Source organism: Schistocerca piceifrons, chromosome 3 (genome assembly GCF_021461385.2).
Source record: "Schistocerca piceifrons isolate TAMUIC-IGC-003096 chromosome 3, iqSchPice1.1, whole genome shotgun sequence".
NCBI classification, from domain to species: domain Eukaryota; kingdom Metazoa; phylum Arthropoda; class Insecta; order Orthoptera; family Acrididae; genus Schistocerca; species Schistocerca piceifrons.
Genome location: NC_060140.1, coordinates 120,843,378 through 121,131,735, shown reverse-complemented (window position 1 = coordinate 121,131,735; position 288,358 = coordinate 120,843,378). Strand labels below are relative to the sequence as shown.

Below are 288,358 nucleotides of genomic sequence, written 5' to 3'. Positions count from 1 at the left end.
GATTGCTGTAATGTAAAAGTTATTAGTATTGAGGAATGTGGATTCACTTCTTTCATTTATTCTCTGATTCATCCGGCATTCATACATGCACATATATGGAAATGGATTTTCAAACAAAATTCCAAAGTGAACAAGACCCATTAAATAACTACTAATTCTATGAATATTACTTTCTTTTGACATTCAACAATAAATCAAGAACTCTTAACGTCTAATTATAACACTTTTTTGAAGTTCAACATCAATCAGTTTCCCCTCGCGTTTGATGCGAGTCTCTTACAAAGCATATCTGTGTCGTCTATATCGATTCTAACTCTCGCGCCGACGTCAATTGTTTTGCGCGGGAAATTATCTTTGCGGCGTTAACCGTCACTCATGATTCACTGCCTAAACGCATCACTTCACACGTTTACACATCTAAGCGTGCACTTGAAATTATATTTGAACATTCACTGGGAACCTCTTTTGATTATGCAGCGTCATTTTCGGGAAATATTTCTTTCTTCTTGAAAGTTATTCAAATCCTTTATAATTCTTGATGACATTAGCAATGCTAAAGTTCCATGTTTACCCAAACACAGGTGAAGCCTATCTCCACTATCTTCTTTGCAGCACTCGATAGTAATAGTTAGTCACTATTTCTACAATCTGTGTCACTGATTAATTATTTCAGTTTAAAGTTTCCCAACACTAAACACACACAGTTTATTGTTATGTTTTTACGAGCGTTCATCTCTGTCACTCGCAACACCATTCCTCCCTATCTTCTAATCTTCATTAAATTTTTTCAAGTCGCTATGGGAAAATAACCCTTTAATTTTGTTAGATCCTGGGTATGCTAACAGATAAGCCCCAGGGTTCGGAATTTGTAGAATGATGTATGGGCCAGTATATAATAACTCCCATTTCTTTATTAAGGATGATTTGGTATGTCTTTTGACTAGTACCTTCTCTCCGACGTGTTACGCCTGTACCCTTCAAATGGTTCAAATGGCTCTGAGCACTATGGGACTTAACTTCTAACGTCATCAGTCCCCTAGAACTTAGAACTACTTAAACCTAACTAACCTAAGGACATCACACACATCCATGCCCGAGGCAGGATTCGAACCTGCGACCGTAGCGGTCGCGCGCCTGTACCCTCTTGATTAATTTGTCATATTGTTGTTTTCTCTGATCAGCCTTTTTTCTTCCCAAGCATCTCAGTTTCCTGAGTTTTGGGCATATGTTCAGTCCAGAAGTTTTCTTCTTCTGCCTCGAACATCAATTCATGAGGTGTATATCCAGTGGAGGAGTGGAGCATGTTGTTGTATATCTGCTCAAATTCTTCCACATAATTTGCCCACGCAGTCTGCTTATTATGGCAATAGGTCCTCATAAATCGATTGAACTCTCTAAAAATTTTCTCAACCAAATTACCTTGTGGGTGGTAAAATGATGTTAGTATGTATTTCACACCGACTTGAGACAAAGCCTGTTTCCATCGGAGTCCCGTGAATATCTTAGCTTTGTCTGTTATGATCACCTTAGGTATACCAACATGTGGAAGAAAATCGCTTGTCAATCTTAATACAATTACTTTGGCTGTAGCCGCCTTTATCGGGTATAGCTTTACGTATTTCGTACACACATCGAGAAATGCCAACACATATCTAACACCACCTCTAGAAGTAGGTAACGGTCCACACAGATCGCACGAATTTAATTCTTTTGGTTCTTGGACTAATATAGAGCATAATGGGTGCTTACTCCATTTTGAATCCGGCTTTGTTTTTTGACAGATTATGCATTTCTTCAAGACCTCATGCACTCTGCGCTTTATGTTGCGAAAATAACGGTACACACTTATCTTGTCTGCACATTTTGTCGCACCGAAGGTTAAATGGGTGAACCATAAGAGTTTCTCTATTTGCGCCTCAGGTATACAAACACACCAACGGACTTTGTTTGGCCTTCCACAGCGAAAAAATAATACGCCATTTACCAGCTTGTAATAATTTGCCATCTGATCCGAAAATTGCAGGCTCGAGTCCTGTCACGGTCGCCATTTTAACATTTTTTAAATGTTAAGGATAATAAGTTGCCGTCTCTTCATCTAAGAATAGATGATGAATGCAGCTAGCCGCTAACTTTGTGTAATGTCTTGTCTGTATAGACGTGTATCTGTTGCCTTTAAGATCGCTTCACCTTCACACAAATCTATACAGTAAAATAAGGGCCTCCCATTTCTTGGCTGATCCGTGATAAGACAGGCGAAAAGTTAGACTAATGGAGGATTATTAGTATTATCTCTATTTTCATTCACTCTCTCTGTTTCTCTCCTTTATCTATGTACAGTTTTTAATATAATATTTCATTACGTGAAATCAGCCAAATAGGATCTTTGGTGGAGTCCTTCGTCTTGGTAATCAGCGGCTGGCTCGCTGTAAGAGATCTTTACATTTATTATTACTGTTAAACACTGCATTCAGTCGGGAGAATCAATCGTGTGGACAATTTGTTCCTTTTACGAAAGATTGCGAATTCCAGATGTGTACGAAGCCTTTTTGGACGATTTAACACAGACTCAGTGATTGCAGGCTCTCTTCGACACAGCTGAAACTTCCCCACTAATTACAGGGCCAACGTGATCATCAAATGATTCAGAAAAAACTCATTCGTTCATTCATTCCCGAACAAAAAAGTCACAAACCTTATTTATGAAGGAAATTGTGTATTAAAACCATCTCCATTACATATCCAGATCTCCGGTGATTCCTTGCCTTAATTATTTTCCTTTTACAGTCTCTTTCTCTTCAAACAAATCGCTAGCGGCACAAATGTTAATTGGCTCGCTTTAGCAAGAAGAAAAGCAGAATATGTATCTCTCAGAAACACGTCAATCCCTCAACAGATACTCCAGAAGCTGTTCTAGATACCACTCTAACAACCATGGAGAATGCATGTCTGCATCTCTGTTATTTCAAAGAATAAACGCACTAGAAAATACTTTGGCGTCGTCGAGCTGTCGCCGCATATATTACGAGAAAATAAGATCAGATACTTTTCCAAAGTGAATGAATGTGGATGGTTTGATTGACAATGATTAATTGGTGCGTGGTAGAAGGTATTTTCTGTGGGGACATTACACGTTGAAAAGTGAACATATTTGGGTATTTGGCGGCACTGAAAGAGAATCCCACAAGAGCGTTATAGTTCAAGTACATTCAAGAGGAAAGATAACTTTAGCCTGTCTGACAAAGCAATTTATATTGTCAGGCACGGAAGTGATAACAGGCGTCTTTAAGTCATAGAACGTCATAGAGAAAGAAGGATTTCAGTGTGAATTTGTGAATCATTCTGCTGAATTTGGGTAATTTATAAGAATGATTGCCTAACGAAGTCGCGGGTTCCAAACAATATACACTCCTGGAAATTGAAATAAGAACACCGTGAATTCATTGTCCCAGGAAAGGGAAACATTATTGACACATTCCTGGGGTCAGATACATCACATGATCACACTGACAGAACCACAGGCACATAGACACAGGCAACAGAGCATGCACAATGTCGGCACTAGTACAGTGTATATCCACCTTTCGCAGCAATGCAGGCTGCTATTCTCCCATGGAGACGATCGTAGAGATGCTGGATGTAGTCCTGTGGAACGGCTTGCCATGCCATTTCCACCTGGCGCCTCTGTTGGACCAGCGTTCGTGCTGGACGTGCAGACCTCGTGAGACGATGCTTCATCCAGTCCCAAACATGCTCAATGGGGGACAGATCCGGAGATCTTGCTGGCCAGGGTAGTTGACTCACACCTTCTAGAGCACGTTGGGTGGCACGGGATACATGCGGACGTGCATTGTCCTGTTGGAACAGCAAGTTCCCTTGCCGGTCTAGGAATGGTAGAACGATGGGTTCGATGACGGTTTGGATGTACCGTGCACTATTCAGTGTCCCCTCGACGATCACCAGTGGTGTACGGCCAGTGTAGGAGATCGCTCCCCACACCATGATGCCGGGTGTTGGCCCTGTCTGCCTCGGTCGTATGCAGTCCTGATTGTGGCGCTCACCTGCACGGCGCCAAACACGCATACGACCATCATTGGCACCAAGGCAGAAGCGACTCTCATCGCTGAAGACGACACGTCTCCATTCGTCCCTCCATTCACGCCTGTCGCGACACCACTGGAGGCGGGCTGCACGATGTTGGGGCGTGAGCGGAAGACGGCCTAACGGTGTGCGGGACCGTAGCCCAGCTTCATGGAGACGGTTGCGGATGGTCCTCGCCGATACCCCAGGAGCAACAGTGTCCCTAATTTGCTGGGAAGTGGCGGTGCGGTCCCCTACGGCACTGCGTAGGATCCTACGGTCTTGGCGTGCATCCGTGCGTCGCTGCGGTCCGGTCCCAGGTCGACGGGCACGTGCACCTTCCGCCGACCACTGGCGACAACATCGATGTACTGTGGAGACCTCACGCCCCACGTGTTGAGCAATTCGGCGGTACGTCCACCCGGCCTCCCGCATGCCCACTATACGCCCTCGCTCAAAGTCCGTCAACTGCACATACGGTTCACGTCCACGCTGTCGCGGCATGCTACCAGTGTTAAAGACTGCGATGGAGCTCCGTATGCCACGGCAAACTGGCTGACACTGACGGCGGCGGTGCACAAATGCTGCGCAGCTAGCGCCATTCGACGGCCAACACCGCGGTTCCTGGTGTGTCCGCTGTGCCGTGCGTGTGATCATTGCTTGTACAACCCTCTCGCAGTGTCCGGAGCAAGTATGGTGGGTCTGACACACCGGTGTCAATGTGTTCTTTTTTCCATTTCCAGGAGTGTATATCGAACGTGCGTTCGTTAATCGATCATGCGGCTCCGGTAGCGGGTGTTGTATGTTTACAGTGGTCATTGCAGCAACGAGAAAAGAAGAGCGTTACAAAAATACCTGTAATTGCAAAGGAGTCAATTTACCTCACTCGTCCTCAGTGTTGTCGTCATGTGAAAGCCTAATACGGTGGTCTGGATGGATAATTTGGAAGTGTCAAACCATGTACTCTTCCTGATACTCGTTCGTTTTCCGCACTGTCCGCAATGAAATTGTAACGGTATTTCAACATCGAAACTGTTCGTACGAAGTTTTACACATTTCGCACCAGCACAGTCTACACATTCCCTTCTTTCCTCGTCCAGTAGTACTCCATATTTGCGACAAAAAGTCGAACAATTTTCTACGCTGGATGAAAATGGAATTACATTTTTACATGTGAGAGAATTTGCCGAAGAAACGTCAAGAACACATACATCCCAGTCACTAACGACATAAATCGTCTGGGTTTCCCTAGCAACTCACAAACAATTTGCGGAGGTATGTAATTGAGAGCAATTAAGGGAACGACGGAAAACAAATAAAAATGATGATAACAAATAATTGATCACAACACCTTCCTCCGGAGTCGCATGATCGATTTACGATCGCCCATTCGATATGTTTTATTTGAACCCCGTGACTTCGATAGGCAATCATTCTTGGAAATTACCTGAATTTGTGTCTTCTGACGATTTATCAGTCTACACACAGAACAATGAATGCTTGTGGAAATCTGTGAAATTGTCGAGAAAAAGAGAGGGCTGTCCAGGAGACAGACACGAACTCTGTGTCTTCCAATACATATATTTCCTCAGTTTAGTATTATGTGGAAAAACTGACTCTCCAGATATTTCTGACTGACACAGAAATAGTGTAGCCATGTTGTGAGGAGAAAGGAGTGCTGCCGGTGGCTTATACAACACGAGGAATAGTTCATCAAACAGACGTGGCTGATGACCAACGTTAGCAAAGTTGTTATTTTCATGTGTAATTAACTGCAACTTAGCAAACGTTCGTCTTTTGTCGTTGATCTAGTTCCCGCTGCAAACAGTATCCATAACTCACGTCACCGTGGTCGTATGATCGATATCGTGTTACACGTTGGATATATATCGTTAGGTACCCGCACGTTCGATAGGCAGTCATACTTGGGAAGTAAGAAAAATAAAAAGATCAGTAAACTATCACTTGATTCTTTTCCCAGAAACCCTCTGATTCCAAAAACCTAATGCTAATAAGAAACTGTGGAGGAACATTTGCAATAGAAACCAACACTCACCACACAATCACAACAAAAATACATTTACCACAGCTGTATGAATCCACAGAAAAAGTGTCTCTGGTAATTATCTGAACAACGCGTCGAAAGTGCTCCGTAATGGCTGACACGCCAGTTGCAGGCACGCTCCATCCAGTCCCATTTTTCGGTAGAAATTATTCAGTCGATTAGACCCACTGGCAGAGGACTTTGACGCGACTCCCGGGTCCTCAGCGATCCCCCGATCGCAGGCTGTGTTGCGCGACGTGCGGCAGCTACTCCCTAACTCCTCACTGATTCTCTGCCATGCTGCACGAACGACAGCATCCGTCGGCGGGACTTCTCTTCTTTGTTCACAGACGGCGCGACCGAAAAGAAATCCACAGTGCGAGGTTTTCCTCCATAGGAAGGGGCGTTCCAGTATGAAGCAGACACGAGGACACTAAAGCGCAATCAGTTGTCAATTCTTATGATGCGATAGGATTAATTGCAGGAGACGCATTCCGTTGACTGATACTCAGTATCAGAAACATCAGCTTCGCTTTGAGAACCTCCATTTTATTGCAGCTTCTCTCCGTGCGACTTATACTGTCCTGTTGCTGCGATACGGACCAGTCAGTGTTGAGCGCTGTTCGTTTGTTCCTTCGTCTGCGCAGTAGCAGCCTTGTCCGCACAGTATCAAGGGTACAGACAGTTTACGACTTACCTCTCGGGGAAAAAAACCACACTACTTTCAGCTGATCTAGTCCTATTGAAATCTTCAGGCCAGGTTTCACCGAGTAATACAGGCCAGAGATATTTTTCGGTGAATGCTGATCGGCTGTGAGACTTCGACGCGAAATTCGAAACAGCCGATTTAGGTGAGCCGTAAGAAAATGGAGGTCAGATGTTTGGTTACTGTTTTATATACGCCCGTAGGCACTCGGTATTCGTATGGCATCAGACAGTCGTGATTTCACGTTGTTTTCATCCTAACTAGGTAATACGTTTTATCTGCTGTACCCACTAACGAGACTAACCTGTAATGAAATGTGCTGCTATTTTCCGAGTCTCTCTCCTTTTTTTTTTTTTTTGTCAATGCTGTCTGACACAGGTCCCAGACTGACGAGCAATATTGAAATATTGGTCGACCAAGTGTTTTCATAAACTACTTCCTCTGTGGATGGACTACACTTCCTTACGATTCACCCCACATAATAACAATAATTTCGTATTGTTCAACGAGCTGGTCCAAGCCTTTCGGTATTTTGTCCCTAAACTACCCCAGTTATCGATCCGGGGAAGGGGGATCTACAGTGTAACGCTGTTCACTTAAGGAGGGAGAAATGTCGCAGAAGAAGCTGTGTTGCACCGTGGTGTAGTGGTTATGATACTAAACTGTTATATGGAGGGCCATTAATTCGACACTCATCTGGATTGTACAATTTTAATTTCTATATACAGCTCGAGTATATTCTAGAAGTATCCACAAATGTTAAGAATCATTGTACTGAAATGTTCTGTAGCTGAATATATACTGTATGTGTTCTGGCCGGAGGCAGTTCGCTCCGCACTCTTGTATGTGCAAGTGCTGAATAAACCTTCGTTAAGTGAAGTTAGTGTTCGTCAGTCATCTAATTACACCTTATTCTACGTGACAATATAAACACATAGGAAATCAATGAATAAATGAGATAGAACTGAGTGGCCTTCAGGGATGATAGCTACAGTGCATTGCTATCATGTGAACTGTCATTTGTTGAAATCACGTTAGGCATTGATTCGAAGGTTCATTGTGAAAATATTCAGTCACACTGAAATACCAGTTTTCATAATTTTCATAAGATATTGACAATCTTATTGTTTTGTTGGAGGTGCCTCATTTCTTGGGATCGCAGATGCGCTCAGATTTGCTTTATTATGTGACTGTGATTTCTTACAGGATTTCTAAGAGTTGTAAGAAGCCATATTTCAGGCTATCTTAAAGTCTGCCATTTCTGGTACATCTCCTGACCCTACCACGTGAGCGACCATCCTTCAGTTCCTCCTGCTTTGGGATTTACCCACAGCCGGCCATTCTGACTACTTTGGTACCTGAGCTCACCTGGAGTGGCCTAGCAGTCCCCCCAAGGCCCACCTAGTAAGCCAGCAGATTTATCTCTCCTTAGTACCAGCCCTATACGGCCGAATTTCTCGTTCAAAAACGTGTAACGTTACTTCAAGCATTTTTGAAAGTAGTCTGACCTCATAAAAATTGTAGAATACAATAATGATATAATCAATATAGTCGCTGAGGCGGATGTGGCAGAAGCAGCAGGAGTTTCTATTTACGCATTGAATATAATTTAGTTGTCTTTGTCACGTGATTTTATGAAGAAATGAATATTATATGTGCATTTAGATGCGTTGACCAGTGTGTACTAACTTATTCTAAGTTTCTGAGTAAATTTTAGAGCAATTGCATTGTGTGAGCTGACTTTGGAGTGCAGTAAAAAGCAGAAGTAGCGTACTTGCAGTAAGTAAATTGCATCCAGTGACTGTACAGCACAACCTGTTACTACCAAATCAGCAACACACCAATTATGTCACTCATCTGAAACGATTTTTATTTGACCGTGATCGTGCGTATACTTGTTAAAGTATTTTTGTTTCTCTAAAGACTGCTATTGAAATGAAGCAATAGCAGAACAAACGGGAATCGAACCAAGAGTTTATTAATGGTCAAGTAAACTGTAATTACGTAGAAGGAAACGGTCGCTAGCCCAATTAGACAAAGGTGTACCAGGCCCTAGCACGGTTCATAAAGAAAATTAACTACTGGAATTGGCTTTACTTGATATCGAAATTTTGTTTTGCTGGCAAGATACAAGGCAGTAGAGCAGTTTTGCAAGTAGAATACGAGTGGTGTGACATGAACTACACAGGAGGCGTATTACACAACACCTGGCTCTCAATGAAGCTTACCTGCTCTGCATTGGAATAGGGAGCTAATGATCATTATAGGTAAATGATTACTAATGGTGGAGCATTAACAACTTGGAGACTGGGTTCTATTGTCAGTTTAGTTACTGGAAATTACTCTGAAATAGTTTTAGAGTAATTGTATCATTTCTACTGATTTTTATTTTTATTCTCAAGGAGCATTCACTTCCTTATATTATTTAATACAGATGGGACATGTGATACTTGAATCTACTATAGTTTGAATAGTTGTAGCTATTTGCTTACTGTAATAAACACAAGTTACAAGAATGAAAGCTGTACTTCTTGAGTACTGTTGCTGTAATATTAAATTTAGATATGGCTAAACTTGCAGCATGGGGACCCAAAAACTAGTCTACCTCGGATCTAAGCTGAACATTTTAGTCACAACACAATACAGAAAACACTGTTAACTACATAACACACGGAATTGTAAACGCTGTTATTTCACTAAGAAGAATCTTTAAACTGAATGTCAGTAATTGATCTTTGACGAAAGTTTCAACTATCCTTATACGAAAAATACTTGGCATACTTCAGATGTTTTGCTCACTGAATAATTATGAAATTTACTACTCCACAAAGTTTATTAACTGTAGTGAAAGTTTACTGCCTTGTCTTTACAGTTCAATAAAATGGGATACACGTAAATATCGTAGCACTTCGTATGGGATCCTGTCTAGGTAAACGACTAAGCATAAAATGCGGGTGCTCAACATGAAGTTTACACAACACAAACTTATTACTGAAAACGAATTCGCGTAACTGATCCACGCAGTTATACAATAAACAAGTGGTAATTTGAGATGAAGGTTGTGGCGATGTCGGTCACCTTTGCTATTAAAAAAAGCGGCATAAGTATCCATAGTTCTCGCCGTGCTCCTAGCTATGAAAATTCTATTTTTAGCGGTGGATTTTTGTAGTATAGAGCCAGCGAAAGTATGGTTCAAATGGCTCTGAGCACTGTGGGACTTAACTTCAGAGGACATCAGTCTCCTAGATATTAGAACTACTTAAACCTAACTAACCTATGAACATCACACACATCCATGCCCGAGGCAGCATTCGAATCTGCGACCGTAACGGTCGCGCGGTTCCAGGCTGTAGCGCGTAGAACCGCTCGGTCACTCCGGCCGGCGTGAAAGTATGATACCAAATTCAGTCCACATCCGGGGCTATATGGGATAATATTGCAGTTCTTCCCACCTCGTTCAGTACACAAAATGGGCTCACTTGTTCTGAAAGCCACCGACTGACTCATACCACACAGGAGCCTTTGAGTTCGACCGCCAGTTCCACATTTTCTATCTCCGCCAAGCCAGTTTCATTGTAGTGGGGCTTCCCTCCAGGTTTCATATGATTACAAACCTACAGGCCATTTGCATGAACCAGTATTACAAGCAAAGTTTTATCTCTTCCATTCTCTTACGGCACATTACCTACTAAATTACATACACAGATTAATTACTATTGCATAAATGGTCGAAAATAATGAATAAAATGATTTACATAAATGTCTCATCGAAGAACATGGTTATATACACACACCAAAAAAAGTTTTGCCTCACCTCGGTTCCGAGAGTTCCGAAACATGTACAGAAAATTGGAATGCAGATCAATGTAAACATCATTTCCTCCCTTTTTATTGCTCAAGAGAACCACACATTGCATACTGTACCACCATACAGCGAGACCTCCAGAAGTGGTGGTCCAGATGGCTGTACACACCGGTACTTCTGTCTGTGGCCTTTCTCACCTGAACTTACCTCTCCATCATAAGCGTTTAGTTTGTACCCTAGGCCATATACACGGCCCAGTCGCATAAATGAGGCCACTGCCTATGAGTGACGTCATCGTGTAATAACCACTCACAGACGGCAGGTGGCAGCACTAGAAGGGATGGTATATAAAGCGTATCAGAGGGGAGCCGATAACAGTGCAGTCACTGTCGTAATGCGGAAACGGAGCGGGTTATCTGATGTGTAAAACAGCATAACAATAAGTTATCGGCCCAAGGGAGGAAGCATTTCCGAAATGGTCAACTTTGCAAACTGTTCGCGTGCCGCCGTGGTTAAAGAACACCGTGCATGGCAAAATGGCGCTATATGAAACTGTCACCAAGGCTACTGTGGTGCACCATAGGCCATAGATGGCAGGGGTGAACGACGGACGGCTACGAGGCTCTGTACGAGCAAATAAACGTGCAACTGTTGAGCAGCTGCCCGCCCAGATGAACTAAGGGGATATGAACAGTGTTTTCTCAGCTACGTTCAGCTGTTGCTCTGGCGTATGGGCACCCGCAGTAGGCACTTGCTTCATGCACCCACGCTGTCTGCTGTTTATTGGCGACGAAGGCTGCAATTTGAACGCCAGTACAGCAACTGGACGCTCAAATGGCTCAAAGGACTATGGGACTTAACATCTGATGTCATCAGTCCCCTAGGTTTAGAGCTGCATAAACCTAACTAAGCTAAGGGCATCACACATTTCCATGCCCGAGGCAGGATTCGAACCTGAGACCGTAGCAGCAGCGCGGTTCCGGACTGAAGCGCCTAGAACCGCTCGACTACAGCGGCCGGCCAACTGGATGTCCACAGACTGGCGGCTGGTGGCTGCCTCAGATGAATCACGTTTTATGCTCCATTGGAAAGATGACCGTTGGCGTGTAAGGCGAAAAACGTCTTTTGCAAACACACTGCAACCAGTATGAAATGTTTTCGTGGCATTCCCTGAGCGATATCGTCATTCTGGAAGATACAAAGTATCAACACAAGTATGTGATTATCCTTGGCGATCATGCCCCCCCCCCCCTCCCCTCTACATGCAGTTCGTTTTTCCTTGGCACAATGGCATTTGCCGGCAGGACAGTGCAAAGCAGCACGTCCTGCTGGAATCATGCATGCCTGTATTCGTCTTGGCATACTATGCACAAGTTCATCTAAGCACTGCTGTTCCAGATTGTCCCACTCCTCAACGGCGATTCGGCGTAGAACCCTCAGAGTGGTTGGTGGGTCACGTCGTCTATAAACAGCCCTTTTTAATCCATCCGAGGCATGTTCGATAGGGCTCATATCTGAATAACATGCTTTCCACTCTAGTCGAGCGATGTTGTTGTCCCAAGGAAGTCATTCACAAGATGTGCACGACTGGGACGCGAATTGTCGCCCATGAAGACGAATGCCTCGCCAATATGCTGCCCATGCGGTTGCACGGAGGATGGCATTCACGTATCGTACAGCCGTTACGGCGCCTTCCATGACCACCAGCGGCTTACGTCGGCCCCATATAATGCCACCCCAATACAGCAGGGAACCTCAATCTTGCTGCACTAGCTGCAAAGTGTGTCTAAGGCGTTCAGCCTGACCGCGTTGCCTCCAAACACGTCTCGGATGATTGTCTGGTTCAAGACATATTCGACACTGATCGGTGAAGAGAACGTGATTCCAGTCCTGAGCGGTCCATTCGACCTGTTGTTGGGCCCATCTGTGAGGTGCTCCATGGTCTCGTGGTTGCAAAGATGGACTTCGCCATGGACGTAGGGAGCGAAGTTGGGCATCATGCAACATATTGCGCACAGTTTGAGTCGTAACACGACGTCCTGTGGCTATACGACAAGCTTTATTCAACATGGTGGCGTTGCTGTCACGGTTCCTCCTAGCCACAATCCGTAGATAGCGGTCATCCACTGCAGTAATAGCCCTTGGGCGGGCTGAGCGAGGCATGTCATCGATAGTTCCTCTCTCTCTGCATCTCCTCCATGTGCGAACAACATCGCTTTGGTTCACTCCGACACACCTGGACACACACCTTCTTGAGAGCCGTTCCTGGCACAAAGTAACAATGCGGACGCGATCGAACCGCGGTATTGACCGTCTAGGCATGGTTGAACTACAGACAACACGAGCCGTGTACCTCCTTCCTGGTGGAATGACTGGAACTGATCGACTGTCGGACCGCCTCCGTCTAATAGGTGCTGCTCATGCATGGTTGTTTACATCTTCGGGCTGGTTTAGTGACATCTCTGAACAGTCAAAGGTACTATGTCTGTGATTTCACAGTCAACGTCTATCTTCAAGAGTTCTGGGAACTGGGGTGATGGAAAACTTTTTTTCGTGTGTGTAAAAGTCACATTAGGTAATAACAAACAAAGAACCTAGATGAGACAAATATAGGTATTATCGATATGGTGATACAGCTGTTTGGGTTAGCGCTACATTTTTTGTTCTGTAAGCGTACGTTGATTAAAGATGCCTAGGGATTGTGCATGTAGGATGAAATTGCCATTGTCCGTAAACAGCTGAAACTGCCTTGGCGAATACTTTAGCACCTCCGGAGCCTGTGGCGTTGCCTGGGATCCCCGATCGCTGGGCCTATTGGCATTTACTTGGCGGTGATTGGCGAACCGTGGAGGGTCGCGAATTTGTAAGTGGAAGTTGAAAGTGTGTACTTTCCAAACGGCTGCCTCTTTACACCTCAATGGTAATAAGCTTTTCTTCATTTTTTGTCACCATTAAGGGGTCGACACGGTTGACGTTCGATTTTGTGAACCTGTATTCATTACTTTTTTAATAACATAACAAAAAAGTAGGTGGCAGAGGTAAAATACAGGGAGCGAAAGGCTATTTACAATTTGTACTGAAACCAGATGGCAGTTGTAAGAGTCAAGGGAAGCAGTGGTTGGGAAGGGAGTGAGACAGGGTTGTAGCCTCTCCCCGACGTTATTCAATCTGTATATTGAGCGAGCAGTAAAGGAAACAAAAGAAAAATTCAGAGTAGAAATTAAAATCCATGGAAAAGAAATAAAAACTTTGAGGTTCGCCGACGACATTGTAATTCTATCAGAGACTACAAAGGACCCGGAAGAGCAGCTGAACGGAATGGACAGTGTCTTGAAAGGAGGATATAAGATGAACATCAACAAAAGCAAAACGAGGACAATGGAAGGTAGTCGAATTAAATCGGGTGATGCTGCGGGAATTAGATTAGGAAATGAGACGCTTAAAGTAGTAAATGAGTTTGCTATTTGGGGAGCAAAATAACTGATGATGGTCGAAGTAGAGAGGATATAAAATGTGGACTGGCAATGGCAAGGAAAGGGTTTCTGAAGAAGAGAAGCTTTCGAAATGTGATGCTACAGAGGAATGCTGAAGATTAGATGGGTGGATCACATAACTAATGAGGAGGTATTGAATAAAATTGGAGAGAAGAGAAATTTGTGTCACAACTTGACTAGAAGAAAGGATAGGTTTGGAGGGCATATTCTGAGGCATCAAGGGGTCACTAATTTACTATAGGATGGCAGCGTGCAGGGTAAAAATCGTAGGGGGAGACCAAGAGATGAATACACTAAACAGGTTCAGAAGGATGTAGGTTGTAGTAGGTATTGGGAGATGAAAAAGCTTGCACAGGATAAAGTAGTATGGAGAGCTGCATCATTCCAGTCTCTGGACTGAAGACCACAACAACAACAACAACAAAAAATTACGAAATAGTCCTTAGATCCTTGTTATAAGTCATTAACATCGTATTATCTTTTGTGTTTCAGTAAAATACCAGCATCCAGTGCTTCGGTGAATGTCACGCTGTTTGTTGGGACCTCTGAACGTCACAACTGTTGTAGTGATCCATGCCACTCATGGAAGGGCATGTTCCACGTACGTCAAATATACAGTTCCGACTAAAGATGTGTATGATCTCAATTAATTTGTACACATCAGGCCACACGGTGTGGGAAAGTATTACTCAACACGTGCGGAGTCTACCAGCTGGAGAGCGTTTGTAATCTCCATGGAGCAAGGAGGAATGAAGGAGGCCTGGTACCATGGGAGATATCCGGCACCAAGAAAGACGAATATGGTGTATGTAAGCGATTGGTAATATGTACTATTTACAGAATGTTAACGAGCCGTCTTTGACACAGCAATATTAGTTGGTTCCCATGTAATCTTTTGCGAAAGGCCGGGCGCTGTGGCCGAGCGGTTCTAGGCGCTATAGTGTGGAACCGCGGGACCGCTACGGTCGCTGGTTCGAATCCTGCCCCGGGCATGGATGTGTGTGATGTCTTTAGGTTAGTTACGTTTAAGTAATTCTAAGTTCTAGGGGACTGATGACCTCAGAAGTTATGTCCCATAGTGCTCAGAGCCATTTTTTGTGTGTAACATGATTCACTTACGGTAAACACATATCACAGGCCTGCTCGACCTGCGACCTGCGAAGTAAGAGCATATGGACTATCAGACCAATTCCGTCATTGGATTGAAGAGTGCCTAGATAACAGAACGCAGCATCTCATTCTCAATGGAGAGAAGTTTTCCGAAGTAAGAGTGATTTCAGGTGTGCCGCAGGGGAGTGTCGTAGGACCGTTGCTATTCACAATATACATAAATGATCTTGTAGATAACGTAGGAAGTTCTCGGAAGCTATTTGCGGATGATGCTGTAGTATATCGAGAGGTTTTAACAATGGAAAATTGTACAGAAATGCAGGGGGATCTGCAACGAATTGATGCATGGTGCAGGGAATGGCAATTTAGTCTCAATATAGACAAATGTAATGTGCTGCAATACATAGAAAGAAAGATTCTTTATCATTTAGCTACAATATAGCAGGTCAGCAACTGGAAGCGGTTAATTCCATAAATTATCTGGGAGTAAGCATTAGGAGTGATTTAAAATGGAATGACCATATAAAATTAATCGTAGGTAAAGCAGATGCCAGACTGAGATTCATTGGAAGAATCCTAAGGAAATGCAGTCCGAAAACAAATGAAGTAGGTTACAGTACACTTGTTCGGCCACTGCTTGAATACTGTTCACCGGTGTGGTATATTGCTCCCTCCTACGTATATCTCGCGAAGAGACCATGAGGATAAAATCAGAGAGATTAGAGCCCACACAGAGGCATACCGACAATCCTTCTTTCTACGAACAATACGAGACTGGAATAGAAGGGAGAACCGATGCAGGTACTCAAGGAACTCTCCGCCACACACCGTCAGGTGGCTTCCGGAGTATGGATGTAGATGTAGATGTAGATGTAGACCTTCTTGCGATGATGACGGACCCCTCGCCCAACGACTCACAGTGCTTTTGTTCGCTGCCAGGTCTCCGTAGACATTCTGCAAGAGCCTACGAATGCCTGTGATGCTCTAGTTATCTAACAAAAGAAATTCAATGAAAACTCTTTGCTTAGAACGCCCCACCACTACAGAGAACCTTTTGTAGGCTACGTATGGCGACGCCACTTAGCGGAACTTCGTGAAATTACCGGGCTGAAGCCGGAATATTACAAGTTGTTTCACAATTCTAAATTTTTTTAACCTAAATTGGCGGAAAAAAGTCTTGCATTCCTTACTGAACGTCCCTCGCATTGTATTGATCACAGTGTTACAGATACTGTAATTATTAATTCTCGGCTAGTTTAGTCCAGCTCCCGCTATATGGCACGTACCACCATTCCACGCTCATGAAAGGCTTTCACCTCTGTCTACAGGAGGAATGGCTCCTTTTTCAAGTGACTTCTAAAACGAAGAAAATTTTCATCTGCTAAAGATCACATATATTAGAACACTACTAATGTCACTTGATAGCAGTAGACGGCCAAGCGCCAGTGTGGAAGAACACGCTATTTCGACAACTGATCTGACAGCTTTTGCGAAAATTGAACACTTGAATGAAGTACTTGACGTATTTATGACTTTGCGTAAGCTGATAACTGAAGGTGAATTGTACAGGTAAGTAGTTTTCAATCCTTAGTACTCTGTCGAGGTGTATCTCAGTGGGTGATGTGTTCAGTGTGAACCTGGAAGTCCTTACGTCTAAGGTCTGATCCCAGATTACTGCTTGGATTTTTATCTGTAACTTACTACTCTTTTCTGCTCTAGCAGTGTTCATTAATGAGAGAAATGTCGAGTTCTCAGACAACGTTGAACCGTAGACCTGCCTATAGTTTGCTGGATAAGTCAGTTCTAACAGTCGGATAGAGACAAGGCCGTACCACCTCCAATGGCACTATTCCCAGCACAACATGTTTAAGGGAAGTGCTTGATCTCGAAAGCTGACACTCATCCGAAAATCTGCTTAGAATATAAACCGCTCGTCCCAGAAACAGTGTCATGACCATTTCAAATGCAAAATAGTCCGTCTTACGACGAAAGACGTTTGAATGACCGTGTATTGAAGGTCTAAGAGAGGAACTTTGCCAACGCAAAGAAACAAAATAACGATACAACAGGACAAAAAATTGCCGGAGGCTACCAAGTATGAACACCCTCTTGATGTGTACTTCTTCAGGCAACATAAGTTCTACATGAGAAGAAGGATCGCTGATTTTGTAAGACAACAAATGTGAAAAACAGCAAGTAAATTTATACGATAGTGATTTTATCATCAGACTTCATTCAATGGAATAGATCTATACCTACATCTCCATATATGTCCCGCAATCCATCGCATGGTGCGTGTCGGAGGCTACCTTATACCTGTACTAGACGTTTCCTTTGTTGTTTTGCCGGCCGGGGTGGCTGAGCGGTTCTAGGCGCTACAGTCTAGAACCGCGCGACCGATACGGTCGCAGGTTCGAATCCTGCCTCGGGCATGGACGTGTGTGATGTCCTTACGTTAGTTAGGTTTAAGTAGTTCTAAGTTCAAGGGGACTGATGACTACAGAAGTTAAGTCCCATAGTGCTCAGAGCCATTTGAACCATTTTTGAACCTTTCTTGTTTACTCGCAAAAAGAACGATCAAAAACGACTGTTCTACAAGCTTCAGCCTGCGTGCTGTTTTCTCGTATCTTATCTTCGTGGTATTTACGCTTAATGTACGTCAGCAGCAGTAGAACAGTTCCGCAGTCTACGCCAAATGCTGGTCTCTTAATCTTCCTCAGGGGAAAAGAACGTCACTTTTATTCCAGGTTTTTCCATTTGAGTACACGAAACATCTCCATAATATCGCATCTAACACATCCAGCAGCTTGCCTCTGGGTTGTTTCTATGTCTTCCTTTCTGATAATTCCTGGTGGGGATCCCAAACACTCAAACAGTACTCAAGAATAGGTGTCACCAGTGTTTTATAAGCGATTCTCTTTGTAGATGTGCTACATTTCTCTCATATTCTCCCTGTAAACCGAAGTCGACCATTCGCTTTCCCTACTGCCATCCTTAAATGGTCATTCCATTTCATATCACTTTGCAATGTTACTCCTAGATACTCAGTCAACGTAACTGCGTCACGAAGCGCACTAGTAATACTGTATTAGAACTTCACAGGATTGTTTTTCCTACTCGTCCGCATTTTCTTACATTTCTTTGTATTTACGGCAAGCTGCCTTTCATCATACCAACTTGAAACTCTGTGTAAGTTATCTTTTAGTCTCGTGGAGTAATCTTCCCATACATCGCATATTACTGTCCACACTCTCTGTCAGATGCTTTATGTACATAGAGAATAAATATACGATCAAGTTTCTCCGCCGAAGCACAAGCGTCCGTCGCTATATGCTTGGTCAATGGCAGGTCTCGACACAGACACATCAATATCGTCGCTTCATAATGTAATTAGTGTGGAATTTGTATTGAACTGCTTAAATTCTGAAGCGTTGAATGTGAAAAAGTGGCTTTGGTTTGACGTGCATATTGTTCGGTTCTATTTTGCTTTGACCAATTCACTGAAATCTCTCACTTGTATTTTTAAGACTGAATGCCTGTGCAACTCAATAAGGTCAACAGAAAAAGTTTTTTCGTCAGATAGCATAATTATTTTAAGCAGAGAGAGTATTGCGTTTTCTTCCTACTATATCGTTATCCGATTTTATCGCGATACCACAGTTACTGTATTAGAACGTGAGTAGGTGTTCATTCGAATGTCCCTGAAAGTGAGTGGCAACTGTTTGTGCAGATGCAAATTACAAAATGTATCAAGCAAATGTTCTCTAGCTGTCAGGGGGACATCAATCAGCATGATTGCCTTCGTTGTAGCTTTGTTTCTTACGAAGATGTGAACAGCGGTATGACTTTTTGAAATGCCAACCCGTATTTTTTAAGAAGGATGTCAAGCACATAATTCCTTCCGTGCACGTCGTGTTCTGAACCGAAGGTATCCTGCCCGATGCATTGGTCGAGGAGCAACGGTTACTTGGCCTGCTAGGTCTCAGGATTTAAATCTTCTGGACGATTTTCTTTGGGCATACATTAAAGACGTGGTCTCTCGCGATATTCCAACAACTCCAGAGTACATGCAGGAACGTATCGTGCTTGCTTATAATTCTCTTCAACAGGCAACAATCGAAGCAGTAAATACGCTACTGGCCATTAAAATTGCTACACCACGAAGATGACGTGCTACAGACGCGAAATTTATCCGACAGGAAGAAGATGCTGTGATATGCAAATGGTTAGCTTTTCAGAGCATTCACACAAGGTTGGCGCCGGTGGCGACACCTACAACGTGCTGACATGAGGAAAGTTTCCAACCGATATCTCATACACAAACAGCAGTTGACCGCCGTTGCCTGGTGAAACGTTGTTATGATGCCTCGTGTGAGGAGGAGAAATGCGTACCATCACGTTTCCGACTTTGATAAACGTAGGATTGTAGCCTATCGCGATTGCGGTTTATCGTATCGCGACATTGCTGCTCGCGTTGGTCGAGATCCAATGACTGTTAGCAGAATATGGAATTGGTGGGTTCAGGAGGGTAATATGGAACGCCGTGCTGGATCCAAACAGCCTCGTATCACTATCAGTCGAGATGACAGGCATCTTATCCGCATGACTGTAACGGACTGTGCAGCCACGTCTCGATCCCTGAGTCAACAGAAGGGGACGTTTGTGAGACAGCAACCATCTGCACGAACAGTTCGACGACGTTTGCAGCAGCATGGACTATCAGCTCGGGGACCATGGCTGCGGTTACCCTTGACGTTGCATCAAAGACAGGAGCGCTTGCGATGGTGTACTCAACGACGAATCTGGGTGCACGAATGGCAAAACGTCATTTTTTTGGATGAATCCAGGTTCTGTTTACAGCATCATGATGGTCGCATCCGTGTTTGGCAACATCGCGGTGAACGCACATTGGAAGCGTGTATTCGTCATCGCCATACTGGTGTATCACCCGGCGTGATGGATGGGGTGTCATGGGTTACAGGTCTCGGTCACTTCTTGTTCGCATTGAAGGCACTTTGAACAGTGGACGTTACATTTCAGATGTGTTACGACCCGTGGCTCTACCCTTGATTCGATCCCTGCGAAACCCTACATTTCAGCAGGATAATGCACGACCGCATGTTTCAGGTCCTGTACAGGCCTTTCTGGATGCAGAAAATGTTCGACTGCTGCTCTGACCAGCACATTCTCCAGATCTCTCACGAATTAAAAACGTCTGCTCGGTGGTGGCCGAGCAACTGGCTCATCACAATACACCAGTCACTACTCTTGATGAACTGTGGTATCGTGTTGAAGCTGCATGGGCAGCTGTACCTGTACACGCCATCCAAGCTCTGACTCAATGCCCAAGCGTATCAAGGCCGTTATTACGGCCAGAGGTGGTTGTTCTGGGTACTGATTTCTCAGGATCTATGCACCCAAATTGAGTGAAAATGTAATCACATGTCAGTTCTACTTGTCCAATGAATACCCGTTTATCATCTGCATTTCTTCTTGGTGTAGCAATTTTAATCGCGAGTAGTGTATTTCTTACATTCAACGAGTGCACCAGTGTACTGGTGTCCAGAGCCACCACTTTGAGCACCTTTGAATGTTCTACTCCCGGGCTATGGTATAGGAGAGTCAAAGTCAATTTTGTGTTATGTTTTTACTTGGTTTTCATTTGTTTTCTGACAACTCCAGCAAGTGGACCGGTTTGTGATCCGGGACTCAAAGTCAATGTTGTGTTACGTAATTAATAACGTTGTGTTTTAGTGAATGATACACTGTGAACATTTTGGGATATGTCTTTAGGAGAGGCAATGAATTACCGAATAAAACATACAGGGTGACATTTAAAAAAGTCATACTGCTGTTCATATCTTTGTAAGAAACGAATGTACAACGAAGGCAATCATGCTGAGTGATGTCCCCCTGGCAGCTAAAGAACATATACTTGAAACATTTTGTAATTTGCATCTGGACAAACAGTTATTCAGGGTGGCCAAGATAAATGGGACATCCTGTATATTTATTTATAAATATTTACATTATTTATTATATATATTGTTTATTATATATTTATATCATATTATTCTACATATTTATGTTATGTTCATATTATACTTCTTTATTTATTTACATTATGGGGGATTTATATTCTAACCTCATTTTCGTATGGTTCTGAGCGTTTGAGGTCACACGTTTTCCTTGTGAGATGTTACACCCAATCTTCTGGTTGATAACTCCTTTACCTTTTACAATTATGAACAAAAAGAGAATTAAAAATCCTACGAGGTATGATTAGAAGCACGTTCGATACGTCCCACACTTTTCTAATTCCCACAAAAATAAAAGTGTCACTGTATTCCTGCCACAAAACGGCCATTTCGTAACGCCAATCCGGCTGCAATGAAATGGGTCACTGGAACACTTTCTGTGTTTAAAAGGTGTCTCCTGCCAAGCCCTTCCATTTCCAGTTCACAAGAGCGCTAGAACGGACTTCTGGACGACAGCAATAGATCGTCTTATGTAAATTGAAGGTATAAGGGGGACAAAGGAAGGAAGGTGTAGGAAGTAATGGTATCAAGCATCGGGACTTTACGCAGAATCAGCGGCGACGAGTGAAAATGTGTGCCAGACAGGGACTCGAACATAGGACCTCCTGCTTACGAGGCAAATGCGTTAATCAGTGCGCCACCCGGGCACTGTGCTTATCGCGCATACATGGACTGTCTCGCCACGCTGCCCGGTCGACTCACATTTCCACCGGGCGCCACCTGCCCACAGTCTCCGTCCATGTCCTCCATTCGCGGTAATTTTAGATTCACGCCGGATGTCGAACGTAAATGTGTGGATTCACTGCCCATCGAGACAAATCGGTTAGATGAATGTGTGGTGTCTGTTCTCTCTGACATGTCCGAAAGAACAGACACCAAGTTAAACCCGCAGCTGTGGTGCATATTATGTAAATTGAAGATGGAGGGGGATGGAGAAAGGAAAGGAACGGGAAGGAACCAAAATATCAGCTGCACTAGGACTTTATGCGGAATCATAGGTTACAAGTTGACATCTGAGCCAGAAAAGGACTCGAACCTGGGATCTCCGGCTTACTAAGCAGCTGAGTTAACCAGTGCGCCACCCCGACACACTATTTAACGCAAATGTGCAGGATATGTCGGCACATTCTCTTTCCGACTCTACGTCCCATCTAGTGCTACCTACCTGCAGTCTCTGTGCATGTCCTCTATGTTCGCTAATTTTAGATCCCCACTGGAGGTCGGACGTGTATGTGCATCTTCGCTAAAGTTTGTGGATTCATTGCCGATTGAGGCGATTCGATTATATGAATGCATGGCATCTGTCCTTCCGGATGTGTCCTAAGGAACAGACACCATAGAGAAAGATCGGAAATCAGCTACACTTTGAAACTTCCTGGCAGATTAAAACTGTGTGCTGGACCAAACTCGAACTCCGGACCTTTTCCTTTCGCGGGCAAGTGCTCTACCATCTGACCTAACCAAGCATGACTCACGCCCTGTCCTCACAGCATCACTTCCGCCAGTACCTGAGTAGTGTTTGGATAGCTCAGACGGTAGATCACTTGCCCGAGAAAGACAGAGGTCCCCAGTTCGAGTCTCGGTCCAACACACAGTTTTAATCTACGAGGAAGTTTCATATCAGAGCACACTCCGCTGCAGAGTGAAAATCTCATTCTGGAAACATTCCCCAGGCTGTGGCTAAGCCATGTCTACGTAATATCCTTTCTTTCAGAAGTGCTAGTTCTGCAAGGTTTGCAGGAGAGTTTCTGTAAACTTTCTAAGGTAGGAGACGATGTAATGGCGGAAGTGAAGCTGTGAGGACGGGGCGTGAGTCGTGCTTGGGTATCTCAGATGGTACAGGACTTACCCACTAAAAGCAAAGGTCCCGAGTTCGAGTCACGGTCCACCATACAGTTTTAATGTGCCCGGAAGTTTTATATCAGCGCACACTCCGCTGAAGAGTGAAAATCTCATTCAGCAATCATCAACACTTTCTTTCTAATGAACAAAGGAAATATCTGTCGTTCAACCAGTCTTAATATGACTCTGGTGATTTACATACTCGCTAGAGGTATCTTTCCCTCGCTATTGCGTTTTATGAGCGCTGGTTGACCTCGGAGCAGGTGTTGCTTCCGTTGGTGGAAACACAGAGCAGCAGAATGTTCCTGGATTACCGCTGTCGTCACGAGGGAATCCCTCCTGCAGGTGTCACCTCATGCACTTGCTCTGGCCTTGGCCACTAGTGGCTGGGTATTCCCCACTGGGCGGTGGCGTATTAACGCACAAATACTGCCATTATATTGTCATCCTTTTACTCATCATGCAGCCACTGCCTCCAGGGACAAAGGTTGCAAGTTAGGACAACGGTGATGCAAAAAAGTAATCAGCACTCCGAATTTAAGTTACACTTCTTTTTTATTACTTTTGTTGCAACATCAATTCACAATATAAAACATACTTGAAAATATCTTCCTCACTGTTAAAGTTCACATTTCATAAACTGACTACAATTTGTGTCTTTTCAACATGACGATCAGGACTTGACTCTATAATAATCGCTTACGCGCCCAAAAATCAGAGTTACAGGTACGTCAAAGATCACAGTGACAAAAGCAAGAATACACATAAGAATAATATCATAGCAATATAAGCATTTCGATGTATCAAAGTACCTCTACATTAATGAAATCAAATCTGAATGTTGTCACAGAAATATGTTAATTATTTTACAGAAACACAGTAGAATATTGCTGGTGTCGAGAGGTTGAGGTGAGGTGCCGTAATGGTTACGTAATTCAAGTACCATTACAACCTGTGCAGCTTGGTTTAGGTGAGCGTCCTGCATGTCTCTCGTCGAACTTCTTTGGCTTCCCTTGAAGGTACTATGAGAGCCACTTCCATAATCACACTGATGAAGGGCGTGCTAGGGACATTTTTGGGGATCATCGTAAAGCTCAAAGCCTTGCTAAGTATCTACTCCTTTGTTACTTTATTATTGCACATAATTTTCAGTATTCTTATGTGGCACAAGAAGTCTCAAAAGCTTCGATTTTGCTAGTCCCCGATTTTCTCACAGATCTCGACTCACAAACATACTATCATGCTCAAAAGTATCCGAACGATCTGAATTGCACTCCGTCTGATTTGCATGCAGCCAGCATTTGCTAACTATCTTGCAAATCCTCTAATCACATTTTGGTACAGTTATTTAACTCTACAAAACTGCTACCACAACAACCACAAGAGATCAATACTCTACATGGCAATAACGTTTGATGTAAACAAGTATCTCTATAGTACAATTACGGTAGCTGAAAGTATTAACGACATGCAAGTTTTAACGCCATGTGCACTTTAATGGCTTATTTGGAAATACTCCGATGGTGGCAGCATCATGTAAGTAACTAATAACAGAGGTGGTAGCTTCCAGTGCATGCTTCTAGCGTCCTTTCAGCAACAACCAACTCAGTGTGACTTGGACAGCCGTTACATTGAGGTCGCGCGCTGAAAGTTTGACTCTTAATGTTTTCCCTGAGTTAAAGGAGAAACCTACAAATTTCTGACATCATTCTCATTTAATGTTTCGAATACTATGTGAATAAGCGCCAGATTAGCCGAGAGCGCCAATGCTCTGCTTCCTGGACTCGGGGTCGGCACGACGGTGGATTACTGACGGGGGTCTGTGTGCCGGCTAGCCTGGATGTGATTTTTACGCGGTTTTCCTCATCCCCCTAGGTGAAAACCGGCCTGGTCCTCACGTCCCACTTCAGTTACACGACTCGCAGACATTTGTAACACGTTCGCACTCATTGATGATTTACACTAGACGCAGCTGGGGTGCACTCATTCTGTCCTGGGGGGAGGGGGGGGGAAGGTGTAGGTTGGCGGCAGCAAGGGCATCCGGCCACCCCTTTAAATTAACCATGCCAAATCCGATTGTAGCCACGACGATCCTGTGAAAACTGCGGGAGAACGGCGCAAGCGAAAGAAGAATTACTACGTGAATTAAATACATTTTTTCGTGTATTAAAGCATGTAAATAGATTTTCAAAGTGTTTAAACATTTTTCAGTACGTTTGATAAGAACTTTAACAAAACACATGCATGTAATAACGCCATTTCTGTATTTTTCTCATCTCGGTGACCATATGTGTAAGCCCTGACAAAATCTTCGTGGAACGTGGACCATTGAGGATTAGCGGAAGGCCACTGAAGCAGTTAGATGTGGAATTCCTGTTGTGGAGGCTTCAAGGACATTTAACGTCCCTTGGAGAACTCACCGAGACTGGCTGAACAAGACGCCAACTAGGAAACTTGGCCGTAATCCAAACAACAGTTCTCAATAGAGTGTCGTCCAATACCGATTCATCAGCATAAACATCAGGTCTTGTAAATTATCGCAAGGAAACTTCCATCAAAGCACATTCCAAGTCCTGAAATAAGGATCTGGCTGTGGTGGCTCCTTCTACAACAAAAGGAGCAAGAAGGATTTGATGTAGTGCACACAATGTAAATCATGGTGTTATGAAACATGTGATAATGGATGTGAAAAAAAGTCGGGGCTGTGTACATTGAGTGAAGATGGCTGTGCTGAACATGAAAGTGACTGAATTATAAGTTCATTGTACGCTCAATTTTTGCATTTCTTCAGTAATTGTTGAATTTATGACTTCCATTACTGGTTACAATTATACCTCTTTTCATTTCTGACTAGCAAATGCTACATTGGGTATCATAAAGGTGAGAGGATTTCAGGATGGCGTTGTGACCTCCACTATTCCTTAACAGCACGTGTTCCCATTCCTACATAAAAAGTTATATTTAAAAAATACTAAATGTAAACCAATTATTTTTGAAGGAAACCATAAGGGAAGTATTAGGGCACAACTACTTAAAAAATTAGACATTTTGCGTACCTCCACACAACGTTACAGACAATTAACTGAAAGCATGGTGTTATTACTTTCACATATCCCATAAGGAAACATCTTATTAGAGATGAGACAGTCCTTAAGGCTTGTAAACTCAAGTTGTGATGCTTCTATACAGTTACAACGCTCACTACTATCTGATACAACGAATGTCTGTAACTCTGTCATGTAAATCATTCCGTAATCCTAACTCAAAACTAAATTCTGATACAAATACGTGATTTTTCAAGAATGTTTGAATAAGAAGTCTATGATATTCAAAGTATTATTGCTGTCTGAAAGGTTTTCCAAACATCTTCAGCCGTTATTAACTAGTCGAGGGGTTTTTTATAAGGTGGTTAATGAACTATCCAGTTATAAAAACCGTGATCAACAGTGTCAAGCGGATTATCATCACCATAAATAACATGTCACTAGTAGTTTCACTGGACTTACGTGCAGCATGAATGTCTCCAATCACCCTTGTTATCTAACACAATATGACATTAAAAATTTAAGTTAGTCATGGGCATCTAGTTATGCATGTGAACTTTAAAGATCAGGACAGACTGTTTTGTTCTGGATTTAGATTCAAACTTAGCACCAATAGACAATACAACTAAACAAAGCTACTGTGTCCGACCGAGACGCGAACACGGGACTGATTTTCATTGCTGACTGAACATAAAGAGACGTGATATACCTCATTTTATACGGTGTAGGAAAGGTAACCACTGACAGACTTTGTACATGCCGCCACTTCCGCCTCTGTCGTGGTCCAACGTAAACTGTGGTCCATAGCTAAGATACATCACTTTTAATGTGAATTTGAAACCATGGTCCAATCGTATGTTCTTCACTTGGTGCCACCACAGGTGAATATGATTTGTTTATGCACCCTAGACACGACTGTATGAAGTGGGATTCCAACCAGACCTTAAGTATACCAGCAACCCAGCGTCAGTCTACCAGACGACCGAACACCGCATGTGACCGGGCCGGGGTCTGGTACTAACGCAGGTGTACCTCACTTGGTGAGAATTCTCACACCCTGACTGCATGGAGTCGATTAATTACTTTCCATTTCCTTGATCTATTCAATCACCGCTAACAAGCTGCCTGCGCTACCCAATGAGCACACTGGACTTGATTTCGCAATCACTGATATAGAATCACATGACTGGCATCTACAGGAACTGCGAACACTATAGAACGCAGAAGTTTCCGCAGGAGGTGTTGTCTTTCGTTAAGCATTCATGCTGCACAACATGCTCGCGGTAAACTCCCTCAACGCAAAAGAAAAGCTGCGTTACTGAACTCGATTTTTCCATAATTTAGTAAACCACACCTAGTCTGCCCAGGAACAGTATCAGTCTTCTGGTAGCTCAGAGATAATTCACTTCATTTTCTGATCCGCCAGCAACTGTAAAACCTTGGAGAAATATATCCGTGACAGAGCTCCTGGCTGCCTGTCCTGATCAGAACAATCTCTGCTCCACAGGCCTACAGCCGCCTGACGCTCTCCAGCGTCAGCCAAAGTGATCGCGCATTTAGCTCATGATCTACAACAGATGCTTTTGCACTCACATTGGCAAGCCTAAGATTATTCAGTATTGTAGTTTGGTCATCAGCATAAAATACTATGCGAACAAAGTACACCTGTAAAAAGGAGGTAGATGCATAAATACGTGGTGATTTTGAAACTTCCTGGCAGATTAAAATCGACCAGGAAGTTTCAATTCCCACACTCTGCAGCGGACTGAAAATTTCATACGCTGGTGATTTTGTTAGGCGCGTTGGTGCTCATACTGCTCTAATGTATTTACCAATTGCAATTCTTTTATTTGAGGTGAAACGTCCCCTTTGGAAAATTATAAATTACTATGCTGGTAAACCTCTTACGTTATCTGATTTTCAAGCAGCTGAGCAAAACTGAACGTGCTCAGATATTTCTCTCTTTACTTATTCTGATCATCACTAAACTGACACACAATAATTTTAGCGCAACGCAATCAGACTTTCAATAATCCCTACAAAAGAATGGCCCTGACTAACAATAACCTATACCTTTCATGACTCACTTACCTCACAAAAATCTTCGTTACTCGAACTACTGCAATACAGCCAGCGCCAATATTGCCAGCTAAATAAAAGATTCTAACAACGGAAGGCACTAACTACTGATCCAACTGCCCAACGCTACGCGCAGTTCACATCCAACTGCCCAACACTACAATAGCGAATATTCCAACAATGCCAACCAGCCACATATTGCACACAGCACAGCCAGTGATTTTCATACAGAGCGCTACGTGGCGTTACCAACATAAAAACCTAAACAACCTACTTACAGAGATTCCAGTATTTTCTCTTGAGATGACATCTTGAACTTTGGATATTTGAACGTATTGAGTAGCTTTGTTATGGGTTAGAAAACGGAGTTTTAATCGGAAAAAAATTAAGTATTTGTGACATTTTGCTCTCTTTAGATATAACACACGAGTGAAAGAAGTGGAGGTAGCTCTGTATGGGGTCAGTGCTATCCAATAAATTACGTTAGAAAATAATTTTCCCGGTGTAGGATCGTTGTGGCACGAAGTATTTGCCATATCCAAGAAGCCCAACATCAATAGCTCTGTCACGTACGAGATTAAACGCTTGTTTCTCTTGAGGCTGCAACTTACAACCAAAGCATTCTTGGCATCAATTACGATGATGTTTCCATGGACCTAGCGAACAGCTACGGCATTCACAGCTCCTTAGTTGTCCCAGTAATGGTTAAGACAATAGTTTGCAATGAAACGACAGAATTACGAGGGTAATCCCAGAAGTAAGGTCTCCTAATTTTTGTAAGTAGATAGACCTGTTTATTTCTACAATGGTTTACATCAGTTTACAGCTTGAACATTTAGCTATTTTTCGATATAATTACCATTTCTGTCGATGCATTTTTGTAGACGCTGTGGTCGTCGGAGCTAAATCGCTTTCCGGCCAAATGTTCTTTTAAGCTAGGGAACAGGCTATAGTCACTGGGCGCCAAGTCAGGACTATAGAGTGGGTGGGTGATAATATTCCACTGAAACTGTTGCAAGAGAGCAACGGTTTGCCGAGCAATGTGTGGGCGAGCGTTGTCATGGATAATGTGTACGCCCTTGCTCAACATTCCTCTTCTTAGGTTCTGAATTGCCCATTTGAGTTTTTCAGGCTGTCACAGTACCTGTCAGCGTTAATTGTGGTCCCAGCGATTCAGCTCCGACGACGAGGTGAAAGAAGAGATTCATAACTTTCTCAACAGCATGGCGGCGAGCTGGTATAACATGGGCATACAAAAACTGCCACAGCATCTACAAAAATGCAGCGACAGAAATGGTGATTATGTCGAAAAATAGCTAAATGTTCAAGCTGTAAACTGATGTAAACCACTGTAGAAATAAACATGTCTATGTACTTATAAAAAAATAGGAGACCTTAGTTTTGGGATTACCCTCGTAGTGGCAGTCTCTGGTTTCCAGGGAACTTACTTATTGTTTTCAGTGTCATATGTCAAACGATCTAATTACCCGGGGATTATGACTCAAAAACAAGAAGCATGGTACTTATTATTTCAACTTGGTCGTACTTTGTTGCAAATTCGTCATTACCCTACTGCCACGAAATATTTTCTGCCATTTTCTGCTGATGCAGCGGAGTCAACTGGTGAAACAACAGAAAGCCACTGTAGAGTAATCAGGACAACACATTAGTGGCTTTCTGGTGGTTGTGTAAGCAGTCATTTCAGTTTTCATTTTTGTGTGTAATGGATGTGCACATCAGAGAGAGAGAGAGAGAGAGCAAGTTACGTTACTGTTAAACAGTCTTTCGTCTTTTCGTGCACAGTTTTCGCCTCTATCTCTATGCAGTGTGATACATTCTTAGTTGAAGTGAGGTAGCCAGAGCGAGAGCACCAGCAGCAGCGAGTACTGTTTGTATAAAGCGTTTATTTTGCATTTTGTTTACGACCTTCCACTAAGGAAGGGATTCTATTTGTGTTTATCTGCTCTGCATAGTAACTAACAGTTCTTGATAAAACTTTACGTAGTTTTCGTGTTAGATTTCTTAGTGTTTTCTTGATCGTTTAGAACAGAAAGCGCCCTAAAACCGTCTTTTGTTTGTTTCGCGGCCGTTAGCCACTAGTCACTTGAATCAGCAGTTGTCTTGTGACAGCCAGAGCGAGAGCACCAGCAGCAGCGAGTACTGTTTGTATAAAGCGTTTTTGTACTTATTTGCTGCGCTTAGCTTTTAAATAGTTTTTCTGGGAAAACCTAGCGTAGTTTTCGCGTCTCGTATTTCAGTGAGTGTTTCTTGATTATCAGAGTAGCTCATCAGAAGATTATCTTGGGAATTTGTCACCGTATAGTGTACGGTAAACATAGTCATGTGTAGGGACTGTGGTTGTTGTGAGCGGACGCAAGGAGAATTCGCCACTCTTCGGGGGCAGGTGGAGGCTTTGTCTGTTAGGCTCATCGAGCTCGAGGCGCAGGCGTCTGCTCGTAGTGGCGTTGGGGCAACTGTGGTGAGACCTATGCCTACTTCGGTGGCCTTGGAATCACATGGAACCCCTGATGTCGCTGCGTCTTCCGGCAGTGAGCATCTTACCGGTCAGCCATCACTCCAGGGTGAATGGCGGACAGTGGTGGGCTCGCGCGTGCCTGGCCGAAAGGCGAAGGTGGGATCTGGCCGCGTGGCAGCTGCCTTACCCCTTTCCAACAGGTACGGGGTGCTTCCTAGTGGTGATGACATCGTTTCCGAGCCACCACAGGATGCCTCGCCTGTTGGGCCAATGGCCGATTCTCCGGCAAGGTCCCGACAGTCACAGAGGGCGGGCCTATTAGTTATAGGGAGCTCCAACGTTAGGCGGGTTATGGAGCCCCTCAGGAAAATAGCGGGTAGGTCGGGGAAGAATGCCAGTGTGCACTCGGTGTGCTTGCCGGGGGGTCTCGTCCGTAATGTGGAGGAGGCCCTTCCGGCAGCTATTGAACGCACTGGGTGTGACCGGCTGCAGATAGTAGCACATGTCGGAACGAATGACGCCTGCCGCTTGGGTTCTGAGGCCATCCTTGGTTCCTTCCGGCGGCTGGCTGATTTGGTGAAGACAACCAGCATCGCACGCGGAGTGCAAGCTGAGCTTAATATCTGCAGCATAGTGCCCAGAGTCGATCGCGGTCCTCTGGTTTGGAGCCGTGTGGAGGGTCTAAACCAGAGGCTCAGACGACTCTGCGACTATAATGGTTGCAAATTCATCGACCTCCGTTATTGGGTGGAGAACTGTAGGGCCCCCCTAGACAGGTCAGGCGTGCACTACACACCGGAAGCAGCTACTAGGGTAGCAGAGTACGTGTGGCGTGCACACGGGGGTTTTTTAGGTTAGAGGGACCCCCCCTTGGGCGAAACGATAAAATACCTGACGGCTTACCAGAGAGGACATTATCATCGTTGATAAAGAACGTCCGTCCTCAGAGACCAAAAACAGGAAAAGTTAACGTAATATTGGTAAACTGCAGGAGTATCCAGGGCAAGGTTCCTGAATTAGTATCTCTTATTGAAGGAAATAGTGCGCATATAGTATTAGGAACGGAAAGTTGGTTAAAACCGGAAGTGAACAGTAACGAAATCCTAGACACAGAATGGAATATATACCGCAAGGATAGGATAAACGCCAATGGTGGAGGAGTATTTATAGCAGTAAAGAATTCAATAATATCCAGTGAAGTTATTAGCGAATGCGAATGTGAAATAATCTGGGTTAAGTTAAGTATCAAAGGTGGGTCAGATATGATAGTCGGATGCTTCTATAGACCACCTGCATCAGCAACCGTAGTAGTTGAGCGCCTCAAAGAGAACCTGCAGAACGTCGTGAAGAAGTTTCGTGATCATACTATTGTAATAGGGGGAGACTTCAATCTACCAGGTATAGAATGGGATAGTCACACAATCAGAACTGGAGCCAGGGACAGAGACTCTTGTGACATTATCCTGACTGCCTTGTCCGAGAATTACTTCGAGCAGATAGTTAGAGAACCAACTCGTGAAGCTAACGTTTTAGACCTCATAGCAACAAATAGACCGGAACTTTTCGACTCCGTGAATGTAGAAGAGGGTATCAGTGATCATAAGTCAGTGGTTGCATCAATGACTACAAGTGTAATAAGAAATGCCAAGAAAGGAAGGAAAATATATTTGCTTAACAAGAGTGATAGGGCACAAATCGCAGAATATCTGAGTGACCACCATCAAACGTTCATTTCTGAGGAAGAGGATGTGGAACAAAAATGGAAAAAATTCAGGAACATCGTCCAGTACGCCTTAGATAAGTTCGTACCGACTAAGGTCCAAAGCGAGGGGAAAGATCCACCGTGGTATAACAATCATGTACGAAAGGTACTACGGAAACAAAGAAAGCTTCGTCATAGGTTTAAGAGTAGTCGAATCATAGCTGATAAGGAAAAGCTGAACGAAGCGAAAAAGAGCGTAAAGAGAGCAATGAGAGAAGCGTTCAACGAATTCGAACATAAAACATTGGCAAACAATCTAAACAAGAACCCTAAAAAGTTTTGGTCATATGTAAAATCGGTAAGCGGATCTAAATCCCCTATTCAGTCACTCGTTGACCATGATGGCACCGAAACAGAGGACGACCGAAGAAAGGCAGAAATACTGAATTCAGTGTTCCGAAACTGTTTCACTGCGGAAAATCGTAACACGGTCCCTGACTTCAGCCGTCGCACGGACGCTAAAATGGAAAATATTGAAATAAACGATATCGGAATTGAAAAACAACTGCTATCACTTAGTAGCGGAAAAGCATCCGGACCAGACGAGATACCCTTAAGATTCTACAGTGATTATGCTAAAGAACTTGCCCCCTTTCTATCAGCAATTTATCGTAGATCACTGGAAGAACGTAAAGTACCTAGCGACTGGAAGAAAGCGCAGGTCGTTCCCATTTTCAAGAAGGGTCATAAATCAGATGCGAATAATTCTATTTCGCTTACGTCAATCTGTTGTAGAATAATGGAACATGTTTTGTGTTCTCGTATTATGACGTTCTTAGATAATACAAATCTCCTTCATCATAACCAACATGGATTCCGCAAACAGAGATCATGTGAAACTCAGCTCGCCCTATTTGCCCAAGAAATTCACAGTGCCGTAGACACTGGCGAGCAGATTGATGCCGTATTCCTGGACTTCAGGAAGGCATTTGATACGGTTCCGCACTTACGTTTAGTGAAAAAAATACGAACTTACGGAATATCGGACCAGGTTTGTGATTGGATTCAGGATTTCCTAGAAGAAAGAACACAACATGTCATTCTTAACGGTTCAAAATCTGCAGATGTAGAGGTAATTTCGGGAGTACCGCAGGGAAGCGTGATAGGACCTTTATTGTTTACAATATACATAAATGACTTAGTTGACAACATCGGTAGCTCCGTGAGGCTATTTGCAGATGACACGGTTGTCTACAAGAAAGTAGCAACATCAGAAGACTCGTACGTACTCCAGGAGGACCTGCAGAGGATTAATGCATGGTGCGACAGCTGGCAGCTTTCCCTAAACGTAGATAAATGTAATATAATGCGCATACATAGGGGCAGAAATCCATTCCAGTACGATTATGCCATAGGTGGTAAATCATTGGAAGCGGTAACGACCGTAAAATACTTAGGAGTTACTATCCGGAGCGATCTGAAGTGGAACGATCACATAAAACAAATAGTGGGAAAAGCAGGCGCCAGGTTGAGATTCATAGGAAGAATTCTAAGAAAATGTGACTCATCGACGAAAGAAGTAGCTTACAAAACGCTTGTTCGTCCGATTCTTGAGTATTGCTCATCAGTATGGGACCCTTACCAGGTTGGATTAATAGAAGAGATAGACATGATCCAGCGAAAAGCAGCGCGATTCGTCATGGGGACATTTAGTCAGCGCGAGAGCGTTACGGAGATGCTGAACAAGCTCCAGTGGCGGACACTTCAAGAAAGGCGTTACGCAATACGGAGAGGTTTATTATCGAAATTACGAGAGAGCACATTCCGGGAAGAGATGGGCAACATATTACTACCGCCCACATATATCTCGCGTAATGATCACAACGAAAAGATCCGAGAAATTAGAGCAAATACGGAGACTTACAAGCAGTCGTTCTTCCCACGCACAATTCGTGAATGGAACAGGGAAGGGGGGATCAGATAGTGGTACAATAAGTACCCTCCGCCACACACCGTAAGGTGGCTCGCGGAGTATAGATGTAGATGTAGATGTAGGTGGTGGACGTATTCAGTGGTGCTGTGTTAATTTGTAATGGTATCTGTTAGATGAAGAAATATTTATTGTAAAGGATGAATATGATGCTTATACTGGAAGGCGAAAAGGGTATAAATTTTGAATAATGTTATTATTTTTGAAGAGAAGAAGTTTGAGGTAAGGCTGCAGCACTGTGCAGCTAGGACGATTATTGTCAGCTAGTTAGCTTGTTCAGAACTGAGAGAAAGACCGCCCTACCTCCCCAAGTCGTGCATTAACATGTTAACTTTCCAAACTGTTTAGTTTTTATATACAGGGTGCGTCAAAAAATGTATACACACTTTGAAGTGTCATAGAAAATTTATTTCCCGTTCTACAATGTTAAATTTCTGGAAATGGAAAGCTTAAAGTCCAATTGGAAAAAGAAATGTACTTTGCAAATGCGATTAATGTTCAAACTAGTGGCCTTCAGCATCAATAAATTTCTCAGTACGAGTCACCACTGATTCCGTACATCGTACGAAAGTGACCAATGAGATTTCTGCGCACACCGCCTGAATCTCATTCCAAAGTGCGTCCAGGTTGCGTGGTTTACGTTAGTACACCTCATATTTTACTGTTCCCCATAAGTAAATTGGAGAAAGACGAAGGTAATGAGAAGTAGTAGAAATGAGAACAGCGAGAAACTTAACATCAGGATTGATGGTCACGAAGTCAATGAAGTTAAGGAATTCTGCTACCTGGGCAGTAAAATAACCAATGACGGACGGAGAAAGGAGGACATCAAAAGCAGACTCGCTATGGCAAAAAAGGCATTTCTGGCCAAGAGAAGTCTATTAATATCAAATACCGGCCTTAATTTGAGGAAGAAGTTTCTGAGGATGTACGTCTGGAGTACAGCATTGTATGGTAGTGAAACATGGACTGTGGGAAAACCGGAACAAAAGAGAATCGAAGCATTTGAGATGTGGTGCTATAGACGAATGTTAAAAATTCGGTGGACTGATAAGGTAAGGAATGAGGAGGTTCTACGCAGAATCGGAGAGGAAAGGAATATGTGGAAAACACTGATAAGGAGAAGGGACAGGATGATAGGACATCTGCTAAGACATGAGGGAATGACTTCCATGATACTAGAGGGAGCTGTAGAGGGCAAAAACTGTAGAGGAAGACAGAGATTGGAATACGTCAAGCAAATAATTGAGGACGTAGGTTGCAAGTGCTACTCTGAGATGAAGAGGTTAGCACAGGAAAGGAATTCGTGGCGGGCCGCGTCAAACCAGTCAATAGACTGATGACAAAAAAAAAAAAAAAAAAAAAAAAAAAAAAAAAAAAAAAAAAAAAAAAAAAAAAAAAAATCCAGCGGCGTGAGGTCTGGAGAGCGTGCAGGAAACTAGATTGGTCCCCTGCGTCCTATCCACTGGCCTGACACATTGTGATCCAGGTATGCTCGTACGTCCCTGTGATAGTGCTGCGGGACGCCATCTTGTTGGAAATAAAACTCATCATTACTGTATAATGCACAAATGGCAGGGAGTATGGAGTCACCAAGCATTGTTAGGTACGTTTCTCCAAAAACAGCACCTTCAAAGCGGAAAGGCCCAATGAGTCTCCTTGCAGACAAACCACACCACACATTTACACCCGGCAAATTCACAGCCTTTTCAACTGTAATGTGAGGATTATCTTCAGACCAGTACACACAATTGTGCCTATTGATAGTTCCATTGAGTTTGAATTGGGCTTCATCCGACCAAATTATGCTACCTATAAATCCCGGTTCACGTCTCACCATCTCCTGAACCCATTCATAAAATTATAACCTTCTGTCTGGATCGTCGTCACTTAGCTGTTGCACCAGCCTTGGAATGTACACACGAAACTTGCCTTTCCTCAGAATGAGTAGCACACTACTAGCACTTACATTACTCTCACGTGCCGCTTGCCTTGAAGATTTTTGAGGCGAACGCTGAAACAGTTCCAAGACCGCAGTTGTGGAATCATCACTTGTAGCTGTACAAGGTCGCCCAGATCGACCTTTATGCACATCACACACTGTTCCATGAATTTCGAATTTGTCTCGTAGATGTGTAATTGTTAACCTTGAAGGTGGTTCTGTACCATACTCACTTCTCCACTATCTTCGAACCGCAGCTACATTCTCAAACTTCCAGTACCACTTAATTATCTGCTTCCGCGCTTCAAAGCTCAAATGCACGTCCGCCATATTGCAGTTACTTCCTTGCCACAGCTCCCACCTGTTGAAGAAACACAACATTACTTTCTCACAGATATTTAACCTTGTAGAAAGGGAAATAAATTGTCTACGACAATTCAAAGTGTGTATACATTTTTTGACGCACCCTGTATATTCGCTGTTAACATTGTGCTCTTTTTAAATAATTGTTCACTTTATGAACCCTTTGGCTGCTGCAGCTGCGCTTCCGGCTGGCCGTGTCGGACGCGCCCTTGAGGTCGCCTAATCTTTTACCTGTGCTAGTAGCCATCTCCGCGGACTGCTGTCTGTGCCCGAGGGCTTCGCTCGGTCGACATCGCCCTGCGCTGACAAGAGAACCTCCCCTCTGATTTAGTTATAATTTGGCACAGTGGATAGACCTTGAAAAACTGAACACAGATCAATCGAGAAAACATGAAGAAGTTGTGAGGCAACATAGGCAACATCAAGGATGATGTGAGCACAAGAGCGCCGTGGTCCCGTGGTTAGCGTGAGCAGCTGAGGAGCGAAAGGTCCTTGGATCAAGTCTTCCCTCGAGCGAAAAGTTCGTTCATTGACGTCTCTGTTCACTGTAATAAGTTTAGTGCCTGTGTTTTGCGACCGCACCTAAAACCGTGCGATTAGTAGACGAAAGGACGTGCCTCTCCAATGGGAACTGAAAACATTTGATCCAGGAAAACTTGTCTGATATATTCTATACCACACTGGTGACGGCGTGTGCGTCACATGACAGGAATATGTTGTCGACCCACCTAACTTGCACACTTGGCGAATGGGTAAAAAGATTCTTCTACCTTGCCCGATTTAGGTTTTCCTGTGGATGTGATAATCACTCCCAAAAAAGTGATGAAAACATAAGAGTGTGTCACATAATCTGCAACAAATGAATGCAACAGTTTCACAGCCGCACAGTTTTCTCTGTGCTCTGTCAAAACATATGTTTTTAACGTTTTTAAATTTTTTCGTGTGTGGACCGTCAAATCCTGCATATGTCCAAGCAAATCTGAACATATCCTGGAATTTTGGAGAGCGAAGTTGATTATGTGTGAGTGCGTGAACTCTGATAATTGTCTGAAAATAAAAATTTAAACTTTTCACTCGAGGGAATACTTGAACCAAGGACCTCGCGTTCCTCAGCTGCTCACGCTAACCACGGGACCACGGCGCTCTTCAGCTCAGATCATCCTTGTTGTGGCCTATATTCCCCGTGGACTACTCAGTTTGTATATTTTGCTTGTTTTTTCATAGTTCCACACAACTTCTTCCTGTTTTCTAGATTGATCTGTGTTCAGTTTTTCAAGGCCTATCCACTGCGCCAACTTATAACTAAATCTGAGGGGGTGCGATGGGGAGGTTTCCTTGTGAGTATTTCTGGAGCCAGGGCGGTCGCGACTGTCTGGCAGTCTGAGTGTTATCACTAGGGCCCGGATTTTAATTACCTAAAAAACAGTGAAATATGCAAGCATTTATGACCTAAAACTTACATAAATATGACCTTAAAAATAAAATATGACTTGATAGAAGTTTATTTAAAGCGTTCTTGTTTGTTTATTTAATTTTTATTCACCATAAAGTAATACAAAGTTCACTTCTCAAAATATTGTAAGTATAGTTCCTTCTTTCTGTGGGGTTTGTTGCTAATTTGCACCAATTTTTTGAATGTCTGAATGTTTTATTTTCTAAACACAAAGTACAGTGAAAAGATCATCTATCGTAAGAGTAAAACAATGATTTTACTTCTACATAGTATTTAAAGCGTTTCACATTATTTAATATCGTATGTCAATCTTCAGTATCTGCAAAGTTGCACTGGATCACAAGGTGCATTTTCAGGTTTTCCATTGTCAAAGATCTACGATTGTCACTGAGGATAGTTTTGTACCTGGAAAAGTTCCTCTCCACTTCACAAGATGTCACTGGAGCGTATTTGAAGGCAGCCAGGTCACTGGAGTTAAGCTTTGTTTCAGTATCTTCAGATGTTGCGGCATTCCCTGAAAGACTGTCACTAATTTTGCACAGTGTAGAATATCCAGGATTCCGTTGGAGAACACTTTGCAATTTGGTTTCCACTTTGTCAGCCACATGACCACGAGCTCGATCCAACTCACTCTGCACATGTTGCACAATACTCAGGGCCTCATATAGCTGAGTGCCAACAGCTTCCAGTCGTTTAATGGCTTTTGATATCACTGAAAAATTGGCGTTGATGTATGCCAAGTTTCGAGACACTGTATCTGTAAAAACTTCTTTCACAATTTTGATAGCACTTGATTCATCGCTATCAGGCTCACAGAAGATTGTCTTTATTTGGGTATAGTTGGTGCAGTAATACTTAGCAGCGTTAAGCCAAGAACCCCATCGTGTGAGAACAGGTTTAGGTGGGAGAGGCGTTGCAGGTGCTTGTTCCTTGAATTTCTGCACCGGTAGCGGAGCCATCACATGGATTTTCTTGCCACAGGATATTAATTTGTCCACGTCTGGGTAATTTGATCGTACCTCTTCGACAACTCTGTGCAACGCATGTGCAAGGCAAGTGGCGTACATCATACTGGGGTAGAGAATCTGAAGCCCTTTGGCTGATTTAGCCCTATATGAAGCACCATCTGTTAAAAGCAGCAAAACGTTGTCTCTTTTCACAACATCCGGCCACAGTAGCTTCAGAGAGTTGTCAAACAAAATAGCAATCGTCGAATTGTTTACTCTATCGAGAGCTTCACACGTTAGTAGGAACACATCTCCAGGGCCATCAACTTTTAGAACACCAACAACAACACTTTCAATATATCGCCCACTAATATCCGTAGTTTCATCTATCGACAGCCAGATCTTTTGCTCAGCCATAGTGATTCGTATTTTGTTGAGCACATCATTGTAGCATACGGATAAATAGTTCTTCCTCAGTGTAGAGTCATCTGGAACTGGATGTGTTGTGTACTTCTCCAAGTACCATCTGAAGCGTGGAATCTTCAGTTTTTCCAATGGGATGTTGCAGGACACCATCATCTCACACAAATCCTTGCAGAATGATTGCACGGTTGACGATTGACCTGTCTGTTCAAATAAGAGCGTTTGCGTGCTGTTATTTTCAGCACTTCGTTTCACGCAGCTGCTGTGTTTAGCGGTATTACAGTGTTGTTGAACATTAAAGCGCTTTTCTGCATTAACTTTAACTTCACACAGATTACAAAAGAATATTTTCCCATCACTATTAAAGAACTTCTCTCCAAATTCTCGTCCGCAGCTCGTGGTCGTGCGGTAGCGTTCTCGCTTTCCGCGCCCGGGTTCCCGGGTTAGATTCCCGGCGGGATCAGGAATTTTCTCTGCCTCGTGATGACTGGGTGTTGTGTGATGTCCTTACGTTAGTTAGGTTTAATTAGTTCTAAGTTCTAGGTGCGTGATGACCATAGCTGTTAAGTCCCATAGTGCTCGGAGCCATTTGAACCATTTGAACCAAATTCTCGAACATGTCCTCGCAACTTCACGCTGTCGGAGCACTTTGCTTTAGGCATGTTGAACAAGGCAAAGGCTGTATTCAAACTGGTCACTGGGAACACCTGTGCGACTTCGATGACGAACAACTTAAATTGGAAAGAACACATAGAAAATGTTGTGGGGAAGGCTAACCAAAGTCTGCGTTTTATCGGGAGGACACTTAGAAAATGTACCAGACCTATTAAGGAGACTGCCTGCACTACGCTTGTCCGTCCTCTTTTAGAATACTGCTGCGCGGTGTAGGATCCTTACCAAGTAGGACTGACGGAGTACATCGAAAAAATTCAAAGAAAGGCAGCACGTTTTGTGTTATCGCCAAATATGGGAGAGAGGGTTACAGAAATGAGACAGGATTTGGACTGGAAATCATTGAAAGAAAGGCGTTTTTCGTTGCGACGGAATCTTCTCACGAAAATCCTATCACCAACTTTCTCCTCCGAATGCGAAAATATTTTGTTGACACCGACCTACATAGGGCGGATCGATCACCACGATAATATAAGGGAAATCAGAGCTCGTACGGAAAGATATAGGTGTTCATTCTTTCCGCGCGCTATACGAGATTTGAATAATAGAGAATTGTGAAGATGGTTCGATGAACCCTCTGCCAGGCACTTAAATGTGATTTGCAGAGTATCCATGTAGATGTAGATGTAGATTACAGCAGAAGCCGCCATTGTTGGCTCTGAGAGCGTATTGTCGACTCTGCACAACAACGTTTTATGTTCGTGGAACTACTGTTGTGGTACACCGATTTTCTGCTACAGTCCTTAGAAATAAAGCTGTGTACTAATTTATCTGTTTATCTTTCATAATAGCACCTTAAAAATTGTCTCGTGAGCAACATATTCATTTTCTTATTCGTGTGTCCCGTAAGATTCGAGAAAAACGGTATATGCATTTTTGGGAAAAGTTGACGGAAATATGGCGTATTATATTAAAAGTTAGCCGCAATGTGACCTATTACTAAAATTTGTTGAAATATGACTTTATGTGCACAATCAAAATACATTTTTCGACACTCAAATGCCTAGATTTGTGTATAATTTGTTCTGAAATTCACCCTATAGTTCAGAAAAAATATGACTTGTCATTAAAATCTGGACCGTAGTGGTCACCGACGTTACAAATAAACACTGTATCTGCATACTCGTTCCATAGCTTTGAATCTGGAGATGGATTGCTTGACAGGCATAATGTGCACTGAAACTGCTTAGCTGCTAATATAACTCCGCATCAAAGGGTTTCTTTCATTTGCAGTTAGTTCTTGCGAATCGTCTTAAGGTCTCTGTATACATCTGAGTTTTATTTCACATATTGATACGTAATTATCACCTTTTTGTACATAACTTACGATGTAAACTCCGGAGAATCCGCAATGATCGAACTTTCACGTTCGTCTGTACTGGCTCAGTAATCCGCCTGCAACCAACTTTCGAGGAAAGCGTCTGGATGCCGAGACACACTTTCGAAGCTAATCACAATATTTTGAGCTCATTAACCCAATAAATTATCCGCAAGGAAACTTCAAAACCATAAAATCAACTTACCTGAATTTTTTTCCTACAGGTCGTAGTTGTTATGCGCTAGAAATAAACGACGAGGTATAACTTTTATTTGAAAAATTCGATAAGAAAATGCTAAAATTTTTTACGCTACCTAATTTATGACCTTATGTGCCGAATGTATATATACACTCCTGGAAATTGAAATAAGAACACCGTGAATTCATTGTCCCAGGAAGGGGAAACTTTATTGACACATTCCTGGGGTCAGATACATCACATGATCACACTGACAGAACCACAGGCACATAGACACAGGCAACAGAGCATGCACAATGTCGGCACTAGTACAGTGTATATCCACCTTTCGCAGCAATGCAGGCTGCTATTCTCCCATGAAGACGATCGTAGAGATGCTGGATGTAGTCCTGTGGAACGGCTTGCCATGCCATTTCCACCTGGCGCCTCAGTTGGACCAGCGTTCGTGCTGGACGTGCAGACCGCGTGAGACGACGCTTCATCCAGTCCCAAACATGCTCAATGGGGGACAGATCCGGAGATCTTGCTGGCCAGGGTAGTTGACTTACACCTTCTAGAGCACGTTGGGTGGCACGGGATACATGCGGACGTGCATTGTCCTGTTGGAACAGCAAGTTCCCTTGCCGGTCTAGGAATGGTAGAACGATGGGTTCGATGACGGTTTGGATGTACCGTGCACTATTCAGTGTCCCCTCGACGATCACCAGTGGTGTACGGCCAGTGTAGGAGATCGCTCCCCACACCATGATGCCGGGTGTTGGCCCTGTGTGCCTCGGTCGTATGCAGTCCTGATTGTGGCGCTCACCTGCACGGCGCCAAACACGCATACGACCATCATTGGCACCAATGGAGAAGCGACTCTCATCGCTGAAGACGACACGTCTCCATTCGTCCCTCCATTCACGCCTGTCGCGACACCACTGGAGGCGGGCTGCACGATGTTGGGGCGTGAGCGGAAGACGGCCTAACGGTGTGCGGGACCGTAGCCCAGCTTCATGGAGACGGTTGCGAATGGTCCTCGCCGATACCCCAGGAGCAACAGTGTCCCTAATTTGCTGGGAAGTGGCGGTGCGGTCCCCTACGGCACTGCGTAGGATCCTACGGTCTTGGCGTGCATCCGTGCGTCGCTGCGGTCCGGTCCCAGGTCGACGGGCACGTGCACCTTCCGCCGACCACTGGCGACAACATCGATGTACTGTGGAGACCTCACGCCCCACGTGTTGAGCAATTCGGCGGTACGTCCACCCGGCCTCCCACATGCCCACTATACGCCCTCGCTCAAAGTCCGTCAACTGCACATACGGTTCACGTCCACGCTGTCGCGGCATGCTACCAGTGTTAAAGACTGCGATGGAGCTCCGTATGCCACGGCGAACTGGCTGACACTGACGGCGGCGGTGCACAAATGCTGCGCAGCTAGCGCCATTCGACGGCCAACACCGCGGTTCCTGGTGTGTCCGCTGTGCCGTGCGTGTGATCATTGCTTGTACAGCCCTCTCGCAGTGTCCGGAGCAAGTATGGTGGGTCTGACAAACCGTGTCAATGTGTGCTTTTTTCCATTTCCAGGAGTGTATATTCGTAAGAAAAATTTGGAAATGTTGCCTAGAAAATTGGAAAATTCTGGAAATACTTAAAGAGTTTTTCTCTATGAGATTTTCACGATTTTGGTTCTTCACGATTGAAACGATCGATATGAATAATTCTTTTTTTGTTTTGTTCATTACGGTCTTGGACCTGAAACATCCAGTCTGTGTTTGGCAGCACAGATTGTATGTTCCACATGTTCGTGCACAAGGTGTTTGTCAGCACAGTTATTCATCTGGAGATGCTCTTCAAGCGCAGATAATTCTGGGATTTTATTTCTTTATTTTTATTTTTATTTATTTTGCACTGTTATATTTCTGGTCCTTCTGTCTCTTCTGGGTTTTAGGCTGCCAAGGGCGACGTTATAAATATATTTTTTATTTTTGTACTCTTTATCATCTTTCTGTTTTATTGTTTTTTGTTTTTCTTTTTTTTTCATTTTTAAATGATTTTTCAGAAGTAATGGCTTAGTTTCATCTTCCAGATGTAGCAACTTGGCTAAAAGTTCTTCTTTCTGTGGTATGTTTCAAAACGTGCTACAACACACAAGCTTACAATAGAAGTTTTGCATTCATATTTCGTTTCTCAGCGCAAATTTTATTTCGAGCAGATTGCACATCTATGCCATAGTCACCATTGTATTGATTCCAAATCTATTTCGTTTCTAAGGAATGAATTCTTTAAAACATAAGAGACCTTTGAACAATAATAGGGTCTCACCGACACAGAGCTTGACTGGATTATAAGAACTGTGGAACGCCTTACAAACTACATCATTTTTCGAATTTTAAACAAACTGTTATCTCCACGATTGACAGAATTGTCACCAAAATTCACCATTCTCAAAAGTGACTTAAAGCGGTCACGGGACATAACTTCGTCGAAAATTGGAGTGCTCAGATGCACTGGGTGTCTCACTCAAACCTCCCTGATTTCAAGGATCCAGGAGAGAAAAACCACAGTAGATACGACAGTGAAAAAATGCACCACATTGTAGTGTATCTCAAAGAAATTATATTCCCGCGCTAGAAGTGCGAAGTATTGTCGCCAGAGTGCATCATGGTCACATAAAGTGAAAAGTGGCGACTCCACAGCAGCACACGCAAGCATTACTGTGGTTTGCAGAAACAAAATCACCGATTACTGTGCAAATAAATTATCTTCGTGTGTATAAATGTGATCCACGTGATGTGAAAACACTTAAGAAATGCTATAGGAAGTTTCTGGCAACAGAAAGTGTTCTGAAACATTCTGGCAGTGCACATCAGTGTTTCAGAAGAGACAGTGGAGGACATCAGACAAACGTTTCTCAGAAGCCCACGTAAGTCAGTTGATCAAACATCTAGGCAACTTGATGTACCTCGATCAACATTGCTTACAAAGTGCAAATTATGCAACATCTGACGCCGAACGACAAACCACGCCGACAACAATTTGCTGCGGATATGCTGCAGCATAATGATATGGATGCCAGCTTCCTGGAAAGATGTTTATTCCCAGATTGAGCAACCTTTCATATATCAGGAAGGGTTAATAGGCATAACGTTCGAATTTGGGGTTCGCAAAATCCTCACGTTGTCATTCAACATGTTCGTCATAGCTCTAAACTAAACGTCTGGTGCGGGCTAGTGCACGACAGGATTGTTGGACCGCTCTTCTTTGCGGAACAAACAGTGAATGGGTCAGTATATCTGGACATGTTGGAGCACTTTGTGTACCCTCAGATACAAGACTTGCAACCCAACATCATTTTTCAGCAAGATGACGCTCCGCCGCATTGGTCAACAGCTGTTCGCAAGTTCCTGGATAGGAAATTTCCCAATCGTTGGATCGGACGCGGAGAACTCATTGCCTGGCCACCACGTTCACCCAACAGTACGCCGCTTGATTTCTTCCTGTGGGGATTCGTGAAGGACCGCGTGTATGCGACCAAAGTGGACAATATTCCTACGTTGCGACGTCGTATCACTAATTAGATTGCACCAATAACAGAGGAAATGTTACAAAGCGCTTGGCAAGAAATTGAATATAGATTCGATATTCTTCGTGCTACAAATGTTTCACATGTACAGGTGTAATGATGATAAATAAATGAATTCTTTGAGATGCTCTACAATTTGGTGCATTTTTCATTGTCATATCTGCTGTGGTTTTTTTATCCTAGGCCTTTGAAATCAGGGAGGTTTGAGTTGGATATCCTGTACGTCTCTGAACTAATATTCTCTTATTCCCAACTGTTTCACACGGGCCGTAAGAAGCCGAACACCAATGGAGCAATACAGTTCCTCAAAACCAGTATCTTTCTAGGTGCACAGTGTAGAATGAACTGATTTCGACGTTTTTGCCATTGTGAAAGTGTAAAATCGTTTCAAGTACTATAAATTTAATCAGATTTTCTGACTGAAATAGCATGGAAAAGCATATAACGCATGAATCAGTCGCTAGTTGGCAATTACGTCCTGAAGATGAGTCATTAAATGCATGTAGTGTTGAACTGAAATCACGCTTTTGCAGTCGAATTTGTCACTATGGTGTGGTATTTTACTGATCGATTCGCTTGGTGTGGGTTCCTGTAGTCATGTCCTAGTTCATGAACCACGGGCAATGTATGAGTGGCCAAGTAAGTGGTCCCGACAGTCGGGATACCAGTTACTTTGGATTAAGGCTGGGCATCTCGCACATATTCTGAGTCGTGGTCACCTTTGTGCTCATATGGCAAAGACTACCAAATCCACCGGTTAGTCCCTCAACCGTTAGGGGTAAAACCCAATGGGACTCGGGGCAAGTAAGGCTAGCAACCTGCTTCCCTGGTACTTTAAATATGATGCTGGCAACAATCAGAGCAGAATGCCTCAGGCCTTTGGAGGTGACGGAGTCCCACCTCTAACTGACAAACCAGGGACTGCTAAGATACGACTTGGCAAACAAATGGTAATGGGATGGGGAGTTATTAATATCAATGGGGGCTACTCTGGGAAGAAGGTAGAGCTGGCAGAGGCTGCAAGTAAGATGGGGCTGGACGTTTTAGCTGTTAGTGACATTCGGGTAAGGGGTGAGAAAGAAGAGGAAGTGGGAGAATACAAGGTCTATCTGTCAGGAGTCAAAGCAGGAATAGCACAATGGGGTGTAGGGCTTTACATCAGGAAAGAAATGGAACACAGCGTAGTTGCAATAAGATATGTAAACAAAAGACTGATGTCGTTAGATTTGACATTGTATAGCAAGAAAATTAGGATTGTGTCAGTATATTCGCATTGTGAAGGGGCAGATCAAGATAAGATGGATAGTTTTTATGAGGCAATCAGTGATGTAGTTGTTAGAGTAAAGGACAAGGACAGTGTTCTGCTCGTGGGTGATTTTAACGCCAGGATTGGGAATCGAACAGAAGGGTATGAAAAGGTTATGGGTAAATTTGGAGAGGATATGGAGGCCAACAGGAACGGGAAACAACTCTTGGATTTCTGTGCCAGTATGGGCTTAGTAATCACAAACTCAATTTTTAAACATAAGAACATTCATCGGTATACTTGGGAAGGCAGGGGAACCAGATCTGTCATTGACTATATAATAACAGATCAGGAATTCAGGAAGGCTATGAGGGACACACGTGTATTCAGGGGATTCTTTGACGACACTGATCATTATTTAATCTGCAGTGAAATTGGGATTGTGAGGCCGAAAGTGCAGGAGGTCAGGTCCATATGTAGGAGGATAAGAGTGGAGAAACTTCAGGATAAGGAAATCAGACACAAGTACATAACAGCGATCTCAGAAAGGTACCAGTTAGTTGAATGTAGTCAATTAAAGTCATTGGAAAAGGAATGGACAAGGTACAGGGACACAGTGCTAGAGGTGGCTAAAGAATGTCTTGGAACAGTAGTGTGTAAAAGTAGGATGAAGCAGACAGCTTGGTGGAATGACACAGTCAAGGCAGCCTGTAAAAGGAAAAAGAAGGCGTATCAAAAATGGCTACATACTAGAACTCAGGTATACAGAGAAAGTTATGTTGAGCAAAGAAACAAAGCCAAACAGATGATTGCAGCATCCAAGAAGAAATCTTGGAAAGACTTTGGAAACAGGTTGGAGACTATGGGTCAAGCTGCTGGAAAACCATTCTGGAGTGTAATTAGCAATCTTCGAAAGGGAGGTAAGAAGGAAATGACAAGTATTTTGGACAGGTCAGGAAAACTGCTGGTGAATACTGTGGATGCCTTGGGCAGATGGAGGGAATATTTTGAAGAGTTGCTCAATGTGGGTGAAAATAAGATCAGTAATGTTTCAGATTTCGAGGTAGAATGGGATAGGAATGATGATGAAAAAGGATCACATTTGAGGAAGCGGAGAAAATGGTCAATAGATTGCAGTGCAATAAAGCAGCTGGGGCGGATGAAATTAAGTCGGTACTCCTCAAATACAGTGGAATGTCAGGCCTTAAATGGCTACACAGGATAATTGAAATGGCCTGGGAGTCGGGATAGGTTCCATCAGACTGGACAAAAGCAATAATCACACCAATCTTTAAACATGGAAACAGAAAAGATTGTAACAACTACAGAGGTATCTCTTTAATCAGCGTTGTGGGTCTTCTCATGTATTGTTGAAAGGAAAGTGCAAGTATTAGTTGAGGACCAATTGGATAAAAATCAGTGTGGGTTTAGGCCTCTTAGAGGTTGTCAGGACCAGATCTTTAGCTTGCGGCAAATAATGGAGAAGTGTTATGAGTGGAACAGGGAATTGTATCTATGCTTTATAGATATAGAAAAGGCATATGACCGGGTTCCTAGGACGAAGTTATTGTCTGTTCTACGAGATTATGGAATAGGAGGCAAACTTTTGCAAGCAATTAAAGGTCTTTACATGGATAGTCAGGCAGCAGTTAGAGTTGACGGTGAATTGAGTTCATGGTTCAGAGTAGTTTCAGGGGTAAGACAAGGCTGCAACCTGTCTCCACTGTTGTTCATGTTATTTATGGATCATATGTTGAAAACAGTAGACTGGCTGGGTGAGATTAAAATATGTGAACACAAAATAAGCAGTCTTGCATATGCGGATGACTTAGTTGTGATGGCAGATTCGATTGAAAGTTTGCAAAGTAATATTTCAGAGCTAGATCAGAAACGTAAGGACTATGGTATGAAGATTAGCATCTCCAAAACGAAAGTAATGTCAGTGAGAAAGAAATATAAACTGATTGAGTGCCAAATAGGAGGAACAAAGTTAGAACAGGTGGGCGGTTTCAAGTACTTAGGATGCATAGTCTCACAGGATGGCAGCATAGTGAAAGAACTGGAAGCGAGGTGTAGCAAAGCTAATGCAGGGAGCGCTCAGCTACGATCTACTCTCTTCTGCAAGAAGGAAGTCAGTACCAAGACTAAGTTATCTGTGCACCGCTCAATCTTCCGACCATCTTTGTTGTATGGGGGCGAAAGCTGGGTGGATTCAGGTTACCTTATCAACAAGGTTGAGGTTACGGATATGAAAGTAGCTAGGATGATTGCAGGTACTAGTAGATGGGAACAATGGCAGGAGGGTGTCCACAATGAGGAAATCAAAGAAAAAGTGGGAATGAACTCTGTAGATGTAGCAGTCAGGGCGAACAGGCTTAGATGGTGGGGTCATGTTACACGCATGGGAGAAGCAAGGTTACCCAAGAGACTCATGGGTTCAGCAGTAGAGGGTAGGAGGAGTCGGGACAGACCAAGGAGAAGGTACCTGGATTCGGTTAAGAATGATTTTGAAGTAATAGGTTTAACTTCAGAAGAGGCACCAATGTTAGCGCTGAATAGGGGATCATGGAGGAATTTTATAAGGGGGCTATGGTCCAGACTGAACGCTGAAAGGCATAATCAGTCTTAAACGATGATGATGATGATGATGATGATGATGATTCGCATTCACTTTCAGAATTCGAAGAGGAACAATACTGATGAGCTCTACTAGGTGAAGTACGTGGACGCGTATCACTAAGAGATTCTTCAGAAGAATCGTCATCATCACTACAGTCATTGAAGATGCCACAGTCATTGTCACTGCCACTCCTTGTGCGTGCCTGCGGTATCTCTTAGTTCGTGCAGGCACGCCGGCGTACCATTTGTTTGTGGACCTCAAAAGCGAGAGCGCTCTAAAAATCGTGATAAATAGGCAGGAACCTAAACAACACCACAGAAGCAGAATACAGACGATCACACCAACCAGCTGACATGAATGTCAAACAGCAACTGTGAATGTTTCCAGAATGAGATTTTCACTCTGCAGCGGAGTGTGCGCTGATATGAAACTTCCTGGCAGATTAAAACTGTGTGCCCGACCGAGACTCGAACTCGGGACCCTCGCCTTTCGCGGGCAAGTGCTCTACCATCTGAGATACCGAAGCACGACTCACGCCCGGTCCTCACAGCTTTACTTCTGGCAGTATCTGCCAGTAACTGTGAAATCCGACGGAAATAGCGCCGAGCGGCTACAGACGTCCTCAGGACCACAGGTAGCGGAAGCAGCTGAACGGTAAATGCCGCCATTAGGGCTCAGGGTAACGGCCCAGGCCGCGGCGGTGAATGCCGTCTGCAGAGCCTACGGGAATTCCCTTTGCAGTGGAAAGGTGGTGCGTGGTGGGATTTCGCGTCAGGTCTTGGAACATCATTTAGTAGAAATAGTTACTTTCCCCTGAATATGTATTTAGAAACAGATATTTAGCTTAGCCGATGCCTGCTTGTTGTTTGCTGTTGTGTTTGCGAGAAATTTTGCAACAATGTTGTCAAGACGCGAGCTAAGTGAAAACTTTGATTTGTTTTACTTGAGTTCGTATTTAATATAAAGGCAAGTTGCATTCAGATCAGTTACAGTTCAGTTCAAATTAGGTTCTGTTTAGCCAAAGGCTAGCGTACTAGTTTAGGTTGCATAACAGTTTGTGGTTACATACGCTACGTGATCAAAAGTATCCGGACACCCCCCAAAACATACGTTTTTCAGCTTAGGTGTATTGTGCTGCCACCTACTGCCAGGTACTTCATATCAGCGACCTCATTAGTCATTAGACATCGTGAGAGAGCAGAATGGGGCGCTCCATGGAACTCGCGGACCTCGAACGTGGCCAGGTGATTGGGTGTCACTTGTGTTACACGGCTGTACGCGAGATTTTCATACTCCTAAACATACCTAGGTCCACTGTTTCCGATGTGATAGTGAAGTGGAAACGTGGAGGGACACATACAGCACGAAATCGTACCGGCCGACCACATCTGTTGACTGACAGAGGCCGCCAACAGTTGAAGAGGGTCGTAATGTGTAATAGGCAGACATCTATCCAGACCATCACATAGGAATTCCAAACAGCATCAGGATCCACTGCACGTACTATGACAGTTAAGCGGGAGGTGAGAAAACTTGGATTTCATGGTTGAGCGGCTGCTCATAAGCGACACATAAGGCCGGTAAATGACAAACGACGCCTCGCTTGGTGTAAGCAGCGTAAACAGTGGATGATTGAACAGTGAAAAAACGTTGTGTGGAATGACGAATTACGGTACACAATGTGGCGTTCCGATGTCAGGGTGTGGGTATGGCGAATGCCCGGTGAACGTCATCTGCCAGCGTGTGTAGTGCCAACTGTAAATTTCGGAGGCTGTGGTGTTATGGTGTGGTCGTGTTTATCATGGAGGGGCTTGCACTCCTTTTTGTTTTGCGTGGAACTGTCATAGTACAGTCCTACGTCGATGTTCTAAGCAACTTCTTGCTTCCCACTGTTGACGAGCGATTCGGGAATGGCCATTGCATCTTTCAACACAATCGAGCACCTGTTCATAATGCACGGCCTGTGGCGGAGTGGTTACACGACAATAACATTCCTGTAACAGACTGGCCTGCACAGAGTCCTGACCTGAATCCTATGGAACACCTTTGGGATGTTCTGGAACGCCGACTCCGTACCAGGCCTCACCGACCGACATCGATATCTCTCCTCAGTACAGCACTCCGTGAAGATTGGTCTGCTATTCCCCAAGAAACCTCCCGTCACCTGATTCAACGTATTCCTGCGAAAGTGGAAACGGTCTTCAAGGCAAAGGGTCAGCTAACACAATATTGAATACCAGCATTACCGATGGAGGGCGCCTCGAACTTGTAAGTCATTTTCAACCAGGTGTCCGGACACTTTTGATTACATAGTGTGGTTTTGGTAATACATACACTTTTATAGAGGGAGAAGTAAATTTCGGCTAAATTTCAGACAGGTACAAATATAGTAGGGAGGTTACAATTGTAGTTCGTTTACCCATTCTATAGTTAGGTAATATGCTCCGACGTGTGTTCCTTTGAGTCGCAGTGACAAAGCACCAGAACTGGTTTTAGGTTTATACCTACAGTCATCATTTCTGACTGTGTTTTCTCTTTTACTCTGGAAATTAAGCGAACAGCAAAGCTAAATGGGAATATTGTGTGTTTCTGTAATGTTAGTACCAACATTAGACTGTTGTTTATTTACAGTGTTTCACTTACACAATCATGATTTCGGCTTTAAAGTGCCATTATCAATGAATCTTAGACAATGTGTCTAATAGTGTATTTTAATACGACACTATGCCACCCAAGGCAATTTATAACACTTAAAACACTTGATAATAGCACTTTCAAGCCGAACTCGTGATTGTGTAAGTGTAAATGTAACACTGTAAATAAACAACAGTCTAAAGGCGGTACTGACTTTAAAGAAATATATTATGACTGTAGCACCGCACTATGAAAAAAAAAATTATTAAATATTGTGAGTGGCGAACATCCATTGCTTTCACCTTTTCAACTCACCATTTAAAAAATAGTGAAAATGAGCGAAATAAAAGTTTCTAAATAACAATAGCTTCTTATTTTTAACACCTGCCCATTCATCGACAACTATCGTGATATTTGACGATTTAGCTTCGCAGTGTGACCCAAAACTTCTCGACATGTCATTTCAAGTTCAAACATGTTGTGGTGTAACCGCCAGACACCACACTTGCTAGGTGGTAGCCTTTAAATCGGCCGCGGTCCGTTAGTATACGTCGGACCCGCGTGTCGCCACTGTTAGTGATTGCAGACCAGGCGCCGCCACACGGTAGGTCTAGTCTAGAGAGACTCCCTAGCACTCGCCCAGTTGTACAGCCGACTTTGCTAGCAATGGTTCACTGTCTACATATGCTCTCATTTGCCGAGACGACAGTTTAGCATAGCCTTCAGCTACGTCATTTGCTACGACCTAGCAAGGCGCCATATTCAGTTACTGCAAGTCATATCTTCTGAACAGATAATATTGTGACTCATGTACCGTAAAGAACGACGTTCATCATTAATGGATTAAAGTTAAGTATCAAACTAATTCCGTCCACTTTCTGAATTCTAATTCCTTGTCATGTTCCAGACCTCAAGTCAGTACAGTCCTTCCCTCCTCACGCCAGCCTGCGTGAGCTAAAACGCGTGCATTTCGGCCTCCTCTAGTAACACGATGTTGGCTCTTCTGCCAACACAACACATGTCACACCTAACTGCTGGTGTGTAACAACTGGACAATTAACGTCTCTTCGTGTTTAGACAACGATGATCTGTGGAGGACTCGATTTCCAATTGACACTTAACTCTTCGTCACGTTATTTGTAGTTCAAACATACACGTATCTCGCTACTGACGAAAGAAACGGATGTTTAAGGTCCATTCGTGGCTACAAAACAACGACGGTTGATGCTGGGATCGAATACCGGGAAGACAGAAATTCCATTTGTCTCGTCATTCCAGTTTCAGAACCCTAGATACTTCTGAGAAAATTCTACATCTGACATCTGACTGTGCTTATGCGATTAGGCGGTGGTTCACACAAAACTTAAAGCTAATTTCAAGTTGTTACTTGCGAATGAAACCACATTCAACATTCTTTGTTGTTAGTTAACAGGGAATAAAGTTGCTGGATACTAATCCTAGTCCATACAAATATTTTCAGCATATAATTTCAAACTCATATTTACTAACTAATACTAATTAACAATGAGGTGTACACGGTTTCTTTGTCCGAAACAGCAATGAAAATTATTCCGATGTACCAGTCTCGGTCACGTAAAACAGCTTCTCGTAGTTGCACTGCCTATTAGGGCTGTGTTTGAATCCAGAACCAGAACAAAACACTTAACGTGCTTTAAAGTTCACATGCACAACCCGCTACTCATGAATAACTTCGGCTTTCAGTGTCAGATTGTGGCAGATAATAAGAGCTCTTGATGACTTTCCACGTACCGTCATGAGTACAGTGAAATTACTAGTGATACGTTGTTGGTGGTAATGATAGACCGCTTGACGCTGTTAATTGTGGTTTTATAACTAATTAACTCATTAACAAGCTTGCACAAAAGCACTCAACAGGTGAATGGCGGTTAATAGGTGTTTTTAAATAAACTTTTAGAGAGCAAGAATACTTGTATTACCATGCAATTTTCATTCACATAGTATAGAAAAATCCTTTATTCGCAAATGAATTTAGTTTCGAGCAAGCATTATGGAATAATTTTTCATCACATGGCAGGGATGGTACAGCAGCAAGTAATACACGATGAAGATACAAACAGCCAGTCTTGGTTGCAGGGATGTATTTATTATTTATATATCTGTGACGCGTATCACCTGATTCAGGCATCTTGAGGTGAACCTACACAAAATATTATACGTTTCGTTAGAAGCGGTATGACCGTATTTGCCAAAACTGGAGTTACCAGCAAGTAACTGTGATACGACTTACTGAATACTGGATGGTGTTAAGTACGCTGGATACTGAACGTACAGAGTTAACCTTGTCAAAAATGGCTCTGAGCACTATGGGACTTAACATCTATGGTCATCAGTCCCCTAGAACTTGGAACTACTTAAACCTAACTAACCTAAGGACATCACACAACACCCAGTCATCACGAGGCAATTAACCTTATCAGGTATTTGGAAACATTGCGAGGCGGTGAACAAGTAACAAGAACGGAATGTAGACAAAAAGACGCACCTGCTGACCTGCTTTGTCATAAATGGAGACCTGAATGGAGAAACATCCCAAGTCGCACTTTGGTCAGTTTTCACTTTTAATATGAAATTGAATGCACATGCCTAGAGCCACGTCCCTTCAGAGAAGAACTTTCCAAGTCCAGCTCTTTCTCCTTAAAATGGCACAATACATTTTCAAATGAATGAAATAACATCCCAAGTCCATGGACTTGGGCAGATTTTCTACTCAGTAATACCTTGTAAGTCACATTCAGTTTTCAGTACCTCATAGCTGCTCCAACAATAAATAGAAAAATATTGTTTTTCAACAATGGGCCGGCTTACTATACACTGCATTGTAAACATTTTATATGTTTTACTATCCTCTCACTTTCCATGAAGCCTGTGTAGTGAATGCATCATTTGAGAAAGTCAGTATACTTTCCATTTTAATATGGAGGTTGTTTCAAGAGGTGGCGATTGAAGCTTGTGGTAAAAAAACGTAAAATTCGTGATAAGTGGAAAAAAATGTGGAGAAATAAAAGCGCGATGCAGGAGAAGAATATACCACACATACAGGAGAAATACGTCTGGGTCGAAAAACAGGCCCTAACTGCAAGTACAGAAGAAAATGTTGCGATTTGTTCACTGAGGGAGAAAAATCAGCTATTGTACGTATTTTTAATTGTTTTGCTGTGGAAAACAATCAAGATGTCCAATTATGTGGGTTGATATATCCTACTGCTGTTTCCTGTCGAAACCCCCCTGCAGACGAACGTTCCCATAAAACCTTTACAATGAAATATAAGGTACGTAAAATGTTAGTGATTTTTTTTATATTTACGTCCACGATCAAACACAGTTCTCTGTTTATGAATTTATGAACTCTTATATAAAATACCATGAATTCCATGGTCAGCAGTCGTTATTCGATTGCTCTCGTTCAAACAATTGTCATCTCGTAGCTCTTTACACTTTCTGCACTAAAACGAGTTTCATACCAGTTGTCGGGAATTACCATCAGGTAGCTTTATGTATTACGAGTGTTACTAATTGTTGTGTGATTTTAAAAGTCTTTCTACTTTTTTTGTGATAGCCTACAAGCATAGAGTGGAGAAGGAGCTGCATTAAATATGTGATTTAGTGTTCAATTTTCGTAGTATATATTTACATTCGGTGAAGAAGCCTTTTTTTTTCTTGTGTAGTACACGATCCACAGTCTCGAGGAGATTGGTAGCCTAGTCGAGAGGTACCACAACGAACAGTCTCCTTCGCAGCCATCATCTAAGTACATGAAAAATCAGATTTTGTAGTATATTTAGAGACAAACCTTCCAGTTATTATTTTTTCTGTTGTTCACACTGCAGCACCTGTGGCTCAACAGAATCATAATGGGATGCTGTAGGAGGACCAGCTTCCAGAACCCGAGTCCGCCGTGTCGAACTGAGTGCACAAAATGGCGCTTGAGATAGGCTACTGCGAACCCAATGCCTGACTGGGTGTTGTATGTCACATATGATACAGACATCTGGAATGAGATATCGTCTTGGAGAGATTGGTAATTTGGTAATTATTATTACACAGGATGGTTAATTGATAGTGACTGTTCCAAATGTCTCAGGAAATAAGCATGAAACGGAAATCAGATGGCGCTATGGTTGGCCTGCTAGATGGCGCTGCCATAGGTCAAACGGATATCAACTACATTTTTTTAAATAGGAACCAAAATGGTTCAAATGGCTCTGAGCACTATGGGACTTAACAGCTGAGGTCATCAGTCCCCTAGAACTTAGAACTCCTTAAACCTAACTAACCTAAGGACATCACACACATCCATGCCCGAGGCAGGATTCGAACCAGCGACCGTAGCGGTCGCGCGGTTCCAGACTGAAGCGCCTAGAACCGCTCGGCCACACCGGCCAGCAAATAGGAACCCCCATTTTTTATTACATACTCATGTTGTAACACCCCACCCGTCACTTAGCTGGTTTTGGCGTGTGTTCACCCCAACTAATTGACTAACAGATCAACAAAGAGTGCAAAACTGCTGCAATATCGGATAACGCAAAAAAGTAATATGGCCCTGTGACTCCTGATTGAACTGCAGTGGCAGTGTTGACATTAATTGGTTCAGAATTGATCCCTTTTTAATTAAAAAGGGGTGCACATTGATGTTATATTCAGCTATTGAACGCCAGATGCAAATGTGAACATTAAATTAATTAAGAAATCGACTTGGGATTTCAATTACTTGATTGAAAACAGATGTAGTCGATTAGCACAAATTTATTTTAACTCACGACCTTCAATCATCACATTACATGACTCTCCTATGAGGCAGTGGTAATAAATTGCGTTTGCGTGGAGTAAAGCGCGATAAATCAAAAGTAATTCCTATCAACTGACCCAGGCGTAATGCAAAGTGCGAGAAGAATTCTACAATACACGGCCCATGAAACCCTTGTGGAAACTTTGCCAACTTCATCCAACAAATTAATCAGTGGCCGGAGCGGGCGCAGTATCACCGAATATGAGCGTGGCGAAGCGGCGTTGTTGTGTGGACGTCGGGCGACCTCATGGTGCTGCAAGGCTGCGCTCGTCTATTCACTCCTAGCTATCTTGCTCAGTACATACCTGAACCAAAACTTTCTATCGCCAAGCTCAATCGTTCCATTTGCTAAGTCCTAAACTGCAGAGATGCTCACTCTTTCTCAGGCAAGCTGAGTAAAGAATGCCACGTCTGCACTCTAGGCAAGCTGGGAATGGAAGACCTCTACCAAGACTTCTGCCAGTCTGCTCTTCGCCTCGGTTTCCCCTCCAGCAAAATCACTTATACCAATTGTAGTGCAAGTCGCATTAATTATGCGTCGCTTTCCAGTGCTGACCAATGCATGCTCTGGGAAGTGAACAAATTCCCACAAAATTTCCCTTCCTCTCAACTTCTTCTATTCAGCTCCCCCCAGGCCACCCATCAAGGTTAGCATCTGCACAAACACCAAGTTTTCCGGAATTCTGACTCCCAGGAGAGTACCTCAAATTCCTTGGTCCTATGTTCCCATCAGAGGCTGGCGTATTTCATTCTGTCGCTCTTCACCTGATTTACTTCAGACTCTGCAGATCGTGAATTCAGTGTGAAGTTGCTATAGTCACGAACACGCATATTTTGACCTCTGTTGACTGCTCCACCGTAGCTTTGCGCGGCTTTGTCGCATGTTTCACACGAAATGGGCCGCCGGACATTTATCAACAGGCGTACAAGTTCTCTGTCTGTTTCCCGGCACACCAGCATGGAGTTGGGGTCAACCATCCCCTCACTGTCACTCATCTTAAGGCGGCTGCAGGCCATGCACCGTTACCGCTTTCTCAAGAGTTTGAGCCGCCCTAAACTGCCTATTGTCGCTTCCCTTCGCCGCTCCCCCGCCGGCCACGGTGGTCAACTCGAATACTTCCCTGGGGTAAACTAGCCTCCAGTAAATCGACGCTTTTCCACAAAGTTTTCATGTTGTGTGAATTACTTTAAAACCATCACCCGCCATTAATTATTCCGTCCATACTATACCCTCTACAAGAAACATTGTGCCTTGACAGTCATTTTTGTTCAGCCCTACTGTTCGCTCAAAGTGAGTTAGGTGATCTTTAATGACTTCATGTAAGGAACATAGTTCTTGCCCTCTTACAATGTAGTACGTAAAGAAATATGAATGTTTAAGTTGAACCACTTTTTTCGATTTGTGATAGATGGCGCTGTAATAGTCACAAGTACGGGGTATCACGTAACATTGCACCAGTGCGGACAGTATTTGCTTCATGATACATTACCTGTGTTGAAATGCACCGTTTACCAATTGCGGAAAAGGTCGATATCGTGTTGATGTATGGCTACTGTGATCAAAATGTCCAACACCTCGGTACCCTGGACGACACCATCCAAGTGCCCGAACCGTTCGCCACATAATTAAGTTATTGAATGAAACAGGAAGTGTTCAACCACATGTGAAACCCCAACCACGACCTGCAACAAATGATGATGCCCAAGTAGGTGCTTTAGCTGCTGTTGCGGCTAATCCACAAATCAGTAGCAGACAAATTGCACAAGAATGGGGAATCTCAACGACGTCGGTGTTGATAATGCTACATCAACATCGATTGCACCTGTACCATATTTCTATGCACCAGGAATTGCATGGCGACGACTTTGAACTTCGTGTAAAGTTTGCACCGGGCACAAGAGAAATTACAGGACGATGACAGATTTTTTGCACGCATTCTATAGAGTGACGAAGTGTCATTCACCAACAGCGGTAACGTAAACTGGCATAATATGCACTATTGGGCAACGGAAAATCCACGATGGCTGCGACAAGTGGAACATCAGCGACCTTGGCGGGTTAATGTATGGTGCGGCATTATGGGAGGAAGGATAATTGGCACCCATTTTATCGAAGTCAGTCTAAATGGTGCAATGTATGCTGATTTCCTACGTAATGTTCTACTGATGTTACTACAAGATGTTTCACTGCCTGACAGAATGGCGATGTACTTCCAACATGATGGATGTAGGGCACATAGCTGCCGTGCGTTTGAAGCAGTATCGAATAGCATATTTCATGACAGGTTGACTGGTCGTCGAAGCACCATACCATGGCCCGCACGTTCGCCGGAAAGTCGAAGTATATTTGCTATCGTGATCCACTAACAATGCCTGACAGCATGCGTCAGCGCATTGTCAATGCATCTGCGAACATTACAGAAGGCGAACTCCTCGCTGTTGAGAGGAATGTCGTTACACATAAGCCAAATGCATTGAGGTTGACAAATATCATTTTGAGCATTTATTGCATTAATGTGGTATTTACAGGTAATCACGCTGTAATAGCATGCGTTGTCAGAAATGATAAGTTCACAAAGGTACATGCATCACATTGGAACAACCGAAATAAAATGTTCAAACATACCTACGTTCTGTATTTTAATGTAAAATACCTATCTGTCACCAAGTGTTTGTCTAAAGTTGTGAGCCATATGTTTGTGTCTATTACAGCGCCGTCCATCACAAAGCGAAGAAAGTGGTCCAACTAAAAGATTCATATTTCTTTACGTACTACACGAATATGTAATAAAAATGGGGGTTCCTATTTTATAAATACGCAGTTGATATCCGTTTGACCTATGGCAGCGCCATCTAGCGGGCCAACCATGGCGCCATCTGGTTTCCCCCTTCAAGGTAGACAAGTTTCGTTCTTTGTAGTTTTTTCGTTTGGCGCTTATTTCGTGAGATATTTGGCTCAGTCACGATCAGTTGACCACCCTGTATATAATCAGTGTTCTGTCTTTCTTTCTTTGCAGTAACATCAGCAGTAGTAGTTGGCCTGCGAGTATACTTATTCTCTTTCCGTCTCTCTTCACAGCTACACCATCACTGTATGCTTTGATACGGGTGCAAATGCAGGCGTTAACACCATTGCAGTATCATCCCGTCCAGCTTGCCTCACTCTGCAGGAGGAGGCTTTCAGCTTCATGACTAAATGCCTGCATAGCTGCTATATCCCCCGCCGTCCACACAGGTGCTGGAGCCCTCACAACCTCCACCATCCCCGCTGCCTCCGTTGCCGCCACCCCACTCTGGGGTCCACTGCCGCAACATCGATCTTGAGCAAGGGTTGCCGCTGACGGTACATCCCGCCGACCTGCATCCCCTCAGCTCGGCTGCTCTCGTTGGAGTGACAACACGTCACCAGCTGCAGCAGGGGCTGCTGGTGCAACTCGCCATCCTGCTTCGACTCAATCCGTGTGCTCGTCTCGGGGCCATGAAGACCGGCAGCAGCCAACAACTAGTCGTAGTCTTTCTGTCGTTGGAAACATTAGTCTCCCCGTCTAATAGCGATCAGTACCAGTTTAGTAACGCCACACAAGAATTGAACTACGCAGTGAGTGAGGATGATTTTGATGAGTGAATCTCATTTTCGCGAACTGAGAACTCGGCAGAGGGTACAATGACCCTGTAGGGTTTCTAAGAGCATGCCTCCCCCGTAGGAGAGAGAGCTCATTCGCCTTATTAATCATCTGCCGTAAGCCTCCATTCTTGTGCTGCGAGCTCACGCATCCCAACCAACGAGGTGGTGCTGCAAAGGCGACCAGCATCACCACCATCTGCGGGAGAATTGGGGTGGTATTGTGGAGCACCTCTGTGGTTTGAAGAAAAATTGATCAAATGGCTCTGAGCACTATGGGACTTAATTTCTGATGTCATCAATCCCCTAGAACTTAGAACTACTTAAACCTAACCAACCTAAGGACATCACACACATCGATGCCCGCGATGGGATTCGAACCTGCGACCGCAGTGGTCGCGCGGTTCCTGACTGTAGCGCCTAGAACCGCTCAGCCACTCCGACCGGTGGGCATGGATGTGTGTGATGTGTTTAGGTTAGTTAGGTTTAAGTAGTTCTAAGTTCTAGGGGACTGATAACCTCAGCAGCTAAGTCCCACAGTGATCAGAGCCATTTGAACCAGAGAGTGAAAGACAGGAGGGAATCAAAACGGAGACAGTTTTCCTTGGTACGAAAAGGCATTCTGTTCCTTCGAAGTGAGGGAGAAGGAGCGCCCTGGTGCGTTTGCATTCCAGATGAACTGGTGAACAAAATCATCTGGCACACGCACCTGAGTACGCACATTTTGGACTGGGGAAGTGCTACTCAAAATTACGCACAAGGTGCTACTTCAAGAATATGGGCAGAAGAATCAGGAGGGTTTTGGCTGTCTGCAAAGCGTGTCAGAGGTCAAAGCACGTCACTGTAGCAACGCATGCTCCTCTATATCCCATCATCCAATCAAAGTTGAAGCATCTTGCAGCAACAGATTTAATGCACCCACTCGTGCGAACATATAGAGGATACTTCTTGTAGTCACTTTATCGCCGCTCAAGAAAGTAACTGCGCAGTCAGTATGTAGAGCATTCTGCAAGGATTTCCTCACACATGTCGGCCATGTCGACAGGATCATCTCCGACAAAGGATCTCAGTTCCGGTAAGGGAAGTGGAAATAGATGTTCCGGAAACACAGAATCAACTCCATATTCGTTTCCATACGACATCCACAATCGTCGCCAACCGAGAGAGTGATGATAAGTCTGGGAAAACGCAGCCGTATCTATCTACTTCCAGGACGTGATGAACGAGTTACCACTTGGTGTCACCAAAATAGCGCAAATAAAAGTTCTCAAGAACAGGCAACCCAAAGATCTCACCCGTGAAGTTGTAAATTTCCTCCGCGAACTCGAGAACAACACCAAAGAGTTGTTGACCTTGCGCTCAGGAGATTGCGTGAGGCAGGAGACAAACGGAAAGAGAGTTGGGACAGAAAAGCAGGCTACAGAGAATACCAAATTGGCGAAAAAGTGCTCGTTAGAAGTTTCCGTCTATCTAACAAACAGAAACAGCTGTGCCAAAAGTACCATCCCATCTATTATGGACCTTTCCATGTCCAGATAATCGCTCACTTGAACTCTCTGGAGCTAGAGACCTTGAAATCAAGGAAATCTCTTGGCATCCAACATGTTTGTCATGTCAAACCATTCGCAGAATAAGTGTACATAGCAGAGTTATAGATCAGAGAAGGTGCAGTATGTAAATAGTCTCCATCGATGAACTGTTTAACGTAATTATTGTTGATATTGTGTTGCTTAGCGTAATTTTCCATTTGTGGTATTTCAGTGTTGTTTTGTTTGTTTGTCATGTCCATCAGTTTTCAGCATGAGTCCTTGCTGACCGTGGTCAAATGAGATACGTATTTGTGACATCTTCAAGGCCAACATTCACTGGCAGATGGCAGATTGAATTCAAATTCCGTTGCAAGTTATATGTCATCATCAATTTGCACTTTTTGTGGCATACCAAACTAGGCACACTGCAGTACTGAGTACTCCAAACAAGTGAGTACTGCTATTATTTATTTGGACCTCACAATAGTTGTTCGATTTCCGTAACTGAGCATCGTACTCTGTCATAGCATTCTCATAGAAGAACCTTCATTATTATCAGTTTACTTTCCGATGATTCTTGTACGCCACTCATTTATTAATGCTCTGATTATGTGCCTGTATTTGTTTTTAAGTCACAGAATATAATACGCAAATTTACACAACTTATGTAATAAGGCAAACAGATTACACATGTGATTTCCTTGTTCACCGAGAATTTGAGAATGTATGTGTTTGATAATGAGATCAAATATGTGATAGAGCAGGGGTAAATCAATGAGCAGAGAACATACTCCAGGACATTGTAAATGATTTGGGACATTACATATATCTCACCTCAGGATATGGTGTGAATGAGTATATTTCTCTGCTGCAAGGCCTTTTAACAGCCTATCAAATGTTTATTGAAAGTATCGATGTAGCAATGACCCTTGGGTCTAACATAATTCATACTACTCATGGAAATGTTAGTATGTACTCTTCCTGGCTTGCAGCTTCATGTGAGTGAATGACCCCTGGAATGAATGAGATCAAGATAGGATGTGTTTTAGCCATGGGCAATCCTGATTGGCAAGGTTACCTGTTTTCATATATATATCAGTTATCAAGATGCGATTCTCCTACTATTTCCAATGATTTCCTCTTTGTGTCACACTAAACAATACTGAAGTGAGACACTGCCCTCGCAGAAATCAACGGCAGGCAGGGGGCAGTGAGAGAGGACAAGTTAATCTCTCACCTATTTTTCGTATACAGAAAATTATTAAACATTTTGTTACAACCTGACACACCTTGAGCGAGACTCTAGAAAGTTAACGGCCTGAGCAGATGTTGATGGAGCCTGGTAGGACACAAAAAGCATGAGGTATTTTTATGGTTCATAGCTCATAAAGATGGCATGTTGAGAGTTGAAAGCAACTGGCAGTGAGCCCATCCCTCAGTAAATCTTGCCAGGCAGGTGAACGGCAGTACAGGGCAGAGAGAGCTGCCCCTCATCGAGACAGGTCTCCAGCAGAACAATGCCGCAATACCTGCATTGGCGCCAGCTGATGCCTGGGCTGGGGGCGATGGACTGAATGAACGTGTCTGCACAGTGGAGTCATAAACTGGGCATTGTGTGCAGAGCCACACATAATAAAAATTCACAAGTTTTCGCATTCACCAGTACTGCAAATGGGCATGTGACCCACTTCCATTGGTCACCTGAGTTGTATAAAAACCTCTGACATCTGAGAAAAGTTTAGAGATAGAATCTTTATTACACCTCATAGCTTGGACTAACAAGTGCCAAGGCATAGGCGATTTAGACAAATATCTTTAAGATTGCATCTGTCAGCTTGTTGCCATGGGAAGTGACTCTACTTTGGAGAAAATCATCTTTCCCCCTCCATGAAAACTTAAAAAAAAACAGTAATTGGCGGTTTCTTTTTTTCCCAGAGATGCAGGTTTGTTAACTACTGCCCTTGTTCGACATGAGTTTGTGCTGTGTTGTTGGAAGGGGAGAGTTACAAGCTCTAGAGCTCTGTGATTGGCTCAAGACAGCGTGAAGGTGGTGTCGTTCATGCACTTTGCGGTAAAACAGATTTTTTTCTAGTGAGTTCCGAAGCACTCGGGGGCTGGACATTGGCCTGGTAAGGAGTCTTCTGGTCGATCCTCTGGCATGTGTGGTTGGTGCTTGGGACCTGTCCTGAGACTGACTTCACTTGCATGTAGCTTAGACTGGGGAGCCTGTGGTGAAGTTCTTACTGTACCGACAGTGTGACTTCAAGACACCTCGTACTGCTCATTTGCCGAGGGCACACTTATTCGTTTTGGTATCAGTCTTGATATTTGGTATCCTTGTGTGCTCAGTCGTATGGTATGACCAGCAAAATGGTGTGTCACACACTGAAATCTACCGTGAATTCAGCGTTCTGGTAGAGAGTAAATTGCGATCCGTCTGCCTGATTGCTAGAGCGTGAAATTTTTGCACTTCTTTCGTGGCTGCGATGGATTCACAGGTGCTGCCTCACGTCTCGACTCCGATACGCACATCTCGCCAGCTGCAAGTAACATCGCTGCACGAAGTAAACAGGGTAACATACTGCCACTCCAGCCTTGTCAGGGCGTAAAGATCTCAATCACCCTTGCTCTGAGATGCACCTATATAGAAAAACTTCTGTAGATTTTAACAATCAAAGTCTGCTCATCGCCATATCAATTTAGATTGCGTTATCCACATTTTTAGGGCCCGAGTAATTGACTCGCTTCTGCCAACCGCGATCTTTATCCATTGTGGTCTTAAACCACCTGTTAGTTGTTTGCAGTATTCAATCAATAACTTGTTTAGCATAATTTCTGTTTCTTTTTTCCTTTGAAAAATAAATGTTGTTAGAATTCTAGTACATTTTGCTTCATTCTCAATCATTTATATAGTCCCCATAGGGTTAAATTTCAACTAACACAAAAATAAAACCATGAGACAGGGAGGGTCATCCAGTACATGTCTGTTCCTCTTAATTCATAGTGTTTCGGTTGGCTTGTGCGCACTAGCTTACAACTGCTGTATTTCAGGTACTGGACAATTTGTCGGTTGTTTCCGCTGCGTCTTTGAAATGCAAGATTTCTTTTGAATTACCGGCCAGTTCAAGACTCGGATCTGCCTCCTAGAATGACGTGCAAGTATTTTGCTAATTCATTTTATATTATCTCGGTATTCCAATTAAGTATCCTAACGATTTGCGACTATGTGTGTCATATAACTATCAAATCAAAGTTTTTATTTCAGGAAGTTCATTCCACGCACAAACTACGACTTTTTCCGTCTTTTGATTGCAAACTAACCATTACTAGGACAGTGAGGGAGCTCTGGATGCCGCAGTTGGTCGCTGCGTCTGTGGAAACATCACGGCGCCGTAAGGCCTGCGTTGGTTCTAGATTCCAATATCACCGGAAACCAGCATGTTGCCTCTTATGTAACAGCTACAGCCCTTGGTTTTCTGAATGTCATGAATAATTCTTCTCAGAACGATCCTGCAAGAAGCGAGAAACCCTTTTTCTGACGTGATTTCTTCGACAGCACGTACCCGATATACGGGACAAATGTTCTGACTTCTTGCACTTCCATCACCCTTCCGTTAACTCCAAAGAGAAGAAATGTCACAAGTTTTAAACATTTTGTATTTAACACCCTCGTTTTCTCACCCATAAACAGTGCTAGTCATTACTTTGATGTACGCAACGTTGAAGTGTTATGCAAGGACAGTGCCAGAACCTCAAATGAAAAATGACCTTAATAAGTACACTTACAGCTACGTACGTACCACCACACCAGAGAAAACCGTCGCGAATGTAACCACCAACCTCCTATATCCAGGTAAAGTTTTCTCGTAAAAATATTTTACCCTTAAAACCATGCTACAATATCAAAGCACGTCATTATTGGCTATGTGAGTGCAGAAACGTTCCCTGTAGATCATAGGCTCAAGGCGCAATACGTTGCTATCACCTTCGATGACGCTGGTTAGTGTCAGGCCGTTGAGGCAGAAATTGTACTGACCAGGACATGCAGCCACGAGCTCTTTCACAGAAATGTTTCTCTAATGTTTGGCTATTATTGGCGGGTAATAAAGTGAAGTAAATTACTTCTGAGCTTCCTATACATTGACACCGTTAGCAGGCAGAGGAGGTGTGGTTTATTAAATTACAGAAAAATAGAGTGCATTAACTCAGCTTGGCGTTTGCAGTGGAGTTCAACGGAAAGCAACACTCCCTGCGGAAACTTCACGTTGTACAGTGTTCACAGTTTGTGTAGATGGCAGATACATGATTTTATTTCAGTGATTACGAAAACAAGTCCAATCTACGCACCGGGTAGCCAAGGCAGCTGTTTAATGGCGAATTAATCGAACAAGAAAAAGAATGAATCTATTGAACAGGCTGCGATACACTCCAGAGATATGACGTGTCAGAATTTTTATCAGATGTGGCACACCTGCGCTGATAAGAAATTACAGTCGCGCCACATACGGAGCTGGGTTCGATTTAAATTTCTTGCATTGATTTTTAATAGGCACACGTTTAATTTTTCAATAACTGTGAAGATAAGTGAATATTGCAGAGTAAAAATGTTGTGTTGCTGCTATATGTTACTTGCTCTACTAGTCTAGGTTAACACTGTGGAACAGCTTTCATGTGTTATTCACATCTCTTGAGTAGCCCAGTTCATAAATTCACTACTAGCCATTAAAATTGCTACACCAAGAAGAAATGCTGAGTGGCGCCAGTAGTCATACAATTGTTTCCTCCTGATTCGGGGGGGAAAGTAAACGAAAAGGTAACATAATTTGTTGATATCTTACAGAATTGTGCCCGAAATTACACGCTTATCCACCGACTCTGCCTCCCTACCAACCCCCCCCTCTTCCCCCGCCCCTTTCTCCGTCCCAAATATCGGTGCTCTGTGCAGCAGGTTATTTCTCCTATATGGAAGAGACCTCTCTGTTTAACATCGTTGATCTGGTGGACCAACGAGTCAGAGCATGATTTCTGATCCTAGAAGTGTATACCAGAGTCACTCTGACGGATCTTTTTCTTCTTTCTTCTCGTTCCTGCGCATACGCCGCTGCACATACACAGCTCGCTGACACCAACGCAAATTCAGCAATGAGTGAGACATAGTAGACGACGGACGCTCACAATTGTGAGGCACAGTTGTCTAATTAATTTGACAGAAATATCTTTTAAGGGTTACTGTGATCCTAGATTACAGATTGTGTAACCATTTAGTCTCTGAATGTGAAGTTCGCCGCACGGGATTAGCCTAGCGGTCTTATGCGCTGCAGTCATGGACTGTGCGGCTGGTCCCGGCGGAGGTTCGAGTCCTCCCTACGGCATGGGTGTGTGTGTTTGTCCTTAGGATAATTTAGGTTAAGTAGTGTGTAATCTTAGAGACTGATGACCTTAGCAGTTAAGTCCCATAAGATTTCACACACATTTGAACATTTGTGAAGTTCATTTATGAGAAAATGGCACGTAAAAAAGAGATATTTTACTAACAGAAGATCCTATACAGGAAGCACTGTCAGAACGACCCAATTGTGGAAGTGATGGAAGTCACTCTCGTGATGGAAGTGATTCTGAAGCTGATGATACTGCAGCGTTTATGAACAATGGCGAAGTGCATCAGACTGCCGACTGACGAAGAAAATCCACTCGTCACAGTGAGAGTGGCTATTGCTGGAACACAGTTGTCCCTAATAGTTCAGGCCTCCCATTTGCCGATATCATTGTAGTCCATATTCCAAAAATGTGGAAATAATGAATTAACGCATTAATGAATAACTGAGAATACCTCAACGTTTCGTGTAATATGTGCAGTTCATTAAATGAATATCGTCAACATCTAACTGAACTGCAAATAAAGTCTTTAGATCGGGATCAGTTTCAGGTTTCTTCCCTGAAAAGTTTCTATGACTGTTTTTACTTAGTCTCGAATTTCAGATTTGTTAATAATAATACCGACTGAAAAAGTACATGAGAGAGGTAAAATAAAATGAGTTTAGTAAGTCAGAGCCAAATTTCATTACAAAATATTATATTTTCAAGCATTTCACCTGCAAATCATTAAGGGTTACTGCGACCTTGGTGCGTACTTCGTGCGACAATTTACAATATGTACAATACTAGAGTTAAAGCTTTTTTCCCACTTCAGTAGACAAGTTGTTCTTCAGTTTGAAGTATGTAAGACAAAATGGGAGACTGGACCGTAACTGAGGGCGCCTATTGTCCCTGAACGTATGACGGCGGGGCGATGAGTCTCCAGCTCCAGTAGGGACGCCCTCTGCCAAACTCGGCGGCGTCTTGCAGAGACTCCGGCAGCCTCTGCAGCGCAGTTTCCGGCAGGAACGACACCGACAGCGCTCCCAGCAGGTGCATCGCTGACAAGATGGCGAACGGCAGCCTACGGTCCACCGAGCCTCCCTGTAACAGATGGTACACGACATGAGACATAGGACGGTGGAGCATGGAAAATACAGAAATAAATAACGAAGAACAACATTTGGAGATGAAAATGAGATTATACGACACGTGATGTGGTAGGACAAAAATTATCGTTTAGGTTGCTATTCACACCTGGCATTTTGAAACCACTTCACTGTACCATGTATCTGTCAACGCTACTGACACACCCAGAAAGAAATTTTCACCCTGCAGCGGTATGGGAGCTGTTGTAGAACTTCATGGCTGACTGGAACTCTGTGCCTGACCAAGACTCGAATCTGGCAGCCTCGTGTTTAGCGAGCGAGTGCTCTAACAACTGAGCCACCCGAGACGAGGTACTGGCGGAAGCTAACCTGAGAGTACGGACCGTGAGGCGTGTTCTGATAGCTGAGTTGGTAGAGCACTTGCTTTCAAAATACAGAGGTCCCACACTGGAGTCCCAACAAGGCACAACCTGTTAATCTACCAGGAAGTTTCTATATTGACACACATAAGTTACTGATTAAAGTCTTCTTACTGGCTATTTCTACGTAGTTCGAGCTAGTTTCAGCACAGTCATAACCGGATGGATATCAATGTTCACGTGATTGAAAGAAGGTAAAGGTATTAGAAAGTGACAAGTGTGAGAAACACTAACGATTTCCAGTTTCACAGTAGACTAGCACCACCAAATTTCTCTGCACTCTCCACATAACAAACCAGCTTGTTACAATACGGTATTTCAATCCTGCGGAAGTAGCATTATCTGCATTTCCGCCAGATACATCAGTTATGAACAATGAAAGCTTGTGTGCACGTGTAAGCTTAACATACAAAAATAGAGATGAGACAGTAGACGGAGATATTATTTTCGTGATTCAGACCAGACACCATACGATATATCCTTGATTGAGAGAGACAAGTTCCAGTGAAAAACGGATCAAAAAATTGATAACACTGATGATTCCCCTCCCTTAGATAAGTGTACCTACCACCTGTTCGAGGAAGGTAGCTACATTCTCTTCTCAGTGATAGCAGTAAAATTCGAACTCCGTTTTTTTGTATGAAGGGAAAAAACTTCTACAAGTCCTGTGCTGTACGATGATATTCAGCCTTGGAAATGATTACATCAGAAAGGCGATCAAAGCGCTCTGTTCAGTCACTGAAAAGCAAAGACAAGTATTAGAAAGCTTTAAACAGAAAAATACTTTTTCGTTAAGTATTTTTAAGGAGCATTCTAAAATACACTGCTATTCAGTAAGACTGCAACACCTTGGAGGATCCTTGCAACAAACATCAATCGGTCAAGAAGTGTGCTACATTCTTGGATGTGCAAATGATTAGCATTTCAGTGCAAAACAGTGTATATGAGTAGCGCTATCTATATTCTGTATATAGAGAAAGATTACCCAACGGATTTCTTATTAAGACACAGCATGTGAATGGTTATTGTTTTCTAAGAAGATCGTTTTTTGTGTTCGTGTAAAGAGGTTGTCCATCTGCACCTGTCTATGTGTGACATCAGCGGAACAACAATGTTTCTGCTCGCATTGGTCGGGGTCTTACAATTGTCACGCGAATATCTCATTTATGTGTTCAGCAGGACCATGCACAACGCTGTGCAGGATCTCAATAGCCCACGCGACTAGCGCCTGAGAGGACAGAAGTATTGTTCACTCAGAGGTGCAGCATCGTACAGCCACATAATATATCTTAAGTCAGGAACTTTGTTTGGAACTAGTCAGGTATCCACATGGACAGTGCAGTGACATCTGAAGTGACACATATTCTCAGCACTGCGACCATTGTAGCAGCTTCCCTTGAAGCATCAGCACAGACGTGCCAGCAGAGATGCACTCAGTGATGACATTGGACGCAGAAGCGGTTTAATGTCGTTTTCTCAGACAAGTCCCAGTTCTGTGAATAGCTTGATGGACACATCCATGTGTTGAGGTTCCAAGGAAAATGAACATTGCTAGACTGATTTCACCAATGTCGTGAGAGGTGTTATTTTCTGGACTGTCATGGGGTGCACAACTTGATTACCCCTGGTTAACTTAGCGGGTACTACGGACAGCAGGGGCATAATTAGGTCGTATGTTAGGTTGGTGGGAGTGCCCTGTCATAGAGGTCTCCGTGGAATTATCTGTCAACAAGGTAACACAAGATAGCTTACTGACTGTCCTGTCCTGTCCTGCACTAGCCTCAAACGGGAGGTGGTCGACAGCAACCCTGTCCAGCACATTCTCCAGAATGAACTGGAAATTATCTGGTGGTGGGTTGGCGAGAGCCTGGCATGCCACGACACCCAAAGCGCTACCTCTTGTTTCAGTTCATTATTTTCTGGGGCTTGTGAGCGATTACAAGTTTCCAGTAGCTTTGGAAATATGTGTAAACTAGGCTGGAAGTGCCTAGGTGCCCTGATTCTCATATACTGGATGGATATAACCTAGATAATTTGCACGCCATGTGTTACGCTACCTCAGGTACACAGCTTCTAACAGTAATACTCCTCTTACTGCGTCGAACTTCAACATAATGCTATGGCGTAAAGCCAAGCGCTGGCACGCCATTTGGAAACGAGAGAGCAGAGAGGGTTGTGAAGAAGACGTCAGCCAACTGCACGCTGACCGAACCCTCTCCAGGACGACAACGCTACAGCAGTGGCCTCTATGCAAAGAGAACATAAGCGCCACGCTGACAAGCCGTGGTCCACTTCTACAGCAGCATCAAGATTAGGCACTTCAACACCAGCGACTTAGGAATTGTACGGGGTGTTCAAAATGTCTCTCTGTCGTACCGTATGATTGTTAGCCGCGCGTACCGTATGATTGTTCGCCTGCCTGAGTTACTTCCCTTCTAATGAACTCTCCCAACATTCCACTGTTTCGCTTATCTCAGCCAGCGTCAGCAGTATCGTTGGTGTGTGTCGTTACGTGTTGACGTGAACATTTATGTTTAGCTCGCGTTTCAGTGTCACTGCTTGCTGACGTTTTTGGTGATAGCATAATTTCACAGGGACTTTGGCCTCCACGATCGCCTGACCTAACACGATCTGACTTTTTCTTCTGGGGTGCAGCGAAAGCAACTCTCTCTAAAAACCGTCCGAAATCCATCGATGAACTGAAAACTGCAATATCCACTTTCTTTGCTTCTGTTACAGAAGAAATGTTACAGCTTGTGTTTGGAAACATCATTAGATGCATTGAATTGTGTGTTCAGCGACAGGGGGGGGGGGGCACTTTCAACATTTAATGTGAAAATTTCTAAGTAAAAATGAATATTTAATAAATTAGTAACTTGTATTTAACTGAGTTTCATTTCGGTATATTCACTGCGGCATACGTCACGCGCGGCTAACAATCATACGGCACTGCGGAGAGACTTTTTGAGCACCCCGTATATACTGAACGACATCGTTTATTTTGTCTGTCGCCCTTTTTTTGCGACACATCTGGTCAACACTAAGAGAAGTATTGTAATCATTTGGTTTTGTAATGTTATTAATTAATGCGATTTGCTTGAATTGTTGTCCAGTTTTTGACGAGTAAGCAGGATTTAACACATAATATTGTACCCCATAACTAGCAGATTATGACAGCATTTTCTTTTAAATTCGGTCAGTAACTATATGAAACATCTCAACTGGAGTAACAGAGCCCGTTACGTTAGTATTAAGTGCATCTGGCACCTTAACATGTGGACAGCGTCTAGTCTTTCTGCGCCGGCCGGTGTGGCCGAGCGGTTCTAGGCGCTTCAGTCTGGAACCGCGCGACCGCTATGGTCGCAAGTTCGAATCCTGCCTCGGGCATGGATGTGTGTGATGTCCTTAGGCTAGTTAGGTTTAAGTAGTTCTAAGTTCTAGGGGACTGATGACCTTAGATGTTAAGTCCCATAGTGCTCAGAGCCAATAGTCTTTCTGCTGTTTCACGCTGCCACAGGAACACTCAGAGCAGAAAATACCTTCTGCTTTTATTTATTTTCCCTTGCACAGTCCGTTTAGTTTCTCACTTTACCAGTTGAGTGATTAAATTCGACTGTTGTGAATTTGTCCCCCCTATTGCCAGAACTCTTACAGAGTGTTGAAATGGTAGTCCCAACTTAACTTGTAGATGGGCAGTGCTGAAACAAGAGAGGAAGATCAGTCACCTGGGGTGAACGTCTATTTTTACGTGGCTCAGATGAATGGTCTGAGGGGCCAACTCTCTCCGCCGCACGCAGACTGGATGCTCTCAGGCAGAGGACCTGCAAGTTACTGCTGCACAGGGCTTCGTTAGGTAAGGACGCTTTCGATTAAGCTTTCCTCTGGTACCATGAACAAAGATATTTTGTTGTTTTAATTTAAGTTGACGTTTCAGATAGATTATTCACTTATATGCATATTTGTTTATCTTGAGGATGTTAGGGAAATGTTTAAAGATCCTTTATTATTCCTAACTTTCTTGCGTAAAATCACGTGTTGATTGTAGCTTTGAGTTGTCTGCTTTATGGTTCAAATGGCTCTGAGCACTATGAGACTTAACATCTGAGGTCATCAGTCCCCTAGACTTAGAACTACTTAAACCTAACTAACCTAAGGACATCCTTACACCCATGCCCGAGGCAGGATTCGATCTGCGACCGTAGCAGCAGCACGGTTACGGACTAAAGCGCCTAGAACCGCTCGGCCAGAACGGCCTGCTCAGCTTCATGTTATTAAGGAATCCATTAAACTTGTGCTCTCAGGAGTATAATGTTAAAGTATCATTGCAAGACCTCTCTTTTCTTCCCTTTTCTATCTTTTCTCTGCCTCTTGCATAAACTGAAAGATCGATTCTAATTGTGCACTTCCAGTAACGCCCCAGAACTAGACGCCTGTGACTCGACTGCCTGCGAAATCGGACTGTTACTTTCCCTGACTTTTCGGTTAACTTCATTTTTCCGTTAAGGCCAAGCCATGGCCGGCAGTGTTAGCTGCCTGTAAATTCTTTCGTCCCACAGTCTAGCAACAGAAAGTCAGCACTGAGGAAGGGCACCATGATCACGCGCCTCCCTCGTGTGCTTGCGAGGTAACGCCGCCCCAGGCGTCGCTTAGCAGGTAGCACTCTGGAAAGTTCCATTGCCGCCCCCGCGGGTTTCTCAGTCTCTACCAGTCAGGGCGGAGGAAGCCGCGTGGTGCGTCGCCGGGCCTGCGCTCACTTGTCTTCTCCCTCTCTTGGACGCACACCCTGTGGCAGGGAACATCTCCCGCTTCTCCCGGTGCTGCGACGCCGGGGACCTAGTTTCTCGCAGACAGCATGCCGGTCGGACTGGACCGATTGGCAGACGCCAACTTTGGTTAGCTTCGCGAACTATGTGTAGCTAAACTATACGCTCTGGCTCACCCTCACCTCCCTAGGCACATGTGATCCCTTTTTGACATGCTTTCGCCAATAAATGGCCTTTGTCTAAATTTTGCCCTATTCATTTCATACTGCCCACCGCCCACCCATACGCCCACCCTGCACAGACAGGTTGCTGGACATTCATGCTCCAAAATCAATCTTTCTCCCTGTTCTCCATCGTCTCAACTATGACCTCTGTGGTACAAGTCTCTACAGGCTACACATGCAGTTATAAGAACATTCTGCTCAAAATCTCCCCATGTAAACAGTTCATAAGCCACACGTACCAAATGTAGTATTGGGAAACATAGAGATGATATGACTGTTAATCTCACTGACAGTGTTGTTTAAGTGAGAGAGTGGCTTGCCACGTCTCGTGTGTATTTGTAATGTGTTGCTGTCTACTGTTATTCATGAGTAGTGTCCTAACTAATGTGGTTTTACAGAGTTTGATGCAGTTGTCTTTGTGACAGCGTGATTAAAGACTGGTCTTCAGTGGATCATGTGGCCACGATTTAACGGTTATTGATCTGTGACCCAGCTTAAATTACAGAACTTGAGATCCCGAGTATAATGAATACTAGCATGATTGTGGAATGTTTATTTGTTTCATGCATTTTGAATCAACTGGACTTAGCGTAAATTGTTGCGTCCAGCCAGTCATGTGCTCTTTACTTAAACATTCTTGATCAATGTGATAGCTCAAATGACAGAACTGAAACTTCTAATTATAATGAAAGCTCACATGTATGTGAAGTTTCTGTTGGTTTCAGAGATTCTGAATTCAGCAGACTTTGCGTAATATCTGGCATTCAGCGAATCACGTGGCCTTTGCCTGAAGATTGTTTATCTGTGGCATAGCTCAATTCATAGAACTAAAATCCGCGAATTTAAAGAATAATTCCGTGCAGTTAGAATTTCTGTTTATTTCAGGGACCTTAATTTATTGGAGGTAGCACGAATTTCGGCCCAAAACTGGCTTATGTTGGTTGAACCTGCTCACTGCTCCATTCTAACACAAATAATGTCTGACAATGATTATTGCGAATACAACAGCTATATATATATTTGGGAAATTTCTTTTAAATACCGTCTTCTACATATTTCTAAACGGTCGCAGAGATGCTTCATCTCACCAGAAACATCCTCCCCTCCCCTAACTCTTCCACTCACGTCCGCTGCTCGTGGTCTAGCGGTCGCGTTCTCGCTTCCCGAGCATGGGGTCCCGGTTTCGATTCCCGGCGGGGTCAAGGATTTTCACCTGCCTCGAGATGACTGGATGTTTGTGTTGTCCTCATCATTTCGTCATCATTCATTCAAGCGGCAAGACAGGACTGAGAAAAGGTTGGGAATTTGTACGGGCGCTGATAACCGCGCAGTTGAGTGGCCCTCAATCCAAATATCATCATCAACATCTTCCACTCACACTCCGAGTCCCAGTAAGCTAGTGTGTGGCAGAAGTGATGTTGTTGGCATCACGCAAGTTTCAGTACATGAGTAAGCGACGATTCTCCATTCCCTTTTCCTTTATGCCTTTGGTAGCACAACAGGACGAATCACCAGACTGACGTAAAGATTTGCAGTGAGGGTGCATGGGGCAAACACGAGAGCTCTTCTGCATAACTCGAGGTGTAGATCCAGTCTGTCTAGACCGCAGACTCACTGTGTGCAGGTTCTCAACTGGCCTCCTGTTCACAGCCATAACTATCAGCGAGGCAGAACCATCATTCATCAGAAAACATAACAAAACTCCACCCTGCCCTTGAACGGGCTCTCGCTTGACACCACACGGTGGTTTGGGGTCAGTGAAATGCGCGCTACAGGGCATCCGTCACGGAACTGCCATTGAAGTAAGCGATTTGTAAGAGTTTGTTGTGTCATTGAGGTGCCAACTGCTACTCAAAATGCTGATCTAGATGCAGTTACGATGCACCCGAGCAATACGATGGTCTTCCCTCTCGGTAGTGCCAAGTGTCCGTTTGCACTCTGGTGGTATTAAAATCATGTCTGTGGCTGCATTCCTGTCAGGTCTTTCTGCGTATCCTTAAAGGAATATACAGTTTCTCGTAGCCCTGTTATGTCACCTAATTGAAACTCAGTGAGGTGCTGAAAATGGCGTCTTTGTCGCTTTAAAGGCAGTCTGGACTAATACACTACTGGCCATTAAAATTGCTACACCAAGAAGAAATGCAGATGATAAACTTCATTCGACAGATATACTATACTAGAACGGATATATGATTACGTTTTCACGCAATTTGGGTGCATAGATCCTGAGAAATCAGTACCCAGAACAACCACCTCTGGTCGTAATAACGGCCATCATACGCCTGGGCATTGAGTCAAACAGAGCTAGGATGGCGTGTACAGGTACAACTGCCCATGCAGCTTCAGCATGATATCACAGTTCATCAAGATTAGTGACTGGCGTATTGTGACGAGCCAGTTTCTCGGCCACCATTGACCAGGCGATTTCAATTGGTGAGTGATCTGGAGAATGTGCTGGGCAGGGCAGCAGTCGAACATTTTCAGTATCCATAAAAGCCCGTACAGGACCTGCAACATGCGGTCATGCATTATCCTGCTGAAATGTACGGTTTCACAGGGATCGAATGAAGGGTAGAGCCACGGGTCGTAACACATCTGTAATCTAACGTCCACTGTTCAAAGTGCCGTTCATTGCGAACAGGAGGTGACCGAGACGTGTAACCAATGGCACCCCATTCCATCACGCCGGGTGATACGCCATTATATCGATGACCAATACACACTTCCAATGTGCGTTCACCGCGATGTCGCCAAACACGGATGCGACCATTATGATGCTGTAAACAGAACCTGGATTCATCCGAAAAAATGACGTTTTGCCATTCTTGCACCCAGGTTCGTCGTTGAGTACACCATCGCAGGCGCTCCTGTCTGTGATGCAGCGTCAAGGGTAACCGCACCCATGGTCTCCGAGCTGATAGCCTATGATGCTGCAAACGTCGTCGAACTGTTCGTGCAGATGGTTGTTGTCTTGGAAACGTCCCCATCTGTTGACTCAGGGATCGAGACGTGGCTGCACCATCCGTTACAGCCATGCGGATAAGATGCCTGTCTTCTGGAGTGCTAGTGATACGAGGCCGTTGGGATCCAGCACGGCGTTCCGTATTACCCTCCTGAACCCACCGATTCCATATTCTGCTAACAGTCATTGGATCTCGACGAACGCGAGCAGCATTGTCGCGATACGATAAACCGCAATCGGGATAGGCTACAATCCGACCTTTATCAAAGTCGGCAACTTGATGGTACGCATTTCTCCTCCTTGCACGAGGCATCACAACAACGTTTCACCAGGCAACGCCGTCAACTGCTGTTTGTGTATGAGAAATCGGTTGGAAACTTTCCTCATGTCAGCACGTTGTAAGTGTCGCCACCGGCGCCAATCTTGTGTGAATGCTTTGAAAAGCTAATCATTTGCATATCACAGCATCTTCCTCCTGTGGGTTAAATTTCGCATCTGTAGCACGTCATCTTCGTGGTGTAGCAATTTTAATGGCCAGTACTGTATTTGAGACATAAAGTAAAATTATAAAACTGAAATTTAGATATATCCTGGGTTAATGAAAGGGTGGTTTTGTAAAGATAAATTTGAGAAACGAATATTGTATTGCATCGATCATGAGGTCAGCTTGTCTACTCCGACATACCTAACACACATACAGAACTCATTAATGCTAGTTATCCGAAGCATATAAAACGCAAAAAATATCTTTTTACTTGTTGGACCAATCCTTCCGTTTGAAGGTAGCTTACTCGATGAGCAATCAATGCTGGGAATAGTATGTGCACGAATGAAATTCGATAGACCCCATGTGCTGCTAACCCACGACATAAGACAACGACAAGTTTTCACTCAATCAACTTCCATGTGGTGACGGCGCCTGGCTAGTCCTTACTTTGAAAGCTTCCAGTTAACAGTTGAGTGGTAGGATTTGTAGCAACCATTTACCCTTCAGTTTCAGAAATCGTACATTACCGTTTGTTCGGTGTAGCCTAACAGATTTACTTCGATGTCTGAGAAATGTATTGGTAGATGTTGTTTTCGTCCTTTTAGGGTTTTTGTTTGCTTTGGCTTCAGTGCCCAGAGCGTACACATATAATATGTAGTGGAAATGGAAATGGGCGTTTGGCGTCATTGGCTAGGAGGCTCCTTACGGGGCACGTCCGGCCGCCTTGGTGCAGGTCTTATTGCTTTCGACGCCACATTGGGCGACCTACGCTCCGGATGGGGATGAAATGATGAAGACAACACCACAACCAGTGCCTGAGCGGAGAAAATCCCCGACCCAGGCGGGAATCGAATACGCGCCCGTCAGGACGGCAATCCGTCACGCTGACCACTCAGCTATCGGGGCGGGCATAATATGTGATAATGAACGTGCGTGTGAAATAAGTAGAAGGCTTTTGCATTTTCTGAATGTAGTAAAAACGAGAAGTGTTGTCTCGTGCAGTGAGATCTGTGCAGTTAATCGCGCAGTACAGCGTTCGCCAAGATGGTAGGAACGACTGTGACGTCTTGTGATGACTCACGAATAACTGTCTCTGTGTACCGGTAGTGACTCAGACCATAGACAGTCCTTCGCTGCAAGTGACGGCTAGTAAGTGCAGTCACTCCTGAGGTTAAAAAAAAAAAAAAAAAAGTACAAATATATCTGCGCAGCCGTGAGGCTTTGCTGCACCTGCAGTGAACGAGTGATGGCGAAGGGGAACAGAGACGTAGTGAAACAGATTCACGCACCTCCCCGATCCGGGATCACGATGACTGCTGTAACAAAAGACGGAAGACGAAAGGTGAAGAGTTGCGAAAACTTGAGGATACTTCAGGAAACACTGCGTACTATAGGGGGTGCCTCTCCACACATGGCATCTGACGTTAGGAAAAACAAAGACGAAGTGACCTATGACAAGGGAAGCCATAACTTTTCTCTGTACAACAGTATATAATGTACCCAGGTTCCACAAATGAACAGCAACCATGGGCGTGTATTGAAAAGTTCGGGTTGAAACTATCGCTTTTGTGGGGATGCGACTAAAGATGCAGTTTGTTTGTAGGCATTTACATGCTGAGGTTGCTGCGTAAATCAGTTAATAACGCACGATTGTGCTTCCTGTGAAAAGTTCAGCAGTATATTTTTAGCCAAGTTTTGGCCCTGAAGTACCCAAGACCAGGTCAAACGCAGCAGATTAATGATGCCAAATTATTGTTAGTCTGACTGCCTTGTTCCCATCTTATTTTTTAAATATGTGATCAAGAGGAACTAGTACTTAACAGTCCATATGATCCGACAGCGTTAAGCCACATTTTTCCAATAAAATTGCTGAGTAAGTTGTGCCCGGCGATTATTATTCCAAATCGACATATGCGAGACATCAAGTCAACCCAGCCCTCCTCCAGGACTTTGACTATGTCAGAAATATGGTGGATCACACCTCTGGGGCGGGGGGTCGGGGGAGGAGGCGAGGATGACAGTGGTGAGAGCGGACACTCCACAACACAGATATAAAGATGAAAGGCATAATAGGTGAGAGTTTCTAATTATGAAAGAAATTATCGGCAGAGTATTCTCCTTGCAACAAGAACAACCGCAGGTGTGTCCTGATGAATGGTATCTGTGTCAGAATGACAATGAATGTCGTCGGTTTCAAGACAACTAGCGAACTTTAAATGATGGTGTACCTCATGTTTCGTGGAAACTTGTGACCAGACCCACATAGTAACGTACGCAATTCAGGGGACGCGAAAGTTATAGGCAATACTGGCCATCGAGGGGGCTGATGGGCTGTATGAGAGAGAAGTGATGACACTGTAAACGAATTTTGTTGTGTGAGGAGGACTAAGAACTATAAACTCTTAAGCACCCTAAAATATTCCAGATGTCATGGTCCAGTGTATTTTGGACGTGGAGCGTCAAGCCTCTGTGATAAGACACAGGCCTGGGCCAGTTTTCTCGTTACAGAAGACTAAGGTAACTGGTGTAATTCCAGGAAAGAGTGTAGACATGAAGAGTCAGATGTGGATTGAGCTTTCATGTCAGTTTCATTCTAAGTGCAAACTTTTCCATGGTGCTAGTCGTGTAGACGGAAACACTTCTAGGTCGGGATTGCCTGGGCCAGTACAGGAATGTCATTTGTCTATAAGAAAAATCAGTCGTGTTGTGTCTGGGTGGCCTCCCAATTATGCTTGTTTTTGATGGCTACCTAAATTGGGGATAGTCAAGAGAGTGAATATCTAGGACTGGTGATGCACTCCAGGGAACTATTTCTGAGGCGTCTGGGTAAATTTCAGTATGGTTTGATCAATTTCCCCGTCAAGGGTAACAGATGAGAAAGACATGTGTGACGTATAATCCATGGAAAGATGTGCCACATATTGACAATAATGAGAGAACAGCACTAGAATCGATTTTGGAATCGTACAAGAATGTCTGCTGTGGGGGGCCGGGCACGATTAGGGATTTTGCGTACTAGTTCTGAGCTACAGAACTCAATGAATTTTTTGTAAGACGTTACTTGATCAATGGATCTGTCAAGGGAAGATGGGGACGGAGATTAGTAATTTGTTAGACCAAGTTGCTATCAAAGCAGAAGTCAGCTCATACAACAATCTCTCCTTAGTGTTATGAAGAGGGATGGGTCAATCAGACCGATCAACGCCACAACTCAAGCAGAAACTGACTGTCCTGACCCGTTAGACTAATTATTACATAAATTTCATGGGGTCGCGATGTTAAAATCAGTCGGTCACACTTGCTGAAAGGCCGAACGACACCCCTTCCTCTATTTAGGCAGATGCTACCAATTCCACCAGCTTACAATCAGATGGAATTTGTCTTCTATGACATTCAGAACGGAATGAGAAAGATTTGTTGATCGCTGAATAATAATGCACGAAATATTGTGAGATGCCGGATACATTATTGGATGCTTTTCAGTGCTAGAGCATAAATATAAATCTTGCCAGGTTAAAATTCACTAAAATGAACTGAACTTTGTGGGATATTTGTTGTCTGCGGAAGTAATACAGCCTGGCCAAGAAGAACAGCGAGTGATTTGAGTTTTTCCTGTACCATTTAATGAATGGCAATTGCATGGATTTTGAGTTTAATAAATTTCTAGAAAAGGTTTATTTACATGTAAAGCATACCCACAACCAGTTTTCTGCAGCTCAAATGGTAAACAGGCAGCCTGGGATTGGGACAAGTGAGTGCAGAACGAGTTTGATGAAATGAAAGAAGAGTTGTTTGTGCCCCCATACTGGTACATCTGGGGTTGTCATTGTAATTCTATTTATTGTTAGACAGTTCATGGAATGGGCTTGGTGTTACCTCGTTCCAAGAGTACACCAAAGAGGAAGTAATGGTTCTGGGGGTTGCAATGTTCATGTGTCATGTACTGAGTAAATCCGAAAAGAACTATTCAGTAACACAGCTAGAGGTGCTTGCCATGACACGGGGTTTCTTCAACTTCAGGTATTCTCTGTTTGGACAAGAGACAAAAGTTTATTACAGTCATAAAGCACTTCAGTCCTTTATGACGCTTAAATTAACCTGTGGTTGTTTAGCCTGATGGGTCCTCTACCATCAAGAATGTACATGTCAAATCGTCTTTGCACGAGGTTTGCAGAATATCACGGAGAATATGCTGTCTTGAGCACCCACTGCTTTAATCTGACGTACTGAAATAGATCAGGGAATAAATAACTTCAGTTTCATATACCTATAACAAACCCGTTTGGAAAAATACATGGCACTTCTTGTGATCCTAGACCAGGAACAAGATAAGAACACAATTTTTAAAACTATGAAGACAAAGAGGAGAGATCATGAGGTAATCGTGATATGCTAGTTTTAATTAGTCAAAAATAATGCGCTGTTCAATAAAAGGGGGATTTGTGACACACACTGGGTTCTCTGCGTTCCAGAGGAACTCATAGACAAAACTCATGCATCATAGTAATGCAAATTATGGCGTCAGGAAACTTTTGTCCAAATTTAGGGAATCATTGTATTTCAGTAGCGTGAAGAGACATATAAAGAGAGCCGTGGCAACTAGCATGGTACGCAAAAAGTAAAAACTGTCCACTAATAGTAATTTAGCTCTTTTTGTGTCCTATAATTTCTATACGAATTAGACCACCACCAAGGATCTGTAAGAGCCCCTCCAACGAATAATAGCCACTGAGTTGACTCTGAAATTTGATACACCCACACCCATTGTCGAGCACAACCACAAACACAGTAGTAAACACCTTTCACACTGACTTCCTGTTTGATGTAGGATGAGTAGTAAAAATTATCTAAGACAGTGGTCGGCAATTTTGTTCCAGATAATGGCAAGTGGAATTCGCATGGAGAAGAATCAAGCTGGTTACACCTCACGTTACCACCTTGCTTGTAACCCTTCAGTAAGATCATGAAGGAATTAAGGACTTAGGTACGTTATGCCAGGTTTATCGTTCGTAACATCATAGCCCTCGGATGTCTACTTCAAGGCTTCTAAAATATCATAAATGAGCTACATCACAGATCCATAGGATAAGCTACCCTATTAGTTTTGAAAAATAAGTAATATCCAAACAGAACTTGGGAATTGGTCAGTTTTCTACCTGGTAAAGGGAGACTGCGAAAGGTCGTTGTTCAACTTGCGACTGAAACTGTTCTCAAAGAATCAGAAAAGGGAAGATGAAGAAATAAGGCTTCGGTTTCGAAAGAGGAACTAAGAGTCAGACAAGAGGTTTCATTGACTGTCATACACACAGAAGGTTGTGTACGTGGAAGAGGCCTGGATACACTGGAACGTTTCAGATAGATTACGTACTTGTAAGACAGAGTTTTAGGAACCAGGTTTTAAATTGTAAGACATTTCCAGGGACAGATGTGGACTCTGACCACAATTTATTGGTTATGAACTGTAGATTAAAACTGAAGAACCTGCAAAAAGGTGGGAATTTAAGGAGATGGGACCTGGATAAACTGAAAGAACCAGTAGAGGGTGTGAGAGAGACCATTAGGGAACGATTGACAAGAATGGGACAAAGAAATGGGCACCTCTGAGACATGAAATAGTGAAGGCATTACAGAATCAAATAAATAAAAGGACGAGAGCTAGAAGAAAATCTTGTGTAACAGAAGAGATAATGAATTTAATTGATGAAAGAAGAAAATATAAAAATGCGGTAATGAAGCAGGAAAAAAGGAATACAAACGTTTCAAAAGTGAGATCGACAGGATCTGTAAAGTGGCTAAGCATGGATCGGTAGAGGACAAATGTAAGGATTTACAGGCATATATCACTAGGGGTAAGATAGGTACTCCCCACAGGATAATTAAAGAGATCTTTGGAGAAAAGAGAACCGCATGTGTGAATTTCAAGACCTCAAATGGCAAACCAGTCTTAAGCAAAGTAGAGAAAGCAGAAAGATGGAAGGAGTATACAGAGGGTCTATACAAGGCCGATGTACTTGAGGGCAATATTATGGAAATGGAAAAGGAAGTAAACGAAGATGAAATGGGAGATATGATACTGTGAGAAGAATTTGACAGGCTTCTGAAAGACCTAAGTCGAAACAAGGTCCTGGGTGTAGACAACATTCCATTAGAACCACTGATAGCCTTGGGAGAGACAGTCATGACGAAACTCTTCCTTGTGGTAAGCAATATGTATGAAAGAGGAAAAATGCCCCCAGAATTCAAGCAGAATATAATTATTCCAATCCCGACGAAAGCAAGTGTCAACAGGTGTGAAAATTGCCGAACTATCACTTTAATAAGTCTTGGTTGCAAAATACTAACACGAATTCTTTACAAATGAACGGAAAAACTAGTAGAAGCCGACCTCGGGGAAGATCAGTTTGGATTCCGCAGAAATGTTGAAACACGCGCGGCAATATTGTCCCTACGGTTTAGACAGGCAAACCTACGTTTCTGGCATTTGTAGACTTTGAAAAAGCTTTTTACGATGTTGAATGGAATATTCTCTTTCAAATTCTGAAAGTGACTGGGGTAAAATACAGGGAGCGAAAGCCTATTTACAATTTGTACAGAAACCAGATGACAGTTGAGGGGCATGAAAGGGAAGAAGTGATTGAGAAGGAAGTGAGACACGGTTGTAGCCTACCCCCAATGTTATTCAATCTGTATATTAAGCAATCAGTAACGGAAGTAAAAGAAACATTTAGAGAATTAAAATCCATGGAGAAGAAATGAAAACTTTGAGGTTTGCCGACGTCATTGTGGTTCTTTCAGAGAATGCAAGGGCGTGGAAGAGCAGCTGAATAGAGTGGACATTGTCTTGAAAGGAGGATATAAGATGAACATCAACAAAAGCGAAACGACGATAATGAAATGTAGTTGAATTAAATCAGAGATTGCTGAGAGAATTAGATTATTAAAAGAAACTCTTAAAGTAGTAAATGAGATTTGCTATTTGGGGAGAAAAATAACTGATGATGGTCGAAGTACAGAGGATATAATATGTATACTGGCAATAACAAGGAAAGCGTTTCTGAAGAAGAGAAATTTGTTAACATGGAGTATAAATTTAAGTGACAGGAAGTCTTTTGTGGAAGTATTTGTATGAAGCGTAGCCCTGTATGGAAGTGAAACATGGACGATAAACGGTGGGGACAAGAAGAGAATAGAATCTTTCGAATTGTGGTGCTACAGAAGAATGCTGAAGATTAGATGGGTAGACCACGTAGCTAATGAGGAGGCATTGAATAGAATTGGGGAGGAAATCGTGGCACAACTTAACTAAAAGAAGGGATCGGCTGGTAGGACACGTTCTGAGTCATCAAGGGATCACCAGTTTAGAACTGAAGTTCAGCGTGGAGGATAAAAACTGCAGAGGGTGACTAAGAAATGAATACACTAAGCAGATTCAGAAAGATGCAGGTTGTAGTAGTTATTCGGAGATGAAGAGGCTTGCACAGTATAAAGTAGCATGGAGAGCTGCATCAAACTAGTCTTCGGACTGAAGTAAACAGCAGAAGTTTTTCAGAATCTATACGCAGGATAGTGTATCAGACTGCTGTGTAGTTAGAAACTCTACAGGTCAAATGTTGCAAGGGGTTGGACCATGTGTCAAATGTTAAAGTTTCCATGGAATAAACAGAAGATGATCATAGGATATAAAGTTTCTTCATCAAAAATCTATATCGTGTGAGTGTTCGCTTGTGTACTTAACTATCCTTGTGTCAAGAGAATAGTCTATTAGGTTCTCCGTGGCATAATGCCTGTATTTGTGTCATCACTGGCTAAATATTTCCTGGTTAAATTGTAAGTGGGCCTGGTTCTCACGATTTTAAAATAATATGGAGTACAATCTTGAAGTAATCTGTTACAAAGACAACAAGTATGGTCGAATTTAAGTATTGTGCTTTGGAAGACTGCTAGATGATATGAACGCCTTTTTATGCAGCATTGTGTCTTTCAGAAAATCTCAGATTTCTTAGTCACTCAAGCTTTTAACATCAATGAATCAGAGGAAATAAGAAATATTATATGTCAACTTATAGAAATACGTGGCTGTTATGAGAAGAATGTTGGCTGGAAGGAAGTGCCTTGCTCATGTTAATGTAGGAAGCGAGACTTTATGGAAGTTTTATTCGCCAGCCAGTGAGGAAAGCATCATTCTTTTACGCTATACACACTGAGAGAGGCGCAACCTGAAAGAAGAATTGTAGTGCAACTAATTTGTTCACAGTAAATTTCCAAATTAGATTTCGTTGTTGCTGCATATTAATAGTGTACTGTTATTTTTTACGCTTTTCTGTCATGGAACGCTCAATCCGCGATGACAACCGAGATATATTATTGAGGAGTGTAATGTGAATAATGATGGCAATTCTGACTGGGAGAAAGAATTTTCGTAAAAATGGCGTCTAAATGAGAATAACACTCGTATTGATGAGAGACGCACTAAATAATAAGTTCATGATATAGATCGACTATAGCCCTCGTGTGAGGTAATCAGTGTCATCTGTAGGCAGGGATGACTGTTACAAGTGGATTAAATAGTATGTATATGAGAGTTTTGCCATGTCATTGTGTGGTTGTGCTGTGCCTGTATGTTACTATATAGGTGTTTTTCCAGCTATAGCTTTATTGTGACGAAAAGTGGGATACTTGCTACTTGGCCATTGAAGATTGAATAAATGTGTTGAAGAAGTGTGGACAGTCACTAGTCCCTACGAAGCAGCAATAGTAACTGAGAAGTGGAAATCTGAATATAGCAGATGGTCCACAACAGCCGGTGTATGTGATGAAGTAGACTGAGGTAGACTAACCAGCTTCAAGTTGTTCTGACACAGTACCTTTTATGTGGATATGTGGTCTGTGTAAATCTTGACAGTAGTGAGAAGGGGGATACTCATATCTCTAGTAGTGATGTAGTTTGAAGAAAATATACTTGGAGTAGTTATGTAGTTTGAAGGAAATGGTAGTAGCAGGAACTACTCCCTTCTCCTTCACCTCATGCCTCATCCCAGTTACTTATAGATAAGTAGATAGGACTTTTTATTGTGTTGTGTAATATACCTTCTTGTCGATAGTGCCAGGAGTACCTTATTGTAATAAACATCATATTTTTCTTATAATGAATTTTAAAGTGAAGATCATGCATTTAAAGCTTTGTAACTGTTTGTCAATGATTATATTTTGGTCCCAGAGGGGATGAATCTATGCAATCCTGTCTACATTTTGAATTTCTGTTATTAAAGCTAGTTTTCTGACAGCTTCTTGTGTCCGTCCACTATGACTTCTTTTCATGTTTACTAGGAGAAATGGCTGGGTATTATGATGTACTTATATATGTTGTTATTAATCTTTATCGATTTTTTTTGTAAAAAGAATGATAGTGCTGAAGAAGCAAAAGACTGTCCACAGTCGATCCGAGCAGCGTCGGTGAGACAACATATCGTCCCCTCCTCTTCCGGGCAGGTAAAATAACACACCCAGCGGCTTCTGTGGCTGGAATTGGACAGGTTCCGCTGCCAAAGGTGAGCGCCCACTGCAGGTGGAGAACGGACCACCTCACACCTACAGGAGGTTTGCTCACGTCACGCCAGCGTGAGTCAGTGGCTGGTCTCAGCAGCCGCAATAGATGGGGAGCCGTCACAACGGTGGTGACGTCATGGGGCAAGTTGTCGTTGGGTGAGTGGCGGCACCCGTGGTGAAGCCATGCCACTTCTAGCTTTGGAGCATATGAGGTGTGCACGTCACAGTCTGTGCCAACCAAGTTTTGAGACGGCAGACGCAGATTAGATTAGATGTACTTTTCGTTCGAATTGACCGATAGTGAGGAGAAATTTGGAAATTTGTGGTGAGGTCTTATGGGACCAAACTGCTGAGGTCATCGCTCTCTAAGCGCTACACACTACTTAATCTAACTTACAATAAGGACAACCCACACACCCATGCCCGAGGGAGGACTTGAACCTCCGACGGGGGAAGCCACACGGACGTGACAAGACGCCCTAGAGCATGCGGCTACCCCGCGCGCCGTAGTGAGGACATCCTCTAGGACGTCGACCATCACAGAAAGTAAGCATACACAGTAAATATTTACAAAATACGACCAGATATGCTAATGTACCTTCCACATATTCGAAATGAAATTACCTTGTGGATTGGAGTCGATTAGAAAACAAATCTTAAGCCTATTTACATTTAAAATGATATAAAACTCGTCACCAAATGTTAAATGTGAAACACTCTTAGGTGCATATGATAATTCTTGAGCAATTGTAACCACACATCATCAAATAAGGAAAAAAAATTACAGCACTTACTTACAATGATTGCGTCACAGCACAAAATTGGTACCGATGTCGGATTGTAAGCAATATTCACATTATGTGGTAATATTAATAACATACATGCTCAATATGTTCTGCTAGGAAATTCATCAGTGGAGAAGAAGGAGTTGGCCACCATTAAATCCTTTACACTCTTCTCAAAATGAACTTTTTTATTAGTGATGCATGGCTGCTGGCATGTTATTGAAAATGTATACTGCGGAATGGTGGACAGCTTTCCGAACCAAGTAGGTGACTTTAAATCATTGTGAAAGTTATTCTTATTTCTAGAGCTGATTCCATGAACAGAGCTGCTGATTTGGAAAAAAATATACAGGGTGGTCCATTGATCATGACCGGGCAAAAATGCCTCACAATTTTAGACGAATACTTGGTAACAGGTAGGTTTTTTAAATTAAAATACAGAACGTAGGTACGTTAGAACATTTTATTTCCGTTGTTCCATTGTGATACATGTACCATTGTGAACTGATATTTTCTGAGATTCCATGCTGTTACAGCCTGATTACCTGTAAATACCACATTAATGCAATAAATGCTCAAAATGATGTGCGTCAACCTCAATGCATTTGGCAATACGTGTAACGACATTCCTACCAACAGCGAGTAGTTCGCCTTCTGTAATGTTCGAACATGCATGGAAAAAGCGCTGAGCATGTTGTCAGACGATGTCGATGGATCACGATGGCAAATATCCTTCAACTTTCCCCACAGAAAGAAATCCGGGTAAGTAAGATCCGGTGAACGTGCGGGTCATGGTATGGTGCTTCGACGACCAATCCAACTGTCATGAAAAATGCTATTCAGTACCGCTTCAACCGCACGCAAGCTATGTGCCAGACATCCATCATGTTGGAAGTACATCGCCATACTGTCACGCAGTGAAACATCTTGTAGTAATATCGGTAGAACATTACGTAGGAAATCAGCATACATTGCGCCATTTAGATTGCCATCGACAAAATGGGGGCCAATTATCCTTCCTTCCATAATGATTCACCATACATTAACCCGCCAAGGTCGTTGATGTTCCACTTGTAGCAGCCATCGTGGATTTTCCGTTGCCCAATAGTGCATATTACGCCGGTTTACGTTACCGCTGTTGGTGAATGACACTTCGTCACTCAATAGAACGCGTGCAAAAAATCTGTCATCGTCCCGTGATTTCTCTTGTGCCCAGTGGCAGAATTGTACACGACGTTCAAAGTCGTCGCCATGCAATTCCTGATGTATAGAAATATGGTACGGGTGCAATCGATGTTGATGTAGCATTCTCAACACCGACGTTTTTGAGATTCCCGATTCTCGCGCAATTTGTCTGCTACTGACGTGCGGATTAGCCGCGACAGCAGCTAAAACACCTACTTAGGCATCATCATTTGTTGCAGGTCGTGCTTGACGTTTCACATGTGGCTGAACACTTCCTGTTTCCTTAAATCACGTATCTATCCGGCGAACGTTCCGGACACTTGGATGATGTCGTCCAGGATACCGAGCAGCATACATAGCACACGCCCGTTGGGCATTTGGATCATAATAGCCATACGTCAACACGATGTCGACCTTTTCCGCAGTTGGTTAACGGTCCATTTTAACACGGGTAATGTATCTCGAAGCAAATACCGTCCGCACTGATACCACGTACTTATACGTTTGTGACTATTACAGCGCCATTTATCACAAAGCGAAAAAAGTGGTCCAACTAAAACATTCATATTTCTTTACGTACTACACGAATATGTAATAAAAATGGGGGTTCCTATTTTAAAAAACGCAGTTGATATCCGTTTGACCTATGGCAGCGCCATCTAGCGCGCCAACCATAACGCCATCTGGTTTCGCCCTTCAAGCTAGACGAGTTTCGTTCTTTGTTGTTTTGTTTGATGCTTATTTCATGAGATATTTGGCCTCGTCACTATCAATGGACCACCCTGTATATCTTTTTTATGACGAATTTCGTTAAGGTATAAATATATTGGGAAGCTTTAAGTAGCCCTCTGCAGGACATTCTTGAGTTCACATCACAAATAATTCATATTCCACGTTTTTGGGCTCGGAAATCTTTAGCTTGGCTTCATGAGTTACTCCAGAAAATAGTTCCGTATGACATTATGGAATGAAAGTACGCATTACACTAGCTTGTTTTTTAATTTTTGTAACATCTGTGTCTGACAACATTCACACAGCACATAGAGATTTGTTTAGGCGCTTCAGCAGTTCTGTCGTATGCTCCTCCCAGTTAAATCTGTTATTAAGTTGTAATGCTAAGAATTTGACACACAATCCTTGTAGGCCCTACGCCATATGGCAGGTGACAGTATTTCAGATAACGTTAAGCTCGGCAGTCTGAGAGGTGCCATTAGACAGGGTTACACCATGTGCCGGCTCTGGTATTCACGCTGCCCTTGCTCTCATTTAGATCATCAGTACAAATGGCGCAGCCTACACATTCTCTTCATAGTAAACTACACTAAACAGCGACACTTAAAACTTGGACGACATTCTTTTGACAAGGGATGACATCAATGGTCGCTCAACTTGTTCCGAAGGTTCGCCAAGGTGACATAATCTCCTCTCTTCATCAGCCCAGGTAAAAATAGTTTTTGCATGATCTGCAGGATAAGCAAAGACCATTGCAAAGAATTATTCTGGGAAAGGGTGCCGGAGATTTTCTACTCTGTAATTAACATGGAGTGATTCTACTAACATTCTTCGCCACAGTTATTGGTCATGGTTGTAATTTTGATTTAATATACATTTTTACTGATTTTTCTTAGACAAATCATAACGTAAAATATAACTTAAATTTAAATATATAATCGTATCTGCAAGCATGTGCTTTGGTGTTGCACCTTTACATAAAGTCAACGTAAATTTTGCGGTTATTTTAAACTAAGTATTATGCCAACTGGGAAACAACTGTGTATCTAAAAGTGAAGCTATGGTGTACGTCACGGAAATACGTTAATGGAGGATCGTTATACGGATTGTGGGAAGTAGAAGTTTTGTGAGTCAAATTCCTGAATGTGATGCTTTGAGCTGAAGGAGAGAGACATACAATCATGTGAAGAAGTTACATTGTTACAGTTTAACAGGATTATCAGACACAGCGAAGATGTTTTGGAAGAGACTGAGCTATTGCGTCTTGGAGAAATGTAGTGACAAAATCTGTGTTGAACATCAAGTATACAAAATATCCGGAAGCAGTGAAAACGGCTCAAGAAGAGAAGATGTTATATTGAGGGAAGAAGAAGCGAAACTAATTTTCTGAGGAAGATTTAAAGAAAAAGGAGAGAAGCAAGAGGAACCAACAATCGTGTATGGTGAAAATCAGATGCGATGTAGTTTTGTAGAACCCAGTAAGAAACTGGACTTCGATTTGAATCTGCCAGCAGAAGATGAGCGGGCTGTATTGTCGTTAGAGTAAGTGAAGTGGACTTTATTCGTTCAGTGAGATAAAATTCTTGTATAAATGTGTTGTCTTTATCTGAATCAGCGAATATTATACGGATTTTGTTAACAAACAATTTTTATCAGTTTGTAGTGTAGAGGCATAGTACGTTTGAGTGAAAGTTTAAATATAAAGCACACATTGCTCGATGATATAAATCTGTTGTGCCAGCGCGTTCCTCTTGTACATCTACATCTACAAGAATACTCTGCAATTCGCAATTAAATGCCTGACGGAGGATTTATCGAACCACCTTCAAGCTGCTTGTCTACCGTTCCACTCTCGAAGAGAATGCAGGAAAAACGAACACTTAAATCTTTCTTTGCGGACTGTGACATCACTTATGTATTTACGATTTTAGTTTTGCTCATAGATCACATTTAAATCGCAGCTGCAATTTTGTATACAATGTTTGTGGTATTTCATGTAAGCAAATCGATTTTTAGAGCAGTTGGTTGCAGAAAAATATTTTTTACGTAATTCATAACGGCTGAATCGAGGACTGGCACCGTATTGTCAGCAGCCTGGTTCTGCGACACCTTGACAGTCGAAAATCACAGTAACCATCTTCCATTGTCGGCAGTTACGACTATCTCTGATAGAAAAAGCGCCGAATCACATCTTTGACTCCACGCTCAAAACATCTACAGCAAGCTGTGTGTACGAGAATGTAATAATACGCATCATTTAGTATTTGGGTGCAGTTTATGATTTAGAACGTATTAGAAGAGTAATGAACATTCAGAAATTACGTATTAAATCTAAACTCTTTTGTATTTCAAAAACTATAGGAATATGTTCACGCTGTCAGTGCTCAGCACATTTGTTATCGAGTACACAGCAATAGTGACTTTTCTTGTAGTTATTTTCCATACAGTTTTAGTGCGAATACAATTGTTTACCCGCAAGTTGTTTTGTAAAGTTTTAGCAGGGTCATTACAGATGGAGCTCTTGTAACGTCACGTTAGGGAATTCATAGTTCTACTTGAATTTAAGCAGAGTGTGTGTGTGGTTTGAGGTTTTCGGGCGCTAAACAGCGTGGTCATCAGCGCCTAAACAGAGACATTGTCCAGTATTCAATACTATTTTCTCAGGAAATTAGTATTATTGTACTTCACTACGCTGTATTTGTGCGCCTCTGTGTAGTATGATTGTGTGAGTGTTTGAGTACAAATACTAGATGCGTTAGTATGTAAAGAAGTGAGAGAGTGCTCTGACAGTAAAGTTGTCTATCAGAGTAGATATTTGTCAGTTCAATAACGTAAAGAGAATTTATCGCAGTATTTAGTGTATGTGCGTGTGTTTATGCTTGTGTGTGTGTGTGTGTGTGTGTGTGTGTGTGTGTGTGTGTGTGTGTGTGTGTGTGAGAGAGAGAGAGAGAGAGAGAGAGAGAGAGAGAGATAGAGAGAGATAGAGAGAGAGTCAAATTAAGAATAAAGCACATTTGTCATCGAGCCAGTGAGACATTGCAACAAGTTACTGCAGAGCACACAGTTCTTTAATTTCTTGTTTATTTTGATAAAATGGAATCAAGTATAAAAACAGTCGTTTGAGTCACTGAAGATCAAGTTGTGCTAAAGTTGAAAGAAGCACAATTAGGAGGTATTACACACGTGATTAGAATTGTTTTAAAATCACGAGATTCACTGTAATGAAGCAAACACTCAAAATAACGCCATCAGTGACTGGATGGTTCAGCACGTACTCGAAATTGGGGCATGTAAGTAAATAACGGGTCATGCGCCAAAAAATGAAAATTTGAGTTGTAGGTGAAATTCCGCTGTGCTTGCGAAGGCCAATGACACACATTCTGACACAAGCACCAGAGCAGCGGGAAACAGTGTTTACAGCTGTCACAAAACGGCATTCGTGTCTAACAACAGAAATAGCACAGAATATTACAAAATGTAAAGGAAAATTCCACTAAAATGGAGAAAGAGAAATGAAGGTGGAGCTCAAAGCGAAAGATAGAAACTACGCAGCGAAGGGAAGGAGATACTCTTCCTTCATTCAGGCACAGTGAAATGTACTACTTATTGGAGCTGTCAAATTACAACTTTTGCATTCGTTTTGGTGATAATCAAACCGGTCACATGTATCCCTTCCATGTGGCCGTACGTGGAATGCAACTGCTTCCTGTGTGCATCAAGCCTTTACATCGAAACTTATTTCTAAAAAGAAACTAATAACATGAACTGACTGCTGCTGTGGGCAGAACAAAAATCAGACGGTGTTTCTGTGGCTTTACCTAATAGCAAAGGGTTACCTTACGGAAATAATACACAAAATTTTGGCAAGACGACACACTTCTACGTTCTGCGATCGTGATTTTGAGAAATGCAAGAGGCTAACGCTGCGTGTAGCTGCGAAAGATTTAGTTCCCCTCTCACTGAAACGAAGCACACGATACCAGAAACAGATGTTTACGACTTTAAGTCAGCTGCCGAAAAATATAAAAGTTTACCAGTGTGAATATTTCAAAAGCACAGTGGATCAGACTGACTGCTGAACGCCTAGGGACTCTGTATTGATCAAACCTGAATGCAACTGAAGAGTTCAAGGAAAATTACACCTTGAAGACATCTTCAACTTTTGTGATCCTGTCTTCCTCAGTTGCGCGTAATACTACGGTATATTGATAATTTTCACTTATGGACCGTCTGACAGCAACTGAATAAAACACAATTTTAGTGCCATTTTTTGACAGTCAGCAACAGAAACCAAAACATTGCATTAAAACAAGCGTTCAGTGCATAGTGCTGTGGAATGCCGAAAAAACAGCAAATTGGCGCTCATAGGAAGAAGAACAACACCAAAAATGCAACAGGAGCGTAATATGTAAGAAACTGTCTACGCAACCTGCCACTGATGATGCCTTGCAGAAAATAAAGGCGAAACGCGTATGGCACTAAAATTGTGTTTTATTCAGTTGCTGGCCGACGGTCCATAAGTGAAAATTATCAATATACCGTAGTACACCTTGAAGAGTAACGTGAAGCCTTCCGATCTTCAGCAACTGCAGCTACACTACGCTGTGAACCTAGGTTTTCTGAAGGAAAGAGAAGGGATTTAGCTAAAATGATTGCATTTGTAAAAGAGGAGAATAAGTGGTTTCACAATAACATTCTGAAATGAGTGAAAACTGCTGTGATGGCACTTGTATTCTTATTTAAGTTAGAGCCGTTGCATAAAGAATATTTTATTATCTTCAAATTTTAAATAATTTTGTTCTTACCGTAGAATAACAACACGTATATGAAAAGAAACCTGTACTGCTTTTATGTTGTACCGTGATTCCCAGCTTTTATACTGCTTTTGTACAGTTGTTATACACAACCACAACAATATGATAATGGTGGGTCCGCCTTCCAAAACGACAAACGTTTCCATCATCAGTGGGTTCTTTAATTCTAAAACGTGGGGAAATAGCATATATAAAAGAATTTATAGAAAACAATATTTAAAAAACAATCAGCGCACATGTAGTAATCCTGTACAACGTTTTATAACTGTGCTATTTCTGCATATTTCAGAATTAAGAAACTCAATTTAGATGGCAATATTTGTTACCGAAACTAGTTTGGGAATAAATAAATAAATAATAAAAGTGTTTTGCATCAGGGTGGACCCAAATTTCCCATATTGTTGTTTTTCTATGGAAAGATGGACCGACGGAAGAGCTCCAAGATTAAATTGTTGCGCTTGAACCAGCATTTATTTACAGGCCACAGTTGCTTTACTGGTTTCAATATAATTTTCAGTAGACCCAAGCAGTAAACCTTAGTATTTACTTTAGAAGCTTTGCACATTGGTAGGACGTACCTGAAAGACGATGTACGGAACAAGAGACATGCAAACACCAGCAACTGCGTACTCTACGCTCGCGGTAATCTGGCGCAGACACGTGGGGTGCACCTCGATGCTCTGAAGGTTGATGACAGCTGAACCAGCCGACGACCAGAACTGCATGGCCATCACTACCACCGCTATGGCGACACTCGGAACACCAACTGCAAAGTCAAAACACATGGGTTGCATGGCTGAAACAGATTTGTTAGAAACATATGTGTAACCACTTAAAAATAAAGAAAATCGAAATGTTGTTTTTACAGTGCCTTCTAATCAATTTTCCTGTTAATTTACAACTGATAAGTCTTTTGGATTTCAACTGTCAAGAACAAAGCATTATCACAATCATTAGCCTGGTACCATGGCATACCCCCTGGTGCTACTATGAATAAGCTTGATGAATGCTGGAAGCAACGGAATCGGTGGAAGTTCCAGAATTATGTTTTCCGCATATTCTGAAGCCCGCCTACGAAATTGAATGATTAATGTGGCTGCCTTCAATGCAGCGTCTAGAGTCTGGTAATTACGCTATGAAGACGTTTCCGAGGCGTCTCCGGTGTCCTCAAATGAAAGACTCCTCCAGTCCCTTGACTTATCGTGGAACATCTCGAAATTCATTTTCTGTGCCCGTATAAAAATTTTAGGTCCCGTTCCACTCTTCTTGCAGAACCAGTCCTTTTCTTCACGTCATGATTGGGTCATTTCATGATTTCTGCGTACCACTCCCTGCCAGTCTGCCAAGAGCATCTGTCCTTTTCTTTTCTCGCCTTCTTTCCCAATCTTCCTCTTCGCTTTCGCCTCCAACGTGCTGTTGGAGAGTCTCACATTCCGTCTACTAGAAGACTAGCATTCCTTATCAGGGTATCCGGTAGACGGCGGAAGCATTTTGTAGAAGCCATTTCGATACTCTCTGCATGTCAAATTACGCAGTTTACCTGTAAGTGCACGCAAACAGGTTTATGCATGACTGAGGGGAACTCAGTGTCCTCCCGAAAATATGTCACACTTTGTTACTAGCTGGCATACCGAACTAGATCCGGAGACCTTCCTGTGATTCCATTTTGGCCAGTAGGGCAATGCTAATGCTAATGTAAGCTAGCCTTCCGCAGGACGTCGGATTCTTGCCAATGCATTACAATCCAAACAATTGCGTTATCTCTTGCATTGAAATAAAAAAAATTGTTATGTTTTTTTTTGCTTCGGTTGGTTGTCAATCAATGTAGCACTCATCATTCACTAGAAACTATTAATTTGGCACGTGGCCTGAAAAACTTGCCAACAAACAGGGTAACAGTGGCTAAAGAAATCTTTGTGAGCTGACAATATGTGTGTCAGTGACAGTTGCTCTTTTATGTATCGCAATAAAATGCCAGTACAAAAGGTGTGCAGAAGTGGCCGAAACGCCATGGTCATAACGAAACAAACGATTTTACCCTGGATCAAGAATTTTTATGACGGTTACTTACTTTCAAAATACACTGCCAGACAAAAAATGAAGCACCAAGAAGACGTGGTTAGATGTGAATGAAAGTTAGTACACATGCTCACCATTTGCCTGTATGCGGTTGCAATTTTCTGTGACTGGTAGAATGCTGATTGTTCTGCATTAGTGTTGTTCATGTTTAGTGTTGTTACCAGGTCTTCTGTGGTATATTGAGGGGGCTCAACTGCCTCAGATGTTGAGTGATCACTGTGAAGAACACCGAGAGGTACTACACTACCTTAAACCGTTATCACCAGAGAGTTCTCACCGTGTGTCTCCATTTGACCAGCTTGTCGATTTGCTCAGTATCCAGATTTGTGGGACAGCCGATTGTCAAGTTCCAGCCGACCAAACCTGACCTCTCAAAAGGAGGCTGGCCATATTGTGCACCAAGAACATCGTAACCCCTTCATATCTGCGATTACCGTCCAAGAACAAGTGATGGACTTCGTGCAACATTCTTCGTCATCCTACGCCATTGGACAGAGACTAGCAGCATACGGAGTAGGGAGTTACGATCCTGTCATAAGCTGCTGTTAACAGCACAGCACAGCCAGCTGCATTTGTAATGGTGCTATGATTGGGCAACATGGATTGCTTATGAATGTTGTCATATATATATATATATATATATATATATATATATATATATATATATATATATATATGTATGTATTTTCAGGAGTGGATCGCGGTACTGCACTGCCTTTCGTAATCATCGTCGATGAATTTGGAGCGACCTGACCTGGGAGGAGGTTCCATTCTTGCAATGGTTTGGGGAAGCACAGCTTTGTTGCTCCTGGCGTCATAGTCTGGGGAACCATCGGGTATATCCTCAGGTCACGATTGGTAGAGATTAAGGGAACTCTGACAAACATCCTGTAAACCCAAATGTTACCTTCAGTGTGATAGTAAAATGGTGCTATTTTCCTACAGGACAATGCTCGGTCATGCATGGCACATATTTATACGAACTCTCTGAATAATGTTGAGATGCTCCTGTGATCAACAAAATCACAATATCCGTCCCAGATAGAACGTATGTGGTACCAGCTCAGCCATAAACTCCATTTTGGTGCCAATATCCGGGATATGAAGGACCAGTTACAACACTTGTGGGCCAGCTAGCCTCAGAAAAGGATACAGCCGGTTTGTAAGACCATTACCAAACAAATTAGACCATGCATTCAGGCCAGAAGGGGTACAACCTTAAACCAGTAAGCGAGCTCCTACTGCCACGTTGTTTCTAAATTTGACTTGGTTTTATAATCACTGAAGTAACATCACATACCCTCTCAACCCGTGAAGTTTGATTGTGTTTCCTCCGCCTGAGTGCTTCACTTTTATTTGGCGGGCAGTGGAGATCGCTGGTTGCCAAATGGTATAACTGGATTGACGAAGTACTTTTGTATACACTAATATGGTATCTGTTCTTTCGGACGTGTTTCACCTATGGCAGCGCCATCTAGCGGGCCAACCATAGCGCCATCTTGTTTCCCTCTTCAAGCTAGACAAGTTTCGTTCTTTGTAGTTTTTTCGTTTAACGCTTATTTCGTAAGATATTTGGCCCGGTCACGATCAATGGACCACCCTGTATATATAGTTAATGCTCACCGGCCACTTGACCATCTTCTTCTTCCGTGCGGATGCAGAAACAGTGCCTGAACTCTTACGGGAATCGGCAACGCGAGTAATGAGTATAATGGGCGGGGGCACTACAAACGCTGCCAAAGGTGCTTGCGATATAATGCGCACCCAACATTTGAGTGCCGCGAGGCCCCCACCTGCCCGCACTGTAGGCAAGCCCACTTTTTACGGCAGTGCCCCAATCTCCAGTCCGCCCCCCCCTCCTGTAATACCTGTAACCTCCCTCATCCCACCTACTCCCAGAAGTGTAAGGCCCGACCCCCTCCTACCACTCCTGAACTCACCGTTCCTGTCCGCCCTCTGGACGCCCCCACCCCTCCCGGCAACTCCCTTCGCCCACCCCCTACCACTGAGGACATCATCCGATTCCTCACCATTGTCCTGCAGAATGTTCATCCTTTTCAGCGCCCACACACCCTCCAACAGATCTCCCTCGCCGCCCGATCCGTTTTCCACCTCAAAATGTACGCCACCTACTCCAACAACCAGGCCCATTTCACCTTCTCCTGTCTTGACACCCTCGTTTAAATCCCTGTCATGGCGCGACAGCAACGTATCCTTTTCAACAACATCCGCTCCCTTCCCGCCAACAAGAACCTCTTCCTCCATACCCTTGCCACCCACCGCGTGGACGCCTTCCTCCTTAATGAAACCTTCCTCCAACCCCACCACACCGTCCACACTTCGCCCTACCTCCTCCACCGCTCCGATAATCCCCTCCCAATTGCGCGTGGCGGAGTTGCCATTGGGCACCATCGCCAGATCCCCGTTCGGCTCCAACCTCTCCTTCCCGACCCCACCGAACACCTGATCCTTAGTCTCTTCTTCCCTGGCCTTACCGTTACCTGTGCCACCATCTATGTCTGCCCCAACGCCCCTATTCCCTTCGACTTCCTCTCCCACGTCGACCATACCTTCTCCTCCTACGTGATCGCTGCCGACCTCAACATCCATAGTCGTTCCGCTGCCCAGTTACGGCGGTGGCATCGGTTCCTCTCCTCCCTTCAAGGCGACCTCATTCCCATCCCCCAGCACACCCGTCCCGAATCCGACTCCACTCCCGATGTTATCCTCTCCTCCCCCAACCTCCTTGGCCGCATAACGGTGGATGTCCTGGAGCCTATTGGTAGCGACCATCTCCCTGTCCTCCTCACCCTTTCAGACGGTCGTCGCCCCCTCCCCGACCCCCGTCATGACCCCCCCCAAGTACGTCCATGATTATTCCCGTGCCAACTGGAATGGCTACCGGGATACCCTCTCCGCCCAGGTCGATAGCCACCCTCTCACCTACCGCCATCCCGATGATGTCACCCATGCCGCCTCCTTTCTCCAGCAGACCTTATCTGAGGCCGTGGAGGCCCACGTCCCTACTGTTGCCATCCACCCCCACCGTCCTACCTTACCCCCACAGGCCATTCTCCTCCTCTGTGAATCCCGTCATCTCTACCATGCCTTCCTCCGCACGCGTGACCCGGACACACTACGACGCCACCGGCAACTCCAGCGACACATTCGTAATATGCTCGCGGCTAAGAACCGCCGGGACTGGCGACAGACATGCACCCATTTAAATGCTACCCTACCAATCAACTCGTCCAAGTTCTGGTCGGCCTTCCATCGCCTTACCGGAACTAAACCCTCCCTCTATTATCCTCTTCTGCATGATGGTCACCCTTTCCCTGACACCCTTAGTAAGGCCAATCACTTTGCCTCCTACCTCTCCGATGTAGTTTCCATCCCCGATGATCCCCAGTTCGATTACTCCCTCTTCCCAGATGTCCGTGATTGAACTGACACCTCCGTCCCTCCCCTCGCTCCTGGTTTCCAGTACTTGGACAACATTGCACCCACGGAACTCAATGCCTCTATCACTACACAGGATCTCATTCCTACACTCCGCACAAAACACAACACCGCTCCTGGTCACGATCGTGTCACCTACCGTCACCTTCGTGAAGCTCCTGTCTCTTTCCTCTCCACCCTGGCCAGGCTCTACAATGTAGTCCTGTCCACCGGTTACTACCCCGACCTGTGGAAAACCTCCCGTATCCTCATGTTCCTTAAACCTGGCAAACCGCCGTCCGCCGTCTCCTCCTACCGTACCATCAGCCTTACCTCGGTCTTCAGCAAGGTCCTGGAATCTATCCTCACCCGACGCATCCACCAGCATCTCCGCCAGCACCGCCTCCTTCCCGTTACCCAGTGTGGCTTTCGGCCGTCCTTCTCTTCCGACGACCTTCTCCTTCACCTCACTCATCTCCTTTCCGAACAGCTTAATTCCCGTCGCTCTGCAATCTTCCTCTCCCTGGACCTCGAACGTGCATATGACCGCGTATGGCATTCCGGTCTCCTCTTCAAGCTCCAAACCTTCGCCCTTCCCATTAACTACGTCCGTCTGATCGGCTCCTTTCTCTCCCGCCGTCCTTCCTATGTCACCATCCATAACACAGATTCTTACACCTTTTTCCCCTCTGCCGGTGTGCCCCAAGGCTCCGTCCTCTTCCCCCTTCTGTACCTTTTGTACACGGCGGACATGCCGCCGCCGTCAGCCCCCATCCACCTTCTCCAGTTTACCGATGACACCGCCTTCCTTGCCCTTGCCCCCACCCTACAGCGCTCCCAACACCTTCTCCAATCCCATCTTGACCGGTTCACCGCTTGGTGCAACCAGTGGTTGCTCAAGGTCAATCCCTCCAAAACCCAGGCGATCATTGTAGGCAAAACCACCCTTTCCTTCCGCCTCCTTGATTTCTATCTCACCATCTATGGCCGTCCTATCGCCCTCACTCCCACCCTTAAGTACCTTGGCGTCACCCTCGACCGTCGCCTCTCCTGGACTCCCCACCTCCGGACAATCCAAGCCAAGGCACGCTCCCGACTCTGTCTCCTCAAGCTCCTCTCTGGCCGTACGTGGGGTCTGGACCCCTCCACCATCCTCCACACCTATAAATCCCTCATCTGCCCTATCCTTTGTGATGCCCATCCGGCTTGGATCTCCGCCCCCCCCTACCTTTTATAAATCCCTCCAAATCCTTGAACGTCATGCTCTCCGCCTCGCCTATCGCATCCGTCTCCCCTCCCCCACGTGGATCCTGTACAATCTCATCCCCTTCCCCCACCTCCTTCTTTTCCTTGAAAGGATACGGATCCTGTACACCTCCCGCAAACTCGATCCTCCTCACCCGCTCATCTCCCCGATCCTCTCCCATCCCCGCCCGCTGCCGCACCTGTATTCGCACGTCCCACCCGGTCTCCATCTCTCCACCCTCCTTACCCTCTCCCAAGGTGGCTTCCGCCAGCTCCCTCTCCCTGATGATGTCCTCCTCCCCTCCATCTACCCCTCCATCAGCTTTGACCCTGCCCCACCCCCCACTTCCGGTGTCCTTTTCTTTAGGCACCCTCCCTCCCTTCTCTTCCCATCCCTTCTCTTTCCTTTTCCCCCGTCCCCTCCCTCCACCCCTCTTCCCCCGGGCTTCCCCTCCCCCTTCCTCCCTCCCCCCTATCTCCCCTACCCATGGCATCTTTGCTCTCCCCTCTCGCTCTCCCACTCCCCTTCCTCCTCCTCCACCTCCTCTCTTGACAGGTCCCCGGACTCGTACACGCTCAGTGAACATTCGCGCGCCGGAGATCATCGCCATCTGTGTGTCGTGTGTGTGCCTCGATTTGTGTTTAGTGTTCTGTGACCGTCACGCATCAACTGTTCACGTGTGCCGTCGCCGTCATCCGTGTTCTGTGCGCCATGTCACCAAGTGTTTCCTGTTTTTTCGAGTCCAGCGTGAACGGCTTCATGTTTATTGTTTTTTAAATCTCCTTTTTTGCCCGCCGTTTTTACTGTAGTGTCTGTATCACCCATATGTCTTGCTATTGTTCCGCTTAAGGCTGAAGAGCAGTGTACTATGCTGCTGACAGCCCGCCTGTATCAGGTGATGAAAATTACAATAAAGGAAAAAAAAGCACTACAAATGTGGTGCGGGACAATACATTGAGAATGTGGGTTTCGCGGGACGCGTGCCAGAGATAAATCCCTGCGGTCGCACTGTCCTCTGTGTCCTGGGTGGGTCAGATGGATAGAGCGTCTATCATGTAAGCAGGAGATCCCGGGTTCGAGTCCCGCTTGGGGCACACATTTTCATCTGTTCCCGTTGACGTATGTCAACGCCTGTAAGCAGCTAAGGGTTTTCATTTCATTGTAAAGTATTTTTGGTCTCAATACAGATATATGTGTGTTAGTGAAATCCGCGTGATATCTCCAGTCCTTGGCAGGTGAAGAGGGCGCAAGCAGGCAAGTGTGAGAGGTGTGTGAGCGCTCTGACGGGCTGTGTTGTTTACCTGTGAGCAGTACGACACAGAGTGCACCCAGGAGGCCGACCAGCGCCAGACACGCGACGCTGGACCACCGGCGCCCGAAGTGGGTCCCACAGTAGTGCTGCAGCAGCACAGACGCCGCCTGTGCCACAGCCTGAGCAGACACCGCCACCAGCGGGTTCACGCTGATGATGCCCACGCTCAGCACCAGCGCTAAGATCGTCAGCCAGCACAGGAACCTGTCAACACAGTTTTGTATTCTCTCAGAGAGGACGTACTTCGGAACAGACACAAACGCAGCCACTGCAGCAAAGTCAGCAATTAGCAGCAGCAGTAGCAGCATTTAAACCATGCTGGATCAAACCGTCATGTCAGAACATCTCTGAAAGTACACTACTGGCCATTAAAATTGCTACACCAAGAAGAAATGCAGATGATAAACGGGTATTCATTGGACAAATATATCATACTACATCTGACATGTGATTACATTTTCACGCAGTTTGGGTGCATAGATCCTGAGAAATCAGTACCCAGAACAATCACCTCTGGCCGTAATAACGGTCTTGGTACGCCTGAGCATTGAGTCAAACAGAGCTTGGATGGCGTGTGCAGGTACAGCTGCACATGCAGCTTCAACACGAGACCACATTTCAAGAAGAGTAGTGACTGTCGTATTGTGACGAGCCAGTTGCTCGGCCACCATTCACCAGACGTTTCCAATTGGGGAGAGATCTGGAGAGTGTGCTGGCCAGGGCAGCACTCGAACATTTTCTGTATCCAGAAAGGCGCGTACAGGACCGGCAACATGCGGTCGTGCATTATCCTGCTGAAATGTAGGGTTTCGCAGGGTTCGAATTAAGGGTAGAGGCAGGCGTCGTAACACATCTGATATTTAACGTCCACTATCCAAAGTGCCGTCAATGCGAACAAGAGGTGACCGAGACGTGTAACCAATGGCACCCCATACCATTACGCCGGGTGATACGCCTGTATGGCGATGACGAACACACGCTTCCAATGTGCGCTCACCGTAATGTCGCCAAACACGGATGCGACCATCATGGTGCTGCAAACAGAACCTGGATTCATCCGAAAAAATGACATTTTGCCATTCGAGCATCCAGGTTCGTCGTTGAGTACACCATCGCAGGCGCTCCTCTCTGCGATGCAGCATCAAGGGTAACCGCAGCCACGTTCTCCGAGCTGATAGTCCATGCTGCTGCAAACATCGTCAAACTGTTCGTGCAGATGGTTGTTGTCTTACAAACGTCCCCATCTGTTGACTCAGGGATCGAGACGTGGCTGCACGATCCGTTTCAGCCATGCGGATGAGATGCCTGTCACCTCGACTGCTAGTGATACGACGCCGCTGGGATCCAGCACGGCGTTCCGTATTACCATCCTGAACGCACCGATTCCATATTCTGCTAACAGTCATTGGATCTCGACCAACGCGAGCAGCAATGTCGCGATACGATAAACCGCAATCGCGATCGGCTACAATCCGACCTTTATCAAAGTCGGAAACATGATGGTACGCATTTCTCCTCCTTACTCGAGGCATCGCGACAACGTTTCACTAGGCAACGCCGGTCGACTGCTGTTTGTTTATGAGAAATCTGTTGGAAACTTTCCTCATGTCAGCACGTTGTAGGTGTCACCACCGGCGCCAACCTTGTATGAATGCTCTGAGAAGCTAATCATTTGCATATCATAGCATCTTCTTCCTGTCAGTTAAATTTCGCATCTGTAGCACGTCAGTCTGCAGCCCGTGGTCGTGCGGTAGCGTTCTCGCTTCCCACGCCCGGGTTCCCGGGTTCGATTCCCGGCGGGGTCAGGGATTTTCTCTGCCTCGTGATGACTGGGTGTTGTGTGATGTCCTTAGGTTAGTTAGGTTTAAGTAGTTCTAAGTTCTACGGGACTGATGACCATGGATGTTAAGTCCCATAGTGCTCAGAGCCATTTGTAGCACGTCATCTTCGTGGTGTAGCAATTGTAATGGCCATTAGTGTAACTGTCATGCTAATGACGCAGCCGCATATACTGCTGCTGGCCCAGGAGTCTCTGCCCGTGGCCTGTGCACCTGGATGCTTGGGCCACTCCACACTTTTTCACCACCTTGGGAGGACGACACAATTTACCAGCCATCCCTCTCCCTCCAATCCTGCTGAGGTGTCAATGGAGGAATTCTTCAGTCTGGGTCACTGAAACACAATGCAATCCTATGTACAACAATGTACCGTCTCCAGGCCACCCATACTTCAGTCAAGGAGTATGAGCCTTCTCTCAATGCAGCAGTAGCGACAGCGGGATGCATGATCAGCAGCCAGAGGCTGACGAAACGGGGCACACCGTGATGAGGTAATCACGTCGCCTGCCTTCGTCACTCGCAGTTTCCAAGACCCCTGACTGTAGACGAACAGCAATAAAGAAGTTGTAACCCCAGCTAGACCTTCTTCTACTGTACACTGCAGCAGAGAGCCCCTGTCCACAACCAGCCATGATGGTTGACTGTAACTTTAAGACGATTGGTGTCAGAAGCACTCCTGAAGATGAAGAAGGGCGTCAACAGGAAGACAGCAGTTGGATCTAGGTTGAGTAAGTTCCCAATTTAAAGTTGTTTTGGGCCTGTATGGTCGTTTCCCTATCGTTTCTTTTCCCTTTTTTATTTCATTTTTATTTATATGTTATAACACTTGCATTCGTTGCTAAGCAGTCAATACAACTCATGACGTTCCAGCTGAGTTGCACATGGAATTAGGACAATTAAAGGAGGAAAGCAGAAAATGATCATATCTGAGTGCACCTAGCCTTGACGCTGATAGCGCTTCACTGGTCATCCCAGATTCTGGGAAATTAGAAGACGATGTCTTATGTTCTGTCGAAATTTGCGTCGCAGTATTGGAGTGAGGAGCAGTTATTGAGAGTGGGCAAGTTAAAACTAAAGTGGCTAAGCTAAACTATGGACTGTGTAATGTATCACGAGGGATTATGGGAAGCACTGTGCTTTTATGAATTACAATTCGGATTGGTAGTGAGATATAGGAGAAAATAACTTGGAGATGCTACTGAGAGCAACATAACGAGATATTTCATAAACATGGGGAATCAATGGAGAGTTTTGTGGACTGTATTCACAAAATTAATGTCACTACAAATGACCTTACTCGGGATGATAATGCTAATAATGTCATTTTATTGGAATGCAAGAAGAAAACCACTGATATGCCTATATGAGGATTATCTCAGACATGACACACAACGTTGTCATGGAATTCCTGAAGATGCTGGTTGAGGCAATAGAAGCTGCAGTAGCACTGGCGAAGATACAGTACATATTATCACCAAACTATGGGAGAAAAAGGTGGTGTTAAATATGGATACTAAACGTTTCAGATGTGGTCACACCGGATATAAAAAGAAATTTCGGAGAACAGGAGTGTATGTGGCATGTAACTATATTCTGGGTAAAGTAGAATTAAATGTGCCATGCTTGGCTTAATGTAGCAGTGGTAGATGTGGTTGCACATTACACCAACAGTTGACTTGTAATGGCGTACAGTTGAACTGGATGGAGCATCGTTTCATCTTGGTTCTATGGCCAGAAGACCATTACTGCTCGAGAGGACACCCAAGATGCTGAGTCCACTGCCTAAACTGGTACAATGTCCCCTAAAGTGGTCTCTCAGGTTATCACAGCGAAATATACTGAAAAGTTAATCTGGATTGACATAGTAACTGATCTGCTGGTGATTTCTTTACGTGTTTTTGAGCCTTTCTTTGAGGAACATGAGCTATGTGAAGTACAATATTTTGCACAGCGCAGTTTATCCTATGCATGGGAAATTGATGGGAACGAAGTTGAGTCTGTCAGTATTGAGAGTGTTAGCCCCAAAGAGCTGCAGCTATCATGTGTTACCATGACAGCTAATATAGAAGTGCTAGGTGAGGACGAGTTGGTCAGGGATTTCACGTAAGATTACGCAAGGCTGGTGCAGTGTGTCAGTTTGACACACGGAAGAAGAAAGTAGTACATCTAGGGGGATGGGGCAAGGAGAATGAGGAGTGACTGTTAGAAGAACATGTTGGGTTACATGATTCTAGTTGACCACTGCCTGCCATGCCACTAAGTATACATCACATTCCCACTGTGAATGAAGCACCTATCTTTAAAAAAATGTACAGACTCCCATAGTATTCACAGCTTCTCGTAGAATTAATTTATAAACCAACAATTTCAAGATGCGATCATAGAAATAAGTAAAAGTCTTTTGTTTGCCCTAGTTCTCATCATCTCAAAGAAGTCACCAGATGACAGCATGGCACAGAGGTTTTTTGCACCTACTATTACTTAAAACAGAAGATAATTTCAGATGTTTATCTACCCTATGCCAAATACAACAGAATCCCTAGATAATCGGGACTAGTGTCGTTAATTAACAACTATGGACCTACAAAGTGGGTACCCGAGGGGCGTTTGAAAAGTCCGTGCAAAGTCCGAGAGATGATTCGTATCGATGTCATGTTTAGTCACTAACATCTTTGTAAAGAACGCACACCAAGTTTCAGCCATATTGGTCTATTTCTTTGTGTTTGGCATTCGTGTGGCTCAAAGAAGTAGGGTGATTGTCCAAAAATGGACGAAGAAGAATTTCTTGTGGTGATTAAACATTACTTTATGAAAGGAAAAACGCGTCAGGAGACTAAAGAGAAACTTGATAAACATTACGGTGACTCTGCACCTTCGATTAGAACAGTTTATAAGTGGTTTCAAAATTTTCGGAGTGGTCATAAGGGGCAAAAGTGATGCTGGACTTTCTGGACCCCCTGTGGAGGTTACGACTCCAGAAATCATTGATAAAATCCATGATATGGTGATGGATGACAGAAGAGTTAAGGTGTGTGAGATTGCTAGTGCTTTGGGCATCTCAAATGAACAGGTACATAATATTTTGCATAAACATTTGGGGTTGAGAAAGCCATCCGCAAGATGGGTCCCGCCATAGCTCACGCTTGGTCATAAACGGAATCGTGTGAAGTGTTGCAAGGATGGTTTGCAGCTCTTCAGGAAGAATCCGCAGGACTTTAAGCGTCGTTTCGTCACTGTGGATGAAATATGGATACATCACTTTACTCCTGAGTCCAAACAACAATCTAAACAATGGGTTACAAGGAGAATCTGCATCAAAAAGGCGAAGCCCAGTCCTTCGGCCGGAAGGTTCAAATGGTTCAAATGGCTCTGAGCACTATGGGACCCTACAGCTGTGGTCATCAGTCCCCTAGAACTTAGAACTACTTAAACCTAACTAACCTAAGGACATCACACACATCCATGCCCGAGGCAGGATTCGAACCTGCGACCGTAGTAGTCGCGCGGTTCCGGACTGCGCGCCTAGAACCGCGAGACCACCGCGGCCTGCCGGCCGGAAGGGTTATGGCGACTGTCTTTTGGGATAATCCTCATCGACTATCTGCATAAGGGTAAAATTATTACAGGTGCATGTTATTCATCATTATTGGACCGTTTGAAAACCGAGCTGCAAGAAAAACGCCGGTAATTGGACCGCAAAAAAGTCCTTTTCCATCACGGCAATGCACCAGCACACACCTCAGCAGTTGTGGTCGCAAAATTAATGGAAATAGGATTCCAGCTCGTTTCACATACACCCTATTCTCCATACTTGGTTCCCTCGGACTACTATTTGTTCCCAAATTTGAAGAAATGGCTGGTGAGACAAAGATTTTAATCAAACGGGGAGGTGATTACAGCAACTAATAGCTATTTTGTAGATTTGGACAGTTCCTATTATTCGGAAGGAATCAACAAATTATAACAGCGTTGGATGAAGTGTATAAGTCTAAAAGGAGACTATGCCGAAAAATAAAAAATGTTTACGCCAAACACGTAAGTAGTTTTTATTGTTGCACGAACTTTTCAAACGCCCCTACTGGAGGCAGTGTTTTGTGATCATCGAAAAACAATGTTCTCAACCCCCCTCTTTCCATTACCAGTACTGACATAGGCGGTTTTCACTGGAAAATACGCCACCTACTTTCAGTCACTATTAGTTGATGTATTGTGATGTCCCATGATATCGATGTGTACTTAAAGGCATCATCATGTCTCCATGTAAAAAAGAAAAACTTACTTGTGCTGTACTGTGAAACCGGAAGTAACTCTTGTGTTTATTCAGTTGGATTTGACATTTTCGTTCTTCTGTTGTTTAAAAAATGCAAAATCTTACACAACTCGCTCTTATCTTTCCTGTTCGAGATTCCTGATGCTAATTTCGATACTGATTATTGTTATTATGATAACTAGTGAAATGATGAGTAAATATTCAAGTAAACATCATATTTCATTAAAAATAGTGTAATCATTACTACATTTCACTGAACCAGAAAGATTTTATAAATTTTGTAACCTCATAATTAGGTGGAAGTGACTGGTTTGGTGACACAAATATCGTGCACCATCGGTTTGCGATCGTTTATGAATTTTCATTTCTGCAAGTCGAGCCTGCAATCAAATGTCCCTTATGAAATCTGATTATCACCGTTATTATCATGCAAATCTTCCCAGTGCACTGAAACTAAACATTAATCTGTATCATCAACTTTGCCACGTTCCAGAAACAGTTTCTACGTGTGATGCTTCTGTTACAAAAAGATAGCAGTATCATAGTGAATTCCGTTTCAGACTAAACAGGAGAACTTTTCTTCCACACATTTATGGCAAAGGCTCTATTCCTTTCATGATTTTATTATATACTATATTCAATTTGTAATAAACCCAACATTACACAGTGACACAGTGACTAGAACAACATTTAATTATGTGTCATAAAAGTGATGAGCAGCAGAAGAACAAGCCATATATAAAAAGGAAATTAAAGTCAACGACAGTGATTTCAAAAAGCATTCACCAGCAAAGACCAATTTAAAAAATGATGCACAGCAATCTAATTTATAATACAATATGCGTAGAGTAGAGTAGTTAGACAATTGTTATCATTCAACGGTTAATTTTATTATATATTCAAATATTTTAGAATTTTCTTGGGAATTAGGTTCAGTATTAGTGTATTTAACTTGTGTAAGGGTGTAGATTGGCGCAGCTCTTATTTATTGCTATAACCAATTAATGTCATCTTTCTAGAATTTTCATGTTCAGCAAGATTGTTATTTGTGTGCTGGGATGAAATTGAAATACCTATTGAATTTTATCACTTTTTATCTCATGATAAAAACAGAGAAATCCATAAGAATGAAAATTGAAATATGAGACAAGATAGAATCAAATACTGCCGCTAGTGGATAACATTTGCTTGCAGTGAGTCGGATAGAAGGCGGAGTCTTCTGCGGCGTTCATGGCGCCATCCATTGGAAGATGACAAGCTCTGTGGAGAGTGAAGGTCACGGTGGCACACTGATGGGTAGTGTAAAAGACTCGTGTTTGGTGCGCGGTCCGTCATGTGAGACGTGGACATCATCAATACCAGAAAAATCTCTCTGTGCAGCCAAGTGCTTTTGGGCCGGAAACGAAATGTAAACAGTGGAAAGGACCATGCGTCACTGCAAGTGATGTTAATAATACAAAGTGTAAAGACTTCTAAATAAATTGGTGCCTTAAGTACATTAGTACCTATGTTACAGCAAAGTTTTCAGTTGAAATTTGAGGGCTGATTTCTTTTTCTAGACGGGGAAATTATAAGAGAATAAAACTGTAGTAGAACTTAGAGCAGAAGACGGAGCCCACAATAGTAACCAGGCCACAGATACAGCCAGCCACCACTGTTCAATGAACCGTGTGATCAGTAGAAGCAATCATCTGTGTAATCAGACAGACGTCTGCGTGCCTACGTTTGGACCAGTCTCCCGGAAGTTCCTGCAGACCAACCCAACGCCGATTACAACGGCTGCCGGTCACCGCCTCGGTTTCAGATCGTTCGGCGTCACCCGCAAGCACAGCTGCTAATGCAAAGTCACCAAGCAGCAGCAGTAGCATTCTAACTCGACATAACCAGCTCGTCATCATCGAACAGCTGGGGCAGTTGCGTGATGGCCACTCTGTGAAGATAGCTACTATCTCGACAATGCAGTTGTGTTTACCACCAATGGGCTGCAAATCCCTGCCAATTCCCTGATCTCGTGGATGCTCCCGTGACTCAACACTTTGCTGCTGTGAGGATTCAGCCATCACCATCAGTGAGGTGTCAACAGAGGACTTCTTCCCTCTGAACGCTGGATCGTGACACCACTAGAAGTACACATAGGTACCACTATCAGACCACCCAAGCTTCGGTTGGTGAATACGAGCAGTAATGTCAGTGGGGTGCATGGTCAGTAACCAGAGCCTGACTAAACAGGGTATGCCGCTTTGCCCATCATCAATCACGCACGACTGCAAACAAACAGCAATAAAACACGTATATTTGCAGACTGAAGTGAGGAATGAAAATCAGAACCAAGGCCCAGATTCGAACCCAGTTCTCTCGCTCACTAAGAATATGCGCTAACCGCTATGTCACCGTGGCACAATGGCTTTGCACAACTGCTCGTGCTACTCTAGTACGCCTCCCTCCTCAGTTCAAATTCCCACTAATGCCACAGGCCACTTGGTATTCCTTCTACACTTAAACAGCATTACAGAGGCTCTGCAACTGTATTGAGGTAGTACCTCAACATTGGACTACCTTGCTGGCCAAGCTGTGTGGCAAGCACGGAAATGATCAGCAGAAATTTTCGCCGTGTAGAGGGGGCATTACCTTGCTACAATCTAAGACCAAATGGGATTGCTCTCAAGGGCTACAAAACAGGGAGTAGACTGTCCATTATAATTATTCGGGCTGTTATGCCGTGGTCAGTTGATGAACGTTGTCTCAATTCCCAAACGTTTCGACTGCGGGAGACATCTTCAAGGTGTTCCGTAGGTCGATGGAAGGTCCAACACACCCACTGGCTCGCTACTGATTGCCGCTAAATTCCGTGTCCGCGCGCTCCCGCGCCGCGGTGTGACGTCACGTGTTTTGAAAACGTCAGTGCAATTGGCCACTGTCCGTCGCCGTCGATCTCCGTTGCCATCACCCAGTAGTGGACGGGTGGTACACATCTTCTTTAACACCGGCATCCATATACCGTTTAATTTCACACCCTCCTCCTTTCGGTTGAAATTATTTGGGTGTTTAGCGATTTCGATTGCCTCCCTGTAGAGCCTTTCGTAGTATCCGCTTGTGGCCGCTAGTACTTGCGTCTCCTCGAAACGAATATTGTCGTTCCCTGGCTGGAACGCATGCTCCGCAACAGCTGATCGTTCCGTTTCCCCTCTTCTACAATTTCCCCTGTACTCTTCCAAACGTTTAGAAAGAGTTCTTTTAGCGGTACCCACATAAACATCACCACAGCTGCATGGGATCCTATACACTCCAACTTTTCCCAAAGGTTTGCGAGCGTCCTTGGCAGGCTTAAGGTATTCTTGTATCTTCCTGGTGGGCTTGTAGATTACGGTAATATTCCGCTTCGTCAAGATCCTCGTTATTCTTTCCGTTACATTTTTAACAAACGGCAGGAAAACCTTAGATTTTGCAGTAGCCTGTACGTCAGTATGATTTCTGCGTGGTTGCCTCAACGCACGTTTTATTTCGGCGGATGAATATCCGTTCTTCATTAGTGCATTGTGGAGATGTTCCATCTCAGCGTCGAGCAACTCAGGTTCACAAATATTTATAGCTCTGTCCGCTAACGTCTTGATAACACCCCGCTTCTGTTGTGGGTGGTGGTTCGAATCCCGGTGCAAATAACGGCCCGTGTGCGTGGGTTTGCGGTATACTGAGAGGCCCAAACTACCATTTTCGTTTCTAAAAACAAGCACATCGAGGAAATGTAATTTGCCGTCTACCTCCTCCTCCATTGTAAACTGAATTCTCCAGTTTATACTGTTCAGATGTTCGTGGAACCGGCTTAGTTCCTCCCTGCCATGTCTCCACAGCACAAACGTGTCATCCACGTATCGGAACCGTACATCTGGTTTTTTGCTGGCAGTACCTAAGGTCTGTTCTTCAAATTTCTCCATAAAGAAGTTTGCAATTACGGGACTTGGGGGGCTCCCCATAGCCACGCCACCCGTTTGCTCATAAAACTCTTCATTCCACTTAGAGTATGTGGTCGTCAAACAACACTTAAACAGTTCTGAAATATCGGCAGGAAAAATTCGATCCAGCTGTTCCAATACATCATTAAGTGGAACCAGGGTAAACAGCGATACCACATCGAAGCTGACCAATATGTCCTTCGGCTGGACCACTATGCCATTCAATCTGCTGATGAAATGTGTCGAATTCTTTATATAAGAGTCCGAACGGCCCACATGTGGTTTCAACAGCGTAGTCAAAAACTTGGCTAACGAGTAGGTGGGCGAACCAATGGCACTTAGTATCGGTCTTAACGGAACATTTTCTTTATGAATTTTGGGCAATCCATAAAGCCTCGGTGGTAGCCAACCGAATTGCAGAGACCTTTCTGTACACTTTCTTCAATGGAGGCCTTTTTTATTAACCGTGACACAGTTCTGAGAACGTTGTTAGTGGGGTCCTTATTCAGCTTCCTATATGCTTGCGGATCCAGTCGATCAGTAATTTTACTCTGATAGTCGGCCACATCCATAACCACCGTTGCGCTTCCTTTGTCAGCTGGGAGAACCAAAATACTATCGTCGTAGTTCAGGAGTTTTAAAGCTCTTCTCTCACCCACAGTTATATTACTTTTCGGCGGTTTTGCATTGGCTAATATTCTCACTGTTTCTATACGTCTTTCTTCAGCTGTTACAGAATCCACCCTGCGAATTCCTGCTTCTACACTGGCTATAATTTCTTCCCTGGGCACAAAACGCGGACTAACAGCAAAATTTCCTCCCTTGGAAGCACAGATGTCTCATCGTCAGATAACGAACGTTTGGACAAATTGATAACGGTCCGGGAAACGTCTAAATGCCGAACAGTCTGATTAGGTAGCAAATTATCAAACTTCTTCTTCTGTCTACTAGACGTTGTCAACTTACGCTTCCCCATGGTATCGTGCAGTAGTCTATCAATTTTATCCCAGTCACTTCTGCACAGTTTATTACTGATCGTAATACGGAGAGACAGTAACTTACAGTTTGTGCTTGCCAAGTCCCGTCGGGTCTGCTGAATGCGCTCTCGTTGTAAGGCCTCGTCAGTCCATTTGAAAATGCGTTGTGCCTTTCCCGAATAGAACAGTCGCTTTATCTTCAGAAACTGCGGTATAACGCCGACAGATCTGCAACGAGACAGGAATGTGAGGGAACGCAAAAGCTGCACTCTCTTCCTCTAGAGTCCTTCCAGGCGTCGCACTTCTCTTGACATCTCCTCCCCGTGGAGGCGTCTGATACTAAAATGTAGACTTTCACGGCCGGAAATATCATGTCCATTATAATTATCCGGGCTGTTATGCCGTGGTCGGTTGATGAATTTTGTCTCAATTCCCAACGTTTCGTCTTCGACTGCGGGAGACATCTTCAAGGGGGTCCGTAGGTCGATGGAAGGTCCAACACACCCACTGGTGTGGAGACGCAAGTACTAGCGCATACTACGAAAGGCTCTACAGGGAGGCAATCGAAATCGCTAAACACCCAAATAATTTCAACCGAAAGGAGGAGGGTGTGAAATTAAACGGTATATGGATGCCGGTATTAAAGAAGATGTGTACCACCCGTCCACTACTGGGTGATGGCAACGGCGATCGACGGCGACGGACAGCGGCCAATTGCACTGACGTTTTCAAAACACGTGACGTCACACCGCGGCGCGGGAGCGCGCGGACACGGAATTTAGCGGCAGTCAGCAGCAAGCCAGTGGGCGTGTTGGACCTTCCATCGACCTACGGCCCCCTTGAAGGTGTCTCCCGCAGTCGGAGACAAAACGTTGGGACTTGAAACAAAATTCATCAACTGACCACGGCATAACAGCCAGGATAATTATAATGGACATGATACTTCCGGCCGTGAAAGTCTCCATTTTAGGGAGTAGACTTCCGTCAAAGTTCCACTGTGCTGTAACGGTGCCGTGGTTGAAAGAAAAGGGGTCCTGTTACGAAATCAAATGGCACCCCAGACCATCACTCCTGGATGTCGGACTGTATGGGGTGACAATCAGGTTGGCATCCCAGCAGTGTCCAAGATGTCTTCAGTCACGGCTTCGGCCTAGAATCTCATTGACTGTACTAGAACTGTCTTCAGTGATCACCCTCACTTCGATCTGAGCCAGATGACCAGCGAAGATGAGTATGGAGGTACCCCAGAGAGCAGAGGGATACCACCAACCTGTTTGTCGCCTGTCATATGGCCCGAGAACAGGAGTGATGGTCTGGACTGCCATTTCTTTTCATAGGAGGAGCCCTTTGTTTGTCGTCCATGGCACCCTTATAGCACAGCGTTACGTCGACTCGACGATATTGTACCGCCCATTTTGTTGTCCTTCATGGCAAGCCATCCTGAGCTTCCACTTCAGCCAGACAATGCTCACCCACACAAGGCGAGAGTTTTTATTGCTTCTCTTCGTGTTTGACAAGTGCCAGCAAGGTCACCTGATCTCCCCCACAGTTGAGAACGTTTCGAGCATTTTGGGCATGGCCGTCTAACCAGTTCGGGATTTTGACAATCTAATGCACCAGCTGAACAGAATTTGGCACAGTAACCTCAGGAGACTACGGCCGCAGGTTCGAATCCTGCCTCGGGCATGGATGTGTGTGCTGTCCTTAGGTTAATTAGGTTTAAGTAGTTCTAAGTTCTAGGGGCCTGATGACCACAGATGTTAAGTCCCATAGTGCTCAGAGCCACCTCAGGAGGACATCCAGCTCTCTATCAATGCCAAACCAGTTCACGAAAGACTGCACAACAGGTCGAATCACCAGACTAACGTACAAAATCTTCAGTTTGGGTGTGTGGGGCAACCTCGGTACTGTTCCTGCAGTCATACGAAATCGCACCCAGGTCATATATTCAGGTGTAGGTCCAGTGTGTCTAGCACGCAGACAGGTTGGCTGCAGTTCCTGAACTGGCCTGCTTCTGACCAACACATGGCCATCACTGTTACCGAGGCAGAACCAGCTTTCATCAGAAAACATAACAGACCTTCACCCTGTCCCGCAAGGATCTCTCGCTTGATACCACTGTAGTAGCAAATAGCACTCCGTCTTCAGGCCACAAGTAGCCCATCGGGACCATCCGACCGCCGTGTCATACTTAGTTGAGGATGCGGATAGGAGGGGCATGTGGTCAGCACACCGCTCTCCCAGTCGTTATGATGCCTTTCTTTGATCGGAGCCGCTACTATTCGGTCGAGTAGCTCCTCAATTGGCATCACGAGGCTGAGTGCACCCCGAAAAACGGCAACAGCGCGTGGCGGCTGGATGGTCACCCATCCAAGTGCCGGCCACGCCCGACAGCGCTTAACTTCGGTGATCTCACGGGAACCGGTGTATCTACTGCGGCAAGGCCGTTGCCGAAGTAGCAAATGGCGGTGGTTTAGGGCCAGTGGAATGCACGGTACAGGGCATCTGGCACGGAACTGTCCTTGAAGTAACCGATTTGTAAGGTTCGTTGTGTCACTGTGGTGCCAACTACTGCTCATACTACTGCTGCAGATGCAGTACAATTCGCCAGCGCCATACGCTGAACGTGATGGTTTCTCTCTCGGTAGTGTTAAGTGGCCTTCCGGAAACAGATCATCGTGTGACCGTACAATCGCGTGATCACCACTGCCAGCAATAATGTACAGCGGCTGAATTCCTACCACGTTCCTCTGCAATACTGCAGAAGGAACATCCAGCTTCTCGTAGCCATATTACACGGCTTGCTTCAAATTCAGTGAGGTGCTGACAATGCGGTCGTTCTCGTCTTAAAGGCACTGTTGACTGACAACAACTCAATATGTCCAATCTCAAAGATAACTAGCGCTCACGACCGTACATCGTGTAATTAAAATAAACCTGATTTGCATCCTCACAGTTGGCACTACTAGCGCCACTCTTAAGCTACTTGCGCGAAATTTGAACGACATCATCTTTCAGATGTATAAATACGCCTGCTGGCTTTCGTTTATGCCGCACAACTCTTTCTTGGTGTTGCGATACTTTTTTCCGTCAGAGTATATTTGACATTGCGTTAGATGTTTGTGTAGTGTTTATCACATTTCATTGTGATTTGGTTTTCTCTTTACTTGCAACGAATGCGATGACGCAATCGATATATCGCACTCGACAAAGCCCAAGAATTATGTTCACTCGTTCACCTCTTTAGTGGAGCGGCCTTATCTGTACAGTCTAGTGCACACAGAATGACGTGTTGCATAGTCATACAGCTCGCTTTACTTCCGCCAAGCGGTAGGCCGAACGTTTATATGACTGTCACTTCCAGATTTTGCCTCTGCGTTGGGTAAGGCAACTTGATCTCTTGAATCACGGTATGGACACAACTAGGTAACGATTCATTATGAGGCTGTTGGAAGTGTGAGCTGATTAACTTTTTCGTTAAGATCCTACAGCTTTTAGCCTAACTTATTGCCTAACTGCAGGCGACCTCATGATATTGTAACGCACGAAAGAGGTCGTGACAGAAGTAATGTGTTTCAGTACATTTGTGGAAGTTTTCATTAATCGTTAATATTACGATACGTTGCGGTATCAGAATGTATTACATCTTTTATTCTAACATTGACAGCTCAAAGAAGTAATTCACATTTGTGGCAAAGAACACAGCTAATGTGGCTTTATGAAAGTAACGATAACATTACGAAGAACTATATGTTAAACACTCACGCTTCACATGATCTAAAGAAAAAGACTGGATGAGAGATACACGCGAACGACTCGTGGCAATGATGTTCAATCGCTGTCACATTCAACACTGGGAAATAATACGGAGTGACCAGTAAAGCAATCGAACTGCGCAAGTACGCTTGTCGAGAGTTACAATTTTACCTCGGCAAGTGCTGCGGTCTTATGACTATAGCTGTGACTGACCTCGTATAGGGATTATGGATTTGTAAGTTAACTGCTGTAGAAGAGTTCACAATTTGGTACCGCTGTGTCGACCGGACAAGACACAGCCAGGGCAAAAGCACCACAGGCGCAAAGAGCGAGCAGATGCCAGCGCCGTAGAGATTCGCCACTTGCACAAATTCCACCAGCGCCACGGGCGGCGCTGAGGATGAAGACATCGACTTCGCCTCGGCCAATTGTCGGCCGAGTACAATCCGCCAATGACCAGACGACAACGGACAGAAGCCTACCCGGAAGACAGAGAGCAACTGTTGCCCACTTGGTTATAGATCATCGTCCAGTGCTGACTTAAGATACGTCGTTTAGTGAACTCTTCGACGTGAACAGGCAGTTGTAAAAACTGCTTTTACTATGTACTGTGGAAATGACCTACGATTATTTGCACTTAGCCATTGAGGGTCTTTTTTGTGTTATATTACAAGTGGTGTCCCAGACTTTTTATTCTATAAGACACAAATATAAGTAAACGTTTAACTCATTTGTGTGACTTTGTTACTAATTTGTTGGAGTGTTGTAGAACCTTCGTTTTCCTACCCTGTTACGTGATCCTGAGGCATAGCTGTATTACAGTGGCAGGGAGAAATTGTCTTAGCAGTGTACTGCGCCCCAAGCCGTTTCACGAACCCACAAACTCATCCCCACAGCAGTAGCGACGAGGCTTTACAAAACTCGCGAGGAGGATTTACAAAAGTACCTCCAATCGCACCCAACGGCTTATTTGCATCATGAGAAACGAAACAGTGTTGAAGAATCTCTGGCTTCAGCCACGTAAGTTAACTGTGTCTGAGTGGAGAACCAAAATGTCTAAACTGGTGTCCTACACTGACATACCAAACAACTGTGCCCAACAACACAAGCGCTTAGAACACATCAGAATTCCTCTATTTTAATTAAACACCTGTCTAGAATAACTGATGACCGTCAAGGATAAGCCAGATATTAATGTCGTTGCTCTTGTGCTCGAACTTAATCAAGAAGACGTACTTACTTACATTAACTGAAATTCATAATCTTGTAGGTTTTAAATGTAAAATGTTTCTGTACGTCAGCCAGGGCTGTGCTGATACAAAATGGCGCACGATAGTTAGGGCAGACGTATGGGAAACAATCGGCAACTAAACTGAAAAGTTCATAAAAAGGTAAACTGTTTGGAAAACAGAAACTGAGCTTAAAAAAGTGGCCACTACCATGTATGTGACTGCTGAACTTTATTTTCTCGAGAGCACAGAGTCAATGAAAACAGTAGAAATAAATCTGCAAACATAAAACGTTCACGGTAGAGCTGGTAATCTTCGCCAAACTTCTAGCAATGCAATTAAGCCGAAAGACGGAATGTTAAACACGAATAATGTATAACTTTTACAAGAGCTTGCCGATGCGAATTCACGACTAAAATTGAGACAACACGCGTCAATGATACCTTCATCGTTGCTAGGTAACAAACATTACTCAGGCTTTTATACTCTGCCTGTTGGTTCTTTTTCTTCCAACCGCTCTAAACATAGAAAGTCATTCACTGGGTCAATGATTTTATTGCTGCTTTTACTGTTTTCTTCTTCGTATTTACTTCAGAATTATTTTAGTTTGATTATGGTTTCAAACCTACTTTCAAATTCAATTTCCTTCATTCTTTGTTACCCCTACAGATGCCCCCTTCAGATGTCGTTTCATACAACTCGAAGTTCTACATTTTCTTTCAGAAACCATGTGCTAGATTTTCCTGTTCTCTCGCTCGCTACGTGCAGCCTGTGAGGCCTACAGAAAGATTTGAACAAGTCCTATTTGTAGGAACTTTAATGTAGATATATTTTGTCCTAGGATACGTTTTCGTTAGAGGCTGTAGGTTTCGAGTTGTTCAAGAGAAACGTATGGAAGAGACCTTGAAATCCACCTCCATTCCCACATTCCGTCCCCACCGTTCAGGATTCCTTGTATGTTGTGCATGGCACTCCCTCTATCTACTGTACAAAAATATGCGACTGCACGAATTGTTTCCCAAATTTTACTTTCTTTGGTCTTCATTGATTCGCCTTATGAAGCCACTGTCTTAGTCGAGCACATTGTAAAACTGGCGTTTGTGTAAATTTTACCTAACACTTTTGTGAATTTTTACTGCATAAATTAAGCAATTACATCGTTGTCAGGGTTAAGTTTACGTCTGCTCTCCCGCCCTCAAGGGTTTCATTCCCTATACAGGTCCTCTTGAAGCAATATTTCCACGTCTAATGCCACAATTTTACTTGTTGTGATAGATTCGCAGGTGGTGGTACTCTGCTTGGTTCCAACGTTGTTGGTAACTGTCTGGAAATGGTTACAGTTATCTCCATCATAAGTGAATACCACGTGTCACAGGAAGATGTGATGTAGCTTCGGACTCTGGAGACGTAATCCACCACTGTGTGTAGGAGAGGAAGTTGCAATGAATTTGTTCATGAGACCCACAAAATATTAGATACAGGCTCCCAGGTAGACGCCATTTTCCTTGACTTTCGCAAGGCGTTCGATACAGTTCCGCACTGTCGCCTGATAAACAACGTAAGAACCTACGGAATATCAGACCAGCTGCGTGGCTGGATTGAAGAGTTTTTAGCAAACAGAACACAGCATGTTGTTCTCAATGGAGAGACGTCTACAGACGTTAAAGTAACCTCTGGTGTGCCACAGGGTAGTGTTATGGGACCATTGCTTTTCACAATATATATAAATGACCTAGTTGATAGTGTCGGAAGTTCCATGCGGCTTTTCGCGGATGATGTTGTAGTATACAGAGAAGCTGCAGCATTAGAAATTTGCAGCGAAATGCAGGAAGATCTGCAGCGGATAGGCACTTGGTGCAGGGAGTGGCAACTGGCCCTTAACATAGACAAATGTATTGTATTGCGAATACATAGAAAGAAGGATCCTTTATTATATGATTATGTGATAGCGGAACAAACACTGGTAGTAGTTAATTCTGTAAAATTCTGGGAGTATGCGTACGGAACGATTTGAAGTGGAATGATCATATAAAATTAATTGTTGGTAAGGTGGGTGCCAGGTTGAGATTCATTGGGAGAGTCCTTAGAAAATGTAGTTCATCAACAAAGGAGGTGGCTTACAAAACACTCGTTGAACCTATAATTGAGTATTGCTCATCGGTGTGGGATCTGTACCAGGTCGGGTTGACAGAGGAGATAGAGAAGATCCAAAGAAGAGCGGCGCGTTTCGTCACAGGGTTATTTGGTAACCGTGATCGCGTTACGGAGATGTTTAGCAAATTCAACTGGCCGACTCTGCAAGAGACGCGCTCTGCATCGCGGTGTAGCTTGCTGTCCAGGTTTAGAGAGGGTGCGTTTCTGGATGAGGTATCGAATATATTGCTTCCCCCTACTTATAACTCCCGAGGAGATCACGAATGTAAAATTAGAGAGATTCGAGCGCGCACAGAGGCTTTCCGGCAGTCGTTCTTCCCGCGAACCATACGCGGCTGGAACAGGAAAGGGAGGTAATGACAGTGGCACGTAAAGTGCCCTCCGTCACACACCGTTGGGTAGCTTGCGGAGTATAAATGTAAACGTAGATTTAGATGTAAAATGTGGCACCTCCAGATACTGTAGCCCATGATTGGTTGGATGGTTCTTATGATACTCGTCAGTTGAGGAAGAACCGCCGCTATGCGGTGTAACTTTGACAATGTGTACCAGTTGACATAAAAGCTGTTGATCTCATTTCCTTGTGTTTATGAAAACATGTTAGTTTTACAGTAACTCGTGCGCACTTGGCAATGACGAGCAGGAGGGTGTTCCTGAAGAGGTTCCAGCTGGAGAAGATGGCCAGGTAGCCGACGCGGTCCCGCTTGGCCTTGGCCACGCGGTGCAGCACCTGCAGGGTGAACGGCGGCAGGCTGGAGCCGTTGGTGGCCGCGACCCGCCGCAGCACGCTCAGCGCCTCCTGCTCGCGCCCCCTGCACGTCAGCCAGCGCGGCGACTCGGGGAACCACCTGCAGGAAACCACCTGTCTCGCAATATTTTACGTTATAAACAGAGCAGGAAGACTCGTAGGATTGAAGTTCGCATTTTGCCGGAATCTTTTTCATTCGAGAAGGAGTACTTGGTTAGTTGAAAAAGTTAGAGGTGGTGTAATCCTGAGACTTTTCTGCAGTGTACTGTGTTGTCCGATTCCGTACAAAGAAAGAATCTTTAAGTATGTATAATTATGTTCCAGTATAAAATCCTGTCCGGCGAGAGATGGGGGTTGCACCCCTCTACCATCCTCCACACCTACAAATCCTTAATCCGTTCCATCCTCTGTTATGCCAGATCTGCCTGGATATCCACCTCCCCCCCCCCCCCCCCAAATTCTATAAGTCCCTCCAGATCCTTGAGCGCCACACATTCCGCCTCACCTTCCGTATACGCCTCCCATCCCCCACACGGATGCTGGCCAGTGTGGCCGAGCGGTTCTAGGCGCTTCAGTCTGGAACCGCCTGACCGCTACGGTCGCAGGTTCGAGTCCCGCCTTGGGCATGGATGTGTATGCTGTCCTTAGGTTAGTTAGGTTTTAGTAGTTCTAAGTTGTAGGGGACTGATGACCTCAGATGTTAAGTCCCATAGTGCTCAGAGCCATTTGAATGCACACAGATCCTCTGCAACCTCATTCCTTTCCCCCATCTGCTCCTATTCCTCGAACATATCCGCATACTGTACACCTCCCGCCGCCTCGATCCCCCTCACCCCCTGGTTGCTCCTCTCCTCTCCAATCCCCGCCCTCTGCCACGTCTTTACTGTTGTGTCCCCACTACCCTCCATCTCTACACCATTCATCTCCTTTTCCAAGGTGGCTTCCGTCAAATCCCCCTCTCGGGTAATGCCCTCTGTCCCTCCATTTAACCCTCCTATCAACTCTGATCCCCACCCCCTCCTTTCCTCTGTCCTTTCCCTGGGCTCCCTCTTCCACCCTTCCATCCTGTTTTCTCCCCACCTCCCCTCTTCCCCCCCCCCCCGAGTCCTTTAGTATACTGCTCCTCTGTATTTCCCCACTCCCTGTTGCGTCTGCCCAGCACCTGCCCCCCTCTTATGGGTCCACGTCCTCCATCGGCTCCTTTCCCCTTGCCGGTCGAGGTGGCCGAGCGGTTCTAGGCGCTACAGTCTGGAACCGCGCGACCGCTACATCGCAGGTTCGAATCCTGCCTCGGGCATGGATGTGTGTGATGTCCTTAGGTTAGTTAGGTTTAAGTAGTTCTAAGTTCTAGGGGACTGATGACCTCAGAAGTTAAGTCCCATAGTGCTCAGAGTCATTTGAACCATTTGAACCTTCCTCCCCCCCCCGCTTCGTTTTCTCCTCTCCTTCCCCCTCTTTCCTTTCCTGTCATCTGTCCAGGTTCCCCCCATCTGCCCTCGGCTGTGGTATATCGTATTTGTGCCAATTTTTAGTGCAGTGTTCAAGTGAATGGTCAGTGTTGTTCGTCTTTCCGAAGTGTTGCAGACAGAAACTAATGCTGAAGCTGGGTGTGCATTTTATATCTCTTGCGAACAGAAACCAGACTGTTGCCGTGTTTTTTTAATTGTCTATTCTTTTACCTGTCTGCTTCGTATGTATTTTATTAGCATCATCAACCCTTTGTTTTATGTTTCAGGTTCCATGATTTTCCGCCATTTTACGATTTAAGTCACCGATGTTATCGCCTGCTTTTATTATTTATTATTTTCCTCTATTTAAAACAAATTCTGTAGGCTGATGAGCGGCGTACTAAGCTGCTGCCTGCCCGCCCCCTTCCGGAGGAATCGAAACTCAATAAAGAAAACAAATAAAAAGTTCCAATATACTTAATTTCGATTACAATGTATGTAATCAAGAGCATGTTTCACAGTTAACTGATAAGATGATAAATTTAACTGGCAAATTTATACATTAATATCAGTTTTCCTCAGCCATCTGGACCCATCGATGTGTTGCCGGATAAGGGACCACCGGTTCGATGGGCGACTCACTTTCAATATCTGATAATCAGCTACATGACGGTGTAAATTAGTAAGGTCTGGAACCAATGGGTTCAAATTTCAGCTGCAAAAATCCCGTCGTGTGTGTGAAAGCTCTATTCTTGTGGTCGTAGTCCTGGTGCCATGACAGGCTGTAACTTCTGGAAATCTACCCACACAGTCGGCCAACTCTGCAGGAGCCGTAATCTTTCCCACCATCTGTAATGTTGGCTACAGGCACTACGTTCTCCCAGAGTACACACACAGTGCTGTGCTCTGTCCGTGTCCATAAAAACATGGAGAGACGCTCTCCAGCAGCCGCCCCCTTCCCATCCTGCTGCAGACATCTGAAGGTACTTCTTCCGTAACCATGGAATGTGTCTTACTTAAATTTAGATCAATAGCTGTTAGTCTGTATTGCGATATTCGGCTTCATTCCAGGAGTCTTGACTGCTTTTGCTGCGAGATGCCAGTGTCACGTATCCTCCACTACTGACATAAGAATTTTCACGCTCTCCCCGTTTACATCCATATCTGAAATTTCTCATGACCAAACAGGCTCTCTCTTTCACTGGACGACCTAAAAAAAAATTAAATAAATAAAAAAACCATGGCTCTGAGCACTATGGGACTTAACATCTGAGGTCATCAGTCCCCTAGAACTTAGAACTATTTAACTACTTAACCCTAACTAACCTAAGGACACCACACACATCCATGCCCGACGCAGGATTCGAACCTGCGACCGTAGCAGCAGTGAGGTTCCAGACTGAAGTCCCTAGAACCGCTTGGCACCGGCCAGCGGACGATCTCATGATATTTGTTTTATAGTGTTTCTGTGTTATTACCTCAATGTCCAGAACATACTTTACCGCTGACAAGTCCATAATTCTGTGTTGGTATCGTTCCACAGTGTTCGCATTTAATCTGCTCTTTATTGATGAATATAAGTCAATACTTTTAACTGCTTGTCTGTTTCTTGTTGGTAGCTTCTTCTCTGTCTCATTTAATGTTATTTATACTGGCGACAGAAACACCTACAGTACAAAAAGGAGTCTTATTTTGTCTCGGTCTTACGAGTTGGCAAGGACAGCACATAATAAAAGTCACTACACAAGTTACAATGCAAGAACACTTTTCTGGTAAAACACAATGATGTGAGGTAGAAAAGTAAGTGCCACTTCTGGTACAATCATAGACTTCTCACTACAGTGATAAGCATCCCTGGTGTAAAGAAGCAACTGAAAGAGTCGAAAACAAATAAGTCGACAGGCACGGATGGAACCCTATTTCGCTTTTACAAAGAGTACTGCATGGCAATGGCCTCTTATTTAGCTTCCACTTACCGGATTTCTCTCACTCAGTGCAAACTCCCAAGTGACTGGAAACAAGCAGGTGAGTCCTGATATAAGGGTAAAAGAACGGACCCGCAAAATTACAGACCTATGTCTTTCACAACGATTTGCTGCAGAATTCTTGATCATACTCTCAGCTCGAATTTGGCAAATTTCCTTGAGGCCGATAAGTCTCTGTCCATGAGTCAGCACGGTTTTAGAAAGCATCGCTCGGGCAACACCCAGCTTGCACTATTCTCGTATGGCATTCTCGGAACTAAGTAGAGGCGCAAAAGACAGGTTCCATATATCTAGATTTTCGAAAAGCACTTGACACGGCACCTCACTGCGAACTTTTAACGAAGCTACGAGAGTATGGAATAGGTCCCCAGACAGGTACTGGCTCGAGGACTTCTTAGGTAGTAGGACACACTATGTTGTCTGTTCGCCAGAGACACGGATATCGTCAGGAATATCCCAGGGAACTGTGATAGGACCGCTTTTGTTCTCTATATACGTAAATGATTTAGTGCACAGGGTGGACAGCAAACTATGGTTGTGGTGATGCTGTGGTGTACAGGAAGGTGTCGAAGTTGCGTTACTGTAGGACAGAAGATGTCTTAGACAAGATTTGTAGTTGGTGTGACGGGCAAGATTTCTAGTTGGTGTGACGAGTGACACCTAGCTCTAAATGTAGATGTAGTTAATGAATATGAGTAGGAAAAACAATCTTGTAATGTTAGAATACAGCATTAGTAGCGTGGACCTTAACAAATCACTTAGTTTAAATACACGGGCATAACGTTGCAAAGAAGTGTGAAATGTAACGAGCATGAGAGAACTCTGCTAGGGAAGGCGAATGGTCAACTTCGGTTCACCGGGAGAGTTTTGGGAAAGTGTAGCTCATCGGTAAATTACATCGCATGTAGAAAGATAGTCAATCCCTTATTCGCTACTGCTCAGTGTTTGGATTCCGCACCAGGTCGGTTTAAAGCATGCCATTGAACCAATCCAAAGGCTTGTATGCTAGTTTTGTTATCGGTAGCTTCGAACACCACACAGGTATTCTTGAGATGCTGCAGGATAACAAATAGAAATCCCGGGAGGGAAGGCGACGACATTTTCGAGAAACACTAAGGAGAACATTTAGAGACCCGGAAACTGAAGCAGACTGCGGAACGATTGTACTTCACGTTAGGAGCACGGAGGTAAGATGGAGAAATCAGTGCTCATACAGAGGCGTAGAGTGAGGCATTTTTCCCTCGCTCTGTTAACCAATGGAACAGGGAAGTAAATGACTAACAGTGCAACAGGATACCACCTGCCACGCACCGTACGATGGCTCTCGGAGTCTGTACAGTATGAAGACGTAGCAGATGTAATCCAAGTCTATGTCCTTCATTGGATTCTTCTCAGTATGCGGTTGATGTCTTAGACAGTCATCTCCCTGGTGTCTGGGTGTGTGTCCGGATCGGTCAGATGCGGCAGACTGATGTGGTGGTCGGAGCCCTCGAACACGCTAGGTTATGTCCAGCCAGAGATTGGGATGGAACTGATGGCTGCTGCAAAAGTTCGCTACCGATGGTCGAGCTACAAGAAGCAGACAGCATTGAGCCCATAGCGACAGCGAGTGGTGCTGGCTACTGGTCGTGCAGTATCTTGAGTAATCTAATGGAAGGGTTTCCATGTGGATCACGTGACATGTTGACGAAATTGAGTGTGGTCTTTGCAGTGCTATGGTCGATTGCGCACACTTTTGGTGGACGATGCTGGAGTCTCTCATGGAGCCTGCTGGAGTCTGGCACGTGCTCAGATAGATGATTATGTTGCTATTGTCCTATAAACAGTGTAACATGTTGCTAATGTCACACTGAGGTGCATGTGATTGTCTCGTGTGTCTGTCTTCAGTGGAGGACATCTGGGGTACAGTAATCTGCCAGCTAGGTGTGTGTTCTGAGGTTGTAGGGTACCAGGCGAGTGGCCAGACGGCTTCCCCCCTCTACAGAGATGGTGAAGCCATAGGGGATAATCGTCCAGAGGGAAGAAGGAGACGAACAGGAGGCAGAGAAATGCCATAGGCGCCGGGCGCGATATAGATTCCGAAAAGTGCAGCTGGGAGAGAGCACGCAAGGAGCCCAAGGGATGGACAAGCGATACATTGTGGGGGGCGCCAGACAGAAGAAGAGAAAGTAACACTGCAACTTTGAAGATGGACTGAAACTTGCAAAAAAGGGGTTTGAAAGGCACAGTAGGAAAAACAAGCATCTGTGAAGGACGAATGGAGAATGGAAGACCCACCAGGGAAGGGTGGCGTCGGAGAGAGGAAAATGGAACCAATGCTGCAACATATGGCCGCCCATGACTAGTTACTGAAGCAGCCGTAGGTACAGGAAGCTGTAGGGCGCGTGTGCACGTGTGCAGTGATGCATGTGGGAGAGCAATGGAGTGCTCTGTTGCACATAGCACCGCGGCGTTGCTTGTAAGAGGGCGATGTTTTGGGTTGGAGCGTAGTGGTGAGCAGAGAAAGTGTGGCAGTGGGAAGAGGAGCAGGGTAGCGTGCAGTGGAGTGTGGTGGTGCATGGAGGAAGGGAAACTAAGTGGAGACCACAGAGCTGGTGGATATGGTGCCCCATATTTGTGGGTGACAGCTGCAGTCAAAAATGGTTCAAATGGCTCTGAGCACTATGGGACTTTACATCTTAGGTCATCAGTCCCCTAGAACTTAGAACTACATAAACCTAACTAACCTAAGGGCATCACACACATCCATGCCCGAGGCAGGATTCGAACCTGCGACGGTAGCAGTCCCGCGGTTCCGGACTGCAGCGCCTAGAACCGCATGGCCACTGCGGCTGGCAGCTGCAGTCCTGTAGTGGACTGTTAGGAGGATGGAAGCACCAGCAGGCACACAGCCAGAGGCAGCACTGGGAGGATCATGGGTGAGGTCAGGCACACTGATGTGTGTCCAAGGAAGGTCAACAGAGGACACATCACCAGTGAATGTCTCAGATCTGGACGTGCAGTCACCTTCAAGAGCAGAGCTGATCAGGTCTCATCACACAAGTGAAGCATCATAGCAGGTTTGGGTGCTGTTCGCAGAAGGCAGTCATCAGGAAGAACTGCAGTGCAGAAAAGGGTAGAAGTGGACCTGAAAAGCAAGAAACAGGTAAAGTCGTCGACCAGATACCACAATACAGCTGCCAATGGCTGTAAGGTAAGGTGCAGTCAGGCCTTGCAGTGAAACTTCTAAGAATGGAGAGCAGAAGGTGCAGGGAAGTCTGCAAGGCCACAAAACACGACCGCAATGGGAGAATGGTGGGGGCGACGAATAGCTAGAGGCGACACCAGGCAGGGCAGCACAGTAGGCACAATGTGTGATGTGGAACCATCTGTTGGAGAATAAGGTGAATGCATGAGCTGGACATGACCCACACACAAGAAAGAAAGGGCCCAGGAGGGTATGAAGGAAATCGGGGATGGGAGAGGGGGTGGGGCAGGGGGAGGGGGGAAAGCGTCAGCAGCAGGCAGAAAGGAAGGCAGAGCGAAGAGTGATGTGACAGACAGGAGTTGACATGTCTTTGTCAGCACAGCTGGAAGGCTGGGAAACAACATAGTGGTGTCATCATTAAATGGAGAAAGAGCAACAATGGAGTGGATGGACGCCAAGGACAAAAATGTGAAGGTCTGAAGAAGAGGGAGTATCGACCAGGCTGGCGTTACACAGCCTGATGGCGCACAGCATAATAGCCAGTGTATCATGTATACATTATACAAAACCTGTAAACTCGTTCATTTCGATAAAAGAAACGTTCACATGATCAGTAGAACATGTAATTAACTAACTAAATAACAAACTAACTGCACATCATGTTAATCTTTTCAGTAGTATAGCTAAAAGAGAACTAGAGCAGTCTGCATTGTTGCCAGATTTTCTCCTCCTCCTACCTCCTACCCCCTCTCTATCCACATCTGCCTTGTCATACACTCACTGCCCCTGCCCATTCTCCTCCCTCACCACATCCCCATTCCCTCCATCTCATCCTTCCCCCACTGCTCCATTCCCCTTCTCTTGTCCACCCACCGACCATGCCCCCTCCCCACCTCTTCTCTTCCCCCACCCATATGACATGATTCATGATGTCATGCATTGTTACCAGATTGCAGGCACACCTCTGACATTGATTAATTGCTCTATGTAAAAAATTATGGTAAACTGGAAAATGGTAGGAAATTCAAGTAGTACAAGTGTCTCCAGACATATGACATCACTGTAGAACTTAGGGTATTGCCTTAAGTATAAATTGGCATGAAATTTTTGAAAAGTGAGATGGGGCATTGGTCTGTTAGTGTGAAATTCAATGGCAGTCTGTAGGACATCAGAACACAACGTACAGGTGTACCTGTGCATACAATGACACTCTCAGGGATGCTACAATCGAAGGTGGTGAGCAGGGGACACCAGGACGTTCACTATGACATCATAATCCAACAAGGAAATCCAAGATGGCGAACAGGGGATCTGAGGACAAATCCAAGATGGTTTGTCTAGGGAAAGGAAGACAGCCTGTGTGGTTGGAAGATCAGTTGCTCCAAGTTTAAAATGGCGCAGAGATTCATAAAATCATCGGTTTTCCCCATTCTCTACAATTCACTTGCGCTATGATTAAACAATTCTACCAACCCCCTCCCTTCCCAAGGTCGCAGTGGCGATAACTGACACTCTAAGTTTGAAACCCAAGTGCTGACCTGTTCTATCTTTAAAACTGAATAGCCCATATTTGGTTGTCAAACACTTGTCACTATCATATGTAGTGATACAGTTGTTCATTTACACCTTTATTATTGAAAGATATAACACAAAATGGAGAGTTCCTTTCACAGAAATTTCACCACCAGGGCACGAGCGGCGTAAAGCCAAATGCTGTTAGTGCCATTCCAAGCTGGGTAGAGCTGCGCTACCCTGTCTCCACACTTTGAGTTTCCAGTGAATCCAACATAGGCACATGTCGTCATGCCACCAGCATTGTCTAGTGCACCTGATACAAGGAGCAGATACGAAGTCAGCACGCTAAATTCATTTCAGACACAGAGTTACCACTGTCACCAACGTCTGCACTACTCAACCCTTGGTACAGTGCAGCTATCAAAGTGGTGGTGTTCTTAGTAACTTTGCAGCTGATGCCTAAACCTACAGATGACAGACACTCAGATAGGTAACAAACATGGCGTATCGATAGAGTATCAACAAAAACACCGATTTAGTTCGTGCTGTGTACTATCGTCCAGTAGAAGATGTGTAAACGGTAATTAAAAGTAACACCAGAAATCCGGAGTATAGGCAAACCGTATCTGTGAGATCATAATGTGAAGATCTCTGGTTGCCGGCATGGTAGCTCAGCGTGTTCGGTCAGAAGGTTAGCTGCCCTCTGTAATAAAATAAAAATTAATGAATAGATAGATCAACGATGAACTTGAGCAGGTGTCATGGGACGTCCGCCCAGACGAGATACAGCGACCAATAACGAACAAAACGTCATCAAAAAAGAAGCAGATGAGCCGGTAGAGCGTCAGATCGTTGTACTAAAGGTCACGAGTTCGAAACCCTCTGATGGCGAATTTTTTTTTTTTAAAGACTACGCATGAAATTGTAGTATGCGGGAACATTTTTCTGCCTTGTGAAAGGACGTTTCATAGTTTGTAGTTGTGGTGTCACCGCCAGACACCACACTTGCTAGGTGGTAGCCTTTAAATCGGCCGCGGTCCGTTAGTATACGTCGGACCCGCGTGTCGCCACTGTCAGTGATTGCAGACCGAGCGCCACCACACGGCAGGTCTAGAGAGACGTACTAGCTCTCGCCCCAGTTGTACATCCGACTTAGCCAGAGATGGATCACTGACAAATACGCTTTCATTTGCCGAGACGATAGTTAGCATAGCATTTGATATTATTTTATATTGTGGTTGTAACTTGTACCGTCAAAAGAGATGTTCTACAATTGCGGATTAAAGTTAAGTATTACATCAACTACGTACTTTATTTGCTACTATTAATTCCTTTAACTGTTCCAGACCTCACGCCAATCTGTGTGAGCTTAACGCGTGCCTTTCGGCATCCTCTCATTGTGACTTGGCTGTTTTGCCAAGTCACAACAGTAGTAATGTTGTTTTGGCAGTCTGCTTCGCTAGATTAGTTGAAAGGAGCAGTCCTATAGAGTACATTGTATAGATAGGTGTGATGTTATCTGTTCAAATGTACGCTACAGGTTTGATACTTTCAATTAATGAAGCGAAGGCAGACTGCTTTAACAAGATTACTACATACTATGAAACGCCCTTTCACAAGGCAGAAAAATGTTCTCCCATATAACAATTTCACACGTAATCTGTTAAATAAAATTACGACCAATTCGTTTGGAACTCGCGATCTTTAGCACAACAGTCCGACGCGCTACCAAGTCACCTACCAGAGAATACGTCACGTTTAGAACTCACAGATATGGTTTGCCTATACTCTGTAGTAGTGGCGTTACTTTTAATAACTGTTTCTTCTACTGGACGACAGCACACACCACATACTAAATCGGTGTTTTGGAGATTTGGGCGTGAGTGCAATTGACAGTAAACACATGGTTGAAGGCATGTCCTCAGATCATTAGTTCAATGTTTTGGTAAATTTTGAAAACACACGATTTAATGATATGAAGGTAGTGCTTTCAGACCGTGAATGGTACAAATCATGTCAGAATTCAGCACAAATAACTGCAATGCTCAATGATGAATGTTCGACGTTACTAGATTGCCTGGATTGTGGCGTGCACATGGGTTTTTTTTTTTTTAGGCTAGGCAGTAGTGCGAGGTGTCCTGATGAACACTCACCAGTCGACGTGCAGGCAGGAAAATCAGGACGCGCTCAGTGTAAAGACACTTCAGCTATCAAGATATTAGCAGTAAATTTTCAAAGTGTTCGGAATAAAGTTCCTGAATTTACTGCCCTCCAGGAAGCGTGTGGCGCGCAAATTATTCTCGGAACTGAGACATGGCTGAACCCTGAGATAGGAAGTTCTGAAATATTTAGTGAGGGTTTGAACGTCTATCGGAAAGACAGATTAGACACCGTAGGAGGTGGTGTCTTCATTGCAGTTGACAAAAATATTGTGCCTACTGAGTTCGAAGTAGAGTGTGATTGTGAAGTTATCTGGACACGTTTAACAGGGCTAGGGGAAATAAAGTTAATTGTGGGGTGTTATTACCGGTCACCAGACTCCACCGTGACAGTTCTAGAATCATTCGAAGGGAGTCTACATTCTGTATCGCAGAAGTACTCTGATCATGCTATATTAGTCGGAGGCGGCTTCAACCTACCTAGTGTAGACTGGGATGTCTATGGATTCATTACAGGTGGTCCAGACAAGCCGTCGGGTGATGTACCTTTGAATACATTATCCGAAAACTGTCTTGAGCAGCTAAATCGACAGCCAACGCGTAATGGAAATATTTTAGATCTGGTAGCCACGAACAGACCAGACCTCATCGACGGTGTCAGTGTTGAGACAGGGATTAGTGATCATGATGTAGTCATTACGACTATGGTTACGAAAGTTAAAAAGTCAGTCAAGAAGGCTAGGAGAGTATTCTTACTAGAAAGAGCAGATAAGCAGTTGTTAGCATTCCACTTAGTAAATGAATCGACTTCATTTACTTCCGGTACGATGGACGTGGAGGAATTATGGGCAGATTTTAGACACATTGTAAATGGACAACTATGTGCCGAAAAAGTGGGTTACGGACGGAAAAGACCCACCGCGGTTTAACAGTGCAATTCGGAGAATGCTCAGGAAGCAAAGGCAGTTGCACTCGCAGTACAAGAAAGATCGGGAGAATGAGGACGGGCAAAAGTTAGTAGAGATTCGTGCTGCTGTAAAAAGAGCGATGAGGGAAGCATTCAACCACTACCACCGTCATACCTTAGCAAAAGATGTTGCTGAAAACCCAAGGAAATTCTGGTCTTACGTAAAATCGGTAAGTGGGTGGAAGGCTTCCATCCAGTCGCTCACTGATCAGTCTGGGCTGGCAACGGAAGACAGCAAAACGAAAGCTTAAATTTTAAATTTAGCATTTGAGAAATCTTTCACGCAGAAGGATCGTACAAACATACCGCCGTTTGTCTCGTACAGATTCCCGTATGGAGGACATAGTGATAGGCATCCCTGGGGTTGTGAAGCAGCTGAATGGGTTGAAAATAAATAAATCGACAGATCCTGATGGGATTCCAATTCGGTTTTACAGAGAGTACTCTGCTGCATTGGCTCCTTACTCAGCTTGCATTTATCGCGAACCTCTTGCCCAACGTAAAGCTCCGAGCGACTGAAAAAAAGCGCAGGTGACGCCTGTATATAAGAAGAGTAGATGGACGGATCCTCAAAATTACAAACCAATATCCTTAACATCGGTTTGTTGCAGGATTCTCGAACATATTCTCAGTTCGAATATAATGAATTTCCTTGGGACAGAGAAGTTGCTGTCCATGCATCAGCACGGCTTTAGAAAGCATCGCTCCTGCGAAACGCAACTCGCCCTTTTTTCACATGATGTCCTGCGAACCATGGATGAAGGGTATCAGACGGATGCCATATTCCTTGACTTCCGGAAAGCGTTTGACTCGGTGCCCCACTGCAGACTTCTAACAGGTACGAGCATGTGGGATTGGTTCCCAAATATGTGGCTCGAAGACTTCTTAAGTAATAGAACACCGTACTTTGTCCTCGATGGTGAGTGTTCATCGGAGGTGAGGGTATCATCCGGAGTGCCCCAGGGAAGTGTGGAAGGTCCGCTGTTGTTTTCTATGTACATAAATGATCCTTTGGATAGGGTGGATAGCAATGTGCGGCTGTTTGCTGACGATGCTGTGGTGTACGGGAAGGCGTCGTCATTGAGTGAATGTAGGAGGATACTAGATGAATTGGGCAGGATTTTTGATTGGTGTAAAGAACGGCAGCTAACTCTAAATATATATAAATGTAAATTAATGCAGATGAATAGGAAAAAGAATCCTGTAATGTTTGAATGCTCCATTAGTAGTGTAGCGCTTGACACAATAAGGTCGATTAAATATTTTGGCGTAACAGAGCAAAGCGATATGAAGTGGGACAGGCATGTAATGGCAGTCGTGGGGAAGGCGGATAGTCGTCTTCGGTTCATTGGTAGAATTTTGGTAAGATGTGGTTCATCTGTAAAGGAGACCGCTTATAAAACACTAATACGACCTATTCTTGAGTACTGCTCGAGCGTTTGGGATCCCTATCAGGTCGGTTTGAGGGAGGACATAGAAGCAATTCAGAGGCGGGCTGCTAGCTTTGTTACTGGTAGGTTTGATCATCACGCGAGTGTTACGGAAATGCTTCAGAAACTCGGGTGGGAATCTCTAAAGGGAAAGGAGGCGTTCTTTTCGTGAATCGCTACTGAGGAAATTTAGAGAACCAGCATTTGAGGCTGACTGCAGTACAATTTTACTGCCGCCAACTTACATTTCGCGGAAAGACCACAAAGATAAGAGAGATTAGGGCTCGTACCGAGGCATATAGCCAGTTATTTTTCCCTCGTTCTGTTTGGGAGTGAAGCAGGGAGAGTAGATGCTAGTTGTGATACGAGGTACGCTCCGCCACGCCCCGTATGATGGATTGCGGAGTATGTATGTAGATGTAGATATAGGACTTTCATACAAAATGTGTTGGGGGCTACCCAAGAACAGTGAAAATATACAACAACGTTAATACCACATAGTCCATTCACTAACAGGAATCTACAGTCACCAACATAATGTGTGCTAGCTGAGCCATCCAGTGTGCAGTGTATGATCGCCTTGGATGCTGAGAGTATGGTGACGGATTTTTTGGAAATGCATGGCATGCGTTTACTAATATTACAAATCAGAAAAATTCAGAGGAGGCCTTTGCTACTAATTTCGATTTATGTTGTGCTTCAGTATACAGCTCCATTAGCAACATCATTACCTGGAATTGCTAGAGAAATATGTACATTTTTCTATATATGGTATTTGTATACTTTAAATTGTTAGCTCAAGTTTAAAAAGAGAAAACATCATCTTTCTAAACTGTGTTTCATATCATAAAAAACTTCAAACATGTTGAATAAATTCTCCAGTTCATATAACAAAAGTATATTTGACATACAGAGTGATTTACATGTCCAGTAATCTAGACAAAGAGGCGACCGTTTAACAATGACGTATAGGCAGGAGCATGTAGTAGAACTTTTATGTAAGTACAAACGAATAGTTGTCCATGTACAGCATACATCTACACCTGGTAGACAAGTTCTTGATGTAAGGAGCAGTGACTTTACACTCCAGGTATTGTTGTATCAAAGAGATATAGCACATTTTTACATGAGATAAATCTTGATAATTCAGCTGTTGCAATGCCATAGGGTAATGGAGCATTAGCAGCTGTAACAAAATACCTCATGTTACACGAAAATTATCACAAAATGCCCCATTTTACAAAGAAGATGTAACAAATTGGCTTCCATTATTTATAAATGTTGTACAGCTTTACATAGTGAACTCTCAAAACTAAGTACCTCAGACAGGTGAAGTAAAAGAGTACATGGTACCTACAGACTGACTTTACAGTTCAAGTCGTCACTATGTCGAAAGCACTTAACACATCTTAAATGAGATGAAACTTATATAAAAACTTAACTGATGCAGTGTCATAAAGAGTGAGAGGGTTAACAGTCCAAGCATTTTGTAGCTGTTGTTGGACTTAGTAGTTCATTAGTAGAAGTATGAAACATACAAAATGTCTGTGGGAGTGAGAGATGTCCTTAGGTTAGTTAGGTTTAAGTAGTTCTGTTCTAGGGGACTGATGACCTCAGAAGTTAAGCCCCATAGTGCTCAGAGCCATTTGAACCATTTCTGGGACATCACATTCAGCCTTCGGTCAAACTCAGATACATGGCGCTCCTCCCCCATTCTACACGTGGACAGCACGCAGACTGATACTATGTGCACAGGTTTGTGTCTGACTAACAGTCATTCCACCTCACGCGATGTTCCTATCGCCTGGACGTGTTTATATCTATAGTAGGTCGGTAGTCATAACGTTCTGACCGATCAGTGTGTATTTGCCATGTTGTTGAGGGTTATAACTCGACTTGTAAAAAGGAAAATTGTGTTTCATTCTCCATTTTCGTTGGTAAGTGGCTGCAGCACATACGAAAGACGAGTTTCTAGAATAACTTGTGACAAGCAATTACCACAATTTTCATCACAGCTTTCGTCCACCACACATAAATTTTTATGAATTTAAAGAACCTGCTCTTCTCACGATTTCTCACCCATTGTACAAGTCTTCCCCCAGGATGACAGGTGAGCATCTCCCTTTTTCATAGATTGCCCGCCGCGCCTAATGGCCGCGCGGTTTGAGGCGCCATTCACGGATTGGGCGGCCCCTCCCGACAGAGGTTCGAATCCTCCCTCGGGCATGGGTGTTTGTGTTGTTCTTAGCATAAGTTAGTTTAAGTTAGTTTGAGTAGTGCGTAAGCCTAGGGACCGACCACCTAAGCAGCTTGGTCCCTTACTAATTCACACACACACACACACACACACACACACACAAACACACACGCACACATACATTGCCCTTACAGAATTAAACGTGTGGGTTATTTTTAAACTGGGAAGAATTTTCAGTTTCCCTGACAGTTTCGATGTGCGGTAACGCACAAGTGTGCATCTCGCGTTTCAAATTCTCCTACTCCTCCTGCCATTTTAATTTAGGTCTCATGGGCCGCGACTGCAGAGCCATTACAAACAGTATCACATCATGTTAGGCATTTCAATTGGCAGTACGCATTGTGCATTTATTTCCAGTGCGACCAGGTGGCTTTTGCTAGCGGCAGTGGCAGGATAACTCTGGCGTTGGTCCAGCCCAGACTGACAAGGCACTCACGATTCATGATGCATGGCTACATGCGGCTTACAGCCTGGTGGTGAACTTTGCAAGTATGGCAGAGGGCCCTCCCCAGTGTTGTATTCGCTTAAATAACAAAGGTGCAAGTGAATACATATCCCATATAGGAATCGTCCAAGACTGCAAAATAGCTATTAGTTGCTGCATTCACCTCCTCGTTCGAATAAAATCTTTCGCCCGCCAGCCATTTCTTCAAATTGGGGAACAAATAGTAGTCCGAGGGAGAATAGGGGGATGTGAAACGAGTTGGAATCCTATTTCCATTAATTTTTCGACCACAACTGCTGAGGTGTGTGCTGGTGCATTGTGGTGATGGAAAAGGACTTCTTTGCGGTCCAATTGCCGGTGCTTTTCATGCAGCTCGGTTTCCAAACGGTCCAATAAGGATGAATAATATGCACCTGTAATTTTTTTACCCTTTTCCAGATAGTCGATGAGGATTGACCCTTGTGAATGCCAAAAGACAGTCACCTTAACCTTTCCGGCCGAAGGAATGGTCTTCACCTTTTTTGGTGCAGATTATCCCTTGGTAACCCATTGTTTAGATTGTTGTTTGGTCTCAGGGGTATAGTAATGTATCGATGTTTCATCCACAGTGACGAAACGACGCTTAAAGTCCTATGGATTCTTCCTGAACAGCTGCAAACCATCCTTGCAACACTTCACACGATTCCGTGGTCAAGCGTGAGCAATGGCAGAACCCATCTTGCTGATGGGTTTCCCATCTCCAAATGTTTATGCAAAATATTATGTACCCGTTCATTCGAGATGCCCACAGCACTAGCACTATCACGCACCTTGACTCTTCTGTCATCCATCACCATATCCTGGATTTTATCAATGATTTCTGGAGTTGTAACTTCCACAGGGCGTCCAGAACGTTCAGTATCACTTGTGCCCATATGGGCAGTCTGAAAATTTTGAAACCACTTATAAACTGTTCTAATCGAAGGTGCAGAGACATCGTAATGTTTATCAAGCTTCTCATTGGTCTCCTGAGGCTTTTTGCATTTCATAAAGTAATGTTTAATCAGCACACGAAATTGTTTTTTGTCCATTTTTTGACAATCACTCGACTTCCTTAATTCACACTAATGCCAAACAAAAACAAATAGACCAATACGGCTGAAACTTTGTGTGCGTTCTTTCCAAAGATGCTACCAACTGCTGGCCTGAGTGGCCTGGCGATTCTAGGCGCTACAGTCTGAAACCGCGCGACCGCTACGATCGCAGGTTCGAATCCTGCCTCTGGCATGGATGTGTGTGATGTCCTTAGTTAGGTTTAAGTAGTTCTAAGTTCTAGGGGACTGATGACCTCAGAAGTTAAGTCCCATAGTGCTCGGAGCCATTTGAACCATTTGCTACTAACGAAACATGACCGCGCTACGCGCCGGTGGTGCCATCTCTCGGACTTTGCACGAACTTTTCAAACGCCCCTTGTATAATGACAAGTATTTGACAGCAACATGTGAGACATTCCGTTTTAAAGGTAGAACAAGTCAGCTCTCTGGATTCAAACGAAAGTTGACAATTATCGGAACTGCAATTTTGGAGGAGTGGGGGAGGAATTGTTTCAGCATAGTACAAGCGTATCATGTCCAAGAGTGAACAGTACCATCATCAGAATTGGGAAAACCGATGATTTTTCGAATGTCTGGCCATTTTCAGATTAGACTAAGGGATCCTACAACCATCAGGTCGTCCTTATTTCCATATGTCCACCATCTTAGATGTAAGTGACATGGCGTCTATGTAGACTGTCCTCATATCTCCAGGTCACTATCTGGGGTCACCGTCTTGGACTGTAATATCATACCTACTGTCCTCGTATCCGCAGACCGTCATCTTGGATCACAATCTTGTAGTCTCAGGCCGTAGAGACTGCCCTTGTATCCTCAGTTCGTCAGCTTACATTGCTTTCTTTGATTCTGACGTCGTACAGACATTTTGGTTTAGAATATTATGATGTTGTGGCGAAGGGCTTTAAATGTCTACGAGCACTGTAAACATGTACCTCCAAACAAACATAATATTTATCATGTAACTTTGATTTACCATGGACTCTATCTTCGAAAATAACATACAAAATCAAAATCCATTCCAACATATAGATTTTCAACACATGTTAAAAACACATTCGATAACATAGTGTATACTTTTCAGACAGGGAGAAACAAGGACTTGAAAACCTGAAGGCACCCAATATGAGATGCGATCCCAGAATACATAAGACTGACATTCCCATGAGGTGAATAGTGATAGTGTACCTCCTACAAACCTACTAACAGCGCAGATGGAATCTCTGTTCATTCAGTATTGTACATCTAATAATAGTAGGACAACAAAAAATTGCTATTTAGGTAAAAACACAACAGATAATAAAGAAATCATGTACAACTACGTTGCTTTGCTTCGATTTAGGAAAACTGTACACTATCATTACATTAACATCACTGTTAACGAGGTAATTAAACTAATTGAAGAAAACCTCATGAAACACAAGCAGCTTCCTCAGCAACATGTGGATGAAACAATAACATTGTTACAGTTAATAATACAACAAAACTGTTTTGAATTCAATTAGGAGTACTACGATCAAGGATGTTTACCTATGGGTATACCTATTTCAGGAACACTAGCCAACATCTTCATGAATCATACCGAAAAACTAGTATTTGAAATTCTGTTAACAAAGAGAGGTTACAACGTCATCTACTGATACAAGTAGATGGATGACATAATATACACTGAAGAGCCAAAGAAACTGGTGGACTTGCCAAATATCACGTACGGCCCTCGCGAACACGCAGAGGTGTTGCAACACAGCGTTGCATGGACTCGACTAATGTCTGGAGTACTGCTGAAGAGAAATGACACCATGGGAGCAGGGCTATCCATAAATCCGTACGAGTACGACAGGGTGGACATCTCTTCTGAACAGCACGTTGCAATGCATCCCAAATATGATCAATAATGTTCATGTCTAGGGAATTTGGTGGCCGGCGAAAGTGTTTAAACTCAAAAGCGTGTTTCTGGAGCTACTCTGAGGCAATTCTGGACGTGTGGGGTCTCGCCTTGTCCTGCTGGAATTGCCCTAGTCCGTCGGAATGCGGAATGCACTATGGACATGAGTGGATGCAGGTGATCAGACAGGATGCTAACATACGTGTCACCTGTCAGAGTCGTATCACTCCAACTGCACACGTCCCACACCATTACACAGACTCTGTCAGTTTGAACAGTCCCCTGCTGGCATGCAGGTACCGTGGATTTATGATGTTGTCTTCATACCCGTGCACGTCCATTCACTCGATACAATTAGTAATGACAGTCGTCCAACCAGGCAACAAGTTTCCAGTCATCAACAGTCCAATATCGGTGTTCACTGGCCCAGGCGAGACGTAAAGCTTTGTGTTGTGCAGTCATCAAGAGTACAGGAGTGGGACTTCGACTCTGAAAGCCCATATCGATGATGTTTCGTTGAATGATTCGCAGGCTGACGCTTGCTGATTACCCAGCATTGAAATCTGTAGCAATTTGCGGAAGGGTTGCACTTCTGTCACGTTGAACGATTCTCTTCAGTCGGCGTGGGTCCTGCTCTCACAGGATCTTTTTTCGGCCGCCGTGACCCCAGAAATTTGATGTTTTACAGGATTCCTATATTCACAATACGCTCGTGGAATGGTAGTATGGGAAAATTCCACAATCGCTACCTGGGAAATGCTGTGTCCCATTGGTCGTGCACCGACTATAACACCACGTTCAAACTCACTTAAATCTTGGTAACCTGCCATTACAGCAGCAGTAACCAATCTAACAACTGCACCACTTCTTCTTCTCTTTCATTGTAGTTCAATTCCCCATTGGAGCCGGCCGGCAGCAGCATATGAGCTGCTCTTCAGCCGAAAGACGTAGAACATACAATAGAAGAATTTAAAAACAACATAAAGGAGAAAATATGGTGGACATAGATATAAAAAAGGGGGAACATTATGGAAGACAATAGACAAAAAGGGGCGACTGTAAAATGGAGATAAAAACCATAAAAAAGTAGCGCACACAAAAACCCATACACTGGGACAATTAAAAGAACACAAGGCGAAGTATGACTAGCGCATAAAAGTATCGACAGTCGATGTACAGGAGAACAGCACCAAACACAACACTGACGTAGCACACTGATGACAAGGAGAATAATGGAGGATCTGCTGGCCGCAAGCAGATGAGGGGGAAGAGAAGAAGTGAGGGAGGGGAAGAGAGTGGGGGAGATGGGCAGGGGCGGGGGGGCTCGCCGAAGAGGGTGGAGGAGGGAAGGATGTGGGGGAGAGGAAAGAGCTGAGGATGGGATGCATGGACTGAAGAGGGGAAGAAGGAAAATCCGTTCTGGGAGAAGGAGGGGAGAGGAAAAGGGGGCCCTAGGGGGGGGGGGGAACAAGGTGTGGTTAGTTGGAATGAAGGGTATATGTCATGGCAAAATTCAACATCCGGGAGGGGAGGTGCTGGAAATTGCCCTGATGAAGGAAATGGAGGGTGTGGAGGTGGAGAGAGGAAGTGATACAGCGATACAACTGTGCCAGACACCTGTTGTCTTATATAGGCGTTGCTGAGCGCAGCGCCGTTTTCTGCCTGTTTACATAACTGTATTTGAATACGCATGTCTATACCAGTTTCTTTGGTGTTTCAATGCCTATGCTAGATCAGGCTCAGGACACATTGCAGCATATATGTAAGTAGTATGCACAACAACATAAAGTTTGTAGTAGAGGAAGAAGAAGAAAACAAACTCAACATTCTGGATATAACCAGAAGACATGACAAGCACAACAATGACAGGACAACAAACACAATAAATAAAGTAACCTCAAGCCACCCACAGAGTCAAATTTGATGTCAGTTACATTTTAAAGAGGCCCAATGAAATTCCCCTAAACACATTCGATTACCAAAAGGAGGTAGAAACTGTAAACCACATGCAAAGTAAGTTAAACTTAAGGTAAACTTAACAAAAGAAGAAAGTTACAAATGAAGAAGCAGACAAATCAGGCCGACCAACACATATGGTGACAGACGGCCGGTCGCGCTTCTAGGCGCTTCAATTCGGAACTGCACTTCCACTACAGTCGCAGGTTCGAGTCCTACCTCGGTCATGGATGTGTGTGATGTCCTCAGGTTAGTTAGGTTTAAGTAGTTCTAAGTCTAGGGTACTGACGACCTCAGATAGGGCCGTTCGGGCTAGCAGCAACGTATGATGTGTTGGAGTCAGTAAAATCTTGCAGCCGTCTTCCTATATTGTGATTAATTATTAAACTGACAGTTACTTGCCAGGGAAGTGCACCACTGGGCTGGCCGAAGTGGCCGAGCGGTTCTAGGCGCTACAGTCTGGAACCGCGCGACCGCTACAGTCGCAGGTTCGAATCCTACCTCAGACATGGATGTGTGTGCTGTCCTTAGGTAAGTTAAGTTTAAGTAGTTCTAAGTTCTAGGGGACTCAGAAGTTAAGTCCCATAGTGCTCAGAGCCATGTTTGTTCCTTAAAATTGGTTCTATCTGCAATTGTTTGTAATCCTGGCCCTAAGCCGTTAGTTGTTTGATGTGTTATGTGTGGCCTTCAGCCGAGGATTTTACGTGAACCCCTTTTATAAGGCTTTCAGCAGTGTGTATTCTTTAAAGCAAAATTTTTTTATAAGAAGGAAGGGGTTTACTTTAAATTGTTTGTATGACTTGTTTTTCAGACCTTCAGGCGTTGTTTCAATTTTTTTTGTGGCCTTCAGCCCTGCAATAAGTTAATATTTATTTAATTAGGCTTTTGGCCATTCTGTTATAAGTGTAAAAAGAAACTTCTTGGTTAGAAAAAAATGTTTATTAATGTGTTTTAATTATAGTTGTCCTTCAGACGTGTAGTGTAGGCCTTCAGCCGCTAATTGTTTTCAATTGCATGTTTTCTTTTAAATGTTACCTTCTATTTTTAATTGCGTTTGATTTCTAAGCCAGGCCTTCAGCCATTCTCGTTTCTGGTACGGTTTTTGGACTTCAGCCCAGAAAGCATTTTCTTTAACTAGGCCTTCAGCCGTATTGTCTAATTGTGATCTTTTAAAGCAATCTGTAAATAAGTGGTTCTTAGAAAAATAAAGTTGTGTGTTTGATTGTGCAACTCACAGTAACTGTTTACAGCACCATCCACAATCGTAACCTTATCCTGTGCGCTCTCTGAGTACCTGCCAACCAGGTTTCAATAATAATGAACTATGTTGCTTGGGACCAGGTTGTGTATCTTGTTCGTACCTAAATAAGATCAGAAATATTTACAAAATAGGATTGTCGTCACAAAGTAAAACAATACTTTTTGGTCACAGTACCGCATCCAGGTCGCTGCACCCGGCGGCATACTACAAAAAGGACCACGAAAACCCCAAGAAATAAATTAGAAGACTTACTGCGAAGTAGGACAAGTAAAGACAAGACGGAACCGGCTTCAGTATGTCTCCGGATACTTTTAATCAGATAGCGTGTGAAACCCCATCGGGAGTTACGTGCACGTCGGCGATGTTACAGCGGTCATGAATGATAACGGCTCGTCAACGATTTCGTTGTCACGCCACAACACGTGGCCCCTGACATCAGCATGAAAAAGGGTGCTCGACGTTCCTTAATAGATGCACCTCTATACCTTGTCCACAAAAAACGAGTTACAGAAGCGTAAGTATCATTTATTACACGCACATAGGAATAGGCATCGATATTGCATATCAGTTGATACCTCTGCAACAACAAGTAAGCCTGACATTACTTATGTTTTCAACTTACTCGTAATATTAAATCTCAAATCACCTATTAGCAGGCCTGCGTGTATATCCATCTTCTTACCTGCAGAAGAGTAGTAATATAAGGCAGCACAGTACTGCAAAAAGCATGGAGTGCTTCCAGCTGGGAAACATCTGAACACACAAGCAGGCAGACACCAATCCTATAGGTAGACCAACCCATGCCATGCAATTGATACAAGAGCGGTTTCTGATATCTGTCAATTCCGTCCCTGAAATATCAAAATCAGCATCTTATTTAATTACTAAATATAAAATGTCACGCTTTTTTATTTTAAGTTATTTCACGTGATACACTTCCATACTACTGTGTACACTAACATTTACAAATAAAATGCAACACTTAGCATAACAACAAACAAATGAATAATACTGAGTCCACATAAGCTTAAGGTTACATAAGATACACATTAAATTTATAGAGAAAAATATTATACAACCAAAACCAGAGTTCGATGAGATAACATATAATGAAGAGATCATATAAATTGCCTCAGAGAAATTTGATATTACCAACAAAGCACAAAAATAGAAACAGCTTTAGAGAACATAAAGCAGCTGACAGGAACCTTGTGCGTGTTGTTATTATAATGCGATTACAGGCAAATTTCTATGCATTCATCTCACATGTCACAATATGAAACTGTGTGTTTTGAAAGTGATGAAAGTTGTGCTCTTATTATTCGAAGTAGTCAGTTGACATACTGAAATTGGTTCAGGGGGCTAGGGACATATGTTTTGCGACATATTTTCATACTTGTGGCTAAATTGTTTGAAGTGTAACACCACACCCGTCACTTATCTGGTTTTGGCGTGTGTTCACCCCAGCTAATTGACTAACAGATCAACAGAGAGTGCAAGACTGCCGCAATATCAAATAATGCAAAGAAAGTAATAAGGCCCTGTGACTCCTGATTGAACTGCGGTGGCAGTGTTGACATTAATTGATTCAGAATTGATCACTTTTAATTAAAAAGGGGTGCACATTGATGTTATATGCAGCTATTGAACACCAGATGCAAATGTTGAACATAAAATTAATTAGGAAAGTGACTTGGGATTTCAACTACTTGATTGAAAACAGATGTAGTCGATTATCACAAATTTATTTTAACTCACAAGCTTCAATCATCACATTACATCACTCTCCTACCAGGCAGTGGTAATAAATTGCGTTTGCGCGGAGTAAAGCTCGATAACTCAAAAGTAATTTCTGTCGACTGACCCAGGTGTAATGCAAAGTGCGAGAAGAATTCTACAGTACATGGCCCATGAAACCCTCATGGAAACTTTGCCAACGTGATCCAACAAATTAATCACTGGCCGGGGCAGGCGCAATATCACCGAATACAGCGTGGGGGAGCATCGTCGTTGTGTGGACGTCGGCCGACCTCGTGGTGCTGCAAGGCTGCGCTCGCCTATTCACTCCTAGCTATCTTGCTCAATACATAGCTGAACCAAAACTTTCTATCTCCAAGCTCAATTGTTCCATTTGCTAAGTCCTAAACTGCAGAGATGCTCACTCTTTCTCAGGCAAGCTGAGTAAAGAACGCCACGTCCACACTCCAGGCAAGCTGGGAACGGAAGACCTCTACTGAGACTTCTGCCAGTCCCCTTTTCACCTCAGTTTCCCCTCCAGCAAAATCACTTACGCCAATTACATCGCAAGTTGCGTTAATTATGTGTCACTTCCCAGTGCCGACCAATGCCTGCTCTGGGAAGTGAACAAATTCCCACAAAATTTCCCTTCCTCTCAACTTGTCCTATTTAGCTCCCCCCAGGCCACACATCAAGGCTCGCATCTGCACAATCATCAAGTTTTCCGGAATTCAGACTCCCAGGAGAGTACTTCAAATCCCTTGGTCCTACGTTCCCATTGGAGGCTGGCGTATTTCATGCTTTTGCTCTTCACCTGATTTACTTCAGGCTCTGTGGACCATGAATTCAGCGTGAAGTTGCTATAGTCACAAACACGCATATTTTGACCTCTGTTGACTGCTCCACCGTAGCTTTGCGTGGCTTTGTCGCATGTTTCACAGAAAATGGGACGACGGACATTTATCAACAGGCGTACAAGTTCTCCGTCTATTTCCCGGTACACCAGCATGGAGTCAGGGTCAACCACCCACTCACTGTCACTCATCTTAAGGTGACTGGAGGCCGCGCACCGTTACCACTTTCTCAGAGCTTGAGCCGCCCTAAGCTGCCTATTGTCGCTTCCCTTAGCCACTCCCCCAGCCAGCCACGGTCAAATACTTCCCTGGGGTAAACTAGCGTCCAGTAAAGTGACTCGTTTCCACAAAGTTTTCATGTCGTGTGAATTACTTTAAAACCATCACCCGACATTAATTATTCCACTATGTCCATACTATACCCTCTACAAGATGCATTGTGCCTTGTCAGTCATTTTGTTGAGCCCTACTGTTCGCTCAATGTCAGTTAGGTGATCTTTAATGACTTCATGTAAGGGGCATAGTTCTTGCCATCTTACAAGAGTGTGTCTACAAATCTAAACTAGCAGTATCCAGGGTGGTTTCTTTACGCGTCAGTTCCACGATGCGCTGTAGTTTGGAGGTAAGCGGCTCCCTACAGCTAACAGAGTTAAGTTAGTTCAAAGGAAACCAAGGATACAGAATAAGACAGTACCTGCTTCAGATTGAGCTTACCCTTAGCCATATGTGACTTTGTTAGAGTGCCATTTTGTGCTGCTGCAGATTTTAGTGTACTGTACAGTCCTTAGTTTCCCCTTCAGCGAAATTAGCTAGTCAAGAAAAGTGTATTATTTATTTACGTATTTTGTGTATGATGTGTGTACTAAAATGTTATTTTTTTGTTTTTGCTTTTTTTTTCGTGGAAAGAAATATTAAATTATGGAATGTAAAAATCACTCAGCACTAATAGGGACTAAACATGGCAGTTCTAAGGTATGAAAGAATGATGATTCTTCAGTGTATGACAGACATTACTTATGCAACATTCTCGTAATTTTGTTATGTGAAGTCACAAGTATTCGTCTCCGAATAATTGCTGCAACTTACATTCTTGTGAATCTTCTTGAACCTTTTTACTGTATTCTTCTCTTGGTCTCCTTCTACAATTTTTACCTCCCACACGTCCCTCCAATACTAAATTGGTGATCCCTTGATGTCTCATAATGTGTTCTGTCTTCTTCTAATGACGTTCCGTCACAAATTCTTTTCTCTCTATTTCGATTCAGCACCTCTTCATTGGCTACATGATCTGATCATCTGTCCTTCAGCATTCTTCTGTAGCACCACATTTCAAAACCTTATGTTCTCTTCTTATCTAAACTGTTTGCTGTCCACGTTTCACTTCCATTCGTAGCTACATTCCACATAAATACTTCCAGAAAAGACTTCCTAACACTTGAACGCATATTCTTCAGAAAGCTTGCCGTTGACAGTCTAGATTTTTTAACTCCTTCTTCTGCCATCATCAGTCATTTTTCTGCCATACAGCGAAACCGATCTATAAGTGTCTCGTTTCCTAATCTAATTCCCTGAGTATCACCTGATTTAATCCGACTATATTCCATCATCCATGCTACGCTTTTGTTGATTTTAATCCTATATCCTCCTTGCTAGTCCCGTTCAACTCCTCTTGCAAGTCATTTGCTGTCTCTAATAGAATTACAATATCATCGCCACACTTCAAAGTCTTTATTTCTACTCCCTGAAATTTAATTCCTACAGCAATATTTTCTTTGGTTTACTTTACTGATTGCTCATTGTACAGACTGAATAACATTGGCGATGGGCTACAGCCCTCTCTCTCTTCCTCCTCAACCATTGCTTCCTTTTCATGCACCTCGTCTCTTATAACTGCCGTCTAGTGTCTGTACAAGTTGTAAACAGCCTTTCACTTCCTGTATTTTACCCCTGCTACCTTCAGATATTTAGAGCGAGTATTCCACCCAGCATTCTCAAAAGGTTTGTCTAAGTCTACAAATGCTACAAACGTAGTTCGCCTTTAGTTAATCTATCTTCTAAGTCACACAGTTAATATTGCCTCGTATATATCTATAAGATAGAGAGAGAGTTCGAAGGCTAACTAATTTTAAAGACACTCAGTGGAGAGTTACATGAAACTTAGTTTTATGGGACTTTTAAAGCAGATTCATCTACAATTATCTGGGCTGGTGTGAAGGTACATTCCTTGCAATGCAAGTGCAAGGGCAGTTGCAAGAAGGGCTGATTGTATTACAGCTTACTTTACGTCCACACACTCGCCAGAAGCGATGATCTGTGTCTGAAGATTTTTATGTAGTGCTGGGACTCACCTTGCGTGCAAGCACGACTGGGACCATAACATCAGAAACGATAGAAGAATCCAAACGGTAGAAGTTCTGACAAGGAGTGGATGGTAACACTGGATATCGCGGGAAAAAGTAAAGATAGAAGAATGAAATTAATAATGAACAATAATCCACTCGTTTAGAGATAGATCAAACATGGAGCAGAAATATCAGAGATCTGTAAAATACTCATAAAAACGAACGTAAGATGCGAGAGTGAAGAAAACCACTCACACCGAACGGTATCTGAAAGGTACCAGCTATCATCACCCAAAGCAGAAACGCTTTATACTGAGTACAATGGTACATTGTGCGGAGCTCGTTTCAAGAGCTGGTAACCAGTGAAAGGAGCTCAACCAAGTACGCAATATATTGAAGGAGAACGGCTGCAGTAACAGATTCGGAAAACCATCTTTCTGGAGGAACATTAGCAAGAAGACACCTGTAGAGCAGTGAAAAATCTTTGTTTTTTGCCGTTCTGTGGCTCAGTAACCGGAAATAGTAACCGGTTCCTAAAGGCGCATAAAATCGTTTCGGTCTTCATGGCTCCCGCAAAAATTCGATAGCTCTTGAGGCCTGTGAAAGATGATGAAAGCCTCCAGACGCACAACGCGTATATACAATGCCGTCTAGTTGTGGGCACATTACGTCGGATACACTATGCGTACCATTAAACAGCGCCTTGTGGAACACGAGAGGTGTTACCGCCTGCGGTATCCCGAGAAATCACCGACAGCAGAAAATGGAAAACGTATACCGAATTGCATTCGACGAGACATCTGTTATTAAACGGACAAATAGGTTCTGGAGTAGCGTCATAAAAGATTGACAACACCCTTAATAAAGACCACTCTGCAGCTGAACACAGCTTGGAACCCGGCTACTGCAAGGTTCAAGCGGGCTACCAACGATGAAATTACCGTATACGGCGCCGCGGTGAGTAGCAGTGTCTTCGCAGAAGGTAGCTTGGCCACATAAGGGCAGCACCAACGTGCACTCGACAGTCAGTGCCTCGCCAACTACACTCATGCTCATAAAATAAGGATAAATGCAGAATGCGGTGCCACACAACGTGGCACTAGACAAAAATGGCGCTAATAACATAGGCACATATGGAACACACACGACACAGATCTGTAAGTCCACGGTATTGGTGATAAGTTGAGAAAACCGCTCCGAAACACATGTGCTACAAAACGCCACTGTTTCCTGCGCATGTACCCCCACATCAATATGGGATATGATCACCATGCACAGGTACACAGGTCGTACAACGGGTTGATATACTCTGGATCAGGTAGTCGAAGAACTGCTTGGGTATAGCCTCCCATTCTTGCACCAGTGCCTGTCGGAACTCCTGCAGAGTCCTAGGGGTTGGAAGACGTGTAGCGATAGGCCGACCAAGAGGGGGTTTAGGTCTGGAGAACAGGCAGGCCCCTCCATTCGCCTGATATCTTCTGTTCCGAAATACTCCTGCACGATGGCAGCTCGGTGACGCCGTGCGTTATCATCCATCAGGAGGTAGGTGGGCCCCACTGCACGCACCACTGAAAAGGCGGACATACTGGTGCAAAATGACGTCCGAATACACCTGACCTCTTACAGTTCCTCTGTCAAAGACATGCAGTGGTATGTGCATCAATCATAACCCCATCACACACCATCAAACCACGACCTCCATATAGGTCCGTTTCAAGGACATTAAGGGGTTGGTATCTGGTTCCTGGTTCTCGCAAGATGAAAACCCGGCGAGAATCACTGTTCAGACTATACCTGGACGTCCGTGAACATAACCTGGGACCACTGTTCCAGTGACCAAGTACTGTGTTCTTGACACCAGGATTTAGGGGCTCTCGTGTGACCAGGGATCAGTGGAATGCACCGCGCAGGTCTCCGGACGAATAAACCATGTCTGTTCAGTCGTCTGTAGACTGTGTGTCTGGAGACAACTGTTCCAGTGGCTGCGGTAAGGTCCCGAGCAAGGCTACCTGCAGTACTCCGTGGCCGTCTGCGGGCACTGAAGGTCTTCTTGAGGTGTTGTACACTGTGGACATCCCGTACTGCAGCGCCGGGACACGTTGACGTTGCCCGTCTTCTGGAATCGTTGCCATAATCTTTAGATCACACTTTGTGGCTCACAGACTCACAGAGCGCCCGTGCTACGACCGGCTGTGTTTGACCAGCCTCCAATCGCCATAGTATTCTACCCCTCATAACGTCATCAATATGTGTTCTTCGAGCCATTTTCAACACACCATTAGCACGTCTGAACACGTCTGCACAATTACTAGCTGCACCGTACTCTGACATGCACCAACACACCTCTGCGTATGTGGACTACTGCCAGTGGCACCGAGCGACGACCGCAGGTCAAATGCACCCGCATGGCCATACCCCGAGGTCATTTAAACCCGCAAACCGCCCACCAGAGCATTGTTTCACCATGTATCAGCATTATCCTTAATTTATATGAGTAGTTCTCGGCTGGAAGCTCCTGGACATCTAACCACGTGACCCGGATGGAAGCTCGAGAAAAGTTATCAAGGAAGAAAAGAGTGAAGAAACATGAGAAGCCCTCTGTGAGAGTAGTTTCCCGTTCTTTCCATGAAAAATACTTTTTTAAGGTTTTCTAAACGTCGCTCTGGCATTGCTGCAACACATTGTCCCCCCTACTCACCTACAGATACCGCCGACTCCAGCATGGCGCCTCCGGCGGCCACCACCAGCGACTCCGCCACGACGAACAGCAGTATCAGTGACGGAGTGAACAGCATCGCCACCCTGCTGACGACGTGCATCACCACGCAGGCCAACTGCAGCGGTCGACGTCCGTACCTGCAACCAGCGTATACCCGCTTGCTTCAATAAATATTGCAGTTCCCAGATTTGTTTCTGTAAAATTTGTCAAGACACAAAGGAACTGAAGACATTAGCGGCCATCCTCGCCGTAGTTATACAGGATGTTACAAAAAGGTGCGGCCAAACTTTCAGGAAACATTCCTCACACACAAATAAAGAAAAGATGTTATGTGGACAAGTGTCTGGAAACGCTTAATTTCCACGTTAGAGCTCATTTTAGTTTCGTCAGTATGTACTGTACTTCCTCGATTCACCGCCAGTTGGCCCAATTGAAGGAAGGTAATGTTGACTTTAGTGTCTGTGTTGACATGCGACTCATTGCTCTACAGTACTAGCATCAAGCACATCAGTACATAGCATCAACAGGTTATTGTTTATCACGAACGTGGTTTTGCAGTCAGTGCAATGTTTACAAATGCAGAGTTGGCAGATGCTCATTTGATGTATGGATTACCACGACGCAATAGCCGTGCCGCGGTACGTTTGTATCGAGACAGATTTCCAGAACGAAAGTGTCCCGACAGCAAGACGTTCGAAGCAATTGATCGGCGTCTTAGGGAGCACGGAACATTCCGGCCTATGACTCGCGACTGGGGAAGACCTAGAACGACGAGGACACCTGCAATGGACGAGGCAATTCTTCGTGCAGTTGACGATAACCCTAATGTCTGCGTCAGAGAAGTTGCTGCTCTACAAGGTAACGTTGACTACGTAACTATATGGAGAATGCTACGAGAGAACCAGTTGTTTCCGTACCATATACAGCGTGTGCAGGGACTATCAGCAGCTGATTGGCCTCCACGGGTACACTTTTGCGAATGGTTCATCCAACAATGTGTCAATGCTCATTTCAGTGCAAATGTTCTCTTTACGGATGAGACTTCATTCCAACGTGCTCAAATTGTAAATTTTCACAATCATCATGTGTGGGCTGACGAGAATCCGCACGCAATTGAGCAATCACGTCATCAACACAGATTTTCTGTGAACGTTTGGGCAGGCATTGTTGGTGATGTCTTGACTGGGCCCCATGTTCTTCCACCTACGCTCGATGGACACGTTATCATGAATTCGTACTGGATACTGTACCTGTGCTGCTAGAACATGTGCCTTTACAAGTAAGACACATGTGGTTCATGCACGATGGAGCTCCTGCACATTTCAGTCAAAGTGTTCGTACGCTTCTCAACAACAGATTCGGTGACCGATGGATCGGTAGAAACGGATCAATTCCATGGCCTCCACGCTCTCCTGACCTCAACCCTCTTGACTTTCATTTATGGGGGCATTTGAAAGCTCTTGTCTGCGGAACCGCGGTACAAAATGTAGAGACTCTTCGTGCTCGTATTGTGGACGGCTGTGGTACAATACGCCATTCTCCAGGGTTGCATCAGCGCATCAGGGATTCCATGCGACGGAGGGTGAATGCATGTATCCTCTATAACGGAGGACATTTTGAACATTTCCTGTAACAAAGTGTTTGAAGTCACGCTGGTACGTTCTGTTGCTGTGTGTTTCCATTCCATGATTAATGTGATTTGAAGAGAAGTAATAAAATGAGCTCTAACATGGAAAGTAAGCATTTCCGGTCACATGTCCACATAACATATTTTCTTTCTTTGTGTGTGAGGAATGTTCCCTGAAAGTTTTGCTGTACCTTTTTGTAACACCCTGTGTATATGGTGTCTCGTCCTTCGGTTATTTTGATCCATGCATCCATTATGAATCAAGACACAAAGGAACTAAAGACATTAACTGTCAGGAAGAATTCATTTAAATCAATGGGGAAAGTTGAAAATTTGTGCCTGACCAGGATTCGAACCTCTGTTTCCTTCTTCATTTTTTTTGTTATTAAACGCGAAGGCTAATATCAAAAGTTTTGGACTCAGTGGGGTGAGAACCAGCAACACACTACTCGCTGCTACCTTACAATTCTTGGACAATATTAATTTTTTTTTCTTTTCTTGCTTGTAACGGCAAGATAGAACGGACCCAGGGACAACTTCAGGCTGGGTGGGGACAACGTGTGCAAGGGTCGCACGTCGTGGCCTGGCCACGATGCCTCCCCCCCCCCTCCCCGCCCCGACTGTCACTGCGCTCTATTATCACATAGTAATGGTATTTTTTAATTTATCTTTTATTTTTATTTATTTCAGACCTTACAACTTGCCACTCTAATAAAATAGGAACATGGTGGGACAACATCCTACATGGCTTCCACCACTTATAAAGAAAAAAATATTCACTTTTAGTCGTACCCTGCAACAACTTATTTTTCCATTTCTTAAACAAAAAGTCTAACAGAGCCACAAAAATGAAATAAACTGTAAAAAGATACACCTGAAAAAGGCCGGTAATGAAAATACCACGATGACTGGTTAACTCACCACTTTCTTTTTTTTTTTGTCAATTTTACCAAGAATAAGGCAACAGGAATGAAACATTCCAACAGAAAAGGGTTTCTACACATCATCCAGCTCCATGACGACTAAAGAAGAGACACAGCATATTCGCAAAAAGTGAACGATGGTGTGGCAACCTATCCAATGGGCAGAAACCATATACTGGAAAAGGCACAAGGGTGCTTGTCATACCCGCTCCGCAGCACGTAATGTACATAATGCCCGACATACCACATAACTGTATTGTTCTCTTTTCTGGCGACAAGGCTAAATCGGGAGAATATCAATGGAGATTGTCGCTTCCGTCCTTCTAGCAAGAAATGCCAATTGTCGGCGAAGCCAGCTCCAATGTCTGTGCCCGCAGGGTACCAACCGGTGATATAAATGTATCTTTTTCATGGCAACGACTGCCTCAGTCTGTCTCACCAAGGCCAATGAGATAAAGTCGTACGCTGATGGAGAGAAGGATATGAACGACTTGGTACCACGAGAACGCCACCTCCATAGGAAACAAGAGGAGGCTGACACTGGATCAAACAACCTTCCATTCTGTCTCTAATGATGGGGACTCCGCAGAGAAAGCGTGATCTGGAAATGTCCAGCGACATATTAGCATTTTTACAGAGAGATGAGACTGGGAAAGAATATCAACCCTCGAGTAACAGACATCAAGAAAAAGTTCACGAATATGACTTAATTTATTATCTATCCTACCAACATCTATAGGCGAGCTACAAGTCACTGGGGGACGCAAAGGCACGTTGAAATAATGTGTCGAAGAAATAAATCAGGAGCCTCGTCCCGAACATCAGGGAGGCCCAAACGTCCCTCTCGCTGGGGTCGCGCCATAGCCGGATAGCGCACTCGAAAAATACACTCCTGGAAATTGAAATAAGAACACCGTGAATTCATTGTCCCAGGAAGGGGAAACTTTATTGACACATTCCTGGGGTCAGATACATCACATGATCACACTGACAGAACCACAGGCACATAGACACAGGCAACAGAGCATGCACAATGTCGGCACTAGTACAGTGTATATCCACCTTTCGCAGCAATGCAGGCTGCTATTCTCCCATGGAGACGATCGTAGAGATGCTGGATGTAGTCCTGTGGAACGGCTTGCCATGCCATTTCCACCTGGCGCCTCAGTTGGACCAGCGTTCGTGCTGGACGTGCAGACCGCGTGAGACGACGCTTCATCCAGTCCCAAACATGCTCAATGGGGGACAGATCCGGAGATCTTGCTGGCCAGGGTAGTTGACTTACACCTTCTAGAGCACGTTGGGTGGCACGGGATACATGCGGACGTGCATTGTCCTGTTGGAAGAGCAAGTTCCCTTGCCGGTCTAGGAATGGTAGAACGATGGGTTCGATGACGGTTTGGATGTACCGTACACTATTCAGTGTCCCCTCGACGATGACCAGTGGTGTACGGCCAGTGTGGGAGATCACTCCCCACACCATGATGCCGGGTGTTGGCCCTGTGTGCCTCGGTCGTATGCAGTCCTGATTGTGGCGCTCACCTGCACGGCGCCAAACACGCATACGACCATCATTGGCACCAAGCCAGAAGCGACTCTCATCGCTGAAGACGACACGTCTCCATTCGTCCCTCCATTCACGCCTGTCGCGACACCACTGCAGGCGGGCTGCACGATGTTGGGGCGTGAGCGGAAGACGGCCTAACGGTGTGCGGGACCGTAGCCCAGCTTCATGGAGACGGTTGCGAATGGTCCTCGCCGATACCCCAGGAGCAACAGTGTCCCTAATTTGCTGGGAAGTGGCGGTGCAGTCCCATACGGCACTGCGTAGGATCCTACGGTCTTGGCGTGCATCCGTGCGTCGCTGCGGTCCGGTCCCAGGTCGACGGGCATGTGCACCTTCCGCCGACCACTGGCGACAACATCGATGTACTGTGGAGACCTCACGCCCCACGTGTTGAGCAATTCGGCGGTACGTCCACCCGGCCTCCCGCATGCCCACTACACGCCCTCGCTCAAAGTCCGTCAACTGCACATACGGTTCACGTCCACGCTGTCGCGGCATGCTACCAGTGTTAAAGACTGCGATGGAGCTCCGTATGCCACGGCAAACTGGCTGACACTGACGGCGGCGGTGCACAAATGCTGTGCAGCTAGCGCCATTCGACGGCCAACACCGCGGTTCCTGGTGTGTCCGCTGTGCCGTGCGTGTGATCATTGCTTGTACAGCCCTCTCGCAGTGTCCGGAGCAAGTATGGTGGGTCTGACACACCGGTGTCAATGTGTTCTTTTTTCCATTTCCAGGAGTGTAGAATTTCGCCAGATAAACTTGCTCGATAATCGTTGTAACTTTCGGGACATCATCGCAGGAAAGGCAAAAATTTGGGCAACAAAATAGGCTTCCTCAACACACAAGTTTGCAAGGGCTGAAAGTTATGAAGCAACGAGAGAGAGCGACGCACGTGTTCAAGGATCGCTCGTTGAATTCTGTCCGCGACGGATGTCCAATTTAACGCACCAATCTTCATCGGACAACAATCGATAACAATACCAAACGATCGATGGCGGGCGACCGCTGCAGCCCATGGAATTTCAACCGCGTCAGATCCCCGCACATTGAATAATCAGTGTCTCCGGTCGTTAACCTGTGCTTTCATAAGACGACAAAATGCATCCTACAGTCCTTGAGCATCGGTATGTCGTCATGAGAAGGAAGAAGCACCATAAAGCCAACGGCGCACGCGCGAACGATAAACCTTTCGCCCAATAACGACCCGCCACCCAATCTAGCAGCTACGGACCGCAAAATGGGTTCCAGAAGCAGCGTGAATAAAGACACAGATAGCGGACTACCCTGTGCAACACCTCTACACACTTCTATGAGGGGAGTGAGACCACCACTCACGTCAATAGAGGCTTGAATATCAGTAACTAGAGACATGAACATCCTTCGTTCAGCATCATTAAAATCAACAGCTGTCAACACTCGCAACAGAAAATCTTGACTAACTCGGTCACACGTATGATTAATATGAATGGAAAATAGACCTCCAGATAAAGGGACAGAGGAAGCTGAGATGAGGTTACGACATTCAGGAACGGGAGTCAGGAGAGTACGACCAGGAAGACATCGTTGATAACATTCGACCACGTCAGCAAGCAAAGCCGACAAACGGCTATTTATTGCCAGTGCTACGATTTTATAATAAAAATTGAGTAGCTTTATCGGTCGGACCTGGTAATTAAAACAATTCTTCCGACCTTAAAGGAGAGTGGGATGTGTACCCCTTGCAACGTCTCGAGCACTGTCGTAAAGATCGCGAAGGACAGTATAATAAAATTCCCGAGTCTTCCTCATTTCATCCGCTTTACCGTTGCTAAAACCCAAGAGTGCAGTGCAAAGCCGAGGTATGGCAGTGGCAGCCCACCATTCCATAATCGAGGGATAACACACTCGGAAATGGCTTGCTCGCCCCGCACACGGCAGCGATGACGTCATCCAGAGAGGGGAGCGTCAGAGATAACATATCTTTCTTCCAAATATGGCGAGAAAGATGTACGCACTGCATGACGTCGTTAAGAGTAATTGGAACAACACAGTGAAGTGGGCAGGAATTGTTTCAACTGACAAAAGCTGAATACGTAGTGAATCAGACAAATGAAAGTGGCCCAGTCGACTGGTAGAAGTAGCTGTGAAGTAGGTAAACCACACTAAAGTCGGATATCTTCAGATCCATGTTTCTCGTAGACTCAACGAATTTTTACCTTGTTCACAAACTACAGCACCTTCTAGAATTTTCACACCAATTAGGGTCATATAAGTGAGGCCTTTCCCGAATGTACTTCCGACCAAAAAGTGGTTCTCGAGTCCAAAGTTTTTCTTAATCATGCCTTTTGCGTTCTTGTAGAGATATTTTCACAGCCACTTACATTCCAATGACAAATATTTGTTTACATCTAAACGAGAAGTGAAATATCAATTTCCATAAATTTAGCGCAATGATTTTTTTAATGTAACGAAATTTTTAAAAATTTTCATCCCCTGTTTCACCCCCTTAGGTTCGGAATACCGAAAAATCCATTTTTAAACGACCTCTACAATATAAGACCCACGCCTTTTCCAAATCTCATGTTTATATCCTTAGCGGTTTGGACTGGGCAATGATAAGTCAGTCAGTGAGTCAGGACATTGCCTGTTATATACAGAGATTGGGAGTCTGCTCCATAGGACGTAAGACGCAGCTGAAATCTCCGCACATCAAAATATTTCGCGATTTTGATGAAGTAGATAGTGGCATGTTCCTTATGAAAACGCGAGCGGTCACATGTACGACCAGATCCAGATGGAACATAACGAAAACTTAAAGGTAGATCATAAAAACGACAACTTACATTCATGGCATGCGCTGCACATTTTAAGTAATGACTAATGCAATATGGTGGCTTAAATCATTCTAATCGTGTGAGCATTCATGTTATTTTGTACTTATTTGTAAAGAACTGTTAACATTACCTGTATACTACACATAATTATTTGTATCTTTCGACAGTATATATAAAGATGGACCAAGACTGAAACCAGTAGATACTTGGGTTTAAAATAAAAGCACCTGCTGGTTCAAACATGCATCTTATGCATTACTTAAGATCTGTTGACAGTCACCTTCCAAAAATGTTTAAAACAATGCCATACCATGCGAACGAGGTGATTTTTCGATTCTAACGATGCAAATTAATGAAGTGCACAAAGGTGATTTCGTTTATCAAGAAGTCTCTGTCAGCTAAGATAATCCCAACATTCGCTTAAGTCAACACAAAAGTGAGTGGTGCTGTTTCGAGGAAAATGAAGAGCCTTAGTGAACACAAATGGCTTCAGAAAGAATTAAAATAGAAGCCCAAATGTCAGGCAGCATTACGCAAACAGACATATTTAACCTATATGAAATAATCCCACTCCTTTAATTTTAATTTTCTTAATACTATTGTGAGTGTTATAGATAACTTTATTGACAGTGAATTACAAATTTTATTAGAGTAGCACAGTAAGAAAATAGAAAAGTTAAAGAAAGATCAACATTTACTGCAGGAGAGTAACACCACACCATCTTTCCAATATTTTGATAAAATGGTAAAAATCATTGACATGGTTCTTGAACCACATGAAATCAGTAGTTTCAGCAAAGGTCTGAACTTCGGTGTCAGCTATAGACTACATGACAAAGGTGTTAAGTGTTTTGTTCTCACACAAAAATATAGATCAGTTAACAGGTTCAGCTGCATACAAAAACTCAATGACAAAGTAGTATAGGTTTTTGATAAATATTTGTGTAATAATAGAAGAGGGGAGGAAGAAGAAAATAATAGAGATGTAGAATAAAGACAGACCACTAAAAATAAATTAAGTTAAAATGAAGCACTTACATTGAAAGCTGATAAGGGAAATTCGGTTCTCATAATGTATATCAGTGATTCTATTGACAAAATAAAACAATTTGTTGTTGACAGTGGGATCAGTAGAACTAAGATGGACCCTACTCCAAGAATTCAAGAGAAAGTTATGATATTTATTAAAAATTGTAATTTTATGCTTCAAACTGGGAAAAAAGTCACTCTAGTCATTAATCCTAATGCCTCTAAATTACAAACACAACCTGAGATCCACAAGGAAAACATTCCTATATGCCCAATTCTAAACTATAGTTTTACAAATAAATTCATAAAACTTTGCCAGGGTTCCTTTTGAGCCAAAAATTAAATTCAATTTTAATTGATAAATATGTCTTCTCCAAAAAATACATACTAAAAACATTTCTGATCTCCTAGCATCAGTTAAAGAATTACAGATACTTAATGATATACTCCTTTTTTCATTAGATGTTACTAACTTATATATCAACGTCCCAGTTGGTGAAACCATTGAACTGATCAGAAAGAATTTAATTACACACCGATGTTTACCTATTCCAGTAATTGTAGAGGTAATAGATGGGCTAAAACATGTCTTGTCACACAGTGGCTTTATTTTAAAAGGGGGTAGGACGTCAAATGGGCAACTTGGAGCAGGAGAGACACCACAGGAAGTTTTAAGTTCCACAGTCTATAGTTTTACAAATAAATTCATAAAACTTTTCCAGCATGACCAGGAAGGACTCAAGATTCACACTCAAGGCGGTGGAAGTTCAAAAAAATAAATAAAAAAATAAATAAATTTTAAATTTTTTTACATGTGAAATTACATCATTTTTTCACTTACTATTGGCTACATTTGGTAGTACAGGGACACTTTTCTTCATAAGTAAGAGAGATTCTTAAATGAATTTATTTAATGTATGAAAAAATTAATGACCTGTTGCATTTTAAACCTCATGTTTAGAAGAAACTCAAATTGCATAATTAATTATCTCAGTTTTTACCACAGTTTTTAATAGATTTGGAAAATTCTGGAGTTTCATACACCTTAAGTATGGTTTGTATGCTGTGCAAATTCTTCGAAGAATGTCTCTTACTTGTGAAGAAAAGTGTACCTATAGCAACAAATGCATCCAATAGTAAGCCCCAAGGGATAGCAATGGGATGTTGCATAGCTGAAACGTTAGCCAATATCCTCATGGATCATATTGAGAACAAGATCCTAAACAACAAATCAGATCACACAGTCAGCTTTATTATTTATAAAAGATATATACATGACACCATTATACTAGTCGATGGTAATGACAAAGTAATCAACAAAATCTACAATCTGCTTAGTAATACCCATCCAAATTTAAAATTCACTATAGAAAAAGATAATAAAATTAATTTTCTGGACATAGAGATTTCAAAAGCAGGTAGCAAACTAGCCCTTAACATATACAGTAAGCGAACTACCACAGATATTATTATTCATGAAACATCCTGCCACCCCACATGATATAGCCATCATGCATACTTCCATAGCATGATTGACAGATTGCTAAGAACCCCCACATCTGCTATAAACTCTAACAATGAAATGAAATACACTGAAATCGGTAGCTGTAAGTAATGGATACCAAGAATGGCTAGTTGATAATATCTTACAGACAAAGAAAGAGATAAAACATATATAGCGAATCAAAAAATTACCCTAACTAAAGACAAAAGCATTAAGAAACCAGATAGATAAGTTTTCCATATGTAGCTAGTATCTTGGACAAAATAAGTAATGTATTTAGGAAATGTAATGTAATATTGGCTTGTAGAATTCATAATAACATTTCAATAACGCTGCAAAAGAATTTAGTTGCGTAAAGGGGAATATATGGGAGGCCAGATGTCCACAGAATTAACTGTCAACAATACGAAAACTTTTACATAGGCTAAACTGGGAGGAAACTAAAGACAGCATTTCTTGAATACACACACCAATCAAACACTTCAGCTCAGGGCTTCCATCTTAAATCTTATAATCACACAATAGGCACCATTGACGAGAATATGTAAATACTACATCAAGCAAAAACGGAATTAAGTATGAACTTTCTGGAGGAAATTGAAATCTTTTGTAACCTTGTAAAAAATCCAAATGATGTTCTCAATGAATAAAAAGATTTGAAAAATAAGGATTTCTTTGAGAATTTACCTGAGGTCTTTCACTTACCTGATTCTAATCCCTAACCTGTCATTTTCAAATATACCTCTACTCCTCCCTCTTACACACCCTCTCCTTAGACTTGTCTTCATGATAGACGTTATAACTTCGTTTTGTGATGTGAAAAGATTGCCTGACATACATATGACAAGTTGCACATAGCATTTCAGTGTCAACTCCTGATGTTAATGACACTTTTATTGCATACAGTTTTTTACAACCCTGTCAGGATGCTTCACTATGCAATTGCAGTACAAATAAACTATATTATCTTCTGTTATCCACATCCTGTGTATTACCATTGTTCATTATAAACATTTATAAGATGTTTGTAACTTTTCTCCTGTTGTTTTACACTGAATATGGTAAACACTCAGTAATTCTATCTTTAACTTTTATTATATTTGACATGGACTTCTGGTGAATAAGTTTTCCACACCTAAAGTACGTTTGTACTCCAAAGATGTAGTTCTCATTTTAATGAATAACAGGTCACATATTTCTTTTTACTTATAACTGTGTTGTCAAATGCTTTTATGTACATAATTCATCTGCAGCTCTATATCTACATTCCATCTAATGAGGTTGAGTGTGTACATAGGCAAGTATGCATTTTGTTTAGCAATCACTTAAATTGATAATGTAAAGAATTTTTTCTATCTGCTTCTCAAAATGTACACCCAATGGTCGAGCCCCTAATGCCTTTAGCTTAACGTTTACATTGTTTAAAGAATGTTACTCATCACTACCACTACTATATACATGTGTTGTCAATACTCCCTCAATCCAAATTTGAGTGCATGGTTGGTTACATTGTTCTTATTTATTCCCTCCCCTTATTTTCGATACTAGCACTACTGACATACTAAGCTTCCAGCTAAGCACTGTAATAAAACTTCATTAACATATGAAGGTTTCCTTTAAATATAGTCGATATGTGACAGTAATTGTTTCACTATGATAACTTGGATATATATGATCACTGAGTGACGTTTCAAACCATTTAAGAACACCGTATTTTAGTTTGTTTTAATGTTATAGATGCAATTTCCATTACTTTTATGATATTATTGACGTTTGTTTATATACTCATGCATTTCATTAGGTATATGCAATGAATATGATACTGTGTAACATTAGGGTTATATAATTTTTCCACCTTGTACTCTAACATTTACATTATCTTATGCCTGGAGATAGAAACTTAGTTTTCTGTTTACACATGAAACTATACCAAATATGTTCACTAAAGATAGTCTAGTCCTGTATATTGCCAAGTAACATGTCATCAAGATATTTTTTAATCCTATATAACAAAAAATTTCTTTTAAAGATCTTTGACAAACTTCTCATCATTTTTATAAAGTATAACTTACAGTCTTGATCTTCTCCTCTACTACTCTGTATACATTTAGTATTTGTGTGTTTGCTTCTAAAGTCCTGTGTCACAAACTTACATTCATGGCATGCACTACACATTTTTAGTAATGACTAATGCAATATGGTGGCTTAAACCATTTTATCCCACTCAGTATTCATGTTGTTTTGCACTTCTTTGTAAAGAACTGTTAACATTTTCTGAATACTACATACATTTATTTGTATCTTTTTTAGTATCCATGAATATGGTCCAAGACTGAAACCGGAAGATATTTGGGTTTAACATAAAAGCTCCTGATGGTTCAATTATGTATTTTATACAAAATTTTGTAAGTTGAACGATCCACACAACAGTTGCTGAATCAACAATATTTTTGTTGTTTGCTACTTAACACTAAAATTCCATCATCTGGTGTACAATAAAAAAAACACTTAACTGACTGAGGTCGTCACCAATTCCAGTGTTGTCATCGATGAAAAGTTCTGCAACTTAATTGAAAATAGGTGACCAAGGATCCACTGAACAGTTCCCATGCTGTGTGACCGAAATTTTCGTTCCATGACAACGCTGGAGGAGGGGGGATATTACCTCAATCGGTAAAATGTTCTTCTTATTTATTTTAATCCAGATGACGGAATTTTAGTATCCAGAAATCGGTCGTGTAGGCAATAAAAACCTTTTTCGTTTCAGCAGCTGTTGTGCGGTTCCTGAAATTTACAAAATACAATTGTGGCTGCTCCACAAGAATTCGAAGAAAAAGTATAGTCAGAGAGTTAAATTTCAGCACTGGCAAGGAAGAAATACAGCGACAGCCGGGGGCCCTGTTCTCGCCATGCACGCACTCATAAAATAGTTGCGAGACACCTGGGGGAATTTTTCAGATAAGAACTGCTTGAGCCTAACCTCACGGAATCCTCCTCTGCAGGAAGTCATTTTCCTTCAAGTAAAGGTTCCTCCCTAAATGTAAACTGCATTTCATGGACGTACTGTGCATTATTCCTACAGCCACATGGTTGCATAAAGAGCTGGAGGTCACTTCTGCTGGTTGTTTGTGAGCTTTCAACTCAGCGTGTGCCAGCTCTCCAAGTGGCTCACTGCTCCCCTCAGTCATATGTAGCGCTCTGGTGTACGGGCGATTGCAGTGCCACTACTCATTCTTGTACTCACAAACAGGGATTGTTCATATCCTTCAACACCAAATGGTAATAGAAAACACAAAGGTAATAAGAATAGAAGGATTTTTTTTTAATTACATGTCACCCATGTAGCCGAACAGCAGTCCCAGGGCTGCTCCAATGTTCTGTGCATAGAACATGACGTCACTGACAATGTGCATGTCGTCGCAGACCCAGTTCATCTCTGACGGCACCGTCTGAGGGTACCACGTGTCGTCATACTCCCAGCCGTGCTGGCAGGGCACCTCGGAAGCACCGTCCAGGGCACTTCCGTTGTACATCAGGCACTTGCTGAATGTTCCTCCTTCCCTGTGTAACATACGTAGAATCTCATTATAAGTGCATTTTACAACATAATCTGAAAACTATAGCACTGGATACAACTAGAAATCTAGGACAAAATCCAGAAACCGTTTGAGAAATTTAGTTTGCACACTGTTGTATTGCCTGACAAAAAACTAGAATCAGTCACAGGACACCAGAGATAATTATCATTTACTGATGCTCGATCTCTCTCCTGTGTTTTGTGAGTTGCAGTGGATTCACTCTACAGCTGTTTTTTACTGACAGGACTAGAGCAAGGCTTCCCAACCCCTTCCCTTAGGGGTCCGCTGGCTCTTTCTATGGGGTCCGCGGCTACCTTTCACCAAATCGTGTAAAATAATGAGTAAAATTACTGAATAAGAATGTGAAAATCAAATTTAACACTTTTTTTTCGTGTGATCGCCAAGCAGCCTTTGCGGTTCCTAAGTGAGAACGTATACACAGTTTAGTGCCGGAGAATGCGGCTTCTCTGAATCGACTGTTTCGCAACAATACGGGGGTCGTTTGTGTCCTGGCTCACGGCGCTAGATGCGCTGAAACCTTTTACGCACGCGCGGAGCGAGCTTTGTCGACCAATCACAGCGCTCGCTGGCACGTATGCGGTCCCAGGCATCATTAAATGTTAAACTTGCTTTGTCAGTGCACTACCTATTTCATAAGTCGATTTTTGACCAGTTTATTACTTCTAACATGGATCGGTGGCTGAAGTCAGGATCACTGAAGAAATGTGCAGTTTCTCCATCGCCTTCACAACAAGGGAAGTTTCCAGTTGAAATGAATGAAGAGGGAGGACGACCAAAGGAAGACTTTACATACATTTGAACATTTTTCTTCGGATTCCATGAACCCCCCCCCCCCCCCCCCCCCCCCCCACACACACACACGGCTGTTATGAAACATGCATGCTCCTTACACATCAGTAGCGAAATGTTAGAAGTGAACAGACCATGAGCGAACAGTTTGGACGTGAAGTTGATTGCTCTTGGAGGAAGACAGCTCCATCGTTTGAAATTTCAATTACCAAGTAATTTTAATCAGGCTATAGTGTTTTGAACAAAGTGAGTAAATCCGCTAGTAAGTGTCTGGATACAATGGGAATTCAAATTGGATCGTTAATTTCAAGTTGTTTTCATTCATCTATAAACCAAAGACTATTGATAGTTCGAGGGGGGAGGGGGTTCATTGGGAACATAACACTTGCATTAAGAAGCTTTCAGTTCCCATGGGTTTCGCTCTGAAATTTAAAGTTACTGTGCTCCTGACTGACTAGGGGTCTCATGTATTTTCGACTGAAGAAGGGGTGCGCCAGCTGAAAAGGTTGGGAAGCCCTGGACGGGAGTGTAAGGAATCTATTCTGGAAGACACCACTCAGTCTTACTATGTGGACTAAACAGTGAAAGACTTTATGCGAAAAAGGACAGTTACGAATTAAACTACTTGTACGTTAAATTTGCCTAATTTTCTGACAAAGTGAAGCACCAAGCATGTTGATGAGGTACTCCCATGGCCAACGAGATACCCATATCTCTGCCTGACAGAACACACGTTGGGCAAGCTCGGATGTCAACTCTATCCTCGTGCCAGAATCCAGGAGATAAACGGTTCAAATGGCTCTGAGCGCTATGGGACTTAACTTCTGAGGTCATCAGTCCCCTAGAACGTAGAACTAGTTAAACCCTAACTAACCTAAGGACATCACATACATCCATGCCCGAGGCAGGCCAGGAGATAGAAGACGAGTTTCAACACATGTAGGTGAGCTTGCCTCGGATACAACAGCAATAGATCCAATGCATGCATCCAGGACTGAGTGCGCGCAACGCCATACTGATAAATGGGAAGACTTCCAGGATTTTTGAAAATTTGACTCGGTTTTTTAGTCACTGCTGTAAGTTCACAAAGCCCTCAACTCATGAATTTTCAACTCGTTTCCTCCTTCCTTTTCGGTGCTTCACTTCTTTTGTGAGGCACTGAGTGAGAAATGAAGTGGTCTGTGATGAAAAATAAATATTTTTCTACAGGATTAAAACATAATTGAAATGGTGTAAATCCACCTTGTTTCATCCATGAATCTATTGCTGCTGTAATATGTTGTTATTTACTTTGCACAAATATGGTCTTAATGTACAAGTTCCTAGAACTGTAAGCGAATGATAATGTGAATGAGCTGTGGCGCAGCTCTCGGGCGCAAGACGCTATCGATTACTCCTCTGGTTGAGGTTGGCACTATGTGCGATCGCGAGCGCCTCCTGTCGGAGCGGGTCCTAACGAGGGAGTGAGTGCGAGTACGGGAGTGTGGGGCGGACAGCAGGGGAGAACGGACATTGCGGCCGCACTCTGAGGCCACAAGAGAAGGGTTGTGCACGGCCGAGAAGGGAGCGTTGAGCAAGGCGGCAGTCAGCATCGCTTTCCGGAGGACAGAGAGTTGCGGCAGTCCAGCGAGCAGACACCAGCTCCGGGAGCAGTGCTCCGGTTTGTGGACGTGACGTGGGTCGTATTTTGGCGCAGAATAGTCTGCTTGGTACGCATCTGCTGCTCCCTTTATGCCCACATGTGTTGTTTTGTCCGTACGTGCATTGAAAAGGTTACGCTCCGGCTGGAACAGTGGCTTGTGCTTTACGTTCATGCACCCAGACTCATTTGTTTTGCTGCAGGCAGCTGTAATTTCAGAGATTTTTTTCGTCGCGATTGCCTTAGCCCGGTGGTGCCCGGTATCCGAGAACAAGACAGCTAACGTGTGACCTGTTGTTTTGGGCTTTGGAGTCGTGTTTGGGAAACCTAGTTATCACGCACACAAATGTGTTGCTGCCGAGTGAGATTAGTCCTAATCTTGTGGAACTGAGCTTTCAGTGACTGGCTCGTCTGCAAGTTAATTAATTTAACCTTTGTGGTGTGTTGTTTTTTTGCTTTCAATGGTGAATTTCTTGTCATTCTTTTGTGTATGTTTCGCCGTTAATGATAACTGTGAGTAAGATAGCAGAGTCTTGAAGGGCTTGCGTATCCTGACTGTAATTTGGCAACTGTTTAATTTGATTTCTTGTTTATCGGTCTGGTGAAAACTTATGCCAAGTTTAATAATTTCCGCCTGTGGTCCGGAAGTTGGTTTGAAGGTAAATCCGTTGGTAAGTCTTTACTGGACCTAACTGTTAACTGATCTTGCGTTGAACTAATGCCATTATTAAATCGTTTCCTGTATGCTATAAATTGTATTACCATAGACAAGGAGACAGGGCACATCCTGTGGTCGAGGGGTAGGCACGGTTGCTGCTTTGCGCGTGGCGTCTTGTCGCTCGCTATCATTTCCCGCGTTAGTACGGGCAGCGTGGGACTTATTCGCTCGCGGTTGAATGGCCGCTAGTCAGCTGTGCCTGCTCCCACTTCAGGGTGTGCCGTGTTTCGTAAGGCGTACGCCGACTTTCAGTCACTGTTACTCCTGTGTTGCTGTCGGTCGCTTACCGAAACGTTAGGCTGTTTTAGCACGGTGGCCACTGGGCCGTGACGATCTCGGCTGATGACCAGCGTTGGGGCGATCGTCCGCTCTGAGGGGCTTCGGTCGCTTGGACTTGGCAGTTACCTTCTGGTTAAACAGATCAAACTTGTTTGTTTGCTGTAAATTCCTAAGTAGTTTGTAAGAAAAGTTGTAACTCAGCTTTTCATGATTTCACAGAATTCAAGCATTTTGGTAAGGCATTTTCCTATCTATGTTTTATTTAAATGAGAATTCTTTATTGGGATTATTCACCTGTTGAAACTTAACATAAAATTTGTAACTTAGCTTTCATGATTTTACTTAATTTAAGCATTCTTGTAAAGCAGTCCTTTATCTACGTTTCATTGATTGGGAATTCTTTATTGGGGTTAATCACTGGTTGAAGGTTAACATATGTTTGTAACCAAGTTTATGTCCTTGCTTAATTGAGCTTTGTTAAGAGCCTTTATTGCTAGAAGATCATTAAAGCTTGGGTGCTTGTAATTGTGAATACTGTTGTCTATGTTGTGGGCTACCTTTCCACTTCCACAGCCAAGCTGTCCTATCTACCAGTACAGTGAAGACTGTAAGGGAATGACAATGTGTCAAATGTGCAAATGTGGTAGTCGTTACTCAAAGGCGGGGAGTAATGTTGTTCGGTAATTTGCCTTCAAAACAATTACAGGTATACAAATTCATTGCCTTTCAAGTCACCACAACTCTCTTCTGAACCAGAAATTACTGTATTTTCAAAAATAGGAAATTAAACATACAGAAATATGTGGGGTTTTTAACGATACGTCAGTGAGATCCAGTGAATACCATTACCATTTTGGTTCATGTGGTGGAGCGGAGCCTGTGATCTGGGGCAAAAGGTTGGAATCAAACAACAAGAGGAGTGCACAAAGGACGTGGAGGCGAGAATCAAATTGGAACAATAATAGGTCTGTTACATTTACTGATTTGTTTCCAACTGAAGGCATTCCTCTCATTGATAATTCATACTGTTCTTTGACCAATAGGAGACATATTTCAATTGACTGAAAACCAGTGCATGGCCAACGGCCTTGCCGCAATGGTAATACCGTTTCCCGTCAGATCACTGAAGATAAGCACTGCCTAATGCTGTTGGCACGGGGGTGCACGCAGCCCTTGTGAGGCAAATTGAGGTGCTACTTGGTTGAGAAGTAGCGGCTCTGGTCTCGTAAACTAGCAAAACGGCCGGGAAAGCAGATATCACCAAAACCTTTTCTCATTGTTTAGCAGGGGTCAACTCAAAACAAATAGCGCTCATCGCGCCTTTCATGCCAGCGTCGACAAGAAGTGTCGTTTTTTGTTTCCCATTACAAACAAAATGATACTTAAAGCGTAATTTCAAGTACCCATTCTATAGAGCTGATCCAGGTTAGTGTGAGGGTAATTACCCCTGAGGGGTAAGTGAAATTTTCTAAACTGAAACTAAATCATTTTCAAAAGATTTTGAAGTTTGTGGTAAGGTCTTAAACAACCAAACTGCTGAGGTCATCGGTCCCTAGGCTTACGCACTACTTAATCTAACTTAGACTAACTTACACGCACACATCCATGCCCTAGGGAGGACTCGAAACATCGACGGGGGCAGCCGCGCAGACCGTCACAAGGCGCCTCAGAATGCGCGGCTACCTCGCGTGAACATTTGCAAAATATTATTACTATTATCACAATTTTGAAAGAATGTAATACTGATTATATAAATTATCAATAATTATTGTTTCTCAATTAGCAGCATTAATACGGTGGATGGTACAGGTTCCTCACATAGCCCAATACACACATACGTTGCGCTCTATCCCGTACATCGCTGATGATAAAAGCGAGACATACATGTAACAAATGCTAATTATCTCAAGAAAACCTCTTCTCCAAGCTATAGACAGAACCTGTAGTAGTTCGGAAACTGCACCATTACTCTCTTCCAAAGAGATAAAGGAAATAATTGACAGGATGTAACAGCAGTAATTCCACAATCGCTGCTATAGTGCTGTTATTATTGTTATTATGATTATTGGTATTACAACTACGCTACTGGCCATTAAAATTGCCACACCAAGAAGAAATGCAGATGATAAACGTATATTCATTGGACAAATGTATTAAACTAGAACTGACATGTGATGACATTTTCATGCAATTTGGGCGAATAGATCCTGAGAAATCAGTACCCAGAACAACCACCTCTGGCCGTAATAAAGGCCTTGATACGCCTGGGCATTGAGTCAAACAGAGCTTGGATGGCGTGTACAGGTACAGCTGCCCATGCAGCTTCAACAAGATAACACAGTTCATCAAGAGTACTGACTGGCGTATTGTGACGAGCCAGTTGCTCGGCCATCATTGACCACACGTTTTCAATTGGTGATAGGTCTGGAGAATGTGCTTGCCAGGGCAGAAGTCGAACATTTTCTGTATACAGCAAGGCCTGTACGGGACCTGCTACATGCGGCCGTGCATTATCCTGCTGAAGTGTAGGATTTCGCAGGGATCGAATGAAGGGTAGAGCTACAGGTCGTAACACTTCTGAAATGTAACGTAACCCTTCAAAGTGCCGTCAATGCAAACAAGAGGTGTCCGAGACGAGTAACGAATGGCACCCCCTATCACGCCGCGTGATGCGCCAGTATGGCGATGACGAATACACGCTTCCAAAGTGCGTTCACCGCGATGTCGCCAAACACGGATGCGACCATCATGCTCCTGTAAACAGAACCTGGATTCATCCGATAAAATGACGTTTTGCCATTCGTGCACCCAGGTTCGTTGTTGAGTACACCATCGCAGGCGCTCCTGTCTGTGATGCAGCGTCAAGGGTAACCGCAGCCATGGTCTCCGAGCTGATAGTCCATTCTGCTGCAAACGTCGTCGAACTGTTCGTGCAGATGGTTGTTGTCTTGCAAACGTCCCTATCTGTTGACTCAGGATCGAGACGTGGCTGCACGATCCGTTACAGCCATGCGAATAAGATGCCTGCCATCTCGACTGCTAGTGATACGAGGCCGTTGGGATCCAGCACGGCGTTCCGTATTACCCTCCTGAACCCACCGATTCCATATTCTGCTAACAGTCATTGGATCTCGACCAACGCGAGCAACAATGTCGTAATACGATAAACCGCAATCGCGATAGGCTACAATCCGACCTTTATCAAAGCCGGAAACATGATGGTACGCATTTCTCCTCCTTACACGAGGCATCACAACAACGTTTCACTAGGCAATGCCGGTCAACTCATGTCAGCACGTTGTAAGTGTCGCCACCGGCGCTAACCTTGTGTGAATGCTCTGAAAAGCTAATCATTTGCATATCACAGCATCTTCTTCCTGTCGGTTAAATTTCGCGTCTGTAGCACGTCATCTTCGTAGTGTAGGAATTTTAAGGGCTAGCGCATTACTGTTAGTGTCTGAAGTCCGACACAAATCATTAACAGTCTGAAGTCTTCCAATTTCCGACCATTCAGAAGTAGGAGGGCAGCTATCAATCGAGCAGTAACAACAGTGCACACATTTTAACTTGGTTGATTTTAAATGGATCTGCAGTGTGCACGTCAAGCGATTGTACAATGGACAGTAATAATGCCAGGGAATTGTGCTTTGTTCAAGTGTCTGCCCTCACTGCAGATAGTTAGCTTTCTTATCTGAGAAGGAGTTGTGGGTAACACTTGCCATGCACCACGAAGTCCTTCGTCATTCATTCTAACACCTTCCCTTCCCTCCCTAGTCCCGCCCCTCCCCCCCCCCCCCCCACTCTCTCTCACACACACACACACACACAAAAACCAAGTATCATTCATCTTTCGTTAATTTAAAAATAAATGTGTTCGAAGAAATGTCTTTCATTCTACAGTTTAGTTTGGTGCTAAAGATGGTAATGTGGAGGAGGGTGGCGGTAACAAGCGGCAGGGCAGGGCAGGGGGTGGGAGGGGGTGAGGGCGGGGGTGCTAGGTATTGTCTGACTGCACTTAGGGGAAGTGGTCTAGAAAAGGTTAGGAACCACTGGTCTAGTGCTATATTTTTATTGATATGTATTATCCAGGTTAGTAAAACACAAACAATAACCGGTACTACGGCACCGAATGAGCACCACTACATGACTGGCAGGAGCGGTCTGCACCCGCCAGGCCAATCGTATCACTGCCCGAGTAATGGTTATTGTTCGAGTTTTGCTGACCCTTTTAACTACACATACATAAAACAAATATTGAACCAGGCGAATCTGAGACCGCCTTATCGAATGAGCACGCAAAATTACGCTAATAAATCATTTTAAATCTAAAGGGGAAACAAAACGGTACTTTCCGTCGAGACTGGGCATCGCATGAAAGACTTGATGAGGAGTACTGACTCCAGCTACGCATTGCAGAAACGGCAGTGCAATTGTCTGACGAAACACCAGAGAAAATGTGCCTGTCAGCTGTTAGGAGAGACACATTGTATACACTAGGTGATCAAAAGTATCCGGACACCTGGCTGAATATGACTTACAAGTTCGCGGCGCCCTCCATCGGTAATTCTGGAATTCAGTAGGGTGTTGACCCACCCTTAGCCTTGATGACAGCTTCCACTCTCGCAGGCATACGTTCAGCCAGGGGTTGGAAGGTATCTTGGCGAATGGCAGGCCTTTCTTTACGGAGTGCTGCACTGAGGAGAGGTATCGACGTCGGTCGGTGAGGCCTGGCACCAAGTCGGCGTTCCAAAACATCCGAAAGGTGTTCTATAGGATTCAGGTCAGCCCTCTCTGCAGGCCAGTCCATTAAAGGGTTGTTATTGTGTAACAACTCCGCCCCAGGCCGTGCATTATGAGCAGGTGCTAGATATTGTTGAAAGATGCAATCGCCATCCCCGAATTGCTCTGCCACTGTGGGAAGCGAGAAGGTGCTTAAAACATCAATGTAGGCCTGTGCTGTGATACTGTCACGCAAAACAAGAGGGGGTGCAATCCCCCTCCATGAGAAACACGACCACACCATAACACGACCGCCTCAGAATTTTACTGTTGCCACTACACACGCTGGCAGATGACGTTCACGGGGCATACGGCATACCCGCACCCTGCCATTGGATCGCCACATTGTGTACCGTGATTCGTCACTCCACACAACGTTTTTCCACTGTTCAGTAGTCCAATGTTTACGCTCCTTACACCACACCTGGTGTCGATGGTCATTTACCGGCGTGGTGTGTGGCCTATGAGCAACCACTCGACCATGAAATGCAGGTTTTCTCACCTCCTGCATAACTATCATAGTGCGTGCAGTGGATCCTGATGCAGTTTGGAATTCCTGTGTGACGGTCTGCATAGATGTCTGCCTACTACACATTATGATCCTCTTCAACTGTCGGCAGTCTCTGTCAGTCAACAGACGAGGTTGGCCTGTACGCTTTGGTGCTGCACGTGTCCCTTCACGTATCCACTTCACTATCACATCGGAAACAGTGGACCTAGGCATGTTTAGGAGCGTGGAAATCTCGCGTACAGACGTAGGACGCAGGTGAAACTCAATCACCTGAGTGCGTTCGAATTCCGTGAATTCTTCGGAGCGCCCCATTCTGCTCTCACCATGTCTAATGACTACTGAGGTCGCTGATATGGAGTACCTGGCAGTAGGTGGCAGCACAATGGACCTATTATGAAAAACGTACGCTTTTGGAGTTGTCTGGATACTTTTGATCATATAGTGTACATACCATTGTAAGACTTTATGTTTCTGATTCTGTCATCTCTGCAAAAATTCTCTTTCCATTGTGATTTGTATAGATATTTGTTAATGTCTGTGAGAGTGCGCTTTGCACTGGGAATTTGGCAATTTGCGGCACCCCTAGTCCCAGTCTCGCGCAGCCAGCCAAATAAGCACTGCTCCTGAAGTAGTGCCTCAAAAGGAGGCACTGCTGGATCCAGTCAGAATTTACACGGAGACAAACGAGCCAGTTCTTCGCAGAGCCAAGTGCAAGATACTTGAGAAGCTGAAGTACTACCTGAGTGAATTTCATGATGATAGTTGCAACCTGATGGTTTTTAGATTGACACAGTGCACTGTGTTTTGTGCGAGTGGTGCCTTGGGTGTATCTGCCAGCAACAACATTCTACGTGGTAGCTGATGTAACATGCAGCGTGCAGGTGTGCACAGTGAGTGAGAGAAGTTCAGCTTCTTGAACTACAGGTGTAAGGTGTCAGGTAAATCCAACACCTTCCATGAAACCCTGACACAATAAGCAAATCCAGCAGTATGTCGCATACCTCCGAATAAATCGTGTCATTAAATTAACCAAAGTAATACTATTAACGAGTGAGCAAATGGAATGCCACAGACTGACACAAGAATGCCTAAATGCATGTCATACCCTACCACCGTAAAACAGATGCAGTTCCGAGGGGAGAAACGAGAGCAGAAGCCGAGAGCAGAACCGTGTTAAGCTAGAAGGCCCTACGATAAGGGACAGATACCCACGTCGCCAGCCAACCGCCAGGACCACCCCCCAGCCCATGTTAAAAGATAACACTAAAAGGGCCACACCAGCTACAAGTTTTAGCACGAGACTTTGTTGCGTCTCTGTTACGTTGCAAACGTTAAAAACATTGCCCCACCACGAGAAGTATAAAGTTTCTCATTGGATAGATAGAATTTTTGTAGGCGGGGCTTAAGGTTAACATTGAGACCCTGATTTGTCAGTTGAAAACACAGCCAGATAGCTTTTTTTAAACCAACTTCGGTAAATTGTAGTAAGGAGAAGTTAGAGAAGAGTTGCTTCCGAGACGGCGAGGTGAGTGGAGCTGTGCTGCCCGCCGACCCCTGACGAACACCGACAAGGTAATGAACGCATGCGATGCCGCATTTTTGAGCGCATAAGGCTTCACTCAGAACTGCAGAAGTCTCATCTGTTACATCTCCTTTTTGCGTAATACTAGTGTCGATCATCAATTAAAGGCCATGGTGTTCACATTTGCCACTTGAAGTAAAAATCTGAAACGCGATGATTTTTCTGTTATCTAGTTATTGAGAAGCCACATCAGCCACTGTAATTTACGACAAGTTAGGTAAGTAATTAAAAAGATAATTGAGGGTCACTGTAGACCATTTTGATAGTTTTCTCTTTTGTGAAACTTAATTTAAACCTAGATTATAGATGTGATATAGCATAGGTCATCCTTCGATCCATTGTAGAACTTGGAAACCCATTCAGGGAATATTCGTTCACATTTTTATTGAACGCAGTTGGTTTTTATCATCCTGTATTAAAACATTTCCTTTTATCAATAGTGCAATTTATAAACAATGTTTTGTGAGTAGAATAAAATTTCCAATGGTAAACTTAGTGATTTTTCAACGTTATTTTACCAGCTAAATAAAAACAGGAAAGCCTTGAACCCCTTCCACTAAATTTAGTTAGTATTAAGATTATTTTACAGGGAGTGCAGTGGAGCTGACGCTGAAATCATTAAGTATTTGGCTATATCATCGCTAGTCTCACTGAACTCTTCTGAACTCTACATGTCATGTGTGGTCTGGCGTCTCCTTATCAGTAACAGGTCCCAGGTTCAAACTAGTCAATTCCCTAAAAAACACGCTCAGAGCGTCGTCGTGGTAGGGGGACACGACTTAGAACAAACAGACGCCACGCAGAATGTTAGACAGGATGTGAACGTAACTAATTTTTTTGGTCGAGAATGCTTTTGTTTAAACGACACAGCGAGCTTAAATCAGTTGTTGACATAATTATACAAAGAATTCATCTTCTTATTTGTTCTATGCGAATTTTATTGAATAGATAATTTGAAGAAGGAAAGTGCCGGAAAATAGATTTTTGTTTGTTTTGTTTTACCATAAGCGTGTTAGCATACAGACGCACTTTGTGAGCTATAAATGAGTTATGAAAACGGAGAAACAAAACCTACTCATCTGCTGGCTTAACCCGACTTGGAAAATACTCGGCAGTTTGAAGAACGGAACGCACTGTAGTTTCGAAATTGTTCACCCTCTGCGCTGGTGGTCCTACCTGCTGTGCAGTTTGTTAACACATCGCGTTTTCAGTGCATCACGGCATTGTTTTGTGTTTAATTTGGAACATCTGAGTTTACATATCCGTCATAGAAGCAAATGAAGAACAAGTTATTGATGTAGTAGCTAAGCTACATGTTTCAAAATCGTGTTTGTTTGGAGTTTCTAATGCGATGCCATGATTTTTATTGTTGGCCACATTTCCTGACGAAGTATGTAGCATGCTGCTGTTGCAAATAAACAGTTTGAGCCCTGAGATTAAACAACTTCATGTTCTCAGTGGCATCTGATAAGGTCAAAACTGTAACACCACTTCAGTGCGCTTTCTCCTTGCATTCGTAGCTACTGGTCGATTCACAAAAATATGTGATACGTTAGTACCTCCCAAAGCGAGGGCACTCCTTTCTTCAAGGTAATCGCAATTTTGGGATTGCGGAAAGGAAAATCAAAAGACTACACAGAATTTAAATACCACAACAATACACTGATGTAATACAATTCACAAGGAAAATAAGATGCAATATTACTCAAATCTCTGATGAAAATACACTGGATTTCAACAATCAGTAGCCTTAATTCCACAAACAATCAACAAAGTTCCTGTAAAAGTCCCCATTTTCGATTTACAAGTTCAGGCAGTTACAATATTCCTTCCGCAGGGGTTAATTAACTGTATCTGCGTTGTCTGATATTTTGGTGAAAAATATTTTCTTTGCCGCAAGAGAACAAGGCAGGATGCCCCACATTCCATCAGAAACCGCGTGCAGTGAATAAATCCCGATACAAGATATGAAGGTACAACATGTACCCAAGATACCCAAGATAGTTACATACATTCCATATGAGAACTGGCCACGTTGCGAGGCGATGTTGATGTGACCAACAACAGCTACTGCGAGGGCGGGGAAAATGAAGCGCATTGATGGTCTTCAGAATAAACTTCATAGATAAGGCTTTCAAAGTCTGTGAATAGTATAGATGTTTCTTGCATATGTCATATTTTTTAAATGATTTGTGAAAATGTAACTGATTCTGATGTTGTAATATGAAGTTTTAGTGCTTAATTCATGATCAGGTTGAAGAAGGGAACAAATTCTCGGTTTTTAATATTGTGACGCCTCCTTCAGAACAATTCATCGTCCTAAGGTTCTGATATAGGAGTCTAACGTAAAGAATCTCATGTAACTGTTTGGTTAAGACAGAATTAAGAACAGGCGAAAGTTTTTTTTTTGTATTTACTCACAAAACGAGATTTTCGATTAGTTCCCTTCTTCAAACTACAGAATCAATTGTGTGTGTTAATATATTAGATTTTTTAAGATATTTGTGTCGGTGTTTTGGTGTAGTGTGTGGGTAGCTTGTGTGGTCGCTGTCTAGTGGAAGTAGTAGCAGTAGACCAATGTGTATTTATATGTTATTTACCTCATCCGAGATAAATCTAAGACTTGACTGGTATTCTTATGTTTAATTGCAGAAGATGTCTCCATTGTCACTAGTGGTTACGGCTGAGGGCCATGCTCTGTAAATTGTGAATGTTAATACACAATTACGTATCTAATGGCAAAGGCTCGATTTTAATTCTGTTGATTGTGTGAAAGATATTGGCTGCACTGAATGGTTTGAGCCCTGCTCAGGGACTTCTAGGAGCTACAGGAGGATATATTAATTTACTGAAAGTGTAACAGCATGCTGTTGCTCACATGTATTTTATGTTTAATAATTTAATACTTAAATTCATTTCCATGGCTGCACAACCACCAGCCCGACCCCATTCCAGCTATGGTCTACACAACAGTTGCCATTCCACTGTAAGCATATGATTTGTCATATTGACTGTTCTTTTGCTCTGTTATTAAATTCATGATTCATATTAGTTGATCTGTAGCGGTATTTTGGATTTGTGGGATTTCTGGGATTGTGAGCTGTTCTATTCCGATCTGTTTATCATTTATTTTTTAGGTTGATGGGAAGGAACTTTATGTACTTCCTTTTTCTAAGCTATTTAATACTGAGAAAAGTGTTAATGTGTGAACTTTTCCATGTAGCATGTGGCAGCATTCTTGAAACTCTTAACTAATCTCATTGGGGCATTTTCTTTATGTACTTTGGGCCTGGCTTCTCTGCTATTGTGCTGACGACTTTTTTTTTCTTTTTTGTGAGTAAATTTTTGACGGTCAATAGTTCGACCAACTTTAGTTCAACAATATTTTTTCTTATATGATTCGTATTTGTTTCATTCATATATTACTGTAAATCCGTCATCATTATAGTGTAAATCCTGCCTGTTTTGTAATTATGACTTACCCTCCCTAATCCCTTCCTACAGTTTTGTTTCTCTAATGTGCTTGCCTGTTATTTTTCTGTATGTTTCTCTCAGTTTTCTTGTTTTTGATTAAATCGTTTACTCATTTTACTATCAGCTCGATTATTAGCCTATTACTGATACAGCATTTTTCCTTCTGATGCTAAAATATAACTAATGTTTGCATTTGTTATTTTCTTCTTGTTAACTTTACATTTAAGAAATTTGTCTGTGACAGTTATATTTCCACTTCATTCAGTTGCATTTCAGTGATATTTATTATTCCTGAGTAAAATTTGTGTGGAAAGTTTTAACTATGTGTGTAGTGTGTGTGTTTGTGTGTGTGTGTGTGTGTGTGTGTGTGTGTGTGTGTGTGTAAGAGAGAGAGAGAGTGAGAGAGAAGGGGGATGCAGGAAGGGGGACAGAGAGACAGACAGACAGACAAACAGACAGGGATAGAAAGAGAGAAAGAGACAGAGGAAGAAGCACAGAGGGAGGTGAAGAGAGAGATGTAAGTAGTACATGTGCAAATTGTATAGTTTTTCGTTTAGTTCAAGTGCTTTCCAACACTGTCGCCTAATTTCAGTACAGAATGGCCAGCCTATTTCAGATATTAATGAAATTTCATGCAAAATTTCATATTTTATTTTTCTTTGAGTCTTTCAAGTTCTCAGATGGCTGTGAGCACTATGGGACTTAACAGCTGAGGTCATCAGTCCCCTAGAACTTAGAACTATTTAAACCTAACTAAGCTAAGGACATCACACACATCCATGACCGAGGAAGGATTCGAACCTGCGACCGTAGCAGTCGCGCGGCTCGAGACTGAAGCGCCTAGAACCGCTCGGTCACACCGGCCGGCTCAAGTTCTCTTGCATTATAATTTCAACTATGCCTGTCTGCCACTCAAACTTGTTCCTCAGGACAGAAGCAATTCATTTAAGAGGAAGGTACTAAAGTCAACCTCACACGACACACAACGGCGCCTCTGCACAATAAACCAGCGTACCCATACCACCGTTTAGCCAATGGGGGACATGAACATGGGGGTCATGTCGGCTGGAGAGTCTTGATGGGAAAAGCACAGCTGCAACTCTCTCTTGTGATACTGACTTCGGCAAGGACAACTCCTGCCGTCCACACACGGTCCTGCTCACCAGTACCAGCCGCCACTCTCACAAAACTAAACCAACACCTGTCCCGCAACCTACTCAGTTCATCTCTTTGTCCAGACACCTAGACTGGTAATCAACCTTTATCTGTGCTCCAAGGGAAGCCTTTCACATATTCTGAGAACCAAGACTATAGATCAAGTATTATTCATTTAAATCTCTTATATCCCTATCTGCCTTCTGATGCTCCTGTTCTGCATCCTGCGCACCTGGTGTCAGAATCAGAATCTAACCCATTGTTCAGTATGAAGGATGACCATGAAATTTTGTTTCAAATACAAAACTTTGTGGCCAGTTATAATAGTTGTTGCTGTTACTCTGTGCAAGCCAGGAGTTTAGTGGTCATGTCTTCCTGTGTGGCCTGATATTCACCTCGTTAGCGCATTTCAGTATGCCTGGGGCAGAGTCTAACTTGCAGCCACACTGCTGTGTGTGAGCTGAGCACTAGCCCGTCACCTACTGTCATCGTGGAAGTGAGCGAGAGCTGCTTGCCAGTGCCTCCCCTCGAGGGCAGAGCGCATCAGTGCACTGTGACTGATTGTTACGGCATGCTGCTGGCCAGAGGGATGCCCCATTGGCTGCAGGTCAACCACCAGCACCCCTCAATACCTGCCTGCCTGCTTGCCATGCCACTCCCACCGTGGCAAGCTGCTCATCAGTGCATGGCTTAGCTGCCAGCCACAGTGCTGCCAGCATCGTGGTCTCCTCGCCATGGCGACCTCCAGCCATGTGGCCCATCTGCTCTAGCTGTCTGTGCCGTAGACCATGCTGTCTCAAGCCACTCACACATGTGCCCATTTGACGCTACCAACCTCATGCCATGCCCACTCCATCGTCACCATCGCACTTTGCTCGCCACGGTTGCACCAGCCTTCTGAAATCTGAATCCATGCAGCCCATCTGCTATAGTTGTCTTTGCTGTGGACCATGCTGCTTGATGCCACTTACTCATGTGTCCCATTTCACGCCACCAACCTTATTCTGTAGCTGACCCATCATCAGGCCACCTTTGTCATGGCTACACCATGCTGCAGCAACCTGTTGCAAAGTGGCTCATCTGCTGTATCTGCCCCTGCTGCTGATCATGTTGCTTACTGCCACTTAGTCACATACTCAACTAGCCTCATTCCGTGACCAACCAGTCGACAAAATGGTACTGGCCTCACGATGGCCACACCAGCCCACTGTAACCTGTAGCCATGCGACTCATACTGTAGCCCCTTGTGCCGCCCTTGTAGCAGCACTTTCAACTTGCCATCATCCTACAGACGCTGTGTGCTTGTCGCCCTAGCAGCCACTTGTTACCGGGAATCCTGGCGCCCAGTTGTATGGTGCACAACGCTCACCTCCATGAGGACCACCTGCAAATTATATGTCAAAGCAGCCTGCCAAGAGCTGTTCTGCCTGATGGTCCTGGCAACGAACTCTGTGCCATATTCCGCTTCAATGCTTTTCCTGTTAGCTACGTCAGGGCCACACAACCCACATACACATTGCTGCCATCAACCATCACACAAAGTGCGTCACACTGGCCAGTACCATGACTAGGTGAGCACCCTTGAACATTGATTAACGAATGCAATTGGGGACTCTCAGACCTTGGAACTATAGTTCTAACTGGACAGTGTTAAACCTATTGTGGTCAGTTCGTTTATGGAGGACTTTGAGGAACGTGCATTGGAGTCAGCGACCTTGAAACCTGAGTGTTTTTCAGATATGTAGACGATACTTTCGTTGTTTGGCCTCATGGTAGTGAGAACTTAAACCGGTTTTTGCAATACCCGAATTCAATCCACCCGAATATTCAGTTCACTATGGAGGTGGAAAAGAATGGATGCCTTCCCTTCCTTGATTTGTTGGTCAGAAGGAAGACTGATGGTACGTTGGGATCTCGAAGTCACGTTTCGTCAGAATGGTTATAGTGAGAGGCACATCAAACGTGCGTTGCGCTATCAGCCTTCTATGCAACGGGTGAGTGACGATAGCAACGAAGTGGCACCTAAGTCTACGGCCTTTTTGCATTAAGCAGGAAGCATTTCCAACAGGATTGGCCGTATTTTGCGGAAATATGATGTGAAATGTGTTTTTCGACCACCTTCTAAGATTAAGGCCCTGTTGGCGTCCGTAAAAGATGGCTTGGTTTGCGTAAGGCTGGGGTCTATCGTATTCCTTGCAGTTGTGGCATGTCATATATTGGTCAGACAATCAGGACCGTGCAAGACCGGTGTATTGAACATAAGCGTCACACACGCTCGCAACACCCGAGCAAATCCGCTATTGCAGAACATTGCCTTGACACCAGTCATCCTATGAAATACAACAATACGGAGATTCTGGCTTGCACGTCCAGCTATTGGGATGGTATTATTAAGGAAGCTGTTGAAATCAAACTATCAAGCAACCTTATAAACAAAGAAGGTGGATTTTGTTTAAATGCTGCTTGGAATCCGCCTCTCTCTCATCAAAAAAACAGAGGGACATAATTAGTGCAACCCGACCTGTTGATTTATAGTCACTATCGACATTCCTGATGTTGGTTGTCTTTGGCTGTGTGTTGACTCCGCTGTTACTTGTTTGTGTGTGGTATCTTCCTTGTTTCTCCTCTGTGAACAGAGGTATTAAATTCCCTTGCACATTGCTTCCTCCTTGCAGTTGTGCCTTGAGAATGGCAGGGTGTGCTCCTATCGAAATATGGGTGGTGGTCGACGACGCCACCTGGCAGTAAACACGTAAGTTATTCGAGTGTTAAACTAGAATTTTTCATCTCCACTTTCAATTACAATTCTTACAAGAAACCCCCTGAATGCTAGGGCACAAAAAGCCAATAATGATTTTACAGCATTTTGTACCTCATACAGCGTCTTCCATGCAACCAAAATATAGCCGTCTAATGGCACAAGTGGCGGGACTGGAAGCATCCACTGGTGAGCACAGCATGAGGTTACGGGGCGTATTTGAACTGCTTAGTTGACGAGTAATTCCCAATCGTGCTACTGTGCTAGTGGTGTTATTACAGAATAGAGCAATGGGGACGACATGCAAAGCAAATATTCCATTGTATCTACAACAGAAGTTATCGACATTTCGTCAGAGAGGAACACAACGAATTTCACAGCCTGAGCAGGAAGAGGCATATGAAAATTAGCGCTTCTGCGAGATGAGTCAGCGGTTTGTGTGGTGTATACGCTCGTCTGTGTGGACAATGTACATGAGGAGTACAGGGTACATGCTTAACATGAAATCATAATTAAATCAAGACCTTAACCTGTCGACAGGCGTTGATATACATGAACGGGGACAGTTGAAAATGTGTGCCCCTACTGGGACTCGAACTCTGGATCTTCTGCTTACATGGCGGACGTCCTATCCATCTGAGCCACAGAGGGCACGGAGAATAGTGCGACTGCAGGGATTAACCCCCCCATGCTCCCCGTGAGACCCACATTCCCAACTCAATCTCCACACACTACATTCGTAGTGCACCTGCCCACTACACTCATTACTCGCGGCAGACAATCTTACCGAGTCCCGTAAGAGTTCGGGCAATGCGTGTGCATCCAGCACAGAAGAAGAAGGTCAACGACCGGTTAGCCTTAACTATATGAAGATGGTGTCTATTGTTTCGGACGTGTCCGAAAGAACAGATATAATCTTCATATACATGCTTAACAAGTGAAAGTGATACTGAAACAGGTATCGAGCGATGTAGTTAATCATCCCTTGGACAGAGAGCCACAAATTCCGTCTATTGTGAAACGCAATAAAGGACAATGGTTGTCCAACGAGTGCCGGGTACTAAAACATATTTACGTATTTGAAAAATCATCCACAGCATAGTAAAAAAAAAAAAAACCAATTATGAATAGATTTCGAGTAAGCTTGCAGCAGTAGAACCGGGTAGTGTGTAAGAAAAACAACGGATATTCAAAAGAGGCCAAGGCGCACTTGTTACAAAAACAAAAACAGATGTTTGAGCGTTTCAAGGATGCTCGACGAAATTTACAAAATATGCCTGACGGTAACATACTAGGTTATCCACACCAAATTTCGGGGGACTTATATTACAGTGATTTTAAGGGAAGCAGGGGTTCGCTGCGTAACTTCAGATTGTGCCGCGGAACTGGAAGACGTAATATGACGGAATTTCAAACAAAGAATCAACTTGACCATGTGGAATCGGCCCAGAAATTTATAGATCAGATAAACAAACTTATCCCATCATTCAGTAAGGAATTTTTTCTCAGTTTCGACAAATCGGGATGTGAAGAGGAAATGCATTTGAAAGGAACCCTGGAAATTAGAGGCACCAAGGGAGTCGTATCAATGTCAACGAACATCAAGGCCTTGCATTTTGTACACAATTTTGGTGTCTGTTAATGTGGATGATAAATTGGCTGGAAAGTTATTTACTGTGCTTCGAGAATTTGAGGTGTTCTGGCACATACGATTCCTCCTCATGTGGGTGATCTTGGAAGGGAAGTAGTGAATATTTACGTCACAGCAAGCAAGAGTGGGAAAATGGGCTTAAGGAAAATACAGCTACTGTATGAGTACTACTTTTGGGCCATAGCTCATCAAAATAACTTGCTTCCGCTTGATTCTTGGTCTCCGCATAAGAATCATACTTCTTTAAGGGGCTCTGGAAAGGCTCAAAATCATGAAAAGTTCAATTTTTACTTTTTTGCGTTTTCTGAATCTGCAGACTATTACCTTTTAATAGATATATAATTTATTCAATTCCGAAGACTACAACTATTTTTAAATTTTTTTTGAAATGTGTTCTACATGGGCGTGACCCACTGTGGCGCTGTTAAACTGCTGTCAAATGGTGTTATTATTAACGTCCGTGTTCATCAGGTACATTTTAGTGATGTGAGATAAAGTATGTGTTGTGGCTAACCTGTGATGGTTCAATATATATCGCTGGTGTGATTGTCGATTGTTTCATGTTTATTTACTCTGTCGTTATCTCGAAAATATTCGTAATTAATTCTGTTTCTTGAGTCTCTGTTTTGTTGAAGTATAATAATGAGTAAAAGTAAAGTTATTAGAAATCCTCTGAAGGCTTTTAAGAAAAGGAGAAATGTTGGAAAGCCAAAGGTATGTGTTATTACTGTAAACAATAAAGACGATAACCAAGTGAGTGAACCTAACCTCTCCAGTACACCTGCTCATAGCAGTCAAAGTGGGAAAGAAAATACTTCACAGAAGAAGCTTGGTTCAGTGAGTGACAACTATGAATGTTTTGTGGGCGAATCGGATGTGAATGAAATATTTGATTTGTCGGTTCTCGAAGGAATTTTTTCAAACTGTGTAAGATGTATTCATTGTAGTGGAGTTGGTCTGGAACTCTCCATAATAAAGCACGTAGGACTTGCTAGTGAAATACAACTGAAATGTGATAAGTGTTCATACATGACCACCTTTTGGAACAGTGTTGCAGTAACTGCAACTGAAGAAAATGGTAGTAAAATCTACGAACACAACAACGAGCGATGCTTGCTTTAGACAAGGAACGCCTTCGGGCTGCAGACAGGCCTGTAAAGAGTCTAGAAACACAAGCAAGAGTAAACAGGAGGAGGAACAAGAGGAAGCTGGAGGAGGAGTTTGCAGGGGATGAAGATAATCCATCCTATGGACCTGGAATGCACTAAAAAGTTAATCCAATCTTTGTCGCTCGATTCCCAAAACTTTTATTTTCTCATACTAATTACATGTTTTCTAAGGATCTTCCAAACATATTTGTTTCAAACTTTCAGTAAATGTTACACAGTACCTTCTGCATAATTTAACACAGCCTTTTTCCAAAAAGCTGTATATTTTTGAATATATAAATAAAAAATTGCAAAAAAATGTTGTGCATTTTCATTACAATTGAAAAAAAATCATCTTTAATAACTGGACTAAAATTTTGTAAAATCCCTGTGTTAAGTTGTAGCCCATATTGCAATAAATAACCTCTAAAAAGCTCAACTTCCTACCTCAAATACTTTGTGAGGAAAGATGTAATTTATAAGCGTTATTTTAACATTGCAAGTATAGGGCGTTCTGGAGCCCCTTAAGGCATACTATCACTCCTGAAAAGTGCGTGACATGGCAGATCACACCACCTGGAACAACATGACAAATTCAGCCTCTGGATGCTTTTTTTTTACGTGCCTGAACCACATATTATCGCACTATGTCTAACTATGCATTAAAGTTTAGCCAGTTTCACATAAGCTATAAGGCAGACAGTTTCGCATTCGATTACATACCATGACATTCCATCAGTTCTCATCACCCCGTTACACCAGAATTATTCTATATGCATTCCTTAAAAGTGGATACCTTTCTGAACGTCCTCCATGGTTTGTAACTCCCAAGCAGTCCGGTTCGATCTTGATGATGTGAACCTTTGTGATCTCCGTGGAACGCCATTTTCCATTCTGTGTTCATGGTGCAAGTTAATGGTTTGTTCTGACAATTTCTTGAATGTCGATGATGTCCTTTTTGTGAAGTGTAATACATACATACCATAGAAGGTTGATCTCTGCAACTTGTGGACAGTAATTTTATGTGATCGTCCTGATGTACATGGTGAGTCATTAGCTGCCACTATTTTTCGCGTCATAATTATTAACACAAGACTTTCAAATTACTCTTACCAAACCACTAAAGGGGTTGTTAGAGAAAATTAAAGTGTGACAAAAAAAAAAAAAAGGAAAAAACCAGGTGCAGTAGGTACGAGATAACAGAAAACAGACTGGTACGTAACTTTATGTTATGGAATCAATGACAGCAATGAGTAAGTCGTGACTCTTTCATTAGGAAGCGGTTGTTTCTGACTCGTTAGCGATCGTTATTTCATAGGTAGAACAGTTTATTTGGTAGCTGTGAAATTTTAATTCGTTGCTTTGGTCACATTGTTGCGCATATTTGGTGTGTAAGGCAGTGGGATAGACACCCGTGAACTGCATCGGTTGTAGATTCTTAAGCGTTGCTTTTTTTAATTAATTTTGATATCTACTAGTCATGTTAGTAATATTTTTAGATGGCTGAGGTGTGGAATATGACGAAAAATAAGAAAGGTAACGCCTTTGGACAGAATTATCTGTGTACGTACGTCTGTTTAATTTTGCCTTCCAGATGTAAATTGGGTAGAGTTTTCAGGTAATCTACAGTACCTTGTAGCTGGCAAGATGTAGCTTAATGGCGGCAGAGAGTCCGAGCTGAACGTGCATTCTCTTCTGTTACACTTCTGTGTCATGAGCAGCACTATCACTTTAAGCTTTCCTGTCAGAATCATTACTGCCAATTGGTGCCCTTCATGAATGTAGGTTGCTGACCCAAAAGACGTGAGGATTCTAAGAGTTGTGTTTCCCTTATTTACCCACCACACTACACCTACTGCAGACTCGAAACATTGGCGCCACGATATTTTAAATACTGGCAGACATTTCACTGTTCGTATAGAAATTAATAGTAAACAGATGAATCATGATACCTCAAGAAGAAACATGTACATTACTATTATTTGAACGACGATTATGATGCTGTAATCAGATTTCCAGTACGTTTAGTAGTTTAAAGATTAGTATCTGACGATGAATTATACAAGTAACACCCAGCAACGAATTTGCAAAATGTAAACGCTTCATCCGATTTTGTCGATCGCCATATCTTTAGAAAGCTACTAGTGTAAATCTAAATTGGTATGAATTACAGGCATGTAACTAGAATAGTACATAAGTTATTGGAGGTCAAAGCAGCCGATTATTATCGATCGCGTCAGGCCATAAGTACTCCACAGTTACACGAAAAAACAGTAGCAGCATGCTTATAAAAATATTTATTCATCTATGTCTTTGTTTATAGCCGATATATACTATTCATGAAGAAATTGGTTAAATATTTACTGTGTTTTAGAAAGCACAGAAACATTAGGCTCTTGGCCTACCTTTTGCTTCTTTTCTTTTGATATATGTTTATTTCATTGTTTATGTATTTAATAATGTGTGTTAGAGCGTGTTTATGGTCCAGCCATAGGAATATTTATTTAATTTCAAGTTATTTAAATGTAAATCCAGTATTTGGTATATGTTTCATTATGATTGTGACTGTGCGTTGGCATGAAGACATGGCGCGAAGACGCTAGCCAAATACAGCAGTCGTGAATCGGGAGACTGGATGGAAGCGAATTTCCGGAGAGGACACGGGGCGGTTGTGGACAGTTCGGGACAGAACACACGGGAGTGAGTGCTGGATGCGGACAGTACAGCGCGACGGACGCACAGTCGGCGGAAAGACTTGGACAGCGGAGCAGTTTGCGCGTGGTCGCGGCAGATAGAGAAACTTCGGAGTGCCAACTTGTGCACTTGTGAGAATTCCGTGGCTTCTACAGTGAAGACGTAGTGTGCGTTTAGAAGTGAATGACTCGCGAGCTGTGTTATTGTTCGTAACTAATTACGCCCTGTAGGAATCTATTGTTTCCCTGTTATTCAACTTATATTTTATTTAATTGCTGGGCCATCGACACCAATAAGTGTTTTGCAGAAATATACTACATTCTCAAAAGTACTTCTACTATCGTACTCATCATTTAAAGTCGTTAAGATAGTACCTGCAGATTTTATTTAATTGCAATCTTTCATTTATAAATTTATATGTTACTTTCATAATTCGCAACTGCCGAGTGATAGAAACCTTTGACCATTCGATTCATGTGTGCATTCTTATCATATACTGTACACTCAGCAGTATTTGGCCTGTAATGCGGCAACTACGTATCCCAGCTCCTAGACAACGAAACCAGCCAAAACTTTAAATATTTCAACCATGAGTCGGAGGGTTCGTAGTTGTTTGAAAGCCTGCAATCGTTTATCCGAAAATGGTATTTGATAAAGGGAACTATTACCGAAAAATTTCTAAAAACGTCAGTTGATGATAGTTCGTTTATTGTGTCCACTGTTTCTTGAGCATTATTTGCAATAACAGATGCTGCTTTCTCTCGAAACTCCTAATAGTAAATAATAATGTTTCACCTTTCTAAGCTCCACAGGGAAAACCAACAAAATGGGAATAAGAACTCATATTCGCCAGAAAACAACGACAGTTACAGTTTTTCCAATGTAGAACATTACGCACTATCGTCTTCACAACAAAAAACTTCTAACACAACGTTAGGCGATGAAATTTTGTTTTTGTGATCGCAGTGGAACATAATATCCAGTACACCTAAAATCTAAAGGAATTAAAAGCTATATTAGCCAGTCCATAACGTCAGTTGTATTTTTCTTGTGCACAGTGTACTGTATTATCATTACCACCCACCCACACCTCCCAAAATGGTGTTTGGTAAGATCAGATTAGATTAGATTAGATTTACTTTGATTCCAATTGATCCATAGTGAGGAGGTCCTCCAGGATGTGGAACACATCAGAAAATCAACAATACATGACAAATATTTACACCTAAAACAAATAAGCTAATGTACCATTCCACAGGTCCCAAGTGGAACGATCATCATTTTTTAATGAACAATATATGAAAGTCATTTCACAAATACTAATGCACTGAAATTAAAATATATATACAAATCAGTTGGTTTTACTGAGAAATTCATCAATGGAGTAGAAGGAGTTGTCCACCAATAAATCCTTTAGGCTTCTCTTAAACTGAATTTCATTGGTTGTTAAGCTGCTGGCAAGTTATTGAAAATGTGTGTTCCTGAATAATGAATACCTTTTTGTGCAAGACTAAATGACTTTAAATCCTTGTCAAGATTATTCTTATTCCTAGTATTGATTCCATGAATTGAGCTGTTGGTTTGAAAAAGTGATATATTGTTAATGACAAATTTCATTAATGAATAAATATATTAATATATTGAGAAGCAGTCTTGTGACAGCCAGAGCGAGAGCACCAGCAGCAGCGAGTACTGTTTGTATAAAGCGTTTATTTTGCATTTTGTTTACGACCTTCCACTAAGGAAGGGATTCTATTTGTGTTTATCTGCTCTGCATAGTAACTAACAGTTCTTGATAAAACTTTACGTAGTTTTCGTGTTAGATTTCTTAGTGTTTTCTTGATCGTTTAGAACAGAAAGCGCCCTAAAACCGTCTTTTGTTTGTTTCGCGGCCGTTAGCCACTAGTCACTTGAATCAGCAGTTGTCTTGTGACAGCCAGAGCGAGAGCACCAGCAGCAGCGAGTACTGTTTGTATAAAGCGTTTTTGTACTTATTTGCTCCGCTTAGCTTTTAAATAGTTTTTCTGGGAAAACCTAGCGTAGTTTTCGCGTCTCGTATTTCAGTGAGTGTTTCTTGATTATCAGAGTAGTTCATCAGAAGATTATCTTGGGAATTTGTCACCGTATAGAGTAGGGTAAACACAGTCATGTGTAGGAACTGTGGTTGTTGTGAGCGGACGCAAGGAGAATTGGCCACTCTTCGGGGGCAGGTGGACGCTTTGTCTGTTAGGCTCATCGAGCTCGAGGCGCAGGCGTCGGCTCGTAGTGGCGTTGGGGCAACTGTGGTGAGACCTATGCCTACTTCGGTGGCCTTGGAATCACATGGAACCCCTGATGTCGCTGCGTCTTCCGGCAGTGAGCATCTTACCGGTCAGCCACCACTCCAGGGTGAATGGCGGACAGTGGTGGGCTCGCGCGTGCCTGGCCGAAAGCTGCCTTACCCCTTTCCAACAGGTACGGGGTGCTTCCTAGTGGTGATGACATCGTTTCCGAGCCACCACAGGATGCCTCGCCTGTTGGGCCAGTGGCCGATTCTCCGGCAAGGTCCCGACAGTCACAGAGGGCGGGCCTATTAGTTATAGGGAGCTCCAACGTTAGGCGGGTTATGGAGCCCCTCAGGAAAATAGCGGGTAGGTCGGGTAAGAATGCCTGTGTGCACTCGGTGTGCTTGCCGGGGGGTCTCGTCCGTAATGTGGAGGAGGCCCTTCCGGCAGCTATTGAACGCACTGGGTGTGACCGGCTGCAGATAGTAGCACATGTCGGAACGAATGACGCCTGCCGCTTGGGTTCTGAGGCCATCCTTGGTTCCTTCCGGCGGCTGGCTGATTTGGTGAAGACAACCAGCATCGCACGCGGAGTGCAAGCTGAGCTTAATATCTGCAGCATAGTGCCCAGAGTCGAGCGCGGTCCTCTGGTTTGGAGCCGTGTGGAGAGTCTAAACCAGAGGCTCAGACGACTCTGCGACTATAATGGTTGCAAATTCATCGACCTCCGTTATTGGGTGGAGAATTGTAGGGCCCCCCTAGACAGGTCAGGCGTGCACTACACACCGGAAGCAGCTACTAGGGTAGCAGAGTACGTGTGGCGTGCACACGGGGGTTTTTTAGGTTAGAGGGACCCCCCCTTGGGCGAAACGATAAAATACCTGACGGCTTACCAGAGAGGACATTATCATCGTTGATAAAGAACGTCCGCCCTCAGAGACCAAAAACAGGAAAAGTTAACGTAATATTGGTAAACTGCAGGAGTATCCAGCGCAAGGTTCCTGAATTAGTGTCTCTTATTGAAGGAAATAGTGCGCATATAGTATTAGGAACGGAAAGTTGGTTAAAACCGGATGTGAACAGTAACGAAATCCTAGACACAGAATGGAATATATACCGCAAGGATAGGATAAACGCCAATGGTGGAGGAGTATTTATAGCAGTAAAGAATTCAATAATATCCAGTGAAGTTATTAGCGAATGCGAATGTGAAATAATCTGGGTTAAGTTAAGTATCAAAGGTGGGTCAGATATGATAGTCGGATGCTTCTATAGACCACCTGCATCAGCAACCGTAGTAGTTGAGCGCCTCAGAGAGAACCTGCAGAACGTCGTGAAGAAGTTTCGTGATCATACTATTGTAATAGGGGGAGACTTCAATCTACCAGGTATAGAATGGGATAGTCACACAATCAGAACTGGGGCCAGGGACAGAGACTCTTGTGACATTATCCTGACTGCCTTGTCCGAGAATTACTTCGAGCAGATAGTTAGAGAACCAACTCGTGAAGCTAACGTTTTAGACCTCATAGCAACAAATAGACCGGAACTTTTCGAATCCGTGAATGTAGAAGAGGGTATCAGTGATCATAAGTCAGTGGTTGCATCAATGACTACAAGTGTAATAAGAAATGCCAAGAAAGGAAGGAAAATATATTTGCTTAACAAGAGTGATAGGGCACAAATCGCAGAATATCTGAGTGACCACCATCAAACGTTCATTTCTGAGGAAGAGGATGTGGAACAAAAATGGAAAAAATTCAGAAACATCGTCCAGTACGCCTTAGATAAGTTCGTACCGACTAAGGTCCAAAGCGAGGGGAAAGATCCACCGTGGTATAACAATCATGTACGAAAGGTACTACGGAAACAAAGAAAGCTTCATCATAGGTTTAAGAGTAGTCGAATCATAGCTGATAAGGAAAAGCTGAACGAAGCGAAAAAGAGCGTAAAGAGAGCAATGAGAGAAGCATTCAACGAATTCGAACATAAAACATTGGCAAACAATCTAAACAAGAACCCTAAAAAGTTTTGGTCATATGTAAAATCGGTAAGCGGATCTAAATCCCCTATTCAGTCACTCGTTGACCACGATGGCACCGAAACAGAGGACGACCGAAGAAAGGCAGAAATATTGAATTCAGTGTTCCGAAACTGTTTCACTGCGGAAAATCGTAACACGGTCCCTGACTTCAGCCGTCGCACGGACGCCAAAATGGAAAATATTGAAATAAACGATATCGGAATTGAAAAACAACTGCTATCACTTAGTAGCGGAAAAGCATCCGGACCAGACGAGATACCCTTAAGATTCTACAGTGATTATGCTAAAGAACTTGCCCCCTTTCTATCAGCAATTTATCGTAGATCGCTGGAAGAACGTAAAGTACCTAGCGACTGGAAGAAAGCGCAGGTCGTTCCCATTTTCAAGAAGGGTCATAAATCAGATGCGAATAATTATAGGCCTATTTCGCTTACGTCAATCTGTTGTAGAATAACGGAACATGTTTTGTGTTCTCGTATTATGACGTTCTTAGATAATACAAACCTCCTTCATCATAACCAACATGGATTCCGCAAACAGAGATCATGTGAAACTCAGCTCGCCCTATTTGCCCAAGAAATTCACAGTGCCGTAGACACTGGCGAGCAGATTGATGCCGTATTCCTGGACTTCAGGAAGGCATTTGATACGGTTCCGCACTTACGTTTAGTGAAAAAAATACGAGCTTACGGAATATCGGACCAGGTTTGTGATTGGATTCAGGATTTCCTAGAAGAAAGAACACAACATGTCATTCTTAACGGTTCAAAATCTGCAGATGTAGAGGTAATTTCGGGAGTACCGCAGGGAAGCGTGATAGGACCTTTATTGTTTACAATATACATAAATGACTTAGTTGACAACATCGGTAGCTCCGTGAGGCTATTTGCAGATGACACGGTTGTCTACAAGAAAGTAGCAACATCAGAAGACTCGTACGTACTCCAGGAGGACCTGCGGAGGATTAATGCATGGTGCAACAGCTGGCAGCTTTCCCTAAACGTAGATAAATGTAATATAATGCGCATACATAGGGGCAGAAATCCATTCCAGTACGATTATGCCATAGGTGGTAAATCATTGGAAGCGGTAACGACCGTAAAATACTTAGGAGTTACTATCCGGAGCGATCTGAAGTGGAATGATCACATAAAACAAATAGTGGGAAAAGCAGGCGCCAAGTTGAGATTCATAGGAAGAATTGTAAGAAAATGTGACTCATCGACGAAAGAAGTAGCTTACAAAACGCTTGTTCGTCCGATTCTTGAGTATTGCTCATCAGTATGGGACCCTTACCAGGTTGGATTAATAGAAGAGATAGACATGATCCAGCGAAAAGCAGCGCGATTCGTCATGGGCACATTTAGTCAGCGCGAGAGCGTTACGGAGATGCTGAACAAGCTCCAGTGGCGGACACTTCAAGAAAGGCGTTACGCAATACGGAGAGTTTTATTATCGAAATTACGAGAGAGCACATTCCGGGAAGAGATGGGCAACATATTACTACCGCCCACATATATCTCGCGTAATGATCACAACGAAAAGATCCGAGAAATTAGAGCAAATACGGAGACTTACAAGCAGTCGTTCTTCCCACGCACAATTCGTGAATGGAACAGGGAAGGGGGGATCAGATAGTGGTACAATAAGTACCCTCCGCCACACACCGTAAGGTGGCTCGCGGAGTATAGATGTAGATGTAGATGCCTAGTTCCCCAAACAGGCTTCTGCAGGATGTTCTTGAGTTCACACCACATATAACTCTTACTGCATGTTTTTGTGCCCGGAAAACTTTAGCTTGGCTAGATGAATTATCCCAAAAAATAATCCCATATGACATTATGGAATGAAAGTAAGCATAGTATGCCAGCTTTTTCATTTTTATATCACCTATATCTGACAAAATTCCCATTGCAAACAGAGATTTGTTAAGACGCTTAAGCAGTTCTGTGGTGTGCTCCTCCCAGTTGAATTTATTGTCAAGCTGTAACCCCAAGAATTTAACACTGTCCACTTCTTCTATCTTCTTGTCATCGTATGTTAGACATATACTCGTGGGACACCCCTTACAAGTTCTGAACTGCATGTAGTGTGTTTTTTCAATGTTTAGTGACAAAGAATTGGCTAGGAACCAGTGATTAATGTCCACACATATTTTATTAGCTGATCTTTCTAAGACTATGCTTGATTTGCTATTTATTGCAATGTTTGTATCATCGGCAAACAAAACGAACTTGGCATCTGGTAATGTTACTGATGAAAGGTCATTGATACACACAAGAAAAAGTAAGGGCCCTAAAATGGAGCCTTGTGGGGCCCCACATGTAATTAGTTCCCGGTTGGATGATGCCTGATAGCTTGATATATGTCTATTTCATAATATAAGGTTTGAACCATTTTGCAGCATTTCCTGCTTTACTATAATACTCTAATTTACTTAAAAGGATATTGTGATTTACACAGTCAAATGAATTTGACAGATCATAAAATATACCAGTTGCCTGCAATTTTTTGTCAAATGAATTAAGCACATTTTCACTGTAAGTGTAGATAGCCTTCTCAATATCAAAACCTTTTAGAAATGCCAACTGTGACTTTGACAGTATGTTATTTGAGATAAGATGGTTATAAAGCCGACTGTACATTTCTTTTTCGAAAATTTTTGAGAATGCTGGCAACAGTGAAATTGGACGGAAATTTGATGCTATTTCTTTATCTCCCTTCTTAAACAGTGGCTTAACTTCAGCATATTTAAGCCATTCAGGAAATATTCCACTGATAAATGACTAGTTACACAGATAGCTTAATATGTTAGTTAGCTCAGAATCACATTCTTTAATTAACTTTGTTGATATTTCATCATACCCACTAGATGTTTTTGATTTTAAAGTTTTTATGATGGACATTATTTCTGTTGGGGTAGTGATGGTCAAATTCATATTATGGAAGTTGCTTGAAATTTCTGGTCTGAGGTATTCCATAGCAGCATCTACCGAACTTGACAACCCCATCTTTTCGGTAACAGTTATAAAATGTTTATTAAAAAGTTCTGCAACACTATACACATCTGTCACCAAAGTATCATTTACTCTTGATGCTATTTGTTCCTCTTCATGTGTGGTTCTACCGGTCTCCTCCTTCCCTATATCCCACATTGTCTTTATTTTGTTATCTGATATGACTATCTTTTCCTTGTAATATATTTGCTTTGACATCCGTATTACAGTCTTTAATATTTTGCAGTATTTCTTGTAATGTGCTATAGCATCAACATCAGAACTGTTTCGGATTGACAGATACAGTTTTCTTTTTGTTTTACAAGATACCCCTATTCCTCGAGTAATCCATGGCTTTTTTGTAGACTTTGCTCTAACCTTCGTAAGTTTTGGGGGAAAACAGTGTTCGAATAAGGTAAGCCTAGGTGAACCGTTCACGAAAAACTTTTACAAATTTCAGGTGATGTGACTTCGTCTTTTGTACCCACCATACCTTGAACATTATTTGGAATGACAGATGCAGTCCCCACATCGCATCATCAAAAATCAGCTCCTTTTACTTAGAATAGAGTGGTTTAAGAACTCAAAATCATAGTACATAGTAAGTGAGCAAAAATGTTTTTAAGTTCCGCTTACAAATACTTTCAAATATAGCTAAACAAAAATAAGTTATTGACTTTTCTGTGGAACTAGCTGTAACTTCATGTCTTTTTTCTGTAAAACTTCAAATTACGAGATAAGGGTCACTAGAAAATTACGAATGTTCAACAGACAAATTTTAATGCACAAACTACTCGCAACAGCCTTATCGAAATCAGAAAATACACTCCTGGAAATTGAAATAAGAACGGCTTGCCATGCCATTTCCACCTGGCGCCTCAGTTGGACCAGCGTTCGTGCTGGACGTGCAGACCGCGTGAGACGACGCTTCATCCAGTCCCAAACATGCTCAATGGGGGACAGATCCGGAGATCTTGCTGGCCAGGGTAGTTGATTTACACCTTCTAGAGCACGTTGGGTGGCACGGAATACATGCGGACGTGCATTGTCCTGTTGGAACAGCAAGTTCCCTTGCCGGTCTAGGAATGGTAGAACGATGGGTTCGATGACGGTTTGGATGTACCGTACACTATTCAGTGTCCCCTCGACCAGTGGTGTACGGCCAGTGTAGGAGATCGCTCCCCACACCATGATGCCGGGTGTTGGCCCTGTGTGCCTCGGTTGTATGCAGTCCTGATTGTGGCGCTCACCTGCACGGCGCCAAACACGCATACGACCATCATTGGCACCAAGGCAGAAGCGACTCTCATCGCTGAAGACGACACGTCTCCATTCGTCCCTCCATTCACGCCTGTCGCGACACCACTGGAAGCGGGCTGCACGATGTTGGGGCGTGAGCGGAAGACGGCCTAACGGTGTGCGGGACCGTAGCCCAGCTTCATGGAGACGGTTGCGAATGGTCCTCGCCGATACCCCAGGAGCAACAGTGTCCCTAATTTGCTGGGAAGTGGCGGTGCGGTCCCCTACGGCACTGCGTAGGATCCTACGGTCTTGGCGTGCATCCGTGCGTCGCTGCGGTCCGGTCCCAGGTCGACGGGCACGTGCACCTTCCGCGGACCACTGGCGACAACATCGATGTACTGTGGAGACCTCACGCCCCACGTGTTGAGCAATTCGGCGGTACGTCCACCCGGCCTCCCGCATGCCCACTATACGCCCTCGCCCAAAGTCCGTCAACTGCACATACGGTTCACGTCCACGATGTCGCGGCATGCTACCAGTGTTAAAGACTGCGATGGAGCTCCGTATGCCACGGCAAACTGGCTGACACTGACGGCGGCGGTGCACAAATGCTGCGCAGCTAGCGCCATTCGACGGCCAACACCGCGGTTCCTGGTGTGTCCGCTGTGCCGTGCGTGTGATCATTGCTTGTACAGCCCTCTCGCAGTGTCCGGAGCAAGTATGGTGGGTCTGACACACCGGTGTCAATGTGTTCTTTTTTCCATTTCCAGGAGTGTATATCAAATTAAGCCAATTATACCTTTTCAAATTCTTTATGTAATTAGGGCCTCAGATTACAGCAAATGGACTAAGATTAGCAATGGTGCAGATTTGTTCGACGCCATGCATACATTATGCAATTGCTAACACTACTGGACGAGAATAATGTTAAGTACCTCCCATCACAATGGGAATTTCGAAAGAAGGGGTGTGTGACTTAAGAAGGAGTCGAGGAACGTAACTGAGCAGAAAAATACTGAGCTGTGGTGGAGAGATGCATGTGCATTGGTTTAGAAGCTCTCTGAGTGTCCCATTCCCAAGAAAATGGGAGGTGTAGCTTAAGGATGAGTTAAGAAATGTGGTTGGACAGGTACATGCTGAGCTGTTATTGGGAGAGCTAAATATGTGGGAGGCTTAGAAACCCTCTCGTTGGCCTGTTTTCAAAAAGGGGGGTTTGGTTTGCAAAGGGAGCATCGCTTAATATGGGAGGAGGAGAGGGTGTGGGTAGGAGAATGGGGCATGGCTTACGAGGGGCGTTGCTTAGGAGGGGGGCAGGATATGATGACGTCATGCATTTGTCTCTCTATGTAGGCGACCTGACGGGCAAAGGTCAAATCTGATTGGAAGTCACTATAGCATTCCTACTGATATATATCTGTTATTGATTTAAGAGATCGCATTTTCTCAGCTTCTGTTAAATAAAAATCACATGGACTATATCTAAATATATATCTTACTTGGGGATAGTGGCGCTCTTCCACTCATCAAGAGTTAAGTTGGTGAACTCTCTCCCAGGGACGTGACACCAGTGATCGGGAGTTTGCATAACGAAATTGTACATTTGCGCGCTCAGCACATTGACGATTGTGCCATAGCAAATGAAAACAGTGTTTAATCTCTTCTGGAACTTTCCTCTAGAACCAATGACATCCATGATGTCCTCGAAAGCTGGTACAACCTCTCGATCCTGATGGTATTCATTGGTCTGGTTGACAGTCTGTAACCGAAGAAGGTATTATTCAATTTTGGTAAACATTTTTGGAAAGCAGTGATCAATTAATTGTTATATTTTGACTAAAGTTCAGTCTTGATCACATGTTTTAATGATATAGATAACCGGTTTCGGTTCTTTCTACAAAACCATCATCAGACCCATGGCACCCTTAGGATGGTAGGCGGAGCTCTCCTCGCTGCTACGCAGTCAACTCAGTTGACTGCGTAGCAGCGACGAGAGCTCCGCCAACCATCCTAAGGGAGCCATGGGTCTGATGATGGTTTTGTAGAAAGAACCGAAACCGGTTATCTATATCATTAAAACATGTGATCAAGACTGAACTTTAGTCAAAATATAAGGTATTATTCATTGCACAAATCACTGGCCAATTAACCTATTTGTTCAATAATCGAGGGTGAGTATAACATAGACTCAACTTAATTTATCCTGCCTAAAATCGTCTGTAATCAGGTAAAAATGTGACAAAATTTCATGTATTAACATGCATTTATGATAAAGATAAGAATGAATTACAAGAGATTGAAATATGTGAGCTACGTAGTGATCTTGTTGAATACTCTGTAATGATATGAAAAGTATTATACATTTAGCTACACGCATTTAGAGAATGTCAAACCGAAGCAATTGCTATGGAGCATGAATTGTACAATCTGCCCATTGTTGTGTGGCAGGTGAAAACGTTTGCTCATACGCATCCAAGTCAGAATGATTATTGCGTCTTACTTCCGATGGTCACGGGTACTGCAGTTCCGTATTTGTACACTGACACCGAGCAAACGACTTTCAGTTCTGTATGGGAATATACGTAATGGATGTAAAAGTGGCAGTTGTAGACACTTGGCTGACGACATATGGAAGTTTTAGTCCGACCGTGAAGCGTGTTTGGATAGCCTAATAATAAAGGGACCGTTCGCAATAACCGAAAAATCTGCTTTCGAACCACTCCATTATACACCGGATGGTTCTCCATATTCACAACTGTGAATACATTTCATGTATTTCATAACAGCTGTATTTGCCACAGTGCCCGTGCCTTTGGAAACGCAATATCGTCGTGACGTACCAGATGGATCCTCTCCATCTGTTACGTTTTTCTAGCCCCCTAAATAACTTCATTTTCATGTAATTTTCAATTTATTTATCCGTTGACATGCAATAACTATATTAAAACCTCACGCTTCTATTTAGACTTAATTTCACTTAAATTAATTATTCAGATCCTCATTTAAAGTGTTCTGATTACATTTTTGTAATTAGGTTTCATTAGGACATTGTTAATTAAAAGTTACAGTTCATTCCAGTTAGTATTACTGTTCGTTACATGCCAAATCCTACGAACGAGTAATTATATTTGAGAAAGGTGACCTAAACCACCTGAAAGATTAGCGTTCTCAAGTTCCAGTAAATACTTCAAATTATGTACAATTTATTTTCTCCATAGAAATTAACTTGAAAGCTCATAGCAAGTACTATTTTACAGAGCAGATGTAGTAATAACTACTGTTAGATTCCGGACGTCAGCTATACGGATTGATCAGGAACAATGCGCAAAGCTTGTAAGAATCTTGCAGGGTAGTTGGTGCTGAGTAATAATCGTCAAGAAAAGAATTCGATACGTTCCCCGTTTCCGAGTTGATTAGCATTGAAGTTAGCCAACCAGGCCATTGTGCCAACAAATTCATGTGGCCTGCATTAAACGGTGTTGCAAAACACGTCCTTCGTTTGGTTTCTTGTAGCCGAATAAGGGAGCGATACAAGAATTGAACTTTTGATGGTAATTAGGATCGAATCCGAGCCAAAGGCTGAGAATTCTCCTGTTCTGTCGTCTAGGCCTTGAGATCAGTTGACGCTAGTTGTGTCTGGTCGGCCACTTTAATTTGCGTGCGCAGCAGCCTGATTGGCTAACTTAAGTGCTAATTGACTTGCCACACCATAGAGAATTTCTTTCTCAGCACAGCCTACCCTGCAACACGCTTACAGGTTCTTCACACTGTTTCTGACCACACTGCATAATTTTGTTGCCTTAATTTCGCACTAAAATATGACCTACAGCATTGATTAGTTAATGCACTAATTGATTTCATGAAATTTACCATAATTGGCAATATGGCACTCACATATGTAACCGAGGAGATTCACAGATAGAAGAAAAATAGTGTCGTTTTGTAGGGGACATCCTGAGACATCAAAGGATCACCAATTTAGTACTGGAGGAAAGCATCGGGGTAAAGATCGTAGAGGGAGACCAGGAGATGAATACAGTAAGAATGTTCAGAGGGATTTTGAAGAGGCTTGCACAGGATAGAGTAGCACGGAGAGCTGCATCAAACCTGTATTTGGACTGAAGACCAAAAGAACAACCTAGTTTTCAAAGTAACGGTTTCATCTTACGCCAGTCTGTAAGTAATGGGACGTCACTCAGAATTGCCAGTCGATAGTTTAAAAGTATTCGAGTAATGTCTACGTTCGAGTGCACCCTCAGTGTTGGTTCACCCCACAGTCATGTGCATTCTGTACGCAACAATACGCGCACATCTAACTGCGAAACTCAGAAATTGTAATACGCCATTATTTTCAGGTGAAATCTGTAATCTACTTTAATGCACTTTCTAATAGAGCCGTGATGTGATCAATAAGTACCGTGAACTAAACTACTGTTGAGCTCAGCAATGTATATGATGGGCCCACTTAAATGAATAACAGGAGTGTAATTGTCTTTAACAGAAACTGTAATAAGAGAGAAGTGTAATATTCTCGTCTAAACAATCTAACATTCAACTTCATTAGTGGACAGTGACTGTTATCAATGTCGGTTGTGTCCTGGATATCTGTACTAACAATTTTTGGTAGCGTAACAAACTGCTCACCCTACTTAGTAACTGAACTTCACGTGAAATACATTGTAGTCACCCTACTTAGTAACTGAACTTCACATGGAATACATCGTATATGTTATATAATGTTTGAATGGTTCATCCTCGAGTAAACACCATCTCGCAATACTTTAAACATCCAGCTTCAAGGTGATGAAAATTTTTGCTCCCTAGGAGAGACGCAAGTTCTAAGTAATAGAATTACTAGTGTGTTGGTCTTGACAGATAACCATAACTATTACTTCTGCTCCTCAGCAGGATATTTAGCGTCTTGTGTGCTGTTGTATTTATTACAGAGGTTCAACTGAGCCATATTCTATTTGCCATCCGCAAATCCCATAGAAGCTACAGGCGATCATACATGTATTATTTATGGCCAAATGTGTAATTCGTCGAGCCAGCTTAATAACTATCTCCAACTTTGCTTAAAATACTTTCTTGAATCATTCAAGCTTAATTTATTGTCCTAGATGCCATGTAAAATCATTGGTTCAGCTGAAGGGCTTCACCTCCAACTAACATAGTCTCTGGCAGTGGCACCTAGCCAGTTAGGACGTGTTCCACTTGTACTGTAGTTCCTAAAGGACTAGCTCTTCTAATGTATCATTGTAAGGTGGCGTGCTCTCCTGACCTTCATTTCTTATGTATTCCGACCTCACCATCGTATTCTGCGTATCAAGACGTTTCATTCGAGCCCAAACTCGATAGGGTACAGTCAGTTTTACATATTTCCATTTAATCAATATGCAAATGTAATAAATAAATCGCAATTTCTCTCTGAGATTAAAAAGTCGACGCTGGCGTACACAAACATTCAAGACACGACGGCCACAGGAGTTTTTGTTCGGTGGAGGCAACCTGCCCACTGGAAAGTCTGTAGGAGGGCGCGTTAGCACGCAGCTGTGCCGGCCAGTCGACCGCCTAGGGACCAAAACAGTTCTTTGCCAGAGAAAAGGGATAAAGCCCCTGAACCTGTGCATCTAGTGTCAAAAGTGATATCCACTTACCCTTACATCTAAAAGACCGCCCATTATGTTTGGTGGCAACATCTGCAACAAGTTTTGTCTCTGTACCTAGCTGGACTGGTGAGACACCACCAAGCCATAGCCCATACAATAAAGTTGTAGCCCGAATAGCAGAGTCGTCAAACGAAGATCGCTGGCTCTCGGCAGCGCTGTTGTCAGCTTTGAATTGAACTACGAACAGCTGCAAGAGAATGATATATATATATATATATATATATATATATATATATATATATATATATATATATATATATTCGTTTTGAGAACTGCAACAACACTTAGGCGTTGGCATAGACAGACACTGAGCTGACAGAAGTCTTGAGACACCTTCTAATCTCCTAGTATCTTGTCAGGCCTCCTTTAGTCCGGTGTAGTGCAGCAGCTCGACGTGGCATGGACTCAACAAGTTGTTGGAAGTCACCTGCAGAAACAGTGGGCCATGCTGCGTCTATAGCCATCCATAACTGCGAAGGTGTTGAAGGTGAAGAATTTTGCACACGAACTGACATTTAGATTACATTGCACAGATGTTCGATTGGAATTAGGTTGGAATATCGGACCGACTAAATCTTTCCTCAAACTATCCAGAACTTTCTTCAAACCAATCGCAAGGAATAGTGATCCATAAAAATTCAACAGTTCTTTCGGTACATGACGTCCATGAGTGGCTGCAAACGGCCTCCAAGTATCCTAACATACCGAGGATCCAGCCAATTCCGTGCAAACTCAGCCCACATCATTATGTAGCCACCACTAACTAGCACAGTGCCTTGTTGATAACTACTTGCCTCCATGGCTTCGTGGGGTCTGCACCACAATTGACACCTACCGTCAGATAGAAACGTCTGAAACAGCTGAGTGAAACTGAACAAACTCAGACATTTCTCTCTCTAATTATTCTGATCGTCACTAAACTGACACACAATTATTTTTTAGCGCAACGCAGTCTGACTTTGAATAATCCCTACAAAAGAATGGTCCTGACTAACAATAACCTATACCTTTCATGAATCACTTACCTCACAAAAATCTTAGTTACTCGAACTACTGCAATACAGCGAGCACCAATACTACCAGCTAAATAAGATTCCAACTACTGAAGGACATTGACTAGTGATAGGCATAGTTAGCAAATGAAAGATTTTGATAGAGAACAAACAATGTATTTACCTTAATTATATTTCATGGCATCCAGTCTTATAAATTTCCTTTTTATGACGGACACCTGTCCAGATTGTCCGCACTCAAAACTGTTACCTCTAACCCCACATCCACCATTGCTGGCGGCTCACCTCCAACTGCCCAACGCTACGTGCTGTTGACATCCAACTGCCCAACACTACATAAGCGAATATTCCAACAATGAGTCCAACCAGCCACAGACTGCACGCAGCACAGTCAGTGATTTTCATACAGAGCGCTACGTGGCGTTACCAACATACAAACCTAAACAGCCCACTTACAAGCTCTTGGTAACTCAAATGCGGACTCATATGACCAGGCCACGGGTTTGCAGCAGTCTAGGCCACAACCAAGGCGCTGCAGGTGATGTCATGCTGTTAGAAAAGGCACTCGCGTCGGTCGTCTCCTGCCATAGCCCATTAACATCAAATTTTATCGCACTGTCCTAATGGATGCGGTGTGCTTTCTGCGGTTATTTCACTCAGTGTTGACAACTCTACGCAAACGGTGCTGCACTCAGTCGTTAACTGGAGGCCGTCGGCCACTGCTTTGTCCATGGTGAGAAGTATTCGATCACATTTGGCCTTCTTGGCACAGTCTTGACACAGTCGATCCCGGAATATTAAATTCCCTAACGATTTCCGAAATCGAATATCGTCCCATGTGTCTAGCTCCAGCTACCATTCCGCGTTCAAAGTCTGTCAGTTCCCGTCCTGAGGGCACAATCACATCGGTAATATGTTCACAGGCACCACCTGAATACAATTAAGAGTTCCACAGATGCACTGTCCTTTTATATCTAGTGTACGCAACACTACCGTCATCAGTATACAGTGACTAGCCAGAACATTGTAACTACCTACCTAAAACGTGGTACATCCACCACTGGCATGGATAACAGCAGCGACGCTTCGTGGCATGGTAGCAACGAGGCCTTGGTAGGAAACTGGAGGGAGTTGCCACCACATCTGCACACACATGACACCTAATCCCCATAAATTACGGCGAGGGAGCGTTGACCTCTGACATCATGTTCAATCACATCCCAGATGTGTTCGATCAGGTTCAGATATGGTGAGCAGGGTGGCAAGCACATCAATTGGAACTCGCACCTCTGCTCCTCGAACCACTCTATCACACTCCTGGCCTTTTGACATGGCGCATTATCTTGACGAAAGGTGCCATTGCCGTCGGGAAACATGATCGTCATTAAGGGGTGTACGTAGTATGCAACCAGTGTACGATAGTCCTTTGCTGTCATAGTGCCTTGCACAAGCTCTGCTGGACCTATGGATGCATACATCAATGTTCCCCAGAGCTTAATGGAGCCACCATCAGCTTGTCTCCGTCCTGCAGCACGGGTGTCAAAGAGGTATTCCCCTGAAAGATAAGGATTTGCGCCCTCCCATCGGCATGACGAAGAACATATGATTCATCAGACCATTCAGCATTCTGTCACTGCCCCAACGTCCAGTGCCGATTGTCGCGTTTGGTCTGTCTGGTGACATAACTCTTTCAGAGAGTGTCTTATAGTCAGGAGATCCTCAGATTATCTGACTGCTAGTATGTGCTAGTTCATTTAGTGCTACCCAGGGTGCACATGTAGTGTTATACTACTAACGCGAACTAGTTTCACACCCCAGAATTGTTAGCCCAGAATTGTTCAGGGTAATCCCAATTGAGCAGGCAGGCTTTCAGCCAGGAAGAAGTTGTACTGACCAAGTGTTGTCACTCACGACTTACATTGAGGCGGGATTCCAGAGAAAATTGAAAACATCAGTGGCCTTTATTGACCTCTCAGCAGCTTATGACACTATGTGGAGAGAAGGCATCATGTGCAAAACTCTCCAAGTAATTCCTTGCAAATCTATAGCACGCTTAATAGACAGCATATTCAATCATAGGGTGTTCCAAATAAGTATGGGCACTGACTACAGCTCCATCAAAAAACTAAAGAATGGCTTACCACAAGGATCAGTGCTCACACCACTGCTGTTTAGTCTCTATAATGCAGACCTGCCGGAAACACAGTCAAGAAAGTTCGGGTATGCTGACGATTGGGCCCTCACTACACGATGGAGCACAATTGAAGCATCTAGGGACATCCTAACGAAAGACCTGAAGATAATGGGCGAATATTTCCTTTAGTGGAGACTTCAACCAAATGCTTCCAGAACAGATGTTAGTTGCTTCCATATCAACAACAAAATCGCTAGAAAGGACCTCAACATTCGATTTGAAACCACCATTCTCAGGCACAATAAAACTCCGAAGTACTTGGGCATGACGCTGGACCGAACACTATCTTTTAAAGAGCACCTAACAAGGACTGCCAAAAAATTAAAGACAAGGAACAACATTATTCAAAAGCTCTGTGGTACCACCTGGGGAGCAACGGCCTCCACTCTCCGCACCTCTGCTCTCGGCTGCCGAATACTGTGCTCCGATTTGGCGAAAAAGCCCACACGTGAAGAAAGGTGGATGTCCAGTTGCATAACACTCTAAGGATGATTTCTAGAGTAATTAAACCCACTCCAATGGAATGTCTCCCAATACTAAGCCACATCCCGCCGCCACACCTTCGACATACTGACGCCCTTTTACGTGAATACAAAAACATCATCTGAAATCGAAGCCTGCCACTCCACCAAGACATTGAGGCTGCAAACTCTAATAGGCTTCGGTCTAGGAACTCGCCAACAAGAACAGCAAGGACCTGTGCACAAGAACGTTTCACTATCAAAAACGCGTGGTCTGAAAAATGGAACGCATGGCAAAATCATAACATGCCTTGCATCACACACAAGCCACCTGGTTTTCACCTACCACGCAAAACGTGGTCCACTCCAAATAGGATTCGAACTCGTCATGGCAGATGTGCTTACTCCCTGTATAAATGGGGTAAAATACCATCCCCTCAGTGCGACTGCGGAGAAAATTTGACCATCAGGCACATTGTTGAAGAGTGTTCCAGAAGAGCCTATAATGGGATCCCCGACGACTTCCTGCTCGCAACTCCAGAGTCGTTGTTGTTGTTGTTGTTGTTGTTGTTGTTCAGGTCTTCAGTCCTCAGACTGGTTTCATGCAGCACTCCATGCTACTCTATCCTGTGCAAGCTTCATCTCCCAGTACTTACTGCAGCCTACATCCTTCTGAATCTGCTTAGTGTATTCATCTCTTGGTCTCCCTCTACGATTTTTACCCTCCACGCTGCCCTCCAATATTAAATTGGTGATCCCTTGATGTCTCAGAACATGTCCTACCAACCGATCGCTTCTTCTAGTCAAGTTGTGCCACAAGCTCCTCTTCTCCCCAATTCTATTGAATACCTCCTCATTAGTCATGTGATCTACCCATCTAATCTTCAGCATTCTTCTGTAACACCACATTTCGAAAGTTTCTATTCTCTTCTTGTCTAAACTATGTATCGTCCACGTTTCACTTCCATACATGGCTACACTCCATACAAATACTTTCAGAAACGACTTCTTGACATTTAAATCTATATTCAATGTTAACAAATTTTTCTTCTTCAGAAACGCTTTCCTTGCCTTTGCCAGTCTACATTTTCTATCCACTCTACTTCGACCATCAGTTATTTTGCTCCCCCAAATAGCAAAAGTCATTTACTACTTTAAGTGTGTCATTTCCTAGTCTAATTCCCTCTGCATCACCTGAGTTAATTCGACTACATTCCATTATCCTCGTTTTGCTTTTGTTGATGTTCATCTTATGCCCTCCTTTCAAGACACTGTCCATTCCGTTCAGCTGCTCTTCCAAGTCCTTTGCTGTCTCTGACAGAATTACAATGTCATCGGCGAACCTCAAAGTTTTTACTTCTTCTCCATGGATTTTAATACTTATTCCGAACTTTTCTTTTGTTTCCTTTATTGCTTGCTCAATATACAGATTGAATAACATCGGGGATAGGCTACAACCCTGTCTCACTCCCTTCCCTACCACGATAGATTATATTAATAGACTTGATGTTTGTTTGTAATCCTTAAACTTTGTTATATTAGTGATGTTTGTTTGCAATTATTAACGTTCGTTATATTAGTGATTTGTCTGTTTCATTCTTGTGTGTCTGTGTTGACATACGATAAATAATAAATAGATGGTCACGTATTCGTTTCAGTGGTAGGTACCGATATCATGTTGTTAACAATGGCACATGCATGGCTCGCCGGCTGCTGACGTCCTTCGGTAGGAGCGTTGTATTCGCTGCACTGTGTTTGTGTTCAGACACAGTTGTACTCTGACCAGCACTGAAATCTGATGTTAGTTCGGCAACAGTTCGCCGCCTGTCCTGTTTTACCAGTTTGTCCAGCCTGCGACGTCGAACACAAGTAATGATTAGATTAGATTAGATTAGATTACTACTAGTTCCATGGATCATGAATACGATATTTCGTAATGATGTGGAACGAGTCGAATTTTCCAATACATGACATAATTAGGTTAATTTAACAACATACTTAAGTTAATATAACAACTTTATTTTTTGTGTTTTTTTCTTTAATGATTGCGCTGAGCCTCTCGGTTATCATAATCTGCCCTCAGTCAGACAGCGCGCCTTCCCCGGCGCTCACTGATACTACACGCGCCCTGTGTGTGTCTGACTAACAGTCATTCCTCGCCAGGTGACGCTGCTATCGCCTGCACGGGTTTAAATCGATAGCACGTCGGTGTCATAATGTTTACTCATTAGTGTATATGTATATCGCTACCCCATTACTTCTACCGAGCGAGGTGGCGCATTGGTTAGCACACTGGACTCGCACTCGGGACGACACCTGTTCAATCCCGCGTCTGGACATCCTGATTTCGGATTTCCGTGATTTCTCTAAATCGCTCCAGGCAAATGCCGGGATGGTTCCTTAGAAAGGGCACGGCCGACGTCCTTCCCCATCCTTCCCTAATCCTATGAGACCGATGAGCTCGCTGGTCTCTTCCCCCAAACATCCCAACCCAACCCGTTACTTCTATCTCCCCACTGTACACAAAATCCCATTACGTGATTGGTCAAGAACACCAAATGAAGAGATGTCTAAAAGAGGAAACACCAGCCCAACCGAAAGAACAGAAAGAAGGAAGAGAAGTAAAGCCTATAGCCTTCCTACCGTGTGAGGGAAATATTGCTTCAAAAACAGCAATAACAGTGATGGAGCATTAAGCGTATGTGATTTTTGTTCCACCTCAAGACGCAAGTTGTTCTGGAGTCTGTGAATGATGATCTGCTTTTACGAATGGCTAATGTATACATGAAATTCCTTGAAAGTGTCGTAAAAGGTACACAGGAAATTTAAGAACGTTGCACTGAACAGCTGCGATCAGCCCACTTTCTACGGCTCAATAAATGTTGAATGGTCGACAACTATTTCCACTAGACATGCCATCGATTACGGGGAAGTCAAGAAACCAGCATCAGCCTAATCGTACTGGGTTTTAGTGGTCAAGGAAGCCTTGGAAATACAATTACTAGACAATCTGCTCAACTGAGACAAGAGTTTTCAGCTCGTTAAAGGTCGCTAACCCCTCATTTCACGTGTGCGCTTGCAAAGAAAATGTTGTTCTAAGTCTTCACTGCCTGGCATTCGAACGTATGCCACCCATAACAATCAACCACATAATTCGTAAGCACAGAAGATTCCCCGATTCTGAACTTGCTTTGTTTTACTCTTGGGTGCACATAATTTTGGGGTAACACCCTTTATACAACGCTTCCTGCAAACGTGACTTCATTTTGGCGTCCACACAATATCGACAACCGCAGTAATTGCTGTCGACTTCCGTTAGCGTTAGATGTGGATTTCTCTCGCCTTGGTAAAAGGCCACCTATTTCGTTAGTGGCAGAAACATACCACCGGTTTTTAGGAAGTATTGTGAGGTGAGTGTTACGAAATAATTGTGATACGGAAGAATATGATGTTATAGCTCACAGTTTCACTTGCATCAATTTCAGTTGTGCTCTTACGTTCCTACCTAGCCACACTCTCTGAAATCGCCACATATTCGGAAATAAACAGTCAATTATTCACATCATTTTTCGTTGTCTAAGCAGACGGTAATGTTAAATGACACCGAAATTACAGAACACACTTTTACTACATTTATAAGAAACTCCCACAATGTCTTAACAACACTAAGATCGGAAAAAGATATTACGCATGTAGCAGGATGAGAACCTACAGCCTTCGGCGCCATAAACCTCTAACTTATCCATTACGTTGCGGCTTAGTCGTAAGATTTTTGACATGTCGCGGTTATCATACTATCTCTGTCGATATCAAAATCTAGGGTGTAGTCGATATTGCTTGTGATGTCAAAATGACATCAGGTTTGTAGGAAGTACTGTCTGACGATTTTTACCATGGAGGTAAAGAAAGAAAAGAGGTGATGCTATAGAATAACACAGATCATTAACAGACTATTGTTTACGACTGCTTCTTGTTCGCTGTGTCTGTCGTGTGCACGCACAGCTGTTTTAAATACTAAAAACTACAGTCCTTACATGAATAACACAGTATCAGGAAGGCAATATCAAACGTTTCCCTGTTCTTGAATACTTATTTGATCTAGTAATACGACTCACGTGGCCTCGTTAATGTGATATGTTTCGAATAAGCAAGAAGAGAAGGAAGTGATGAAAGAAGCATCGTTTCGTTATTCATTTACTTCCGCTTTTGCTGTATTTGTATCGATAGCAAATGAAGCTGGAACTCCGAAACCAGTGCTTTTTTGTTACTGGTACTACTTCTTGTTCGTTGCATTTTCAGCTTTCAACTCGTACTTACAACGTTTTTAATGTTCACGTTATCAAAAAACTTACCTATGTGTTCTTTGCTAGCCCATAAACATATGTAATGAGGAAAGAAGCAATTTATGCTATCATTTGTTGTACCTCACAGTCCACTTTTGTTGAAATGTCAATGAATCAGAACTGCATACCTTCAAAACAGAGTTCTGTTTTATTAGAGCGTCACTGCATTAGTTTCACTGTTGTTACGCATCTTCTCACTTCAATGTCTTCTCCACGATGCCTCATTCTGTGTGCGACCAAGAATGACGGTTTCCAGAGTAAAAAAACAATATAACTTTTTAAATATGTTCTAGCACTAAGCAATACTGTAAATGTGATTAAGGGAATAGTCTCAAGCGATTAGACTCCCTAAAATGGGTATTTTGCTTTAACATACATGTAAGTCATTTCCCAGCAACGATAGCTTAACTAGTGTAACGTGTACCTTTCCAACAGTAGCCTAGTTTCTTCTTTACCCGCAATATTTCTCGCCAGGAACTGTCAGTTTTTCAGCAATAATAAAGTGTATCACAATTGGAATGTAAGTCCACTTTGATTATCTGCTTCATTTTACATTCTAATTTAATTTTGAGGTTTTCTGAGTATGTAAATTTACACCATTCTTTGTTATATACCAAAAGTTAGTTAGTTAATTACTTTCGTGTTCTATGTATCAATTACACAATAAACAGTAATGATGTGGATGAGTCATTTTATATTAGCATCAGTTTCTTTTTAAATATCCCTCTTGTTGATAATTTATTACTTTCTTTGCTTTTTAATTAAGCACAGACCGATCACTATTTACACATATCAATAATAGACAGTCTTCTGCAGAATAGGAGGAGTTGTCAAAGAGGAACGTTTTCAGTTTAGTTTCAAATTTTACTTTGCTGTCTTTCAGACACCTTATATCACTGGGTAAGTTATCAAAACTTTTGGTTGTAGCATTGTGAACCCCTGTTTGTGCTACAGACCATCTTAATGTGGCGTAATGAATGTCAGTTTTTGCATTTGCTTCTGGTTTTGTAATTGCCTACATCATTGTTTCTCATGAAGTGCAGTGGATTATTTGTTATTTCTAATACACTTTATGAAAGAATAAAGTTTAAGGCCTTCTTCACAAAGGAATCCAGCCACATGCGCACATTGATAGAATCATACACTCAAAAGTAACACACACAAGACAACTGTCTCCGGCTCTTCTAGTCAGAATCGTTTTTATTTAAAGAGGGAGGAAACACGAACAATGGATAATTATCGGCGGGAGAAATTTAAGGCATGACATGCTGCATCAACTTAGCCGTGTGTTGTGTGGCAACGAGATCGTTGATAAAGTTTGGCTCGGATATTGGATCGTTTACGGCAATGAGAAACACAGGAAAGAATAAAAGTAAACAATGCAACCATAATTCATGTATAAAAAAGGAACCAGTAATTGAATGGATCCACTTATAAATGAAATGTGATTCTTTTAAACTTTAGATTACGATCGGATTGATTAGTACACCCATAAACGACACAAGCTGGCATTTTTCATAAAGCAACTACGTCTCCACACGATAGAAGCACAAGATACAATTTAGGATACGACCACAAAAACCGATAAATATTCCCAACGATCGAAACTGGACATGGACGTTTCAGTGATATCACGGGAAAGTATCACCGCTATGAGCCATGGAAGTATAAATACGTTGAAACTATGTTTTGGGCTACAGCGGATGGCGGATGTCAGCTACAAGATTGTGATGTAATAACAAGTCTCTTCTTTTTTTTACCTCCGAGTTAGGCGCTATACATTTACGCTGTATGTTCTTTTGAAGCCAGAGTGGGCGGGGCTTGCTGCCATCTTAAATAGCCCAAAACATTAGCACACTACTGTTTATGATTCTTCTTGTTCATTATTTCTGCCGTGTGTACACGTAACAGCTGCCTGAAAAACTAAAAATTACGTTGCATACATGAGTAACATAGCGTCAGGAGGGCAATTTCGAACGTTCTTCTATTCTTGAATTCGTATTTTCCTCTAGTGATACGACACATTTGGCCTCGGTAATGTTGCTTAGTCTTTTGTTGATATATTTCGAACAACCAAGAAGAGAAGGATGTGTCGTGAACAGGATACCTTAGTAATCCATTTAATTCCACTTTTACCATGTTTGTATCGATAGCAATTGAATTGTGGAACTCCGAAACAGATGCTAGTTTGCTTACTGATACTGTGTCCTGTCCATTGCACTTCCAACTTTCATCTCGTATGCACTTTTAAAGTTCAAGTTTGCAAAAAAAAAAACTTACTTATTTTTATTTGTTAGCGCACATAGGTGTAATGAAAGAAGCAAGGCATGCTATCGTATCTTGCGCATTTCAACAAAGTGAACGATTACTGAAATGTCAAAGAAACGGAACTGCATAGATGTACAGTATACTTCCATGATGAATAGAGTTCTTGTCCTATTAGACTGTCAGTGCGCCATTCTCATTATAATTTACACATGTTCTCACTTTGAAATCTTACCATGATGCGTCATTTTACGGGATAAGAAAACGATATAATTTTTAAACATGTTCCAGAATTTTGCAATGTTAATAACAGTCATTAAGAGGATGGTCCCAAACTGTTAGGCCCTGTGAAATGGATACTTTCCCGTAACATGTGTTTAAGTAATTCTTTGAGTAATGATAGCCTAACCTGTGTAACATGTAGGTCTACGTTCCCAACATAGCCTTTTTTCATCTTTTCCCAGAATATCTGTTGCCAGTACCTCTGTCAGTTGTTCAGGAAAACATACCACAATTGAAATGTAAGTCTAGTTTGATTATCTGCTTCATTTCACATTTCAGTTTTATTTTAAGGTTTTTAAACTTTGTAAATGTATACCATGCTTCGTCATATATCAACAGCTAGTTAACTAGTTTCATGTTCCATGTGTCATTTGCACGCTAAATCATAATGATGTTACATTAACATCATAATGATGTTATATTAACATCAATTTTTGTTGTAAATATCCATCCATGCTGATCCTGCTTTAGTCTTTTTCCTTTGCTTTTTAATTAAAGACAGAGAGATTTTAATCAGTAATTTCTTCTCATCACCATTCACACATTACAATAACAGTCAAAGAGAATAGTTTTCATTTTTGTTTCAAATTTAACTTTGTTAACTGGCAGGCATTTTATATCATTGTGTAAGTAACCAAAACTTTTCCGGACAGCATAGTGAACTCCTGTTTGTGCTGTGGGCGACCTTAATGTGGCGTAAAGAACGTCATTTTTTCCTTCTGGTGTTATTATGTTTATCAGTGTTCCTATTGAAGTACAGCAGATTATTTACCATAAACTTCATCAGGAAGTAACTATACCGTGAAGTGGATAGACTGCTAATTACACGCCGAGCAGACACACACACACACACACACACACACACACACACATATTCATATAATCATGCACACAAAACTCGCACACACATAACCGCTGTCTCCGGCTGTACTGTCCAGAATCTTTTTTATAGAGAGATAAAATGTGAACAATGAATAATTGTCAGCGTGGGAGGAATACAGAGCATGAGGCGCTGCACTAACAATCAGTGCGGTCACGAAGCCGCGTGTTGTGCGGTGACGAGGTCGTTCATACACTGGTGCTCGGGTGACGGAACGTTTGCGGTTTGGAAGGCAGTGAAAAACATACGAAAGAATAAAAGTAAACAGTGCAACCATAACTCATGTATTACAAAACATCATATTTCTTGAACGGCACCGCTTACGATTGAAATGTGATATTTTACAACTCTAAGTTACGATCGGATCGATTAGTACGCCCGTAAACGACGCAAGCTGCCATTTTTGATGAAACAACTACGTCTCCGCACAATCAAAGCGCCAGATGCTATCAGCTACACGATACAAAAGTTGATAATCATCGTCAGCCGTCAGAACTGTTTATTTGTAGTAATTTGTACGCCTGTTTGATTTCAAAAATTACTTCCTGAATTCCATCGCATTAGTTATGTAAATTAGGCACTTCAAAATGAGATTCGTTCGGAAATAGTCTTGTCTATCTGGTGTGTGTTAAAACTGCTGCAGTCCTGGAAAAATGTGTTCCGTTTTATTTAGCAGACAGTGCCATAATAAGCATAATTAATGAAATGTTCCGGGCTATTATGCCGTGGTCGAAAGGATTTTCCTTGAATGCGAACGCTTCGTCCCCAATTGCGGAGGACATTTACATTGGGCATCGTACCCACTTTTTTTGAATGTCCAATTCACACCCTGGCTCGCTACTGACTACAGCAAAATTCCGCTTCCGCGCAATGGCGTAACATTTTTAATGAAAAAAATGGAAATGAGCGTTTGGCGTCATTGGCCGGGAGGCCCCTTACGGGGCAGGTCCGGCCGCCTTGGTGCAGGTCTTATTACATTCGACCCCACACTGGGCGATCTGCGCGCTGGATGGGGTTAAATGATGATGATGACAGTCCCTGAGCGGAGAAAATCCCCGACCCAGCCTGGAATCGAGCCCGGGCCCGTAGGACGGCAATTCGTCACGCTGACCACTCAGCTATCGGGGCGGACACGTGTTTTGAATGAGTGACCGCAACTTGCCATTGTCAGCTGGCATCGTCCGCTGCTGTTAACACCTCATGGTGTATGACTGGTACACCTCTTCTTCAGCACCAGAATCCACGTGTCATTCAATGTCATGCCCTCCTCCTTCCTGTTGAAACTGCTGTGGTGTTTCACAATCTCTATGGCCTCCCTGTATAACCTTTCATTGCATCTGCTTGTGGCTGCCAGTACTTGAGTCCTACCAAAGCGAATGCAGTGGTCTCCTGGCTGCAAAGCATGTTTCGCAGTATCTGATCTGTCAATCTCCCCTCTTCTGCAGCTTCCCTTGTGCTCACTAGCCGCTTTGCGACCGTTCTTTTCGTAGTATCCACGTACATCTCCCCACAACTACACAGAATCCTCTAAATTCATGCTTCTTCCAGCAGTTGGCGAGTATCCTTGGCCAATTTCAGGGGACCTTATATCTTCAGAGTGGGCTTGGATGTTACCGCGATCTTCCACTTTTTCAAGTTTTCCCTACGCTGTCAGTAACGTTCTTAATTAAAGGCAGGGAAACTTTCGATTTCATCGGCGCTTGCGCATCGGTACGATGTTTACTCAGTGGTCTTAAAGCTCGCCGGCCGCTGTGAACGAGCGGTTCTAGGCTCTTCAGTCCGGAACCGCGCTGCGGCTATGGTCGCAGGTTCGAATCCTGCCTCGGTCATGGATGTGTGTGATAGCCTTAGGTTAGTTAGGTTTAAGTAGTTCTAAGTCTAGGGGACTGATGAACTCAAATGTTAAGTCCCAAAGTGCTTAGAGCCATTTGCACCATCTTAAACCTCTTTTCACCTCAGCAAACGAATAATCACTCTTGAACAATGCACTGATGAGATTTTTTAATTTTGTGTCAAGCAGCTCTGGTTTGCAGATTTTACTTGCCCTACCCGCCATCGTTTTTATGATGTATCGCTATTGTTTTTGATGGTAGTTCGAATACCGGTGTAGGTAACGGACTATTTGCATCGCTTTTCGGTAAACCGTGTGGCCCAATCTACCATCATCTTTCTTGAAAACTGGCACGTGTGGAAAATTCAATCTTCCTCCTGCCTCCTCCATGGTAGATTGAATATTCGGATTGATCCCGTTGAGACTATTGTGAAAACGATCCAGTTCGTTCCTGCCACGCCACCACAAAACAAATGAATTATCCCCGTACTGGAACCAAATATTCGATTTCTTGTTCGCGGTTACCAATGACTGCTCCTCGAATTTTGCCATAAAGGAGTTTGCTGTAGCCGTTCTTAAGGAGCTCCCCACAATGACACTATCCTATTCATAGAACTCATCGCTCCATTTGAAATACATGGTTGTGCGGCAATATTTAAATAGTTCTACAGCATCGAGAGGAAAAATCTGAGTCAGGTGTTGCAACACTTTATTGAGTGAAACCGTAGTGAATAGCGAAACCACATCAAAACTTCCTCCAGTTGTACCACTCTGCCGTTTAATTTGATACAGTGTGCCGAATTCTTCATATACGAATCCAATAGGCCCAAAAACAGTCGTAAAAATGTTGTCGAGAACTTGGCAATCGAATAGGTAGGAACCAATCGCGCACATTATAGGCCTTAGAGAAACGTGTTTCTTGTGCACTTTCTCCAATCCTTAAACTCATGATAATAGCGCAACTGACCTCAACAGACTTTTCTGAAAGCTCTATTCTATAGAGGACTTCTTTATCAACCTCGTAAAAATTCTAAGAGATTTGTCAGTGGGGTCTTTACTCAGTTTCCTATACAGGGTGGTCCATTGACAGTGACCGGATCAAATATCTCACGAAACAAGCATCGAAAGAAAAACTGCAAAGAACGAAACTTGTCTAGCTTGAAGGGGGAAACTAGATGGCGCTATGGTTGGCCCGCTAGATGGCGCTGACACAGGTCAAACGAATATCGACTGCGTTTTCTTAAATAGGAACCCGCATTTTTATAACATATTCGTGTAGTACGTAGAGAAATATGATTGTTTTAGTTGTACCACTTTTTTCGCTTTGTGATACATGGCATTGTAGTAGTCAAAAACGTATAAGTACGTGGTATCATGTAACATTCCGCCAGTGCGGACGGTATTTGCTTCGTGATACATTAGCCATGTTAAAATGGACCGTTTACCAATTCGTGTCGACGTATGGCTATAGTGATCAAAATGCCCAACGAGCGTGTGCTATGTATGCTGCTCGGTATCCTGGACGACATCATCCAAGTGTCCGAATAGTTCGCCTGATAGTTACGTTATTTAAGGAAAGAGGAAGTGTTCGGCCACATGTGAAACGTCAACCACGACCTACAACAAATGATGATGCCCAAGTAGGTGTTTTAGCTGCTGTCGCGGCTAATGCGCACATTAGTAGCAGACAAATTGCGCGGGAATCGGGAATCTCACGAACATCGGTGTTGAGAATGCTATGTCAACATCGATTGCACCCGTACCATATTTCTATGCACCAGGAATTGCATGGCGGCCACTTTGAACGTTGTGTACAGTTCTGCCACTGGGCACAAGAGAAATTACGCGACGATGACAGATTGTTTGCACGCGTTCTATTTAGTGTCGAAGCGTCATTCACCAACAGCGGTAACGTAAACCGGCAAAATATGCACAATTGGGCAACGGAAAATCCACGATGGTTGCGACAAGCGGAACATCAGCGACCTTGGTGGGTTAATGTATGGTGCGGCATTATGGGAGGAAGGATAATTGGCCTCCATTTTATCGAATGCAATCTAAATAGTGCAATGTATGCTGATTTCCTACGTAATGTTCTGCCGATGTTACTACAAGATGTTTCACTGCATGACAGAATGGCGATGTACTTCCAACATGATGGATGTCCAGCACGTAGCTCACGTGCTGTTGAAGCGGTATTGAATACCATATTTCATGACTGGTGGATTGGTCGTCGAAGCACCATACAATGGCCCGCACGTTCACTGGATCTGACGTCCCCGGATTTCTTTCTGTGGGGAAAGTTGAAGGATATCTGATATCGTGATCCACCGACAACGCCTGACAATATGCGTCAGCGCATTGTCAATGCATGTGCGAATATTATGGAAGGCGAACTACTCGCTGTTGAGAGGAATATCTTTACACGTATTGCCAAATGCATTGAGGTTGACGGACATAATTTTGAGCATTTATTGCATTAATGTGGTATTTACAGGTAATCACCCCGTAACAGCTTGCGTACTCAGAAATGATAGGTTCACAAAGGTACATTTATCAGATTGGAACAACCGAAATAAGATGTTCAAACGTACCTACATTCCGTATTTTAATTTAAGAAACCTACCTGTCACCAACTGCTCATCTAAAATTGTGAGCCATATGTTTGTGACTAGTACAGCGCCATCTATCAGAAAGCGAAAAAAGTGGTCCAACTGATACATTCATATTTCTTTACGTACTACACGAATATGAAATAAAACATGGGGGTTCCTATTTAAATAAACGCATTGATATCCATTTGACCTATGGCAGCGCCAACTAGTGGGCCAACCATAGCGCCACCTGGTCTCCCCCTTTAAGCTAGAGAAGTTTTGTTCTTTGTAGTTTTTTCGTTTGACGCTTATTTCGTGAGATATTTGGCCTGCTCATGATGAATGGACCACCCTGTATATTTCCTTGTAAGATGTCCACATTGTCGGGCCCTGCATAAGCTGCATGACGACGATACCGAAAAAATTCCGATCAAATAACGATATTATTGACAACAAGAAATAACTAGCGTCATCTCATGTACGGCATAACAAACTATTTACCCTTTTAACGACAGGGCCATGAATAATATAACAAAGTGAACGCAGCTAGGAGACGGACAGAGCAGGTGGCTAATGACATTGGAATGACTCAGATAGCTTTAACAAAAGAAAGTCCAGATGCGCTGCAGAAAGAAATAAGTTGAGTCAATATAATACCAATCAGAATAAACACGGCCAGGACGCAAGCAAATGGACAGATTACATTAACGAGTGAAGACCTGGGCAAGAAAAATAAGAATTTACCTTTAACGTGTGTACGGTCATCCGAAGCCAGACGTGTGACGTAGTAGAGTCAAGGTGGGGATGATAACCTCATATAAAAGCACTTTGAGAACTCAATTAAGACACAGAGACAGAGAGAGCGGTCGCTCATGTCTAGCGGTGGGCCACATACGTGCGTGTGGTAAAGGCGCGACTCTGACTCTACTTTATGTTTGCGAAGTGAGGACGATACACTTCACGTATCGTGGCAACAAACGTAAAGCGACAGTTAAATATTCCTGCGGGAATCTTTTCTGGCTGAATTTTCCGCACATCACTTCAACCCAGAGCGAGTGTGTAATTGCCATCAATTTCGATTTGCGAAATTTGAACGTTCCACAGAACGCATAGCGTTTGAGACTGATTACTTTCAGTCACGGCCAGAGTAGGGAATTAGCGATTTCAGATCCAGCACGGACACAACGCCGCCGCAGTTGCCGTGTGGTAATGTACAAAGCGCTTTAGGCGAAATTAAACGTTGAGTCCAAATTTGCGAGAGTTGCATACTCCAACATGTGTACGTTTTGCATAGAGATATTCAAGAGCTAATTACTGACCTACCCTCCAATGAGAACATGAGAATAGATTAGATAAAGTCATCCTCCCCCAACTTAGTTCATTGTACAGCTATGACGTAGGTGTAATTTTCAATGGTAAAGATTTACTTAATTTCCTTTAATTTACGTCTATGGTCACAAACTTTTTGTTAACAGATTACCGGTTTCAGTCTTTGATGACCATCATCAGATCTGTTTCATGAAAACAAAGTCCTAATGTACTGCAGCCATAGTGGCATCGTCAAATGTTAAATGCGGAATCAGCAGCAGCATCGTCAAATACATATAAATAACATCACATGCACGATCACGTGTGAAAGATTTACTTGTTTCAATTGATAACATTTTCACATATAGAGTTATAGATTGATTAATTACATATTCAATGTTTAAATATTAATTGATATATTGAGAGAAGAAGTAATTAAACTTACTTATTGATTATAACTTGATTCGTGAGAGCTTTGGTAAATTGAATGCAATATGGAAGAGGGAGAGATTGTGTTATCATTTTAGGTTAAATCACAAACTTGTCATCAATATCAATTTATGTGTTCTTGGAATGTCGCAGTAGTATTTTTGATTACTTTGAGATAGGGCCAGCATTAATAGGTATGTGGAATGTCTGTTTACCACGCTGGGCTTGAGAAGACAGTCAGAACATTATCCTTTGCCGCATTCAAAATTAACAAATACAACAAATCCTTACTAAATGGCTTTACCCTGCAAGGATACTGAATTAACAGCATTCTGATAGCGTGTCAGCATTTTGAATTAAAAGCATTCTGTCAGACAAGATAGCAAACTGATAGTAGAGAGGTAGACAAAAGCTAACGCAAATTGGAGAAAATTAATTTTAACATTAAATGTGAGTCAACTGAGTAGTTAAGTAAATAAGTAGTACATAAGTGTAGATAGAAGTGTATTTTTGTATGTTGATTGCTGGCTCAAAAATATTGTTGTATTGGGTTGTGTTGAGTTCTGTGTGAACACCATGAACAGAAAAGATTGATTTTAGAACTGTGTGAATGATATTTTGGGGTAGTGTCAAATCTTACAACCTGATGTTAACGCATAGTCAAGTTCATAAAATTCAAGAACAACAACACGTAGAAGAACGATCGAAAATGACAGACAACAATAGGTCAAGACAGAGCGAAATAATGGCAGCCCCTGATAGGATCAAGTTGGACACGCAACAGCCACGTGAACAGAGAATGTGGCAATACCAAATGAGACTGAAAATGCAACCCATGGCGTTCATTCAGATCAAAGTAATGGGCATGAGAATAGTGTTGCACATGATTCAGATGTAGAATAAGTAGATAGCAATTTACTGTATGTAGAACTGAACGTGATAATAATGAATCAGACAGTTTCACAGTCATATGAAAGAACAAGTGTTAGTGCACATACACTGTGTTCGGAAGAGAGGGAAACAGTGTTACGAAGAGCGAGATGGGGAATGATTGCATCACATGGCAACAGGTGAGAATGATGTAAGTGTAGAACATGCTAACATATTGGTTATGTTCCAGCGTTTACTACAAACATCTTAAGAAACTAATAAAGGACAAAAAGAATTAGCAGAGTGCTAAGAAGGACGAATAACACAGGGGCTGAAAAAAACTAATAGAGAAATACAGAAAACGCGTGATAATATACAAGGACTATTAGATCAAATCCGAACTGAAGCTCAAGAAGCACAAGTCACGCTTCAAACGCTTATGACAGGGCAAATGAGAACAGATATCGACACTGTACAAGCAGATGTGAATACATTACGTGAAGATACCAACAAAGTGTCAAGAAAGTACAACAACTGGTCGAAGCTTTTGCCATCAGAGCGTCGACAAAAAGGAAACATGTCATTGCCGAGACGATGTCTCATAAACGAACAACTAAAGCTGCATTAGGGAAATTCGATGCTCGTATCGTAAAGACTCAAGAGAAAAACGAACATCAACTTCAAAAGCTCAAGTCGGAATTTTTGCGTTCAACTGGAAGTCGATTAGACGCAGAAAGCGTTAGTGGGGAGTCGCAGACGACGACAGAATCCACGTTAATATCAGTAGATACGACTGTGAAGACGGCAAAGTCAGCAGTCGCCACCAACGCAACAGAAAACGAACGTGAAAGTACGTGTAACACACGACGAAAAGGCACATGTGAATGTCATTCTGAAAACACAAACAGAGATCGGGAAATTAATTCAAAACAGCATATTCCAGAACAGTACAGTAACACTAGGGAACAACGTGGTTTACAGCAAGGTTACATACGTCAAACACAAAGCGTGACGTACGCAGACCAAGCGATAGCACCACATTACGCAATACCACAACCAGTACCAAGATTACCGACAAGTTACTGTACGGTACCTCACGAGCCAGAATTGCTTTCTAGACAAGATACAGAGCCGGTAGCGGCGAGTGTTATGCACGCATATTGCGAAAAGAAACCTGTAAGTGATTCTGAAACACAAATGTCACACAATGAGCAGCCAAATTACACACGTATGCGGAGATTTGATGCAAACCTAGGGCAGAATTTGAGTTTCCAAAACACAGAAGGTACATCGCAGAACAAAGTACAGAACTTTGATGGTAGGCACTTTCTTACAGTGAGCAAATATCAGAACTATAAGGAAGACACAAACAGTCTGCACCCTCGCACGTTCATAGATCAATTCAAAGTAGGGATACTAACGTTCTATCCTGTGAAACATAAATTAGATTTCATTTGTGCACACATGGACGGAAATATAGTGGAAACTATGCAAAAGATAGCGGGGACTTGTGACTCGTATGACTCGTTTCGTGCTGCCTTCGTTGCCAGGTATTGGTCACCGGAGACGCAAATGAGAATAAAGAATGGCCCATTGCAAAATGTCTCATTTGAAAACTCGCGAGAGAAAACTGCAGTCAAATTATTCGAGAATATGGCTAACCGAATCAATATTTAGACAGTCCAACCCAAATACGCAAGACGAAGTTACCGACGAGATATCCACAGATATTGATAGGACGAGGGGGTGACAATGTTGAAACATTCAAAGGTGTTTTGCGAGGGGTCGAAGTCATATATGAAAAAGACGCTCAAAGACGTCTCGAGTCAGGATAGAATAGCTTTGAAAGGACAAGTAATAAGAATGACAGTATTGGCAGTAATGGTAAACAGGAAATAGGCTTGCATTGTGAGAGAAATGGCAATAATTACGTAGGTGGGAACAGTGTAAACACGTGGCCACAACGTAACGGATATGGCTTTAATAATAATAATAATAATTATTGGAACAGGACAAACAGGGACGATAATCGGAATGGCAACTGGAGAACTGGGGAAACCGATAGCCTGATTTCAATCAGTGATCGCCAGGTCCGTGGAGAGAAAGCAGATTGGGGGGGTTGGTGCTGGAACGCAGCCACAACAAAACACGTCTGGAAATTACAGGAGAAATGAACCGCAGAGGAAGGTGGAATTACGACCACCAAATCCAGGGAAATGTACAGAATGACGAACATCCGGTATGGCAGGGGTTTGATAAGATGATATACCTTCTGCGCTCATGTCTAGCGGCGGGCCACAACCCTGCGTGTGGTAAAGGCGCGACTCTGACTCTACTTTATGTTTGGGAAGTGACGGCGATACACTTCATGTACCATAGCGACAAACGTAAAGCGATAGTTAAATATTCCTGGGGGATACTTTTCTGGCTGAATTTTGCACACATCGGTTCAACCCAGAGCGAGCGTGCAATTGCCATCAATTTCGACTAGTGAAATTTGAACGTTCCACAGAGCACACAGCGTTTGAGACTGATTACTTTCAGTCACGGCCAGAGTAGGGAATTAGCGATTTCAGATCCAGCACGGAGACAACGCCACTTCAGTTGCCGTGTGGTAATGTACAAAGCGCTTTTGGTGAAATTAAATGTTGAGTCCAATTTTGCGAAAGTTGAATACTCCAACATGTGTACCCTTTGAATAGAGAAATTCAAGAGCTAATTCCTAACCTACCCTCCAACGAGTACATGAGAATGGATTAGATAAAGTCATCTTCCCCCAACTTAGTTCACTGTATAGCTACGGCATAGGTGTAATTTTCACTGCTAAAGATTTACTTGTTTCAATTGATAACATTTTCACATATAGAGATATAGTTTGATTAATTACATATTCAAGGTTTAAGTATTAATTGATTTATTGAGAGAAGAAGTAATTAAAATTGCTTACTGATTATAACTTGATTCTTGAGAGCTTTGGTAAATTAAATCTAATATGGAAAAGTGAGAAATTGTGTTATCATTTTAGGTTAAATCACAAACTTGTCATCAATATCAATTTATGTATTCTTGGAATGTCACAGTAGCAGTTTTGATTACTTTGAGATAGGGCCGGCATTAATAGCTATGTGGAATGTCTGTTTACCACCCTGGGCTTCAGAAGACAGTCAGAACGTTATCCCGTGCCCCATTCAAAATTAACAATTACGACGACACATTACATATTGATTTAATAAGCCTGTAATATTACAATCATAGTCGGTCACATTTAAAACAACCGTTGCGTTTTCCTTGTCAACAGGACAACATACTCGTTTGGTGAAGTCTACCAGTTGCGATAATGCTAGTATTGGTGTTGCTGGAAGAGAAATAACATCCTCCAGATTACTTCCGTGATGACAGATGTGCTGTTAACTAACAACTAAATTAGTCTCTTTGAGAGGGTTTTACATTAAGAATACTGGTGTATTTTTTGTAGCGTGTAGCGTGGTTCTATAGGTTTGATTTATTAAGCAATGATAGATGGCGGTGTTTTCTACAGCCATGTAGAGCTAATCTAATACAGAATATTGTACGATGAAAATTAGTACCGTTTTAAGTAGTGATTTGTTGATTTTTTGTATTGTTTGTGAGCGATTAGCTTAACTATAGATTACATTTATGCTCATTTTGCCTCATCTTCTTAACATAATACTGGGTTAAATGTGAAGTTAGGCAATTTACACTGGCTGTTCAAAAAGTTCTGAGAGTGATTTTACTCTTGGCGTAGAAGGAACATCAGCACAGGAAGTATGGCAGCATCTTGACCTGTAGCTCTGCTCAGATGTACTGATGGGTGGCTGTTAGTGCCCTGTTTCGAAAACGTAGTGACTCTGTTACGTCAGACCGCTCGCTCACAAGTGGCTGTTTTTCCCTCGATTGTGCGCATGCCGGTAACGTGGAACGGGCGAGTCCATTTACTCGGAGATCAGGTAGATATGTCAAGAACGTGCGCTATCAGCGACAACAGTAGATTCCATTGCATAGTGTCTCCACAGCAGTGCTGCCACTGTCTAAGTTCCAACCTATGTATTTATGGACCAATGTACAGTTCGCGCAGTCAGTTTAATAATTATTTCGTGTTTTTCAAATGTAATTCATTTTGTCCTACATGCCACGTAAGAGTGTCGCTTCAGCAGAGGTACATTTCTGTGAAACTTGATCTGCAGATAATAATGTGACAAGGGTCACATGTTGACTACCAGCTACAGCCGAAGGACATCAGCCGCAAAGTCACACACCCTACCAGGCACTGGCATCCAGCTGGTTAAGACGTTTTTCATTACTGACTCCTTTAAGGATTGTAGCTCCGAAACGACTTACATTTCTAATGTGTCCCCTCTCGGCCACATCAAGACTGGCTGATGGCCTTGTAATCCGACCTGGGCGCGCCTGTCTGTACCCCTGTATGGAATAACGATCTTTCAATTTATAAAAACCTACATCTTATGATTTAAGACTCCCTAAAGACGCCCACACCTCTGCCATCCAGATCAGGCTCCTCTGCAACTGGACGTCTAGTGTCAAAAGTGATATATCCTACTTTTAGACCTAAGAGACTGGCCGTTATGTTTTGTGCCAACATCTGCCACGAGTTACATATCTCTTCCTAGTTGGGCCGGCAAGAGACACACCACTCGGGAGCCATCATGCCGTAGTCAGCTTGTAGTACAATCGATAAATAAAGATCGCTGGCATCTGCCAACGCTACTGCTAGTTTCCAGCTGAACTACTAACGGCTGCTGGCAAGAAATGTTTATTCTTGTGTTTGGACCCACAGCAACACTTACGCGTTGCCATAGAGACACACACTGAGATGACAGAAGTCATGGAATAACTCCTGATATCGTGTCGAACCTCCTTCGGCGCGGCGTAGCTTGCCGTGGCATGGACTCAACATGTCGTTGAAAGTCCCATGCAGAAATATTGAGTTATGCTGCCTGTGCAATATATCCGTCCATAATTGCGAAAGTATTGCCAGTGCAACGTTCGATGGGATTCACGTCGAGTGATCTCAGTGGCCAAATCATTCACTCGAAATGTCCAGAATGTTCTTCAAACAAATTGCGAACAATTGTGGCCCAGTGATATAGCACATAGTCACTCAAAAACATTCCATCATCGTTGGCGAACATGAAATTCATGAATGGCGGAAAATGGTCTCTGAGCCGTGCACGGCTCGCGTTTATCCAATATATTGTTTGTCATCTTCTATTACGGTACTGCCGCCTCGTTTTCTTATTCCATTTGCTGGCGTAACTAACTTCCTGCCTTACTTGCTCGTGTGCGGCAGCAGCAGCGCGTATCGATAAGTGCACTGTCGTACCATCTCTGGAGCGACCGATAGTGTTTCCAGGTCGCCGTATGTCTGGCACTACGTGCGGGATGGACCAGTAGTGCAGTCGGGACGCAGCAGCAGTGAAGTCGGGGGACGGAGCGCCGATGAGGCGCCGACAGCCAGTGCTCGCCGACCGCTGGCGACATACGTGAACTGTCCGACGGAGGGAGAATGGAGCTGGACTACCTTTGGTTGGTCATTCGGTTGGTCGTCTCATCGGCCAACATATACTTGCTCCTTTCACTGTTTCCGGGCCTGCGAGCGTTAGTGTTTGAATTCCAGGCCGACCCTCGAAACTTCTGAGCGCCCTTGGGTGTACTGCCTTTTTTTAATTTGTTCTTGTTGTTTGTACTTGCATGGCTTCTAGCCGACGTTTTTTAAAATTAAGGTTGTTTTGCCCTTAAGGCGTAAGGTTCCTTAGGCCTTCAACATAATGTAAAGAACTGTTTCACGTAAGACCTTTGGCATTTTAAAAATTTTAATGTTGTTGAATTTTATGTGTTGGGCCTTCAGCCGATTTTTAGTTGTTTTGCTCCTAAGGCCTTCAGCCTAAATTAGAGAACAATTTCACGTAAGGCCTTGGGTATTTAAAAAAAATTAATGTTATGGAGTTTTAAGTGTTGGGCCTTCAGCCGATTTGAATTTAACTTGTTTGCTCTTGAAGTGTCTGATTCTTTGGGCCTTCAGCCTAACTAAAGAACTGTTGAAAGATAAGGCTTTGCCTTTAAAATCTTGGTTGAGTTTTGCGTAATTAAGAACTGTTTTACGTAACGCCTTTGGTTTTTTTTATTTAATGTTGTTTAGCGATAAGTGTTAGGCTTTCAGCCAATTTTGAATTCAAACTGTTTGCTCTGAGAATCTCAGATTCTTTGGGCCTTCAGCCTAAATAAAGAACTATTGTAGGTTAAGGCATGCCTTTTAAATTTCTGATTAGGCTTGCGTTTTAAGTTTTTGGCCTTCAGTCGTTTTTAAATTAAAGTGGCTTTCAGCTGGTAATTAAGTCCCAAAGATTAAAGCTGTGTGTTTAAAAAAAATTCTTTTGGGATCTCGTAATGTTTCATCAAGTAATAAAGTTGTATGTTCGAGTGCAACTGACAGCCCCTTAGTTTGGCCCCTTTCCTCAATTTAGACTACCTGTCCTGTCCTGCGAGTTTAGCAGGGCGTCTCAGTCTCCAGGTAGCTTGACATAACCAGCACTCAGTCCATTCCAAGTAAACACAGATCACACCATTATGGAGCCACCATTAGCTTGCACATTCCATTGTCAACAACTGGGATCCATAGCGTCTTGGTGTTTGCGGCACATTCGAACCCTACCATCAGCTCTTACCAACTGAAATCGGAACTCATGTGACCAGACCACTGTTTTCCGATCGTCTAGGATCGATCCCATATGGTCACGAGCCCAGGAGAGGCACTGTAGGCGTTGTCGTGCTGTTAGCAAAGGCACTCGCGTCGGTCGTCTGTTGCTATAGCCCCTTAACGTCATATTTCGATGCACTGTCCTAACGATTGGTCTCATATTGATATCTGGGTTATTTCACGCAGTGTTGCTTGTCTGTTAGCATTGACAACTCTACGCGAATGCCACTGCCCTGGGTCGTTAAGTGAAGGCCGTCTGAGATCATCAGTCGCCTAGAACTTAGAACTAATAAACCTAACTAACCTAAGGACATCACACACATCCATGCCCGAGGCAGGATTCGAACCTGCGACCGTAGCGGTCGCCCGGCTCCAGACTGCAGCACCTAGAACCGCATGGCCACTCCGGCCGGCGTCAAACTAGTACCCTAGAACTAAGACATGGAGGGGAATCAGAAACTAATGATGCTCCTGTTGCACATATATAGCAATTATCTCCTATTAAATTAAATGTCGTGTGACTAGGGCCTCCTGTGGGGGAAGAGCGTTAGCCGGGTGCAAGTCTTTCGATTTGACGCCACCTCGGCGACTTGCGCGTCGATGGGGATGAAATGATGATTATTAGGATAACACAACACACAGTCCCTGAGCGGAGAAAATCTCTGACCCAGCCGGGAATCGAACCCATACCCTGAGGAATGACATTCTGTCGCGCTGACAACTTTCTTTTCTTATTTTTTTTTTTTTTTTCGTTGCGTTTGGTCTGGGCGGACGTCACAGGACATCCGTTTAAGTTGATCGTTGATTTCTTTACTCAGTTTATTTGTTAGAGGGCGAGCAGCCCTCTGACCGAACACGCTGAGCTACCGTGCCGGCATCCACTCAGCTACCAGGAGCGGACGTTATCTCCTATTGACAAGGGACATCTTTGATCTCGAACGCTCAGTACCTCACGAGACCATACTTAGACAAATACTTGATCATAAAAGTGACATTGGGCTTTGTCATTTCCATGCAGATCTCTGATAGCACTATCAGACGGTGGCATTTTGTAGCTGCACAAACAAACGCTCGCGTTGCTTGAATGCTGCAATACGGATGTCTGCCTTGCAGCGTTCGCATGCAGCTTGCTGTGTAAACAGTGTACAGTGATATCACGAAGAGAATTATTCTTACGAGTGTAATCCTAATATTAGGGACAAAGCTACGACGTGTTAATATGGAATTGAAATCAAGGTCGAGGATAGAGAGTTCGCGGATGTGTTATATAACATAATAATTCAGAAATATGATGGGAATGATACAGAAATATATGACGTTACGCTCGATAGATATACTGACTTTGAAGGACAGGAAGAACCTGAACCTGAAGGTGGCTGTTCAACCAGTACACGACGTTCATCTCCAGAGCGACAGGAACTGCCCAGTCAAAGTGAGTACGAAATGTCTTCACCGAAACAGTCGAGGCACAGTGTACTAGAAGATATTGATGACAGAGTACTAGAAAACATTTCTGAAGATTATTTGCAATGGTGGTTTCAATTCATAATAAGGCACCATATGCGCATTAGAAGTAACGCCAATAGCGGATTAATTCTAAATAATGCGTCTAGCAAAAGGCGAGCAGGGGCTTGTTTCAAAGGAAACATACTGTCGCAATTACAAACAATGAAAGATTAAGTAATACTGCAATTTGACACAGGAAACTCGTATGGATCTACAGTTCACTATTAGCCTGTGCAAATGTGTCCACTAGATGCGCCTAAAATGGTTGACTTGGACAATTTCAACGCTGCGACTTCTTTTATCGACAATCTTAACGATGAACATGGCGTTTCATCCAGGCAAGTTGCTACATTCGTCACACGTAGTGATACACAAGACGATAATAGTATACGTCAGAAGGCACAAACAACTGTTTGTAGAGGACGTGAACACACTTCTGACTTAGAAGGGTGTAGAGAAAGGAAATGTTTGGAACAGTGAAAAGATTCAGTTCCGTTATGAAGTGTCAGCATCATTAACACTGTATCGCAGAGGAGAGAAAACTACAGCTAGTATGTTGCAGACTGCTTGTGTCTCTACCCAAAGGTACACGATTTATGTGGCTTTATCATTGACAGGCAGACTAACAACCAAGTTATGCATCTGTTTTCAAAAGACGCAAGACACTTTCGGCCCAAATATTTCGAAAAAAAGGCTTAAGAGCACATGAAACGTTTTCTAACTTCATTCCTTGGCAAACATGTAACAAGTGAAAAGAGCCTATTGCTGTGTCATTCCTGGTCAGGTCGTACAGGTCGTAGCCTTCGAGATGCAAGTTTTCCAAACAAAGATGTTACGTTGAAGATATTACCTCCGAAAACAACAAAATATTGCCAACCCCTTTATGCTTACTTTTTTCGGCAATATAAGCTCTATATCAGAAGAACTATTCATTTTGTGTCAAACTACAAATGAAGGTACTTGATCGTTATTCCATCGTCAAACTTCACTCTGTGATTTATAATACATTTTCTGCGACCATTATACGGGTATGTTGCAATATCCTTTGCGAAAGGCAGGTTATGACATTGACATACCCATATTATTATTTGACGGTGTAAGTAGTGTTGCTTTTGGTATTGCACTTCTGGAATGCGAAAGTGATTTCGAATGTAAAAATATTGCTTTACTGACGTGTGCACGTAGTTCTCTTCCGCTTTGTGTTAACCACTTCATCGAAATCCCGCATCTGCACTATGAGGACTAACATAAGCAGTATCAAGTGTGTAGGATATTTGTGGTTTGCGCCATTATAATCAGTTTAAGCAGTGGGTTTTTGGCACTGTTCATTGAAAATCTAGTGATTCACTGGTGTAATTGAATGACATACAGTTTCCTTCCTGTAGGACTGATATATTCTCACTTTGTTTCTCTCTACTAAAATGTCACTAGTGGTAAAATGCAAAGTTTTGCATGGGAGACCGCTTCTGTTTTTATTATGGTAGAGTGTTATTTCAAGCATGGTTTCGTGCAGTTCCGAGCATTAGAGATCAAAAGTGCTCCTTGTGAGTAAATTCCAATAGACAGGTAGACAGGGGGCCCCCGACCGTCACACCCCTGCTGGAAAGAAAAAGTGAAAGTTTATCAAGCACGATGTAGATATTCCATTATTTTTTAGGTGTGCATCCGGGATATTATTAATTCTTGTTCCGATATTTCGGCTGACAACCTTACAGCCATTACCAAGGTGCGTCGCTTCCAAGATTAATAAATCTTTTACACAATAGTGTGGCGTAAACTCCGGATCTACAGTGGGGCCAGTATTGAGCCTTTAAGCTTTTAACGAGAGAGATGTAACAGCGCAAGTGAAAAAACAAATGAAATTATCGTATGGCATTGTTGACCGGAAGGTCCCATTCGAGTTCGGTCGCCAAGTTCAAGTCTTATATCAGTCGACGCTACATTGAACGACTTGCGACCGACGATGGGGATGAAATGGTGAGGACAACACAACACCCTGCCCACGAGAGGAGAAAAATCTGCAACCGGGCTGGGCATCGAACCCTGGCGCAGTGCATAGGAGACAAGCACCTTACCATACAGATTTCTTTTTTATATTTTGTTCGTTGCGTTTGGTCTGGGTGGACGTCATAGGACATCCGTTCAAGTTGATCGTTGACTACTTTACTCAGTTTTTTTATTACTGAGGGCCAGCGCCTCTCTGACCAAACACGCTGAGCTACCGTGGCGGCACCATGCGCCTTTACTGCAAAGTATTTAAAAATCTAGCAATCGACTCACCTCGGTAATAGCTGCAAACGTAATATCGGAACAAGAACTAATAATATCCCGGATGTACATCCGAAAGACGATGGAACATTCGATCCGCCAAGAAAACATCAAGAAAAAGTATATTTGTATGTTTGTAAGAAGACAAGTGGAAGAATACAAACAGGAGGGTCAATGACAGAGTTTCCTGACGACTTTTAAAATAACGGTGAGGCATGCGGTGCCATATCTCACTTTCACTGTTTTCCCCGTAGCGCAGAAGTTTCATTTCCTTGCGATATGCTTTAAACATGTTGTCCTCTGAGTTGTATAACAAGACAGCGATATACATTTTTAACTATTTGGCCTTAAAATTGTCTTCCTTTCTACAGAGACATGAACACTATCAAATATCTGGACGCTAATTAGTAACTTTCTGTCTCATGTACCCCATTTTAATGATGTATTATTTAACACTTCAATACTGACGTAGTGTAGGGAAGACTGTCGAAATTATTGTCGTAGTCCTAGTATATTTGCCCTCCGTGCGGGGAATACCTTTTATTCGTTATTGACTGAAATTTTGCTCGTTTGGGAAAGTCCACAAGTGATGAAAATGACAGTATTGTCGATTCTGGAGGAAAAGAACATCCTCTGGAGATCTACCGCGTTGAAAGCCGTGCTATTAACTAACATTTGCGTTAGTCGGCTGACAATGCTTTGCATAGCAGCGTTTTATAGGTTTGATTTATTAAGCAACCATAGATGGTAACTGTTTTTACAGTTTTCTTCAGAGTTGTAGCGTTAATCAGGTATAGAATTTTGTACGAAGAAAAATGGTACGGTCTTGAGTTGTAATATGTTAGGTTTGTATACTGTTTGTGGGTGGTCAGCTTAATTACAGGTTAAGTTTATGCTCATTTTGCTTTATCTATTTAATATAATAATGGGCTAAATCTGTGGCTGATTAGGTAATTTACACTGTCTGTCCAAAAAGTTCAGAGACTGATTTTATTCCTGGAGTACAAGCGACGTGGCGCAGTAACTACGGTAGCAGCTTGAACTATCAATGGCGAACAACAGATCCGGCCAGGTCACTTGCGAACTTGGAGAGTTGAATAGTCGATCTGTTGCTGTAGTATGTCAGCGTTACTGAGTCACAAATCTCTACGCAGCAACATTTCTGAACCAAGTGTGCAAGATGTTTTTGAAAATAGTCTGAAGAAGACAAAGGTATTGTAAGAGGTTCATTAGAGGTTCATTACTATTCGCTAGCGCACTTGGGCAGATGTAATTTCGATGGAATGCTCACGCGCTTCTTGCGATACGGAATATCTATGCTGCAATAGAATCGCAGGTCAGAGCAGTGTTGGCAGTAAGTCCAGTTTTGTAACTCACAGAGAGCAGTCGTGTTTTGTAGGTCGCACAGAGCACTTGAGTTATGGAATTGGGACGGGCCAGTCCAGCGATTGACTTGTGTTGGGCCAGTCGTGCAGAACGATGACAGTGCCTGAGCGATGTAGCACAAGGTAAAAAAAAGAAATATTATTGTTCTTTGTTGCCGTGTGCATATGTTAATTGCCACAACTGATTTAACCACGACTGTAATGTTAAAGTACCATGTAATTCCTTGCAGAAATATTTCAATAATAACTTTTGTTCTGAAGAAAACTTTAGCCAGAGTTTAAAGATTTTTAGAATTTTCTTGTGCGTACTCAGTTGTTTTCCTACAATGAAAATCTAGTGGCCAGCGTTGCACTGGGCTGTGCTAAAAATTTCGTATAGGAGCAGATATATAGATAGTGGGCCGTGGCGCTAGTTACTGGCGCGCCAGTCTCTTGGATGTCCATTATCGATCCTTCGATGTTTCTTATCCTTGCTTGCCTTGTTGTTTCCGGCATTCACGGAACGAGCGGCATTTGACGGTTTGCTCGGGGGACCTGCTGAGACGCCGCGAGGTACAAGGTGGGAAGCAATCACGTATATGTGGGTTGTACGCGGTCTGCCGGTTGAGGATGGAGGATATGTGCTGACTGGCTGCCTGTCTGCTCTCCTGATTTTGCTCGCCGTGCCTTGCGACTACCTAGCTTGGGTATCCCACACGAGCCATACCGGACGTCCAGCAGAAGTTAAGCAGCCTTGTGTTTCTTTTAAAGAAAATGAGAAAATGTATAAGACCTTTTTAACCAATTTTGGTGGCCTCGTAAGCGTGGCCTTAGCGTTTACACTGCATTTGGGGAGAGCTAATTCTTCGAAAGTTAAATAGTTGGAGTTCCCGGTCCTTTAAAATCTTCTGGGGGTTTTATTTGAATTTTCTCTTTGGGGTTCCTTCCTTGTGCTTGGTTAAATGTTTACTTGTATAGCGGGAAGTAACTCCTGGTTAAAACTCGGAGAAGGTGTTTGATATTACTGCCGCCTCCGGCATTCGTCTTTTCACTTGTCATCCCTTCGAGCGACCTGGTGTCATTCCTCGTTAATTAATGCTGGTTTATGTGTACTTAATTTTGAATTGGCCATTTGAATTAATATTTTGGAGCGCAGTATAGCACTAAGGCAACTTCATTGTATACCACCTTGTGCCCCGGTCTAGTACCTTAATTTTCAGTGGCACGAGTTAGCTTCACTATCGGTTTTACTGATGTGCTCCCTTCAAAATCTTGTCTTGTGTAAGTTTGCCCCATGTGTGTCTGGGAACACAGAGATGAGCTTTAGTGTGACTTCAGTTCTAGTCAGTTAATGGAATCATCATTTTGGCTTATGGTTATATTTCTGTAGGATTGGCGCCCATCACATATTCCAACACATCGGCTACACCTCTCCTCAGAGGGGATCATGTTCTGGGTGTGTGGGTGGGATACCTCTCTCTGAAGCTTTTTTATGGTCCTCTCGTTCCCACATTCCGGACTTTCTCACTTTCTCACACCATTCTGATTCTCTTAAATACGACTGGCAGAACTCCGATTTTCCCATAGAGCAGCGTTTAATGCCGAAGAGTGGTTGTTGGTTTTCCCAGTATGCTTCTCGATCTGCATTTCAATTCCACAACTCTTTATCCTACGTATATCATAGCAACGACATATTTAATATCGAGATTCCTACTTAATGACACTGAGAATATTTCCTTCCAGTTATGCTACTTTTAAATTAACTGCGTTATTCGTACGAAAACCTATTTCCACAATTTATTTTTGAAATGTGTATGCAATTCTATCAGAGATTTCCTCAAAATATGTCACGTTCGGAAATTTTATGGACTTACTCTCTTGTGTACACACAATTACGACGATCTAATCATTATGTTTCCTTCCTATCTGTTTCTTTCTATCGTACTAGTGTCAATACATCTAAAAGCTTGAAGCACTTGCTGGTTTCTGAAAATGCAATGTGCAGCATTTCGTTAATAATTGCATGTAAAGCACTTTTATGAAAGAAAAACTAACATGACGCGCTGTGAAGTTCGCAGTAGTACTGGATAATGGTAAATGATGAACGTATGTTGCCAATGATTAGTCTCAAACCTCAGATATATATAAAGTTCAACCGCTTGTCTACCTCATTTCCAGTCATGGAAGTAAATGACAATGCAAACTACTAAAAATACGCTTTCATCACGCCAATCAATGAGGATAATTGTGTAATCGGCGTATCGCCAATCAAATAAAAGGGTACCATAATATTCGAAGAAATACTCGAGTGCCAAAATATTTAAAGGCTATTTTGGCTCTGAAGTGCTTCTTCAAACATTGCAATCTGCAGATCGCCCCGGATCAGAATGTTTATAACATATAAAATAATAGTTTTTAAGTCAGGGCTATAAGTAAAAATACTATTCTTTAAAAATATGTTAACCAGTTGAAATCTGGGTTCGCAGAACAGAGCGGATCAGGTTATTGTTGTGGAAAGGGGCCGAAATCAGTTACTTTCAGTTGCACAAAACACACAGACTTTATTTCCTAAAAACACTTAATCACACATGCCCCTAAAAGGATTGAAAAAATAAAACAGCTGAAGGCCTGAACACAAGTTATTAAAAATTGCTTTAAGCAATACACGCGGCTGAACGTCTTCCTTAAAAAAAATTACATAAATACTCGGCTGAAAGCCACACACTGGACATAGAGGAACTGAGAGCTTAACACCTAGATAACAAGAATATCAAAGAGAGAAGAAAATTTAAAGTTTTAAACAAGTGACTTTCCAAGTTTCACCTTAAGACCGCTGAAAGCCTTATCTTAAGAATATCTGACGTAAAAGCTCGGGTGAAGGCGACATACTGAACATAGAACAACTCAAGGCTTAAGGCCTGGTTAACAAAGATTTCAAATGGAGCCAAATCTCCTTTTTAAAATTAGTTTTAAAGAAATCAATCTTGAAAGCTCAGTTTAAGTAGGCTGAAGGCCTTATTTTAAAATTAAAACAAGCTAAACTAATAGACGGCTGAAGGTCTCGCACAGTACTTCAGACCAAAAGAGAATCACAACAGAACAGTGGCGCTCAGAAGAGTTCCAAGGGTCGGCCTGAGGAGGTAATTCTAACATAAGGTCAGGTGAGACAGGCAGCCAAAGGTAAGACTAAATAATTGGATGGGAACCCGACACAGGGACGGCTCAAAGACAGACCAACAACCTATTCAGTTCCCTTCCAGCCCACCAACGGCACCATAACGGAAAATGTCAGCGAGGGCAGAAGCACTACGTCTTCAAATACTGGCGTCTAAATACACCCAAGGCACAACAACCCCTGAAAAATATGAATAAACTCCAAGGGCTGTCGAACTACTCGCCCTACCGGGCAGCATCAACACGGCGAGGAAAAAAACACTGCGGAACACTACGCTAATGCAACTTCCTGGCAGATTAAAACCGTGTGCCGGACCGAGACTCGAACTCGAGACCTTTGCCTTTCGCGGGCAAGTGCTCTACCGACCTTTCTTTTATACAAAATTAGGCAGTTCACAAACATTAAATGAAATGCATCCTCTGCAAAAACATAAAAAAAATTTAAAAAATCATTGTAAAACAAATCACAAATGTAAAGGAACAGGGATACAGGGATGTTGTTCTTATTTATTTATTTCCCATAAAGATCACTCTGTTAAAAAGAACATGTAGATCATTTCATGGTATAGTATGTGCATTACATATGAAGCGGTGAGAGAAGTGGAGGTTCATTATCAGCTGTCAAATGTGCACACTGACTGCACCCGGCACATCCCAACTGCGTGGGGGGTCGAGGAAGACTGCCTGAAGATAGTTGGCAAAGGTTTTCCGATAGTTTGACCATCTATGAACCTCATTGTGGGCTTACTGCAAGAAATACCAAAAGTCGAGTCACGACTTGGCAGCATCCCCATAGAGGTACGCGATCGTCCAACCTTTAACCCTGATGATCGACTGTGATTTAGTCGCCGGGAAGTAGTCACTCTCCGGATGTAAGAAGGAAGCAGGCGTAATATGTTGCGGGGTCACACGGAGGTAGCAAGCCACCATCTGTCTTCCTAGGAGTCATACGTCCTCCACCGCGATACAAGTTAAGCGGTGATGGTCGTCATCCACTTGGCGACATTTCGGGCATAGTGGAGTGTCCACTAGTCCAATTGCATGGAGTCGTTGGTTGGTGTTGAACTTGCCACACGTGACAGAGAACCACAGTGCCCGAACGAAGGTAGGAAGGAATTTTTCGTGCACATGTCTCCAAATCTTCGGCCAAAGCAACTTGGGGTGTTTGAGTTCAATGACATTACGACTTATCCGTCGTAGCAGCCAAACATAAAAATCCTTCGCGCATGGCGGTCTCGTTCGCGGAAGCTCGTCTCTGATATAACTAAGTTCCACGATAAATGTTGATACATGCGCAAAATGTGGCGTAATGGTGCCCACCGCCACCGGAGGTGTGAGGGACGCTGGAACCAGGAGATCCAGTAGGCGGGATGTAAGGGAATCACGTCCGCTACGCCATTGCTTGTACATCGTGGCTAGAAGGAGCGCCGTCGCTCGTCAGTGAACATTCGTAAGTCCGAGTCCCCCCTTGTCCGTAGGGAGCGTGAGCGTTGCGTATCGCTCCTTGAGGGGCGATCCAATCATCACAAAATAACCTAGTGCTGATTGAAGTCGACGTCCAAGCGTGAGTGGTAGGGGCAGGATCTGCGAAATATGCACCATTCGAGAAACCACATAAGTGTTCAGATATTCGACTCGCTACAAAGGATCAAGGCGCCGTAGGGGATGTTGTCGGACCATGGTACGTGTTGTCTGTAAAATATGTCGGTAGTTAACTGCCGCAGTATGTTTTACAGATGAGGTAAAGTCTATGCTGAGATAGCGGAATCGTTGCACATAAGGAAACAGACTGATTTCTTCCGGCGTAAGGCCCCTTCCAGCCGGCATTGCTGCCGATTTGTTCATGTTCACTGCACTATATCGACTGAGCTACCCAAGCACGACTCACGCGCCGTCCTCACAGCTTTACTTCTGCCAGTACCTCGTCTCCTACCTTCCGAGCTTACAGAAGCTCTCCTGCGAACCTTGCCCGCGAAAGGCAAAGGTCCCGAGTTCGAGTCTCGGTCCGGCACACAGTTTTAATCTGCCAGGAAGTTGCATATCAGCGCACACTCCGCTGTAGAGTAAAAATTTCGTTCTAGACTACGCTAATGCCATCGCCGCGGGGACTTCCTCGCTGCTCTGTCCCAACCGACCGACTGCCTATTCCAGGACGCAGACAGCATTAAAATAACGCTCAGTCGAAATCCCACAAGCCAGACACAGTTCCACGAAAATACTTCCACAAGAACTCGAACAGTCCTAAAAGAATCACTGTCAAACAACAAGGACGAATGACAAGTCGACACATACAGAGAACCCGAGACGATCGACCGAACGACGAACCAAGGTCGTCCCCATCCAAGTCAAGTGTGTCAGTAACAGCCGGGCGAATCTTGGCTGTCCGGAACTCACTGCAGCTCAATCTTAACTCCATCTCTGTTCAGAACTATGTAATCAAGAGTATCCGGACACCTGGCTGGAAATGACTTGCAATGTCGTGGCGCCCCCCGTCGGTAATGATAGAATTCAATATGGTGTTGGCACTCCATTAGCCTTGATGACAGCTTGCACTCTCGCAGGTATTCGCTCAATCAGGTGCTAGCAGGTTTCTTGGCGAATGACAGCCCATTCTTCACGGAATGCTACACTGAGTAGAGGTATCGACGGTGGTCGGTGAGGCGTAGCACGAAGACGTTCCAAAACATCTCAAAGGTGTTCTATAGGATTCAGGTCAGACCAGTCCATTACAGGGATGTTACTGCCGTGTAACCACTCCGCCACAGGTCACGCATTGTGAACAGGTGCTCGATCGTGTTAAAAGATGCAGTTGCCATCCCCGAATTGCTCTCTAACAGTGGGAAGCAAGAAGGTGCTTAAAACATCAATGTAGGCCTGTTCTGTAATACGCCACGCAAAACAACGAGTGGTACAAGCCCCTTCCATGAAAAACACGAGCACATCATAACACCACAGCCTCCGAATTTTACTGTTGGCACTACACACGCTGGCAGATGACGTTCACCGGGCATTTGCCATACGCACAACCTGCCATCGGATCGCCACATTGTGTACCGTGATTCGTCACTCCATACAACCTTTCTCCACTGTTCAATCGTCCAATGATTACGCTCCTTACACCAAGCGAGGCGTTGTTTGGCACTTACCGACGTGATGTGTGACTTATGGGCAGCCTCTCGACCATGAAATCCAAGTTTTCTCACCTCCCGCCTAACTGCCATAGTACTTGCAGTGGATCCTGATGCAGTTTTGAATTTCTGTGTTTGGATTTCCTGGGTAGATGACTGCCTATTACACATTACGAACCTCTTCAAATGCCGGTGGTCTCTGTCATTCAGCAGACGAGGTCGGTCTGCACGCTTTTGGCTGTACGTGTCCCTTCACGTTCACTATCACGTCGGAAACAGTGGACATAGGGATTTTTAGGTGGGTGGAAATCTCGCGTACAGACGTATGAGACAAGTGGCACCCAATCACCTGACCACGTTCGAAGTCCGTGAGTGCTGCGGATCGCCCCATTCTGCTCTCCCACGATGTCTAATAACTTCTGAAGTCGCTGATACGGAGTAGCTGGCAGTAGGTGGTAGCACAATGCATCTAATATGAAAAACGTATTGTTTTGGAGGTGTCCGGATACTTTTCATCACTTAGTGTGCATACAGACTAAAATCTTTAGATTTATACGATATTTATTCGTAGTCGTAGGGTAATGTTGTTGACACTAATGTGGTAGATGTCTGTGACACTGTTCCTTTGACACATGCATAATACAAATGTAACAGATAGACGAATATATTTAACATCATCAGCTCATGGGCTATTCCGTCCTGTTATTACACACAATTTCGCAAGCAAGTCATTCATTCACATGCTGAAGAGGAACTCTGCGAGTTTTCAAACATGATCCTCATGTAGACCATGTAACGGATTACAGTGACTTTCATATTACATAGTTTTAGGAAGTCAATTTAAACACCTTTCAGCCATCAAATTTCAGCCTTATTTATTTGGCAACCAGTTTCAGTGTTTTACTACGCTATCTTCAGGCCCTTCACCGACATGTAGGAAGAATCTACCTTAGTTATAATCGAAACAGGGGCAAACAATACTGGTATTAATAGATATTTGTTATAGTGATCACCTACCTGCAGGTAATTATCGAAGTGATCACTATAGCAAATATCTACTGGGGGTTATTCAAAGTAATAGTTCTCCTACCAGCGGACTGAAATGGGTGCCTGGAGAAGATGCACACACATACTACGTTTTGACACAGCCATCGACCAAGAAAGATGGTGGGCTACTAAAATAAGTACAGTCCGCGTACTACAATGCCCTAGCAGGATCCTTGAGGTGCTGTCCAGTACCGCTGGTTCTGACATAGCCTTTGACCATAAAGCATAATCTGTTAAAATAACAAAAGTGCTCCTACTACTGGACTGCAGTAAGTTCCTTGAGACAACGCTCGCTCTAATTTCGTTCTGAAGCAGCCATCCGGCAAGAAGCAGTGGGCTATTAAAACGACTATTGGTTCAAATGGCTCTGAGCACTATGGGACTCAACTGCTGAGGTCATTAGTCCCCTAGAACTTAGAACTAGTTAAACCTAACTAACCTAAGGACATCACAAACATCCATGCCCGAGGCAGGATTCGAACCTGCGACCGTAGCGGTCTTGCGGTTCCAGACTGCAGCGCCTTTAACCGCACGGCCACTTCGGCCGGCTAAAACGACTACACACCACCATCTAGAAGACTTTAGTAGCTGCCTTGAGAATATGCTCACTTCCATCACTTTTTTTTATGCAGCCATCAGCCAAGAAGTATAATGGTCTATTGTAATGACTTGGAGTCCTGCTCTAGTGAACTCTAACAGGTGCCTTGAAACGATGTTCTCTTCTACTATGTTCTGACGTAACCATCGTCCTAATAGAATAATGGGATATTAGAATGACCAGAGTAACTCCACTAGTGGACAGGGGACCTTGGGGAGATGGTCATTCCTTGTACGTTCTGAAGCAGCCACCTGTAACAGTGCAATCTGGTTCTTTACACAAGAAAGTTCTACTCACCTTCCACTGGTCTTCTCATGCAACACGCGTTTCCCCGAAGAAAACTATTGATGTTTGTCATCTACAGAAGCTGTAGTTAAGACTAGCCGCAATAAACGTATTTACTGGACGCAAAAAATTGTTTTTTAGTTCCATTTTGTACTAACTAGTAAATGAGAGAAAGGAATAGAATAAAAGTTTCAATATACCGTCACATCTAGGACACCATGTCAACTGCCAAATCGAGATTAATTTTGAGTTAACATTACGACATTTGCAAGTAGATACATTCACTCTCAATAGCCATCTGGGTACACAGCGTAACCTATTACTGTAAAAGTACACCCCCCATCGGAGGTTCGAGTCCTCCCTCTGACATGGGTATTTGTGTTATCCTTACCACAAGTTAGTTTGAGTTAGATTAAGTAGTGTGTAAGCCTAGCGACCGATGACCTCAGGGGTTTTGTCCCATAGGAACTTACCGCAAATAGAAAAATACATACTGATTGTCTGTGAATGGAACGCTCGCACAATATTCTACAGAGTGTTTATTTCGAACTATCACTTCTAGGTTACTGTAATGTGCTCACAAAAGTGAGTTCCCATGTTAATAGTGGAAGTGCTATGTGTCAGAAGATATAGTTACCAGCAACAGAGGATCGTTTACAAGCGAATCAGACATAACACCTTTCTGTGAAATACACTAGCAGCCATCGTATCAGTGGACTTCATAAAATTTATGTTACCAGCAACACTCACGAACTCTCAGAAAGTGAAATACACTAGCAGCCATCGTATCAGTGGACTTCATAAAATTTATGTTACCAGCAACACTCACGAACTCTCAGAAAGGACACAAATTTACATAATATATCACAAGATGCACACATTTAAGGGGATCAGATTAAATTTATTCCGAAGGCGAAAGATGACCATTTATACTACCAAACTACAAAAACAGTGCATACCGCACGGATGTCCTTGCAGGATGCCTATCTATCAGTTTTCCAGGGTAACTAAAGTTACAGTATTTCATGTAATTATTGACCAAATAGAAAAATTTAAAACACTGTCGTTGTCTACTCAGTAAGAGGTTCAATCTTACGCTGAAGGTTTTTACACAATAAGTCAAGTATTAAAGCTAGAAATTGTCTACAAATCTTGAGGCAACACACGCATACTCCCTAGACTATATTCATCCAGCATTTGAGATTGAGAGGACTTAGCGACTTCCAACAAACAATAAATACAATTTCAAACCTTTTCGAAACTTTTTGTCGACCCCTGCCCTACCCTCGCATCCTACCACAAAATAATGAAAGGAAAAATGGTAATCGCCTACTACATTTTCGTTGTTCATGTAGTAAAACTTCAACATGAGTTACCACTGAATGTATCTGCAAAATTATATCACTGTACTACACGTAGTTCAGAAGGTGTCACCTCATAAACAAGAAGACGCGAGGAAAACGGAGCAGATATTACTCACACTATACTCATTCATTGTTTGGTAATGAGAGTAATTTGCCACTGCTAACAGACTTTCGATATAATTTCAAACCTTTTCTATATTTTTCATTGTCTGTCGCTGAGTATACTGAAATTAATATAATCCAACATAATTAGGGTTTCGAATCATCAACCACAAATGCTTTACATGAATGGCCTCACATTTTTAACACTTTAACAATGCAAGGGAGTTCGATTCTTTAAATAATTTGGGACTCGAGGCTTATTATTGATAAAGCTAAAACATCGGCGTGAGGTTAGTATAAGGCAGAGCCTTCCTAAAATTTCCTATATAATAATGCAAAATGAAGCGAGTAAACTATTTTGGCCGTACCTGAAAAGCAATGGAATCGTCTTCGTGAGCAAAGTTTCGCATCGCTGCAGTTCTGCGTATGGCCGTGCAGTCACTGGTTCGGTACGTGACACACCGTTCATACTTTTTTCGCTCTAATACACCATCCACGAAGTTGTTAGTCGTAGAAGGACAGATAGTATATCGCATTTTATCGCTTGCATTTCAAGATAATGCAAGTACACCATATCGTTTACTATTATGCCACTGCACTTCCCTATACTTATCTACACGTCCACTCGTTTTCTTACAGTTACCTCTCCTAAAATATATAAATATGCATATCACACAACGCGCGCTATCGCGGGAAATGATTCATTGTCGAGAATTGTTAACAGTCGAGAAATCGGCACACACGTCGTCTCCGTGCACAGTATATCACCCCCCCCCCCTCCACACACACACACACACACACCCAAGCGAATGGTAGTACGCTCTTGAACTTGTAAGCGTACACACAGAATGTCTAGGGTCTAGTAAATAAAACAGTCTCTTCCAAAATTGCGGACGAAAGTATACAAATCGTTGCCTGCCAGATAACTTTCTCTTTCCAAACGAATTATAGCGCAACTTAGTGAAAAAGCGCAGTCGCAAGTAACATAGTGCGAAAGAAAAACTAGATAATTTTTGTAGTCCCAGAAAGGATGCCAGTCCAGCTGAAGAACAGACCAGATTAAACAATCTTTATACGCATGATGATGTTACGTAACATGAACGAAAGAAATATGTGCTGTGCACAGTGAGCGATATTCACTTCAAAATCTAAAGAAGTTTGCTATTTATTTCAAAATATTAAAATAGAAAATTGATTCATACTGAAATATTTCAAATCCATAAGAGGCAAGGTCTCCAAATTATCAACGAATACATAGTGTCTCACAGTAAAATCAACCCATAGTTTTTTGTTATTGTGCACTTTAAACGAAATCGTAGATGTTAACCATTGGGTCGCAGGTACGTTTTTGATACGTGGAAATTCCCAATGTTGTAACAGACAAAAATTTTAATATTCAGAAAAATGAGTTAATTTAATTTACTTTAGCTATCATTTACGCTCTGTTGAAGAATCCTTAATTACATCCATAACAGTTTGTCTCCGTCTTCGTTTCTCCTTATCTAGTTTCGGGCCAGACTATGTTATCTATGGTACTTTTTCTTCTATAACTTTTGTTCCAGTGTAGATTCCACCTCCTTATACTGGTCTTGTCCAGTCAGTCCATCTCGCTCATTGTGTTACTCTTTCCCTCAAACTTTGCCTCCATAATTCATTTTGCTAATCTCTCTGTTTCCCCTACTCTTCTAAGTTCTGTCATTCAACTTCTCTGTTCGAAGTTCCTTCCTAACATCTTCATTTCTCACTCTTTCACTCCACGTTAGTAGTAGGGAATGACAGTGTCAGCGAAGTTTTCAAATCAAATTGCTGTCAAACTTCTAAGCAAATTAATTAAATTTATCAGTCAACTAGTTTCATTCCCATCCACCCCCACATACGTACATCCACACCCACCCCCATCCCCAGATGACATCATGTGTTTACCCCAGCCTGCATGTGGCTTCCCTGTCCCTCACCCCTCACCCCTTCCATCACCTACACTAATGGCAGAAATTTCGAATTTTGGCGGGAATTTCGAATTTTTGCAGGAATTTCGAATTTTGGTGGGAATTTCTTTATCCCAGGAATGCGCTCAGATCCCACCACACCACCCACCCGGGAACTGGCGGGAAATGTGCCGTTTCCTGTAGTCGAACCATGTCCTTCTGGATGGAAAGCCCAAGTGCACCCCCTCCATCACTTGGAAACTGTCCAGATGCAGGAGAGGAAGGTTAGGTTAGTGTGCTTTATTTGTTTTGGTTGGGAAACTGAAGTAAAGATCAGTCCTAATTATGTAATTAATCATAAATATCAGTCCTAAGTACACAAATATATGCATAGCGCTACACAGGAACTGCCTAAAGTCGCAATACAGGTCAGAAATTGATGAAATCATACAACTGGTGTTAGCCTGCTGGGAAAAACTTCAACGTACCACTCGAAACTAGTGGCAGATGCACTCAAACTGTACCCTTCAGCTACAGGCTTGTGGGAAAAAAGGTTGGAGTGTGAGGTACTATTATTTTATTTTTTTTGTGGGGGTGGGGGAGGGGGGAATATTTTCAACTCGCGAGATATTGGTGTTGGACATAAAGGAGTTCAATAAGTGTATCCTGTAAAAATACAGCTGAGGAATGTATCTGTCACTGTTTTATGTTAGAGTTCGCTACAGACGCCTCACGCTGCAGTCCAGGTCACTGAAGCCAAAACACGCTACTGCAACTGACGGAAAATGTTTCAGTGTTCTAATTATATATCGAAACTGACGTGAAAAAACCAGCACTCGTAATGAATGGATGATAATGTAACACATGTACTGGGGATAATCGTCAACCCAAAAGACTGCACATGGGTGGCAGCTGAATGTGTGTTCTCCTTGAGATATAATCACAAACTGTCGAAATTAGAGGTCCTCTTACCTTCCCTCAGCGCTCCCCCTCCCTCCCTCCCTCCTTGCATATACGGTGGAGACACAGACTTTTCAAACAGTCAACTGCTAGCCCATACACCTAGAGATTTTTCTACCGCCCTTCTGCCAGTGGCCGGCCGATGTGGCCGAGCGGTTCTAGGCGCTTCAGTCTGGAACCGCGCGACCGCTACGGTCGCAGGTTCGAATCATGCCTCGGACATGGATGTGTGTGATGTCCTTAGGTTAGTTAGGTTTAAGTAATTCTAAGTTCTAGGGGACTGATGACCTCAGATGTTATGTGCCATAGTGCTCAGAGCCATTTGAACCATTTTGAGCGTTCCGCCAGTGAATGAGCTCGCCATGGTCACTGACCGCTTTGAGGTAATGGTCCTTCACCCACACAAAAGCATGAAGCAACCATGCACCACCCTGGCAAATGCCCAATATTCTGAGGGGAAACACTACACTGTAACAACCGTATTTGACGTCAACATAGCTCCTATAATCGAGCATCTATTAAAAAGGTAAACATGTCCTCTTTCCACAAAAATAGGCGCAGCCCCTTTGCTTTTAGTTTTGTGAGCAAAATCGGTATAGCTATTACTTCAACTGCAGGATGCAATTCGCATCTCATCCAACGAAGTGCACTGCTACATTACAGATGACCAAAATTCTTAGGTCGAGCTATACATCTCCTGTATATGTCCAACCTGCATAAAACTGGGAAAAAAAGCTTTCACTACTTTGATGCGAAAAATATCGATCACCATAGAATATTGTCGTTATTTCTAAAGCGTCATCAGAGTAAAGAAAAAGCGAGGATTTAAGCTCCGAAGAAAACACATCTATGTTAAGCAATTTCTTTCAGTTTGATGGACAAATTACACGGCCTGAGAGTGTCTTTCGCGTTCAAATCAGTGTCCATAAATAAACAGTCATGCACATGTGTATCACAGACATTTCAGACACGTGAAATAACATTACAGAATACAATTTGTCACACCATTTAATCACATCTTGAAAAAAAAACACAATTATTTTACGTTTGACAACAACAAACAATAATTCAAGAGGACATTCATGTTTTGTACGTATTGACAGGTTCTGTTTTACCAATGCAATGCCGTATCACAGTGGCGTTTACAAAACAAATAGAACCTACTATAAGACTTTAGTGTATCTCTTTCTTCCTATACATCGAAATCAAATACTGCCTGCATGCTTACATTTCACAGTTTTCATCCAGAACTTACCTCTACCGATATGTGTGTAAAGTTTCTATTATACAGCAGATTCTTGCATTCTAGTTTTGCAAGGAATTTGATCATCACAGCCTGCTTCACACAAATTTCTCACATGTCGGGAAGAAACTACCATTTCTAGGTTCCACAATGAGGTATAACTCAAGTGGTGTCTACTTTATAATTAGAGGTTATGAAGTATGAAATGACATAGTACTTGCGGTAATACCTACTTTTAAACATGCAGCGCTGACAATGATAATAAAAACAGTAATGATCCCATGAAGACAGATACAGCCCATTTATATTAGTTTTATGAGCAAAATCGGTGTATTTTGGAGAGAACTATCTACATTCAAACTTTAACCAGCTACATTGCCCCTTGTAATAGAACCTCTTACAAGATATTACTGCATCTATCTCTTCCAATATACTGAAAAACAAATACTGTCTGTGTGTTGATATGGAGCATATTACATATACATGTGCCACTCCACTGGAGCAGGTCACTAATGGTCAAAGTTGCTTGCACAGGTGTGCATCAATTTTTTATCAATGGTACTGGAAAATGATCTTATCCAACAGACCATCAATCACAAGAGAGGGTTCCTGTATTGTTCGGTCATAATGCGTTTAAAGCATTGTTTTTTTCAGCTCTAATGCATCCATGCAGTTTATGACTACAGCTCTGTACATCACTTTACACATTGTGTTTCTACCATGACTTCGAGGACAGTGTCAGGAGCTAAACTGGCATTAACATATTTTGATTCATTGGCTCTCACAGAAAGTTGAGCATCGCATAGTGTAAACTATGCAGCTTCCACAATCCACAATACACAGATTTGTAGAAATGAAACACAGACATGACGTTTCTCACTGACAAGAATGTGGAAGACTTTGCAACATATGGAAACTGGAAGAGTGTGCGGCATTGTAGAGTGTTTCTAACAGCTATCTGAAGGTGATGACCTGTACAGTTAATCTCATCATCCACACTGATGGGGTAGTGGATGTCTCCGTGTTGTTTTGAAGATCATTGCCGGCCGCTGTGGCCGAGCGGTTATAGGCGCTTCAGTCTGGAACCGCGCGACCGCTACTATCGCGAGTTCGAATCCTACCTCAGGCAGGGTTGTGTGTGATGTCCTTAGGTTAGTTAGGTTTAAGTAGTTCTAAGTTCTAGGGGACTGATGACCCCAGATGTTAAGTCCCATAGTGCTCAGAGCCATTTGAACCTTTTTTTTAAGAGTATGGTTTTCTAATTTTACAGTGATTAATGTTTCAGTGTTGAAGGTGCCGTTCACACCATGAGTGAGGTAATAGAAAAACAGAGGTACCATTTTCTTATTGATGGAAAGAAAAAACATGTGAATCAACATCATTTAGTAATGCCTGCAAAAACAGTTTGAAGATGATGACCTGTACATTTAATCTCATGCTCCACAGGACAAGTAGCAGATATCTACCTTTCTGCCAAGGCTCTCTATGTCCCAACCAAGTTGATGCCTGTCTATTATTATGTGGTAATGAGCAGCATACCATCAGACAGATGGTATGAGAAAGACACCGTTGGTATGGGATGATGTACTGTATTACACACTGCAGTTGATAGTGTGATCAATTTAAGAATTTTATCAGTTGCTCCTTAATTTCAACTCCAACCAATGACATGGCAGAATGCTTCCCAAATTCTGCAACATTGCTAAATCACCTCCACTACTATTCAAGTAGCATATATTAGATTGCGACTGTATACCAGACAGTGTCTTATACTGACACAATTATCTACTTATTTGCAGTACATCAATCATAGTGCACAATTTATGATTAAAACTGGCTATCTTTCCCTCTATGGATGGGTGTCACAGAGTATTCTCGCATTCGAAGGATAAAATTGGAGATTGACAGATCCATCCCACATTAGACTTGACCAATCCTCCCTGTAACATCAATCTTACTCAGGGCAACCATCTACATGCACGACATACCTCCAGATGTGCGCGTTTCAATTAGGGTAGCACCTCTTATCGCTGTATAATAAACGTAGGAGTGCTGCAGTGATAGACACTTAAGAATACACACATGGTTTACACATGATGGAGATCCAGATGGACGGAATTTGAAACATTTCACGTGAATCAATCGCGTTATCAATTCTGAAGAATTATTCCACTGTCTGGAGTCAGTACCAGGAAGGCACCAGCGTAAGAGAAATTATGATAGAGCATTAACAGACACTCCTACAGTTACACGGTTCTGCACTTAAAAGTGCTACAATGTTAAAACCATATGGTTTGTGAAATATTAATCGTGCAGAAAGCAACGCTCTTAATACTCTAATGCAGGATATATGAGTCCGTCATCAGACATAAAACCACACGAGAAATGCCGTAACCCAATCACTATTGTGACAAATTTCAAAACAATAAAACTATTTTCTTCTACACTATTCTGTTGTCCTAGGAAGGCATTGTCAGTGTATATCGGCTGCTCGAGCTGCTTATAAACCAGCTAGAACGAAGTCAGGAGACTGGTGTTCTATCTCTTAGGAAATTAATGGATTTTATACATATTTTTAAATTGGAAATGTATGTACCCTCAATCAGACTTCCCATGTCAGTCATGTTTATCATTAGTAGTAGCAGTATTGGTTTTGATGGATGCAGCTATGTCTCACCAGGAAACAGAGCGGGGAAAAGCGGACATGAATAGTTGTAATAGCTGATACTTGAGGTACCACCCACGCCTTGCTGCACGAAAGCGCACACAAGCAAGTAGCAGCTTCTTATGATGAAGTAAGCATCACAATCAGTAGTCGAAGGACATGTACCAGCTTTATTGTTGTTTACAGTAACATGACTACAGCTCTGGTAACATTCCTCTTGCACAAAGATGTCTTGGTCTGATATTAAGTAGTTTTCCTCATGTGTAGGACAATGTGGCAATGTGTCTTTCGATTACATCCCCGTCATATTCTTAAAGGTGATATATGTGACATTGCTCCACTGCCTCACAGGACCCTAAGGGGATGGCTGAAGTCTGATAAACGCATTGATTCATCTCCTTTATACGTACGGAATAACATTGTGTGTGAGAAGCAGCTGTAATTCGGGAATACCTGTATCTATATTCGACTTCATGTGTGATAACACAGTTATGGATTAGGATAGACATGTTTTGCATGCTTTATTATGACACTTCTGTGTAATACTTTGTTGAACTATGCATTACCAAAACCCACATTGTTTACAGGGAGAGGGGCAGGGTAAAAGAGAATATAGTCAGAGTATAGTTCTTAAGCTTTTCTCAGTCCTGCGTGTCCTGGTACCCCCAACCCACATCATTCCCCGCATTTTGTGGTACTTTTTTTCTAATTTTGTTTATTCTTAGTCAATTTAGGTAATTTTACAAGTCTTTTCATGATTTTGCATATTTTGTCGTATTTTCCTCAATTCGAGGTAATTTCCCACCAATTTGTCGTAAATATACCAGGTTTTCCTCGATTTTTACCGATTTCATGTCATTTTCTACGTTTTTTGATATTTTCCCAATGTATCTGTTCATTTTTACTTAAAAATCCTAAGAATTCCCCTCCTCCAGATGATCTGCAAGCATGCGTTTTGGATAGGAAGATCATGAAAAGTACAGTGACACTCGCATCGTACATAGATGAGGCTCAGTCGGTGGTGCAGATTAAAAACTTGTAGTCTAGGAACAAATCTATGTACTGTTATGATACATAAGAGAGCTTGTGTGGAGGCTCATGTAGCGATGCACTTGATGCAAACTCAGAGTCTGGCACACCTCTACACATTCATCAGTTATCCAACTCTATCGTGTAGAGATCTACAACAGGGAGATGTCATTCATTTATTTATTTATTTACACATCAAGTCCCTTAGGAGCAAATTCAGGAGCTGATATCCAAGGTCATGGAACGTGTCAGTACTTGAAATTACATCATAAAAGTAAAAACAGATAAAAATAAAATGTTTATGAACCCCCCCCCAAAAAAAACACAAGCCATATGTTTAAGTAAACGCAATCAACATATAACATAAGAATCAGCTAAATTTTTCAAGGAATTCCTCAACAGGAGTTACCCATGAGGAAACTCTTCAGTTTCGATTTGAAAGCGCTTGGATAACTGCTAAAATTTTTTAATTCTTGTAGTAGCTTATTGAAATTTGATGCAGCAGTATACTGCACACATTTCTGCATAAGAGTTAAGGAAGTCCGATCCAGATGCAGGTTTCATTTCTGCTGAGTATTAAGTGAGCAAAAGCTACTTACTCATGGTAATAAGCTGATATTGTTAACAAGGAACTACAGAAAGAATAAGTATATTAAGAGGCCAATGTCAAAATACCAAGACTAATGAACAGGGATTGACAAGGGGTTCACAAAATATCACCTATTGCCCGAACCACCCGTTTCTGAGCCAAAAATATTCTTTTACAATGGGAAGACTTACCATTGTAAAAGGATATATTACCACAAAATATAATACCATATGACATAAACGAATTAAAATAAGCAAAGTAAACTAATTTTCGTGTCGAACGATTACTTACTTCACATACCGTTCGAGTAGTAAAAATGGTAGCATTAAGTTTTTGAACAAGATCCTGATTGTGGGCTTCTCACGACAGTTTTCTGTCTATCTGAACACCTAGAAACTTGAACTATTCAGTTTCACTAATCATCTGGCCATACTAAGAAAATAAAACGTCGGGTTGTGATGAACTGTGTGTTAGAAACTGTAAAAACTGAGTCTTATGGTGATTTAGCGTTAGTTTATTTTCTACAAACCATGAACTTATCTCATGAACTGCACTATTTGAAACCGAGATAAGGTTGCACACAACACCCCTTACTACCAAGCTAGTGTTATCAGCCAACAGAAATATTTTAGAGGTATCTGTAATACTACAGGGCAAGGCCATTTAAACAAATAAGGAACAGAAGTGGCCCCAGCACTGACCCCTGGGGCACCTCCCATTTGAGCATACCCCACTGAGACCCCACATTACAGCCATTCTCAACACTGTGAATAATGACCTTTTCCTGTCTGTTGTTAAAGTAAGAGGTGAACCAGTTGTGAGCTACTTCTCATATTCCATAATGGTCCAACTTCAGGAGCAATATTTTATGATCAACACAACACCTTAGTTAAATCAAAGAAACATGTCTAGCGTTCTAAACCTTTTATTTAACCCATCCAGTACCTCACACACAAAAGGGAATATAGAATTTTCAATCATTAAACGACTTCTAAAGCAGAACTGTACATCTGATTAAATTATGTGGTATAAAATGATCAATTATCCTTACATACACCGCCTTTTAAATAACTGTAGCAAACACTGATGGCATATAAATAGGTCTACATTATCCCTTTCTCGCTTTTTATAAAGTGGCTTTACTACTGAGTACTTTAATCGTTTACTACTCTCCACTCCTAAAGGAAAAATTATAAATATGACTAAATACGGGCCTGACATGTCCGGCACAATACTTTAATATTGTTCCAGGAGCTCCATCATATCCATGAGAGTCCTTAGTCTTCTGTGGTTTAATTATTTACCTGATCTCCCCCTTGTCTGTATCACAGAGCTATATGATTCCCTGTAGAAACAGAATTTTTATTTAATTCACCAGCAATGTTCAGATAATGAGTGTTAAATACTTTACATATATCTGATTTATCAGTAAGAGAAATATTTTTATTAGAAACTGACTTTATATCATCAACCTTTTGCTTCTGGCCAGACACTTCCTTCACAACTGACTACATGCTTTTAATTTTATCCCGTGAATTAGCTATTGTCTTTGCATACCACTTACTCTTTGCTTTCCTAAACATGGAAACATGACGTTCTCTGAAGGTGATTCCTTAGTTAAAGAGACTGCCTTTAGGCAGCTGATTTCAGTCTAAAAAAGGAGCAGCTGTAACATCAACTACTACAGGAGTCTTTCCATGAGTGATCCCACCACAACCCACTACACTGTCATCTATAATCATTGCCAGCCTCCCCTTCCCATACCTATCGAGGTGCAGGCCATGCCTAGTGAACCCCAATCTACTGGTAGACTGAGCGGGCACCACTGAGATGTGACCCATGCCCTCTGCCATCAGCACCCTCCCCAGCCCCATGTTAACAGGCTTGACAGCCACATTAAGATGTGTACAGTGTCGATTTCCACTGCTGCTCTGATATCTTTTTCTCATAAGTGTATGCTCTTATTGGGTACCAGATGAACTGCAGTACTATTGTTTCCATCTTACAGGCCTGATACGTCAGCATAACCGTCTTAGGGCATCTACAAATTGTATAATTTTTTAAGCCTAGTAATAAGTTATTCCTTAGTGGATAGTGTGTCGACTGCACTTAGCATCCTGAAAGATGAGATTTTCCCCTCCCCATACCTACAGAGTGTGCACCCCTGGCAACAGAAAATTAATGTGTTTTTTTCGGACATGTGACTAAATGGCGTGAAAGATTGTATTCTATAATATTATTCCACGCGTCTGAAATGTTTGTAATAGATATGTGCATAACGATTTATTCACAGACACTGATTTGCTCACGAGAGATGCTCTTAGGTTGTGTAAGTTGTTCGTCAAGCTGAGAGAAATTGCTTGACATAGATGTTTTATCTTCAGAGTTTAAATTCTCGCTTTTTCTTTACTCCGTCAACAGTTTTGGAATAACAAGGTTATTTTGTGGTGATCGTAGTCCACACAACAAAATACTCGAAACTTTTTTTCCCAATTTTAAGCAGCAGGGACATGTTTAAATGTTCAAACGGTGACCAAACTGCTGAGGTCATCGGCCCCTAGGCTTATACACCACTTAAACTAACATATGCTAAGAACAGTACACCCAACCATGCCCGAGGGAGGAATCGAACCTCCCGCAGGAGGGGCCACACAGTCTATGGCATGGCGCCTCAAACAGCGGGGCCACTCCGCACGGTGTAGGATGGACACGTATCAGAGGTATACAACCCCACCAATGAATTTTGGTCATCTGTAATCGGTGATGGTGCACTTTGTTAGATGTTGCAAAATAATGAGGTGCGAATTTTATCCTGCAGTCGAATGTGATATCTATACAGATTTTGCTCATAAACTAAAAGAGAGTGGACTGCATCTATGTTCCAGGATAGAGGACATGCTTTCCCTTTTAATAGCTACTCGATTATAAGAGATATGTTGATGTTAAATACAATTGTCACATTGCAGTGTTTCTCCGTACATGGTTGCTCCATATGGCTGTGTTTCAGTAGGGTAGGAGGGGGGGGGGGCAGGTGGGGTGGGGCTCTGCTGGTCCTATTAGATAAACAAACAAGTTGGGGCAGCCCTTCATTTATCTCCTACTGTTTAGCGGACTGCAAATCCTTTTGTGTTGATGAAGGATCATTACCTCAGGGCAGTAAATGACCACGGCGAGCTCGTCCACTCGTCGAAAGGCAGTAGGTTGCAGAAAAACTGGGAGGTGCATGGCGTTAGCAGTTGACAATGTGGAAGGAGAGGGGGATGGATGGGGACGGATGAGGGAAGGTAAGAGGCCTCTAATTTCAGGGTGAGGAATGAGAGAAGGTAATAGGGCTTCTAATTTTGGCAATTTGTGATTGCATCTCAAGGAGAATACACATTCAGCTGCCACCAATCTGTAGTATTTTGGGATGACGATTATCCCCAATACACGTGTTACATTATGACCCATTAATTATGAGTGCTGGTTTCTTCACGACAGTTTTGATAATTAAGGTAGTAAAGCATTTTTCGTCAGTTGCCGTAATGTGTTCTGGCTTCAGTTACCTGGGCTGCAGCGTGAGGTGTCAGTAGTGGACTCAGCTGTATGTTTACAGGTAATACAATTATTGAACTCCTTTATGTCCAACACCAGTATCTCATGAGTTGAGCATATTCCCCACAAAAAATTAATAATGGTACCTTCCATTCCAGCCTTTTTTTCCCACCAGCTTGTAGCTGAAGGGTAGAGTTTGAGTGCATCCGCCACTAGTTTCGAATGGTATTGTGAAATTTTTTCCCTACAGGCTAACACCAGTTGTATGGCATCATCAATTTTTGAGCTGTATTGCGATTTTAGACAGCACTTGCGTAGCTCTAAGTATATATTCGCGTAATTAGCACTAATATTAATGATTAAATAATTAGGACTGATCTTTACTTCAGTTTCCCAACCAAAATTAATGAATTACACCAAGCCAACCTTCCTCTCTTGAGTCTGGACAGTTTCCATTTTTAATTTCCCACCAATTCACAGGTTCAGGTGTTGGGCTGGACGTCAGCACAGCTCTGGGACAAAGATATTCCCACCAAAATTCGAAATTTTCGTGAAAATTCAAAATTTCTGCCAATACTGTTGGTGTGGAACGGGGGGGGGGGAGGGGGAAGGGGCGAGGGGGGGAATATTAGGAAAGCCACATACAGACTGAAGAAAAGTGAGCGTGGATAGTGGTTGGGCGTGGTGGATGGGGGTGGGGTGGATGGAGGGCCATTAATCGTTCAATTTCATTAATTTGCTTATCAACTTGATATCAATAATGCGCTGATACCGCCAAGTTCCTACTACTCACTTTTTGCTTAAAAAACTTCTTATGAATTTCATTTCACTAACTGAAATTCCACTCCCCCCTTTCTTCTTGTCGTTGTCCAAGACTTCAATGTATACGTCAATATGGGTGTAAAGCAGGTCCTACGCAGACTAAGACCTTCCCATGTTGGGAACACAGATTAGTTACTATTTAAAAATAAAAGCAACTTTCTTACTTTATTTTGCAATTTCATTACAACTCATTTTTACAAAATTAGTGAGCAGCACTTTTGCATTAATATGACCTGTTTTTCAGTGTACTAAGCAAGGAACTCATTCATTTATGACATTATTATTTCAATAAGAAAATGGGCTTAGGATCATAGTTTATGGTAGTTATCACATAGAACGATAATAAAAATACGACATGACTACATTTTAAAGAGAATCAATTATTGTTATGAAAAAGTTTAGCACTGAAACATCTGGCAAGTCTTGTACGTCTTGATTGTAAACGATGTTAAATGGTACACTTGTTGTTGAAGTATATATTTTGTGGTCGCCTGCCCTCGACAGTGGTACAACTTCTAAATTTAATGAGAGGCTACTCATGGTTGGCCCATAGCCAGTCAGAGGCTCATGATGTTAGCGTCTCTCCATCCAAATAAAGCTATATGTGCCGAAAATGCGTTTGGTTTGCTAACTGTGTGAGCAGCACTGTGTGTCCACTTGCATCGCTCACTGAATAACGACTTGCGCTTTTTCCTTAGACTGCATAATGCTTAATTCCAAAGATACTGCACACACAGTCTACCATCTCCTGTTGCCTGCATTGCTAACTATGCAGTCTTCTCCCTTACCCAATGTCACAAAATTATGCCATGCACCACGTCATACATAACAGTCGTTCAAGTAAACAGGAAATAAAGCTTCATAATCCAAATGTTTGCGTCTCTATGTTTAAATTCTCACATACGATCGGCTAAAACACAATGAATATATCGTAAAACGTAGCTAAAACGAGATGGAAAGATGCACTTTACCCCTCCCACTCAACTTCCAGTAAATAATGTGTTAATTTTTATGCAGTGTGACACAAATTCGTGGAAGCCCAACACAGCTGAGGTGATCACTACTTGTTAAAAATAGAAAAAAAGGAGAAAGTGAAATTATCGCACTAGGAAAAGTTACACTAATTAATTATCGAAGAATGGGTGTCGTAATTTAGAAATACAGATGTGTTTACTATTCAAAGAGATCCGTTAGATCGTTTTCATAACAATTAAACTTGCTTTGTTTTATTATTGTCTCTTGCTACTTGTTGATGACAGTGGGTGAAAGTACAAGAATCGCCGTGATTCTCTAATTTTTCTGCTCCGTCAAAAGAGTATCAGCGTTACTTCTGTCTTTCCCAGCATCATTCTGAATGAGTGATATAATGGGTGGAACATATCTTCTAGTCGGTGGAGGATTTGTTTTCTGGTAACTCAGTCTTGCGAGTCTTTGAGATTCTAGTGTGTGGACAGAGAGGTTACGTGTATCAGCACAAAAGGTGTAGTGATGAGGGTCAGCCCCATTATGTTGGCCAGGGTGTGATGAGCTTATTTGGAGCGGTCGTTTTCCCCCACCACTGCTCTGTACCCGTAGATAATGGTAGAAGGTTTGAAATGGCACTCTGGCAGACGACTCTAGATAAGACAGACATGTTTTCTATTCACTCTGTAATAGGTACAAGGAAGGTATTTGTATGTGCGGAATGTTCTTTAGGAGTGCTGATATTCTGAGCAACCGTTATTCATTGCAGATTCAGAGTGTTAATTGAAGACTCAGTTGTGGAAATGCATATGATTTTGTAGATAAACGATATTTTCCAATTTTTGGCGGGAATGCTTTGTGTTCAGGGTAAGTAGACCATGTCCTTCCTATTACACAAAGGAACTGCTCTTTTACTATCATCTTTGAGATGTAGATCAGCGGAATTAATTGCGCTCGTTGCAAGATTGAAATTTCTATTTTTTGTTAGACTAGAAGACTTGAGAAGTTGTTGCTGGTGTTGAAATAATGTAATCGTGTGTAGGGATCGTACTGAGTGAATTTAAAGCTATGAGTGCTTCAGTTGTTTAAGGCAAGTGTTGTTTTCAAATCTTTATGCCATTTTGTGCTGAAATACTTGATCCTTCATTGTCCATTGTTCGTTTGTGACCATCCAACTGACTTTCAGATGCTTGGTATGTTCCTAAATGAATAGGGTGGCTTTTCCAAAGTCTGTCTGCTTTTTGCACGTGTGGAAAACTTTGTTAAATAACACGGATGAGAAATTATTTTCATGGATGTCTGTATGTCTTTCTTTCAAACACATTTGCATATCTGTCCTTCTTATTCGGCATAAGATAAATTATCAGTCCTTCGTATCTACAGTCAACAGACTACCCCCAAAATATATCTCTATCAGAGTTCCAGAGGCATAGTATGGCATGCCTCTGGAACTCTGATAGAGATGTATTTTGGGGGTAGGCTGTTGATTGTAGATACGAGGGACTGATAACTTATGTTATGTTGAATAAGTAGGACCACTGCGACTGTTTAAAATTTTCGTTTAAAGAAACGACTATTTTTGCAAACTGTATTTGCCTTATCAAGTGTTCGTTATCAATCCATAAAAGCGGTTTACAAAAGCTGCAGACAGCACATTCTGATCAAGGTATTTTAAATTTCGAATTCGGAAATATTGGAACGCCCTTAAATAAAAAGTGGAGGCTACGGCCATCCTGAAGCCTGCAGTGTAGACAGCCTTGAGAGGAAATGTTGCTGTAGGCAATTTAATACAGTCCTCCTTATGCAACGTGGAATATTTAGACTGGAGATGACCTTCATAGAAAGTGTATTTTATTTTGTGTTGCTCCAAAGCGCTATCACCTGCTCATCCTGAATGCAGTAATACACATGATACTCTCAACTAACATGTATTTAAAATAAAGTGCAGTGTCTTTGAATGATGACTAAATTATTCTTATCATCAGAGCCCGGATTTGTATGCATAGTGCTTCGAGTTTTTGAATAGACTGAATGTAGGCATTAGCAATATTCATTACCATCCTCACCTTTATGTGGTCACTGAAGCTCAAAATGGTCCAAATGGCTCGGAGCACTATGGTACTTAGCATCTGAGGTCATCAGTCCCCTAGAACTTAGAACTACTTAAACCTAACTAACCTAAGGACATCACACACATCAATGCCCGAGGCAGGATTCGAACCTGCGACCGTAGTAGTCGCGCGGTTCCGGACTGAAGCACCTAGAACCGCTCGGCCACCACGGCCGGCTCAGTGTCCTAGAACTTAGAGCTACTTAAACCTAACTAACCTAAGCACATCACACACATTCATGTCCGAGGCAAGATTCGAACCTGCGACCGTAGTGGTCGCGCGGTTCCAGACTGAAGCGCCTAGAACCGCTCGTCCACACCGACCGGTGTCACTGAAGTACTTTTAAAATTTTTATAATTGTATATTTTGGGGAAAATTGATTCTGTATGCATATTTATTAAAATTTACAAGAAGTGGAATATTGTTCTTTATCTAGCCAAAATAGAACTTCGCATTCATAATCAAATAACATTTTATCACAAAATCATAAATTGCAGTATTTAAAATTCTAGTTGGTTGACAAATGCAATAGCTTTCTTTTTTTTTCTTGAAATAACGATAGTGACTGCAGTTGTTCGATTTCATTGTATAAGCTAATCTTTTAGCCGTGTTTCAACAGAAGCCGGAGTTACCCTTCCTCATATTGCGATGTTGAACCATCTGTAGTACGATATAAGATCACAACTACCGGACAAATTACATGCATTTACTTGCATTTACAATCGCACTTCAAAAGCAATAACACAGAGTGAATAATACTTTGCTTTGTTATTCCACCAATGAAACTGCCATGACGTCTGTGTTGTGTAAAGACGTTACTGAGTTCGGCAGTGATATCTGTGAAGATGGACAAGTATTTTTTTTATCATGTGAATGAAGAATTGCTTCTGACAAAGAGTTCCAATTAGCACAACATCGAAACACTGTGAAACACAAACAAAATACAGCCAGAATTTCAGTTTTAAGTCAAAAATTTTTAAGTATGTCATTTAGGAAATAGGTCGCCGTCCTTGGAGGTGCAAGTGACTTACGCGCTAAGGAATTTTGTTCAGCATTTGTAATTCTTGCAAACATAACGTATGTGACCGAGTATTTCAAAGAAGTTATACGTGATATCCGGGAATCGTTAAGAGATGGAAACATTTCTGTTTCAATAGACGGGACGACAGACGCTGAATGTAGTGCATATGCTGGGCAGCAGTCAGTGGAATGAAATCCAGAAGTAAAACTTAGCTGTTAAATATTCAGATACTGAAAATGGTAAATCAAGCTGCAATTGCAAATTTTTTTAACGGTTCCCGTGCCTCCTTGCAAATGGCCAATATAAAATATGACAGTGTGACGTTATTTCTTACAGATGATACTTCATACGTTTTAAAAGTAGCAAATGGATTCAAAGCTCTTTACCCAAAACTAATTCTGAGCTGTGCGCGGCTCGTGTCCATGCAGCTTCTTGCTTGACAGCTTCTCTTTACGGAACTGTCGCCTCGCTTCTTATACGATTTACTGGCGTCGCTAAGTTGCTGCCTTGCCTGCCCGTGAATGGCAGCAGCAACCCGTATTGATAAGAGCCAGCCGTTGTGGCCGTGCGGTTCTAGGCGCGTCAGTCTGGAACCGCCTGACCGCTACGTTCGCAGGTTCGAATCCTGCCTCGGCATGGATGTGTGTGATGTCCTTAGGTTAGTTATGTTTAATTTGTTCTATGTTCTAGGCGACTGATGACCTCAGAAGTTAAGTCGCATAGTGCTCAGAGCCATTTGAACCGTATCGATAAGAGCACTGTCGTATTATGTTTGAAGCGATCGCTAGTGTTTCCAGCTCGGCGTGTGTCGGGGGTTCAGCCGGGACGCAGCGTCGACCGCCTGTGACACGCATGCACTGTCCAACGGAAGGAGATTGCAGCGGAAACGACCATTGGTTGGTCGTTCGGTCGGTCGTTTCATCGGGCGATGTGTATTTCGTCTTTCGACCATTTCTGGGCCTCATTAGTTGGTCATCTTGCCGGACGTTGGTCGGTTCCTTCCTTGTGCAGAGATGTCGGGTGGCGGGTCTTCCCTCTGCATGGTTGGATCCGAGCAAGTGTTGTGAGTGTGTGGGTTTTATTCTGTCAAGTTGCGCAATGGACTGATTCAACAAGTACCCTTTGGCTCCTGCAAGAAACAATTTCCACCTCATACTACTACAGAAGTCAGTCAGACGCTCCTAATGTACCAACAAGAACTGCTTGAAAAACATTCAGCAACAAATATCTTCTGGAATCGTCCGCTGTAAGGAAAAGACACTAAAACATTATATCTATTCTTACGTAACTAGTGGAATACTTGGGTATGGGAGTATTGCTAGTAAGAAAAACATTAAACGAACGAAAAATATTATTTACTACAAAAATTCTGAGAAATCAAGTGAAACTTTTTCTTATAAAATAATATTAAATTTCCGGATTCTTTTCGGAACAGTAGATTGCCTCTTATGGATAGGAATGCTATTATTTTACAAAGTAGTGAAAGGTTCTTCTCTCGCTTTTCTTCAAGAATGCTATTTACTTGGCAGAATGGCTGAGAGCCACACCTACACAGCTTGAATAACTTGTCTAGATACGGTTAAGGCTGTCACATTGGAAATGTAGTGGAGCGTACTGTTATGGAGGACATATGGGACTCGCATACGCTGTTGTGCACAATACCGTGAGCTGCGACGACTGCTGCCTGCGTTGCTCACTGCTGGCAAATAACACAACTATCTGTTTCTATCTGGATTGACCTTCACCAATCATACTCTCCCTATACCTTGATGAAGTCAAAGACTCCTATCCACCCCTAGGCTAACTATTGGCATGGTACACTGGTCAGATAACCACCACGATGCCACTCAATACTCGCTCACAGGTGTTTAACTAGTACTCTGTCCGTGTTCACACCACACAATAAGTATGGTGGCCAACACAATGAACAGACACTTAATCGCAACCGACCCAATATAGAGTGTCACTCTGATTCGCTAACGACAGAGGTGTTCTCCCAGTGAAGTACTGGGGAGAGACTTTGTTCGTCTCTCTCTTTGCGTACACGTACAAGCGCACTCGCTCTCTTTATGTGTTCCCACTCCAAGAGCGACAACGGAACGGCCCCTTTTTCTGGAAAAGTTGCAATAATATATTATTTGCTGTCTTCCCTCACTCCTCTGGCTCTTTGCTTCAGGAATATTCCGCCAATCAGCATTGCTCTTTTAAACGGGAGAATGATGTTTCGTTTAAGTCGACCACTGCGGAAATCTGTAGCATCTCATTAGGCGTATACTGTCCTCCTGTGAGAACTCCATAACTACGCAGTCAGTCTATGAAAAAATGCGTCTTCTGGGCGCTCCCACTCAATGGAATTGGCTTTTAAGTTGAACACGGGGGTCGTTATCCCTTTACTCTGGCAAAAGCTGTCTTCTCTCTGGGCAGTCGCTTCGGCTAAAGTAGGTGTGTTGTTGACTCAGCGCTCTGAAGGGATGGTCTTCCCAGCAGGCTGGAAACGAAAATTCCTGTGGCTGTCATGTTGTGTACACCAGCTTCGACTTTTTTCAGCCTAGGTGTGTGCACTTGCGATTTACTTATTAGATTTGCGTATCATTTACGTGAATTCATTCAAAATTGACTCTGCCTTATCGAGTTTGGGTTCGAAAAAGAGTCTTGATGTGCAGAGTACGATTGTGAGGATAGAATATGTAAGAAATGAAGGTCAGGAGACCACGCCACCTTACAGTGTCTCCAGGTCGTCGTGCGTCCTAAGGCAGTCAGGGCGGAGCAGCAGTTAGGTCTAGACAGCCATGACTCGCCCGACTGTTGCTGACACACATGATTTGAGCGGGGACGACCTTGGTTGGTCGTTCGGTCGGATGTCTCATCGGACGATGTATATTTGGTTGCCAGCCACTTCTGGTTCTCTGTGTGTGTCGACTTCTCATTCGTCCTGGTGGTTCCACAGTGATTGCTTTTACGATTGTTCGAGTTCTTGAGGAAGTGTTTTGGTGGAACTGCGCCTAGCTCGTGTAATTTCGACTAGGCAGTTATGTTAATGCTGTCTGCGTACTGGAGTAGGCAGTCGGTCAGCTGGGACAGAGCAGCGAGGAAGCCTCTGCAGCGTGGGGATTAGCGTAGTGTTCCGCAGTGCGTTTTTTGTCGCCGTGTTGATGCTGTCCATACCACATGTAGTTTGACAGCCTTTGGTGTTGTTTATATTTCTGAGTGGTTATTGTGCCTTGGCTGGTTTTAGACACCAATTTTGAAGACGTAGTGCTGCTGGTATCTTCGTCCTCGGTTGATATTTTCCATTGCCGTGCCGTTGGTCGACGGAGCGGAATTGATTAGGTATTTGGTCAGTCCTTCAGCTGTCCCTGGGTCGGGTTGCCATCTGACTACTTAATCTTATTCTTGGCTGTGTATATCACCTAGCCTTACGTTAGAGTTAACTCCTCAGGCTGACCCTTGGAACACTTCTGAGCACCATTGTTCTGTTGTATTTAGATTGTGATTTTTGTCTCAAGTACGGTGCGAGGCCTTCAGCTGCCTATTAATTTAGTTTGTTTTAATTTTAAAATAAGGCCTTCAGCCGTCTTAAGTTAAAACTGAAGATTCTTGCTTAAACCAATTTTTTTAAAAAAGAAAAGAAAAAAGGGGACTTTTGCTCTACTGGAAATCCTTGTTATCCAGGCCTCAAGCCGTGAGTTGTTCTGTTCGCTGGCATGGTGGCCGAGCGGTTCTAGGTGCTTCAGTCTGGAACGACGCGACCGCTAAGGTCGCAGGTTCGAATCCTGCCTTGGGCATGGATGTGTGTGATACCCTCAGGTTAGTTAGGTTTAAGTAGTTATAAGTTCTAGGGGACTGATGACCTCAGAAGTTAAGTCCCATAGTGCTCAGAGCCATTTGAACCATTTTGTTCTATGTTCAGTATGTGGCCTTCAACCGAGCTTTTGTGCCAAATTTTTTTAAGATAAGGCCTTCAGCTGTCTTAAATTAAAATTTGAAAATTCACTTGTTTAAAACCTTTTTAAATTTTCTTCTCTATTGGAAATTCTTGTTATATAGGCCTTAAGCCTCAGTTCTTCTGTGTCCAGTGTGTGTCCTTCAGCCGAGTATTTATATAAGATTTTCTTCTTTAAGTAAGGCCTTCAGCCACCCATATTCCTTTAAGCAATTGTGATAACTTGTGTTTGGGCTTTCAGCCGTATTGTTCTGAATCATTTTAAGGATACGTGTGGTTAAGTGATTTAGGAAAATAAAGTTTGTGTCTTTTGTGCAAGTGATGGTAACTGATTTTGGCCCCTTTCCACAACCATAACCTGATCCGCTCTGTCCTGCGAAACAAGATTTCAAATACATTTGATCCGCTGGGCTACACCGCGCAGCAGAAACGACTAGATCACAGTCTCGGGAAGTGAACCATCTTGTTTCCAATGTCAACAAAATTTTCATTAAAGCACTTGCCTGCCTTTTAATTTTCAGACAGGTGGCTCCAAAGCTATCATCGGTTTCTCAGCCTATTTTAACGCTATTGGGCTCGTGGTTGGAGACCTATTTTACTGTGCTGAGCATTTGAGCGATGTGAAAAAAATAGTACATAGTTTCGATCCGGAAGACGCAGCTTCTATAGGGATTGCTCAAGAATGTTTCAACTCAAGTGATACAGAAAGGAAGTTGCATTATATACGTGGTCGCTTTTGAATGCTGCCAGAAATCGTAAAGGAACTGCAGTCTACGAAAATCTGAAGACATGCGCGGAGAAACGATCTGTCCGTCAAATGTAAAACCTTAGAGATAAGTGTTGTCACCAGTTGCTGGGTACGGCAACTATGAAAAATGACATTGATCTCACCACTAAAAATCACACTAGGTTATTTAGGGATGAGACCAGCAACAGGTGACAACACTTACCTCGAAGGTTTTACATTTGACGGTTAGATCGTTTTTCCGCGGATGTCTTCAATCCGTTGCAACTATCATTGTTCCTAGTCATTCATGGAAATGCGATATATGCTTTTGATTAGTTCACTGCAGTTCTTGGTAAAAGTTCAAAACATCTGGCAGGAGAAAAGTGTAAAGTGCAAGAGGACATTACCGAGAACAGCCTCTCTCATGTACTGCTGGCATCCTGTGACGTAGAGAGGTCTTTTTCATTCCACAAACCCGTATTCACGGACAATCGATGATGTTTCGCCTTGGGAAATCTCAAGATGACATTTCTCACTATTGCAACAGCAGAGTTGAAAAATAGAGTGAGTTTCTAATATAAGATATTCTTTATTTCTCTTCCCGTTATGATTTAGGTAAAAACAGTACAATACGTTTCTACAGTAACTGATTACAAATTATTAAATTGTTATGAACTGATGACAATATTTATAAGTCACAGCATTTGTGTTATGCTTATGGGCTGTACACATTTTACAAATTTTTAGTGTATATTTTTTCTTGGAGTGTATGGAATGTTCATTGAGATTTGCCTTTTGTCAGTTAATCAAGATTCTGCTAATCTCAGGCTAGTATCTTACGCACGTCCCACCCAATCACTATCCTCGTTTGTCAGTCTGAATCGTTAAAAGCGATCTGCATTAGACCATGTCACTGTAAAGTAACGGTTGGTTCTGGGTAGGGTTAATAAAGACGTTAAAATTGGACTATCTCTACTTACTTGAACATATTAATAAAGTCGTTATCCGTTGCTACCCAGTAAACTATATTATCCACATTCTTAACCTGATTAGCATGTCCATTCTCTTCTCCCGACTACTTTCAGTTATTTTATGAACTTACACGAACCGCACCATAAAACTTGATCAAACCGCCACGTAGCACTTCTGTATTTGCCCAGGGACTGGGTGGTTCATTAGGTGACGGTGTTAGGTCAAGATCAGGTAAGAAAGTAGCTCCTCGGGCATGGGTGAGCAGTAGCTCGGTGGGTAGTGGACGGTTTGGAGCCCAAGACTGCTAACGAATCATCAAGCATTTATTGTTGCTATGTAAAGTCATCTTCATTCACTGTCACCAGCAACAGGAGCAGGTAGGAGGTTGCTAGGCGCAGTGGACTGTGCTGACACCCACACGTTTACCTGCTGCAGCTATGGTGGCGCGTATTCATCATCCTGTGACGTCATGGCAGTCTGGGCTCAGCTGAGTTGGTATTGTCCACGCTGACTCAGGTGTTAGCAGCTTGTGGCACTGGGTTACCAGGGGACTCTCACGACATCATCGTACACGGTGCTCCAGTAACCTCCCACTGGCTCTGCACGGAGTGTGCGACATTGGAATGAGTCGCACTACAGCCTTCTACATGGAAGAAAGGTAGGTGGTGGACCATGGCACGCTCCTCTGCAATGACGTTTGTTGGCAGCTCCATGGTCCCGCTGGTTAGGCGTCCAGAATGCCTGATAGTGGATGTCGCCCACAGATTCCCATCAAGCCTGACTCGAATGGCACCACTGCGGCTTGCAGTGACAAACATCTTCTGATAGGACTCTTTGTTCCATCAGAGTTCGAAGATTTCCTTAAGAGACAGATGATGTACCGGCACCGGTCCCGTCTTCAGGTTGATGGGCTGCGAACTGAATACAAGGAGACCAAGCCATTGTATAGGACAAATATTTATACAAGAACTGTTTCACTTGTAGGGCTATTGCTAGCTGACGATTACTTCAATAGACCTACATTTCTTGACTGGCCAGCATTCCAACTGCTTCAGCTACAGCTGAAAGGTGTCTTGCTTTTCCCTTTCAGAAGCAGCACTGGTCGTATTCTGCATCATTTTTACGCCTGTTTTGCATCTTGTTACTTCACTCTGCGATGTCGACACAATGGTCTTCTCTCTGTGACGTCATTCTGCTGTGCTGGAGCTTTGGGCTCCTAACTGTTATGATGTGCAGCAATGTACTCTGTCCTGTGGCCATATTGCATGTAACATCAGCTGTCTTTCCTGGTTGGCTTTCCGCTCAGCTGTTGCGCACCGACCTGCTTTTCTCTCGTGTTACCAAGTGGAGACTTCTAAAATTCTCCTCCACTACCAAGTCAAATTATTTCAGGGAGCTCCATTCCGCTTGCCTATACCAAATCCGCCTCAGACTTCACTCTAGGTGTTCCTAGATCATACACATAAGTTTACATTGTACGTTTTAGTTTTCCATTTTTGCTTCAGCTGAAATGGAATACAACGGTCCCTGGTTGACAAAAAAATTACATGTATCAAGCGGTGGAAGACTAACAGGGCTGCATGGCTCTAGTGAATAGTAGACCTGGTTCTGCTTCTTCGATGTCCAACAGCACATCCTCAACAAGTAGACCTCACCTGATCTTACCTGTAGTGCAGCCGCCAGGACAATCCGCTACACCACATGACCTCTGCTACGACAACAGTACTCTGAGTGAAGTCGGTACACCCAAAAACGAATAACATGTAAATCTGGTAAAAGCCTAATATGCTGTGGAGGTCCAGTGTCCGAGCTCACACGATCGCTAACTTCTTACTGTCGACTCGACTACGCTGATACTCGAGAAGAAGTTACTATCACACGAATCTACGTTGTTAAGCTGTGAGAACTCTTTTACTCATCGCCCATCTCCGCAGCCGAGGTCGCTAACGCATGCCCGTGCGGTGGCACTCGACCCAGTGGTAAGCCGGTTCGAGTCCTGGTGATGGGAAAGAAAATTCACTGCCAGTATTCGGCCTTCAACGGGAAGAGAGGTAGTGACATAAAGTTCCTGGTCAACAGACTTTCTACCAATGTGCCTGATCTAAATACAAAACCTCTCTGCAATGTCGCATGAAGTGAGGGCATGTGACACTGTTGATGCTGACCCGTCTGGCAGGTGGCGACATTGAGCTTGGCGACCTCCTTGGTACTTTTCACAAGTAGTCGGCTATGTGCTGACACCGCTTTTTACCCTCTCCATGCTCTCACCGTCGTCGTCGTCATACAACGAAAATATTACGCCACACTCCCCACACTCTCTCTCTCTCTCCCTCACTCACACACACACACACACACACACACACACACACACACACACACACACACACACGCAGTGGATGTCTCAAATGAGGCATGTTGCAAATAAATAAATAAATCCGCTATATGACTGTTGCTACGTTCCATGCAGGATGTCTAATTACAATGCCAGCAAAGTGTAGGAATTTCTGGCACTGAATAAACTGGTATTCTCCAGACGCAAAAGTATGAAATAACCTCACTGTTGCAAATAAGTGGTCATCAGCGACGATAAAATCACGACACTCAGGCAGTACATAGTCAAAGCGCGCAATCTACTGGCATCTATAAGTATGTGTAAGTTGTCACAAACCAAGGTATACTTTAGCAACACCAAAAAAATTCACTTCCTATGCAACTCTGTGCGCTGAAACGTAATATGCGTGAAATGGAAGCTTATTACGACATTACTGTGGAGCACTTTCGCCGTACATCCGACCGCTCCAAATGCGAGCGGAGTTGTCCTCTAACGGTGGTGCGTCACCCCTTCTTTTGACTAGCCTGGGAGACAGTGACGTCATCCCATCCAGTTTAAAAACTGGTTATGCTTTTCATACTCTAACGACTTAACATCGATTTCTCCACGGGAGAGACTCTCTGGCGTATATCAGATGGAATTTATACTACTTCCTCACGATAACAACACTTAGCATTCTCCTGCACTATTTTTCCTCTGTCCTTGTGCACTCCCATTGACTTTCCCAGCAGATCGTAGTATGCAGTGTGCAGTATTTTTGCTTGGGACACAGTTTTGTAACTCCACCAGCATTCGAACCCTCCCAGTGTCCATACCACCGGTGACTTGAGTTTTTGTGGCCACCACTGCACTGCTACGTGACCGTGGCAGTCCGATGCTGCCTCTGTCTCTTACGAATTCAAATCAATAAGCTGAATCAAAATTCAAATATCTCGTGGTTCTCCGCTAGGATCACTCTTAGAAGTTATCTCAATACTTAACAGTACTGATTTCAAAAAACACAAAATGATAACACTACCATATAAAATGCCTCTAAGCAAAACTTAGTACTAATACATCAGATTACAGGAAGACCCTTTCCTTATTCGATATATGCACTGTTTCACAGTTACTGTCACACATCGAATCAGTCTTCACCTCACCTTTTCACACACTAGTGTTCGTATGGCAATCGAGAAGATCTGGGAGGAGACCTGGGAAGAGTGACACAGAATCTTCTCCATCTTGAGGTCTAGCGATAGGCATCGGACAATGGATGGTCCTCCTGCACGCTGAACCTACGACGACGTCGCCTCCTACCTCGTGACTTTCTCTGTCTGCTCCAATCCCTGCCTCTTAGCTCTCTTTCTCAACCGGGGGTAAGGTCCACAAATCTCAGAATTTTGGCCTCGTAATTGAGCTTGAAGTCCAACAATTGCCTTACTTCATAACGAACTATGTTTTCTATCTATTTCAAGGTTCCTTTGTGTTGTTACTTTTTCTAGATAGCTTCTGAATACTTTTACTCATAATTCGGAACATTTTTGGGGCTACCATTATTTCTCATCGTGGTTTATTCCGACCAACGACTATCACTCATAACTCTATGGAGTTCCCTCTTTCAGTTACAGTACTGTCATGCTTTTGTATTAGACTGAATGTCAAATTTTCTTGGTTATTTTTGCTGCTTTTGTTTAATACCTTGACCTTCATATTTGTACACACTTAATCCTCCTTTTCTGGTGCTCATGACTACTCAACCCTCAATTCCCTTTTACTGCCTTATAACTATGGAACTGTAAAGCTTAGCATGATTTTGGCGGTTGCTGCATCTCAGTCCATTAGTTACCAAAAACATGACATGCTCATGTCTTCTAACTAATAGTATTCTAGCACTCTAGCTTCTTAAACTATGTGTCCTTTTCCTAACACATAACATATAAAATTTACAGCTTAATCGCCTAATGATACCCCAAAGCACTTATCTCCTTGACATAAGATTCTCACCCTCATAAATACTCTACACTTTACACTATTACCTTAGTTCCAGGCTGCATTTCCTTAATACTTAATCGTCTCTTAACCTCTTTAACTTAAACCACAAACACATAGTTCATCTATAAATATTCTGACGCGTTGCTTCCAATATCTTTGTTTATCCATAAGTGTGTCTCGGTTGAACCTCACTTGCATCTCGTTAGTTTCCCTATGTTTCAAAACTCTCTTTGCTTGCTCTGACTCTGCTACTTCACATTTCTGCTGATAACCTCACAGCTCAGGTTACTTCACATTTCCTTTTTCCATTTCTATAACTTCTCCAGCGGTTACTTTACGAGAAATTTTCTACTGCGTAGACAAGTACTAAAGTGTCAAAAACACCTATAGATTACAAACCAGAGATAAAGATAACAGAAAAAAACGCGGGTCACTCCAGTGCATAAAAAGCATAAAAGAACGGACACGCAAAATTACATACCAACATTACTAACTTCGGTTTGCTGCAGAATCCTCGGACGTATTGCCAGTTCCAGTATAATAAACTTTCTTGAGACTCGCTTATGTCCAAGAATCAGCATGGTTTTAAAAAACATCGCTCATGCGAAACTCAGCTTGCCCTCTTCTCACAAGACACAGTGCGAACTATAGATGAAGCGGAACAGGTAGATGCCATATTTCTACACTCCTGGAAATTGAAATAAGAACACCGTGAATTCATTGTCCCAGGAAGGGGAAACTTTATTGACACATTCCTGGGGTCAGATACATCACATGATCACACTGACAGAACCACAGGCATATAGACACAGGCAACAGAGCATGCACAATGTCGGCACTAGTACAGTGTATATCCACCTTTCGCAGCAATGCAGGCTGCTATTCTCCCATGGAGACGATCGTAGAGATGCTGGATGTAGTCCTGTGGAACGGCTTGCCATGCCATTTCCACCTGGCGCCTCAGTTGGACCAGCGTTCGTGCTGGACGTGCAGACCGCGTGAGACGACGCTTCATCCAGTCCCAAACATGCTCAATGGGGGACAGATCCGGAGATCTTGCTGGCCAGGGTAGTTGACTTACACCTTCTAGAGCACGTTGGGTGGCACGGGATACATGCGGACGTGCTTTGTCCTGTTGGAGCAGCAAGTTCCCTTGCCGTCTAGGAATCGTAGAACGATGGGTTCGATGACGGTTTGGATGTACCGTGCACTATTCAGTGTCCCCTCGACGATCACCAGTGATGTACGGCCAGTGTAGGAGATCGCTCCCCACACCATGATGCCGGGTGTTGGCCTGTGTGCCTTGGTCGTATGCAGTCCTGATTGTGGCGCTCACCTGCACGGCGCCAAACACGCATACGACCATCATTGGCACCAAGGCAGTAGCGACTCTCATCGCTGAAGACGACACGTCTCCATTCGTCCCTCCATTCACGCCTCTCGCGACACCACCGGAGGCGGGCTGCACGATGTTGGGGCGTGAGCGGAAGACGGCCTAACGGTGTGCGGGACCGTAGCCCAGCTTCATGGAGACGGTTGCGAATGGTCCTCGCCGATACCCCAGGAGCAACAGTGTCCCTAATTTGCTGGGAAGTGGCGGTGCGGTCCCCTACGGCACTGCGTAGGATCCTACGGTCTTGGCGTGCATCCGTGCGTCGCTGCGGTCCGGTCCCAGGTCGACGGGCACGTGCACCTTCCGCCAACCACTGGCGACAACATCGATGTACTGTGGAGACCTCACGCCCCACGTGTTGAGCAATTCGGCGGTACGTCCACCCGGCCTCCCGCATGCCCACTATACGCCCTCGCTCAAAGTCCGTCAACTGCACATACGGTTCACGTCCACGCTGTCGCGGCATGCTACCAGTGTTAAAGACTGCGATGGAGCTCCGTATGCCACGGCAAACTGGCTGACACTGACGGCAGCGGTGCACAAATGGTGCGCAGCTAGCGCCATTCGACAGCCAACACCGCGGTTCCTGGTGTGTCCGCTGTGCCGTGCGTGTGATCATTGCTTGTACAGCCCTCTCGCAGTGTCCGGAGCAAGTATGGTGGGTCTGACACACCGGTGTCAATGTGTTCTTTTTTCCATTTCCAGGAGTGTAGATTTCCTGAAAGCATTTGACATGGTGCCCAACTGCAGACTGTTAACGAATGTAAGAGCGCATAGAAAAAGTTCGCAGATATCTGAGTGGCTCGAAGACCTCTTAAGTAATAGAACCCAATATGTTGTCCTCAACGGCGAATGTTCATGAGAGACAGGGGTATAGTGAGGAGTGCGCCAGGAAGTGTGATAGGACAGCTGTTGTTCTCCATGTACATAAATGATTTGGCGGACAAGGTGGGCAGCAATCTGATGTTGTTTGCTGTTGATGCCCTGGTGTTTATTAGAGTGTGGTTCATCTGAAACCGCATATAGGACGCTCGTGTGACCTGTTCTTGAGTACTGCTCGAGTGTTTGCAATACGTACGAAGTCAGATTAAAGGAAGACATCGAAGAAATTCGGAGACGGGCTGCTAGATTTGTTACCGGTAGATTCGAACAACACGTAGTTGTTACGGAGATGCTTCGGGAACTCAAGTGGGAATTCCTGAAGGCGACGTTCTTTTCGAGAAACACTACTGAGAAAAGTTAGAGAACCAGCATTTGAAGCTGACTGTAGAACGATTCTACTGCCGCCAACACACATTGCGCGTAAGGACCACGAAGATAAGATTCGAGAAATTAGAACTTACGGAGGCATACAGGCGGTTGTTTCTCCCTCGCTCTGTTTGCAAGTGGATCAGGAAAGGAAACGGCTAGTAGTCATACAGGGTTCCCTCCAACCACAGATCGTATGGTGGCTTACGGAGTGTGTATGTAGATGTAGATGTAAAGTAAGGACAGGAAGAACTATTCTACCCTGGTGGAGTGTGCACAGTTGAAAGATAGAAACTACACTACTGGCCATTAAAATTGCTACACAACGAAGATGACTTACTGCAGACGCGAAATTTAACCGACAGGAAGAAGATGCTGTGATATGCAAATGATTAGCTTTTCAGAGCATTCACACAAGGTCTTCCCCTGGTGGCTACACCTACAACGTGCTGACATGACGAAAGTTTCCAACCGATTTCTCATACTCAAACAGCAGTTGACCGGGGTTGCCTGGTGAAACGTTGTTGTGATGCCTCGAGTAAGGAGGAGAAATGCGTACCATCACGTTTCGGACTTTGATAAAGGTCGGATTGTAGCCTATCGCGATTGCGGTTTATCGTATCGCGACATTGATGCTCGCGTTGTTAGCAGAATATGGAATCGGTGGGTTCAGGAGGGTAATACGGAACGCCGTGATGGATCCCAACGGCCTCGTATCACTAGCAGTCGAGATGACAGGCATCTTATCCGCATGGCTGCAACGGATCGTGCAGCTACGTCTGGATCCCTGAGTCAACAGATGGCGACGTCTGCAAGACAACAACCATCTGCAGGAACAGTTCGACGACGTTTGCAGCAGCATGGACTATCAGATCGGAGACCGTGGCTGCGGTTAGCCTTGACACTGCATCACAGATAGGAGCGCCTGCGATGGTGTACTCAACGACAAACATGGATGCTCGAATGGCAAAACGTCATTTTTTCGGATGAATCCAGTTTCTGTTTCCAGCATCATGATGGTCGCATCCGTGTTTGGCGACATCGCGGTGAACGCACATTGGAAGCATGTATTCGCCATTCCCATACTGCCGTATCAACCGGCGGAATGGTATGGGGTGCCATTGGTTACACGTCTCGGTCACCTCTTGTTCGCACTGACGGCACTTTGAACAGTGGACGTTATATTTCAGATGTGTTACGACCCGTGGCTCTAACCGTCATTCGATCCCTGCGAAACCCTACATTTCAGCAGGATAATGCGTGACCGCATATTTGCAACTCGTGTACGGGCCTTTCTGGATACAGAAAATTTTCGACTGCTGACCTGGCCAGCACATTCTCCAGATCTCTCACCAATTGAAAACGTCTGGTCAATGGTGGCCGAGCAACTGGCTCGTCACAATACGCCCATATCTACTCTTGATGAACTGGGGTATCGTGTTGAAGCTGCATGGGCAGCTGTACCTGTAACGACATCCAAGCGCTGTTTTACTCAATGCCCAGGCGTATCAAGGGCGTTATTACGGCCAGAGGTGGTTGTTCCGGGTACTGATTTCTCGGGATCTATGCACCCAAATTACGTGAAAATGTAATCACATGTCAGTTCTAGTATAATATATTTGTCCAATGAATACCCGTTTATCATCTGCAGTTCTTCTTGGTGCAGCAGTTTTAATGGCCAGTAGTGTACTTACGGCTTGGGGTTTGCCTCCTTTCCACTTTTCCTATTGTTATGACGTTTGATGACATGGAATGAAAGTGATTGCATACTGCTTGCCTCATCATATAATTGCACTGGGTAATTACCTATGATGACTGTTGCCTTGTGTTGACTAAGGTTTTGTGTTTTGTCTGTGCTGCAATTACGTGGAGAGCAACGCAATTCTCAGAGTTCTACCTGAGGGCCAAGGTAGGCGGAAGTGGCTGGTCGTAGGTAGAATGCCAGGGAGCGCATGGTGGCTCATGACTGCTTTCACATTACTGGAGTTCACACAAGGGCCAGTGGGAGACGACGCAGGGAATCACCGAGCGACCTGCAGTGGCCTGCTGTTCTCCCCACCGTTGGCCGGAGAAGGTTTTATGACTTTCTGGCCTCTATCACGATGGACAGACACCCTCGAAGTTATTCCCAGTCAGAAGAGCAATTTTGACAGCATATGCAAGTATCTTTGGGCTAAATGGCCGAGAACCTTCTCTGCGATGAGGCGTTTCCATTAGCATAACAAAAACGTTCTTCTCCGAATCTGAAGTAGTCCTGCACTGCTACCTGTCCGACAGTCTGTCGCAGATGCATCCACTGACTTCCTGTGCACATTAAAAAAAAATAACGCCGTGGTTGGGAATGAGCCACTGATATCAGAGACGTAGCAGTGGCATCAGTAACAATTAGAGGCAAGCGTTTCTATTGGGGGAGTGTCTTTCGCCCGTCTCCTGGAGATAAACAGTGTGGCTAGTTTTGAATACGCAGTTGATGCAGAGAAACCTTGCCACCTGCAGTTGGTAGGATGAGTTTCAGAGGTGCTCCATATGGAGTAACTTTTCCTGGAAGTGACGATTTTAAAGGGAGATCGAGAAAAATGTTTCAAATGACCCTGAGCACTATGCGACTAAACTTCTGAGGTCATCAGTCGCCTAGAACTTAGAACTAATTAAACCTAACTAACCTAAGGACATCACACACATCCATGCCCGAGGCAGGATTCCAACCTGCGACCGTAGCGGTCGCTCGGCTCTAGACTGTAGCGCCTAGAACCGCACGGCCACTCCGGCCGGCTGGAGATCGAGAAGATTCGTTTCAGATGAGCAGGAGAGCAGAGTAAGTTTCAGGACGAGCCGGTGTATGCCAGTCCATTTCACAACTCTGAGGTTAGGAGTTCATTCGGAGAGAGCGTTGTGGACGAATCACAGAGTTGAGTTTACGCATGGCAATTGTCTCGGAGTATGGGGGTCCTGGGTGCAAACTTACAGGTTCTTTGCATCCCCGAGAACAGGGTTTACCCAGGAAGGGCAGCTATCTACGGTGAACATCTTTGCGCGTCCAGCACATAGGGATTTTTCTGTGTTGCTTCAAAACGTCAACAGAGTGTTCTTTCAACTTCCAGCACTAGTTAATCAATTAACGCATGTTATATGGCTTTTCAGTCTCATGCTTCACAACCACTGTCATGTCAGCCAGAGTCAGTCAGACAGCGTTACCAATTTTAAACAAGGGGGGAGGCATCGCATAGAGAATTTCATACCTTCATGAATCTTCACCATCCCAGCAGTATTGTAGAAACTACTTGTGACCTACACTGTTTTGAAGGATGTGTTTGGTGTGTTGTTTACTTTGAACATCATACTTCCCACACTGTTCCGCTATAATAAACTAGTAGTTTCAGTGAGTAGCCTTTCTTATGTCAATAGAGTATGTTGTCTAATCATTTATTAACTTTTGTTCTTCGTTATTGAACATTATATGTTTGATATTATTTTATCAAAGTTTGCCAACATATAACGGAATCGTCCAAACGGACGTGTCGAAACCTACCCTGAAATTTTCAGCCGGGTAGAGCACACCGAAATAAATGCATCGTCACAATTTTGGCTGTTAAGGCGCACCAAAGTGCACCCGTGGTCTTGGGGTAGCGTCTTTGATTCATAACCAAAACGTGTCCGAAACCTGCAGCTGCTTAAATTTTGATTAATAATCAGCATTGGCGGCCGAAGACTTCCGACATAAGAAGTCATCCTCATTCTGCCAACGGCCTTGTCAAAGAGGGCGGAGGAGCAGACAGAAGTTCAAGGCACTCTCATGTCTTAGGGGTGGGAAACTGCCCCTGAAAGCGGAAGAATCAACAAAGATCAACGGCACGAGGATGCAGAAGGCAATGGAAACCACTGCATTAAAGTCACGTAACGTGTATCCGCAGGACATGTTGCCTGTATTTGAAGAAGTTTCATGATGATCTCTCCATTGGCAAAAGATTCCGGAATAGTTCCCCATTCGGATCTCCGGGAGGGGGCTGCCAAGGGGGAGGTTACCATGAGAAAAAGATTGAATAAGCAACGAAAGGATAACGTTCTACGAGTCGGGGTGTGGAATGTCAGAAGCTTGAATGTGGTAGGGAAACTAGAAAATCTGAAAAGGGAAATGCAAAGGCTCAATCTAGATACAGTGGGGGTCAGTGAAGTGAAGTGGAAGGAAGACAAGGATTTCTGGTCGGATGAGTATCAGGTAATATCAACAGCAGCAGAAAATGGTGTAACAGGTGTAGGATTCGTTATGAATAGGAAGGTAGGGCCGAGGGTGTGTTACTATGAACAGTTCAGTGACCGGGTTGTTCCAATCAGAATCGACAGCAGACCAACACCGACAACGATAGTTCAGGTACACATGCCGACATCGAAAGCTGAAGATGAAGATGTAAGTAGGTTGTTTAGGTTTTCTTATTGGTAACGCCACGTAGCGCTCTGTATAAAAATCACTGGCTGTGCTGTGTGCAGTCTGTGTCTAGTTTGCATTGTTGTCTGCCATTGTAGTGTTGGGCAGCGGCAGCTGGATGTGAACAGCGCGTAGCGTTGCGCAGTTGGAGGTGAGCCGCCAGCAGTGGTGGATGTGGGGAGAGAGATGGCGGAGTTTTGAAATTTGTCATGAACTGCTAAATATATATATATATATATATATATATATATATATATATATATATATATATGATATTAAGGTAAATACATTGTTTGTTCTCTATTAATATCTTTCATTTGCTAACTATTCCTATCAGTAGTTAGTGCCTTCCGTAGTTTGGATCTTATATCTAGCTGGCAGTAGTGGTGCTCGCTGTATTGCAGTAGTTCGAGTAACCAAGATTTTTGTGAGGTAAGTGATTTGTGAAACGTATAGGTTAATGTTAGTCAGGGCCATTCTTTTGTAGGGATTTTTGAAATTCAGATTGCGTTGCGCTAAAAATATTGTATGTCAGTTTAAGCACAGTCATGAATAAATTGTTCAAAGGGGACGTTTCATATGTCGACCCTTAGCCGAGGATAGCTCACTGGAATCTTCTGATTTTTTCTTGTAGTTTGTGTAATTAGTGTAGCTATTGTTTATTGCTAGCGCGTAATTGTAGAGAGAACTTCCTTTGTAGTTGTAGTTTTTCATTCTTGTACAGTAAAACAGTTGCGGCATGCATGTAGATTTGCACCAAGTATTTCGCAGCTGCGCTTGCAATTAACGAGATATTATTTTCAGTGCTATGTTAATGTATTCTCTTATTTTTGCTCTTCAAATTGTGCTTTTCTGTGTTATCGTGTGAAATATTGTGACAATAATGGCGTGTGAAAAACGTAACACTAGGCTCCAAAGTAAACTGAGAAATAATAGTGACGACGAGTGTAGTTTACCAGCACCGCTGTGTAATGAATTAAGAGACATTCAAAGTAGTAATTTGGTAACTGTGCATAGGGAAATGGAGCGGGCGTCAAATAGTGAACAGGGAAGCATTATCGATCGATCGGTCGGCAACAGCTCGCCTCAGGAATCGGGAATGACAGAACACAATATTGCAAATACTGTAGACTCAGGTTTTGGGTTCTCACCGTTTTCTCAAATGAGTCAAGAAACATTTTCTGCTTGTCAAAATGTGAATGTTGCCGGTGCAACTTCACTGCCGAAAAGCACTGAGGAACATGTTTCAGACACCAGTGCGTTGTTATTACAGTTAATGCAAGAAATGGAACAAAGGCTACAAAAATTAGGCACAATGGAACAAAATCTTCAAAAGTTAGACACAATGGAACGACACCAGAGACAAACACAGCAACAGTTAGACACAGTGGAACAAAATCTAAAAAAGTTAGACACAGTGGAACAAATTCTCAAAAAGTTAGACACAGTGGAACAAAATCTTAAAAAGTTAGACACAATGGAACAAAATTTTCAAAAGTTAGACACCACACTTGAACAAACACGTGAAGATTTAACTACTGAGTTACATAACATCGAATCGAAATGTCAAAAAGTCTGTAATGACGTAAAAACACAAATTTGTGAGCATTTTCAACCTATTTTTTCGCGGCATGAAAATGCATTACAGAATCACGAAGCAGCCATAAAAGAACTGCAAACTATTGTTCATCAAAATCATGAGACCCTGCAAGTTAAAATTGACTCAGTTGCATCTACCGATTCGGTTACGCAACTTGCAAAAACTCAAGAAAACTTAAAGGACTCAATAGATACTCTGAAAATTGGTTCAGAAAGACACATGGAGGAAATTAGTTCATTATCAGAGAAAGTAGTTGAACTTTCGGATCAGCTAAATAATTTATCTACGAAGGTAGATGATAATCTGAATGATACGAAACCGGTAGTCTTTAATGACACAGAAGAGAGCGTAAAATTAGGAAACTGAAACAAAATCTGAATCAAATTAATACGCAACACCAAAGAGAAATCTGGGAAGTACAAGATCAGCTGACACAGGTAATACAAGAGTTACGTATTTCAGAGGATACTCGCGCTCCAACACGGGAAGAGGGACATAGAAATATGGAACAACCACAAAATAATAACACAGGACACTTCGGAAATTATGAAAGAAATTGGCAAGGCCCATTGTATTTTGAGATGGAACCGCCGACACGACATAACAATGACCGATATGCTACTCGCCGACATGATGATTTTGACTATAAGCTGTTCATTACTACACGTAAATTCAAAACGTTTAAGAATTCTGCCAACGACATTCATCCACAGGCGTGGCTCCATCAATTCTCTCATTGTTTTCCTCCCAACTGGTCATTGGAGCACAGGTTAGAATTTATGTGTGGCTACTTGGAGAATGAACCAGCTGTAAGAATGCAATCGGTCATTCACGATTGTCACAGTGAAGGAGAATTTTACCATGCCTTCCTCTCAGCATATTGGTCTCAAGCCACACAAGACCGAGTAAAACATGGCATCATAATGATGAAACACTTCGAACAATCTGAATTTTCCAGTCTTGTGAAATATTTTGAAGACATGTTACATAAGAATCAATATCTTTCAAACCCATACAGCCCTTCAGATCTCATCCGCATTTGCTTAATGAAATTGCCTGAACATTTAAGAAATATAATTTTAGCAGGACGTTGCAAAGACGACATTGAAGCTTTTCAGGGACTCTTACAAGAATTAGAAATTGACACAGACAGTCGCGGGATGCGAAAACAGGAAAACAATCACTACAGGTCACATACGTCACAATTCCGCAATGACAGAAACAATAACTGGACACGACAAGGCTATTCTTACAACGCAAATCGTGACCAAAACAGACACCACCCATATGACAACCACTGGCAGAGTAATAATAGTTACAAAGAAAGATCACATTTCCGTAGTAATGACTATCACAGAGACAATCTGAGAAACAGACAATATGGGAACCAAAATAATTATTATCACGGGAGACAGAATAACTTCAGACGCAACAGTTCAGTGCGCAGTTACGATTCAGGAGGAAATTCTCCACCACATGACTGACGAGAAAGAAATTATGAAATCTATCGACATGACGACAGACGAGATAATCATAACGACAGACCTGAATTTCATCAGAACTGGCGGGATTCAAACAGAGCAGGGCACTTTCGACAACGTGAATTTGTAGAAGGTAGGTCTCCTAATCCCAATAACGACGTGCGCCAACAAAGAGACAGACAATGACTCGCACCGCAGGCAGCCGCGTGCGCCGGTTGGCTCAGAGAAAAATAACATTGACGCTAACCTTGAGAAAAATTTTAGCACTCCTCACCGAAGTATACCGCATGATAATTCCATTCAAGTTGAAACTCTGAGTACTAGGAAGAGTAAAGGACTGCACCACGTTTCTCATGTAAAACCGTTTATTGAAAGATAATCTGCTTTTTAACTTAGTCTTTGCTATAAAATTTTTCACTTTACGTTACTAGTATGCTTTGTCAGACTTAAGAAACTGTTAACATGCAACAATGTTTGAAGTTAAATATCCAGTCAAGAACCAAGAGAACTTATTTAAACAGAAATTACGAATGCATTGTTATTGTGAACAGACAACACAGTGTTATTGTGTGTGTGCATTCTTGCTTGTTTGTTGCACGATTACGTAACGACTATAAGGCTCACATACTTAGAACATTTACCAGTACTGCTAATAAGATTTTAATGCAACATTTTGGTTTATTTGAAAATACATTCTGAATTTACAGTGCTTTCTGAGAGATATCATATGACACAGAGGTTAGTTTATGTGACAGCTACACGATTTTACCAGGACGCTACTAATGAGTGACAATTTACAATGTTGCTTTTGCGGTGTGTCTGTTTTATATCTGCACAGTTTTCTGAATTCTTCTGGAAAGTAAAACATGTTTTAGTAGTAACTTTTGTGGTATAGCAAAAATGAGACAGCCTTTTTCGTGGCACAACAATACGTTACTGTACAGTACTTTCTTCATCACGCCAATAAGCATAATAACTACGATATCTATACGCAAAGCATTTCACTTTTGTTTATCATGAGGTAAGTACATTGACTTCTACAGAACTTAGCTTTCGGAGGACAATAACTACGACACTTCCACAGAGATTATCTTACAACAAGACGCACAGTTTAGCGCTACAGTACATGTATTTGAGTGATTAATTTTATACTTAAAACATTTATTTTTAAGGGTTGTTGATTTACAAAGAAAGTTTTCCGTAATACATTTTATTCCATTGAAATAATCTGTAACACCTGAGGGTATAATTACATTAATCCTCAGGGGGTACACGCCTACTTTGTGTACCATGTGTTTGGCAAGCACAAGGAGCCCTAGCTAATATGGTATTTGCTTATACAACTTTACACATCGGTACCATATTTCTCTAACACACAAATTACACAGCTATCTGATCATTTAACTGAGAGATAAATATTTATTTTACTACATCAATGACAGATGTTTAAGTAATTACACAGTTGGATAACTTCACACTTATGAAATTGTATTTTGTCTGTACTTTGTGAACTGTTCAAATTTTTTTCCAGAACCATTGTGATACTTTGAATGATATATTTGTTATGGGATCACGATTTTTAAAGTAAGTTTGAGGTAGATGACACTATTGAAATGAGCAGAGAATTTTTTTAGGTTTTTTAATTATTGCAGAAGGCTACGACATTTTTGAGATTTGACTGAGGTGTTATGATGTTGATCCTATATGAGGAATTTGATTATGCTATGTATCGGTTATGATGAAATATTGTAGAAGTGTCGACGAATATGTATATGTGTAATAAGGTAAGGAATAACGAGTAGTGGTTACGGACTCTGGTTTGTGAAACAGGTTGTTGGAAACCAAGAATCATACTTTAAGAGTTATGAAATGTATGTAAATGCGTGAATGTATTACAATGCCGACGAAAATTTTTTGGACACTGTTATATCAATAAGTTTTGTTTCTACAGATTTGTAACGCAAATTCTTGACCTGTGAAATTTTTTGTATGAGACTGTCACTGTAGCGGAAACTGCTGTCGTAAATATTTCGGTAAGAAAGCTAAGTGACCTTGATGTAATGCATTGTGGCGCCCAGCCTGGCCAGCCGCCTGGAGAAAAAGCCATTAGGTGGAGAAAAAAAAGAGGCCATTAACCTCGCTTCTGACATTCCTTTGTAGAAAGCATCGCAAATACGACACTCTCATTACTTGGAAACATATCGTACTTTCTGATATTTACTGAAATGCCCAATGAAATGACAAGAAATAGTTTGTCTGCACACCTGATTATGACTACTGTCTTTCTAGATGAGAGATTTTTTTACTACTCATGAAATGCCACATGGCTATTGAACGATGTTCTTATGCTTTGCTTTGTACATAGTCGCTTATTTCATTTGATATCTAGTTTCTAGCTGCACTGCAGCATTGTTTAAAATAAAATTTTATAGATGTACTAATATAAATATTTTCTGTCTACAGATCGAGTAAATAATAATTTTTTTCAAAAAAATGAGGGAGCACAAAAAGACATTTACCTTCACAGGAACTGCATTCATAATTTTTTTTAAGTACTTGGTAATTTCTTTTGTAGAATAAATTGTGATGCATCACTCTAGTGTTAAGACGTGACATAGGTATTAGACATGGCCATTTTTTAGTGTAATAATTTTTCTGCTTGAGCTATGTCATGTTTAGATATAAGTTTTTGCATTTGCTGCTATTGTTTGCCAGGCATAGTGCTACTAAATTTCACTATACATTACTCTGTTAAGCCAGTTTTAGTACTGATTTATTTTACTTGTTTGCTGCTCATTGCCTTACATTAGTTGTAATATTGCAATTGCTTTGACAATTTCCAATTTTTTTCATTGCTGTTTGTATTAATTGTTTTATGCTGCTGCATTGCCTCGTCCCTTAGTTTAGCATCTGAGCTCCGTAGATTTAAGTTAGCTTAAGAGGGGTACACTATATAAGAAACTGACTATGGGGAATAGGTAAAGAATGCATTGCGAAGTTATATGAAAAAGATTTGGGCCAAAATGAGTATTGTACAATCAGAAATAATTATTTTGAAAGAAATATGAATAGAATACAGGAAGGAGGTATAGATAGGGCTTTTTGGGAATAACGGTGAACGAAGGGAGATCTCTGAGAAGTAAAGAAAGTTTTGTTTGCAAAATACTGCAGTACAACAAACCCTGTCCTTTCCTTTTGTATTATTCCGCTATATATTTGTGTACCCTTGTGTATTTGTGTTCATCCTGTCTTTATGTGTTTAGCTGATGTTGTTATGTTGTAGAATTTTTCTAATAATATGTTATTTACTTTGTAAAGATGTTTAAACATTATTTATTCTGTTTTGTTTTAATACTCATGTGTAAAGTTGATGTTTCAAAAGTCATTCTGATCTTTTATGTATTTACTTATGTCATAATTCCTGTAACAATGATGTATATGTTTATTTCTATTCTGCTGTAAAGCCTGTATTACTACAAATGTTATCTGTACTGTTATGTTCTTTAATGATGTATTTTGTACCTTTGTAATTGTATTCTTATGTTATAAAATTGTAATTGACACCACCAGTTCATCATATTATTAACTTGTAAGTTACATTTCACTGCACACGTTTCGGTTGGTCATAGTAAATGGACAATATGTGGGAAGTAGGGACTGTTAGTGTTTGCACGTGTGTTAATAATTCAGCAAGGGACTGGATAACAGCATTGCTGGTTCGGAGGACAATTCCAAAAACTTTGTGAGAGCACAAGTGGTGGTTATGGACTTGCTACATTATCTGCAAGACTCTTCAATGGTGATTGTGCACCTGCACAGTCACAACAGATGGCTGCTGGCCATCTCTACAAGGACTACAGTGGGTCTGCATCTTTGATGACCAACCAATACCATTATTTCCACAAGGACAGCAGTGGGTCTGCACCTCTGGTGGCCCACCAATACTGTAGTCTCTACCAGGACTACAGTGGGTCTGCTCTGTGATGACCTACCTACCAATATTCTTCAAAACTTCGACTGACTCTGCTGTGGGTTTGCTCTGTTGTGGCCCATTACCTGTGTGCATGTCAAGAGTCAGCACTGTCTTTCCATTGGAAGGACAACACTACTTCTTCAAGATGGCATGGAAATCCACTACTTCCGTGTGCATTCTCTTTTACTACTCAGACTTTGAGAAAAAGACACTGTAATTTTACTGTGATGAATGATGAGGACTGTCTTTATGGGACTGTGAGAAAATTTTAGCTTTTAACCAACATTGTATCAATAAGTGTGAGCATTTGATATCTTTGTTATTGTAATTATGAAAAATTTTATCAAATCATTATTGGCCACTGCCCAAAACAATTTGTAAAATTTTTTGTGGGGAGCATGGGGGCTATGTAAGTAGGCTGTTTAAGTTTTCTTATTGGTAACGCCATGTAGCGCTCTGTATAAAAATCACTGGCTGTGCTGTGTGCAGTCTGTGTCTAGTTTGCATTGTTGTCTGCCATTGTAGTGTTGGGCAGCGGCAGCTGGATGTGAACAGCGCGTAGCATTGCACAGTTGGAGGTGAGCCGCCAGCAGTGGTGGATGTGGGGAGAGAGATGGTGGAGTTTTGAAATTTGTCATGAACTGCTATATACACTCCTGGAAATTGAAATAAGAACACCGTGAATTCATTGTCCCAGGAAGGGGAAACTTTATTGACACATTCCTGGGGTCAGATACATCACATGATCACACTGACAGAACCACAGGCACATAGACACAGGAAACAGAGCATGCACAATGTCGGCACTAGTACAGTGTATATCCACCTTTCGCAGCAACACGGGCTGCTATTCTCCCATGGAGACGATCGTAGAGATGCTGGATGTAGTCCTGTGGAACGGCTTGCCATGCCATTTCCACCTGGCGCCTCAGTTGGACCAGCGTTCGTGCTGGACGTTGTGATATTCGCTATTTTTGGCTTAATTAAAACAGCAAATTCAGCCAAAAGGCAAATACTTGTTTATAAAGAATGATTAATATATAATAAGGCGTCGCATGGCGACGGTGGAATTTTCTAGATAATGTAATTCGTCGTCTTTGGGCGGCAATATAAACAGAAAAGTACGGATGCATATGCGATCCTTCACTATTTTGTTCGCTGGAGAACAAATGAAGCCTGGAGCGCTAAGAAGACTTTTACTGTTTTTCTGAAGTAAGACGGACGTAGATTTGTGGCAGTCTGATCTAATTTTTACTAAATGTATAAAAACGTGTATGTCTGAGTTGAGTGAAGTGTAAAGAACTGTTATAACTTACCGTGACGACGCACGAGCGACTCAAAGAAGACAATGGCTATATAAAAGAGCGCTAAATGGACATGATACGGACATAAAAATCTACCGTCATTGTTGTATTAAGCTTAAGGTACGATATATGTTTTAGTTATAATAAATATTTGTTCTGGGAATACTGAATCATTTAGCAGTGCTCATTCCTATTATCTCCTCAGCATTATTTTCATTTTAATTATGCATTTTGCTAATATTACAGACACCAAGATCAGCAGTCTAATGTGCGTGTTACATTGATAAAAAGAAAACTGTTTTATCGTCTTCTTGCATCAGCTTTAATATTGAATTTCTCTTTTGTGTGATGTTACAGTTGTTTTTGCGCCCTTAAGAACTTTCTGGTCCCTTAGGAAATTTCTTTGTCATAACAATAACTTCACAACCGGGTATGATCGTATCTACGATCATGAAGTAATTAGAAAGACGATAACGCAACTTCTTAATCAATAGCACGCTAGTTGTGACTGCCTCAAGCCACGCGAAACCGCAAGTAAAAACTATTCACATCTCATAATGCAATATTTTATGACAAGGGTCAATCCATGATTCTTACGCCAATTGTGATTGATAAAACAGTTAGTTAAATCTCAATTTCCAACTTTCCATTGAATAGCAACATCACTTCTATTTTGTAACATCACACTTGGCGCCCGAACAGGGACTTGACCAAAAATTAGTTCAGATTCTTGGAAAATTTTCTATGTGCTTGTGTTAATAAATGTTCTGTCGTTTCATGTACACATCGTCTCTCTGTGAGAATAACGGTCAATAATGCAGTTTAATTACCGAGAGAAAAGGAAAAGAAAAGAGACGCGAATTTGCTGAGACAACATAGCGGTATTCAAGCCATCAAAAAGTAAGTCAGAATTTTGCATACGCAGTGTAGTGCTTCAGTAGCAACGTTGCTTTTCCAAGTCGATCCACATCCTTTCTATCTCCTTCCCGCTATAGAAAATCTGCTTTATTTTATCTTTCAAAGTAAAATTCTTCGTAGTCTGATAATAGAAATTATTTCTCCCCATTGTTAGTATGCCTGTATTGCATTTTCAACATGGTGGATAGTGTGCGCAATTTGCAGTGAAGAGCATCTTCATTCATTTGTCTGAAACGGTTAGGTTCCATCTTGTCTTCTCGCAAGATAGAATTTCATTTGTTGCTCACGCGAGAGCGGTGCTCTTAGCGGACTCACCACGTCACTGACAAACGACGAAAGCCTTGCGTAGCACGTGATTTACTAACGAAAATGGCAGATAGTAAACAGAGACAGGTGACAACAGGAGACGGGAGTGAAGACGTTAATAGTATTCCATACCCTTTACGATCGCGAACGGTAGGTTCCCGTGTGGAAACTGAACTAACCATGTCTGTAACAGGGGAAAGTGACCCTAAAGTCCAAATTCTTCCCGCTGCAGCTACAAATGACCTCGGTGCGTTAATGGAAATGCTGAAACAACAGTTTGACGCAGTAAATGAGACTATAAAAACACAAAATGAGACTGTTAACGCCCGATTAGATGCTGTAAGCGAATCAGTAAAAACACAAAATGAGACTATAAAAGCACAAAATGAGACTGTTAACGCCCGATTAGATGCTGTAAGCGAATCATTAAAAACACAGCTAGGCACAATCAAAACAGATCTGCATAAAGAAATTACGGCTGAATTAAATACCCATTTGGGTGAGGTGCAAACTAAGATCAGTGATCAAATTCAGAAAATGCAGAAACAGGTGAAAAGTGAAATAGCTGAAGTATCTGGAACATTAAACACAAAAATTCAGGCAGCTACCAAAGAAATAAACTCAGTTAGAAATGCAGTATCTGACATTGAAGGTGTAGTGGAGGATCTGTCGAGGCAGATAGACTCAATCAATATTGAAGAACAGGTTAAGAGCACCGTGAAAGCACACGCGGAGGCATTGTCGGAACACTACGGTGAATGGATAAAGGGTAAAGATATTTTTATCGAAAAGAAGGTCAGGGAGGAGCTTAGGGAGACTGTCAAGGATGTAACTTATGAAATCTTAGCTGCTCCTGGTAAGTCTGGAGACACAGTAGTTTCTGAATTGGGACAGATTCGGAGGACACTTACACGGGATCCTCCCGAGTGGAAGCAGCAAGTAGTGGACGAAGTCAGAATGCTGAGAAACTGGGTAGAAAATCCGCACACACATACGCAAACTATAGGGAACAACTCTTTAGACGGTGACGAATGTCAGTCAACTCCTTATCGTTCACCGCCTGATTACATGCAAAACAACAGTCCTGTTGAGTCCCGAGTAGGGAAAATAAATGATCCGCCCACAATCGTGAGTTTAATGCAAGAGGAAAATGTGATTAAGCATCGCACTTTTCCTGTTTTTCATCCGCAGAAGCGAGAAATACACCCCATCGTGTTCCTAAAGAATTTTTCCGGCATATTTCCCAGGAGCTGGACAGACAGACAGCGTATTCAGTTCGTCACTGGCTTTATTTCTGGTGATGCAGCATTATGGGGAACGGAAATGGTAGACACGTGTAGGAATTATGAAGAGTTTGAGAAAATGTTCTCGGCAAAATTTTGGAGTAATGGGGTACAGCAAAGATTAAGGAAGGAGGTGTATGGTGCGGAAATTTTCAATGAGAAGCATGGAAGTCTCCGGCGATACTTTGAGAAGTATCTAGCAAAAATTAAATTCTGGGATTCTCCGATTCCTTCCAAGGACGTAATTATGATTCTCAAAAGCAAACTCCCTGTGTCTATTAGAGAGAAATTAGTAAATGTGTCCGAAGAAGACACGGATGTATTCCTTTCTGTGCTAGATTCCTTAGATTTAATTAGCGAGGTTGTGCGCTCCAAGGTTGGCAGCGGCAAATTCTTCCCTGGCAGCCAGCAGAATGCATCGCACGCGGACAACAATGCGCCCAAGGAGAGAGCGAGCTACTGCGACCGCTGTTACCAACCTGCCAGCGGTTATCAAAACGCAAACGGCAATAACTTTAAATGGAAGCAGAAAACCAATTACAGTAATCAGCAGAGATACCACCCAATTTACAACCACCAGGAACAACATCAGTACGGAAACCCACCCTTTAATTCTGCGCCTGAGCAGTATGGAAATTCTCCACAAACGATTGGTAATTTTTCAAATGGACCAGTGTACAATCAAAGTTATAGGTCGAAAAATAGCAAGTGGCATGGGCAAGGCGGAGGCCACCCAGCACATCAGAACAACTTTTCACAGAATAGAGGACCGCGGAACAATTTTCAAACGGTACCAAATGCGAACTTTCCTTCACAAGGAAATGATTCTGCCGGCAACCAAAAGATCGGGCGACAGCAGCCGTCTCAAGTATTTTATTCACAAGTGAATGCACTCAGTGGATTTTAGGATTTTACCCCTCTACACCGGCATTTGTACCACATAACCAGCACCAATATGAAACGGAACAAACACTTAAGGCCATGAATGACAAACAGGTTAAACATCCTGCGGAAAATTAGAGGCAGCACCTTTCAGCCTCCTAGAGGTCGCTGCCGGTTCCAGTGGGGGTACTAACGAATACTCTGATTCTGAGTATGTTAATGCGATACGGTACGACCATGAGACCGACTTACGAGATGACCTTGCACCTGACCTAGAAGCTCAAGACATTAATGACATTTATGATGAACAGGTCCAGGCTTCGATTAAGATTTCTATTACTAACATTCCTGTCACAGCCATTGTTGATACAGGAGCAAACATCAATGTGATGTCATCATGTCTTTTCAGACAGGTGTCTTCTGTTTCAAAAGTTTTATCATTGCCGATTCAGGGTTGCTCCATATCGGGAGCGATTGGTCCATTGAAACAGAGAGTTAGTTTACAGACACAGCCTCAACTGCAGATAGAATCTGTTTTGGTTTCTTACCTCTTGCGTACTGGAAATTTCCTTGTGTGAACTGTTAATGATAAGTATTGTGTTGAACAGCGCACTGACTACATGGTAACGGCTATTACATGTAAACTTTAAGTATTAAATGTTAAGTATGAAAAAATTGTTTATAGTGATGGACATGAACCGATATTTCTTCAACAAGCTGAAGCAGGAAACTGGGGTTGCACCAAGAATTTCAATTTAATTTTAAGTTAGTAATAAGAAAAAAAGTGCTTGCGAGGTGATTGCCCGGAGCTAAATAAAATATGTAAAGGTGAGAAATGGAGGAGGATGCGTAAATAAGCACTTCTCTCAAGGTACAAGAATATTTATAGATTTATTTTTAGTAATGTAAGTACTTGAAGTTCTGTAGTAAAAGCCCAAATTACCTGCTTAAAAAAAAGGGTACATGTTCAAACAGTCCAGACAGTGGACAGGAGTAGAAGAAATAGCTTAAAGTTCAGTTAAAGCGTGCTGTTAAATGGAAAAACAAGTGGTAACCCACATGTGTTCACGCAAGGAGACAATAAGCTGTAGTAAACTAAGTTAGGTGAAATACAGTACAAATGGAGGCAAACCATGAAGTATCAATAATGTAGTGTAAGTACTCCACGAGGCCATTAATTGCTATGAAAGTAAACTATTTCCCTGTGATCTGAGCCCAATGTAAAGAGCATATGAGGAATGTTAGCTGACGAATTGATTTCAGTAGAATCGAGGTACTAAATAACCACACAGCAAGCCCCCTGTATCATAAATAAGTCCAAGTAAAGATCTTCAGAAGATCTGTAGTGTAATCTAGCGACCATTCAATACCCTAATTGAAGGCTAATCTAAAGAACAAGCAATGCAGTGATATTTAAACTTAATATTGACTATAACCTGAGTAAGACGTAGAAGTAGCAAAGCATGCTGTAAGGAATGAGGTTGAAGTTTATATATATGCCTATGTTTATTAAGATAATTTTATTTACATGCAGATTTTATTGCAAAAATATCTCCTAAGACACTCCTCTTATAAAATCCATTTTCCTTGTGCCCGTTCCTTTTGATCCTGGTTCATTAACCCAGACCAAGGGTCGACTTGTAAAAGGCACGTGTGCTTCGAAGCAAAGCAGTGCTTATGAGAAATGAGACACGTAGCGTGATGAACTTCGCTAGCTTTGGTAATGTTTGTTATGGACCGGTTGCGTAAACCCAGTGAACTGTCGGTAATTCCATTCATGCAAAAAAATAGTAGACACGCGTTACCCTATTTTTTTTTTAACAGAGAACGATTGCTGAGTACATGAAGCGAAGA

The 288,358-nt window shown here is 43.1% G+C and overlaps 1 protein-coding gene across 1 annotated transcript; it reads right to left on the bottom strand.

Moving 5' to 3' along the window:
- Nucleotides 1-68,029: 68,029 nt before the first annotated feature.
- On the bottom strand, nucleotides 68,030-196,763 carry LOC124788448 (solute carrier family 22 member 7-like). The gene is made up of 8 exons (XM_047255720.1): nucleotides 196,672-196,763; nucleotides 163,184-163,414; nucleotides 150,367-150,524; nucleotides 143,418-143,586; nucleotides 121,028-121,249; nucleotides 102,217-102,431; nucleotides 94,731-94,918; nucleotides 68,030-68,230 (listed from the first exon to the last, which is right to left on the bottom strand). Exons 1-8 carry the CDS (start codon nucleotides 196,758-196,760, stop codon nucleotides 68,030-68,032), a joined length of 1,473 nt encoding a protein of 490 aa, XP_047111676.1. The 5' UTR covers nucleotides 196,761-196,763.
- Nucleotides 196,764-288,358: the final 91,595 nt, after the last annotated feature.

What these genes read in the sequence shown, in the direction of transcription:
- LOC124788448 (XM_047255720.1), bottom strand. Translation starts at nt 196,760, where the DNA reads ATGCAAACTCCCGATCACTGGTGTCACGTCCCTGGGAGAGAGTTCACC. An exon ending in GGAGTCGGCGGTATCTGTAG is followed by an intron (nt 143,587 to 150,366) that starts GTGAGTAGGGGG and finishes TTGATATTTCAG; the next exon opens with GGACGGAATTGACAGATATC. An exon ending in ATATTACTACTCTTCTGCAG is followed by an intron (nt 121,250 to 143,417) that starts GTAAGAAGATGG and finishes GGTTTCCTGCAG; the next exon opens with GTGGTTCCCCGAGTCGCCGC.